The sequence below is a fragment of the Phyllobates terribilis genome, unplaced genomic scaffold, assembly GCF_046119375.1.
Source record: "Phyllobates terribilis strain yellow unplaced genomic scaffold, ASM4611937v1 Scaffold_7__3_contigs__length_470593459, whole genome shotgun sequence".
Classification (NCBI taxonomy): domain Eukaryota; kingdom Metazoa; phylum Chordata; class Amphibia; order Anura; family Dendrobatidae; genus Phyllobates; species Phyllobates terribilis.
The window spans coordinates 396413852-396645619 of NW_027362767.1; the positions used below are offsets into that span (position 1 = coordinate 396413852).

The following is a 231768-nucleotide window of genomic DNA, read 5'->3' on the forward strand; positions in this document are numbered from 1 at the left end:
TAAAAGAAAACACAAACACCCAGAGTAAAGTCCTTTAATTGAAATAAAGACACAATTCTTTATTGTTCTAAATTAAACCATATTTACCATCACGCCCATTCCAGCTGAAGCCAACGATCTCCTGCAATAAAAGAAAAATAATAAAGCAACCTCATCCTTACCTTTCGATGGTTCCCAGGACAGCTCCAGCTCTGCTACATCGAGATGACAGGCTGGACCGCAGCAGAAAGCTGCCATCCAGCCTGTCATCCCGCAGACACTGAGAAGCGCAGGCATGCTTGCGCTCCTCAGTGTCTCTCTGGGACGTCATCCAGATGAGCCGAGTTCATGTCCAATGAACTCAGCTCACCTCATGCACGTCACTGACAGCGTGGGAAAATTCTCCTGCACTCAGCGCTTCAGCGTGAGAATTCTCCCACGCTGTCAGTGACATACATGAGGTGAGGTCATGTCCAATGAACTCAGCTCACCTCATGCACGTCACTGACAGCGTGGGAAAATTCTCACGCTGAAGTGCTGAGTGCAGGAGAATTTTCCCACGCTGTCAGTGACGTACATGAGGTGAGCTGAGTTCATTGGACATGACCTCGGCTCATCTGGATGCCGTCACAGCCAGACACTGAGGAGTGGAAGTATGCCTGCGCTTCTCAGTGTCTGCGGGATGACAGGATGGATGGCAGCGTTCTGCTGCGGTCCAGCCTGTCATCTCGATGTAGCAGAGCTGAAGCTGTCGTGGGAGCCATGGAAAGGTAAGGATGATGTTGCTTTATTATTTTACTTTTATTGCAGGAGATCGTTGGCTTCAGCTGGAATGGGTGTGACGGTAAGTATGGTTTAATTTAGAACAATAAAGAATTGTGTGTTTATTTCAATTAAAGGACTTTTTTCTGGGTGTTGTGTTTTTTTAAATACTTTACTAGAAATTCATGGTGGTCATGTCTAATATTGGCGTGACCCCATGAATTTTGGGCTTAGGGCCAGCTGATAATGCCAAGCTGGCCTTAACCCCTTTATTACCCAGTGAGCCACCGCACCAGGGCCCTGGATGAGTTGGGTACAGCGCCAGAAGATGGCGCTTCTATGAACGCGCCATTTTCTGGGGCGGCTGCGGACTGCAATTTGCAGCGGGGGTGGCCCAGAAAGCTTGGGTCTCCCTGCGCTGCGGATTCCAGCCCCCAGCTGCCTAGTTGTATCTGGCTGGGCACAAAAATAGGGCGAAGCCCCACGCATTTTTTTTTAAAATTATTTCCTGAAATTCATGGAATAATTAAGAAAAAAAGGGCTTCCCTATATTGTTGTGTCCAACCAGGTACAAATAGGCAGCTGGTGGTTGGGGGCAGCCCATTCCTGCCTGATGTACCTGGCTGGACACAAATATAGTGCGAAGCCCCACGTCAATTTTTTTTAAATTATTTCATGAAATAATTTTTTTAAAAAAGGGCTTCCCTATATTGTTGTGTCCAACCAGGTACAAATAGGCAGCTGGTGGTTGGGGGCAGCCCGTTCCTGCCTGCTGTACCTGGCTGGACACAAATATAGTGCGAAGCCCCACGTCAATTTTTTTTAAATCATTTCAGGAAATTCATGAAATAATTAAAAAAAATTGATGTGGGGCTTCGCCCTATATTTGTGTCCAGTCAGGTACAGCAGGCAGGAACGGGCTGCCCCCAACCACCAGCTGCCTATTTGTACCTAGCCGGACACAACAATATAGGGAAGCCCTTTTTTTCTTAATTATTCCATGAATTTCATGAATTTAAAAAAAAAAAACGTGGGGCTTCGCCCTATTTTTGTGTCCAGCCAGGTACAACTAGGCAGCTGGGGGCTGGAATCTGCAGCGCAGGGAGGCCCAAGCTTTCTGGGCCCCACCCGCTGCAAATTGCAGTCCGCAGCCGCCCCGGAAAATGGCGCGTTCATAGAAGCGCCATCTTCTGGCGCTGTACCCAACTCATCCAGGGCCCTGGTGCGGTGGCTCACTGGGTAATAAAGGGGTTAAGGCCAGCTTGGCATTATCAGCTGGCCCTAAGCTCGAAATTCATGGGGTCACGCCAATATTAGACATGACCACCATGAATTTCTAATAAAGTATTTAAAAAAAACACAAACACCCAGAAAAAAGTCCTTTAATTGAAATAAACACACAATTCTTTATTGTTCTAAATTAAACCATACTTACCATCACGCCCATTCCAGCTGAAGCCAACGATCTCCTGCAATAAAAGAAAAATAATAAAGCAACCTCATCCTTACCTTTCCATGGTTCCCAGGACAGCTTCAGCTCTGCTACATCGAGATGACAGGCTGGACCGCAGCAGAAAGCTGCCATCCAGCCTGTCATCCCGCAGACACTGAGAAGCGCAGGCATGCTTGCGCTCCTCAGTGTCTCTCTGGGACGTCATCCAGATGAGCCGAGTTCATGTCCAATGAACTCAGCTCACCTCATGCACGTCACTGACAGCGTGGGAAAATTCTCCTGCACTCAGCGCTTCAGCGTGAGAATTCTCCCACGCTGTCAGTGACATACATGAGGTGAGGTCATGTCCAATGAACTCAGCTCACCTCATGCACGTCACTGACAGCGTGGGAAAATTCTCACGCTGAAGTGCTGAGTGCAGGAGAATTTTCCCACGCTGTCAGTGACGTACATGAGGTGAGCTGAGTTCATTGGACATGACCTCGGCTCATCTGGATGCCGTCACAGCCAGACACTGAGGAGTGGAAGTATGCCTGCGCTTCTCAGTGTCTGCGGGATGACAGGATGGATGGCAGCGTTCTGCTGCGGTCCAGCCTGTCATCTCGATGTAGCAGAGCTGAAGCTGTCGTGGGAGCCATGGAAAGGTAAGGATGATGTTGCTTTATTATTTTACTTTTATTGCAGGAGATCGTTGGCTTCAGCTGGAATGGGTGTGACGGTAAGTATGGTTTAATTTAGAACAATAAAGAATTGTGTGTTTATTTCAATTAAAGGACTTTTTTCTGGGTGTTGTGTTTTTTTAAATACTTTACTAGAAATTCATGGTGGTCATGTCTAATATTGGCGTGACCCCATGAATTTTGGGCTTAGGGCCAGCTGATAATGCCAAGCTGGCCTTAACCCCTTTATTACCCAGTGAGCCACCGCACCAGGGCCCTGGATGAGTTGGGTACAGCGCCAGAAGATGGCGCTTCTATGAACGCGCCATTTTCTGGGGCGGCTGCGGACTGCAATTTGCAGCGGGGGTGGCCCAGAAAGCTTGGGTCTCCCTGCGCTGCGGATTCCAGCCCCCAGCTGCCTAGTTGTATCTGGCTGGGCACAAAAATAGGGCGAAGCCCCACGCATTTTTTTTTAAAATTATTTCCTGAAATTCATGGAATAATTAAGAAAAAAAGGGCTTCCCTATATTGTTGTGTCCAACCAGGTACAAATAGGCAGCTGGTGGTTGGGGGCAGCCCATTCCTGCCTGATGTACCTGGCTGGACACAAATATAGTGCGAAGCCCCACGTCAATTTTTTTTAAATTATTTCATGAAATAATTTTTTTAAAAAAGGGCTTCCCTATATTGTTGTGTCCAACCAGGTACAAATAGGCAGCTGGTGGTTGGGGGCAGCCCGTTCCTGCCTGCTGTACCTGGCTGGACACAAATATAGTGCGAAGCCCCACGTCAATTTTTTTTAAATCATTTCAGGAAATTCATGAAATAATTAAAAAAAATTGATGTGGGGCTTCGCCCTATATTTGTGTCCAGTCAGGTACAGCAGGCAGGAACGGGCTGCCCCCAACCACCAGCTGCCTATTTGTACCTAGCCGGACACAACAATATAGGGAAGCCCTTTTTTTCTTAATTATTCCATGAATTTCATGAATTTAAAAAAAAAAAACGTGGGGCTTCGCCCTATTTTTGTGTCCAGCCAGGTACAACTAGGCAGCTGGGGGCTGGAATCTGCAGCGCAGGGAGGCCCAAGCTTTCTGGGCCCCACCCGCTGCAAATTGCAGTCCGCAGCCGCCCCGGAAAATGGCGCGTTCATAGAAGCGCCATCTTCTGGCGCTGTACCCAACTCATCCAGGGCCCTGGTGCGGTGGCTCACTGGGTAATAAAGGGGTTAAGGCCAGCTTGGCATTATCAGCTGGCCCTAAGCTCGAAATTCATGGGGTCACGCCAATATTAGACATGACCACCATGAATTTCTAATAAAGTATTTAAAAAAAACACAAACACCCAGAAAAAAGTCCTTTAATTGAAATAAACACACAATTCTTTATTGTTCTAAATTAAACCATACTTACCATCACGCCCATTCCAGCTGAAGCCAACGATCTCCTGCAATAAAAGAAAAATAATAAAGCAACCTCATCCTTACCTTTCCATGGCTCCCACGACGGCTCCAGCTCTGCTACATCGAGATGACAGGCTGGACCGCAGCAGAACGCTGCCATCCAGCCTGTCATCCCGCAGACACTGAGAAGCGCAGGCATACTTCCACTCCTCAGTGTCTGGCTGTGACGGCATCCAGATGAGCCGACAATGAACTCGGCTCACCTCATGTACGTCACTGACAGCGTGGGAGAATTCTCCTGCACTCAGCGCTTCAGCGTGAGAATTTTCCCACGCTGTCAGTGACGTGCATGAGGTGAGGTCATGTCCAATGAACTCGGCGCACCTCATGCACGTCACTGACAGCGTGGGAGAATTCTCACGCTGAAGCGCTGAGTGCAGGAGAATTTTCCCAAGCTGTCAGTGACGTGCATGAGGTGAGCTGAGTTCATTGGACATGACCTCGGCTCATCTGGATGCCGTCACAGCCAGACACTGAGGAGTGGAAGTATGCCTGCGCTTCTCAATGTCTGCGAGATGACAGGATGGATGGCAGCGTTCTGCTGCGGTCCAGCCTGTCATCTCGATGTAGCAGAGCTGAAGCTGTCGTGGGAGCCATGGAAAGGTAAGGATGATGTTGCTTTATTATTTTACTTTTATTGCAGGAGATCGTTGGCTTCAGCTGGAATGGGTGTGACGGTAAGTATGGTTTAATTTAGAACAATAAAGAATTGTGTGTTTATTTCAATTAAAGGACTTTTTTCTGGGTGTTGTGTTTTTTTAAATACTTTACTAGAAATTCATGGTGGTCATGTCTAATATTGGTGTGACCCCATGAATTTTGGGCTTAGGGCCAGCTGATAATGCCAAGCTGGCCTTAACCCCTTTATTACCCAGTGAGCCACCGCACCAGGGCCCTGGATGAGTTGGGTACAGCGCCAGAAGATGGCGCTTCTATGAACGCGCCATTTTCTGGGGCGGCTGCGGACTGCAATTTGCAGCGGGGGTGGCCCAGAAAGCTTGGGTCTCCCTGCGCTGCGGATTCCAGCCCCCAGCTGCCTAGTTGTATCTGGCTGGGCACAAAAATAGGGCGAAGCCCCACGCATTTTTTTTTTAAATTATTTCATGAAATTCATGGAATAATTAAGAAAAAAAGGGCTTCCCTATATTGTTGTGTCCAACCAGGTACAAATAGGCAGCTGGTGGTTGGGGACAGCCTGTTCCTGCCTGCTGTACCTGGCTGGACACAAATATAGGGCGAAGCCCCACGTCAATTTTTTTTAAAATAAATCCTTTATTTTAACACTAAATGACATTTGAGGAGTTAATAAAGATGCAGTCCCTAAATTATTATTTATTTTTTAATTAATTTTTCCCAAAACTTTTGACGTGGGCTTCGCCATATTTTTGTATGCCAGCCAGGTACAGCATCCAGCTTCTATGAACGCGCCATTTTCCGGGGTGATTGCGGACTGCAATTTTCAGCGGGGGGGGGGGCAGAAAGCTTGGGCCTCCCTGCGCTGCAGATTCCAGCCCCCAGCTGCCTAGTTGTACCTGGCTGGACACAAAAATAGGGCGAAGCTCCACACATTTTTTTTTTTAATTATTTCATGAAATTCATGGAATAATTAAGAAAAAAAGGGCTTCCCTATATTGTTGTGTCCGGCTAGGTACAAATAGGCAGCTGGTGGTTGGGGGCAGCCCGTTCCTGCCTGCTGTACCTGGCTGGACACAAATATAGGGCGAAGCCCCACATAATTTTTTTTTAATTATTTCATGAATTTCCTGAAATAATTAAAAAAAAATTGACGTGGGGCTTCACACTATATTTGTGTCCAGCCAGGTACAGCAGGCAGGAACGGGCTGCCCCCAACCACCAGCTGCCTATTTGTACCTGGCCAGACACAACAATATAGGGAAGCCCTTTTTTTCTTTATTATTTCATGAATTTCATGAAATAATTTAAAAAAAAAAAAACGTGGAGCTTCTCCCTATTTTTGTGTCCAGCCAGGTACAACTAGGCAGCTGGGGGATGGAATCTGCAGCGCAGGGAGGCCCAAGCTTTCTGCCCTTCCCCCCCCACTGAAAATTGCAGTCCGCGGCCGCCCCGGAAAATGGCGCGCTCATAGAAGCTGGATGCTGTACCTGGCTGGCATACAAAAATATGGCGAAGCCCACGTCAAAAGTTTTGGGAAAAATTTATTAAAAAATAAATAATAATTTAGGGACTGCATCTTTATTAAGTCCTCAAATGTCATTTAGTGTTAAAATAAAGGATTTATTTTAAAAAAAAATGGCGTGGGATCCCCCATAATTTTAGTCTCTAGCGGAGGTTAAGCAGACGGCTGGGGCAGATGTTTGAAGCCTGGGAAGGGGGTAAAACCCACGGAGCTTCCCAGGCTACTAATATCAGCCCCCAGCTGAATACCTAGCCTTTACTAGCTATTAAAATGGGGGACCCCCCCAAAAAAAATGACGTGGGGTCCCCCCTATTTTAATAGCTAGCAAAGGCTAGGCAGACAGCTGGGGGCTGATATTAATAGCCCAGGAAGGGTGCCATGAATATTGGCCCCCTCCCAGGCTAGAAACACCAGCCGTCAGCCGCCCCAGAAATGGCGCATCCATAGGATGCGCCAATTCTGGCACTTAGCCTCGCTCTTCCACGCTGCCCTGGTGCGGTGGCAGGGGGTAATAGTGGTGGGGTTCATGTCAGCGCCAGCTGCCATGAAGCCCAGGTTAGTAATGATGGCCGTCTATATGACACCCCCATTACTAACCTACAAAGTGTTAAAAAGAAAAAACACACTACACCCAGAAAAAAATAATTTATTTGAAATAAAACACCATTTTATTTAATTCTTAGTTTACTAAAAAAAAAATAGTTACCTGTCCACGTTCCTGCGCTGATCTCCCATGCACAGCTGTCACATCCGGAGATGGTGACAGCTGTGCATGGCTGCTATAAGCTCACGCTGCCGGGAACACGTCCGCTCCCGGCAGCGGGAGCCACTGACTGAGGTCACCGGAGTGCATTCAGGCAGCGCAGCTCCGGAGACCTCCTTTACGGCAGTGCTGTACCGTGGGAATTTCTCACGATACAGCAGTGCCGTAAAGGAGCTAACCGGAGCAGCGCTGCCTGAACTCCGGTGAACCCTTACGGCCCAGTCATTCTAGCGGCGGCAGCGGTTCAGAGCGGTCACATTCTATGTGGCTGCTCTAAACTGGAGATCTTCGTGGGACACTCGTGGACTGCTACGGAGGGGTAAGGATAAGGTTGTGGTTTATTATTTTATATTTTATTACAGGAGATCGATGGCTTCGGGGAATTAGGTGTCTAGGTGAGTATAGGTGTAGTTTTTTATTTTTTACTTTATTTTAGGTGGCGATCGGCGGGGACAGGTAATGTATGAACTAATTTCTTTTAGGTAACCACTGGCCACCAATGACATGTATTTAAAATTTATTGGGGACACAGTAGGGCAATTTAAATAGCAGGATCAGGCTGATGGGAACTACTGCTCCCATCGAGCTGATCCTGCTGGCAGGAGTGGACGGGGGACAGACATAGGCCGATGGGAGTAGTAGTGTCACATCGGCCTATGTCTGCCTGCACGCACACACACCCGCACACACACCCGCACACACACACACCCCGCACACACACACACACCCCGCACACACACACACCCCGCACACACACTAATCATGACGGGTCTGGGAGGAGTGGCTGACCTGTGCGGCCGTGGGAAAGTTGATGTGAGTTCATGCAGTCAAGCATGAACTCACATGAACCCTCTGAGGGCACCGCGGCTACTTCAAATGAACAGCTGATCGGCATCACCTGATACCTCAGCTGTTCATTTGAAATAACCGGCGGGAAAGCGCAGCACAGAACGGGAAAGCCGGCGGTGAAGTCTTTTCACTGCCGGCTTCCCCGCCCGGGTCCTTCACTCCCCGCTCCTTGGTGCTGCGCTCCCCGCCCGGTCCTAATTTACGATTGGGATTGGAGGTGGCGAGGGGAGCGGAGGATCGGGGTGGGAGGCTGCGGGGAAGCAGTATGGGGCTGCGTGATTGTTTAAAAGCCGGCGGCTTTTTACCGCGCGCCGGCTTTTAAACAATCAGGAGAATTCTCCCACGCTGGGATGGCATTCTGATGACAAGCTGGATCGCAGCTGAGCGCTGCCATCCAGCTTGTCATCCTTCACAGACACTGCAGAGCGCAGGCATTATGGGAACTTCCGATTCCGGTATTCGATATTATAAAAGTATCGGAATTAAGTATCGGAATTCCGATACAGTGAATATCGGCCGATACCCGATATTTCAGTATCGGAATGCTCAACACTAATGGTAACCCTAAAACAGTATGATCCCCCAACTGTGAATCTCACACAGCCCTTGATACAGTATGATGGCCCAGACTAACCCTCCAAACAGTATAATGGCCCCACACAGCCCTCCAAACTGTATGATGAACCCCACAGAAACCTTCACACAGTATAATTGCTTTCATACATTATAATGGCCCCCCACATAGCCCTCAAAATATTATAATGGCCCCACATAGCCTTCCATAGGATATAATGCACTCCCCATAAGGTAAAATGCAATCCCCATATAGTATAATGCACCCCACAGTCCTGCAGTATTATGGGCACCACATACTCACTGATTTTAAAATAAAAATATATTTCAAATAAGCCAACCCGAGTATAAGCCGAGGCCCCTAATTTTACCACAAAAAAGCAGGGAAAACTTATTGACTTGACTATAAGCCTAGGGTAGGAAATGCAGCAGCTACTGGCCAATTTCTCCATCCTGGTACGCATTGCTCCCTCATCCCCAATCCTGGTACGTATGGCACCTTCATCCCAATCCTGATACATATGGCACCCCTCATCCCCAATCCTGGTACATGTGGCCCCCTGATCCCCCAATACTGTTAAGCATGGATCCCCTCATCCTCCAATCATGGTACTCGTGGCCCCCTCATCCCCCAATCCTGGTACACATGGCCACCTCATCCTCTAATCCTGGTATGCATGGCCACCTCATTCCCCAATCCTGGTATGCATGGCCCCCGCATCCCCCAATCCTGGTATGCATGGCCCAATCATTGCACACATAAAAAAATAAACACTTATACTCACCTTCCAACCTCACCTCTGCTTCAGCGCTGAATCTTGTTTGCCAGCAGTTTATGTTGGCACCTGAGCAGCGAGCACTCTCAGACGCTGATGTGAGCTGCCGGCATATTCACTCCTTTCCACGCCGGGACTATGGGCATGGAGAAGACTAATTATGCATTCTCTTTAGTAGCTGGCACTGTCAGCAAGAGCTGCGGCTCAGTGCTCCTATGTGCCTGCTACTAAAGAGAATGAATATGCTTTCTTCTCCACGCCCATGGGTGCAGAGAAGAGGGAATATTAATTTCCCTTTAGCAGCAGGCACACGTGGTTGCTGCAGCAGCGGCTACTGCATGTGCACTGCTCCTCCGCTGCTGCAACTTCCCACAGCCCCTCCCCGGTAAATACAATACTCACCTATCTTCGTTCCCTCGCTGCTTTGGGGCTCCCATGGCTCACAGGCCCCTTAGCAATGGCGTGGCCTGCCGCCATTAGCGGTTCGCCACTGGCTCCAACCACCAAAAAGAACCGACTCTTTCTTATACTAAATGGATCCGCATTTAATATGCATTCACAAGCAGCTAAACATATATTCATGGAAAAATCCTCACAGTATGATTCAGTGAAAACTGGGGTTTTTGATCCCATCAGCTGCCTATCATAGTCATTTTACCCCCTTTGAGAGTCAATTAGAAATGGCAAGTAGCTCTGAGTGGGCTGCTGGTTGCCATCTTTCACAGAGAAGAGCTGGCTCTTTGTGCTGGATCTGTTGAGAAAGATCTTTCTTTGGTTTGAGTGCTACTATTAAGCAGGCAAAATGAAGGAAAAACAGGTCTGCTACGAGGCTGGTATGGAAAAAAAATAAGTATTTACAATGTGGTTTATTTTCTATGCAGTTCGAAGGAATCCAACTTCTTCTGGAAATAAACAAAAGATTTTGTGTTTTTTTTCATGAACAAGTGGGATTGCTTCGAAACGCTTCGAAAATAACCACATTGCTACTACTTATGTTTGATTTGTTCCTTTATCGGATCCATACCAGCACTGCAGGAGACCCATTTTCCCTCCATGAATCCATCATTACGTTGGATTTTGGACCATGTGGTGCTGCAGCAGCTAGTATTCCATTTATCTATGTTCTTTTAGTGTTGCGTCTCACACAATCGAACCAGGTGAGCGAAACTGCTTCTATGATCAATGTTATTATCCGGATAACACCCTATTGAGCTATCTTGTTCCCCGACTACTTCGCTTTGATTAATCAGACATGACACTCATCCCTCTCACAGCAGACACTCCAATGGGGAATACTGCAGCTGGATCCTCCTCTTTCTCTTCTCTTTGATTACTACCCAGATTTGGTGATTGTTGAGTACACAGTCAAAAATCAACCCTTCCAAAATATGCCCATGTATCTCAACCAAAATATGAGTACTATGGGTTTATGGTTTGTAACAGAAAAGTGCCTATCAATCATAATTAGTGGAAAAGATGGAAAGAGAGTGAAGGTCCATTCATATGGGATGATATTCAGTCCATGAATTGGTCAACACAGACAGAAGAGTCGTCTGTGCAAGAACAATATATGGGCTCTTCGCAGTCCCCTATCTCATCATAACGCACAAATTTACCTGCTTAGGAGGTGGTAGGGAGCTGCACATGTTGCACCAATGATACGTCTGTTGCTGAGCCCATGTAAATACACCACCGATTATCCAACAAATGAGAAAAACACTCTATCTAAGGTTCACTCTTCAATACTGGTTCTGTAGCTTACAAGGACTACAGTGACACTGGAGCAGGACAAATCTGTCCAGCTTCAGAGCAGCACTTCCAAACTCAATAGCAAACAACTTGTAAGCGCTCCAGTCATTGCCCAGGAGACCAGAAACCTCGGCGACAAGCAGTAAATAATATTAAAAATGGAGAAGATTAATAATAATTATTGCACAGACAAAAAAACACAGAGCCTCCAGTGCAGATAAGAACATAGCCTAAGTCATGCAGCTCCATTATATAAGGTACAAGTTAACATACAACGATCAATAAAAAATAATCAAGGAAAAAGAGAAAATTACATACAGAATGCAGGACAGAAGAAATTTTTCAGTACAATATTTTTATTAAAGTAAAATAAATGTTTGCAAAAGTTGCAAATTATATAACGCACATTAGTATTATATATATACATATATATATATAGTTTTATCCTTCCACTATTAGATCAGTGTTTTTGTTATTTTGAAATGTTTTAGAGCTTCTCTTTTTCTTTGTACAAGAAGTTCATCCTCAGTTCAGAAACGAGGGACGACATTCATCTGGTATGAATGATGTCTTACAGAGTTGGTTTTGGGCTCAGGTCTTATGCTCAGATTCTTTCTGTCTACAGTGGGCTCCAGGGTGAACTTCTGCAGTATGGTGGTCAGAAAGAGGAAGAGCTCCATGCGAGCCAGGCCTTCTCCCAAACACACACGTTTGCCTGTGAAAACAGCATGAACGTACGCAATAAGTCAAGAAATGAGTTGTGAGGTTGGGAAAAACAATTTTCAATTTCCTTTAAAGGAAATTCAGAGTCAATTTAAGAGGGGTGAAGTCACTTGCAGGTATAGCAATAATCCAGAGTGAGCAGTTATTTCAATAGAAATGCAATACTTCATTTATCCTATGGGGGTGCTGCAAAAGAATAGAACACTTATAGCCAAGGACCATCACAGATCACATCAATTCAGGAATATTTTGAACTTCTTACATTTTTTCAATTATTTTAATGTTCTGTACTTCAAAAGAGAATCAGTTTGTGATGCTTAATTCTGGTATCAAGTCCGACCAAAAATTTATATGCTAACTGTTACTACTAAATGGCCAATAATCAAAGCAAGTAAGAGAGTTTAGTATTACGCTATGGTCCTCATTTATCAAAAGAATCTAAAGGAAACACTGGCTTTGTTGCTGATAGCAACCAATCACAGCGCAGCTTTCATGTCATAAACTGATCAAGTAAAATGAAAGCTCTGCTGTGATTGGTTGCATAGATAACAAAGACAGTTTTCCTTTTAGACACTTGATAATTCTGCCCCTATATGTTTACATCTAATCTTCCGACTTAAAGTTCTCTATAAGGATGACGGAGTAAGCTGCTGGTATTAGTAATGGGAAGTCCGACTCTATTTGGTGATCTGGATCCCTTTCATCTCACCTGCATTTCACCAAAAAGAACCGTTCTAAAAGGATCACTATTAAATATGTGTTCACCATAGATAAACACACACTTAAGATTAAATTTACGCATCTGAAATCCTGCCCACCGAGCGGCCGCAATTCCGCCTGCTTGCATCAGGCAATGAAATTGATAGGTAGACAGCATTTTGACCACGAAGACTGTAATTTTATAACCAGTGACAGTCATTCAGAGGATTTAGTGGCTCTCATCATTGCAGCAGGGACTCATCTAGATCAAAATTATCAGGCAAATAAATTAAAATTTCTCTATCTTTATTTCCCTCTACAGTATTGTTACACACCTGTCCCGGGGTTAAGGCTCTGCTCCCTTCACCCTGCTTTCTAACTGCTCTACATCGGGCTTTGCAAGTAGCCTGGCATGCTGTCATGTGATCACCTACATAGGCCTATATAATGCCTACCAAGACACAGATGTTAAGACTTTTAGTTTGTCTGTGAACCACGTTCTGCTCAGTACCTGGATGCAGCCTCCAGGATCTCCGCTACCTGGCTGTTGGCTCCAGGACCTTTCTTACCAGTCTGCAGCCTCCATGACCTTTGCTACCTATCAGCGGCCTCCAGAACCTCTGCTACCTATCTGCGGCCTCCTGGATGTCTGCTACCTGTCGATGGTCTTCATGACCTTTGCCTGCTGCATTTACGTCTGTGGCTCATGTGCCCACCTGGACCTTGGGCTTTGAAGATCCACCTCAGCTAGTGAGCCTAACAGGCATCTGTTGGGAGAGACTTATAATTGCCCCATGCACGTTAGAAGGTTAATGGGCTTATATCTAATATGCACAGGAGCTTTTGAGCTGGCCATACATGAGGTAGCAGCCAGTAGACATCTATCTCTCCTGAATTCCCCATACACATGAGAGCTTGGCTTGGCTGAGTGTTCCAATGTTTTCAGTGGGGAAAGAGAAGAAAGCTGCTGCCAGACATCACTGGTGGAGACTTATCTCCCCTGAAAACAAAATGATTGACTGTTATATTTTGAACTGCTTGATCCTTTTCTCCCCCTACATCAACTGTTAGAATAGAGTTGGAAAGTTCCCATACACATGATATGGTCATCTGTTCCCTCTGAAATCTGACATTATCTGTTGTGGGAGAAGTGGAAAGCCTACATATGAATCAGAAGGTCAACTGATGTCCCCTAAATCAGTGAGTTGGATGGACTTTCATCTAACGTGTATGGAGGCCTTAGTTTTGTGTCCTCTGTTGTGACATGTCAAATAAGAACCTTTTTCCTAAGAACAGACGCTCAGACCTGTTGTAAGATGTTGCACAAATGTTGCACATGTTCAATCTCTAACCATAAATCTTTAAAAGGACTGTCCACTACTCAGACAATCCTGTCTCAATAAGCATGTTTGCCATCAGTAAAACAACAACACTTATACTCAACTCTGGTACCAGTGTGAGAGGGAAATGTTTGGATACTATTGCAGTATCGGACTCCGGTCACAAGAGGTCACTGTTGCCTCTGGAAGAGACTCTATGGTTGACCTGATCTCTATGGCTGGGAGGATGATGGTTTAGTCAGGAAGTTGCCTGAGCAAGACATGAGTGTGAGATCCTGAAAGCTCAGTGTGTGCAGTGTGCTAGGAGCTGGTCAGGTTACTGAGGATAGGTGAAACTGTTCCTGTGGCTCCTGTCAGAGAGGAAGAATCTTTTTGGGGGATGACTACGGCTGGATGCAGAGTTGGATTCCCCCCAAAGCATCTGCTGTAACGCGAATGGCCTTCTTCTAGCCTGTCAGGCTAATACTACTCTCCAGGTGACAAGCCCAGGATCCACTCCTCGGTCTCCAAGCTAAACGGCCAGTCGGACAATCCTGCAGCCTCTTTAGTGATCAGACATAAATTCTCAGTTTAAGACATTGTTTGCTAATAGGGCTGTGTGAACCGTAGCTAGATACTCCCCTCAGTGGGTGAGCTTGTATATACATAGCATAACAGAATTGTAATTTTAGAGTTGTTAAGTTTGTGAATCTCTGCGCTGCACCACTGCAGGGACTTTCTTTCTTGCATTTCCAGGGTAACTAAGTTTCCATTGTTAGTAAAAATTAGTTCCTTAACTAATTGCCTGGTCGTGTTCTTTGTCCTTGGCCCGCTGTATTCTGGGAGAGACCACCCCGGTACACAGTCTACACCAGCACTGTTCCAGCAGTGCCGGCATTTTCTTTCCCAAGGCTCTCATTATATTGTTACTGTATGTCAAGCGATCCCTGCTCCCAATCAGCACTGGCTTCATTATCCGTCTTGACGAATCAAGCATCAAGAGGAAGTGAGCGTGAGGATTCACAAGTCTGCAGTCACATAGAGTGACTGCAGACTTGTAGCCTAAGGCTAAACAACCCCTTTAAATTCAGTCATAGTTTACAGATATTTGCCGTAGTCATGTACTAATCTCTTACCTGTAGAGAACGGCATAAATCCATCACTTTTCTTGAAGCTTCCTTTCTCATTAAGGAAGTGTCCAGGATCAAACTCCTCTGGGTTTTCAAAAAAATTAGGGTCTTTTAGGACAGAAGTAAGGATTGGGAACACCAAGCTTCCCTAAAAGTTAATATATAAAATTTGTAGATGAAGAAAAGTTTTTAAAGTGAGAGCTAGTTGGTAGTTGATAGATTTGAACTAAGAAATTGAGAAGATCAGCACAATTTTTTTCACATGGGATTCTCACATCAACAATTTAATACATATTTAAAGGATAAGTGCAGTTTCCTGGATATAATTGCAATGGGGCAGTAAAAATCAAATGCAATATGAATGGTAACCAGTATGTGGAAGTGGTAACCAGCGCGCCGGCAGGGGACACGTTGTTCTATGCAGCCATCGGTACTACCAGGATGTGATTGCAGGATGCCGAAGGGTTGCTATGATGGCTAGTGGTCTGCTGAAGACCCCTGTGTCTGTCATGATGGTACTCCTGTGAAAGTCAGCTTGTGGTTGGTGTTCATAGGAGACAGTGATTTTTCTAAATGCAGCAATACTGTGACATTCCTGTATGTAGCACAAGTGATCAAATGATCGCAAGTTCAAGTCCCCTAAGGGGACTATCAAATGCAGAGAAAAGTTAAAAAAAAGTTTTAAAAAACTATGAAAAGATAAAAGAATATATAAAAGTTCAAATCACCTCCCTTTTCCCACATTAAAAATTAAGAAATAAAAAAATACAAGTTTGGTATCGCTGAATTTGTAAAAGACTGATCTATCAAAATATAAAATAAATTAATCCGAATGGTAAACAAAGAAAAAAATATGTTGTCCTTATGCTACCTGTTTTGAACAAGGACGGTACATACAGTGGGGAAAAAAAGTATTTAGTCAGCCACCAATTTTTTCCTCGCTGTATACGGATTATACTATCCTCTGAAAGAGCTCAGAGGGTTAAAAGAGAGTTTTAAATTTCATCCTTATTTTATAATTTTGGAACCCAAGGACAGCAAAATAAGCCAAAGTTGTTGGAGCAGTTCTTACTCTAATTTCAAAGGCTCTTGGATTCAATTGATGCCAATGTAAATAAAAAAAATACATGTGATTTCCAAGATACTCCCCCGAAGAAATTAAAAATTGTTTATTTGTGCTGTTTAGGAATACAGGTGTACAATGCATAAATGTAGGTGTTTCTTACTTTATAGCAAATAGCAGAATACATACAGTAATGGCATAACAAGTAGACACTTTTTGCATCCACCCAGCTTAGTCATCCTTCTTAGCAAATCCTTCATTCACTGAGTTCACACCCCTAAGCAAGTCTTTGTGTCACTGTTTTCTAATTACCACAGCCTATGAGATTTGGCAGCCCTTAAGACATTAACCCCTTCCTTACTTTATCAAAGTCATACTGTCACGGGCGTATCAGGTTTAACAGACAGTCATTCTGGATCCGGCCGTAGAAGGTCACTGCGCTTGGCCTTTTAGACACTTTCTTGATCCTATCATCATCCCTCCCACTCTAGGAACCAGCGGTGATCTCCACCTTCTGCTGCTAATTAACACACCCTTGCTGGATCTTTAAATACCCTAAGTTTCTCCAGAGAATCGCTGGTGATAGAAGTTAATTCCTCTGTTTAGGTCTGGAGTTCTAGCAGTCGGCTAGAGTCTTCTTGGAGTTCCTTTGTGGATTGTAGTCGTGATCTCTCTAGTGTCTTCTCAAAGCTAAGTGTATCCCCTTGTCTGCTTCTCTTGTTTGTCTTTAGTTGCACACTATGACTGAAAATTTTTAGTGGCACACACAAACCTCTAAACTGATGTCAACCATTGAAAATTTGCAGGTGTGGTAGATAAGACAAACATACTGCACCTTTGGAATGTGATATCCTCTGAAGGATGTGTCCTTGTTGACAGAATGGGGCAATCCTGAAGGGATGATATCGCCAAATCTCTGGATCTCGTGGACTACGGCGTCTGTATACGGCATTTTACTCCTGTCTTCTATTGATGGACAGCGATCTTTCCCTATTATATTATCAATCTCTTTGTGGATCTTCACTAAAATTTATAAAATGGAAAAAAAAGAACATATTTTAGTCTAGTATTATTTTTTTTAACCAAAAATCGAGGTCTGGGAAAAATGTCTCTACACCAGGACCAAAATAATAGAGGTAACACGTCTTGAAGGTATGATAATATTTTATTGTGTATTCAGAATAAAAAAAACACATAAAAATAATCATGTGGTTTACAAAGGATAGCCAGTTAAAAACCAATATCACTACTGGCATGGCAAAAGAAAATAAGTGGCACACCACCCTAAAGAAAAGCAATGCTCCTCCTCTTCCCCCATGTGGGTCTTTCCATCAGGTGCTATAAACAGATGACAAATAATTACTAATGATGAGATATTGCTCGGTGCTCGCCCGGGCATCTCACTGCTTGAGACTCTCGGCGCTCACCTAGTATTTCCGGGTTGCTCGGGCGGGAACGCGGGTCCCCTCCCTGCATGTTTGACACTCTTTAGAGAGCCAATGAACATGCAGGGATTGCCTGCTATACACTGTAATGCCATAGCCATGTTGGTTGTGGGCATTACAGTGATTGGCTGGCCGCACAGTGTCATCAGGTCTATATCAGACCTGGCGCCGCCATGCTCGTCATAGTCACTCCGGATCAGACAGTGTAGGGAGAGCTGCTGCTGCGTCAGGGAGAGATTTGCTTGTGCATTAGGTAGTGTAGGGAGAAAAACCGTACATTACACATATCCATCTTAACAAACAGTTCTTCTGAGAACTAATCCATCTGCAGAGATATCAGGCAGGCAGGGTGTATAGGCAGGTGGTGTATATAGCAGACTGCAGTGCATATAGCATAAGAGGCTCCATTCCAATTCTGCCTTCTGCTGTTAGATATTTCTATACAAAGGCCCAGGTCTCAGGGACCAGGAATACTTTTCTTTGGATCTTAAATTCAGCTATTCAAAACTGTGTTTTCTCCGTCAAACGGATCACATATACGTTGTCAGAAAATACTGCCATTTCTGGCCTCCATTAAAAATTTCCTTTAGTGTGTCAGTGAAGCAATTCACAGCAGGTTGCTGTTCAAACTACTTACCTACAGGCCAGGTATTTAAAACTCTATTTTCTCCGTCACATGGATCACATATAAGTTCGCTCCAAACTCAGTCATTTGTAGTGAGCGTGGAAGATACTGTCCTTGATTTAAAATGGGCAAGGCATGTGGCAAGGGACAGGGAACTGGACATGATGGTAATAGTGCATGCAGAGGCCGAGGACAAGGCTGTGGGCAAGCCGAAATTGTGCCACAAAAAACACCCACATCTTCTCGCCTGACCTTCCTGTCCCAATTTCTAGGGGACCGCAGCACACCACTATTGAACCCAGAGCAGTGTCAAAAGGTTGTTGGTTGGATAGCGGATATTGCTTTCAGTCACTTAGCCACCACCACCACCCTGTCTTCTACACGGTCAAGTCTCTGTAGCCGTGAGTCTGGACCGCATATTCCTCACCCTGATCCTCCTTCCTCCCACCAAGCAGAGTACCCAGAGACAACTGATCCCACACTTGGACTTTAATGAGCTTTTCCCTTTTCCATTTATAGATTCGGGCCTCTCACCCTGTCCACTTGAAGTGGGGCAAGAGGAGATCGCGTGAGGTGATGCCCAAATATTTGAGCAGCCACAGTCACACGAAGGCGACGGTGGGAAAGTGTCACAAGAGGTGGACGATGATGAGACACAATTGCCAGAAAGTCAGGAGGAGGACCAGGGTGCGGAAGTGGGAGACGAGGTGGTGGATGATATAGTAACTGACCCAACCTGGCAGGAGGACATGCAGAGCGAGGACAGCAGCACACAGGGGGAGGGAGGCAGAGCACCCCAACTGGTAGGAAGAAGAAGTGTGGTGGCCACAGACAGAAGGCAGGCAACCGTTCCCCGTAACACCAACACGAAGGAAGTTGCCAGTACAACTGTTAGGTCTTCACGAGTCTGGTTGTTTTTTAAAGACTCTTCCGATAACCCCAAAAAGGCCATTTGCACCACCTGCCAGGCCAGCATCAGCAGGGGTGGCAAAACGACCAGCCTGACCACCACCAGCATGATCAGGCACATGGCAGCAAAGCACCCGACTAAGTGGGCCGAACCTCAGGGTCCAGGAACAGTGTCTGCAGGTGGCACCATTGCTTCTTCCACTGTTGTGAATGCAAACCAATCCCCTGTCAATGGTGCATGTGAAGATGCCTCCTGCCCTGCACCTGTCGTTGCACACTCTCAAGTAGCAGCATCAGGAAGCATGTCCATGTCCTTGTCGAAGCACAGCGTTCAGTTGTCCATACCCCAGTCCTTGGAATGCATATGCAAATATGCAGCCAATGCCCCACAGGCCACACTACTAAATTCTCACATTTCACGACTGCTTGCGCTCAAAATGTTGCCTTTTAGTCTCGTGGAGACGGAAGCATTCCGCAACCTGATGGCGGTGGCCGTCCCTCGGTACTCAGTCCCCAACCGCCACTATTTCTCCCGGTGTGCCATCCCCGCATTACACAAGCACGTGTCCCAAAACATTAGCCGTGCCCTCAACAACGCAGTTACAGTGAACAAGTGCTTGTGGGCAGGGATGATACATCTCGCTGACGGCACACTGGGTTAACATAGTGAAAGCCGGGATCCAGGCGGACCTTGGGACGGAACACGTCCTCCCGACGCCAAGGATTGAGGGCCCTAGGTCAATCAGGGTTGCCCCCACGGTTTACAGCTCCTGCACCTCATCCTCCTCCGCCTCGTCCTCCTCTTCAGCCTCCATCTCCGAAATGACCACATCAGTCACTAGCTGGAAGCACTGCAGCACTGCTTTGGCCAAGCGGCAACAGGCTGTGCTGAAGCTAATATGCTTAGGTGAAAACCCGCACAATGCTGAAGAGTTGTGGACAGCTCTGAAAGAGCAAGTAGATATGTGGCTCACACTGCTGAACCTAAAGCCAGGCATGGTCGTGTGTGACAATGGACGGAACCTGGTTGCGGCTCTGAGGCGAGGCGAGCTCACACACGTACCATGCCTGGCCCATGTTCTTAACCTCGTGGTACAGCAGTTTCTCAAATCCTACCCGGAGCTAACGGATCTGCTTGTTAAAGTACGCCTCCTGTGTGCCCATTTTAGAAAGTCAGCTACAGCTTCTTATGGGAATTTGTTGTTACTGTGGCCCTGCTGTATGTGTCTTTAAATTGTTAGTGGGGTTTTTCCAAAAATTGGTCAGCTGTTGGACTCACTGCATACCATATAACTGTAAAGCAGACTCTCTCTTGTCCAATGGGAACATGTCATACTTGTTACTATGGCCCTGCTCTGTGTGTCTTTAAATTCTTAGTGGGGTTTTTCTTAAAATTGGTCAGCCTTTGGACTCACTGCATACCCTATAACTGTATAACAGACTCTCTCCTTTCTTATGGGAATTTGTCGTTACTGTGGCCCTGCTCTGTGTGTCTTTAAATTCTTAGTAGGGTTTTTCCTAAAATTGGTCAGCCGTTGGACTCACTGCATACCCTATAACTGTATAGCAGACTCTCTCCTTTCTAATGGGAACATGTCGTACTTGTTACTGTGGCCCTGCTCTATGTGTCTTTAAATTCTTAGTGGGGTTTTTCCTAAAATTGGTCAGCCGTTGAACTCACTGCATACCTTATAACTGTATAGCAGACTCTCTCCTTTGTTATGGGAATTTGTTGTTACTGTGGCCCTGCTCTATGTGTATTTAAATTCTTAGAGGGGTTTTTCCTAAAATTGGTCAGCCGTTGGACTCACTGCATACCCTATAACTGTATAGCAGACTCTTTCCTTTCTAATGGGAAAATGTCGTACTCGTTACTGTGGCCCTGCTCTGTGTGTCTTTAAATTCTTAGTGGGTTTTTTCCTAAAATTGGTCAGCCGTTGAACTCACTGCATACCCTATAACTGTATAGCAGACTCTCTCCTTTCTAATGGGAACATGTCGTACTCCTTACTGTAACCCTGCTCTGTGTGTCTTTAAATTCTTAGTGGGGTTTTTCCTAAAATTGGTCAGCCGTTGGACTCACTGCATACCCTATAACTGTATAGCAGACTCTCTGCTTTCTAATGGGAATTTGACATTTCTGTGGCCCTGCTCTATGTGTCTTTAAATTCTTAGTGAGGTTTTTCCCAAATTTTGGCAGCCCTTGCAGTCACAGCATGGGCATTACCACTATAGGAGACCCGCTCTTTTATAGTGGGAACATTTTTTTTACTGAGACCCTCCTCTATGTCTCTTCAAAGGGGTATTGGGTTGCATCCAAATTTTTGGCAGCCCTTGCAGTCACTGGATATGCAATAACAGTATAGGAGACCCTCTCGTTAATAATGTGAACAACAAAGCATAGCCGGCTGATGGCTCTCTAACAACAGCGAGGGCCGACTGCTGGCCTTTTAAGAATAGTAAGGGCTGTCTGATGTGCCTATAAAAATAGGCTTTATGACTTTCAGAGTCCCTCCATCATAAATAAAACAGGATGTGTCTGATGATATGTCACACACCACATTGCCAGATAAGGTTGTAAAATGTTAAACTGACATTTCCGGGTGAATGCATTTGTCTTAAAAAAATAACGTAAAAAACCCAAAACAATAGGATCTTTCTTAAGTATAGAAAACAGCGTCACCAATTTAACCTCAATGTAATCACATTGTTCAGCTCATGCACCTCCTCCTCCATCTCTGAAATGACCACATCAGTCACAAGCTGACAGCACTGCAGCACTGCCTTGGCCAAGCGGCAACAGGCTGTGCTGAAGATAACATGCTTAATGCTTAATTGACAAACCGCCCAGCGCTGCAGAGTTGTTGAAAGCTGTAACACAGCAGCCTGATCTGTGGCTCTCACCGCTGAACATACAGCCAGGCATGGTCGTGTGTGACAATGGGCGGAACCTGGTGATGGAGAAATGACAGCAGGAGTAGATACGGTTTCCCACTATGCCAGTCCTTTCACCGAGCTAAATACAACTCTCAGCAAAAAAAAGTTGTGGACTGGCTCCGTACCGTCCCTGGCCACATTCACCTGTCCACGTGTTTGTGGTTAGGCGGTCCTTCCCAGTAAGTGCACTGGGGAGGGCACGTGTAATGTTATGGGACCTGTGCTTGTGGAAGGCAGAGACGATACAGGGAGAAACAGTGGCGGCTGGGGACTGAGTATGGACACCCGGCCGCCGCCGGCATGAGGTTGTGAAAAGCTTCCGCCTCCACGAGCTTAAAAGGCCATATTTCAAGTGCAAGCTGCCCAGAAATCTGGCAGTTTAGTGTTGCGGCATGTGGGTGAGTGGGTGGCTGGCTGCATACTTGCACTTGCATTCCAAGTGACAGAAAACTAAGCCGATGGTGGCCTCTATCATCATCATGGCCTCACCTCGTCACTATGAACTATCCTGAAGTAGAAGCCAGGGCCCGCCGAAGGAGTCTCCGGTTCTCTGGTGGGCCCGTCCAACCCTGCCGAGAAGCAGCCCTGGCTAGCAAGAGTGTGGCAGAAGGTTCCCGGACACTCTATGGCTGCTTTTTTAATGTGGATCGGCCATGCTTATGCATGTTAATTCTTAAACCGCATTACAGATCATTCCATTGTCCAAATCTGTATTCAAGAAATTAAATGCGCAAAGAAAGATGTGTGTGTGTCAAAGCACCACCGACAAGTGCAAGTTGATGTTGGACGGGCTGCCACTGCTTCTGCAACAAGCTCATTAGAGGACTTCCTGGGAGAAATGACACGCAGGGTAGATACGGTTCTCCTCTATGCCAGTCCTTTCACCGAGTTAAATACAACTCTCAGCAAAAAAAGTTGTGGACTGGCTCCGCACCGTCCCTGGCCACATTCACCTGGCCACATTGACCTGACCACGTGTTTGTGGTTAGGCGGTCCTTCCCAGTAAGTGCACTGGGGAGGGCACGGGTAATGTTGTGGGACCCGTGCTTATGGAAGGCGGAGATGATACCCGGAGAAATAGTGGGGGCTGAAGACCGAGTAAGGACACCGGACCGCCGCCGGCATGAGGTTATGAAAAGCTTCCACCTCCATGAGCCTAAAAGGTTACATTTCAATTGCAAGCAGCTGTCAAAAATTTGGCAGTATAGTACTGAAGCCTGTGGGTGGGTGGGTGGCTGGCTGCATACCTGTGCTTGCATTCCAAGGAATGGGATAGGGACAACTGAACACTGCACTGGGACAAGGACGTGGGCGGTGATTGTTGCAAGTTTGCAATGACAAGTGCATGGCCGGAGGTATCTTCGCCTGCGCCAAGGATCACTTATGATGGGCACACTTTTAGGCAGTTTCCTGGGAGTCAGAGATGCTTCTAGAGGTCTTTCCCATGCTGTTCTCATGTCTTTTCAGCACCGTATGTATGTGTCTGATGATGTGTCACACACCACATGGCCAGATAAGGTTGTAAAATGTTAAAATGATATTTCCCAGTTAATGCATTTGTCTTTGTTGAAAGCAATTCAAAAGTGCAAAAACACATCAAAAACACTACGTGTGAACATAGCCCAAGGTGTGGAGGAGTATTTTTGTTTTAGGTTATTTATTTTGCTTTATATACATTGTACATGTCATGGAAAGGATGTTCCTTAACATATTTCCCAGGAAAATCCATTTTGGTTTTGTTTTGATATGTTTTATTGTGAGTCCGTAAAAGTGGCGTAATACCTATGACAACGTTGTTGACAGCAGTGACCTGGGAGTCAGAAATGCTTTCAGGTGTCTTCCCCATGCTGTTCCCATGTCATTAGAGCACTGTTCCCATTGATTTGGGCAATTTTTAGGCCCTCTGCAAACCGCCGGGGGGAGCCACCTGATAAATGCTCAAGTTTCCCATAGACTTATATTGGGCTCATTGCTCAGGTCGAGCACCCGAGTATTCCAATTTGCTCGACCCGAGCAACGAGTACCCGAGCATTTTAGTGCTCGCTCATCACTAATAATTACACTATTAGTGCTAGAGTATAAAAATCTTGTATGGAGAAATCAAACCACATGCCACCAAACATTACTCATAGGGTTGTGACCAGTGTACCAAGGGTCCACCAGTAACATTGACTCTGGGGCCGACTGTTTATTTACATGCAAATAATTCATTACCCTCATTCACAATTTTACCTGTACTTCTGTATAAAAATAAACTGAGCAGTTTCTTAATAACAATGAGATTCTTCCCTTGTCTTTATGACTCGCCCCCTGGGCCGTGGGGCACTCGGAGCCGGGCAATAGGGAGACGGTGGGGGTAGTAGTGGCAACCCGGTTCCGAGGCTCAGGGTGGTCAGACCAATGGTAGTCAGCTACGTAGTGATGATAATGTCCGACTACGCCACCCGTGGATTTGCGGTCATTAGGAACCGCCGCGGCAGGGCAGACCGCTGGGGCTGAGGATGTATGCAGCTGAGGTGGTGTGGCTCCCCACGGGAAGAGTGCAGCCCCAGGGCAGCATAGTGGATGGTGGGAGTGATAGTAGTGAGAGTCCCAGTACCGGTAGTGCTGGAGGCGCGAAGGAGCACACAGACAACAAGTTACAGTCCAGGGTCTTTACTCACAGTTAGTATCCATGTCACTTCAGCTGGCAATGACTGCCCGAGCCGTGCTGCGTCCACCAGGTGCGGGGCTCGGTCAACTCCCAGGCAGTTCAGGAATATGACACAGGACCCCCTTCTTTCCTTTCTCTGGCCTGCCTCACCAGTGACCCACTTTTGTCCAGCTGCCGCGGACCTGCGCAGGTAAACGTGGGCCCCGTTCCCCGCTGTTCTGTATGGTGCCTTCCTAGCAGGTTTGATGAGGTGTCGCACCAATAAATGATCACGACCTCCGGTCTTTGGCTGAGGGTTGTTTCTCCTCCACCAACTTGGGATCCGGTACCCTTAATCTGCCTCACCCTTCACCCTGTATTCTCGTGGGTTCTTAGGGTCCCTTCCACCTTCTTGTTCCTGAGCCCCTCTGTTCCTCTCTCTCTTCCTTTCTTGTTCCTTCTCCTCCTGTTCCCACTTCTCCTCCTTCCTCGGCCTCTTCTCTAGGCCCACTTCTCCTCACAGACTGAACCCAGATCTAAGATGGCTCCTCCCTTTTATACTTCCCTCTAGCCATGAGCCCAGGTGACCAGCAACCAATGGGCTCCTACCTAAGCTCAGGAACCAACCCCTATCTGCCCCTACAGCACTGGGTGTTCCACCCCCCTCCCCACTCCAGACACGGACATAGTCGGTCGTGCCTGCACTTCTGTCTAGTGGGAGCACCGTTGAGCTGTCCCTCGGAAATGGGGTGTGTGTGCTGTATGCAGCTAACTGAGCCCTGGTCCATACTACATCCTTACCTGGGAATGGAATATCACACCTCTGGCAGAGGTGCAATACCCCTGTAGCGGCCGAACCCTCGGGGCGCTACATTTACATAGTGAAACAAGTGTATTGTGCTTGTGTGTCACCCTGGCCTGGATGCCACAAAATATATTAAAGCTGTGTCTGAGAGCAAGGGGGAGGTTCTCTAGTCAGGGGAACATTAGCATGCAGTACCTCCTGTCTCAGGCCAGTAGGGGGAGCAGGCTGCCCCTATAAAAGCTGGTGCTTGGGGCAGGGTTAGAGAGAGCTGGACGACCTGTCTCAGGATTCAGGTCCCAGAGCAGAGAGGGACAGTTGTATTGCACCCTAAGAGGAAGTGTGGCAGTAGGAGAGCCACAAGCCAGAGACAAGAGGCGACGAGAGCCTGTCTTGGCAGATAAAGGACTTAATTTCCCAGACTTTGGTGTCTGAGGCTGGGAGGATTCCACATTCTCCAGCAGATAACCAGTCCGCAGGGGACTGTATATTCCTTGGCCTAAGAAGCCTGGAGGCTCTGCCACAACAGAAGGGACCAGTAAAGCCATACCAGGCCAGGAGCAGAAAGGAACCCACGTCGCAGGCCATACAGGCGAGAGTACACGGAGAGCTCGGAAGTGTGGGCTGTTATCCTATATGGAGGAGATAGTCAGAAGGAGCGCAGAAAGCACGGTAGGCCTACACCCTCACCCTGACCAGGGCCAATTTCCCTGTTGCTCTCAGACATCCAGGTCCCCTCCTAGCCGGGACTGTTTGTGGGTCAATTTACCTGTTCTAGTAAAGACCCTGGACTGCAACCTGTTGTCTGCGTGCTCCTTGCTCCTCCAGCACTATCAGCACTGGGACTCTCACTACCATCACTCCCAACATCCACTACACTGCCCTGGGGCCGCACTCTTCCCGTGGGGAGTCACACCATCCCAGCTGCATACATCATCAGCCCCAGCGGTCTGCCTTGCAGCGGCGGTTCCAAATGACCGCAAATCCAAGGGTGGCGTAGTCGGACATAATCATCAGCACATAACGGACTACCACTGGCCTGACCACCCTGAGCCACGGAACCGGGTTGCCACTACTACTCCCATCGTTCCCCTACTGCCCGGATCCAAGTGCCCCACGGCCCAGGGGGCGAGTCACTTGCTACTGCTCATAGAGGTGAATGGGTGGAGGGCAACTCCTGCATAGAATCCTACAGGGGATTCAACTGTAGTGTTCACCCTTGGGCCAGTTGGAGCTTGGTTGTATCTATAGAGGGAGCACATACTTTAGACCTAAAGAATTTCCCCAAAAATGACAATATTAGCAGTATATGTGCACATGATAGGGCTGTCACCCCCCCCCAGTTGGGTTATGTGGCACCTATTTATCAACTTCTATTGTCCTGTATCATACTGGTATCAATTTTTAACTGGTCATTCCTTGTTTTTATTGTGATTATTCAATAAATTACTATATCTGATCTTGTAGACGTGTTTCATTTCTTAGTCTTGGTGTGGTGATATTCTCCCCAGGCTAATGTGTTGCTTTTTGGCATTAAGAGGAGACTTGGTAGGCAGGTTATATAATATTGAATTTACAGGATAATTACAACCAAATATTCAGCCCTATACACGGGGCATACAACCATAAAACACGGATTCTTATACAGAACCTTTACGCATGATGTTGCGCTGGGCCTACACATCTCTGGAGAAGCTGGTGATGTTAGTATTCACGGCTCTGATACAGGATTACCATCTTGCCCGCTGGACCAGTGTCCTTCACATCTTTTTGTTCAACTCTAATAGGCATACTAATGGAATCAAATGCTATTCTTGAGAAAAAGAATTGCTACATTGTTCCATCTCATTCTGTATTTTGTGACACTCTACACCTTGTCATTTCAGAGACACCATATGGTGGCACACATAGTGCCTACAGCTATATGAACCTATGTCTACGAGGTAGAATCAGACCTCCATCAAAGTTTTAGAATTCTACCCTACCACTGTCATTAATTGCCCTCCAGCAATCTTTCCTCCGGGAGGGCGTTATACATTTCATGAGTATAAGAAGTTGAAGTTTTGGGGGCATGGTGCAATAATTCCATTCTTTGTTTTCATCAAAAAAGGAAACAATGACTTAGGTGGAGTTGGTTGATACTAGAGAAAAAAAAAGTTGCAACAAGGACAAGGCACCGAGCCTGCCAAGTAATATTTTTAATGTTTGTGTCTTTCTATGTGTCAGGAATTAGGACAGACTCAGATTTTTACTCCTGCACTAATTACAGCTACAATTTTATGTGGGGAACATATTAAATACTCTAAAAGATGCATTAACATAATCACCTTGTATCTCAGGATATTTCAAGAGTAAAAGAAAGCCATACGTCAGTGTCATACTGGTTGTCTCTGTTCCAGCAAAGAATAAGTCTAATATTGTTGCCTGTAGATTCTCCTCATGAAATTCGGTGTTTGGATTTTTTTTTTCCTAAAAAAAAAATGAAATTCATTATTTTTTAATTCTAAAAAAATAGTCAAAAACCCATGCGAGCTTTATAAACCAAATAGTAGTAGTAAAAAAATTTCAACAAACTGGAGTGATTCATTTCAACTACTTATTTTCAAAGTTCTATATAAAAAATGTGACCCTTAAAGGTTAGATAATCGAATATCATCTAAACACTCACGTCTTCCATCCTCATGAGGAAGCAATCTATGAAGTCACGAGGGCAGTTCTCATCCAGGGTGTCTCCATGGGTTTTTATCATCTCCTTAATAAATTGTTTCAAGCTGTCTGCAGTTTTAATAGTCGTCTGATGGGGACCTGGAATGTAGGACATTATGGCTGGGTACCTGTTATAGAGCTAAGGTAAGAAGCAATAGGCAAACAACCATAATATTATTTGATTGTTCAGTTTCATATTTATATCATGCTATGTCACATTTATATTCTTTAATAGTCACCTTTGCAAAACAGTTTCTTTCTTTTGCTTTTTTCTTGACTACAAACTTAAAAAGGAGACAGCTAGGTGGGGTAAAAACTTCTGTTTTGTGTCTAGAGTTCCCTTAAAGAGCCATAGTACTGGGCAAAAGTTTTAAGCAGGCGTGAAAAAAAATGCTGAATGTAAAAATGCTTTCACATGGTTAATAGTTTATTTTCATCACTTAACAAAATAGAGAGTGAATGAACAAAAGAGACATCTAAGTCAACATATGTGGCCACCCTTTGGTTTCATCAATTCTTCTGGAGAACTAACCCATATCTTCTGTGAACGTCACTAGTGAAAATCCTTCTGTCTCTTCAAATAATCCCAGACAGACAGGATGGGGGCCGGATCAGGGCACTGTGGGGGCTGGATCAGGGCACTGTGGGGGCTGGATCAGGGCACTGTGGGGGCCGGATCAGGGCACTGTGGGGGCTGGATCACTTCCAGGACTCCTTGTTCTTATTTTAGCTGAGGATAATTCTTCATGACATGTACTGATCTGTCTGTATTTATTAACAGTAGATGGATGTAGCTGTGTTCCACTGTTTGCTGACAGTTCTGAGTGAATGATATCATGAAATCTTTTAATTTTGAAGGAAGGTAAACATCTTGTGTCTTTCATCTTCTGCACTAAGTTTCTTTAGCCAATCACAGTGTCAAAGGTCCTCAACATTATTCATTTCTTCGTGACTTCAATGCTGAGAAATACATACAGATACTTATCCATATTGCAGTACCATCAGGAAGGCGTCCGATTGGTTTCAAATTTATTCTGCACCCGGACAATGAACAGTATATCATAAAAAATCTAAAAACATCAAGTACATTGGATAGGCATTAAAAAAAGTAAAAACACACATAATATATACTAAAGCAACACTATAACACCCTATATTAACCTATTTGGTTATATCTACCTGAATCTACCCGCCCCTCCATGGCTGTCCCTGTTTGTCCCGATATGGTCGTATGTAATTAGGGAATACTAATCACCAGGATTCAACACAATAGACAAATGACCCCAAGCATACATCCAATGTCATTAAGAACTATCTTCAGTGTAAAGAAGAACAAGGAGCCCTGGAAGTGACGAAACGGCCCCCACAGAGCTCTGATCTCAGCATCATCCAGTCTGTCGGGGATTACGTGAAGAGACAGAAGGTTCTGCACAAGCGACATCCACAGAAGATCTGTGGTTAGGTCTCCAAGATTTTTGGAACAATCACCTGCCGAGTTCCTTCAAAAACTGTACAATTACAAGTGTACTGAGAAAAATTGACGAAGGCAAAGGTCGACGTAAGCAAATATTGATTTGATTTAGATTTCTCTTTTGTTCATTCATTTTTCATTTTGCTTGTTGATAAAAATAAACTATTAACACGTCTATTTTTTAAAAGCACTTTCACTTAGCAATATTTTTGCACACCTTCATAAAAATTTTTTGCACGGTACTGTATTTGTCTCCACTCTCCAAGGCTACTGACTGCAGACAAATATGTCATCTGATTCTGTTGTCATACCACCTATTTTTCATCACCTTTTTCTTGCTAAACTACTGTACTAAATATAGTTTAGTAAATAGTAGGGATACAGATGCGAGTGGGATATGACAACATAGGGTTTGTTTGTAGCCTGTAACCATGGAGACAAAGGGTATGCATACAGAAGTGTAACTTGAAAGGATCAGGTCCCAGGTCAATTAAAATGTTACCCCCAAAGGTGCTATTTTAAAGGAGCTCTCTGATCTAAATAAAATGTTACATAGGATATGGATGGCATGAAAATAACAAAATCTGACAAAAATTGACCTGCAATGGTGTCACCCTTTTTCTCTGACAGTCAAACCTAAGCCAATGATTGGCTGCAGCAGTCAGGAGATTGGAATAGTCATTATCAGAGAACCATCCAATGAAATGCCTTTTCAGCAGCCAATTACAAACCTCAACAGTGCTCTGATGGAAATATGGTGATGTCATGATTCCGTTGTAGACCACCATGTCAGTGCTGGATCCATTGGCTTGAAAGCAAATGAGTAAGCTTAATTTTGTTATTAGCTCCGCATCCATGTTACATATTAGCCTGACAACTTTTAAAATGACACAATAGATCTTCTGTTCCATTTTTGTGCCAAGGCTGCAGATATCTCTGATGGGAGCCAAGGAGTCCTGACATCCTTTAGTTATGTGGGCAGAAGTTACCATAACGAGTGATGTCCTTTTATTTTTGTTATTTCTTGTTAATTACATTTCCCCCTTATCTATTTTAGAATGTATATTTTGTAGTATTTACCTGCCCTGAGCCGGAGTTTATCCGGTGGGAAATGTCATCAATATATGACAAGAGGGTCAAGAATTTTTCATCTTCGTAGTCAAATCTTTCACCAAATACGACGGAGCAAATAACATTGGAAACAGCCGGTCTCATTATATCTGGTGGGTTAATTGGCGAGTCTGTAAGTATATATATAGAGACAGTCAGTTATTGGTTTAACTATACAAGTTATCAGTTATTGGTTTAACTATACAAGCTATACAATACACTAGAGACATAGGGAAATATAGACCATGACAAGATTGTTGTTACACACCTGTCTCCATTATCCCAGGTTTTTCTTCCTTCTTCTGGGTCCACTGCCCTCTGTTGGGTTCCACGTTGGGTCTTGTAGGTTTCCGGGCGTGGATCAATGACATCATCTTCCTAGACATATTTAAGGTCGATTGAGACACACACCTGTGTCTCGTGATTGAGCTTTTAGACCTCTTTGTTTTGGGTGCTTTGCCTTATGTGCATAATATGCTTTAGTTGTTTCCATCCCTGGTGGGTTCCACTTCATTTATTCTGCTGCTCCTGAGTGTGCCAAGTGCTCACTGTCCATGTGCCTTCCAACTTGATACACCAATGCCCAGGGTCTTTGTGCTCATCCAGACTTAGGGCTTAAAGGATCCAGCTCACTTTGTGAGTGTTAACCATTGCTACACAGTAGACCTGCAGTGCAGATCTATGAACTGGTTTGTATGGCTGTCTCATATTAATGTTGGCCATACCCATCAATTCCAGTGGATCGGCTATTTATCCATTCTGTATTGGGCCATCCTGATTGTTATACAATTCTAAACATTGTGAAAAGAAGTTGAATTTCAACAAGACCAATTCTTTATTCACTCAGTCCAAATGTGCATGTTCATAGGGGCTTCCCTACTAATGTTGTTGACCAACAGGCATCCAATATGTATGGCTGGCCTGAAAACATGAGGCATATTTTTGAAAATTGCACCCACCTTTATCCTTCATGAGTTTCTCATTTAGACAACGGGCTTCTTCTTGAATTCTTTCGTCGATGCTTCTCTTTCCCATTCCAAAATTTCTCAAAGTTGTTAGTGAAAATCGACGAAGAATTCTCCATCTTTCTCCATTGCTTCCAACGACCCCTGTAAGTTCAAACTATAGTTAGAAAGATTGTCTAGGATTTGAAATACATGGATGTTGTCTTCCAAAAATGGAACTTTTGATATATCTGACAAGGTCTCCTTCTGTACTCTCTTCTTATCTCCTCTTCCCACAATCACATACAAAATTTCTCAGTGGCTTCCCCCCTACTCTGGCATTCTCTACCCAAACTCATTAGACTCTCGCCTATCGTGGAAACCTTCAAAATTAACCTGAAGACCCACCTCTTCCGACAAGCCTATAACCTGCAGTAACCACGGCTCCACCATACCGCTGCACGACCAGCTCTATCCGCACCTGCTGTATCCTCACCCATCCCTTGTAGACTGTGAGCCCTCGCGGGCAGGGTCCTCTCTCCTCCTGTACCAGACGGTGCCTTGTATTGTTCATGATTATTGTACTTGTTTTTTACTATGTATATCCCTCTCACATGTAAAGTGCCATGGAATAAATGGTGAAATAATAATAATAATAATATATGGCATTGTACATGGAGGAAAGTGGCTAAAACTTTAGGTTTATTTTCATACCTGACAACCCCAGTCTTTCACCATTCATCTCATCTATTATATACATTTTGCTAGAATTGTATGGCATAGATATAGCATTATTGCATAATTCATATTGAAATTGTCAATTTATTGTGAATTTGTACTTTATTTAATGGGAATGCATTATCAAAAGTATTTGGTCAATTACAAAAGTTCATCTGAATACTTTGTTATATATCCTTGACAGAGGTCAAACGTTTTCTGTAAGTCTTCACAAGGTTGGCACACACTGTTGCTGGTATGTTGGCCCATTCCTTCATGCAGATCTCCTCTAGAGCAGTGATGTTTTGGGGCTGTCGCTGGACAGCTCTTTGGTCTTCGCCATAGTAGAGTTTGGAGTGTGAATGTTTGAGGTTGCAGGCAGGTGTCTTTTATACTAATAAAAAGTTCAAACAGATGCCAGTACTACAAGTAATGAGCGGAGGACAGAGGAGCCTCTTAAAGAAGAAGTTACAGGTCTGTGAGAGCCCGAAATCTTGCTTGTTTGTAATTGACCAAATACTTATTTCCCACCAAAATTTGAAAAAAAATTCTTTCCAAATCAGACAAAGTGATTTTCAGGATTTGTTTTCTCATTTTGTCTCTCATAGTTGAGGTCTACCTATGATGTCAATTACAGCCCTCTCTCATCTTTTTAAGTTGGAGAACTTGCACAATTGGTGGCGGACTAAATACTTTTGTTCCCCACTGTACATGTGGATTTCCTGAAAGAATAGGAAGTTAAGAGTCTAGAATAGCCCCAGTGGCCTGTGTAAAAATTGCTAAATTTGTTTTTTTTTCATATACAAATAGTGATATGAAAAAAAAATTGACAAACATTTATTGAAAATATACAATTTAACATAAAATCCTGAGTTAAACAATAGTTCACTTGTTGATTAAATATTCCCTTTGCCACTTACCAAAATCCTTAGAAAAAAACTCTGCTGCTCCCATGTCTCCCCTATCACTAAACACGTCACTGCAGTCCACCAATGCTTCTTTAATAGCGTCGTACCCAATCAGCACTATTATCCGAAAGTTTGCTAAGTATATGGTATAAACGGGTCCATATCTTTTGCTCAGCTAGAGAGATATGAAAAAATAAAAATGATAAAGGACAGATGTAAAACGTTGGTTGTTTTCGCATTCGTGTATTACAAATCTACATAACAGTTTACTTGGGCATCCGGTCCAGTGCAAGAAAGTCTTACCCAGAAGACCTGGGAAAATGTTTTCTGGATCTTATAAGGTGGAATCTGATTAATGCATTTACTGCATAGATGTGCAATACATTTTGGGTATTTTTTTTTATTCATAGAAGGGGTTCTCTATTTCAGTTAAAGAGGAGAACAGCTGCAAATAGCATCTGTTTGGAGGACACAGCATGTCCATGTATTACAAATAGCATATTTATATAACAGGGCATCAGGTAATACTTTAATTCTCCTGCAAGTCTGCTGCAGGCAAAATAAGCACCTCTTCTAACAGATAACTGCTGATTGCTGATGGTTCTAGTGGTTAGACATTTTGTGATTGCATGCTGTTAAGTGATCTGTAAGTAGAAAACACTATTAATTTTTCACAGCCAACCTAATGTTATGATTTACCCTCAGGCTGAGCATCAAGTGAACTTGGTCAACTGGTGGAGTCTACTGAACCCGTAGGTCCAGCTCAGCCCAGATTTGGTGGCATCCATCATATATATACACTGCTCAAAAAAATAAAGGGAAAACTTAAACAACAGAATATAACTCCAAGTAAATCAAACTTCTGTGAAATCAAACTGTCCACTTAGGAAGCAACACTGATTGACAATCAATTTCACATGCTGTTGTGCAAATGGAATAGACAATACATGGAAATTATTGGCAATTATCAAGACACACTCAATTAAGGAGTGGTTCTGCAGGTGGGGACCACAGACCACAACTCAGTACCAATGCTTTCTGGCTGATGTTTTGGTCACTTTTGAATGTTGGTTGTGCTTTCACACTCGTGGCAGCATGAGACGGACTCTACAACCCACAGAAGTTGCTCAGGTAGTGCAGCTCATCCAGGATGGCACATCAATGCGAGATGTCGTAAAAAGGTTTTCTATGTCTGTCAGTGTAGTGTCCAGAGGCTGGAGGCGCTACCAGGAGACAGGCCAGTACACCAGGAGACGTGGAGGGGGCTGTAGGAGGGCAACAACCCAGCAGCAGGACCGCTACCACTGCCTTTGTGCAAGGAGGAACAGGAGGAACACTGCCAGAGCCCTGCAAAATGACCTCCAGCAGGCCAAAAATGTGCATGTGTCTGCACAAACTGTTAGAAACTGACTCCATGAGGGTGGTATGAGGGCCCGACGTCTACAGATGGAGGTTGTGCTCACAGCCCAACACCGTGCAGGACGCTTGGCATTTGCCACAGAACACCAGAATTGGCAAAGTCACCACTGGCGCCCTGTGCTCTTCACAAATGAAAGCAGGTTCACACTGAGCATATGTGACAGATGTGACAGAGTCTGGAGACGCCGTGGAGAGTGATTTTCTGCCTGCAACATTCTTCAGCATGGCCGGTTTGGCAGTGGGTCAGTAATGGTGTGGGGTGGCATTTCTTTGGAGGGCCGCACAGCCCTCCATGCACTCGCCAGAGGTAGCCTGACTGCCATTAGGTACCGAGATGAGATCCTCAGACCCCTTGTGAGACCATATGCTGGTGCGGTTGGCCCTGGGTTCCTCCTAATGCAGGACAATGCCAGACCTCATGTGGCTGGAGTGTGTCAGCAGTTCCTGCAAGATGAAGGCATTGAAGCCATGGACTGGCCCGTCAGTTCCCCAGACCTAAATCCGATTGAGCACATCACAGACTGTCCAGGTGTTGGCGGATGCTTTAGTCCAGGTCTGGGAGGAGATCCCACAGGAGACCATCCGCAACCTCATCAGGAGCATGCCCTGGCATTGTAGGGAGGTCATACAAGCACGTAGAGGCCAAACACAATACTGAGCCTCATTTTGACTTGTTTTAAGGACATTACATCAAAGTTGAATCAGCCTGTAGTGTGTTTTTCCACATAATTTTGGGGGTGACTCCAAATCCAGGCCTCAATTGGTTAATAAATTTGATTTCCATTGATGATTTTTGTGTGATTTTGTTGTCAGCACATTCAACTTTGTACAGAACAAAGTATTCAATGAGAATATTTCATTCATTCAGATCTAGGATGTGTTATTTGAGTGTTCCCTTTATTTTTTTGAGCAGTGTATATATAGCAGATGTCCACAGTGCATGTATGGAGCAGACTCAGGTGCTGTTTTAACTAATCAGCACCCAAGTCTACACGATGAGACAGTGGAAAGATCACATGAGTATTTGCAGTGCGACCAGCCCACCTTCTTCCTTGGGCCCCTTAACCAGCCGCAAATGTAATATGTCGGCCCCTGTGATTGCGGTAGGCATATGGCAATGTCATAGCTGCCTGGGGCCTTCTGCAGGCCCAAGTGTCTTCCATGCTTGTTCACCTAAGCTGTCTAGTTCATAGGAGATTGGCAATTTTACAATATACTGCAATTTTACAATATTGCAGTGTATTGTATAAATGATTGCAGGTTCAAGTCACCAAGATAAAAATGTAAAAGAATAATAGAAAGCATGAAAATGAATAAAAAAAATTATAAAAAATAAAAACCACCCCCATTCCCCTCTTTTCTGGAAAGTAAATAAAATAAAAAAAAATGACCGTACTTTCTATCTTCATGTACCTAACTATCCGATCTTACAAAAAATCACTTCAAACTAAAAAAATGCTATGGGAAAAAAATTATTTTTTGGTCACTTTACCTCTCTGTAAAAAAAATTAAATGAAAAGAGTAAACAGAAAGTCGTATGAACCCCATAAAGGTAATTTTAAAAATATCATAAAAAACAAAAAAATAAAAAGTTTTAGCTCTAGGAAGGCAAAGAGGAAAAATTGTAAGTAAAGAGGAGCTCACTGGTACCCTGTCATCCAAAGATGAACATAAACCTGGAGTTGGACTGGTTATATAAGCTGTACAGAAATACCTTTAGCAAACATGTTGTCAGAATTAAAGGCTGGATCAGTCTTATAACAGAACAAGAAAACAGCGGAGACATCAAATTCCCCACTTTTACTCTGTTTATGGCCATCCGCTTTCAGCCAATTGAACATCAGCTACAGACTAGTGTTGAGCGAGCACTAAAATGCTCGGGTGCTCGAAGCTCGGCCCGAGCTCGCCGTGAAACTCGGGTGCTCGACCCGAGCAACGAGCCCAATGTTAGTCTATGGGAGACCCGAGCATTTTTTTGGCGGCACTCCCTGCAGTTTGTAGAAAGCCTAAAAAGTGCCCAAAACGATAGTGACAGTGCTCAAATGACATGGGGACAGCATGGGGATCGCCCCAGGAAGCATTTCTGACCCCCAGGTCACTTTTGTCAACAACGTGTTCAGAGGTATTAAGCTACTTTAACAGGCTCATAATAAAACGTTTAAAAACGAAAGTGAAACTTTTTTCCTGTGAAATATGTGAAGGAATTTATTTTCCAAGGTAAAGACTTGTGTATAAGGTAAAATAAATAACCAAAAACAAAAATACTCCTCCACACCTTGGGCTATGTTCACAAGTAGCAATTTTTATGCGTTTTTGCACTTTTGTATTGCTTTCAACTGTGACAAATGCATTCACCGGGAAATGTCATTTTAACATTTTACAACCTTATCTGGCCATGTGCTGTGTGACACATGCATACAGTGCTGAATAGACATAGGGACAGCATGGGGAAGACCCCTGGAAGCATCTCTGACTCCCAGGTCACTGCCTAAAAGTGTGGCAATCAGAAGTGACCTTGCCGCATCAGAAGATGCAGACTTGCAACTATCCCGATGCAAGTCCTTGTCCCAAGGTAGTGTTCAATTGTACCTCCCCGATTCCTTGCAATACAAGCGCAAATATGCAGCCAACCACCCACCCAACCCCAGGCTGCAATACCATACTGCTAGCTTGCACTTGAAATGGGGCCTTTTAGTCTTGAGGAGGCCAAAGCTGGCCACTACCTCATGGCTGCTTCGGCAGTGAGGTATCCAAACTAAGTCCCCAGCCGCCGGCGGCCGGGTGTCCACACTTGGTCCCCAGCTGCCCCGCGGTTGGGTGTCCACACATGATCCCCAGCCGCCTGGGGGCAGCGGGTGTCCATAAACGGTCCCCAGCCGACCCGATTTCTCCGCGGAACATCCACACAGACTTTTCTTAGACTGGCCTGCTTTAGGGCAGCATTGGACGAGCCCACCAGAGAACCCGACTCCTCCGGTGGGCCCTGGCTTCTCCATCAGGGGAGTTGTTTGTGCCATGGTGAGGAGCACGATGATGATAGAAGTTAGCATCTGCATTGTTTTCTTGGAATGCAAGCGTAAGTGTGCAACCTGCCACCCACCCACCCCCAGGCTGCAATACCATACTGCTAGCTTGCTTGCACTTGAAATTGGGCCTTTTAGGCATGTGGAGGCAGACGCCGGCCACCATGTCATGGCTGTGTTGGCGGCACTCTTATCCATACCCAGTCCCCAGCCGCCCGGCGGCCGGGTGTCCGCACACAGTCCCCAGCCACTCCTATTTCTCTGCAGAACATCCCCACACACTTTTCTTAGACTGGCCTGCTTTTGGGCAGCATTGGACGAGCCCAACGGAGAACCCGACTCCTCCGGTGGGCCTGGCTTCTCCATCAGGGTAGTTGAGAGTGCCAAGGTGAGGAGCATGATGAGGATGATAGAAGTTAGCATCTGCTTTGTTTTCTTGGCATTCAAGCGCATGTATGTAGTAGCAGCTAGGCCTGAGGTGGTCAGTGTTTTGACGCATATCCTACCTTCTACTTGAATTGCTGGATGTTTTCCTGCTACTATCCAAGTTCTATGACTCCCGTTAAAACAAAGCTTCAGGTGATAAATGATGGATGAGGTAGTGGCAAAGGAGAAAGAGCAGGAGGAACAGTGACCATTCACATCAATATCAGGCCAGTCAACCACATATGTTTTGTAGGATATGTTTCTGTAACAAAAAGAGCGGTTCGGCTGCACAGTTATAGGGCATAAAGTGAGTGCAATGCCTACCAAAAATTTTGAGGCACTCCAATGCCCCTTGGAAATGACAAGGAGGTCAGAGGGCCTTAACTAAACCTTTTTTTCCATTTATAGCAACTGGGTCTCCTTTGCACTGTTGGCCTAAGCAGTGAATGGAAGGCTTTCCAAAAATTATGAGGAACTGCAATGCTCCTTGAAACAGACGTGGATTACAGCTTACTAAAAGCCTTCTACTCATTATTGGGGAGTGTGTCTCCCTTAGTTTTCACCTTTGCATTGAAAAGCAAAAGCTGACTAAAATTAGGAGGAAATGCAATGTCCGTTGGAAGAGTCATGGAGGTAAGAGGTAAGGTAATTAAAAACAACATTTTAATGCCCCTTGGAAGAGACGTGGAGGTCACAGTAGCTTAACAAGACAGTTTTAATGCCACTTGGAATAGTGGTGGAAGTTAAAGAGGAATAAAAAGACAATATCAATGCCCCGTGGAATAGACATTGAGGTCACAGTAGCTTAACAAGACAGTTTTAATGCCCCTTGGTACAGTGGTGGAAGTTACAGTGGAATAAAAAGACTATCAATACCCTGTGAAATAGATATTGAGGTCACAGTTGCTTAACAAGACGGTTTTAATGCCCCTTGGAAGAGTGGTGGAAGTTACTGTGGAATAAAAAGACAATATCAATGCCCCGTGGAATAGACGTTGAGGTCACAGTAGCTTAACAAGACAGTTGTTATGCCCCTCGGAAGAGACATGGAGGTCACAGTAGCTTAACAAGATGTTTTTAATGCCCCTTATAAGAGCCATGCAGTACAGCATATTACAAACATTAGTCCCATTATTGGGGAGTGGGTCTCCCATAGTATTTGCTTATGCCTTCCAAGCAAAAGCTTCCAAAAATAAGGACGGAGCAACTTGCAATGCCCCTTACAAGAGCCATGCAGTACAGCATATTACAAACATAAGTCCCATTATTGGGGAGTGGGTCTCCCATAGTATTTGCTAATGCCTTCCAAGCAACAGCTTCCAAAAATTAGGACGGAGCAACTTGCAATGCCTCTTACTAGAGCCATACAGTACAGCATATTACAAACATTAGTCCCATTATTGGGGAGTGGGTCTCCCATAGTATTTGCTTATGCCTTCCAAGCAAAAGCTTCCAAAAATTGGGGCAGAGCAACTTGCAATGCCCCTTACAAGAGCCATGCAGTACAGAAAATTACAAACATTAGTCCCATTATTGGGGAGTGGGTCTCCCATAGTATTTGCTTATGTCTGCCAAGCAAAAGCTTCCAAAAATTAGGACGGAGCAACTTGCAATGCCTCTTACAAGAGCCATGCAGTACAGCATATTACAACCATTAGTCCCATTATTGGGGAATGGGACTCCCATAGTATTTGCTTATGCCTTCCAAGCAAAAGCTTCCAAACATTAGGATGGAGCAACTTGCAATGCCTTTTACAAGAGCCATGCAGTACAGCATATTACAAACATAAGTCCCATTATTGGGGAATGGGACTCCCATAGTATTTGCTTATGCCTTCCAAGCAAAAGCTTCCAAAAATTATGAGGAAATGCAATGCCCGTTGAAGAGTCGTAGAGGTCCCAGTAGCTTAACAAGACGCTTTTAATGCCCCTTACAAGAGACATGGAGGTCAGAGTGGTATAACAAGACACGTTTAATGCCCCTCAGAAGAGACGTGGAGGTCAGAGTGGTATAACAAGATGCTTTTAATGCCCCTTACAAGAGACGCGGAGGTCAGAGTGGCATAACAAGACGCTTTTAATGCCCCTTACAAGAGACGTGGAGGTCAGAGTGGTATAACAAGATGCTTTTAATGCCCCTGAGAAGAGACGTGGAGGTCAGAGTGGTATAACAAGACGCTTTTAATGCCCCTTACAAGAGACGTGGAGGTCAGAGTGGTATAACAAGATGCTTTTAATGCCCCTTACAAGAGATGTGGAGGTCAGAGTGGTATAACAAGACGCTTTTAATGCCCCTTACAAGAGACGTGGAGGTTAGAGTGTTATAACAAGATGCTTTTAATGCCCCTGAGAAGAGATGTGGAGGTCAGAGTGGTATAGCAAGACGCTTTTAATGCCCATTACAAGAGACGTGGAGGTCAGAGTGGTATAACAAGACACTTTTAATGCCCCTTACAAGAGACGTGGAGGTCAGAGTGTTATAACAAGATGCTTTTAATGCCCCTCAGAAGAGACGTGGAGGTCAGAGTGGTATAACAAGACGCTTTTAATGCCCCTTACAAGAGATGTGGAGGTCAGAGTGGTATAACAAGACGCTTTTAATGCCCCTTACAAGAGATGTGAAGGTAAGAGTGGTATAACAAGACGCTTTTAATGCCCCTTACAAGAGACATGGAGGTCAGAGTGGTATAACAAGACGCTTTTAATGCCCCTTGGAAGAGCCATACAGTACAGCATCTTAAAACTATTATTCCCATTATTGGGGAGTGGGTCTCCCACAGTCTTTGCTTATGCCTTCCAAGCAAAAGCTGAAAAAAATCAGGATGGAGGAACGTTCAATAATGGCAACACGGACCACGGTCACCCTGGTGGTATAGTGGTGGTGGAGGCTGATGATAAGGCGAAGAACATAAAACAGCCAAATTAAGGAAGCATATATCCATGTGTGGGTGTGAAGCGGTGCATGTGAATACACCTCCCGAAATAATACAGTGGATTTGACTTTATGTTACTCTGCTGTCATTTGGTGGTGATGAGAAATCTGGCCCAATCCAGCCCTTGTTCATTTTGATAAGGGTCATCTTGTCAGCATTGTCAGTTGACAGGCGAGTGCGCTTATCAGTTATGATTCTCCCAGCGGCACTAAAAACACGCTCTGAAAACACGCTAGCGGCAGGGCAGGCCAGGACCTCCAAGGCATACAGAGCGAGTTCATTCCAAGTGTTCAGCTTGGATACCCAATAATTAAAAGGCACAGAGGAATCACGGAGGACGCTGGTACAGTCGGCAAGGTACTCCCTCACCATCTTTTGAAACTTTCCACTCCTTGTGAGAGTACCCCGCGCCTCAGGGTCTGTCCGAAGGGAGGGTCTGAGAAAACTGTCCCAGAACATTGACAGTGTTCCCCTGCCTCTGCTGGATTGAAGTTGCATCTCTCTCGCATGTACGCCTTGGTTGGGCAACAACGAACTGTGACCTCTGCCGCTAGCATGTTCAGATGGGAATTTTTTTAACAGTTCTGCAGCAAGGGCCTTCTGGTACTGCCCCATTTTGTAGACCTCTCCACCTCAGGAATAAGAGAGTGAAAGTTCTCCTTTTAGCGGGGGGTCTACAAGTGTCACCAACCAGTAATGACTGTCACCCAAAATTTTGACAACGTAAGGGTCACGGTTAAGGCAGCATAACATAAAGTAAGCCATGCGTGCAAGACTGGCAACGGGCAAGATTTCCGTGTCCTCACCAAGATGATGACTGACCATGCTCTCCTCATCCTCCTCCTCCCCCCCCCCTTCCTCAGGCCACCCACGCTGAACCGACGGTATGACAGTTGTACAGGTACTACCGTCTACAGCGCATGATACCAGCTCCTGTTCTTCCTCCTCCTCCTCCCCTACCTCATTGTCCCCCAATGCACGTTGGGATGAGATAAGGCTGGGCTGTGTGTAATCGCCCGCTACGGCTTCGTGATCCATCTAATCATACTCTGGCTGCAATGCCTCCTCTTTAATTCTCTGCAGAGAGCAGACAATTGGGATGCTGACACTAATGATGGCGTCATCGCCACTCACCATCTTGGTGGACTCCTCAAAGTTTGTCAGGATGGTACATATGTCAGACATCCAGGTCCACTCCTGAGGTCTTATGTGTGGAGTCTGACCTGAATATCGACGGCCTTGTTGCAGCTGGTACTCCACAACTGCTCTCTTTTGCTCACAAATCCTTTGCAACATGTAGAGGGTAGAGTTCCAACGTGTGGGGACATCACACACCAGTTTGTGTGCCGGAAGCAGGAAACACTGCTGCAACACAACAAGGGCGGCGGAAGCTGTAGCCGACTTGTGAAAATGAGCTGACAGGCGGCGTACTTTCACGAGCAGATCTAGCAACTCGGTGTATGATTTAAGAAACCGCTGAACCACGAGGTTAAGCACATGAGCCAGGCATGGTACGTGTGTGATCTCGCCTCAGAGTCGCCACCAGGTTACGGTCATTGTCGCACACTACCATGCCTGGATGGAGGTTCAGCGGTCTCAGCCACAGAAAAAATACCAAAACCTGAATAATAGAGATTTTTTACCGTGGAATGGCAAAACCACAGTTATTGTATACTGGGGTATACCATAACATTTTAAATATATACAGTACAGACCAAAAGTTTGGACACACCTTCACATTTAAAGATTTTTCTGTATTTTCATGACTTTGAAAATTGTACATTCACACTGAAGGCATCAAAACTATGAATTAACACATGTGGAATTATATACTTAACAAAAAAGTGTGAAACAACTGAAAATATGTCTTATATTCTAGGTTCTTCAAAGTAGCCACCTTTTCCTTTGATGACTGCTTTGCACACTCTTGGCATTCTCTTGATGAGCTTCAAGAGGTAGTCATCGGAAATGGTCTTCCAACAATCTTGAAGGAGTTCTCAGAGATGCTTAGCACTTGTTGGCCCTTTTGCCTTCAATCTGCGGTCCAGCTCACCCAAAACCATCTCGATTGAGTTCAGGTCTGGTGACTATGGAGGCAGGTCATCTGGCGTAGCACCAGATAGCCCTTACACAGCCTGGAGGTGTGTTGGGGTCATTGCCCTGTTGAAAAATAAATGATGGTCCAAATAAACGCAAACCATATGGAATAGCATGCCGCTACAAGATGCTGTGGTAGCCATGCTGGTTCAGTAAGCCTTCAATTTTGAATAAATCCCCAACAGTGTCACCAGCAAAGCACCCCCACACCATCACACCTCCTCCTCCATGCTTCACGATGGGAACCAGGCATGTAGAGTCCATCCGTTCACCTTTTCTGCGTCATACAAAAACAATGTGGTTGGAACCAAAGATCTCAAATTTGGACTCATCAGACCAAAGCACAGATTTTCACTGGTCTAATGTCCATTCCTTGTGTTCTTTAGCCCAAACAAGTCTCTTCTGCTTGTTGCCTGTCCTTAGCAGTGGTTTCCTAGCAGCTATTTTACCATGAAGGCCTGATGCACAAAGTCTCCTCTTAACAGTTGTTGAAGAGATGTGTCTGCTGCTAGAACTCTGTATGGCATTGACCTGGTCTGTTATCTGAGCTGTTATGATCTTCTACAAGCACTAAGGAAAGACAGGAGATCTGTCCCTACAATAGAACTAAGCTGGATCCCTACGATGTAACGGGGAACCTGATCCTGCGATCAGATCCGCTAACGTCCTCGGCTAGTCTGAACGAAGACCTATAGATGTGAGGAAGGGATCCCTGCAAGAACTAGGGACTGGGAGAAAGATGGACACCTCCTAGCAGAAATTGTAGCAGTAAAAAGACAAACAAACAACATAGAACATAGAGGTCCGAAGACCTAGCAAAACTGACTGAGAAAGGTAACAGAGCACCAAGCTAGCTCAAGAGTAGAAATTACTATGTAGTCCAGCAAGGCCAGAAGGGCGGAGCAGGACCAAACAGGCAAAAAAGGTCACGTGACCAGCAAGATAGAAAAAACCTAACAGGAGAGTTCTAACAGTACCCCCTCTTCTAAGAGGATCCTCCGGATCCCTTAGGCCCAGGCTTATCAGGAAACCTCCTGTGAAACGCTCTGACAAGTCTGGAAGCAGAAACATCTTCCGCCCTCACCCATGAGTTATCCTCGGGTCCGAAACCCTTCCAAGTGACGAGATACTGCAAACTCCCTCTATACCGTCTAGAATTTAGGATGCGGGAAATTTCATATTCCCCATCCTCCACCACCGGAGGAACAGTGGCAGAGGCATCACCATCCCACACATCAGGTCTTTTCAACAGAGAAACATGAAACACCGGATTAATCTTCCAGGAAGTAGGAACGTCCAACCTAACAGCAGATTGGTTAACTATCTGAAGCACTTTGAAGCACCTACAAACTTGGGACCCAGGTTTTTAGAAGGAATCCTCAAACGCAGATTCTTAGAGGACAACCAAACCATGTCACCAGTAGCAAACAAAACCTCTTGCCGTTTCCTATCAAAGAACCTCTTTGATTTTTTGTTAGCCTCCTGAAGATTACCACGCACATCCGTCCAAACTCTCTCCAAATCACCGGAAAAACTCTCCTCCTCAGGCACAGCCTATACCAATTTGGAGAATGACCCAAAAGACGGATGTCTCCCAGAACACCAAAAAAAAGGCGAACACCCAGCAGAAGAGGATGTATGGTTGTTAAGAGCAAATTCAGCAAGTGGCAGAAACTCAGACCACCCCTCTTGATTGTCTGCCACAAAACAACGCAAGAACTGCTCAACATCCTGGTTTTTCCTTTCTGTTTAGCCATTAGACTCAGGATGATATCCAGATGAAAATGACAAATGAACTCCTAACCTGTCACAAAAGGCACGCCAAAAACAAGCCACGAACTGAGGTCCCCTATCAGAAACAATGTCAGTAGGAACGCCATGTAGTCTGACAATTTCCTTGACAAAGGCCTTAGCGAGTGTCTTAGCGCAGGGCAGTTTGATGAAGGAAACCAAGTGACACATCTTGCTAAAACGGTCCACGACCACCCAGATGACCATGAAACCCTCAGAGGGGGGAAGGTCAGTAATAAAGTCCATAGCCAGATGTGTCCAAGGTGCACTAGGAACCTCCAGAGGGCAAAGCAACCACGCAACAGGAGTATGTGAACACTTAGATCTAGCGCATACAGTACATTGACGCACCCACTTAATGACTTCCTTCTGCCATCCAGGCCACCAAAAACTGCGACCCACAAGTCTCTTGGTCTCAGAAATTCCTGGATGACCTGCCAACCGAGACTCATGACACGCAACAAACAAATCTCTCCTAAAGGTCCTAGGCACAAACAACCTCCCATGGGGAGTGTTAGATGGAGCATTCTCCTGAGCTTTAAGAATCTCATCCTCCAAAACGGAGTCCAAAGCAGCAATCTCAACACCTTTTTGTAAAATGCTCTCCTCCTCCTCAGCACCGACCATGGAAGAAAAGCTGCGAGACAAAGCATCAGCTTTAACATTCTTGGTACCCGGGATGTAAGTAACGGAAAAATTAAACCGCGAGAAAAAAAGTGCCCACCTAGCCTGACGGGCATTCAAGCGCTTGGCAGCATCAAGATAGATCAGATTTTTATGATCAGTGAAAACCTGAATGGGAAATTCAGCACCTTCCAAGAGATGACGCCAATGTTCAAATGCGAGTTTAATAGCCAATAATTCCCGATTACCAATATCATAATTAAGTTCAGTTTCAGAAAAAAATTTAGAAAAAAAAGGCACAGGGATGTACTCCATCCTTGTTTTCCTGAGACAACACCGCACCGACCCCCACAGAAGAAGCATCAACCTCAACCAAAAACGGCTTAGTCACATCAGGCTGCATAAGGATGGGAGCAGAGCTGAACCTCTCCTTTAAAAACACAAAAGCTCCAATGGCCTCAGAAGTCCACTGAACCGCATTAGCACCTTTCCTGGTGAGATCCGTCAGTGGTTTGACAATAATAGAAAATTTTTTAATGAATTTTCTGTAATAATTGGCGAAACCCAAAAACCTCTGTATCGATTTCAAACCAATAGGCCTAGGCCATTCCTGCACAGCTTGAACTTTCACCGGATCCATCTCAAAACCTTCGCTGGAGATAATGTAGCCCAAAAAACTAATCCTCTGTACTGCGAACTCACATTTCTCTAGCTTAGCAAAAAGCGAATTGTCAATTAATAACTGTAAAACCTCACGTACGCTCCGCCAATGAGACTCCAGATCCGGCGAATAAATCAAAATGTCATCCAAATACAAACAACCACATTTTTGCCGATCAAAGGTCTAAGGATGTCATTAATAAGATTCTGAAAAAATGCTGGAGCATTGGTAAGACCAGAAGGCATAACCAGATTCTCAAAATGACCCACAGGAGGGTTAAAAGCAGTCTTCCATTCATCACCCTCCTTCATGCGCAACAAATTGTATGCCCCCCGGAGATCAATTTTAGAGAACCACTTGGCCCCCACTAACTGGTTAAACAAATCATGAATCAATGGCAGTGGGTAAGGATTGCGTACAGTAATTTTATTAATCTCACGAAAGTCCAGAAAAGGACGTAAACCGCCGTCCTTTTTTTTAACAAAAAAAAATCCAACAGCCACAGGAGACTTGGAAGGCCTAATGTGACTGGCGGCCAAGCTTGTCTTTATGTATTCCTCCAAAGCCTTTCTCTCAGGAATAGTAAGATTAAATAAACGACTTTTAGGAAGAGTCGCTCCAGGGAAAATTCAATGGTACAATCATAGTCTCTATGGGGAGGCAAAATTTGCGATTCCTTCTCAGAAAAAACTTTCCAAAAATCCTGAATAGGTACAGGTAATTCCCCTTTATCCACAGCAGCAATGCGCCCGTTACAACACTTGTCATAACACTTAGGGCTCCAGGACTTAATTTCATTGGTAGACCAATCCAGTACAGGATTGTGCAATTTTAACAAGGGTAACCCCTAAACTACTGGAGAAGGCAAATTATTTAATACTACCAAATCCAAATTCTCTTGGTGAATACCATTAATAGTGAGGGGAAATTCACAGACTTTGTGAGTAACACTCTTTAAGGGAGAGCCATCGACAGAAACCACGGCAATAGGGGATGACAAAGGTTTGGGTTTTAATTTAAGTTTTTCCAAGAAACCCCCATCAATCACATTCAGAGTAGTACCACAATCCACAAATACCCGAAATTCAATTAATTCTTCCTGAGCAGCAGTAGTAGCAGACAGAAATACACCCTTAGTATTTAAACAGGCTATACCGGTGTAGCTGACCTTTTTTTTTTTTTCTTTGTTCATACGAAGCACACAGTTCTTAATGAAATGGTCAGATCCACCGCAATAAAAGCACAAACCTTCAGAAACTCTGCGGTCTTTTTCCTGAGAGCGGGGTGACATCGCCCCAATCTCCATCGGCTCTCCAATGTCAGTACAGACCCTCTCAAGACTCGGAGCTGACATGGCAGAGGATTTACTCTCATTAACCCTTGCACGTAGTCTCCTGTCCACCCATATAGCTAATTGCATTGCCTCCTGCAAGTTTCCAGGTGTAGGATAAGCAATCAGCAGATCCTTAACCCTTTCACCTAGCCCCGCAAGAAACAAACTTTTCAAAGCTGAATCGTTCCACCCCATGGTAGCAGACCACCGACGGAAGTGAGTACAATAATTCTCCACATTACCTGATCCCTGCCTCAAACGCCTTAATTCAGACTCAGCAGATGAGACACGATCAGGATCATCATACAACAATCCCAAAGCAGAAAAAAAACTATCCACTGATCTAAAGCACGGATCACTAGGTTGGAGAGAAAAGGCCCATCCCTGAGGTTCTTTGCGCAAAAGTGACATTATGAACCCTATGCGCTGTGATTCATCACCAGAGGATCTGGGTCTCATACAAAAATACAGCAAACAAGCATTTTTCAAGGAAAAAAAAGTCTTGATGTTCACCAAAAAATAAATCAGGCAATCGTACCTTTGGCTTCACAAAATGCGCTCCAGAACAGCTACTCACGTGTTGTTGGAGCTCGGCCACCTCCAGAGAGAGTCCCTGCAGGCGTTGAGCCAAATCCTGAACTGACACCATGATGGAAACTGGAAGTCTTTCCTTAGAGAAATTTTTGGGCTGGACTTACTGTTATGATCTGCTACAAGCACTAAGGAAAAACAGGAGATCTGTTCCTACAATAGAACTAAGCTGGATCCCTACGATGTAACGGGGAACCTGATCCTGCGATCAGACCCGCTAAAGTCCTCGGCTAGTCTGAATGAAGACCTATAGATGTGAGGAAGGGACCCCTACAAGAACTAGGGACTGGGAGAAAGATGGACACCTCCTAGCAGAAATTGTAGCAGTAAAAAGACAAACAAACAACATAGAACATAGAGGTACGAAGACCTAGCAAAACTGACTTAGAAAGGTAACAGAGCACCAAGCTAGCTCAAGAGTAAAAATTACTATGTAGTCCAGCAAGGCCAGAAGGGCAGAGCAGGACCAAACAGGCAAAAAAGGTCACGTGACCAGCAAGATAGAAAAAACCTAACAGGAGAGTTCTAACATGAGCTAATGTTAACCTGCGATTTCTGAGGCTGGTGACACGGATAAACTTATCCTCAGAAGCAGAGGTGACTCTTGGTCTTCCTTTCCTGGGGTGGTCCTCATGTTAGCCAGTTTCTTTGTAGCGCTTGATGGTTTTTGCAACTGCACTTGGGGACACTTTCAAAGTTTGCCTAATTTTTTGCATTGACTGACCTTCATTTCTTAAAGTAATGATGGCCACTCGTTTTTCTTTACTTAGCTGCTTTTTTCTTGCCATAATACAAATTTTAACAGTCTATTCAGTAGGACTATCAGCTGTGTATCCACCAGACTTCTGTACAGCACAACTGATGGTCCCAACCCCATTTATCAGGCGAGAATTCCCACTTATTAAACCTGACAGGGCACACCTGTGAAGTGAAAACCATTTCCGGTGACTACCTCTTGAAGCTCATCAAGAGAATGCCAAAAGTGTGCAAAGCATTCATCAAAGCAATAGGTGGCTACTTTGAAGAACCAAGAATATAACATATATTTTCAGCTGTTTCACACTTTTTTGTTAAGTATATAATTCCACATGTGTTAATTCGTAGTTTTGATGCCTTCAGTGTGAATGTACAATTTTCATAGTTATGAAAATACAGAAAAATCTTTAAATGAGAAGGTGTGTCCAAACTTTTGGTCTGTACTTTATATTTGTGGAAAAACAGTGAGCGACACACTCAAACTGTTTTTTTTAGATACAAAAGGCCCACAACTGGATACTACAGAGATTTGACCCGTGGAAATGCAAAACCACACTGGGATTTGTCGGGCCTACAACAGACTATTTTCAACAGATATATTTTTGTGCCAGAACAATCAGGAGACACTACTGTTTTTTTTTAAGGCCAAAAAAGCGAAAAGCAGGATAATAGAGATTTTTTACCGTTGAACAGCAAACCCACAGTTATAATTTACTGGTGTATACCAGACTTTTTTAAACGTATATATTTGCAGCTGAACAGTGAGCGACACACTCAAACTGTTTTTTTTTAGATACAAAAGGCCCACAACTGGATACTACAGAGATTTGACCCGTGGAAATGCAAAACCACACTTCTGTTTCTGTGGCCTATACTAGACTCTTTTTAACAGATATATTTGTGTCTGAAAAATCAGAGACACACTTTTTTTTGGGGGGGGGCAGCAATAGGTTAATTAGACGGGTATTTGTACAGTGTGAAGGAGGGAAAAAAAAGATGATTTAGATGAAAAAAAAGGATTTTTACTGGCCCCCGAGACCTGGAGCTAAGTCGAGCAATTTCAGAAACAGGAGCACACAGGACTGTAATGCAGCGTTTGCTGGTATGACCACTGCGTCTCCTATGCGGCCTGCCTGCCTGCCTGATATCTTGGATGGATATTAGTCCTGAGAAGGACTGTTTGTTTGTACTCGCAGCCTTCACAGACCCTACACTAACTATTTCGCAGGAAAAATCTCTTCCTAGCTCAGCAGCGCTGTCCCTACACTGTCTAATCCGGAGCGACTGTGTCCAAGATGGCGGCGCCCGGTTTTAAATACTCGAGGTGACGCTGTGCGGCCAGCCAATCACTGTAATGCCCACAAACAACATGGCTGCGGCACTACATTGACTGGCTGGCAATCCCTGCATGTTCATTGGCTCTGTAAAAAGCACCAAACATGCAGCGCGGAGACCCGAGCTCCCGCTCGAGTAACCCGGAAATTTCCGGTGCTCGCCGAACATCCCGAGTAGCGTGATGCTCGGGCGAGTACCGAGCAGTGTCGAGCATGCTCGCTCAATACTAGTACAGACTATGATAAATTGAATGATCTTACCTTAACTAATGACTGTGGTATTTCGGAAGTGTTGACCTGTATGATATTCCCCAAGATCGGTAGTGGTGTAGGTCCTGGAGGCAGGTCCTTCTGTTTGACCCAACCCCACCATTTGATGAGATAAATAAGGAGAGTGACCCCAGTAGCCAGGAGAAGCGTTGCTGCGATGTTCAGAGCCATCCTGAGCCCCAGCGACTACAGCTTGGTCTGTACTATGACCTATGTATATATATTCGGTCACGTACAGGGCTGCGTTCCTACATGTAATCAGTGAGAACAGATTGGACTTGTGTAAAGTGCAGAGTTACAGCTGTATTGTTCAACACTTCCGCTCTCGGGGCTTGCAGAGAGGGCTGTCTCATCTTGGTGTGATGTCAGAGAGCTCTGGAGATCAGATATGACGCCCACCCCTCTCACAAACACTTCGATGGTCGGATTCTGCAGCTGCATCCTCTGCTACTTGGCTACTGTACAGATTTGTTAGTTTTTGAGAACATATTCAAAAATTAAATAGCCTTGATGCTTCCAAAATATACTTGTTTATCGCAAGCAAAATTTGAGTGCTATGGATTCTTAGTTTGGAACGGAAAACTGTATATCTATCAAATAATAGCAGAAGAGGTGGTAAGAGAGCTAAGGTCCATTTATACAGGATGATATTCAGCCCATATATATGTTACTGTAAAAGTCAGAAGGCCGGTAAAACCTAGGATTTACCGGTCAATCTGGACATTTACCGAGGCCGTCGGTAAAAGCTCAAAATGAAAAGTAACCACCTGTGAATGAATGGAGTGCCGAAGTTCTCTTTGCAATTTAGATGACTTTTTTCTTCAGTGCACCCGAATAGACCAGTGAGCGACCCCTCTTTTTTCAATTAATCATTTTTGGGATCCCGCTCCTGGGACATTGCAGCAGGTACGTGTTCACACTATTAGAAGTTTGACAACCTTTTTTCTGACCATGCGTCCCTCCCACTAATTCCTTCTATTCATTCACAGGTGGTTTTAACTAGCTCTACCAGCCCATAGATTGTAGGTTTAAAGCCCAAGCAGAAACATATTGTCCATACAGGTTTACAGCGAGCCACCGGGGAGCCAGGACGCATTGGAGAAAAGACCACAGGCCATCAGAAAGTGAGTATAATGTTTATTTTTTATTTAAAATTTTTTTTTTTTAACAGGTATTATTGTACCAGGGTCTGGAGGAGAGTCTCCTCTTCTCCAGACCCGGATACCATCCGCTCATTGAATCGCTTAATATCCGCATGTGCACATGTAGTCATGCGGATATTATGAGATTCAATGCAAGTCAATGGCGGCAATTATGCTGTGTTTCCACAAAAATAATGGACATGCTGCGGATTTTTCCGCAATGATAATCCGCAGCAGAAATTTCCGCAGCATGTGCACAGCACATGCGGATTATCATTGGGGACCATGGGGCGCGTATTGGCAAGTGTTTTTTAAGCATTTTCGCTGCGGAAATTCTGCGGCAAAAATGCTTGAAAAATGCAAAATTGGCACGCAGCCTTAAGGCGTTGTCCAGCCAGGTAATCAGCTCCCTGCTGTGGCCCATGGAGCTGTGGCGCCCCTGCGGGTCCAGTTGCCACAGAGGTACTGCATCTCAGCCAGAGGTGTGGTACCCCACTCTTAGGTAAGGAGGGAGCACTACCTGGGACTCACACACTCACATCCAACACTACACCACTCCATTAGGGAAGGGCAAGATTGTTCCTGAGGGAGAGTACAGACCCGGTCCCTGTCTGGAGGATGGAACTAGGTAGAGGAGGTGGGTTGAGGAAGTAGTTTAGGGCAACACTGAAGGAGGGAATGAAGGCAGAGGGGACCACGTAGAGTGACAGTTAGTGACATTGGTTACATGACAAAGAATATAAAAGGAAGGGTAGAAACATCTAGAGGAGCCCAGTGAGTGAGGACCGTTGAGGAGTAGGGGTCCAGACAGAGTGAGGGTCCAGTCAGAGGGGCCCAGTGGGAGAGAGAAGAGAGAAGACCGGAGCAGTAAGAAAGGCTCCAGAGAGAGAGAAATGATCCTAGGGGCACGGGAAGTGTGTAGTCCACCCGTGCGCCCGAGTTCATGCTGACCGTGAAAGGATCAGGTCGCAGTAGGAGACCGGCCCCAGACTAGTGGAGGACGGCAAGACTCAGCTAGCAAACCGGAGGTTGCGGTATCTTTAAGTGCCGTAGCCAAAAACCACACACATTCGCTGAAAAGGTGGCTATATAGGACCAGGGGGACAAAGAGGACATCGCCCGACAAGGCCCGTGGCCACTGGCTCAGGACACTGTGTGAGGTGCAGGGCAGGAGGGTGAGAGCCAGTGCAGAGAGACGACCCGGGAAAGGTACACAAGAAGGGGTTCCCGATCAAGTGCATCCAAGTTATCTGAGAGTTGCTGGATCACTTCCCCGGAGGACACAGGACTAGGAGGGCTGTTATAACCTGCTGGCAGTTGTAACCTGGATCACTGTAAAAACTGTGAGTAAAAACTTGAAGATTGCACCCCGCTGTGTCCTTCACTAAATTTCTGTGTCACCTACCTTGCACTACAACACCAATATCAAAGATTCTCTCTTTAACTGCCCTGGAGCCTAGCTCTACCCGTGGAGAGCTGAACCATCTCTGCTGTGTCACCAACAGCCCCAGTGGATCTGAACAGCAGCGGCAGCCACCTATAGCCACATACCACGGGTGGCATCACGAAACCTTATCCCCGCAACTTTATTCTCCTCTTTTCTTTATTTATTAACTGCCCTGGACCACGGACCGGGTCACTGCCACCATGCGTACCCCAATAGAACTGACCAGCCCGCCTACCGAGTAACCCCATGGGCCCCAGGGGGCGCATCAGAACAGCACCACACTCTGTTTAAGCTTCCAGCAGTCAGTTAGGAGTTGCCAATTGTTGCTTGGCTTATTCTTTGTTCTGGGATATCACCAAGATCTACCTTTATCTAAACCTTAGCTAGTCTGACGCTGCTTTGGTTGAGCCCAGCAGTTATATCTCTGATTAAGCATTTTGTCTCCTGATTCCATCCCTCAAGTTACTTACCTGGCTAGTTTGAATACTTTTGCCTCAGACTCATTCTTTTGACCAACAGTTACTTCATATCATAAGGCCCAGTAGTAAGTCCAGACCCCCATATAAAAGTTAAAGAGTGAAAGCCAGGGTTTGTCTGGGACCTGCTAGACAGAATGACCAGTGCCAAGTTTTTCCGAGGTTACCTTTTTGAGCCAGCAAAGTCAGACATTTCACCGGAGGTTCTGTTTTTCTAGCTGTTATGATAACAAACACTGCTCTTCCGGGTATACTTTGGTGTCCAAGTAAGACCTTAATCCTTTAAAAAGTGTAAGAAAGACTTGGCACTAGCTACTTCACAGACTGAAATATTTTATTATTCATAGAAATTCCAGATTCAAGACGTTTCGGTCAGTAAGACCTTCATCAGTCTACCCGGCAAAAACATATATGTACAAAAATTGAATACAAAATCTACATACATGTAAAGACAAAATTACACCGACAATTATAATAATTGGAAGTTGTCATATAGAACCATTGTAAGAGGAGAAATCTTGCGTTACCAAGATTTCATCAGGAGGAGCTCTTCCTCAGAATAGCCCATCCAAATTGGAAATCTGGAGGAAGGAGGAAGAAGAAATAAAAAAGAAAGCAAAGGGCACAAAAAAAGGGCAGTAAGAGAATGAGGGTGATCAGGAAGGGAAAAAAGGGAGAAAGGAAAAGGGAAAGAAAAGGAGGGAGAGGAAGGGGAAAGCAACTAAGAAAAAAGGGGAGAAACAGAGAGAGGAAGGCAGAGGGGGACAGGAAAGGAAAAAATGGAAAAAGAGGAAAAGCAACAGTCAGAAAAACTGGAAAGAAATGGGAAAACAAGAGGGGGGAGAGAAAGGAGAGATGAGAAGAGAGGAGAGATGAGAAGAGAGGAGAAAAAGAGAAAGAAAAAGAAAAAGAAAAAAAATGGAGGAGGAAAGAGGGAAAAGAGGAGAGGAGAAAAAGAGAAAGAAAAAAAGAAAAAAATGGAGGAGGAAAAAACCCTAACAGGTAGAGGAATGAAATCTGAAGGCAAAATAGCAGTAGCTTTCAGACAGAAGCCGAGGAAGTATCAGGTGACCTAGCAGGGGAAGAAGACATATAAAACATGTGGTAGACATGGTAGTGGAGATAGGCACTGAGATAGAGTGAAATCATGTGCTATATCAGAGATGTGTCAGCATCCAGTCAAAGCAGGAATCAAATGTGAGCAATGGGGAAATCTAGGGTTAAAATCCCAAGTACATACCATCTGGGAGTTGATTACACTGCAGCAGGCAGCACTGGAAAGGTGTCTGCAGTATCCACTGCTCAGACATGTGGCCTAGTTGTAAATGAGGAAGAACTAGTTTAAAAAGACCGGGCTAGTGGAGGGGTGTGTGGTCCGCCGTTCAATCAGGCACAAGTGGGCAGGCCTAACCGGGAGCATGACAGAGAGAGGTGTGTAGATGGACGTCTAATTAGAGACCGAGGGGTGTAGTTACAGTGCTACTGATGTACAGAGGATCCCACTCCTGATATGGTGAGGGGACGTGTATTATGTCCAGGAGCGCTGTGCATTCAGTATATTGGTGAGGGAATGCCTGCAGTAGAGAGGCACAGTGTAATAACATGGTGTCCATAGATACAGGGGTATTAAGGGTGCAGAAATTCCAGTGTTAATCTAGACAGTCATATATAATGCAAATTAGATAAGAGCCAAGCCCCTTCACCATATCATGAGTGGGATCCTCTGTACATCAGTAGCACTGCAAGCCACACCCCTCGGTCTCTGATTGGGCGTTTTACTAATTTGAAAAATAAGAGCAAAAAGATGCCACCATCAGATGACTTCTCTAGTGTGGATATATTTATTAATCAGGTGGAAAGGGACTTGTGCAAGATTTCCAATGTTGGGGATTCAGGATCTAATTTGACAGCTGAGGATGAATCTTCCCTCAGGTCCTTAGAGGAAAATAAACATCTTATATTTAAGACTTCAGACAAGGGCGGGAATATTGTCATAATGGACCATCAACAATATCTTACAATGTGAGACTGAATACTCATGGACAAATATACGTATGAGACTCTCCTGGGGATCCCCTAACTGAGTATAAGAAATCACTGTTGGGAATCCTGGACCAGGCTTTAAATGAACATCTGGTGTCCAAGATAATTATGATTTTATGTGCCCAGCTTTCCCGGTTACTCCCACTTTCTAAACTTTACCCAATGTACATAAAGGCCTCAGTCCACTCAAAGGACGCCCTATAGTCTCAGGTGTTGAAAGCTTGACACAAAACAGTGGGATCTATCTAGATCGTATCTTATGCCCCTATGTAACAATGCTTCCATCATATATTAGAGATACAACTGATCTCCATAAGAAACTTGAGGGGATCCATATTGCTGCAGATACTATCTTAGCATCAATAGATGTGGAAGCATTATATAGCAATATACCACACTGGGAGGGCCTGCAAGCCATTAAATATTACCTCAGATCCAGAGCAGTGGAGTGTGAGAAACACAACAAATTTCTGTTGAACCTCCTCAAATATGTACTGACCCACAACTACTTCCTCTTCAATGGGAAGTACTTCCACCAGCTCAGGGGAACTGTGATGGGAAGCCCCTGTGCCCCCTCCTATGCCAATATCTTCCTGGGCTGGTGGGGGGAAACCCACATTTTTGGGGAGGAGGAGTGGTGGCAAGATTAGATCATGTTGTGGGTCAGATACATAGATGATATTCTTATTTTGTCGACAGAGTCATCAGGTGACTTCACAGAATTTGTAAGAATACTGAATGTTAATAAAGTGCGATTATCTTTTCTGGATTTGATGATTATTAAGGAGAAACGGGGACATCTACAAACGATCACCCACCGCAAGCCAACAGCTACTAATAGTTTTCTACGGTGGGACAGCCACCACCCCACGGCACTAAAAAAAGGGATACCAAAGGGCCAATTCCTTCGGGTCAGAAGAAATTGTTCTGACGTAGGTGATTATCGTAGGCAATCCTCTGACTTGAAATATAGATTCAGGGAGAGGAGATATCCAACACATTTCCTGAATCAAGCATGTGATAATGCAATGAAATGCAAGAGAGATTCCCTACATGAGGGTAATCCTAGAATGGGGAGTGATATATCTAGACTAATAGGAACTTTAGATAATAAGAGTGAACAAGTCTTTGCAATTCTCAGGAGACACTGGGATATCCTGGTATCTGACCCGGACCTAAAGGACGCGATATCTGTGTCGCCGAGTGTGACAATTAGAAAGGGATGATCCCTGAAGAATCGACTGGTACCTGGCTAAACAGGAAGGTCTGTGGCTTTTTCCATTGCAACAACTGCAAGATGTGTGAACAGATGAGTCCAGGAAAGTCGTTTATGAGTGCTTCAACTGGCAAGAGGTTCTTTATACGGGACGTCTGTAATTGTAAAACAGATAACGTCATTTACAAAGTCACCTGCTCTTGTCCTCTTGACTATGTTGGGAAGACGTGTGGAGAATTTATACGCAGGGTGGGCGAACACTTGGGGGACATACGCCACAAGAGAGATACACCGTTGGCGAGACACATTAATGGGGTTCATCGTGGCAACATCAAAGAGGTCTCTTTTAACATCATGAAAAGGGTAAGACGTAATGTCAGAAAGGGAGATCATGATAAACGAGTACTCCAGAAGGAATGTGAATGGATATTCAGACTGAAAAGGAGCACACCAAAAGGCATTAATGAACAGTTGTCATATGCCCCGTTTTTGTACTTTTGTAGTTTGTTTTGGGGGTTTCCTGGTACATTACTCAGGTCCAGTTTGGACTAAAAAAATTGGCTACTGCCTTGCCATGATCTATGGGTTATCCTATGCTTGGGATGCCCTCATCTTCACTTATTTTTCTTAGTTTTCCTTCCCCATCCACTATATTCATCAAGCTTAGTTATATTGAGAGAGTATGGGTTCATATAATCTCTCTGAATTTAGAATCTATGTAACATATTTATTGGGTATGTACACTTGGTGGTCCCCTATCGTCAATATGCTGGTCTATATAGTGTATTCCAATGTCTATATATATTTCCTATAACTTTTATGGTTGACAGGGAAGTTGTCTGTATTTTTGGCCTGATTGCTTGTGGCACTTTTGTGCGCACACATTCTGTGGTTTGCTGCTGATGATGCGCCTCCTGGAGGCTTCTGGCTGTGGTACTCATTTTCTTGGTTGCATGCTGGTGCTGTGCTGGCGCTGAGAATGTGCTGAGGATGTGCCTTTTGGATGCCTCTGACTGTGCTATACATCCCCTTGTGTGCATGATGGTGCTGCTGGGCTGGCGAGCGCCGGATTTGACACACTGTGAAGCCGGAAACTGTGCTTTCCAAGTGGTGGAATGCACAAACATCATACTACCGAGTACCGGAAGTGACTTAAGCGGAAACCGGAAATCATGTGTTCCACCTTGTGGAACGCACGCCACTTTGCCAGGTTGAACAGTATATCAATAGACTATCTTGGAGGGCTTAGAGCGCAAACACATGAAGTATGGGGGATTTTTGTTTGCAGGTGCATACACCTGATATTTATTATGAGGCACTTCCTATTGGGACCAATGGAACTACGAGGGAGGATCTATTTAAACAGGACTGAGGGAAGGTTTGATTTATCTATCTCAGTTCTGACTATCAAAATGGACTGAACATCAGTACGTATCTGCACCAATAGACATCTATATTCTACTTATTGATATACCCTGGACATTCCTTTTGTATCAGCCTCCTGAGGAAACAAAAAAGTTGGGGAAACGCGTTGAGGCACTGGGACACTAATTAGAGGCATGAGTCCTTCGTAATTCATCTAGGACCATCCTTCTATGGGCAAGATAATTCTTCCATGTGGGACACTGGTCAGACCTTCGCTATGTATCTGAGACCATCTCTCTACGGTCAAGATAAGTCCTCCATCTACATTAATTTCTGCTGACTGTGTTAATTACATATGCCTTAGCTTGCATCAGATTGTGGTGCTACTAGTAAGTAATTCTAGGGCAAGCCAAGAAATTTAGAGATAGCCGGCGTGGAGCAGGTGCGCCAAAATCGCCTACTTTAACTAGGGTGCCAACCTCCGCAGTCAGGTAGGAACCAGCATATAGGTATATATTTAAGGCCAGATCAGTGTTTATGTATAGTGTAAGGATCTATGGACGAGTGATCCTGTCTGTGATTTTAATTATGCACTTTTGGCACTTTGTATACCGGGTTGCACCTATCCTTATGGGTTACTGACAAACTCATAACATGATTCTATATAATCCTATTTCCCTATATGTATAAAAGAGTTCTTTATGATAATCAATGTGATATTAGCTGTGTGAAGTGGCCCTTTTGTGTTATTAGGGCTCTATGAAATACACAATAGAGTAGAGTTCAGTACCTCTGGTGTGGTTTTCACACATTAGTCTGTGTGTTTGTCCGCTTTTTAATAGATTTTTCTGATTTAAAGTTTATTTTTTATTCTGAGGTTACATGTTAGCCATACTTCTTTCCTCAGAACAGCTGTATTATAATAGAAATATTATTATGCCCGGTCTGGCCATCATTATAATAAATAAGGGTTTTTGTTTAAAGCTGCATGATCGGGTTATCAGTCAGTATCTAAGTACAGTTATTGTTTGCTATTGAGTGCATGGAGGATGTGGATACAGATGAGTGGGAGGAAGCAAATTATGGCTAACATTTTAGAAGGAGGTAATAGGGGATAGTTAGGTTAGTGAGTTGAAGTGATAGGCCTGTCTAAAGAGATGTGTTTTTAAAGCATGCTTAAAAACATGGGGGCTAGATATTAGTCAGGTCATTTGGAGTAGAGATGAGGGAGGAGATATACAGTAGGGTGGTGCAGAACTGTGGAGAGTTTTGTGGGTGAGAGAAATGAGTTTGTATTTTATTTTGTAGCCGATGGGCAACCAGTGTAATGACTGGCACAAGATGGAGGCATCAGTGAAGCGACTGGACAGAAATACAACCCTTGTCCAATAGGGTTGGTGCATAGAGGGAAAATAAAGGGGCCTACGACTGAGTCTTTAGGAACCCCGACAGTAAGGGGAAGAGGAGAGGTGTGTGAGAGGGCAAAAGATACAGTAAGGGAGAGGTCAGAGAGGTAGGAGGAGAAAGCAGTAACATTGAGGCCTATAGAGCGGCGCATAGTGAGGAGGAACTGGGGATCCATAGTGTCAAATGCAGCAGAGAGATCCAGGAGAAACAGCAGGGAGAAGTGGCCATTGGATTTTGCTGTTAATAGGTCATTAGAGACTTTAGTATGGGAAGTCTAAGTAGAGTGTAAAGATCAGAAACCAGATTGTAATGGGTCTAGAACAGATTGATTTGATAGATAACAGATTAGACAAGAGTGGACCAAGCGTTCCAGGAGTCTAGAGATAAAGGGAAGATTAGAGACAGGTCTGTAGTTAGCAGCGCAGTTCTGATAGAGGGAACATTTTTTAAGTAAAGGGGATATGATGGCATGTTTGAATGAAGAGGGAAAGATGTTGGAAGTAAGAGAGAGGTTAAATATTTGAGTTAGGTAGTTAGTGACAGCTGGGGAGAGGGACTTGAGGAGATGTGAGGGAATAGGGTCACTGGTACAGGTTGCAGAGCCAGAAGAAGCAAGGAGCCTGGTACCTTCTACTTCTGTGACAGCCTCAAAGATGGAAAGTGAGCTTGAAGTGCAAAAGGGAAGGGGATCCAGGCTCTGGGTTATAATGAGGCACCCCTTCTCCCCAGCTCAAGGTATAAAAAAAAAGCATGAAAAAAAAAAAAATACATATAGCATACAGGAGAAAAGACACGTTAAAGTCCAATATTTTAATTAACATAACAATTTTATTTAGAAAGTTAAGAAATATATTATTTTGTGTACATTACTACTGTGGTACCAAAATACTCAAAAAGAATAAAAAAAAATATATATGAATTTTTGTGCAGTCTTTTTAAGTTATGGAGCTTGTAGGCTTGTAAGCAAGAAGTTCGTCTTCAAGTCAGAAACGAGAGACAACATTCATCTGGTATGATGGAGCTCTTGAACCATTAGTGTTGGGCTCTGGTCTTATGCTAAGATTATTTCTGTCTACAGTGGGCTCCAAGGTGAACTTCTGCAAAATAGAGGTTAGAAAAAGGAAGAGCTCCATGCGAGCCAGGCCTTCTCCCATACACATGCGTTTGCCTGAGAAAAGAGAATGAGCGTATACAATAAGAAATCAAGCTAACTTAAAGGGTTTTATAACAATCAGAGAGCTAAGTCACACAGAACCATCAAAATGCCCATGTGTCTGCATAAACAGCAAAAAACCTGTAATATGACACCTGGACAATAATATATAAAATATAACATTTATTATTGATGCATTAAAAGCAATGAAAAATACATAAATATAATAAGGGAAGGAAAGCAACACAAACACAGGTTGCCGGGATTTGACAGCTATAATACATGTAAAAATGTTCACTAATATTAAATATAGTCACGTGCTGCAAATATATAAAAAAGATCCGCACTGCAATAAGTCATGTAAAGTTTACATAAGGTGCAAAGAGTAAGTAACGATATGATCAAATCCTCGTTAAAGCCCAGGTGAAACGCGCGTTGGATCTAGGTCTTACGGGTCAGTACAGCTCTGTTATTTATATCTACCTTATACTCTGTTTCACTATACAATTTGCTGCCTCAATGACTATTTTTGCACTGTGAGTCTATTTACTTACTCTTTGCACCTTATGTAAACTTTACATGACTTATTGCAGTGTGGATCTTTTTTATATATTTGCAGCACGTGACTATATTTAATATTAGTGAACATTTTTACATGTATTACAGCTGTCAAATCCCGGCGACCTGTGTTTGTGTTGCTTTCCTTCCGTTATTATATTTATGTATTTTTCATTGCTTTTAATACATCAATAATAAATGTTATATTTTATATATTATTGTCCAGGTGTCATATTATAGGTTTTTTAACTTAAAGTGTTGTGTGATTTAGAAAAATTACACTCTTCAACATGGAATTTGCAACACCAAGAAAGAAAAGTCGTGAACTTATGGAAATCACAGGATGGATAGATATGATAATGATATGCAAAGGATGAAAACATGGTAACTAACCATAAATAAAAACAAGTATACATGCAGTAATACCCGCAACTACACACATTGGTTGCTATCAAAGAGGTTATTAATGGTTGTCTCAAAAATGTTCTGCCACGCTTAATGCACTTGGGAAAATCATCAAGATCCGCTGCTGGCAGCTCTTTTTGCAATTGCAAACCAATGACATCCCAGATGTGCTCGATTCTGGAGATGCTGCAGGCCATGTTAGTACATTTAGGCCAGCTGCTTACAGTATCACCAGCAACATGTGGCATGGTGTTATCATGTTGAAAAACTGTTCCTATGACACATTACATTTGTTTTTTTTCACTTGATAAAGACACTAGTACGGCATTGAATTGCGTTTAGAATACAAATCCTTTTTCTCATCAATCATTTCTGAAGAATTGATTTACTCCAGCAGCACAGCCAACCTACATGTTCGTCCAAATGGATCCATTGTCTCCTGGTGGATTAATCCACCAGCCATGGGGCAGCAGCACCTGTTCTTCTTCATGCCTATATAACAATTGTGCCTGTCACAACTCCATCAGGTGAGTGTAACCAGCACTTCTCCTACTCTCCCTCCATAGTTTATCACCCTATTGTGCACTCTGTTTCCCACTTCTAGATTTACACATTAGAGACATGGCCATACCACTGGTTCCACAACAAAATCAATGTAAAACTGAGGTGTTAGTGTACCTATAACCCTATTATGAAGACTAGAAGTGTCCAAGTACTCTATATTATGCTTCACAACACCATAATCCAGGGTACAGGACAGCTGTGATTATCCCTTCTTAAGACCTCTATTTCCTGATAAAGGCCTACTTAGATGGGGTGGGGTTAGTCATGGTCATTTTAGTGGCATAACTTACTCCACAAATGTACGCCATCCTGAGCATACATTTCTGGCGACAGGAAACATTGGGTACCAGATGAGTCTGATTCATCAGTCAGCGAGGGGCGCTTAAGGATTTGGGTGAGTGTACTCCAGCTAGGACTTCATTAAGACTGACATGCACTATGCCAGTCTTATCAAATTGCCCTCTTTGCTGGCTACACACAATATAGCTGTTGGTGGATAATCAGGACTCTCCTGACTGCCTAATGCACATGAATACGTGGCTCGGCTGAGCATTCACATGTTTTCAATGAAAAGAAAGAAGAAGTCCCCTCACCAAAAACTCAAGCGGAGGCTAAAACTCTCCTAGCATCAAAATGATTGACCATTGAAATACCAACTGGTCAATTCTTCTCTCCCCAACATGATCTGCTAGGGGAAAATTGAGAAGCCCTCATATATATCAGATAGTCAGCTGGTGTCCCCAAAATCACTGGCTTTGGCCAACTTTCATCTAATGTACAGTACAGACCAAAAGTTTGGACACACCTTCTCATTTAAAGATTTTTCTCTATTTTCATGACTATGAAAATTGTACATTCACACTGAAGGCATCAAAACTATGAATTAACACATATGGAATTATGTACGTAACAAAAAAGTATGAAACAACTGAAAATATGTCTTATATTCTAGGTTCTTCAAAGTAACCACCTTTTGCTTTGATGACTGCTTTGCACATTTTTGGCATTCTCTTGATGAGCTTCAAGAGGTAGTCACCGGAAATGGTTTTCACTTCACAGGTGTGCCCTGTCAGGTTTAATAAGTGGGATTTCTTGCCTTATAAATGGGGCTGGGACCATCAGTTGTGTTGTGCAGAAGTCTGGTGGATACACAGCTGATAGTCCTACTGAATAGACTGTTAGAATTTGTAATATAGCAAGAAAAAAGCAGCTAAGTAAAGAAAAACGAGTGGCCATCATTACTTTAAGAAATGAAGGTCAGTCAGTGTGAAAAATTGGGAAAACTTTGAAAGTGTCCCCAAGTGCAGTTGCAAAAACCATCAAGCGCTACAAAGAAACTGGCTCACATGAGTACCGCCCCAGAAAAGGAAGACCAAGAGTCACCTCTGCTTCTGAGGATAAGTTTATCCGAGTCACCAACCTCAGAAATTGCAGGTTAACAGCAGCTCAGATTAGAGACCAGGTCAATGCCACACAGAGTTCTAGCAGCAGACACATCTCTTCAACAACTGTTAAGAGGAAACTTTGTGCAGCAGGCCTTCATGGTAAAATAGCTGCGAGGAAACCACTGCTAAGGACAAACAATTAGCAGAAGAGACTTGTTTGGGGTAAAGAGCACAAGGAATGGACATTAGACCAGTGGAAATCTGTGCTTTGGTCTGATGAGTCAAAATTTGAGATCTTTGGTTCCAACCACCGTGTCTTTGTGCGACGCAGAAAAGGTGAACGGATGGACTCTACATGCCTGGTTCCCACCGTGAAGCATGGAGGAGGAGGTGTGATGGTGTAGGGGTGCTTTGCTGGTGACACTGTTGGGATTTATTCAAAATTGAAGGCATACTGAGCCAGCATGACTATCACAGCATCTTGAAGCGGCATGCTATTCCATCCGGTTTGCGTTTAGTTAGACCATCATTTATTTTTCAACAGGACAATGACCCCAACCACACCTCCAGGCTGTGTAAGGGCTATTTGACCAAGAAGGAGAGTGATGGGGTGCTACGCCAGATGACCTGGCCTCCACAGTCACCAGACCTGAACCCAATCGAGATGGTTTGGGGTGAGCTGGACCGCATACTGAACGCAAAAGGGCCAACAAGTGCTAAGCATCGCTGGGAACTTCTTCAAGATTGTTGGAAGACCATTTCCGGTGACTACCTCTTGAAGCTCATCAAGAGAATGCCAAGAGTGTGCAAAGCAGTCATCAAAGCAAAAGGTGGCTGCTTTGAAGAACCTAGAATATAAGACATATTTTCAGTTGTTTCACACTTTTTTGTTAAGTATATAATTCCACATGTGTTAATTCATAGTTTTGATGTCTTCAGTGTGAATGTACAATTTTCATAGTCATGAAAATACAGAAAAAACTTTAAATGAGAAGGTGTTTCCAAACTTTTGGTCTGTACTGTATATGGGTTCTTTAGTTTTATGTCCTATCTCTCATGATGTCAAATAAGAAGCTTATCCTAAGAATATTAAAAGAAAAAAAATTAACATTACCAATTATTCCCAGCACAGATTAACCCTCACTGGACTAGAAAACCCAACCTAAAAGGGTCCAGTGTATAGTTATTGGGGTCCAGTGTATAATTCCTCTAGGTGTGGCTTCCAAGGCGCTACCAACTATTTCCACATTATTCATTCTATACTGAACTTAGCTTTTTGGTTCTTGGTAATGTCTTTTACATAGAGTTCTTCAGTCCACCAGTGATGACTCAATCTACAAGTCCTGGTTAAATCATGAAATTTCTTAGGAGTTGCACAAATATTACATATGCCCAATCTCTAGCCTTGACTTCTTAAAAAAAACGTAGACCAAGTCTTTAGAGTTTTATGATTGCAATAGTATAAATATGGTGTTTTTGTAAAGACAAGGACCTATCAAGTCATGTTTTGGTCTTCCTTTAATTCAACCTATGTCTACCAACCATGTCAAAGTAGGGTAGTCCCATTTCCAAACTACAGTTAATTTGAAACCTAAATTTAGTCATATATTTACAGGTCATTTTTCTACCGTAATCAAGAAATAGTTTCCTACCTGTAGAGAATGGAATAGATCCATCATTTTTCTTAAAGTTGCCTTTCTCATCAAGGAAGTGTCCAGGATCAAACTCTTCTGGGTTTTTGAAATATTTGGGATCTTTTAGGACAGAGGTTAGAACTGTAATCACTAAGGTTCCCTGAAAGTAAATGTAAGAAATATGTCAATGTGGACCTTGACAACAAAAAGTGTTAGCAGTGAGATCTAGTAAATAGCTGATAGGAAGAAGTAACCCAAGACACTGAGAAGATCTGCACAACTTTTTTTCACATGGAATTACCCCTATGTGTCTGAGGTACATTGACTAGATACTGTGCAAATAATAATAAACACTAAAGTAATAGTAAAAAGAGAACGTATCAAATGCCGGCCGTGGCTCATAAGCATAAAATAAAGAAACAGGGGACAGCCAGTCACAGTCATATTCGCCAAGTCTCCTGGATCGGTCAGGAGGATTGCAGGAAAAGAAGTAACATTTCAGTCTTCTGAAAAAAGTAAGAAAAATTCCACGATGTTTCTTTTGACCACTGCCTCAGAAAAGTGAGGACCAAGGCTTGTTGGGGCAGAGAATGGACAGGAAAGAACATGGCTCTTAAAATCGAATGTGGCGAGAAATGAAAATTTGTAGTGGCACACACTACTAAACAGATGCCAAACAGCAAACATTGTCAGGAGGGGTCAATGAGTACATCATACTGTACCTTTGGAATATGGTATCCTCTGAAGGTTGTATCCTTGCTGGGGGCATGGGGCACTCCAGTAGGGACAATATCAGCAAATCTCTGGAACTCGTGGATTACGGCATCTGTATACGGCATTTTACTCCTGTCTTCTATTGATGGACAGCGATCTTTTCCTATTACATTATCAATCTCCTTGTGGATCTTCTCTGAAATTTCCAAAATGCAACAAAGAACACAATTTTTAGTATAGTGTCATTTTAAAACCAAACATTAGTTAAGTGGAAAATGTCACCACGCCAAGACCAAGACCAAAAAATACGAGGTAACACGTCTCCCAGATAAGAGAGTAATATTTTAGCAAATAATCACAATAAAAAAAACCTCACAAAATACATAAATAGTATACATGGGATAGCCAATTAAAAACTGACTAATGACGAGATGAGCTTTCCAAAAATGGCTTACAAAGAATATATCACATAATATAGCACAGTCATTACATAGTATAGCACCAATTTGGAGTGAATCTGGTTACTGAGAGGATGTACGACTTACAGCTTAGCAATGAAAATATGGAGAAAAATATAAAAATACGTCTGAATTATACAGATAATTTGTATGACAATATAGCAGTGAAGAGCGGTTACCATCTATCTACCCATAGTCATATATGTGGAGGTCACTTTGATATTACAAAGGCTGTATTTGAGTTAAGTGCTTGAAGGACAATTGGACAACCATTTTTTTTTTTAAAAATTCACCAAAGCTGTCAAATTTTAAAAATTCTCTCTTATGTACTGGATATCTTTTGTTTTTATAATGATTAATTAATCAATCAATTATTATATCTGATTATATCTGAAGATGTATTATATTTCTTGGTCTTGGGGTAGTAACATTCTCCCCAGACTTAGTCCCCCGACTCATCAATGTGTTTTTGACAGAATTTTGAAGTGAAAGTCCTTGAAATGTTGCAAATTTCCTTTGCGGAATTCTAAATTGTGCAAAATTTAGTGACTTTCGCCATCTTTACACTAGTCCCAGCTAGCTGTGTCAAGGTAAGCAGAGCTGGAGCAGCAGGAGGCATAATGAAGCCAGCCAACAAATGCAACATAATTTATGCCACAAAAGAGGCTTTAATTATGTCGGAAATGATCATCAGCCCCTCACCGGAGCAACATTTCCATCAAAAGTGCACATCACTTGTAAAATATGCCAAAATCATTAAGAGGTGCATGCCTCAATTCCAGTGCTCCTTTTTTAAAAGTATAGTGAGTTTCTCTCCGCTCACTGCCGGTGAGGACACCGTCAGACGACCGTATAAATCGGACCACAATACACAAACTGATCGTTGGCTCTCCTATCCCAAGCGTGACAGCTTCATATATTTCTATGAAGCTTTAGTATAGAGAACCGTTACCATTCCTAGCATTGCGGTCCAATCTTGGTCCAATTTATATGGCCGTCTGACTGCGCTCTGACTGACAGATCTCTCCTTGTACACGCACACAGGGAGAGACCTGTCACTCAAGGGGAGTGGGTGGGGAGAATTTTAAAAGCAGCCGGGAAGCATAATCGGACAGGCTTGTCCCAGGCGGCTTTTAAAATATGACTGGCTAGGATGAAAAAGCTAGTGTCTGATACATTCTACACATGGATCGCCAGGAATGCTGACAGGTAGGAGGAGGTAGCAGAACTATGGTTTGGCAGCCAAGGAACACGGAAGTGGTTGCTGGACCAGGGTTCTGAAAATCTTTTTTTTTTCTAATAGGCATTCAGATGGATTCAAATGAAATTCGTAAGAAAAAGAATTGCCACATAGTTCCATCTTATGTAGTGTTGTAGGATAATCTCTACTGATCTCACACATTATTATTTAGAGATTTCATAGGGGACCATTTTGCATTTAATATTTTATTGGAAGCTAAGGTTTCAGGAAGTGGGTGTGGGAATTTCTATATTCTTTGTTTTTGCCAAAAAGTGGAATCAATGACATAATGACATTAGTGGCCTAAGGAAAAATGGTTGCAACAAGAGGAAAATGTTGCAACAAAGTCACCTATATTTTTGCCATGTGTCAAGACTTTAGGTCTACTCTGACTACTAGTCCTACACAATCTACCGTATAAGGGGGACAAATAAAATAATATAAAAATGCATTAACAAAATGAACTACGATGATCACCTTGTATTTCTGGATATTTCAAGAGTATAAGAAAACCGTATCTCAGCGTCATACTTGTAGTCTCTGTTCCAGCAAAGAATAAGTCTATGATCGTGGCCTGTAGATTTTCATCATGGAATTCTGTGTCCAGAATTTTTTTTTCCTAAAAAAAAATGTAAATTAATCAATTTCTAATGATGAAAAATGGTCAAAACTTCACATACGTACACTGTGTAGACCAAATAGCAGTTAAAAAAGCGCAATCGATATGATGATGTCTTGCTTTCAATCTAGCTACATTTTGGATACCATGGATGTTCTCTACATACCAAATGTGACCCTCAATGGTCTTATAATCTAACATTATCCACACACCTCTTCCATCTTTATAAGGAAGCAATCTATGAAGTCACGAGGGCAGTTCTCGTCCAGGGTGTCTCGATGGGTTTTTATCATCTCCTTAATAAATTGCTTCAGGCTTTTGACAATTTTGAAGAACCTCTGATGAGGACCAGGAAGGTAGGGCATTATGCTTGGAAACATATTAAGGAGCTAAATTTGTTAGGAAGCAAAAGAAAAAAAAACACAATTGCTGTTATTTTGTTGGTTCAGTGTCTTGATCTTAATCTTAACAAAACAGTTTATTTTTGCATTGCTTCAGTGCATGTGAACTTAAAAATGAGACAACTATGTGAGATTAAAAAACATACTGTTCTTTTGTGTCTACAGTTCCTTGACAGAGTTATGTGTCTACGTGGTTACAGACTAAAAAAAAACCTCTTTCATCTGATCCTGTTTTCTTACCACCAATTTTTCATCCACTAATTCTTGTCAAGCTACTGTATCAAATATGGTTCAATAAGAAGGAGGGGACAGATGGAAGGGGGTATGATGGACTGCAGGTTAGGGTAACACAGGATTTCGTTATGGTCTGTAACCATGGAGACAAAAAAGGTATGGAGACAGAAGCAAAATTTGAAAGTACAGGGCCTTAATGCAATTAAAAATACAACCCCCTTCTGTGCCATTTTAAATGAGTCTTTCGACCTAAACTAAACATTACTGGGGGTATAGAAGAGGTAAAAATAACAAAATCTGAGGTTCTCTTTTTTGATCATGTCACCTCTTTTCGCAACAGGTAAACTGATTGGCTGCAGCGGTCAGAAGAATGTAACGTCGCATCATCAGCGAAACATCAGGCTCAGGAGAAGAATGATGGAGCAATCACTCAAGGAGAGGCCTGAGCTTGATTGACAGGTTTGACAGCAGCAGAATCTGACAGATTTTACTTTTTCACATAAATTATGTTTTATGTAAGCCAGACAACTCCTTTAAAATGGCTCATTAGTATTTTTTATTGCTGTGGGGAACAGTATTTTCAGCAGACCCCAGTATCTCTAAGAAGATCTTTTTGTTTCTATGGCGACAGACTACAAACAAACCCTGCGTTGTCATATCCTTCAGTCCATCATACTTTCTGCCATCTACATCTTAATAACATTCATTTGGTAAATAGTTTACCAATAATTTGGGGGACTGTTACCTCTGCACTGCCCACAGCTATACCCTTGTGCAGGAGCTGTAGACACTACACAGTAGGATAATTTTAAATCTCGATGATCTACAAAGTTGCCTCATCTTAACAGATGGCTCAGTGGATCTTTGCTCCATTTTTGTGCCAAAGCTGCAGACATGTGTGATGGGAACCAAGATGTCCTGACCTCTGTTAGTAATGTAAGCAGAGGTTGGCATAAAGATTGAAACCTTTTTATTTTTGTAAATTGATATGATATACATTACACCCTTAGACATTGTAGAATTTACATTATGTAATAATTACCATTCCTGCAGAGGAGCCTGCCAGTTGTAAAATCTCATTAAAATATGATAAGAGGGTTAAGAATTTTTGATCTTCATAGTCATATCTTTCACCAAACACGATGGTGCAAATGACATTAGAAACAGTAAGCCGCAATATATTTTCTGGGTCAGTTGGAGTGTCTGTAAGTAAATATAAAGAGGCCATCAGTCACAGGTATCACCACAGTGTATAGTATAGGGTTAATTTAATGACTCAGTTTGATTCTATCACTTGAATAATCCTATGGTCAGCATTGATATAGCCTTTTGATGCCAGGGAGATGGAGTGCACTGCACATTGGCAACTCCTGAACAAAGACATTGCAAAATGTTAATCTCAGTCCACTGTGTAAGTGTTGAGTCCATTCAAAATAGCAACATGGAAGGAATACTCTTGAGTGAATCTTGGTTTAGGCAAGAAGGTGCTCCCCCAGATAAGGAGGATGTCTAGGCAGGGAGGCGCTCCCTCCGATATAGAGGCTATCTCGGCAGGGATGCGCTCCCCCAGATGTGGAGGTGGTCTAGGCAGGTAGGTCCTCCCACAGATATGGAAGTGGTCTAGGCAGGTAGGGGCTGTCTAAGTAGGGAGGCGCTGACCCTGATGTGGAGGGAGTGTAGGCTGAGAGTTGCTCGCCCAGATGTGGAGGCAGTTTTAGACAAAGCCTTCATCAGATGTGGAGGTGGACTAGGTCTGGAGGCACTCCTCCAGATGTGGAGGCGGTCTAGGCAGTAAGGCATTCCCCCAGATGTGGCGGTGATCTAGGTAGCAAGGTACTCCCAAAGATATGGAGGTGTTCTATCCATGAGGTGTTCCCCCAGATGTGGAGGTGGTCTAGGCAGGGTGGTCCTCCCACAGATGTGGAGGCAGTCTAGGCAGGGAGGAGGTCTCCCAGATGTGGAGGAGTTCTAGGCAGGGAGGTTCTCCCCAAGATGTAGAGGCGGTCTAGCCAGGAAGATGCAACCCCAGTTGTAGAGGTGATCTAGACCGGGGGAACTCCTCAAAATGTGGAAGCTGTCTAGGCAGTGAGGGGCTCCCCCAGATAAGAGGCAGTCTGTGGAGGTGCTCCTTTAGATGCGGTGGCTGAGTACAATACAAGTTTATTACTATTGTCCTGTTTACCATTATGTATTTTTGATATTTTGTATGTTTTGTATTGTCTTTTATACATCTTTTGTCATCATCCATGTAGATATACAGTATAGACCAAAAGTTTGGACACACCTTCTCATTTAAAGATTTTTCTGTATTTTCATGACTTTGAAAATTGTACATTCACACTGAAGGCATCAAAACTATGAATTAACACATGTGGAATTATATGCTTAACAAAAAAGTGTGAAACAACTGAAAAGTAGTGTTGAGCGATACCTTCCGATATCGGGAAATATCGGATCGGATTGGATCGGACCGATACCGAAAAAGTATCGGATATCGCCGATTCCGATACCGGAAACCAATGCATGTCAATGGGACAGAAATATCGGAATGAAAATAAACCCTTTCTTTCCTTGTAGGTTAATTCTACATGAAGGAAAATAACTAAGAATAATGTAGAATGTATTGGGGGAGGTGGGGGAGACAATAAAGGCATAGAGGTTTAGCCCAATCAAATGGAATAGCAGGAATTAATATTTTTTTTTAAGACGTTCTGAGTTACGGAAATATTGACTATGTTAAATATTTTTATATTTTGTCAGATATTTATGTTTCACTACTTCCATGCTCTTCACCTTCTTTTTTACTTCTCCCACACTTTCTCCTTCATCATCCCCAGCATCTTTTTCATCCACTTCTTCTTCACCTTCTTCATCTTCTTCTTCTTCACCTTCTTCGTATTATTCTTTTTTTTTACATTCTTCATATTCTACTTCTTCATCTTCTTCTTCTTCTTCATCATATTCTTATTTGTGGCAGGCATTCCTGTAGTTGTTATCTGTAAAAGGTTGGACATTACACCTTTCGTTCTGCCCATCACAAAAGATTTACAACAGGATTTGTCCGCGTTCAGTTTGGCCTGCAGCAGCAGGTCTTTTCCAGGGGCACCACGAGGAGGAACGGACTCACCCCCATACACTGCTTAGTCATCTTCTGCTTATAATTTAGATATTATCTTTTGCTCTGATTTTTAGTCTTATGCTTAATGTTCTTCCGCTTTTTGTTCTGCAGCTTCTTGTATTTCTGCTTCTTGGTTTTCTGTCTCTTGTTCTTCTGTATCTTGGTGCTTGTCTTCTCTTCTTTGTCCTCTTGATCAACTTCTTCAGGGTCATCTTCTTGGTCTACTTCGGGGTGGTCTTCAGGGTCGTCGTCTTCGGGGGTCCTCGTCTTTGGGGTCCTCGTCTTCTTCGGGTTGGTCTTCTGGGTCCTCATCTTCGGGGTCCTCGTCTTCTTCGGGGTGGTCTTCAGGGTCCTCGTCTTCTTCGGGGTGGTCTTCAGGGTCCTCGTCTTCAGGGTCGTCGTCTTCGGGGTCCTCGTCTTCTTAGGGTTGGTCTTCAGGGTCCTCGTCTTCAGGGTCCTCGTCAGGGAGATCTAGAGTGATTACCAAGAACCATTTCAAAAAGCTTGAACTTGGAAATGTAGCAGAAGGTACAAGAAAGCTGAGGAACTACCGAGGACCAGCTGACGATATTGGAACCCGGATGGGTAGCAGAAGGTACAAGAGCCAATGGAACTGCCGAAGACCAGCTGACGGTACTGGAACTCGGTTACTAAGCAGGAGGTACCTGTGCCAGAAAGCACTACCAAGGACCAGCAGACGTTGGTGGAACTTGGATACCGAGAAGGAGGCACCTAATCCAAAGGCACTGCCGAGAACCAGCTGACGGTACTGGAACCCGGATGGGTAGCAGAAGGTACCCATGTAAAAAAAAGTTCAAGGCCGCGAGCCGGCCGCAGTTACCAAAACCCACAGTCCTACAGGAGGTGCTTGTCCTATTGGCACTATGGAACCAGCCTTCATTGCCAGATCCCGCAGCCCACATAGGAGTCACCTAAACTGCAGGCACCATAGAGTCGGCTAACCCGACCGCAACACGACAGGACAACGCATTGGAGGCAAAGTGACGTTGACACTACCCGGAAACAGCTGGCGTGCTGGAACCAGCCTGGGCAGGAGGGAGTACCCATGCCAAAGTCACTGCCGAGAACCAGCTGACGGTACTGGAACCCGGATGGGTAGTAGAAGGTAAAAGAGCAAATGGAACTACCGAGGACCAGCTGACGGTACTGGAACCCGGATGGGTAGCAGAAGGTACAAGAGCCAATGGAACTGCCGAAGACCAGCTGACGGTACTGGAACTCGGTTACTAAGCAGGAGGTACCTGTGCCAGAAAGCACTACCAAGGACCAGCAGACGTTGGTGGAACTTGGATACCGAGAAGGAGGCACCTAATCCAAAGGCACTGCCGAACCAGCTGACGGTACTGGAACCCGGATGGGTAGCAGAAAGTACCCATGTAAAAAAAAGTTCAAGGCCGCGAGCCGGCCGTAGTTACCAAAACCCACAGTCCTACAGGGGGTGCTTGTCCTATTGGCACTATGGAACCAGCCTTCATTGCCAAATCCCGCAGCCCACATAGGAGTCACCTAAACTGCAGGCACCATAGAGTCGGCTAACCCGACCGCAACACGACAGGACAACGCATTGGAGGCAAAGTGACGTTGACACTACCCGGAAACAGCTGGCATGCTGGAACCAGGCTGGGCAGGAGGGTGTACCCATGCCAAAGTCACTGCCGAGAAGCAGCTGATGGTACTGGAACCCGGATGGGTAGTAGAAGGTACAAGAGCAAATGGAACTACCGAGGACCAGCTGACGGTACTGGAACCCGGATGGGTAGCAGAAGGTACAAGAGCCAATGGAACTGCCGAAGACCAGCTGACGGTACTGGAACTCGGTTACTAAGCAGGAGGTACCTGTGCCAGAAAGCACTACCAAGGACCAGCAGACGTTGGTGGAACTTGGATACCGAGAAGGAGGTACCTAATCCAAAGGCACTGCCGAGAACCAGCTGACGGTACTGGAACCCGGATGGGTAGTAGAAGGTACAAGAGCAAATGGAACTACCGAGGACCAGCTGACGGTACTGGAACCCGGATGGGTAGCAGAAGGTACAAGAGCCAATGGAACTGCCGAAGACCAGCTGACGGTACTGGAACTCGGTTACTAAGCAGGAGGTACCTGTGCCAGAAAGCACTACCAAGGACCAGCAGACGTTGGTGGAACTTGGATACCGAGAAGGAGGCACCTAATCCAAAGGCACTGCCGAGAACCAGCTGGCGGTGCTGGAACCCAGGGTAAATACTAAAAACCGAGTGGAGCCAGAGGTGTAATTGAAGCAAGTTTTAAATCAGTAGTACAGTGGATGTAGACAAAGCAGGAGAAATTGCCGCCCGCACAGCAGGGGAACAGCTGACGTTACTGAACCCCAATAACATGGCAGCAAATGTTGACTGTGCAGACGGCACTTCCAAGCGCCAACTGGCGGTGTTGGAGCTCAGGGATAATACTGAAAACAGAGGAGCCAGAGGTGTATTTGGAGGAGGTTTTAAATCAGTAGTACAGTGGATGTGGACAGAGCAGGAGAAATTGCCTTCCGCACAGCAGGGGAACAGCTGACGTTACTGAACCCCAATAACACGGCAGCAAGTGTTGACTGTGCAGACGGCACTTCCGTGCGCCAACTGGCGGTGTTGGAGCTCAGGGATAATACTGAAAACAGAGGAGCCAGAGGTGTAATTGGAGCAACTTTAAAATCTGTAGTAGTGAGAATGTGGACAGAGCAGGAGAAATTGCCGTCCGCACAGCAGGGGAACAGCTGACGTTACTGAACCCCAATAACATGGCAGCAAGTGTTGACTGTGCAGACAGCACTTCCGAGCGTCAACTGGCGGTGTTGGAGCTCAGGGATAATACTGAAAACAGAGGAGCCAGAGGTGTAATTGGAGCAACTTTAAAATCTGTAGTAGTGAGAATGTGGACAGAGCAGGAGAAATTGCCGTCCGCACAGCAGGGGAACAGCTGACGTTACTGAACCCCAATAACACGGCAGCAAGTGTTGACTGTGCAGACGGCACTTCCGAGCGCCAACTGGCGGTGTTGGACCTCAGGGATAATACTGAAAACAGAGGAGCCAGAGGTGTAATTGGAGCAACTTTAAAATCTGTAGTAGTGAGAATGTGGACAGAGCAGGAGAAATTGCCGTCCGCACAGCAGGGGAACAGCTGACGTTACTGAACCCCAATAACACGGCAGCAAGTGTTGACTGTGCAGACGGCACTTCCGAGCGTCAACTGGCGGTGTTGGAGCTCAGGGATAATACTGAAAACAGAGGAGCCAGAGGTGTAATTGGAGCAACTTTAAAATCTGTAGTAGTGAGAATGTGGACAGAGCAGGAGAAATTGCCGTCCGCACAGCAGGGGAACAGCTGACGTTACTGAACCCCAATAACACGGCAGCAAGTGTTGACTATGCAGACGGCACTTCCGAGCGCCAACTGGCAGTGTTGGACCTCAGGGATAATACTGAAAACAGAGGAGCCAGAGGTGTAATTGGAGCAACTTTAAAATCTGTAGTAGTGAGAATGTGGACAGAGCAGGAGAAATTGCCGTCCGCACAGCAGGGGAACAGCTGACGTTACTGAACCCCAATAACACGGCAGCAAGTGTTGACTGTGCAGACGGCACTTCCGAGCGTCAACTGGCGGTGTTGGAGCTCAGGGATAATACTGAAAACAGAGGAGCCAGAGGTGTAATTGGAGCAACTTTAAAATCTGTAGTAGTGAGAATGTGGACAGAGCAGGAGAAATTGCCGTCCGCACAGCAGGGGAACAGCTGACGTTACTGAACCCCAATAACACGGCAGCAAGTGTTGACTATGCAGACGGCACTTCCGAGCGCCAACTGGCAGTGTTGGACCTCAGGGATAATACTGAAAACAGAGGAGCCAGAGGTGTAATTGGAGCAACTTTAAAATCTGTAGTAGTGAGAATGTGGACAGAGCAGGAGAAATTGCCGTCCGCACAGCAGGGGAACAGCTGACGTTACTGAACCCCAATAACACGGCAGCAAGTGTTGACTGTGCAGACGGCACTTCCGAGCGCCAACTGGCGGTGTTGGAGCTCAGGGATTACAGTTCAGGTGGTAGAAACATGATCAGAACAGGAGACCTGGATACTGTTGCCAACCAATTATTTATTCTGGAAGAGGACTGGCAAATTCATGAGAGATCCAGGCCTTGTTCATTTTGAGAAAAGTAAGCCGGTCAACGTTATCGGAGGATAGTCGCATGCGACGGTCTGTTAGTACACCACCTGCGGCACTAAAGACGCGTTCCGATAATACACTAGCAGCAGGGCAAGCTAGCACCTCCAATGTATACTGACTAAGCTCTGGCCATGTATCCAGCTTACAGAACCAAAACTTGAAGGGAGAAGAGCCGTCTGGGAGTACACTAAGAGGGCAAGACATGTAGTCTGTCACCATCTGACGGAAACGTTGCCTCCTGCTGACTGGAGCCGTCTGTGATGGTGTAGACATTTGTGGCGGCGGGGACACAAAACTTTGCCACATTTCGGCCATACTGGTCTTGCCTTGTGCTGAGGCGCTGCTTCTGCTCCCTCTTTGTGCAGAGCTTCCTCCACTGCCTCGACGCACTGAGCTGCTTTGTAAAGCACTAGCAGCACTGCTCTCGGTTGGAATGGAGAACATGATGGAATGCACCAGTGCGTCTTGGTACTCCCGCATTTTACGCTCCCGGTTCAACGGTGTTATGAGGCTTTGTAAGTTGTCCCGGAAGCGAGGATCTAGGAGGGTGGACACCCAATAATCAGCCGTGTTGAGAATGTGGGCGATGCGGCGGTCGTTTCTCAGGCACTGCAGCATGAAATCAACCATGTGCTGCAGACTGCCAACTGGCCAAGAAACGCTGTCCCCTGCTTGAGGCGTGATCTCTGCCTGCTCTGCATCACCCCACCCTCGCTCTAGATACTGACTACTAGAGCATTGTGTACCTCCCTCCTCTGGACAGATGTCTTCCTCATCCATTGACTCCTCCTCATCCTCCTCACAAAGTGTCCCCTGCCTAGGCCTTTGTGAGGAACCACGTTGCGCAGACTGTAGAGAAGCAGATGGCATTTGTGACTCCTCATCCTCCACCTCTTCCAAAACCTCGTCCCTTAGTGCTTGCAGTGTTTTTTCAAGCAGGCAGATAAGGGGGATAGTCATGCTGACTAGTGCATCATCTGCACTCGCCATCCGCGTGGAATAATCGAAGGCACGCAAAACGTGGCAAATGTCCTTCATAGAGGCCCACTCAGTGCTGGTGAAGTGTGAACGGCGCGCACTGCGACTTGTTTGCGCCTGCTGCAGCTGGTACTCCATTACTGCTGCCTGCTGCTCACACAACCTCTCCAACATATGTAACGTTGAATTCCACCTGGTGGGTAGGTCACATATGATGCGATGTTCCGGAAGACGTAATCGGCGCTGCAGAGCTGCAATGCGTGATCTTGCATTGCTGGAACGCCGCAAGTGAGCGCACTCTATGCGGACCTTGTGAAGCAGTGCATCAAGATCCGGATAGTCCCTCAAAAAACTCTGCACGACCAAGTTGAGCACATGTGCCAGACATGGGATGTGAGTGAGGTTGCCTAGGCCCAGAGCTGCCACCAGATTTCGGCCATTGTCACACACTACCATGCCTGGCTGGAGATTCGCTGGCACAAACCACACGTCGCTCTGCTGCTTGATGGCATTCCAGAGCTCCTGCGCTGTGTGGCTTCGATTCCCCAAAGAAATAAATTTTAATACGGCCTGTTGACGTTTGGCCACGGCTGTGCTCATATTGGTCACCATAACAGGTAACCGTTCACGGGTCGATGTGGAGGTAGACCGTGACGGCTCCTGCAGCGCTGATTCAGAGGAACTGGAGTATGAGGAGGAGTCAATGTGTACAGACTGGATTCCTGCAATCCTTGGAGTTGGCAGAACACGTACAGCGCCACTCTCAAGATCTGTACCCGGCTCCACAACATTTACCCAATGGGCAGTGAGGGAAAGGTATCGTCCCTGTCCATGCTTACTGGTCCACGCATCGGTGGTCAGGTGGACCTTGCTACTGACGGCGTTTTGTAGCGCATGTTTAATTTTTCCCTCCACATGATGTTGCAGGGCAGGGACGGCTTGCCTGCTGAAATAAAATCGGCTGGGCACGTTGTATTGTGGGACTGCCAATGCCATAAAATTACGGAATGTGTCAGTCTCCACCAGCCTGAATGATAGCATTTCAAGGGCCAGTAGTTTAGCAATGCCAGCATTCAGAGCCTGTGCTCGGGGGTGGTTTGCCGAGTATGGGCGCCTTTTCTCCCATGCCTGTGCTAACGATGGCTGTAGACTGGCCTGGGAGTGTGAGGATGACTGGGAAAGTGGTGCTGTGGGTGGAATTACACTGTGTCTCTGTACAACAGTGCCAGAGATTCTTCCATGGCGATCCTGTGAGGAAGCCGAACCAGCTGTGTGTGAGCTGGAGGAAGAGGCTACAACACGAGCTGAAGAGGTGGTAGGTGGCGCTGTAGGTTGGCCTAGGTCTTCAGTGTGTTTTTGTAACTCCACCACGTGCTTGGTCCGCACATGTTTCCACATATTTGTGGTATTGAGGTTGCTGACACTTTTCCCTCTTTTCACCTTCTGATTACACAGCTTGCATTTGACAAAGCAAATGTCATCTGCAACTGTGTCAAAAAAGGACCAGGCACTGCAAGTCTTGGGAGCGCACACTTTGGATTTTGGAAGAGCCATGCTCCTAATGGGTGCCGAAGTGGAGGCTACAGGCAACCAAGTCTGCCCCCTCCCTCTCCCTCCTTTTTGGGCCGTTCGGGGAATCTCTTCCTCAGAGCTGCTCCCACCACCTTCCTGTCCCTCATGCCATGATGGGTCAAGGATCTCATCATCTACACCACCCTCTTCAAACAACTGCTTCTCCTGGGTAGTCTCGACAGCACAGTACGCACCAGAAAGTGGCACCTGAGTCTCATCATCAGATGCGTACTGAGGTGTGCTGCTGACCATAGGCACTGGCCCACCCGCCTCTTCAGATTCAGAGAGACAAAACATTTGCGCATCACTGCATACTACCTCTTCTTCAAATTCTCAAATTCTGCTTGGCTGGCCCCCTCTTTCCAAGCCAAGAGATTCAGAGAACAGAAGTAGAGATGGCTCCTGTCCAGGGCTCTCTGACTGCCTGGGCAATTTGGCAGGTGGTGAAGAGACAGATGGGTGCTCTTCAGTGCTCAGGACCTGAGAGGATCTGGAACTAATTGAAGTCGATGCATTAGCTGCCATCCATCCGACAACGGCTTCAATTTGGTCCTCGCGCAGCAGTGGGGTACGGCTAGCTCCTACAAAGCTGCGCATAAAGGACTGTTCCCTGGTAAAACTGGGGGATGCTGAGTCACTGGTGCCCGCAGCAGGCACAGAATCCCACGTCCTCTCCCTGCAGGCACAGAATCCTCACGTCCTCTCCCTGCAGAAACTCCACGCCCACGCCCACGCCCACGACCACATGCCTTACTCCCTGCCTTCTTCATCTTGGTAGACTGATAAAGATAGGCAGAAAAGTACTAAGGTCTTAGTGTGCTTATTCCTGAACAGCTGCTAACAGGTATAAGAAACACTAATTTTATAAAGTGTGGACTAGACTTTAATATGAGCTAATGTGGCCTACACAACTGTAAAGTGGAGTGTTTGGTGAACTTTATTTAGGTTTTTTTTGTCAAAAAAAGACACTGGATGTGCCTAAAGATGTAATAACGATAGTATCACAAACTTTTTGTAGCTATTACAATGTAGGAAGGTAACCTACAATGCAATAGATGAGGCTGCAAAAAATAGGCTAATACTAATCTGGCTGGGGCTGCAAGGCCCAATGCTGCAGAAAGGCTCCTCTAACTACTCCTATATAGTGTGTTTGGAACCAATTTAGCTGAATACGGATGGAACCACCACACTAATAGGAGAAATCAGGAAAAATTATGAATTGGCAAAAAAGAACAATGTATGAGGCAGTGACACACACTGAGTGCACTACAACCAGACGTGGTTGAAGCACACACTACAGGGTGAGCTGTACTCACACACCAGACCTTGCAGACAGCGGTGAACAGTACAGATGCAGAGCACTGTGCACTAGCGCTGCAAGACCAAAAAAATTCTCTATCTACTCCTATATAGTGTGTTTGGAACCAATTTAGCTGAATACGGATGGAACCACCACACTAATAGGAGATATCAGGAAAAATTATGAATTGGCAAAAAAGGACAATGTATGAGGCAGTGACACACACTGAGTGCACTACAACTAGACGTGGTTGAAGCACACACTACAGGGTGAGCTGCACTCACACACCAGACCTTGCAGACAGCGGTGAACAGTACAGATGCAGAGAACTGTGCACTAGCGCTGCAAGGCACAGCGATTTATAAAGTAGCTTGGGTAAAGCAGAATAGACCAAATAGGTAGCTAAAACTGTCCCTCAGAACAACAGCGTCCTATCCCTAACTGAATTCACAGCAGAGTGAGCTCAAAATGGCGGCGGCGGCTTTTATAGTGCATCGTGACATCATTTCAGCAGCCAATCACAGCCATGCCATTTGTTAAGATGCCTACATGCCTAACAGGATGTGCCCACACTTCTTAGGATCCTCATTGGCTGAATAAAATGAAAATGGCTCATTGCATTATGGGAACTTCCGATTCCGGTATACGATATTGCAAAAGTATCGGAATTAAGTATCGGAATTCCGATACCGCAAATATCGGCCGATACCCGATATTTCAGTATCGGAATGCTCAACACTACTGAAAAGATGTCTTATATTCTAGGTTCTTCAAAATAGCCATCTTTTGCTTTGATGACTGCTTTGAACACTCTTGGCATTCTCTTGATGAGCTGCAAGAGGTAGTCACCGGAAATGGTTTTCACTTCACAAGTGTGCCCTGTCAGGTTTAATAAGTGGGATTTCTTGCCTTATAAATGGGGTTGGGACCATCAGTTGTGTTGTGCAGAAGTCAGGTGGATACACATCTGATAGTCCTACTGAATAGACTGTTAGAATTTGTATTATGGCAAGAAAAAATCAGCTAAGTAAAGAAAAACGAGTGGCCATCATTACTTTAAGAAATGAAGGTCAGTCAGTCCAAAAAATTGGGCAAACTTTGAATGTGTCCCCAACTGCAGTTGCAGAAACCATCAAGCACTACAAAGAAACTTGCTCACATGAGGACCGCCCCAGGAAAGGAAGATCAAGAGTCACCTCTGCTTCTGAGGATAAGTTTATCCGAGTCACCAGCCTCAAAAATCGCAGGTTAACAGCAGCTCGGATTAGAGACCAGGTCAATGCCACACAGAGTTCTAGCAGCAGACACATCTCTACAACAATTGTTAAGAGGAGACTTTGTGCAGCAGGCCTTCATGGTAAAATAGCTGCTAGGAAACCACTGCTAAGGACAGGCAACAAGCAGAAGAGACCAAATTTGAGATCTTTGGTTCCAACCACCGTGTCTTTGTGCGACGCAGAAAAGGTGAACGGATGGACTCTACATGCCTGGTTCCCACCATGAAGCATGGAGGAGGAGGTGTGATGGTGTGGGGGTGCTTTGCTGGTGACACTGTTTTGGATTTATTCAAAATTGAAGGCATACTGAACTAGCATGGGTACCACAGCATCTTGAAGCGGCATGCTATTCCATCCGGTTTGAGTTTAGTTGGACGATCATTTATTTTTCAACACGATAATGACCCCAAACACACCTCCAGGCTGTGTAATAGCTATTTCACCAAGAAGGAGATTGATGGGGTGCTACGTCAGATGACCTGGCCTCCACAGTCACCAGACCTGAACCCAATCGAGATGGTTTGGGGTGAGCTGGACCACAGAGTGAAGGGCCAACAAGTGCTAAGCATCTCTGGGAACTCCTTCAAGATTGTTGGAAGACCATTTCCGGTGACTACCTCTTGAAGCTCATCAAGAGAATGCCAAGAGTGTGCAAAGCAGTCATCAAAGCAAAAGGTGGCTACTTTGAAGAACCTAGAATATAAGACATATTTTCAGTTGTTTCACACTTTTTTGTTAAGTATATAATTCCACATGTGTTAATTTATAGTTTTGATGCCTTCAATGTGAATATACAATTTTCATAGTAAAGAAAATACAGAAAAATCTTTAAATGAGAAGGTGTGTCCAAACTTTTGGTCTGTACTGTATCCTCTTGTGTGTATTTTTGTTATCATTTCAGTAAATTATATTATTACACTTTAGCTTCTGTGTGCAAATCCATTTATCTATCATTTTCAAATCAATTGTAAAGCATTAGAGATATTAGCAAAAATATGGACCATGGCAAGACTGTCACCAAGTAGGACTGGAGATCTAAAGTTCAGTTTGTATGGCAAGCTCAAATTTTAACTGTACCCATCAATTTCAGTCTATCAGCCATTGATATAATGTGTATGAGAGCAGCCTGACAGTTTTACCTTCGAACAATCATAAATATTGTAAAAATAAGGGTCCGGAATATTGAATTTCAACATAACTGATCCTTTTTTTTTATCCCAGTCCAAATGTGCATGTTCGTGGGGAAGTCTGGACTGATGGTTGCTGGTCAAAAGCCAACACAGGTATGGCTGGCCTTAAAACATCAGGCATATTTTTGACATTGCACCCACCTTTATCTTTCATTAATTTCTCAGTGAGACACTGGGCTTCTCTCTGAATTCTTTCTTCGATGCTTCTCTTTCCCCAACCAAAATTTCTCATCGTTGTCATTGAAAATCTGCGAAGAACTTTCCATCTTTCTCCACTGCTAGCAAAAATCCCTGTAAGTTCAAGCATACCATTAAAAAGATTGCCTAGGATTAAAAGAACACGAATGTAGTCTTGAAAAAATGATATGTCTAGATGGGGCTCTGTACCTGAGAAAACTATTAATAAGCTTCTAACTCTATTTTTTTTAGAAATACTTCCAAAAATTTTAAAAATCACAGGATCGAAAGACATGCTAATGTTCTCCCAGTGATGAAAAAAATGGAGACAAAATTTTCAAAGCAAATCGATTTATTTAGTATCGAGTGTGAGCGCTATGTGTAGGAATGCACTTGCACACCTTGGCTTCTATAGTGAGGTTAGTAATTCATTTGCTTTAACCCCAAATTTTCAAACATCAAATTAAGACATTTAACCGGCAGGTCTGTTTTGCCACATCTGTCTACATTTTCAAAGTGGAGACACATACAAGTCATATCGATATTACAGGCAGACTATTGTCGAGTTATCCTTTTGTCCGTCATGTCTAGGATTTCTGATTGATTTCATATTTTTTCCCGGGCTGAACACAAAATAAATGTAATACGTGTGTCAGTAATGTATGTTAGGCCAAAATATGGCACGGGCAACGGACATGGTGGAGCACTAGAAGAAAAAATATCACAGAAAAATGTGGGAGCTGCCAACAGCAACCGTCCCAGTAGGAGTAGTGATACTAAACGCAGGTCACACTTGGCCTCCTTTCCCTCTGGCAAGAATATTAATGGAGGGGAAGTGGAAGGTGCAATGGAACATCACACCACTAATCTTAATCACGGCATGTTGATGTAGCTTCTGACAGCGACACCATCAGCGTTCTGCCCAGTTCCTCTCTTTCTCTACAGTTAATGTTGTATGGAGTGGAAATACAAGTCGATATGTTAATTCACATGAACTTTTTTAAACATGCACAGATGGTCTAAGTGGGAAAAATCACATCACGGGCTATTTTAACCTGAATTTCAGATCAGATTCACCAATTTGCACTGCCCTTTCTCCTATGTTCGGTGGACCCATTGGGTCTTACATTCGAATGCCCCACAAATTGGGATCAGGCGTAAGAGCCAGGGGGGGTGGCATTGACTATAATGGTACAAACAGAGTCAACGTGTTTCCAGTCATTAATTATTTTCGTATTTTTGGGTATATAGGCCTAGTGGAGGTGGACAACCAGACTTAGTAGACTGTGTTTGGTTGTCCGCCTCCAGTAGGCATTTATGCCTGAAACTGATGCATGGCAGAGTACACATAGACTCCATCTACATCATTATAGTCAATGGACCCCTCGGTGCAGTGGAGAAGAGCACAGAGTGAAAGGGGCTTTAGTCAATGGTTGCGGAAGAAAAACAGATTATTACGAGTTGCCCACTGTATGTCATACATTTTTCATAAATCCATTACAATTTTAAAGCATAGGAAAGTGTATTTTGCCCTTTTATATTTATTAAATTGCTTATGTAAAAACTGGATTCATTACATCTTTGAAAAATGGACATAAAGGTGACACAGGAAAAACGGACATTCAGTTTGCATACTGATGAAAAATTATCTTTTTTTCCTAGATGAAAAAAACTGACACTTTTGCATATGCTTGTCTGAACCTAGCCTAAGATCTTAAAAATATCACCTATACATTGTAGACAATTTACACATCAATTGACCTGTGACGTAGATTTTAAAATGTGCACCTTATCAATTCTCTCTGTGTATTTTTATTGGCGGTGCATACGGTGAAATCAGTGGTAAAATCCACATGTAGTCCTTATGGATTTTGGTGAGGATTTGACTACAGCTTAATACAGTATCAGCAAAGTAAATTACATTTAACAAATCTCATTTACATGTTGCAGAAATGGTAAAGTACAAGGACGGACATAACATTGTGACTTCTGTCATAAAGGGGTGCACGATGATGAACTATTGGACAACTTTTCTTATATCCGCCCCAGTACACTATGTGCAAAAAATCCAGTGTGTTAATTTTTTGTACAGAATTCATTGCAGATTTCAACTTTTGCAATGCAAAGGATGAATCTGATAAAGGTATATTCAAACAGAGATTTTTTTCCATGCCAATTTTTAAGTGCATGGTGCTCCAAAATTTGCATATAAGGCACTTCAAATAAGATCCTTATTGATTGCAATAGGAAAATGCCTTTAATCCACACTGTAATGTTTTTTTTTCAGAATGAAAAAAGAACCCACATGTAAATTATTGAAGCATTTTTGCTTGAAAAAAAGGTATCAATTTGACTACTAAATAAGAATGAAGCAGAAAAAAGTCCCCTTACACAAAAGGTAAAAAAAAAAAACTTCAAAACTCAAGTACTGTATGTGTATTTTTCAGTGTGAAAGAATCCACATAAAAACCTGTGTGAACATGCCCACCCCCCAAAGAAAATCATTTCAAATCTGCTTACAAATTGACTATTCATTTGAAGGAGAAAACGTATCAAAAGTGCTCAAGTCATGTATTTCTCCATGTTTTTTAACACGTTAAAGCATCATATTCACAAAAAACTACATTAATAACAAAAACACCTAAAAAATGATGATGAAAAAAACGCATCATGTGAACATACCCTAAATCTATAGTAAAAGCAGCATGTAACACAGATTTTACAGCAAATAAACTAGAGATTTTCTGTGCAAAATTCCACTGCAAATTTCCTATGACTGCATGTACAGAATCCCTACTGGCAGCACTGGAGGGGGCACTCAATCTGCTATGGAAAAGAGCCTGTGGGTACGCTATCACGATTCCTCAGTATTGTTCGTGTGAGTGAGCGGTTACATGACTACATGCAGGCTTTTACTGGCCCACAGGAGAACAGGAGAATCCTCCGATGGGCCACAACCCTCTTATATGAGCAGTACTTGGCACAATGCTCTTGAATCACTATGCACAGACAAAGGTAGCATCTTATTCGTGCAACAATCTACCCAGTTAATTGCTATATATATTTGAGGGTAATGTCACATTTGCATGTAGCTGAAAAGTGGGGCCCTAGTGTTGGTTATTGGTGGGCCCTTGGCACCCCAGCCCGACGCTGACTTCATGTATGCGATTTGTAGTCATGTGCTGACTATACGCATTTGACTTCTCTCAGTAGAAGTAAATTGGGAGAAGCTAGATGAGTCTAGTCGTTGGCACTAGTGATGAGCGAGTATATTCTGTTACCCCTTTCGGCGAGCATGCTCAGATGCTCACCGAGTATCTTCAGCATGCTCTGGTGTTATGTTTTAGTCACTCCGTGCTCGTGATTTGCGACTGTTTGAGCTTTAATACATGCAAGGAATGCCTAAGAAACAGGCATTCCTCACATGTATTAAAGCTGTCAAACAGTCTCAAATCATGAGCACGGAGTGACTCAAACATAACACTCGAGCACGCTGAAGATACTTGGAAAACACCCGAGCATGCTTGTAAATCTCGAGTAACGAGCATGCTCGCTCATCATGAGTCGGCACATGATTTCAAGTACCCAAGTTGCATACATGCAGACTTGCGACTGCCCGCTTGGGTGGGACTACTGGGAAATTAACATGATTGTGTTGTGTTCTTTTGCAACAATTTTTAAAAATCACAACAAAAAGATATGTTTTACCACATATTTGGGAGAGCTGAAGAAAACAATGTAATGCAAACACATATACTGCATTTACACTTTTTGCACATCAGACGCTAACATAAACCCTAATGACTCTCACAGATTAGATACCTGATGCATATGCAAAAATGACAAATTACACACTACAGTGGATGTATATTACTAATGTGTTGTATATATATATATATATATATATATATCACTTATTACAAACACTTATATCATGCTCATACTTACCTGCACGTAGGTTTAGACGCCGGCATGTTCACCTAGCTGGTAGTAGATTAGCTCCACCACTGGTTAGATAATCCCTGGCCTGGCTCTGTGCTGAGAACCACCTGTTCATGCTGTGGAAGTAGTGTGGGCTCTCTTCCCTCCTGGACTCCTGCACCACAACCGGTATATCCACACTAACCCAGCACAGCTGTAAGTGATGTGTGCTGTGCTGTTGAGCTGAGGAACGGAGAGGGAAAGAGCCCTAACACTGATTGACTGAAAGGCTTCAGAGAAAAGGTATAATAGAAACAAGTGCTCCAACTCTGCATTTATCACCCACTCTTGGTTTTGTCTTCCACTCCCGAGAAAAAATACTGATAGAATACTGACCAAATACTGATAATGGGGCCATGGCCTTAAGTTTACTACCATTCTCAAGTAAGGCAAGAAAAGCCTGCCATTCTAGTTAGTAGGTGAGCAGCAAAAATAGTGTAGCAGTACCAATGCCTGAGGCCTACCGGAGGATGCTCTGGTCCTCCGGTGGACCAGTTCAATGCCGAATTTGAATTTCAAATGATTTGACCAACTCAAGTGTGCAAGTTTACCTAGAAAAAGTGATGCTTTGATGCTGTTTTGAAGGCAAAGGTTGGTCACACATATATAACGCGCCCCCTGGACCGAGTGTACACGTGTGTGGGTTACCCGGAGCCGGGTCTCTGGGGATTGTCGTCTCCGTGGCGGCGACCCGGTCCCGTGGCTCAGGGTGGTCAAACCAGTGGCGGTCATGTAAGAGTTTTAGGTTAATTGTCCGACTACGCAACCCGTGGATTGCGGTCAGGGTGTACCGCCGCTGCGAGGCAGTCCGCTGAGGCTGGTGTGGTGTGCGCAGCAAAGGATGGGATAACTCCCCACGGGAAGAGTATAGCCTCAGGGCAGGGAATGTAGAAGAAGGAGAGTGATGATGCACAGGCGCAGCAGGAACGACTCAGAGTCTTTGCAGTGCTGTTCAGGGTCTTTACTGGTGATAATAAGGCAGACCCTCCCGAGAGTACTGGCTAGCATAAGAGGCCTGATCAGTCTGTGAGCAAGCAGGAGCTCCCCTGGCCAGGTGGAGTTGTAGGCCTCCCTGTCTGTTTGCACTCTTCCTGGCTACCTTGCTATAAGCGGGTGATAGTAGCCCACGTCCCTGAGTGTTCCGTGTAGTGCTCACCTGTATGGCTGGTGACTTGGGGCCTTCTGTTAGCCTCCGCTCCTCGATGGCAGTGCTGGTCCCTTGCTTGTGACTGAGCCTCCGGGCTTCTATGGCCAGAGGACCTGAAATCCCCTGCCGGCTGGTTTCTGCTGTTGGACTTAGAGATCCTTACAGCCTCGGACTCCGGTGTCCGGTTCTTAGATTCTTCTGCCAGGGCAAGCTCTGCTTAGCTCCATCCTCTGGCACTCAGCTCCTGCTTCTACAGAGCTCCTTGCTGTTTCTTTCCCTGTGTCTGGAACTCACTCCAGGCTCTAACTCTCCCTAACTAACCCTGCCCCAGATACAGTTTATATAGGGCAGGTTCCTCCCCTATCTGGCCTGGGACAGGAGGTGTTGCATGTTTAAGGGCTCCTGACCAGGAAACCTCCTACTTGCTCCCAGACGTGATATTTCTATCACTGTGGCAACCAGACCCCTGGGGTGCCACATATACAGTGGGGAAAGAAAAGTATTTAGTTGTGCAAGTTCTCCCACTTAAAAAGATGAGAGAGGCCTGTAATAGACACCATAAGTAGACTTCTGTGGCGCCCCTGAGGGTTCGACTGCCACAGGAATGTTGCACTTCTTCAATGGAGTGTGGTGTTCCTCCTCTGAGGTAAGGCCAGTGTGATGGTTGTGACCTAAACTTTTGCATCCAACACCACACTTACACCAGAGGGAGCTAGTATGCACTAGGTGCTGCTCCCCTGGTTACAGAGAGGCTGGGGAACACAAAGTGGTAGGAACCAGTTAGTGGGTGTGGGTGGAGGAACAACTAGTTAGTGACACTTCAAATTTAATATTTAATAGAATGCCATCTTTGATCTCGGTCTCTGGCAGTCTGTCTGTCTTTTTCGGTCCGTCCTTCTGCTAATTCTCCATAGTGATTAGTTGGTCGTGCTGTGCTGTCAAAATACTGTGTGTAATGTGACTTCCCTCACGGAGCGCAGATCCTGTGTGGGCCTACACCGGCAAGGGACACAGCCCTCGTACGCCAGCCTTGGGACGAGAGGTAGGTTGCAGACAAGGAATGTCTCAACCCATCCAAGGACCAGGATCAAGAAGGCCCGGGAGCTTTAGAGTGGGGCTCCCTAGCAAATGGGTCCCGGGGAGGATGCAGACGGAGCGGAGCACGCCATCTGTCCTCGCCTACCTGATCTATTCAGAGGGATTCCGGCTGCAAGAGGGGTACCGGCCCCCGACACCCGACCTCCGGACTGTTCATTACGCGCCATACCACGCGATGCAGTGCCCGTACTCCCCGCGCTACTGCTACCCCCCTTCGTCCTGTCTGCCTGCCCTGAGGCCTTGCTCCGCCTGTGGGGAGCAGTAATAACTTTCATCGGGCCTCAGCGGACTGCTTGCGGCGCTGGTGACCCTTCCCCAGACACCACAGGTGGCGTAGTCGTTAATCAGCCACTAAACCCGGACGAGCTCACAACATCTTCCTTTTTCATGTGACGGCCCTGAGCACTGGTCGGGTCCGGGCCACGGCTTCATCTCATCTCTTCGTCACAGGACCCGACACCGAGTCCCCCATCACCCAGGGTAAGCTCAAAAATTAAAAGGGCTCTTTTGAGAATGAAGTGTCACACTTCAACTATGAGAGACAAAATGAAAAAATAAATCCTGAAAATCACATTTTCTGATTTGGAAATAATTTTTTTCAAATTTTGGTGGAAAATAAGTATTTGGTCATTTACAAAAGCTCATCCCAATACTTTGCTATATGTCCTTTGTTGGCAATGACAGAGGTCAAACGTTTTCTGTAATTCTTCACTAGATTGGCACATACCAGCAACAGTATGTTGGTCCATTCCTCCATGCAGATCTCCTCTACAGCAGTGATGTTTTGGGGCTGTCGCTGGGCAACACAGACTTTCAACTCCCTCCAAAGGTTTTCTATAGGGTTTAGATCTGGAGACTGGTTAGGCCACTCCAGGACCTTGAAATGCTTCTTATGAAACCACTCCTTTGTTGCCCTGGCAGTGTGTTTGGGATCATTGTCATGTTGAAAGACCCAGCCACGTTTCATCTTCAATGCCCTTGCAGATGGAAGGAGATTTACACTCAAAATCTCACAATACATCGCCCCATTCATTCTTTCATGTACACGGATGAGTCGTCCTGGTCCCTTGGCAGAGAAAAAGCCTCAAAGCATGATGTTGCCCCCACCATGCTTTACAGTAGGTATGGTGTTCTTTGGATGCAGCTCAGCATTCTTTCTCCTCCAAACACGACGAGTTGTGTTTCTACCAAACAGTTCTACTTTGGTTTCATCTGACCACATGACATTCTCCCAATACTCTTCTGGATCATCCAAATGCTCTCTAGCAAACTTCAGACGGGCCCGGACATGTAATGGCTTAAGCAGTGGAACGAGTCTGGCACTGCAGGATCTGAGTCCCTGGCGGTGTAGTGTGTTACTGATGGTAGCCTGTGTAACGTTGGTCCCAGCTCTCTGCAGGTCATTCACTAGGTCCCCCCTGTTTGGTTCTGGGATTTTTGCTCACTGTTTTTGAGATCATTTTGACCCCATGGGGTGAGATCTTGTGTGGAGCCCCAGATCGAGGGAGATTATCAATGGTCTTGTATGTCTTCCATTTTCTAATTATTGCTCCCACAGTTGATTTCTTCACACCAAGCTGCTTGCCTATTGCAGATTCAGACTTTCCAGCCTGGTGCAGGGCTACAATTTTGTCTCAGCTCTTTGCTCTTCACCATAGTGGAGTTTGGAGTGTGACTGTTTGAGGTTGCGGACATGTGTCTTTTATATTGCTAACAAGTTCAAACAGGAGCTAGTACTACAGGTAATGAGCGGAGGACAAAGGAGCCTCTTAAAGAAGAAGTTACAGGTCTGTGAGAGACAGAATTCTTGCTTGTCTGTAATTGACCAAATACTTATTTTCCACCAAAATTTGAAAAAAATTTCTTTCCGAATCAGACAATGTGATTTTCAGGATTTGTTTTCTCATTTTGTCTCTCATAGTTGATGTCTACCTATGATGTCAATTACAGGCTGACCTCATCTTTTTAAGTGGGAGAACTTGCACAATTGGTTGCTGATTAAATACTTTTTTTCCCCACTGTATATATTGTAAGGAGGCTAATGGTCGCATAATCGACGGGAGGTATGTGTCACAGAGATGGCTGTCCTCTGTGATATAACCGGGAGTGTTTCTCTAGTGCACGTAAGCACTAAGAGGATCGTTTGGTTCACCTGAGGGCCGGGTTATGGGTAGCTTAGAGAGTTGGGCAGATCTAGCTGCCCACATACTTCACCTTTGTGTGTGGCTATCAGCCTATAAAATGGAGGCCGTTTTTTGGCACATGGTCTGGGTGTCTGGAGGGAGAAGGCCTACTGTGTGTGGTTGTCTACAGACAGGGCCATGTACTGGATGCCTACCAGCCTGTGTGACCACAGCGCTGGCTAACAGAGACTTTGCTAAAAGGACTGTTTTCTTTGTTTTTGCCTGCACTAAAGGCTGTTTGTTTACATTTTGCTTTTGACTGGTTGATGAAGCAAATAAACCGCTATGGACATTTAAAGGAACATGCTTCCCATTTGCCTCCCATCGCATCCAAGTGAGTACGATCCCTACAATATAATATATATATATATATATATATATATATATATATATATATGTATGTACAGACCAAAAGTTTGGACACACCTTCTCATTTAAAGATTTTTCTGTACTTTCATGACTATGAAAATTATACATTCACACTGAAGGCATCAAAACTATGAATTAACACATGTGAAATTATATACTTAACAAAAAAGTGTGAAACAACTGAAAATATGTCTTATATTCTAGGTTCTTCAAAGTAGCCACCTTTTGCTTTGATGACTGCTTTGCACACTCTTGGCATTCTCTTGATGAGCTTCAAGAGGTAGTCACTGGAAATGGTCTTCCAACAATCTTGAAGGAGTTCCCAGAGATGCTTAGCACTTGTTGGCCCCATTGCCTTCACTCTGCAGTCCAGCTCACCCCAAACCATCTCAATTGGGTTCAGGTCTGGTGACTGTGGAGGGCAGGTCATCTAGCGTAGCCCCGCATCACTCCCCTTCTTGGTCAAATAGCCCTTACACAGCCTGGAGGTGTGTTTGGGGTCATTGTCCTGTTGAAAAATAAATGATGGTCCAACTAAGCGCAAACCGGATGGAATAGCATGCCGCTGCAAGACGCTGTGGTAGCCATGCTGGTTCAGTATGCCTTCAATTTTGAATAAATCCCCAACAGTGTCACCAGCAAAGCACCCCCACACCATCACACCTCCTCCTCCATGCTTCACGGTGGGTACCTGGCATGTAGAGTCCATCCGATCACCTTTTCTGCGTCGCACAAAGACAAGGTGGTTGGAACCAAAGATCTCAAATTTAGACTAATCAGACTAAAGCACAGATTTCCACTGGTCTAATGTCCATTCCTTGTGTTCTTTAGCCCAAATAAGTCTCTTCTGCTATTTTCCTGTCCTTAGCAGTGGTTTCCTAGCAGCTATTTTACCATGAAGGTCTGCTGCACAAAGTCTCCTCTAAACAGTTGTTGCAGAGATGGGTCTGCTGCTAGAACTCTCTGTGGCATTAACCTGGTCTCTAATCTGAGCTGCTGTTAACCTGCGATTTCTGAGGCTGGTGACTCGGATAAACTTATCCTCAGAAGCAGAGGTGACTCTTGGTCTTCCTTTCCTGGGGCGGTCCTCAAGTGAGCCAGTTTTTTTGTAGCGATTGATGGTTTTTGCAACTGCACTTGGGGACACTTTCAAAGTTTGCCCAATTTTTCGCACTGAATGAACTTAATTTCTTAAAGTAATGATGGCCACTTGTTTTAACTTTACTTAGCTGCTTTTTTCTTGCCATAATACAAATTCTAACACTCTATTCAGTAGGACTATCAGCTGTGTCTCCACCTGACTTCTGCACAACACAACTGATGTTCCCAACCCCATTTATTAAGCAAGAAATCCCACTTATTAAACCTGACAGGGCACACCTGTGAAGTGAAAACCATTTCCGGTGACTACCTCTTGAAGCTCATCAAGAGAATGCCAAGAGTGTGCAAAGCAATCATCAAAGCAAAAGGTGGCTACTTTAAAGAACCTAGAATATAAGACATATTTTAAGTTGTTTCACACTTTTTTTGTTAAGTATATAATTCCACATGTGTTAATTCATAGTTTTGATGCCTTCAGTGTGAATGTACAATTTTCCAAGTCATGAAAATACACAAAAATCTTTAAATGAGAGGGTGTGTCCAAACTTTTGGTCCCGTACTGTATATATATGTATCATTTACAGTAAAACATGTGCAGTATGTACATATGTATATACAACATTATGGCCTGTACATAAATTATAGAATACTTACTAATTCACATTGAAATCATTGATGACTTATTGTGATCTTATTCATTTACCTAAAAAGATCATGAAATAACCAACTTTTTAAATAATTTTAGTGTAAAATATATTTTTTATATAAAATTTTGGCAGTGTTTATTTTTTTCCAAAGTCTCCATAAAAACTGAGAAACCTTGCAAATTCTATATTGGCCATTGGGGCTATTTTAGACATATGCTTCCTGTTCCTTACCGAAGGCATTTCAGCAGTATTATTATCATTACAGACAGCCCTACAATGACAGATTTCACCTATATACACAGCTAATATAATAGAATCCAAAATTCATAATTGGTGATGTCACAGCTCATCTCCACCTCTCCCTTTGCACATGCTCATTAGATGCTTCAATAGAAAAGATAGTCTATTGCTGCTAATGAACATGTGCATTACCTGAAAGTTAAAGAAGCATGAGAGTAGATATACCCAGTGGCCAGTGTGAAAATTGCAAGATTTCTATTTGTTTATTTCTTAGAACAATTGTGATTTGGCAAAAAAATGTCAAAATTGTTCATTTTCTTGATAACTATTACTTTTGTGACTTACCAAAATCCTTTAAAAAGAAATCTCCTATTCCTGTGTCTCCCCTATCATTAAACGCGTCTCCACAGTCCACCAATGCTTCCTTCACGGTATCGTACCCAATCAGCATTATTGTCCGACAGTTTGCTAAGTAGATGGTGTAGACTGGTCCATATTTCTGGCTCAGCTAAAAAATAAAAAACATAACAAATAACATAGAGTATATATATATATATATAGTACAGACCAAAAATTTGGACACACCTTCTCATTTAAAGATTTTTCTGTATTTTCATAACTATGAAAATTGTACATTGACACTGAAGGCATCAAAACTATGAATTAACACATGTGGAATTATATACTTAACAAAAAAGTGTGAAACAACTGAAAATATGTCTTATATTCTAGGTTCTTCAAAGTAGCCACCTTTTGCTTTGATGACTGCTTTGCACACTCTTGGCATTCTCTTGATGAGCTTCAAGAGGTAGTCACCGGAAATTGTTTTCACTTCACAGGTGTGCCCTGTCAGGTTTAATAAGTGGGATTTCTTGCCTTATAAATGGGATTGGGACCATCAGTTGTGTTGTGCAGAAGTCAGGTGGAGACACAGCTGATAGTCCTACTGAATAGACTGTTAGAATTTGTATTATGGCAACAAAAAAGCAACTAAGTAAAGAAAAATGAGTGGCCATCATTACTTTAAGAAATGAAGGTCACTCAGTCCGAAAAATTGGGAAAACTTTGAAAGTGTCCCCAAGTGCAGTTGCAAAAACCATCAATCGCTACAAAGAAACTGGCTGACATGAGGACCGCCGCAGGAAAGGAAGACCAAGAGTCACCTCTGCTTCTGAGGATAAGTTTATCCTAGTCACCAGCCTCAGGAGTCGCAGGTTAACAGCAACTCAGTTTAGAGACCAGGTCAATGCCACACAGAGTTCTAGCAGCAGACACATCTCTACAACAACTAAGAGACTATGTGCAGCAGGCCTTCATGGTAAAATATCTGCTAGGAAACCACTGCTAAGGACAGGCAACAAGCAAAAGAGACTTGTTTGGGCTAAAGAACACAAGGAATGGACATTAGACCAGTGGAAATCTGTGCTTTGGTCTGATGAGTCCAAATTTGAGATCTTTGGTTCCAACCACCGTGTCTATGTGCGACGCAGAAAAGGTGAACGGATGGACTCTACATGCCTGGTTCCCACCGTGAAGCATGGAGGAGGAGGTGTGATGGTGTGGGGGTGCTTTGCTGTTGACACTGTTGGGGATTTATTCAAAATTGAAGGCATACTGAACCAGCATGGCTACCACAGCGTCTTGCAGCGGCATGCTATTCCATCCGGTTTGCATTTAGTTGGATCATCATTTATTTTTCAACAGGACAATGACCCCAAACACACCTCCATGCTGTGTAAGGGCTATTTGACCAAGAAAGAGAGTGATGGGGTGCTACGCCAGAAGACCTGGACTCCACAGTCACCAGACCTGAACCCAATCGAGATGGTTTGGGGTGAGCTGGACTGCAGAGTGAAGGCAAAAGGGCCAACAAGCCAACAAGTGCTAAGCATCCCTGGGAACTCCTTCAAGAAGACCATTTCCGGTGACTACCTCTTGAAGCTCATCATGAGAATGGCAAGAGTGTGCAAAGCAGTCATCAAAGCAAAGGTTGGTTACTTTGAAGAACCTAGAATATAAGACATATTTTAAGTTGTCTCACACTTTTTTGTTAAGTATATAATTCCACATGTGTTAATTCATAGTTTTGATGCCTTCAGTGTGAATGTACAATTTTCAAAGTCATGAAAATACAGAAAAATCTTTAAATGAGAAGATGTGTCCAAACTTTTGGTCTGTACTGTATATAGAGAGAGTACAACCCTATTATATATAATATATATAACACTGATTGTGAATCAATTTCTCCTGCTGTTGTGCAAATGGAACAGACAGCTGATAGAAATGATCGGCAATTAGCAAGATACCCCCTGTAAAGGAGTCGTTCTGCAGGTGGTGACCACAGACCATTTCTCTGTTCTCATTCTTTTTGGCTGTTGTTTTGGTCACTTTTTCATTTTGCCATTGCTCTCACCCCTAGAGGTACAATAGCATGAATGAGGCAGTGTCTACAGTAGATCCCACAGAAGTTGCTCAGGTAATGCAGTTCATCCATGATGGCACATCAGTGCAAGCTGTGGCAAGAAGGGTAGCTGTGTCTGTCAGCAGAGTGTCCAGAGCATGGAGCAGATACCAGGAGATGTGGAGGGAGCCAAAGGAGGGCAACAACCCAGCAGCAGGACCGCTTCCTGCGCCTTTGTGCAAGGAGGAACAGGAGGAGCACTGCCAGAGCCCTGCAAAATGACCTCCAGCAGGCCACAAATGTGTCTGCACAAACGGTTAGAAACCGACTCCATGAGGGTGGTATGAGGTCCCGACGTCCATAAATGGGGGTTGTGCTCACAGCCCAACACCGTGCAGGACGCTTGGCATTTGCCACAGAACACCAGAATTTGCAAAGTCGCCACTGGCGCCCTGTACTCTTCACAGATGAAAGCAGGTTCACATTGAGCACATGTGACAGACGTGACAGAGTCTGGAGACGCCGTGGAGAGCGATCTGCTGCCTGTAACATCCTTCAGCATGACCGGTTTGGCAGTGGGTCAGTAATGGTGTGGGGTGGCATTTCTTTGGAGGGCCGCACAGCCCTCCATGTGCTCGCCAGAGGTAGCCTGACTGCCATTATGTACCGAGATGAGATCCTCAGACCCCTTGTGAGACCATATGCTGGTGCGGTTGGCCCTGGGCTCCTCCTAATGCAGGACAATGCCAGACCTCATGTGTCTGGAGTGTGTCAGCAGTTCCTGCAAGATGAAGGCATTGAAGCTATGGACTGGCCCGCCCATTCCCCAGACCTGAATCCGATTGAGCACATCTGGGACATCATGTCTCGCTCCATCCACCAATGTCACATTACACCACAGACTGTCCAGGAGTTGGCGGATGCTTTTGTCCAGGTCTGGGAGGAGATCCCACAGGAGACCATCCGCAACCTCATCAGGAGCATGCCCAGGCGTTGTAGGGAGGTCATACAGGCACGTGGAGGCCACACACAATACTGAGACTCATTTTGACTTGTTTTAATGACATTATATCAAAGTTGGATCAGCCTGTAGTGTGTTTTTCCACTTTAATTTTGGGGGTGACTCCAAATCCAGGCCTCCATTGGTTAATAAATTTGATTTCCATTGGTGATTTTTGTGTGATTTTGTTGTCAGCACATTCAACTTTGTACAGAACAAAGTATTCAATGAGAATATTTCATTCATTCAGATCTAGGATGTGTTATCTGAGTGTTCCCTTTATTTTTTTGAGCAGTGTATATATATATATATATATATATATATATATATATATATATATATATATATATATATATATAATATATGCGTTTCAAATTTCAATATCAAGATAGAAAAGTCATAGCGTTATTGAAATTATCACAAAATGTTTAAAATATCTTGATTTATTTAGTATAGAGTAGGAGCATCTTGCAGAAATATAAGCATTTACAGCCTTGGCTGCTATCAGTGAGTTTGTAACTGTTAGGTTAGGGTCCCACAGTCCCAATTATGCAAATCACATTGTGATCAAACTCTGATCAGAGTGTGAGCAAAGTATGATCCGATTCTCTTGATGAGGAGAAGATGGGGAAAAAAAATGTCCACCTCTTCTCTAGTCTGTCAGTCCGTGGAAATTAAACTGCACTCAGATGTCATCCGCATGCAGTCCGGTGATTTCCACGCACTCATTGACTTGCATGGCCGAGTGCAATCCGAACATCGGATCATAGTTGGGCAAGCTGTGACCGGCTCTGTCCGAGGAAAAAATCATACGCGTGCATGGCCTTGTAGACTATCACTGGTCCAAGTGTGATCTGATGTTTTGTCAGATGCCACTCTGACTGATAATACGGTTGTCTGCACGAACGTTTTGTCTGACGAATGTTCTGCCATGCTGAAAGCACTTTAGTAATTGCCGATCAATTAGGTCCCAGATGTGCTCAATGGGAGACAAGACCAGAGACCCTGCAGGCTATGGTACCATATTTAGACCACCCAGGTTGCTCACAGTAGCACCAGCAACATGCAGCCTGGTGTTGTTGTGTTAAAAATCAACCTTTGAGAAACTTTGGAGAAATGGCCGTACCACTGGTTCCAATATCAAATCAATGCAATGCCGAGCAATGAGAGTCAGAAAATTCCTCTTTTTTTTTTACCCTGTGGGTTTGGCAGCAGATTACAGGTTTCTGTTATGGTCGTCTGTTTTCAGGAAATTGAACAGCAGGTACAGTGTTCTTACCTTAATTAATGACTGTGGTATTTCAGAAATGTTGACCTGAAGGATATTCCCCAAGAAGGGCAGAGGTGTAGGTCCTGGGGGCAGGTCCTTCTGATTGACCCTACCCCACCATTTAATCAGGTAAAAAAGGAGAGTGACTCCAGCAGCCATGAGAAGCGTTACTGCGATACTCAGAGCCATCTTGAGCCCCGGTGACTACAGCTCGGTCTGTACTATGACCTGTATATTTGTATACGACCAGATACAGGGCAGCGTTCCCACATGTAATCAGTGAGAAGAGGTTGGGTGTGTGCAAAGTGCTGAGTTACAGCTATATTGTTCAACACTTCCGCTCTCAGGGCTTGCAGAGAGGGCTTTCTCATTTTTGTGTGTCAGAGAGCTCTCGAGATCAGACATGACACCCACCCCTCTCACAGCAGACACTGCGATGGGGGGATACTGCGGCTGGAAACGCCTCCTTCCCTGCCCTATGGCTACTGTACAAATTTGCTGATCACTGAGGACACTTTCAAAAATCTAATATAGCATTGACCCATTTATCTCAACCAAAATATAAGTACTTTGGATTTATAGTTTGTAACAGAAAACTGCGTATCAATCAGAAACAGCAGAAGAGGTGGACAGAGAGTGAAGGTCCATTTATACAGGAAGATATTCGGCTCATGTAAACATTCAGCTAATCATCTAAACAATGAGCAAAACACATGGGGGATGTGTCTGTGGAATTGTGGAAATTACAGGATGGTTAGACATGTAACTGATCTGCAAATGATGTATAAATGGAAACAAATGTTTCAAAACATCTCAATTTGTTCAGTCTGGAGTATGCACAAGTTCTGCCTGAGGAATGTTCTGCCACTGAATGCAGTTGGGCTAGTCATCAAGACCCACCGCTGGCAGCTCCCTTTGCAATTGCCAAACAATTACATTTATATCTTTGCATTTCGATAGGAAGCTTTGTCAGTTTCTTTGGGGGGGAGAATTTACAGAGTTTTACCCAGTGTTTTACAATTTAGTACATAAATATACATTTTATTTCCTCTGCCCTAGTGCATGATAGTGCATTTATCTACATTAAACTTCAATTAGCATTTGTGGAATTATTGAAATTATCACAAAATTGTCAAGTTGGAGTAACCCTTGACTCTGCCCTGTCATTCAAACCACATATCCAAGCTCTGTAGCATCCGGCTCAAAAATATTTCCAGAATCTGTCCTTTCCTCAACCCTCAATCTGCTAAACTGCTTGTGCATGCCCTCATCATCTCCCACCTCGACTACTGCAACATCCTCCTCTGTGGCCTACCTGCTAACACTCTCGCACCCCTCCAGTCCATCCTTAACTCTGCTGCCCGACTCGTTCATCTCTCTCCTCGCTACTCCTCTGCTACCCCCCTTTGCAAAACCCTTCACTGGCTCCCTATTCCCCAGCGTATCCAGTTCAAACTACTAACACTGACCTACAAAGCCGTCCATAACCTCTCTCCTCCGTACATCTCGAAACTAATCTCCCAATATCTTCTCTCACGTTATCTCCGGTCCTGCCAAGACCTCCTTCTCTCCTCCACACTTATTCGTTCCTCACGCAACCGCCTCCATGACTTCTTCCGAAAATCCCCCATCTTCTGGAATTCTGTGCCCAACACATCTGATTAGCCACCATATTTGCATCCTTCAGACGGAACCTGAAAACCTATCTCTTCAAGAAAGCCTACAGCCTGCCATGACCACACTGCCTCCTCACCACCACCGGAGCTGCTGCAAACCCCCAATCTACTGTCGCCTTCCCCATTCCTGTAGAATATAAGCCCGCAAGGGCAGGGTCCTCTTCCCTCTGTACCAGTCTATCATGGTTAGTTTGTTTACTGTAAGAGATATCTGTATTTTGTATATAATCCCTTCATATATACAGCACCATGGAATCAATGGCGCTATATGAATAATAATAATATTAATAACACAGGCTGTTCACATGAGCAGCTGCAACACATGGCCTGGCGTTGTTGTGTAGAAAAATGGCACCTGGAAAACTTTGAGAAATGACCGCTCCACTGGTTCCATGACCAAATCAATGCAATACTGAGTAATGGGTGTCAGAAAGTTCCCATTCTTTACCCTGTGTGGTTGGCAGCAAATTGTAGGTTGCTATTTATGGCTGCAGGTACAGTATTCTTATCTTAATTAATGACTGTGGCATTTCTGAAGTGTTGGCCTGAATGATATTCACCAGGATTGGAAGAGGTGTAGGTCCTGGGGGCATGTCTTTCTGTTTGAAATTACCCCACCATTTATTGAGCTAATTAAGGAGAATGACTCCAGCAGCAAGGAGAAGTGTTGTTGAGATATGAGTGAGTAGCAATGCTCCTTTCATGTGGTGTTGGTGCAGTGTGTCGGCCATTGTTGCTGTGGCTTTGTACTTGTAGGGCGGCACAGTCTGGAGTCATGGGGAGTCAGTTTTGCAGCATGGGTGCTGTGAGGCACCAGGCCGCCCACCCTGCTGGTGCATTACCACTGTAGCGGTGGTTGGCGCACGGCGCCCCTCCTTCTAGGCAGGAAGCGTTAGGACTAGTGATGAGCGAGCACTAAAATGCTCGGGTGCTCGAAGATCAGGTTGAGCACATTGGAATACTCGGGTGCTCGACCAGAGCAACGAGCCCAATGTAAGTCTATGGGAAACTTGAGCATTTTCGGGTGGTCCCCCCGGGCGGTCTGCAGAAGGTCAAAAATTGCCCAAATCGATGGGAACAGTGCTCAATTAAATGTCAGGCAGGCAGAATATATAGGCAGACAGGCAGGATATATAGGAGGGTGCATGAAAAACATAGCAGGGCACTTGGAACAAACTAGTGCCCTCCGATTTCCATGCACCCCTGTTTAAAAAGCCGGCTGTCAATTCATCAGCTGCAGCATACACCGGTACCCGACAATTTAGAACAGAAAGAATAGAGCATCACACATAGATTAGATAGATAGAAATATGTCAGTCAGATATATAATAAGTACAGTGACAGTGTTGGTTACTGTACTTGTTATTTAGTGTTAAAATAAAGGATTTCTTAAAAAAAAATAATAGTCTTTTTGTCTTTTTAAAAAAGCCGGGCGGCAATTCATCAGCGGCATACACCGGTATCAGACAATTTAGAACGGAAAGAATAGAGCATCACACATAGATTAGATAGATAGAAACATGTCAGTCACATATATAATAAGTACAGTGATAGTGTTGATTACTGTACTTGTCATTTAGTGTTAAAATAAAGGATTTATTAAAAAAAAAAAAAATGGCGTGGGGTTCCCCATAATTTTAGTCTCTAGCGGAGGTTAAGCACACGGCTGGGGCAGATGTTTGAAGCCTAGGAAGGGGGTAATACCCACGGAGCTTCCCAGGCTACTAATATCAGCCCCCAGCTGAATACCTAGCCTTTACCAGCTATTAAAATGGGGGACCACCCCAAAAAATGACGTGTGGTCCCCCCTATTTTAATAGCTAGCAAAGGCTAGGCAGACAGCTGGGGGCTGATATTAATAGCCCAGGAAGGGTGCCATGAATATTGGCCCCCTCCCAGGCTAGAAACACCAGCCGTCAGCCGCCCCAGAGAAATGGTGCATCCATAGGATGCACCAATTCTTGCACTTAGCCTCGCTCTTCCCACTGCCCTGTAGCGGTGGCAGTGGGGTAATAGGGCTGGGGTTGATGTTAGCTTATAATGCCAGATGACATCAAGCCCAGGTTAGTAACGGAGAGGCGTCTATAAGACATCCCCATTACTAACCCCATAGTCAAAGTTAAAAAAAAACACAAACACCCAGAATAAAGTCCTTTAATTGAAATAAACACACAATTCTTTAATGTTCTAAATTAAACCATACTTACCATCACGCCCATTCCAGCTGAAGCCAGCGATCTCCTGCAATAAAAATAAAATAATAAACCAAACTCATCCTTACCTTTCCATGGTTCCCAGGATGGCTCCAGCTCTGCTACATTCACATGACAGGCTGGATCGCAGCCGAAAGCTGCCATCCAGCTTGCCATGCCGCAGATACTGAGAAGCGCAGGCATGCTTGCGCTCCTCAGTGTCTGGCTTTGACGGCATCCAGATGAGCCAAGTTCATGTCCAATGAACACAGCTCACCTCATGCACGTCACTGACAGCGTTGGAGAATTCTCCTGCTCATGCGGTGAGCATGAGAGAATTCTCCTGCGCTCACCGCAAGCGCAGGAGAATACTCCCACACTGTCAGTGACGTGCATGAGGTGAGCTGAGTTCATTGGACATGAACTCGGCTCATCTGGATGCCATCACAGCTAGACACTGAGGAGCACAAGCATGCCTGCGCTTCTCAGTGTCTGCGGCATGGCAAGCTGGATGGCAGCTTTCGGCTACGATCCAGCCTGTCATCTGAATGTAGCAGAGCTTAAGCTGTCCTGGGAACCATGAAAAGGTAAGGATGAGGTTGCTTTATTATTTTACTTTCATTGCAGAAGACATTGGTATCAGCTGGAATGGGCGTGATGGTAAGTATAGTTTAATTTAGAACATTAAAGAATTGTGTGTTTATTTCAATTAAAGGACTTTATTCTGAGTGTTGTGTTTTTTTTAAATACTTTACTAGAAATTCATGTTGGTCATGTCTAATATTGGCGCGACCCCATAAATTTCGGGCTTAGGGCCAGCTGATAAAACCAAGCTGGCCCTAACCCCTTTATTACCCAGTGAGCCAGTGCACCAGGACCCTGGATGAGTTGGGTACAGCACAAGAAGATGGCGATTCTATGAACGCGCCATTTTCTGGGGTGGCTGTGGACTGCAGTTTGAAGCGGGGGGGGCCCAGAAAGCTTGGGCCTCCCTGCGCTGCGGATTCCAGCCCCCAGCTGCCTAGTTGTACCTGGCTGGACACAAAAATAGGACGAGGCCCCATGTATTTTTTTCTTTAATTATTTCATGAAATTCATGAAATGATAAAAAAAAGTGCTTCCTTATATTGTTGTGTCTGGCCAGGTACAAATAGGCAGCTGGTGGTTGGGGGTAACACTTTCCTGCGTGCTGTACTTGGCTGGACACAAAAATAGGGCGAAGCCCCACGTCATTTTTTTTTTAATTATTGCATGAAAGTCACGTCTCTTCCAAGGGGCATTAAAACCGTCTTGTTAAACCACTCTGACCTCCACGTCTCTTCCAAGGTGCATTAAAACCGTCTTGTTAAGCTACTGTGACCTACACGTCTCTTCCAAGGGGCATTAAAACCGTCTTGTTAAACCACTCTGAACGCCACGTCTCTTCCAAGGGGCAATAAAACCATCTTGTTAAACCAATCTGACCACCACGTCTCTTCCAAGGGGCATTAAAACCGTCTTGTTAAGCAACTGTGACCTCCAGGTCTCTTCCAACGGGCATTAAAACCGTCTTGTTAAACCACTCTGACCTCCACGTCTCTTCCAAGGGGCATTACACCATGTTGTTAAACCACTCTGACCTCCACGTCTCTTCCAAGGGGCATTTAAACCATCTTGTTAAACCACTCTGACCTCCACGTCTCTTCCAAGGGGCATTAAAACCGTCTTGTTAAACCATTCTGAACTCCACGTCTCTTCCAACGGACAATAAAACCATCTTGTTAAACCAATCTGACCACCACGTCTCTTCCAAGGGGCATTAAAACCGTCTTGTTAAGCAACTGTGACCTCCAGGTCTCTTCCAACGGGCATTAAAACTGTCTTGTTAAACCACTCTGACCTCCATGTCTCTTCCAAGGGGCATTACACCATGTTGTTAAACCACTCTGACCTCCGTATCTCTTCCAAGGGGCATTAAAACCATCTTGTTAAACCACTCTGACCTTCACGTCTCTTCCAAGGGGCATTAAAACCTTCTTGTTAAACCTCTGTGACCTCCACGTCTCTTCCAAGGGGCATTAAAACTGTCTTGTTAAGCTACTGTGACCTTCACGTCTCTTCCAAGGGGCATTAAAACCATCTTGTTAAACCACGCTGACCTCCGCGTCTATTCCAAGGGGCATTATAACCGTCTTGTTAAGCTACTGTGACCTCCACGTCTCTTGCAAGGGGCATTAAAACCGTCTTGTTAAGTTACTGTGACCTCCACGTCTTTTCCAAGGGGCATTAAAACCGTCTTGTTAAGCTACTGTGACCACCACGTCTCTTCCAAGGGGCATTAAAACCGTCTTGTTAAGCAACTGTGACCTCCAGGTCTCTTCCAACGGGCATTAAAACCGTCTTGTTAAACAACTCTGACCTCCACGTCTCTTCCAAGGGGCATTACACCATGTTGTTAAACCACTCTGACCTCCACGTCTCTTCCAAGGGGCATTTAAACCATCTTGTTAAACCACTCTGACCTCCACGTCTCTTCCAAGGGGCATTAAAACCGTCTTGTTAAACCATTCTGAACTCCACGTCTCTTCCAAGGGGCAATAAAACCATCTTGTTAAACCAATCTGACCACCACGTCTCTTCCAAGGGGCATTAAAACCGTCTTGTTAAGCAACTGTGACCTCCAGGTCTCTTCCAACGGGCATTAAAACTATCTTCTTAAACCACTCTGACCTCCATGTCTCTTCCAAGGGGCATTACACCATGTTGTTAAACCACTCTGACCTCCGTATCTCTTCCAAGGGGCATTAAAACCGTCTTGTTAAACCACTCTGACCTTCACGTCTCTTCCAAGGGGCATTAAAACCTTCTTGTTAAACCTCTGTGACCTCCACGTCTCTTCCAAGGGGCATTAAAACTGTCTTGTTAAGCTACTGTGACCTTCACGTCTCTTCCAAGGGGCATTAAAACCATCTTGTTAAACCACGCTGACCTCCGCGTCTATTCCAAGGGGCATTATATCCGTCTTGTTAAGCTACTGTGACCTCCACGTCTCTTGCAAGGGGCATTAAAACCGTCTTGTTAAGTTACTGTGACCTCCACGTCTTTTCCAAGGGGCATTAAAACCGTCTTGTTAAGCTACTGTGACCACCACGTCTCTTCCAAGGGGCATTAAAACCGTCTTGTTAAGCTACTGTGACCTCCACGTCTCTTACAAGGGGCATTAAAACCATCTTGTTAAACCACTCTTACCTCCACGTCTATTCCAAGGGGCATTAAAACTATCTCGTTAAATCACTCTGACCTCCACGTCTCCTGCAAGGGGCATTAAAACCATCTTGTTAAGCTACTGTGACCTCCATGTCTGTTCCATGGGGCATTAAAACCGTCTTGTTAAGCGACTGTGACCTCCACGTCTCTTCCAAGGGGCATTAAAACCGTCTTGTTAAACCACTCTGACCTCCACGTCTCTTCCAAGGGGCATTAAAACCGTCTTGTTAAACCACTCTGACCTCCACGTCTCTTCCAAGGGGCATTAAAACCATCTTGTTAAGCTACTGTGACTTCCACGTCTCTTCCAAGGGGCATTAAAACCATCTTGTTAAGCTACTGTGGCCTCCAAGTCTCTTCCAAGGGGCATTAAAATCATCTTGTTAAACCACTCTGACCTCCACGTCTCTTCCAAGGGGCATTAAAACCATCTTGTTAAGCTACTGTGACCTCCACGTCTCTTCCAAGGGGCATAAAAACTGTCTTGTGAAACTACTCTGACTGCCACGTCTCTTCCAAGGGGCATTAAAACCGTCTTGTTAAACAACTCTGACCTCCACTTCTCTTCCATGGGGCATTAAAACCATCTTGTTAAACCACTCTGACCTCCACGTCTCTTCCAAGTGGCATTAAAACCGTCTTGTTAAACCACTCTGAACTCAACGTCTCTTCCAATGGGCATTAAAACCGTCTTATTAAGCTACTGTGACCTCCACGTCTCTTCCAAGGGGCATTAAAACTGTCTTGTTAAACCACTCTGAACTCCACAGCTCTTCCCAGTGGCATTGAAATGTTGTTATTAATTAACTCTAACCTCCACGGCTCATCCAACGGGCATTGCATATCCTCCTAATTTTAGTCAGCTTTTGCTTTTCAATGCATAGGCGAGCACTAAGGGAGACCAACTCCCCAATAATGGGTAGAAGGTTTTTAGCTTGCTGTAATCCACGTCTGTTTCAAGGGGCATTGCAGTTCCTCATAGTTTTTGGAAAGCCTTCCATTCACTGCTTTGGCCAACAGTGTACAGGAGACCCAGTTGCTATAAATGGAAAAAACAATTTAGTTAAGGCCCTCTGACCTCCATGTCACTTCCAAGGGGCATTGGAGTGCCTCGAAATTTTTGGTAGGCATTGCACTCACAGTATGCCCTATAACTGTGTAGCCGAACTGCTCCTTTTGGTACAGAATCCTATCCTACAAGACATGTGTTGTTGACTGGCCTGATATTGATGTGAATGGTCTCTGTCCCTCCTGCTCTTTCTCCTTTGCCACCATCTCATCCATCATTCATCACCTGAAGCTTTGTTTTAACGGGAGTCATAGAACTGGGATAGTAGCAGGAAAACATCCAGCAATACTCGGAGGAGGTAGGATATGCGCCAAAACGCAGACCACCTCAGGCCTAGCCGCTACTACATACATGCGCTTGCATACCAAGGAACAGAAAGCTAAGGAGATGGATGGCCTCATGATCATGAATAATTTACTCGTTGTGTAGGAGGCCGACCACTGCTGCTGTCTACCTTCTGAACTTTGTGTTGAAGCCTGATTGACCCAGGACCCGCAATCCTCTATGTCTGGAGGACGTGTTGCATCCCAGTGTCCAACTGTGTCCCGGCTTCCACAATATTAACCCAGTGTGAAGACGTCAGTGAGATGGACCATCCCTGGCCACATTCACTTTTCCACGTGTTTGTGGTTAGGCTGTCCTTCCCACTAAATGCACTGGGGAGGGCACAGGTAATGTTTTGGTATGCGCGCTTGGGTATAAGGTGCACCGGGACAAATAGGGGCGGCTGGGGACCGTTTATGGACACCCGGCCGCGGGGTGGCTCAGGACCGAGTATGGATACCAGGCCGCCGACGAAGCCATGATGTGGTGGCCAGATTCTGCCTCCACATACCTAAAAGGCCCAATTTCAAGTGCAAGCAAGCAGTATGGTATTGCAGCCTGGGGGTGTGTGGGTGGCAGGCTGTATACTTGCGCTTGCAATGCATGGAATGGGGGAGGTACAATTGAACACTGCCCTGGGACAAGGACTTGCATGGGGATAGTTGCAAGTCTGCATCTTCTGATGCGGCAAGGATCACTTCTGATGGGCACACTTTTAGCCAGTGAGCTGGGTCTCAGAGATGCTTCCAGGGGTCTTCCCCATGCTGTTCCCATGTCTTTTCAGCACTGTATGCATGTGTCACACAGCACACGGCCAGATAAGGCTGTAAAATGCTAAAATGACATTTGCTGGTGAATGCATTTGTCACGGTTGAAAGCAATACAACAGTGCAAAAACGCATAACAAATGCTACTTGTGAACATAGCCCAAGGTGTGGAGGAGTATTTTTGTTTTTGGTTATTTATTTAATCTTATACACAAGTCTTTACCCTGGAAAGGATGTTCCTTAACATACAGTATTTCACAGGAAAGCAGTTTCAGTTTTGTTTTTGAACCTTTTATTGTGAACCCGTAAAAGTGGCTTAATACCTCTGACCACGTTGTTGACAGCAGTGACCTGGGGGTCAGAAATGCTTCCTGGGGCGATCCCCATGCTGTCCCCTTGTCATTTGAGCACTGTCACTATTGTTTTGGGCACTTTTTAGGCTTTCTACAGACTGCCGGGGGTGCCGCCGCAAAAATGCTCGGGTCTCCCATAGACTAACATTGGGCTCGTTGCTCGGGTCGAGCACCCGAGCATCACAGCGAGCTCGGCCCGAGCTTCGAGCACCCGAGCATTTTAGTGCTCGCTCAATACTAATAGGGTCCCAAAAAATTCTGAGAATTTTCAATATATCTGCCCAACTGGATGTCCCGGGTGGGAGATATTAATGCCATATTTCCTATCATGATTTTAGCTTTCCATAGATAGGAAACATGGCATATATACTGTCATCCATCTGTTTATTAATTTTTCTACTGATGCGCAGGATGCCCAGTGATGTAAGCGAATGCGTTATGTTCACCGCTCTGTCACAGCAATGAAAATATGTCTTCCATAACTGTAGGACCTATGCCATTCCAAAAAACACTATTCATAACTTGTATCCACTCCAAAAAATCTGCTATAATTCCATTGAAGACCAAGTGAGTTTTCTCCAGAGATGATAGATTTTTCACTTCTCAGCCTCTTGTATACACGGAGCCCAGACTTCATGGCTGTTCTCTGGCAGATAACCTACTTCAATTACCTGTTCACAATAGGAGGTCATAGAGCAACCGTGTTCAGATGAAATGCTAACTCTTGTTCCTTTCCCAAGTTATAATTAAGCCATGCTTCAAGGTTTAATATAAGGGTGTCACTTCCCATCTCTAGAGATGGCTTTATAGATTTTACCACTACATCTATGACAGTGTCCATCATTATACCAGACAAAATACATATGTGAACAAAGCTAAAGTTATGCAACTCTGTTACAAAAGGTAGCAGTTATCAAACAAGACTCAATATAAGCAATAATTATGAAAAAAAAAACAGAAAATGTACAGCATTCAAGACAACAGACATTTTATGGTCCAATATTTTCATTAACATAAAATGACTACAGATGTTGAAAATTGTATTATATTGTGTAGATTATTATTGTGGTATAACAATGCTAAAAATACAATAAAAAAATATATATATGACTTTTTGTGTGCAAAAAACGTCTTTAAAGTATTTTTTTTTCAGTTGCTATCCTTACAATATTAAAGCAGAATTCTTGTTTTGTAAGTTCTGTATCTTATAGGTATCCATTGTGCAAGAAGGTCCTCCTCAGCTCAGACACGAGGGACGACATTCATCTGGTATGACTGAGGTCTTGAAGCATTGGTGTTGGGCTCGGGTCTTATGCTCAGATTCTTTCCGTCTACAGTGGGCTCAAGGGTGAACTTCTGCAGTATGGTGGTCAGAAAGAGGAAGAGCTCCATGCGAGCCAGGCCTTCTCCCAAACACGTACGTTTGCCTGAGAAAACAGATTAAGCGTACAAAATAAGCAGTCAAGCTATGCTTAAAGGGTTGTGTATGGTAAAAAAAAACATTTTCAATTGTCTTTTAAAGAAATTTTGAGTCAACATAAGAGCAGGAGGTCCCCTTTAGGTTTGCAATACCCCAGAATGACTAGTGATTTCAATCAGACTGTAATGACTAATTTCCCTATGGGGACACCTAATCCAACCATTACCATTATGAAGCCTAAAATCAAACCATATATGAAATAATATTTATTTTTAGACCACCATTAATTCCATGGTGCTCTACATGAGAAGGGGTTACATACAAAATACAAATATAAATTACAGTGAACAAACTAACAATGACAGACTGGTACAAAAAAAAGACGGCACTGCCCTTGCAGGTTACAGTCTACAGGATAATGGGGAAAGAGACTGTAGGTTGGGGGATTGCGCAGCTCCGATGGTGGTGAGGTGACAGACGGCAGGGTTATTGCAGGCTGTAAGCTTCCTTAAAGAGATGCATTTTCAAGTTCTAACTGAAAGTTTTGAATGTCATGGCTTATCGGTTGTGTTGGGGCACAGACTTCCTAAGGATGGGGGAAACTCTGGATAAGTTTTCGAGGCGATTGTGTGAGGAATTTGTAAGTGTGGAGGAGAGAAGGAGGTCTTGGGAGCACTGGAGAGTATGTGTTCTAAGATATCGGGAGAATAGTTTGGAAATATATGGACGAGACAGATCATGGACTGCTTTGTAGGTAAAGGTTGGTAGTTTGAACTGGAAGCATTGGGGAATTGGGAGCAAATGAAGGGATTTGCCAAGGGGAGAAACAGAGGAGGAGCGAGAAAAGAGGTGAATTAGTTGTTCTGCAAAGTTAAGACATCTGTATTATGCTATTGGCAGACAGCCAGGACTTTCCCAACTCCTCCATGCACATGAGCTCTTGGCTTGGCTTAGTGTTCACATATTTACAATGGAGATAAAACCAGTGCCAGACACCTCTAGGAGAGGATTATCTCTCTTGGAAAAAAATTGGATTGACCATTGACATTCCAATTGCTCGACCCTTCCAGTCCCTTATATCATCTCTTCTGTCATCTGGTGTCCCTAAAATCAGTGGGTTTAGCCGTCTTTCAACTAATGTGCATGGGGACCTTTAATTTTTCGTCCCATCTATCATGATGTCAAATGATGTACAATACAAAGTTATATCGTGTTACCGTGTTAGCCAGAAAATTCCATGTAAATACTTTTATGCCCAAAAATGCCAAAGTATTCTAGGAGTGATAGCTTTATTGGCTAACCAGAAAAAAATATATATGCAAGCTTTCAGAGCACAGAGGCTCCTTCTTCAGGCAGGATTACAAATGAATTATTAAAACCAATGAAGAAGGCACAACATTTAACAGATATTACCATATGACATTTGTCCATCAGGTGGAGGGGGTTATGCCTCCAAAAGATAAGCCAAAGAAGTCAAATTGCGTTTTTTTGTTGCACATGGAGAGGCAGTGGGAATGTTTAATTATCTGGAAACTGTCTGTTGGGGGTGTGAGTTTACTCCATGTAGTGAGTTATAAATCCAGGTGTTAAATTGAGTCCTGTTTTCAAGGAATTGAACATTCTTATCAGGTTGAATTCCCATTGCTCATGTTTACTCTCCAGCCATGACTCCTTAAGAAATCTTCAGATCATATCCTTTAGTCTTTTATGGTTGTAACATTATAAGCATGATGTGTTTGTAAAGATAAAGGCATATCAAGTCATACTTTTGGAATTCCTTTAAACTCAATCTATGTCTACAAACCATATCAAAGTAAGAATAGTCCCATATTCTAAACTCCAGATACTTTGAAGCTTAAATTCAGTCATATACTTACAGATGATTTTTTTACCTTAATCAAGAAATCGATTCTTACCTGCAGCAAATGGCATGAATCCATCACTTTTCTTAAAGTCACCTTTCTCATTAAGGAAGTGTCCAGGATCAAACTCCTCTGGGTTTTTGAAATATTTTGGGTCTTTTAGGACAGAGGTCAGCACTGGAAGCAATAACATTCTCTGAAAGCAAATATTTAAAATATGTAGTTATAGAAAACTGAAATGCTAAAAGTAAGATCTAGGTAGTAGCTTATAGGAATAGCCAAGATATTATAAACATAAGAACAAGCATTTTACATGGGATAACCCCGGTGTCTCTGGGGTACTGCCACCAGTTACTGTATAAATAGGAGTAGAGTAATAGTAGAGAACATGTTAAATGTTGAGCTTGTTTCATAAACTTAAATTATAGGAACAGGTGATGAGCTAAGAAGTCATGCTTGCCAAGTCTCCTGGATCGACCAGAAGGCTCGCGAAAAAAGAGTAAACTTTCCAGACTCATGGAGAAGTAAGCAAATGTCCAGGGACCTGGAATGTTTATTTTTCTTTCACTGTATCAGAAAGGTGAGGACCAAGGGTGGGTGGGGTGGAGATTGGGTAGAGAAGTGCATGGCCCTTAAAATAACGTGTAACTGCAACTGAAAATTTCCACTGCTAAACTGATGCCAAACAGAAAAAATTGTCAGGTGTGGTCGATAAGACCAGTAAATTGTACCTTTGGAATATGATATCCTCTGAAGGTTGTGTCCTTGCTGGCAGCATGGAGAACTCCTATAGGTACGATATCAGCAAATCTCTGGATCTCATGGATTACAGCGTCTGTATACGGCATTTTACTCCTGTCTTCTATTGATGGACAGCGATTCTTGCCTATTACATTATCAATTTCTTTGTGGATCTTCTCTGAAATTTACAAAATGGAACAAAGAACATATTTTTATATTTTGAAGTATAGTGCTATTTTACAACCAAAAACTAATTCTGTTGATGCCAAGAACAAGAAATATGAGGTAACTTGTTCTCTAGATGAGATAATATGTATAGTAGGGATAATCGATTCATCGTGAATAGACTTGGAATCAAATTTTGTTATTTCCGGTATATTCAGACAATTAGGATTTGATTCAAGAGAATTTACAAAAATATGTACAGCTTTTTTTACAGAATGCAGAAGATTCCTTCAGTCAGAGACTGGACCTTGGGAGTGACCAGGCGTTCTTCCCAATAATGCCTTGTAATAACCATCACATGGTATACCAGATCACATAATATAACACAACAAATCTGTTACGCACCTATCCCGGATCCAGGCTTTGCTTCCCTCACTCTGGTCAGCTAAATACTGTTGTGCTCCAGAGCTTTGCAGATGGCCCAGCGTGATCCAATGTGATCATCTGGCTGGGCCTATATAAGGTTCACCAAGACACACACCTGTGTCTTGGTATTAAGACTTGTGATTAGTGTTGAGCATTCCGATACTGAAATATCGGGTATCGGCCGATATTCGCGGTATCGGAATTCCGATACTTAATTCCGATACTTTTGCAATATCGTATACCGGAATCGGAAGTTCCCATAATGCAATGAGCCATTTTCATTTTATTCAGCCAATGAGGATCCTAAGAAGTGTGGGCACATCCTGTTAGGCATGTAGGCATCTTAACTAATGGCATGGCTGTGATTGGCTGCTGAAATGATGTCATGATGCACTATAAAAGCCGCCGCCGCCATTTTGAGCTCACTCTGCTGTGAATTCAGTTAGGGATAGGACGCTGTTGTTCTGAGGGACAGTTTTAGCTACCTATTTGGTCTATTCTGCTTTACCCAAGCTACTTTATAAATCGCTGTGCCTTGCAGCGCTAGTGCACAGTTCTCTGTGCTGTTCACCGCTGTCTGCAAGGTCTGTGTGTGTGAGTGCAGCTCACCCTGTAGTGTGTGCTTCAACCACGTCTGGTTGTAGTGCACTCAGTGTGTGTCACTGCCTCATACATTGTCCTTTTTTGCCAATTCATAATTTTTCCTGATATCTCCTATTAGTGTGGTGGTTCCATCCGTATTCAGCTAAATTGGTTCCAAACACACTATATAGGAGTAGATAGAGAAATTTTTTTGGTCTTGCAGCGCTAGTGCACAGTGCTCTGCATCTGTACTGTTCACCGCTGTCTGCAAGGTCTGGTGTATGAGTGCAGCTCACCCTGTAGTGTGTGCTTCAACCACGTCTGGTTGTAGTGCACTCAGTGTGTGTCACTGCCTCATACATTGTCCTTTTTTGCCAATTCATAATTTTTCCTGATTTCTCCTATTAGTGTAGTGGTTCCATCCGTATTCAGCTAAATTGGTTCCAAACACACTATATAGGAGTAGTTAGAGGAGCCTTTCTGCAGCATTGGGCCCTGCAGCCCCAGCCAGATTAGTATTAGCCTATTTTTTGCAGCCTCATCTATTGCATTGTAGGTTACCTTCCTACATTGTAATAGCTACAAACAGTTTGTGATACTATCGTTATTACATCTTTAGGCACATCCAGTGTCTTTTTGTGACAAAAAAAACCTAAATAAAGTTCACCAAACACTCCACTTTACAGTTGTGTAGGCCACATTAGCTCATATTAAAGTCTAGTCCACACTTTATAAAATTAGTGTTTCTTATACCTGTTAGCAGCTGTTCAGGAATAAGCACACTAAGCCCTTAGTACTTTTCTGCCTATCTTTATCAGTCTACCAAGATGAAGAAGGCAGGGAGTAAGGCATGTGGTCGTGGGCGTGGGCGTGGAGTTTCTGCAGGGAGAGGACGTGAGGATTCTGTGCCTGCAGGGAGAGGACGTGGGGATTATGTGGCTGCTGCGGGCACCAGTGACTCAGCATCCCCCAGTTTTACCAGGGAACAGTCCTTTATGCGCAGCTTTGTAGGAGCTAGCCGTACCCCACTGCTGCGTGAGGACCAAATTGAAGCCGTTGTCGGATGGATGGCAGCTAACGCATCGACTTCAATTAGTTCCAGATCCTCTCAGGTCCTGAGCACTGAAGAGCACCCATCTGTCTCTTCACCACCTGCCAAATTGCCCAGGCAGTCAGAGAGCCCTGGACCTGAGCCATCTCTACTTCTGTTCTCTGAATCTCTTGGCTTGGAAAGAGGGGGCCAGCCAAGCAGAATTCAAGAATTTGAAGAAGAGGTAGTATGCAGTGATGCGCAACTGTTTTGTCTCTCTGAATCTGAAGAGGCGGGTGGGCCAGTGCCTATGGTCAGCAGCACACCTCAGTACGCATCTGATGATGAGACTCAGGTGCCACTTTCTGGTGCGTACTGTGCTGTCGAGACTATCCAGGAGAAGCAGTTGTTTGAAGAGGGTGGTGTAGATGATGAGGTCCTTGACCCATCATGGCGTGAGGGACAGGAAGGTGGTGGGAGCAGCTCTGAGGAAGAGATTCCCCGAACAGCCCACAAAGGAGGGAGAGGGAGGGGGCAGACTTGGTTGCCTGTAGCCTCCACTTCGGCACCCATTAGGAGCATGGCTCTTCCAAAATCCAAAGTGGGCGCTCCCAAGACTTGCAGTGCCTGGTCCTTTTTTGACACAGTTGCAGATGACATTTGCTTTGTCAAATGCAAGCTGTGTAATCAGAAGGTGAAAAGAGGGAAAAGTGTCAGCAACCTCAATACCACAAATATGTGGAAACATGTGCGGACCAAGCACGTGGTGGAGTTACAAAAACACACTGAAGACCTAGGCCAACCTACAGCGCCACCTACCACCTCTTCAGCTCGTGTTGTAGCCTCTTCCTCCAGCTCACACACAGCTGGTTCGGCTTCCTCACAGGATCGCCATGGAAGAATCTCTGGCACTGTTGTACAGAGACACAGTGCAATTCCACCCACAGCACCACTTTCCCAGTCATCCTCACACTCCCAGGCCAGTCTACAGCCATCGTTAGCACAGGCATGGGAGAAAAGGCACCCATACTCGGCAAACCACCCCCGAGCACAGGCTCTGAATGCTGGCATTGCTAAACTACTGGCTCTTGAAATGCTATCATTCAGGCTGGTGGAGACTGACACATTCCGTAACTTTATGGCATTGGCAGTCCCACAATACAACGTGCCCAGCAGATTTTATTTCAGCAGGCAAGCCGTCCCTGCCCTGCAACATCATGTGGAGGGAAAAATTAAACATGCGCTACAAAACGCCATCAGTAGCAAGGTCCACCTGACCACCGATGCGTGGACCAGTAAGCATGGACAGGAACGATACCTTTCCCTCACTGCCCTTTGGGTAAATGTTGTGGAGCCGGGTACAGATCCAACACCGCCGGTTGGCGCTCGGAAGTGCCGTCTGCACAGTCAACACTTGCTGCCGTGTTATTGGGGTTCAGTAACGTCAGCTGTTCCCCTGCTGTGCGGACGGCAATTTCTCCTGCTCTGTCCACATTCTCACTACTACAGATTTTAAAGTTGCTCCAATTACACCTCTGGCTCCTCTGTTTTCAGTATTATCCCTGAGCTCCAACACCGCCAGTTGGCGCTCGGAAGTGCCGTCTGCACAGTCAACACTTGCTGCCGTGTTATTGGGGTTCAGTAACGTCAGCTGTTCCCCTGCTGTGCGGACGGCAATTTCTCCTGCTCTGTCCACATTCTCACTACTACAGATTTTAAAGTTGCTACAATTACACCTCTGGCTCCTCTGTTTTCAGTATTATCCCTGAGCTCCAACACCGCCAGTTGGCGCTCGGAAGTGCCGTCTGCACAGTCAACACTTGCTGCCGTGTTATTGGGGTTCAGTAACGTCAGCTGTTCCCCTGCTGTGCAGACGGCAATTTCTCCTGCTCTGTCCACATTCTCACTACTACAGATTTTAAAGTTGCTCCAATTACACCTCTGGCTCCTCTGTTTTCAGTATTTTCCCTGAGCTCCAACACCGCCAGTTGGCGCTCGGAAGTGCCGTCTGCACAGTCAACACTTGCTGCCGTGTTATTGGGGTTCAGTAACGTCAGCTGTTCCCCTGCTGTGCGGACGGCAATTTCTCCTGCTCTGTCCACATTCTCACTACTACAGATTTTAAAGTTGCTCCAATTACACCTCTGGCTCCTCTGCTTTCAGTATTATCCCTGAGCTCCAACACCACCAGTTGGCGCTCGGAAGTGCCGTCTGCACAGTCAACACTTGCTGCCGTGTTATTGGGGTTCAGTAACGTCAGCTGATCCCCAGCTGTGTGTCCGGCAAATTCTCCTGCTTTGTCCACATCCACTGTACTACGGATTTAAAACCTCCTCCAAATACACCTCTGGCTCCTCTGTTTTTAGTATTTACCCTGGGCTCCAATACCGCTAGTTGCTGCTCAGAAGTGCCGTCTGCACAGTCAACGCTTGCTCCAGTGTTATTGGGGTTCAGTAACGTCAGCTGATCCCCAGCTGTGTGTCCGGCAAATTCTCCTGCTTTGTCCACATCCACTGTACTACGGATTTAAAACCTCCTCCAAATACACCTCTGGCTCCTCTGTTTTTAGTATTTACCCTGGGCTCCAATACCGCTAGTTGCTGCTCAGAAGTGCCGTCTGCACAGTCAACGCTTGCTCCAGTGTTATTGGGGTTCAGTAACGTCAGCTGATCCCCAGCTGTGTGTCCGGCAAATTCTCCTGCTTTGTCCACATCCACTGTACTACGGATTTAAAACTTGCTCCAATTACACCTCTGGCTCCACTCTGTTTTTAGTATTCACCCTGGGTTCCAGCACCGCCAGCTGGTTCTCGGTAGTTCCATTTGCTCTTGTACCTTCTACTACCCATCCGGGTTCCAGTACCGTCAGCTGGTTCTCGGCAGTGCCTTTGGATTAGGTGCCTCCTTCTCGGTATCCAAGTTCCACCAACGTCTGCTGGTCCTTGGTAGTGCTTTCTGGCACAGGTACCTCCTGCTTAGTAACCGAGTTCCAGTACCGTCAGCTGGTCTTCGGCAGTTCCATTGGCTCTTGTACCTTCTGCTACCCATCCGGGTTCCAGTATCGTCAGCTGGTCCTCGGTAGTTCCATTTGCTCTTGTACCTTCTACTACCCATCCGGGTTCCAGTACCGTCAGCTGGTTCTCGGCAGTGACTTTGGCACGGGTACACCCTCCTGCCCAGCCTGGTTCCAGCACGCCAGCTGTTTCCGGGTAGTGTCAACGTCACTTTGCCTCCAATGCATTGTCCTGTCGTGTTGCGGTCGGGTTAGCCGACTCTATGGTGCCTGCAGTTTAGGTGACTCCTATGTGGGCTGCGGGATCTGGCAATGAAGGCTGGTTCCATAGTGCCAATAGGACAAGCACCCCCTGTAGGACTGTGGGTTTTGGTAACTGCGGCCGGCTCGCGGCCTTGAACTTTTTTTTACATGGGTACCTTCTGCTACCCATCCGGGTTCCAGTACCGTCAGCTGGTTCTCGGCAGTGCCTTTGGATTAGGTGCCTCCTTCTCGGTATCCAAGTTCTACCAACATCTGCTGGTCCTTGGTAGTGCTTTCTGGCACAGGTACCTCCTGCTTAGTAACCGAGTTCCAGTACCGTCAGCTGGTCTTCGGCAGTTCCATTGGCTCTTGTACCTTCTGCTACCCATCCGGGTTCCTGTACCGTCAGCTGGTCCTCGGTAGTTCCATTTGCTCTTGTACCTTCTACTACCCATCCGGTTTCCAGTACCGTCAGCTGGTTCTCGGCAGTGACTTTGGCACGGGTACTCCCTCCTGCCCAGCCTGGTTCCAGCACGCCAGCTGTTTCCGGGTAGTGTCAACGTCACTTTGCCTCCAATGCGTTGTCCTGTCGTGTTGCGGTCGGGTTAGCCGACTCTATGGTGCCTGCAGTTTAGGTGACTCCTATGTTGGCTGCGGGATCTGGCAATGAAGGCTGGTTCCATAGTGCCAATAGGACAAGCACCCCCTGTAGGACTGTGGGTTTTGGTAACTGCGGCCGGCTCGCGGCCTTGAACTTTTTTTTACATGGGTACCTTCTGCTACCCATCCGGGTTCCAGTACCGTCAGCTGGTTCTCGGCAGTGCCTTTGGATTAGGTGCCTCCTTCTCGGTATCCAAGTTCCACCAACGTCTGCTGGTCCTTGGTAGTGCTTTCTGGCACAGGTACCTCCTGCTTAGTAACCGAGTTCCAGTACCGTCAGCTGGTCTTCGGCAGTTCCATTGGCTCTTGTTCCTTCTGCTACCCATCCGGGTTCCAGTACCGTCAGCTGGTCCTCGGTAGTTCCATTTGCTCTTGTACCTTCTACTACCCATCCGGGTTCCAGTACCGTCAGCTGGTTCTCGGCAGTGACTTTGGCACGGGTACTCCCTCTTGCCCAGCCTGGTTCCAGCACGCCAGCTGTTTCCGGGTAGAGTCAACGTCACTTTGCCTCCAATGCTTTGTCCTGTCGTGTTGCGGTCGGGTTAGCCGACTCTATGGTGCCTGCAGTTTAGGTGACTCCTATGTGGGCTGCGGGATCTGGCAATGAAGGCTGGTTCCATAGTGCCAATAGGACAAGCACCCCCTGTAGGACTGTGGGTTTTGGTAACTGCGGCCGGCTCGCGGCCTTGAACTTTTTTTACATGGGTACCTTCTGCTACCCATCCGGGTTCCAGTACCGACAGCTGGTTCTCGGCAGTGCCTTTGGATTAGGTGCCTCCTTCTCGGTATCCAAGTTCCACCAACGTCTGCTGGTCCTTGGTAGTGCTTTCTGGCACAGGTACCTCCTGCTTAGTAACCGAGTTCCAGTACCGTCAGCTGGTCTTCGGCAGTTCCATTGGCTCTTGTACCTTCTGCTACCCATCCGGGTTCCAGTACCGTCAGCTGGTCCTCGGCAGTTCCTCAGCTTTCTTGTACCTTCTGCTACTTTTCCAAGTTCAAGCTTTTTGAAATGGTTCTTGGTAATCACTCTAGATCTCCCTGACGAGGACCCTGAAGACGAGGACCCTGAAGACCAACCCTAAGAAGACGAGGACCCCGAAGACGACCCTGAAGACGAGGACCCTGAAGACCACCCCGAAGAAGACGAGGACCCTGAAGATCACCCCGAAGAAGACGAGGACCCCGAAGACCACCCTGAAGAAGACGAGGACCCCGAAGACGAGGACCCAGAAGACCAACCCGAAGAAGACGAGGACCCCGAAGACGAGGACCCCCAAAGACGACGACCCTGAAGACCACCCCGAAGAAGACCAAGAAGATGACCCTGAAGAAGTTGACCAAGAGGACAAAGAAAAGAAGACAAGCACCAAGATACAGAAGAACAAGAGACAGAAAACCAAGAAGCAGAAATACAAGAAGCTGCAGAACAAAAAGCGGAAGAACATTAAGCATAAGACTAAAAATCAGAGTAAAAGATAATATCTAAATTATAAGCAGAAGATGACTAAGCAGTGTATGGGGGTGAGTCCGTTCCTCCTCGTGGTGCCCCTGGAAAAGACCTGCTGCTGCAGGCCAAACTGAACGCGGACAAATCCTGTTGTAAATCTTTTGTGACGGGCAGAACGAAAGGTGTAATGTCCAACCTTTTATAGATAACAACTACAGGAATGCCTGCCACAAATAAGAATATGATGAAGAAGAAGAAGATGAAGAAGATGAAGAAGTAGAATATGAAGAATGTAAAAAAAAAAGAATAATACGAAGAAGGTGAAGAAGAAGAAGTTGAAGAAGGTGAAGAAGAAGTGGATGAAAAAGATGCTGAGGATGATGAAGGAGAAAGTGTGGGAGAAGTAAAAAAGAAGGTGAAGAGCATGGAAGTAGTGAAACATAAATATCTGACAAAATATGAAAATACTTAACATAGTCAATATTTCCGTAACTCAGAACGTCTTAAAAAAATATATTAATTCCTGCTATTCCATTTGATTGGGCTAAACCTCTATGCCTTTATTGTCTCCCCCACCTCCCCCAATACATTCTACATTATTCTTAGTTGTTTTCCTTCATGTAGAATTAACCTACAAGGAAAGAAAGGGTTTATTTTCATTCCGATATTTCTGTCCCATTGACTTGCATTGGTTTCCGGTATCGGAATCGGCGATATCCGATACTTTTTCGGTATCGGTCCGATCCAATCCGATCCGATATTTCCCGATATCGGAAGGTATCGCTCAACACTACTTGTGATGCTAGTCACTATTCATGGAGAAGCTGTGAGGCTGGGTAGTCAAGAGGTCCGAGGGATACCTGAGGAAGAAATCCAAAAATCGTTGGTTTGGTTGAGCTCAGTTCAGTAATGATCTTTGTAACATCACGCAGGAGTTCACCACAGCAGTCAGGAACACGTGCACCTATACTCAGCTGGACGTGGATTTCAACCGACAGTGATTTTCTCCAATGCACCACCAGCCTTTTGGATCTTTACCTACTACCTGACAGGACACAAGCATCTATGCTATATGGACGACACGCGCCGGGATTCTAGATTTACAAATAAGGTCAGACTACATTTTTAATCTGGACCCATCTTTAATCTGTAACTATTGACTATTCTGACATACCTAGCTACGGAGGGAATCAGTCAGCCACTATTCCTGATATAGTGACAACTCCTCTATTGGGATTAACACGGGGGTCAGTACTAGGTCTAACACTACAATTAACAGTTTTTACTAATGTACTTCATTGCAAGGAAGAATTTCAGATGAACCTAGACATTTGTTCATGATTGTGCATCAATACTCCACTACAATTGATCTATTTGCATATGGAGGTATATCTACTAGGAATTACTTCTTTTTAGTTTTACTCTCTGGAACTAATTTATTTTTTACACTATAAACACCTTATTACTGTGCATTTATACGTCTAAAAAATATAAAATTGAACATTAATAACAACTCCCGTGTATTCCTCTCAAAGCGCCATTTGAGACCCGACTTTAGAGATTACAAACCTTAAGATCCGCCTCCTTATGTGTGAGATCAGTAAGAGGTTTAATAATCTGAAAAAAAAGCCTTATAAATTTTCTGACGTAATTGGCGAATCCTTTAAAACGCTGCAATGCTTTAAGGTCACGAAGTTGAACCCAATCAATTATGGCCTGCACTTTCCCAGGATCCATTTTAAACCCTTCTGCAGATACAATAAACCTCAGAAACGATATTTCTTGAACAGAAAAAGTAAATTTCTCCAATTCAGCAAACAAAGAATTTTCTCTAAGCTTTTGTAAAACAAAATGGACATGTACGTAGTGCGAATCCAGATCAGGCAAAAAAATTAGAATATCATTAGATATGAGCGAACTTGTTTGGAAAATGTTCAACAATCTCAAAGTCGGCACGAACATTGCACATTCGGATTCGTGTTTGGATTCCCAACCATTTTCCTCAAAATCAGGAAAATTTGGCCAAAGTTCGGTAAATGATTGAGTTTCCACTAATGATTTTGTTAGGACTTTGGCTAGGATAGTGGTGCTGTTTGATAAGAGAGAGGGACATTTTTGATAAGGGGTGGGTGTGGGGAGAGGTCAGAGGAGCGGCGGACTAATGTACGGCGATTACGGCAGCCAATCAGGGAGCAGAAATCATTCACAATGTCCAGACACAATGGCTTGTGTCATTGGCTGCTGAAGTCACATGTCCCTCTCCAAATAAAAAGCGGACATGTGGCTTTGGCACCATTTTGTCAGTGTAACAGCATAGTAAGGCTGCTGCTTAAAGTAGTCAGAAAGTTAGCTAGCTGGTTTGTTGTCATTTAGTTCAGATAGATAGGATCCTGTGTCAAATTGACCTTCCAGCATATCAATCCTTTGTGCTAATTGTGTAAACCAGACACCAGTCCATATTTCAGCATCTAAATCCTTTGTGCTAATTGTGTGGTCAAGCCAGCAGTCCACATTTCAGCTTATAAATCGTTTGTGCTAATTCTGTGGTCCAGCCACACTACCTAAGTAAATAAATACTGATTGTTAATTTAGTAACAGGTGACTGACAGTTCTTGGCCTAGAATTGTGAAACAGCTGATTAAAAGAGGTGAAGGGTACATCCAACATGAGTGGGAAAAAGCAAGGTTGTGGTGGAAGGGGAAAATAGGCTTGATGTTCGAGGTGTACATGGGGTAGGTGGTAATGTTACTGAAAGCTTTACTGAACAAACACCAGCTCATCCTATCCAAAGACAACTTCTGTTACTGGACGGGCTACTCTACTCCCTTTCTTTGGCAATCACATAGCGGTGTGCCTTGTAGATGAGGGCCAGAAAGCATGTGCTCCAGTGGATGGCAAGCCCTGCATCAAGTGGCCTCTTCTCCTCTTCCTCCACCTTAACATCATGCACAGTACAGTCCTCACAGGTGGCACCCAAATTACCCTTGTTTCCCCCCGCATCACAACTCTCCAGCCGCCCAACTGACTGTGGGGAACCACAGATGGGCGATTCTGCAGAGCTGTTCACACATTCTATTCCAAGAGGAGGAAAGCATCTACACCAATGCCCACATTTTTTTTCAGTTGGATCCGGGGCTGGATGAAGTAGCGGTCCTAGCAGAATCAAGACCCTCATCAGCAGACGTTAACCCTCAGGGGTGGAGGTGATCCTGATGAGACTCAGCTACCTGAGGTGCACGATGACTGTACTGTGCTGTCAGGGCAGGAACAGGAGGAAGGTGACTCTCAGGGTGAGGAGTGGGAGAACGGAGAGGATGACGATGAGGTTGGAGTACCCACTTGATGTGAACACAGAGGCACATAGCTGAGTAGCTCAGCAGAGGAGATGGAGGAGGAAGACAAGGTTATATTGCAGCTTCCCGCACAGACATGGAGTGGCCAGCAGCGGTCGGGGGTCTGCAGTTCGCAGGAGCGGCAAGGGTTGCCTATCCTGGGCCTTTTTTGAGACTGCAAAGGATGAACCAACTCAGGCCCAGACCCTGTCTCATGCATGGCCTGTTCCAGACTGCTGCTGTGCCATTATAAAATTTCTAATGTTTGTCAATTGATGCCACTTTTCCTGGTGTCTGCCCCTAATCTTTGAAAATGTTTGGACTCCAAGTTTGATCTCCTTCATGTGTGGGCTCTCAGAGCACCAGTCCTACACCTGTTACTCATCCTACTGTTACTGATCAATGGTTAAGCTAGAAATGCTGGTCCAAGCCTTGTCCCATACTCTGTCCCATGCATACTTGCTGCGTAATAATACTATTTGTACTCTGGATCAATTGATGGCACTTTTCCTGGTGTCTGACCCTAATTTGAGCTGTTTTAGCAGCTTTTTGGGCCCCCCTGAAGGTGTTGTTTATGCGTTTCGTTTTGCCTCCCATTGAATTCAACTGTTAGGTGAACATCGGGAAGTTTGCCGATCCGAAACAAACCGAACCTTGAAAGGTTCGGACATCTCTAATCGTAAGGTATACCACCATAAACCTTCCACTACAATCAGAAAAGACATCATTAATACATTTTTGAAAACCTGCTGTTACATTGGTAAGCCCAAATGGCATGACAAGATTTTCAAACATACCCTCAAATGTTAAAAATGTTGTTTTCCACTCATCACCCTTCCGGATGCATATCAAATAATAAGCCCCTCTAAGATCAAGTTTAGAAAACAATTTTCCATCACTCCGTAAGCTGATTATTGTAATGGGTCTGGGAGGTGGAACCTCTGAGCAACTATACAAAGGAGCAGTCCTTGTAAGGAAGCGGGTGGCTCCCAGGGAAGGCGGGCAGGTAGTCACGGCAAGTGACAGGGACAGTCTCTGGGTAGAAGGGCAGGAGGTCACGGCAAGTGACGGGGGCAGTCTCTTGACAGGCGGGTGGTCACGGCAAGTGACAGCAGGGTAAGAGTCTCTAGACAGGCAGGTGGTCACGGCAAGTGACAGCAGGATAAGAGTCTCAAGACAGACTGGTGGTCACGGCAAGTGACAGCAGGGAAAGAGTCTCTAGATAGGCTAGCAGGCAGGTAGCAGGTGAGCGCTCCCAGGTGAGCGGGCAAGAGACTCTGGACAGGCAAGTGGTCACGGCAAGTGACGGCAGAGCCTCCAGGTAGGCTAGCAGGCAGGTAGCAGGTGAGTGCTCCCAGGTGAGCGGGCAGGAGTCTCTGGACAGGCAGGTGGTCACGGCAAGTGACGGCAGAGCCTCCAGGTAGGCTAGCAGGCATGTAGCAGGTGAGCGCTACCAGGTGAGCGGGCAGGAGTCTCTGGACAGGCAGGTGGTCACGGCAAGTGACGGCAGAGCTTCCAGGTAGGCTAGCAGGCAGGTAGCAGGTGAGCGCTCCCAGGTGAGCGGGCGGGCGGATCCATAGACAGACTAACAGGTGTTGGAAGGCAGACTGTCGGACCGCAGGAATGCAAGCAGAGATCTGGCAGGTAACTGGCAGGTATCTGGTAACGGGACCTGAGGGCTGAAGCAGAGTTGAAAGGCTTTGCAACAACATTGCTCGGGCACCTCCATTTTGGAGGAGGTGCCTTATATATGGTGAGGTCCTCCGGCCATTGACCGGGGACTCCTTAGGACGGCGCGCGTGGCCCCTTTAAGAGAGGGGGAGCGCGCGCCCTAAACACAGAGGCCGGGAAGCAGCGCGCGCTGCCAGCAGAGCGGGAGGAAGCCTCCGGGCACGGAGCGGAGAGGTGAGGGGAACGGCGTCCCTGCCTAGCAGGAGGCAGGGACACCGACGCTACAGTACCCCCCCCTTTAGGCCCCCCCTTTTTTAGGCCAGAGAGAAATTTATCAAGGATGAGAGGGGCATGGATGTTCTCCCGGGGCTCCCATGTTCTCTCCTCAGGACCAAACCCCTTCCAATCTACCAGAAAAAAGCTCTTTCCTCTTACCCTCTTAGTGGCCAGAATACTCTCTACTTCAAAGACGTCTTCAGCGGAAACCGGAGTAGGGGGAGTACCTGGATTGTTGGAAAAAGAGTTAAAGACAACGGGTTTGAGGAGAGATATGTGGAAGGAGTTGGGAATCCGTAAGGTGGCCCGGAGTTTTAATTTGTAGGCCACTGGATTAATTTGCCTGAGGATTTCGAAAGGGCCAATGAAGCGAGGACCTAACTTGTAGGAGGGTATCTTGAGCCGTACATGTTTGGAGGAGAGCCAAACCTTGTCTCCCAGACAGAATTGAGGCGGATCCAGACGTCTCTTATCAGCATTTCTCTTCATCCGCTCGGAGGACTGAAGAAGTGCGGACCTAGTACTCTCCCAAATGGTAGAAAACCTGCTGACAAGAGACTGCGCGGCAGGGTTGTCCACAGAGGCGGAGACAGGAAACGGAATCTGGGGGTGCTGGCCATAGACAATAAAGAACGAAGATTTGGAAGAGGATTCGCTCTCGTGGTTATTGTAAGAGAATTCGGCCCAAGGGAGGAGGTCCACCCAATCAGAATGGTGGGCATTAACAAAGTGCCGGAGATAGCTGGTAATGATCTGATTGATCCGCGCCACTTAACCATTGGACTGAGGGTGGTAAGCGGAGGAGAAGTCCAGGGTGACGTCCAGCAGTTTACATGTGGCTCTCCAGAAGCGTGAGGTGAACTGAACCCCTCGATCCGACACGATGTGGAGGGGTAGGCCATGGAGATGGAAGATATGGCGGATAAAGTCCTTAGCCAGCTCAGGTGCAGATGGAAGACCAGGCAGGGGAATGAAGTGGGCCATTTTAGAAAAGCGGTCAGTGACCACCCAAATGACAGTACACCCGGCAGAGACAGGAAGATCGGTAATGAAGTCCATAGCGATGTGTTGCCACGGGGCAACAGGTATGGGAAGCGGCAGGAGATGACCAGCTGGTAAGTGTCTGGGAACTTTGTTGCGGCCACAAGATGAACAGGCAGAGACGAAGTCTACCACACCCTTACGCAGGGTAGACCACCAGTAATGCCGGGAAATGAGTAGGAAGGTCTTTTTTTGGCCGGCATGGCCAGCTAGTTTAGAAAAATGACCCCAGTGAAGAACCCTCTCACGGTCAGGAGGCGCCACGAACGTCTTGCCGGGTGGAAGACGAGTCAAATCCAAGGGGGCCACATTCATCACCTTGGAGGGGTCGATAATGTGCATAGGCTCCTCCTCTTGGTCGGAGGACAGGAAGGATCGGGACAAGGCATCAGGTTTGACATTTTTGTCCGCCGGGCGGAAATGAAGGATGAAATCGAAGCAGGCAAAAAACAAAGACCACCGGGCCTGACGTGGATTAAGTCTCTGGGCTTTTTGGAGATATGCCAGGTTCTTGTGATCCGTGTAGATGATCACCGGGTATAGAGCCCCTTCAAGCAGGTAACGCCACTCCTCCAGCGCCAATTTAACGGCTAACAGTTCTTGGTCTCCTATGGAGTAATTGCGCTCAGAGGAGGAGAAGATTTTAGAAAAAAAGCCGCAGGTTACCATTCTCCCGGATGAAGACTTTTGGGTGAGCACCGCTCCGGCTCCAGAAGAGGAAGCATCAACCTCCAGGTAGAACTGTTTGTTGCAGTCCGGATGGTGCAGCACAGGGGCAGAGGAGAATGCTTGCTTCAGGGAAAGGAAGGCCTCCTCAGCTTCGGGTGGCCATACCTTGGGACTTGCTCCCTTACGGGTGAGCGCAGATATGGGCGCAGTCCGCGACGAGAAGTGAGGAATGAAGAGATGATAGTAATTAGCGAAGCCCAGGAATCGCTGTATCACCTTCAAGCCCTCCGGACGGGGCCACTTTAGGACAACAGAGAGCTTCTCGGGATCCATTCGCAAGCCTGTCTTGGAGATAACATAGCCCAGGAAAGGAAGAGAGGTCTGCTCAAAAAGGCACTTCTCGTATTTAGCATAGAGGTGGTTCTGCCTAAGCCTAAGCAGGACCTGACGAACATCCCTCCGGTGTGTGGGAAGATCCGGAGAGAAGACTAAGATGTCGTCCAGGTATACCACCACGCAGGAGTAAAGAAGGTCACGGAAGATGTCGTTGACCAGTTCTTGGAAGATGGCGGGGGCATTAGAGAGACCGAAGGGCATCACACGGTACTCATAGTGTCCGTCCCGGGTATTAAATGCCGTTTTCCACTCGTCTCCCTGACGGATACGGACCAGGTTATACGCTCCATGTAGATCCAGCTTGGAAAAGATCCTGGCGCCTTTAAGGCAATCAAATAACTCAGAGATGAGCGGAAAGGGGTATTTATTTTTAACCGTGATCTGATTGAGTCCTCTATAGTCAATACAGGGGCGAAGTGAGCCATCTTTTTTTTTGACAATGAAGAATCCGGCTCCAGCTGGGGAAGTAGACTTCCGGATGAATTCCCTGGCCAGATTCTCCTCTATGTACTCAGACATGGCCCGGGTTTCAGCCGCAGACAACGGATAAATATGCCCACGGGGTGGAGTGGCGCCGGGTACCAGGTCGATCGGGCAATCATATGGCCTATGAGGTGGCAATGTCTCTGCTTCCTTTTTACCGAAGACGTCAGCATAGGGCCAGTAAGGAGCCGGAAGACCGGGTAAATTAGCTGGGGTAGGTGGAGGACGAACCGGACGAACCTGAACCAGGCAGGTGTTATGGCAGGCCGGCCCCAACCGGAGTACTTCACCGGAATGCCAGTTCAACACGGGTTCATGTGTCTGGAGCCAAGGTAGACCTAGAAATAGGGAGTGGGAGAGTCCGGACAACACATGGAAGGAGATTACCTCAGAGTGCAGCATTCCCACCTGCAGGGTTATGGGTTCCGTGACGAGCAGGATGGTCACCGGAAGGAGTCTTCCATCCACGGAGGCGACTGACAAAGGTTCAGGCAGAGACTTGGTGGGAATATGGTATTTCTCAACCAGGGACTGGGAGATGAGGTTTCCAGCGGATCCAGAGTCCAGGTGGGTGAGTTCAAAGTGACGGTTCTCTCCCCAGGAGATAGATACAGACAAAGTCAGGGTTGGAGAGGACTTATTTTTGTCTAGGGCGACCTCTCCGAGCGGTCCTAGACACTGGAGTTTCCCGGCCTCTCCGGGCAGGAACGAATCAGGTGCTCCTTACTGCCACAATAGAAGCAGCTCCCCTCGGCTCGGCGTGACTCTTGGCGAGATTTGACCATCTTGGTCTGGTCGATCTGCATGGACTCGGGTGAGTGCGCCCAGGGAGTGACAGAAGAGGAGACAGGTTTCTGGAAAGTAGGAGCTAGGCGTGGAAACCTTCTCTCACGGGTGGTCTCTTTGGTACGTTCTTGAAACCGGATGTCAATCCGGGTAGCCAGCGACACCAGGTCATCCAGGGTGGTAGGAATGTCCCGACCGGCGAGCTCATCTTTAATGCGACCAGAAAGACCCTCCCAGAAGATGGACACCAGGGCCTCATTATCCCAGGCAAGCTCAGAAACGAGGGTGCGGAACCATATGGCATATTGGCCCACGATGAGACTTCCTTGGCGGAGACGTAGCAAAGAGGAGGCAGATGAAGTCTTTCGTCCCGGTTCATCGAAGACTCTTCGGAAAGCAGTGAGGAAAGACGACAAGTCGGACACCAGGGGGTCCCCTCTCTCCCACAGGGGGTTAAGCCATGCCAGTGCCTCCCCAGTGAGATGGGACATGATGAATGCCACTTTGGCCTGGTCGGAGATAAACTGGTGGGCCAAGAGTTCGAAGTGCAGGGTGCACTGGTTTATGAAGCCCCGAGCTTGAGCGGGGTCGCCTCCGAAGCGAGGAGGTGCAGAAAGCCGGGGTACGGGGCAGGATGCCATGGTATTGGTGGGCAGCGGCGCTGCCGGGTTGCGAGTCGTGACACTAGCGGTGGTTGCTGGTGGAGCAGTCAGAGTGTCCAGGCGGGAGTTGACATTCTGCAGGTCGTTCAGGATGGACTCCTGCTGGGATCTCTGATGGGAGACTTCATGGTAAAGGTCAGAGAGCGAGGGGGCTTGGGTGCCACCGGGTTCCATGGCCCGAGCAAACTGTAACGGGTCTGGGAGGTGGAACCTCTGAGCAACTATACAAAGGGGCAGTCCTTGTAAGGAAGCGGGTGGCTCCCAGGGAAGGCGGGCAGGTAGTCACGGCAAGTGACAGGGACAGTCTCTGGGTAGAAGGGCAGGAGGTCACGGCAAGTGACGGGGGCAGTCTCTTGACAAGCGGGTGGTCACGGCAAGTGACAGCAGGGTAAGAGTCTCTAGACAGGCAGGTGGTCACGGCAAGTGACAGCAGGGTAAGAGTCTCTAGACAGGCAGGTGGTCACGGCAAGTGACAGCAGGATAAGAGTCTCAAGACAGGCAGGTGGTCACGGCAAGTGACAGCAGGGTAAGAGTCTCTAGACAGGCAGGTGGTCACGGCAAGTGACAGCAGGATAAGAGTCTCAAGACAGGCTGGTGGTCACGGCAAGTGACAGCAGGGAAAGAGTCTCTAGATAGGCTAGCAGGCAGGTAGCAGGTGAGCGCTCCCAGGTGAGCGGCCAAGAGTCTCTGGACAGGCAGGTGGTCACGGCAAGTGACGGCAGAGCCTCCAGGTAGGCTAGCAGGCAGGTAGCAGGTGAGCGCTCCCAGGTGAGCGGGCAGGAGTCTCTGGACAGGAAGGTGGTCACGGCAAGTGACGGCAGAGCCTCCAGGTAGGCTAGCAGGCAGGTAGCAGGTGAGCGCTCCCAGGTGAGCGGGCGGGCGGATCCATAGACAGACTGACAGGTGTTGGAAGGCAGACTGTCGGACCGCAGGAATGCAAGCAGAGATCTGGCAGGTAACTGGCAGGTATCTGGTAACGGGACCTGAGGGCTGAAGCAGAGTTGAAAGGCTTTGCAACAACATTGCTCGGGCACCTCCATTTTGGAGGAGGTGCCTTATATATGGTGAGGTCCTCCGGCCATTGGCCGGGGACTCCTTAGGACGGCGCGCGCGGCCCCTTCAAGAGAGGGGGAGCGCGCGCGCGCCCTAAACACAGAGGCCGGGAAGCAGCGCGCGCTGCCAGCAGAGCGGGAGGAAGCCTCCGGGCCCGGAGCGGAGAGGTGAGGGGAACGGCGTCCCTGCCTAGCAGGAGGCAGGGACGCCGACGCTACAGTACCCCCCCCCCTTAGGCCCCCCATTTTTTAGGCCAGAGAGAAATTTATCAAGGATGAGAGCGGCATGGATGTTTTCCCGGGGCTCCCATGTTCTCTCCTCAGGACCAAACCCCTTCCAATCTACGAGAAAAAAGGTCTTTCCTCTTACCCTCTTAGTGGCCAGAATACTCTCTACCTCAAAGACGTCTTCAGCGGAAACCGGAGCAGGGGGAGCACCTGGATTGTTGGTAAAAGAGTTAAAGACAACGGGTTTGAGGAGAGATACGTGGAAGGAGTTGGGAATCCGTAAGGTGGCCGGGAGTTTTAATTTGTAGGCCACTGGATTAATTTGCCTGAGGATTTAGAAAAGGCCGATGAAGCGAGGACCTAACTTGTAGGAGGGTATCTTGAGCCGTACATGTTTGGAGGAGAGCCAAACCTTGTCTCCCAGACAGAATTGAGGCGGATCCAGACGTCTCTTATCAGCATTTCTCTTCATCCACTCGGAGGACTGAAGAAGTGCGGACCTAGTACTCTCCCAAATGGTAGAAAACTCGCTGACAAGAGACTGCGCGGCAGGGTTGTCCACAGAGGCGGAGACGGGAAACGGAATCTGGGGGTGCTGGCCAAGGAAAATAAATAACGGGGATTTGGAAGAGGATTCGCTCTCGTCGTTATTGTAAGAGAATTCGGCCCAAGGGAGGAGGTCTACCCAATCAGAATGGTGGGCATTAACAAAGTGCCGGAGATAGCTGGTAAGGATCTGATTGATCCGCTCCACTTGACCATTGGACTGAGGGTGGTAAGCGGAGGAGAAGTCCAGGGTGACGTCCAGCAGTTTACATGTGGCTCTCCAGAAGCGTGAGGTGAACTGAACCCCTCGATCCGACACGATGTGGAGGGGTAGGCCATGGAGACGAAAGATAAGGCGGATAAAGTTTTAAGCCAGCTCAGGTGCAGATGGAAGGCCAGGCAGTGGAATGAAGTGGGCCATTTTAGAAAAGCGGTCCGCGACCACCCAAATGACAGTACACCCGGCAGAGACAGGAAGATCGGTAATGAAGTCCATAGCGATGTGTTGCCACGGGGCAACAGGTATGGGAAGCGGCAGGAGATGACCAGCTGGTAAGTGTCTGGGAACTTTGTTGCGGCCACAAGATGAACAGGCAGAGACGAAGTCTACCACATCCTTACGCAGGGTAGACCACCAGTAATGCCGGGAAATGAGTAGGAAGGTCTTTTTTTGGCCGGCATGGCCAGCTAGTTTAGAAAAATGAACCCAGCGAAGAACCATCTCACAGTCAGGAGGCGCCACAAACGTCTTGCCGGGTGGAAGACGAGTCAAATCCAAGGGGGCCACATTCATCACCTTGGAGGGGTCGATAATGTGCATAGGCTCCTCCTCTTGGTCGGAGGACATGAAGGATCGGGACAAGGCATCAGCTTTGACATTTTTGTCCGCCGGGCGGAAATGAAGCATGAAATCGAAGCAGGCAAAAAACAAAGACCACCGGGCCTGACGTGGATTAAGTCTCTGGGCATTTTGGAGATATGCCAGGTTCTTGTGATCCGTGTAGATGATCACCGGGTATAGAGCCCCTTCAAGCAGGTAACGCCACTCCTCCAGCGCCAATTTAACGGCTAACAGTTCTCGGTCTCCTATGGAGTAATTGCGCTCAGAGGAGGAGAAGATTTTAGAGAAAAAGCCGCAGGTTACCATTCTCCCAGATGAAGACTTTTGGGTGAGCACCGCTCCGGCTCCAGAAGAGGAAACATCAGCCTCCAGGTAGAACTGTTTGTTGCAGTCCGGATGGTGCAGCACAGGGGCAGAGGAGAAGGCTTGCTTCAGGGAAAGGAAGGCCTCCTCAGCTTCGGGTGGCCATACCTTGGGATTTGCTCCCTTACGGGTGAGCGCAGATATGGGCGCAGTCCGTGACGAGAAGTGAGGAATGAAGAGACGATAGTAATTACCGAAGCTCAGGAATCGCTGTATTGCCTTCAAGCCCTCCGGACGGGGCCACTTTAGGACAGCAGAGAGCTTCTCGGGATTCATTCGCAAGCCTGTCTGGGAGATAACATAGCCCAGGAAAGGAAGAGAGGTCTGCTCAAAAAGGCACTTCTCGTATTTCGCATAGAGGTGGTTCTGCCTGAGCCTAAGCAGGACCTGACGAACATCCCTCCGGTGTGTGGGAAGATCCGGAGAGAAGACCAAGATGTCGTCCAGGTATACCACCACGCAGGAGTAAAGAAGGTCACGGAAGATGTCGTTGACCAGTTCTTGGAAGATGGCGGGAGTATTGCAGAGACCGAAGGGCATCACACGGTACTCATAGTGTCCGTCCCGGGTATTAAATGCCGTTTTCCACTCGTCTCTCTGAGGGATACGGACCAGGTTATACGCTCCACGTAGATCCAGCTTGGAAAAGATCCTGACGCCTTTAAGGCGATCAAATAACTCAGAGATGAGCGGAAAGGGGTATTTATTTTTAACCGTGATCTGATTGAGTCCTCTATAGTCACTACAGGGGCGAAGTGAGCCATCTTTTTTTTTGACAAGGAAGAATCCGGCTCCAGCTGGGGAAGTAGACTTCCGGATAAATCCCCTGGCCAGATTCTCCTCTATGTACTCAGACATGGCCCGGGTTTCAGCCGCAGACAACGGATAAATACGCCCACGGGGTGGAGTGGCGCCGGGTACCAGGTCGATCGGGCAATCATATGGCCTATGAGGTGGCAATGTCTCTGCTTCCTTTTTACCGAAGACGTCAGCATAGGGCCAGTAAGGAGCCGGAAGACCGGGTAAATTAGCTGGGGTAGGTGGAGGACGAACCGGACGAACTTGAACCAGGCAGGTGTTATGGCAGGCCGGCCCCCACCGGAGTACTTCACCGGAATGCCAGTTCAACACGGTTCATGTGTCTGGAGCCAAGGTAGACCTAGCAATAGGGAGTGGGAGAGTCCGGACAACACATAGAAGGAGATTACCTCAGAGTGCAGCATTCCCACCTGCAGGATTATGGGTTCCGTGATGAGCAGGATGGTCACCGGAAGGAGTATTCCATCCACGGAGGCGACTGACAAAGGTTCAGGCAGGGACTTGGTGGGAATATGGTATTTCTCAACCAGGGACTGGGAGATGAGGTTTCCAGCGGATCCAGAGTCCAGGTGGGTGAGTTCAAAGTGACGGTTCTCTCCCCAGGAGATAGATACAGACAAAGTCAGGGTTGGAGAGGACTTATTTTTGTCTAGGGCGACCTCTCCGAGCGGTCCTAGACACTGGAGTTTCCCGGCCTCTCCGGGCAGGAACGAATCAGGTGCTCATTACTGCCACAATAGAAGCAGCTCCCCTCGGCTCGGCGTGACTCTTGGCGAAATTTGACCATCTTGGTCTGATCGATCTGCATGGACTCGGGTGAGTGCGCCCGGGGAGTGACAGAAGAGGAGACAGGTTTCTGGAAAGTAGGAGCTAGGCGTGGAAACCTTCTCTCACGGGTGGTCTCTTTGGTACGTTCTTGAAACCGGATGTCAATCCGGGTAGCCAGCGACACCAGGTCATCCAGGGTGGTAGGAATGTCCCGACCGGCGAGCTCATCTTTAATCCGACCAGAAAGACCCTCCCAGAAGATGGACACCAGGGCCTTATTTCATTATCCCAGGCAAGCTCAGAAGCGAGGGTGCGGAACCATATGGCATATTGGCCCACGATGAGACTCCCTTGGCGGAGACGTAGCAAAGAGGAGGCAGATGAGGTCTTTCGTCCCGGTTCATCGAAGACTCTTCGGAAAGCAGTGAGGAAAGACGACAGGTCGGACACCAGGGGTTCCCCTCTCTCCCACAGGGGGTTAAGCCATGCCAGTGCCTCCCCAGTGAGATGGGACATGATGAATGCCACTTTGGCCCGGTCGGAGATAAACTGGTGGGCCAAGAGTTCAAAGTGCAGGGTGCACTGGTTTATGAAGCCCCGAGCTTGAGCGGGGTCGCCTCCGAAGCGAGGGGGTGCAGAAAGCCGGGGTACGGGGCAGGATGCCATGGTATTGGTGGGCAGCGGCGCTGCCGGGTTGCGAGTCGTGACACTAGCGGTGGTTGCTGGTGGAGCAGTCAGAGTGTCTAGGCGGGAGTTGACATTCCGCAGGTCGTTCAGGATGGACTCCTGCTGGGATCTCTGATGGTAGACTTCATGGTATAGGTCAGAGAGCGAGGGGGCTTGGGTGCCACCGGGTTCCATGGCCCGAGCAAACTGTAACGGGTCTGGGAGGTGGAACCTCTGAGCAACTATACAAAGGGGCAGTCCTTGTAAGGAAGCGGGTGGCTCCCAGGGAAGGCGGGCAGGTAGTCACGGCAAGTGACAGGGACAGTCTCTGGTTAGAAGGGCAGGAGGTCACGGCGAGTGACGGGGGCAGTCTCTAGACAGGCGGGTGGTCACGGCAAGTGACAGCAGGGTAAGAGTCTCTAGACAGGCAGGTGGTCACGGCAAGTGACAGCAGGGTAAGAGTCTCTAGACAGGCAGGTGGTCACAGCAAGTGACAGCAGGATAAGAGTCTCAAGACAGGCAGGTGGTCACGGCAAGTGACAGCAGGATAAGAGTCTCAAGACAGGCTGGTGATCACGGCAAGTAACAGCAGGGAAAGAGTCTCTAGATAGGCTAGCAGGCAGGTAGCAGGTGAGCGCTCCCAGGTGAGCTGGCAAGAGTCTCTGGACAGGCAGGTGGTCACGGCAAGTGACGGCAGAGCCTCCAGGTAGGCTAGCAGGCAGGTAGCAGGTGAGCGCTCCCAGGTGAGCGGGCAAGAGTCTCTGGACAGGCAGGTGGTCACGGCAAGTGACGGCAGAGCCTCCAGGTAGGCTAGCAGGCAGGTAGCAGGTGAGCGCTCCCAGGTGAGCGGGCAGGAGTCTCGGGACAGGCAGGTGGTCACGGCAAGTGACGGCAGAGCCTCCAGGTAGGCTAGCAGGCAGGTAGCAGGTGAGCGCTCCCAGGTGAGCGGGCAGGAGTCTCTGGACAGGCAGGTGGTCACGGCAAATGACGGCAGAGCCTCCAGGTAGGCTAGCAGGCAGGTAGCAGGTGAGCGCTCCCAGGTGATCGGGCGGGCGGATCCATAGACAGACTGACAGGTGTTGGAAGGCAGACTGTCGGACCGCAGGAATGCAAGCAGAGATCTGGCAGGTAACTGGCAGGTATCTGGTAACGGGACCTGAGGGCTGAAGCAGAGTTGAAAGGCTTTGCAACAACATTGCTCGGGCACCTTCATTTTGGAGGAGGTGCCTTATATATGGTGAGGTCCTCCGGCCATTGGCCGGAGACTCCTTTGGACGGCACGCGCGGCCCCTTTAAGAGAGGGGGAGCGCGCGCGTGCGCGCCCTAAGCACAGAGGTCGGGAAGCAGCGCGCGCTGCCAGCAGAGTGGGAGGAAGCCTCCGGACACGGAGCGGAGAGGTGAGGGGAACGGCGTCCCTGCCAGGAGGCAGGGACGCCGACGCTACAATTACATAGGTTGGAGATGAGTGGAAGTGGGTAAGTTTTCCTAATTTTGTTAAATTCTCGAAAATCGAGGCAAGTGCGGAGATCCCCATTTTTTTTTTAACAAAGAAAAACCCCGCAGCTACAGGGGAGGATTAAGGATGGATATGACCCTTCTGTAACCTTTCATTTACATATGGTTTCATGGTGATATGTTCAGGTGACAAATTGTACAGGTGAGCTTTAGGTAATTTGGAATTAGGGATAAGATTAATAGCACAATCACAAGAACGATGGGGAGGTAATATCTCTGCTTCTTTTTCCGAGAACTCATCTCCAAAATCTTTCAGATACTCCGGCAGACCCTCCAGACTAGAGGAACAAATTTGTACAAAACTAATACATTTCTTATGACAATTGGGGCTGCACTGAACAATATTCTTCCAACATCAATCTATAACAGGATTATGCAAAAGCAGCCATGGAAACCCCAATACCAACCCAGTAGGTAAATTATCCAAAACAAAGCAGGAGATGGATTCAGAGTGAAGTGTTGCCACTCTAAGTGTGAACTCCGCCATTACCAGCTGGACAAGATTCTGAAGTAATTATGTCCTGCATCAATAGAAAAAATTTGAATGGATGTTTCCAACCTAACTGTCCCTAATCCTAATTTCAAAACCAGTCCTGAATCGGTGAACTTGGCAGCAGACAAACGGTCAATGAAAGCTTCAGCTGATAACAACTGGTTCTGGAAAAGTAGTTCCATGTTTAGCAGTACTTTATCTGAGGAGTAAAAAGGTACCTCGAAGTCTGGGTGACCTCCTCGACAATCACCTAGACTTAAGCTCTTCCCAATGGCTTGCTTGCAAGAGGGCATATTGAGAAGTCTTACCAACACCAGGTCAGATTAACAATGCACTGCAGGATGCAGCAAGCCTCCATGATAAAGGCGGGGGCAGCACATGTGCAGGATACTGATGCAGCCACTCACTAACCTACCAATTCATGGAGGGGGTGGCTGTGTAGTATTGTAATGCACACCGATAGAGTTTGCTTAGGGCACCAGTCACACATCATGGAGGCTTGCTGCATCCTGCAGTGCATTGTTAATCTGACCTGGTGTTGGTAAGGTATTATCTTTCACTGTCATGTTTTTTGAAATGATGTCTAATGTTAACCGTTTTAATGTTTAGTGTTAGGACTCGCAAGTATGAGGACCCTTGATGTTGGGTTGCGAGCTTACCTATTTTGGCCAAAATATCGACCAGTACCTCATGTGGTGTATTTATCGTATACACTATTTTTCATCTTTTTTGCACATTTTTATGCAGGATGAACTCAGGTCTCTTTAGTGTTGGCTGGGTGAATTGGGGCATCTGTCCTGTGGGGGAGCATGTATATAGTGCTGGGCAGCCCGCCTGATCTGATAGCATGGGCGTCATCAATAGGCTGCAAGCCAGACACTGTGCCTCACACATATCTGTGTGACTGGTGCCCTAAGCAAACTCTATCGGTGTGCATTATAATACTACACAGCCACCCACTCCATGAATTGGTAGGTTAGTGAGTGGCTGTTTGCATCAGTATCCTGCACATGTGCTGCCCCCGCCTTTTTCATGGAGGCTTGCTTCATCCTGCAGTGCATTGTTAAACTGACCTGGTGTTGGTAAGGTATTATCTTTCACTGTGATGTTTTTTGAAATGATGTCTAATGTTAACCATATTGAGCAGTAGTTAAGAAAATGTCCAGCGCGACCACAGTAGAGTCAAAGTCCGAGATCGCGCCAATGTCTCCTCTCAACGGTCTGAGAGCTGGCAGCTCCTATTTCCATCAATTTCCCCTCACATAAGTGGAAAGATTTGGGGGGAATGACTGAAACACTTTGTTGCTCATTACACTTTTCCCAAATCCAATGATTGTACGGAATGGCCTTTGCCATGGATGGCCTCCCCCTAGGAACAAGGTGGAGTATGTAGAGCCAGAGCGTCTTTAATTGTATCAGAGAGGCCTCTGCTGAACTGGCACCTGAGAGCTGCATCATTCCACTGAACTTTAGTAGACCATTGCCGGAACTCGGTACCATAGTCCTCAGCGGTGCAGCCCCTTGTGTCATGTTCATGATATTTTCTTCTGCAATCTGGATCCTGTCAGGTTGATCATATATCAACTCTAAGGCGTCAAAATAAGACCATTCTGGGGCTTGTGAGGACAAAAAAAATACCCAAGTCTGTTGTCCACCTTGCAGTAGGGACATGATTATTCCCACTCTCTAGGACACATCCCTTGATGACTGAGGTAGAAGGGTAAAAAATAGCCTACAGCTGGGTTTTCTCCTTCTAAATTTTATCGTAAAGAATAGCCTACAGCTGGGTTTTTTCTCCATAAAATTTATCAAGAAGAACTATTACTGGTTTGGGGGAGACCAACCGCACATCAGAAGGTACAGGCATCAAAGCTACTGCAGGCAGCGGAGCCGGCAGCCGAGGGCCTTGGGAAGCACCCATCAAGCTAGAAAACTGACCCTGCATCTGGGACTACGATGTTAATTTTTCTGGTACTCCCTGGCCAGGTCCTGAACCACCTGGGTCAGATTTGTCAACTAATCGCAGGGTGTACAAATTGGAATCGCACTGGTGGAAAACAAAAACTACAAGACCAGCTGTAATGTGAAGCTAGTCAATGCTCATGGACAAGCAATGAGGCTGGGTAGTCAAGAGTTCCGGAGTCAGATACCAAGAGGGTTCATCATAAACAAAGTGGTAAGGCATAGGCATAGTCAGGTCACAGTCCCAAGTCAGAATTCCGGGAAGGCAGCGAATCAAGGCAAAGGGGCTAGGCAAACAGATGGTCAGAGACAAGTCCAAGGTCAGGCAGCAATAGATCAGAGACAGAACACTGAAAAGTACCAGGCAAACATGCACCACTAAGCAAAGGCTACAACTGGCAGTAATCAGTGACAGACAGCTAAATATTCAGGCAATCACTCAGAACAGGAGACACCTTTAGGAAACCCAGCATGCCCCAGCTCTGATTGGGCAACTGGACTGTTACTCACAATATTGACAGCTCAGCATGACCCAGCCTCAGATTGGACGGCTGAGCTGTCTATCACAATACTGACAGCTCCACACACACCTATCAAAGATTGGTTGGCTGAGCTGCCACTGAACACACTGAGCAGAGAAAACGTGACACTTTAGTGTACCTGTCTCTTGTCTGCCTGTTGCTTCCAGCACTTCTGCTACCTTTCTGCAGTTTCCAGGACCTCTGCTACCTGTCTGTAGTCTATAGGACATCTCCTGTCTGCCTGTGGCGTCCAGTACCTAAGCTACTTGTTCCCAGTTTCCTGTAAGCTTGAAGTTTCTAGTACCTCTGCTACATGTATCCAGTGTGCCTAACCTGCTGCACTGACATCCATGGCCTGTGTGCCCAGCCGGACATTGGGTTTGAAGGATCCACCAAATCAGGTGAGCCTAACAGTATGCAATGCAAAAAAAAGCAGAGCATGGCCCGCACCTCCAAATAATCATACATTTGATCTAACGCCTCTCGGCAAAAATATATATAACTGAATATGAGGTTCTTAATTTAACCTTCTGATAAGACTGTATGAAGCCCACTGCCACGTCACGGCAAACCTCTTTGTGGATCTTAATGCTTCCTGCCTAAAAGGAGCTGTGCCATGCGCCAACCACCGCCGCAGTAACAATGCACCAGCAGGGCGGGCGGGCTGGTGCCTCACAGCACCCATGCAGCAAGACTGAGTCCCCATGACTCCAGACCGCGCCACCTCACAAGCACAAAACCACAGTATTTTTGCTGAGCATTAGATCATTCTATGTTTTCGGAGGTGCTGTCCATTCTCTTTTTTCAGCGTTTTGCATGATCTGTCCTTTTTTTCAGATATGCACTCCTCCCATTTGGCACATGTGATTTTAATAGGCAGGAGACTACAAAGAGGGTCTAGCCTATTTTTGCTCTCACTTGAGATATTGAGGAAGGTGAGTTACAATGCTCCTTTCATGTGGTGTTGGTGTAGTGTGTCAACCATTGTTGCTGTGGTTTTGTGCTTGTGGGGCGGCGTGGTCTGGAGTCATGGGGACTGATCAGAATGTTAAACTAAGAGCCTCATGTTCAATTTTATATATTTTTGTCGAGAGGCATTAGATCAATGGATGTTTTAGGAGATGCTGTCCATTCTCTTTTTTCAGCGTTGAGCCTAACAGAATGATAGCCTGTATAAAAGCTGAGGCAAGGAATGCAGCAATTAATGTGTTCTGTTTACTGAAAGGATGTCACAGATTACAATTTAGCAATGATATAAGGAAATAAAGCCCAAAAAAATCCTGAAAATTCTGCACAGGAAGTATGTGTGACAAAGCAGAAGTAATGAATAGTTACCATCCATTTACCCATAGCCATACATGTGAAAGTTACTTTGATATTACTAAAGTTATGTCTGAGCTAAAGAACTGGAAAAAAATTAAATACAGTTCTAGTATATTTCAGTATGTTATTCAAATCTTACAGGACAATTGGTCAAACTAGAAATCAAATTTTTCTGACAATTTACTAAAGCTGGGGAATTTAAATTTCAAAAGTTTCAATTGTCTCTGATGTGCTGGCTATCATTTGTTTTTATAGTGATTATTCAATAAATTATTATACAGTATCTGACCTTAAAGACATGTTTTATTTCTTGGTCTTGGGTTGGTGACATCTTCCCAAATTTTGGGGCTAATTCATCAAAGAGATTTTACCAGAATAGAATTTTAGCACAAAATAATTTGATATGTTACATCTCGAAGTTGTGCAAAAATCAAGGGTCTTTTGACGTTTTTACTCCAGTCCCAGCCAAAATAATCTGACCAATAATTTCATCATAGGTTATACCATAAAATGTGGAGTAATTTACAACAGAAGTGTATGCCAGCCGTGGCTGGAGTAACATTACAGTGACATTAATGGACTAGGTCTGTCTATGAAGCTGGATTTTGGTTCCACTCAGACTATTACTGCTGCACAATCGACATGGTAAAGCATATTATATAATATAAATAGGCATTAGCAAAATGAATTAAAATCATCACCTTGTATTTCTGGATATTTCATGAGTATAAGAAAACCGTATCTCAGTGTCATACTTGTCGTCTCTGTTCCAGCAACAAATAAGTCTATGATCGTGGCCTGTAGATTCTCCTGATGAAATTCTGTGTCTGGATTCTTTTTTTCCTAAAAAATTAAATTCACCATTTTTTTAATGATCCAAAATGGTCAAAATCGTAGATATACACATTGGCTGATTTTTTTTTTTCTCTGAGTTTTTGGAGAAGAAAATCTCCAATTCTCTGATCAAAACTTGTGTTTTTTGTGGGCTTTCTTCTCCATAAAACTCGGCAATAAAAAAAAATATGCAGTGTAAACACATCCTTTGAAGACCAAATAGGAGTTAAATCATGTGCCATCAATATGGTGGCTGATTTTATGATTGATTTCAAAACTTAATTTTCAAAGCTAGTTGCATTTTGGTTATTATGAACATTGTCTACGTACAATATGTGATCCTGTAAGGTCTGATCTAATAATATCTACACACTCACCTCTACCATCTTTATGAGGAAGCAATCTATGAAGTCACGAGGACAGTTCTCGTCCAGGGTGTCTTGATGGGTCTTTATCATCTCCTTAATAAGTTGTTTCAGGCTGACCACCATTTTGAAGAACTTCTGGTGAGGGCCAGGAATGTAGGGCATTATTGTGGGGAACATGGTAAGTAGCTAATTATGGATAGAAGTGATAAAGAAAAAAATATGACATTATTATTATTTTGTTGCTTCAGTGTCATCTTCATTATTCACCTTTGCAAAACTGATCTCCTATGACCCAGTGAGATTCTGTCCACCAATGTACAAGGTATGAAAATCTGATTTATAAACTAGACATTATAGGGAAATCCACAAACTGACATTAGCCCAGTCACTGATGCTTCACCAGTGTGGGAAATCATGCTGGGCAACTGGGTTATTTTTGCGAATTGATTCTCAAAAGTATTTGAGATCTCATGGAACCATGAATTTCAAGAAATTTGACTCGAACTCCATCCTCCACAGATCGATCCTTTCATCTCTAGTCATCACTTGCGGTTCAGACCACCAGAGAGGCCTGGATCCACGGGAGTAACAGAAGGTAAGAATGCTAAACTTTGCTTTTTCATCCAACCTATATTTTATTTAAGCCAAACAATCTTTAAAATGACACAATAGAATTTTAAGTTGTTTTGGGTTCCGGTACCTTCAAGCTACACTTTTTTGTCTCTATGCCTAAGGCTACAAACAAGCCTTGTATTGTCACATACTGAAGTCCTTCATTCCTACTGCCATCTGGTTCCTATTCTTACTAACATGCATTCAGTAATTAGCTTAGCAAGGAATGAGGGATGCTATCCCCCATTGCACTGCCCTCACTACAGATATAACCCTTTATGTGCAGGAGCTGTAGAAACTAAACGGTAAAATCATTTTAAGGTGATACTGTGGCACCCCAGGGGTCTGGTTACCACAGTAATAGAAATATTACGTCTGAGAGCAGGTGGGAGGTTTCTCTGGTCAGGAGCCCTAAGCATGCAACACCGCCCGCCCAGACCTGGGAGGGGAGGAATCTGCCCTTATAAACTGGGTCTGGGGCGGGATTAAGGGAGAGAGTCCCAGACAGAGACGCAGTCTGGTCTGGAGGACAGCAGACACAGGGAAAGGAAGAACCAGGAGCTCTGTAGGAGCAGGAGTGAGAGCCAGGGGCTGGAAGCCAGATAGCTCGCCCTGGCTGGAGACACTAATACCGGACACGGAGTCCGAAGCTGTGGGGACATCCAGGTCCAGCAGCAGAATCCAACCTGCAGGGGATTCCAGGTCCTCTGGCCATAGAAGCCCGGAGGCACGGTCACAAGCAAGGGACCAGCACCTCCGTCGTGGAGCGGAGGCTAACAGAAGGCCCCAAGTCACCGGCCATACGGGTGAGCACCACACGGTATACTCAGGGACGTGGGCAACTTCTACCCGCATACAGCAAGGTAGCCAGGAAAGAGTGCAGATAGACGGGGAGGCCTACAACTCCACCTGGCCAGGGGAGATCCTACTTGCTCACAGACTGACCAGGCCCCTACTGCTAACCAGTACTCCTGGGAGGGTCTGCCTTATAACACCAGTAAAGACCCTGAACTGCACTGCACAGACTCTGAGTTATTCCTGCTGCGCTCGTGCACCATCACTCCCATCATCCACACTAACTGCCCTGAGGCTGTACTCCTCCCATGGGGAGTCATCCCATTCTTAGCTGCACACATAACACCGGCCTCAGTGGTCTGCCTTGCAGCGGCGGTCCCCACTGACTGCAATCCACGGGTGGCGTAGTCGGACTATCATCATACCAATAACCCTGCCTCTGATTTGACCACCCTGGGCACAGACCGGGTCATCACCACGAGGACTACAACCCCCAGCATTCATCCTAAAAAGGCCCGCTTCCGGGTTCCCCACAGGCCCCAGGGGGCGCGTCAATACTGTCTACAAAGTTGCCTTAACAGATGACTCAGTGGAACTTCTGCTCCATTTTTGTGCCAAGGCTTCAATCATTTCTGATGCAAGTCAATGAGTTCTGACAGTCATGTCGGCAGAAGTTGGCATTGGGAGTGAAAACATTTTATTGCTGTAGCTTCATATTAATTAAATTATACCCTAAAATATTTTAGAATACACATTTTTTAATATTTACCTGTCCTGAACGGGAGTTTGTCAATTCAAAAATATCATTAATGTAAGATAAAAGGGTCAAGAATTTTTGATCTTCATAGTCGAATCTTTCTCCAAACACAACGGAACAAATAACATTGGAAACAGCGGATCGCATTATATTTAAAGGGTCGATTGGAGCGTCTGCAAGTAAATATAAAGAGGAAGTCAATCATTCGTTTATCTATACAATACACTAGAGATAATAAGAAAAAATAGATTATGGCAAATAGTCTGCTATATATGGCAAGCTCTTTGTAATCTTTACTGTGCCCCTCAATTTTAGTGGATCAGCTATTGACCTAATGTGTATGGGGAAACTTAACAGATACACCATCGTAAATGTTGGAGGAAAAAAAAAAAGGTTCAGGAATGTTGAATTTCAATGTGACCCAGACTTTATTTGCTCAATCTGAGTGTGCATGTTTGGCCATGGCCCCACTATCAGTATTCCGTCGTTATTTTTTCTCAGGCGTGTGAGCCAAAACCAGGTGAGGAACAATCAGAGAAAATGTATAAAAGAAACAAGTCACCAATTCTGCATTTATCACCCACTCCTGGTTTTGTCTCCCACTCCTGAGAAAAAATAGTGACTGAATACTGACCAAATACTGATAATGGGGCCGTGGCCTTCATGTGGGATTTATGAGGGATTTCAGAAGGCTAAAAACCATTTGACATGTATCACTGGCCTGGGAATATTGTGCATATTTTTTGGCATTGCACCCACCTTTATCTTTCATGAATTTCTCGGTGAGACATTGAGCTTCTTCTTGGATTCTTTCTTCGATGCTTCTCTTTCCCAATCCAAAATTTCTCAGAGTTGTCAGAGAAAATCGACGAAGGATTTTCCATCTTTCTCCACTGCTTGCAAAGATCCCTGTAAGTTCAAGCAAACGGTTAAAGGGGTTGTCTTGGCTTAGAAAAACAAAAATGTAGTCTTCTAAAAAAAAAATTATATATGTAGCGCCCCTGAGGGTTCGGTCGCAACAGAGGTATTGCATCTCACCCAGAGGTGTGATATCTCACTTCCAGGTAAGGATCGAGTGTGGCTCAGGACCCTAACACCCACATGCACTGCACCACATTTCCGGGGGACAGGGCGACAATGCTCCCAAGCGTGAGCACAACTGCCCCTGTCCCTGGCTGGAGTGGGGGGAGGGAACACCTAGAAAGGGGGAACCCGGTAGTGTGTGGGCAGGGAGAGTAGATTCTGGGTGCACTGAAAAGTAGGAGTATATAAGGTGGGCACCATCTTGTAGTCGGAGGAGAAGAGAGAGGGGAGAGCAGGGAGAGGAGAAGGCTGGGAGCAGGGGCTCTGCGCGGGCTCTGCTCCGCAGGCAGGCCGAGTCTCAAGGCCTGAGCCTGGAGAGAGAAAACTGAAGGAGAGAAACGGAGGAGGCTCCAGGAGTGGAGTGAAGGGACCCCAGGGGTGCAGACCGGCCAGTCGCCACCGTACGCCCGCCGCTACCAGAGTAGGGGGGTCAGGCCAAGAAAGGGAACCGGATCCCTCATCTAGTGGAGGAGAGCAACTACCCTCTGCTAGTAACTGGAGGCCGTGGCATTGCAAGTGTTATGGCCCCTCACTACACCCATTAGGAAGGCACCATATAGGGCCCAGGGAAACGGAACATACGTTTGCCCGCCAAGGCCCGAGGCAGCTGGACAGAAACGTGGTCAATTGTGGGGTATGACGGGCCAGAGAAAGGACACACGAAGTGGGTCCTGAAAAGCATTCCAAAGGTACCTGGGAGTTGGCCGAGCTCCTCACCTGGTGAGCAGAGTACGAAGTGGGCAGCCATTACCTGCAGAAGTGGCTTGGAGTGTAAAACTGTGAGTAAAGACCCTGGACTGCATCACTGGACTCTGAGTCATTACTGTTGCTCCCACGCATCATCACTCCCACCATCTGCACTCATTGCCCTGAGGCTATACTCCTCCCGTGGGGAGTTATACTGCCCTCTGCTGTGCACACAACATCAGCCTCAGCGGTCTGCCCCGAAGTGGCAGTTCTCAGTGACCGCAATCCACGGGTGGCGTAGTCGGACATTTCAACATTAAAAACCAAGTAAACAGATCCGCCACTGGTTTGACCACCCTGAGCCACGGGACCGGGTCGCCGCCACGGAGACTACAACCCCTGACCTTACACAGAGACCTGGCTCCGGGTATTCCTCCGCACACGGCCCAGGGGGCGCATCATATATACAGTGAGGAAAAAAAGTATTTAGTTAGCCACCAATTGTGCAAGTTCTCCCACTTAAAAAGATGAGAGAGGCCTGTAATTGACATCATAGGTAGACCTCAACGATGAGAGACAAAATAAGAAAACAAATCCTGAAAATTACATTTTCTGATTTGGAAATATTTTTTTTTCAAATTTTGGTGGAAAATAAGTATTTGGTCACCTACAAAAGTTCATCTCAATACTTTGTTATATATCCTTTGTTGGCAATGACAGAGGTCAAACTTTTTCTGTAATTCTTCACAAGGTTAGCACACACTGTTGCTGGTATGTTGGCCCATTCCTTCATGCAGATCTCCTCTAGAGCAGTGATGTTTTGGAGCTGTCGCTGGACAACACGGACTTTCAACTTCCTCCAAAGGTTTTCTATAGGGTTTAGATCTGGAGATCTGGATCTGGCTAGGCCACTCCAGGACCTTGAAATGCTTCTTACGAAGCCACTCATTTGTTGCCCTGGTGGTGTGCTTGGGATCATTGTCATGCTGAAAGACCCAGCCACGTTTCATCTTCAATGCCCTTGCTGATGGAAGGAGGTTTGTGACGCACCCCTGGGCCTGTGTCGCACAGCGTTGCGCATGCAGGAGCTTACCCGGAGCCGGATCTGTTGAGGGTTGTAGTCTCGTGGCGGTGACCCGGTCCGTGCCCAGGGAGTCAGACTAAGTGGCGTTGTATTAACGGTAGATGTTGGACGACTACGCCACCCGTTGAATGCAGCGAAGGAGCTGCCGCTGCAGGGCCGACCGCTGAGGCCGGTGGTAGGATTGTGCAGCGTGATAGTATCACCCCCAACGGGAGGGGTATGGCCTCAGGGCAGCCGACGTGGATGATGGGGGTAGCAGGAATCACTCAGAGACGATGCGGTGTAGTTCAGGGTCTTTACTGGTGATAAAGATAGACCCTCCCGGAGTACTGGCTAGCGATCGGGGCCTGGTCAGTCCTTGAGCAGATGGGATCTCCCCTGGCCAGGCGGAGTTGTAGGCCTCCCAAACTGACTGTACTCTTCTGGCTACCTTGCTAGAGGCGGGTATAAGTAGCCCACGTCCCTGAGTGTACCGTGTGGTGCTCACCCGTATGGCCGGTGACTCGGGGCCTTCTAGTAGCTTCCGCTCCACGACGGCGGTGCTGGTCCCACGCTTGTGACCGTGCCTTCGGGTTTCTTGGCCGGAGGACCTGAAATCCCCTGCCGGTCGGTTTCTGCTGCTGGGTAGGAGTTAGTCCCCACAGCCTCGGACTCCGGGTCCGGTGATAGCTTCCCAGTCAGGGCGAGCTCTGCAGCTGCCAGCCCCTGACTCCTTATAGCACTGCTCCCACAGATCTCCTGATGTTCTTTTCCTATATCTGCTTCTCTTCTCTGTCTCTACTTCTTCTCTACTACACTAACCCTGCCTCAGCACTAGATTTATATAGGGGAAGTTCTTCCCCTCCCAGGACTGGGCAGGAGGTGTGGCATGCATAGGATCCCTGACCAAGAGACCTCCCACCTGCTCTCAGACATAACATTGCTGTTACTGTGGAAACCAGACCCCTGGGGTGCCACATTCCCCCCTAGTGAAATTTAGTACTCCGGGACTAAACATATTTTTAGAAAAACATAACAAGGTATAAACAATAATAATACAATAAGAAAAACACATAAAGATGGTTACGGCGTGTCCGCAACCGGGTGCAGTTTTGAAGAAAAGCAAGGTGTCCATTTCACCAAAACAGGGAGACGTAACCAGGTAGGGGTCTGTCCTGCCCCGAGTCCTTAACAGTCTTTAGTCCATTCCTAGGTTACGCTCCAACCAATTGTACAAGGATTCCCGGTAAATCCACCAAGGACTCCTAAAAATAACTAGAAACACATAATTATTTACAAGTAACAGACAGGTGACCACAAATAAAACAATTTAAACACTTCAAATCCTCCAACGTGCGGGTAACTGGCCTCTAGTGGCCCTAGTGGACCTACGGAGCTGACTGTCTGGCCCTGAACTACAGGGTGTAGGAGCTGTCAAGGGTAAACTGGGCAGCTGTCTACGGGCTCTTTGGCTCACTAGGGGTACGGCAGGCTCACTATGAGCAGAGGGTTGATCCTCCTGTTCTGCTTGTGTGGAGTCTGCTGCCTCCTGGACCGGCTGCTCTTCCAGCTCTACCTGTTGCTCCGTAGGCACTTGGGATGCTGGTTGGAGGAACGTGAGGACGGGTACCACAACTGCACCATTGACTTGAGTCCAGGACCGAGGGAAGTCTCCGAGCACAGTACTAACCATATCTTCCCTTTCCTCTACGGGTCGAGGGTCTTCTTGCTCTCCTTCTGGGTTCCGTAGCTGTTCGGGACACGTCTTCAGGTGATCCCGGGATACAATGGCTGTGGTTTCCCCTCCGTCTTTACTGATGGTACAGACCTTTGGGTTGTCGTGGCTTGAGGGCAGTACGGTGTACGGGTCCTTCTTCCACTGGTCGTCCAACTTGTGGAGCCGTCTCTTCCTCTTCAAGACCTGCTCTCCGGGTACCAGGGGAACAGCGGGAGCATACTGGTTGTAAGTTTTCTCTTGTCTTTCCCTAGCGAGACAGAGACTTCGCTCCACGCTCTCCTGTACTTTCCGGTACTGCTGCTGCCTCTCTGTGTCCCAGTCTGCTTCCGGTGAAGTGTCCTCGGGTGTCAGGACTCCCATCTCCAGGTCAACAGGTAGCTTACCAGGCCTTGCCCTCATTAGGTAAGCCGGGGTACAGTTGGTGGAACCTACAGGGATGTAGTTGTATAGGTCCACCAGGTCGGGCAGCTTCTCAGGCCACAGACTGCATTCTTCCAGGGGCAACGTTTTCAGAAGATCCATTACCACCTGGTTCATTTTCTCACAAAGTCCATTAGTTTGCGGATGATAGGGTGTCGTCCTTATCTTCCGGCAGCCATACAGATTGCAGAATTCCTGGAAGACCTCCGCTTCAAAGGCAGGTCCCTGGTCCGTCAGCACTTGGTCCGGGTACCCGTGTGGATGGCAGAAGTGCTGCTGGAAGGCTCTAGCTGCTGTTTGAGCTGTTAAGTCCTTAACGGGGACGACAACCAAGAACCGGGAGTAATGATCCACAATGGTTAACGCGTAGACGTAGCCACTTCTGCTTGGGGTCAGTTTTACATGATCCAAGGCTACCAGTTCCAACGGCTGCTTGGTGACGATGGACTGAAGGGGGGTCTTCTGGCTGGCACGGTCCTTCCTTCTTAGGTTGCACGGGCCACAGTCTCTGCACCACCTCTCGATGGTTCCCCTCATGCCTACCCAGTGGAACCGCCCGCGCAGCAGGAACTCCAGCTTCTTCGCTCCGAAGTGTCCAGCCCCGTCGTGGTATGCCTCCATCACCATGGCTGCGTCTCTTCGTGGCACCACTACTTGCCAGATTAGTTCATGCGTCCGGGAGTTAACCATTCTGCGGCACAACTTCCCCTTGTAAAGGAACAGTCGACTCTTCTCAGCCCACAGTTGTTTGGCTTCCTCCGGAGCGTCTGGGTCAAGGCGAGCCTCTGGCCGAGTCAGCATCTCCTTCACCAGTCGGACGGCAGGGTCACTGTCTTGCGTTTCCTCCCAGTTGTAGTGAGGCAAGGGGTTAAACGTAGCGGCTTGCTTACTCCTTACCCGATGGGAATACTGGATAGTCCCATGACGGTGGAACGTGGGGAGTTCGACTTCTTCCAGTCCCTCTGGATCTTCCCCTACGTCCGGTAGGTTTGGCATCCTGGACAGGGCGTCCGCGTTGGTATTGGAGCGTCCTGCCCGGTATTTGATTGTGAACTCGTAGTTGGACAGACGGGCCATCCATCTCTGCTCTAGGGCACCGAGTCTTGCCGTGTCCAGGTGTGTCAACGGGTTGTTATCCGTGTACACGGTGAACCGGGAAGAAGCGAGGTAGTGCTTAAAGCGTTCGGTGACTGCCCACACCACTGCCAGGAACTCTAGCTTAAATGAGCTGTAATTCTCAGGGTTTCTTTCGGTGGGTCGCAGTTTTCGACTGGCGTAAGCGATTACTCGTTCTTTCCCCTGCTGGATCTGGGACAGTACGGCTCCTAGCCCGATGTTACTTGCGTCGGTGTAGAGGATAAAGGGCTGGCTGTAATCAGGGTACGCCAGGATTTCATCCCCCGTGAGGGCCATCTTCAGCTGGCGGAAGGACTCTTCTTCTAACTTCTCCCATTTGAAGGGCGGCTTCTGGTTCTTGGCCTTCCGGGACTGGCCTATCAGGAGGTCCTGCATAGGAGCTGCCTTTTTGGTGAAACCGGGGATGAATCTGCGGTAATAGCCTACCAACCCGAGGAACTGCCGCACTTCCTTTACACTGGAGTGACTTGGCCATTCCTTAATTGCGGTGATCTTATCAGGGTCGGGAGCCACTCCGTCAGCGCTCACCACGTGTCCCAGGTACTGCACCTTTGGTTTTAGGAGGTGACACTTGGAGGGTTTTACCTTTAGGCCGTAGTTTGCCAGAGCTTCGAACACTTCCGCCAGGTGTTTCAGGTGGACCTCATAAGTCTTGGAATATACGATGACATCGTCCAGGTACAACAGGACCGTCTCGAAGTTTTTGTGGCCCAGACAGCACTCCATTAATCGTTGAAAGGTTCCTGGTGCGTTACAGAGTCCGAACGGCATGCAGGTAAACTCGCTAAGTCCCATCGGGGTGGTGAATGCGGTCTTCTCCCGGTCCGCCTCTGCTACAGGAACCTGCCAGTACCCGCTAGTGAGATCCAAGGTAGAGAAGAAGTTAGCATATCTTAAAGCAGCCAAAGACTCCTCTATCCTTGGTAAGGGGTACGCATCCTTGTGTGTGATACGGTTGATTTTCCGGTAATCTACACACATCCTCATGGTGTTGTCTTTCTTTTTGACTAAGACTAGTGGAGCTGCCCAGGGGCTACAGCTATCCCTGATCACCCCAGCCTCCTTCATGTCCCTAAGCATCCCCTTGGCGTGTTGGTAGTGTGCAGGGGGTACGGGTCGATACCTCTCTTTTATGGGAAGATGGTCTCCCGTGGGGATGTGGTGTTCTACCCCCTTGACTCGCCCGAAGTCTAACGGGTGTTTACTAAACACTCTCTCGTACTCTTGAACCACCCGATAGACTCCCTGTCTCTGGTGTGAGGGAGTGGAGTCAGTACCCAAATGTAGTTGCTGACACCAGTCCTCCATTGTTTCCTTAGAGCCGTTACCTTCCTCCGGGAAAGATGGAGGCAAGGGTTCTACGGACTGTATGGAATTTTGATTGATGGTATACAATTTGGCTAGCGTGGCATACCGGGGCAGGTACACTTCCCTCTTCCCGATATTTATTATGCGAACGGGCACCCTCCCATGGCGTACATCAACCACCCCCCGTGCCGTCAAAATGGTGGGCCTACTATCTGAGTAGACTGGTTCTACCATTGCCTGGTAATCTCTACCTCTCAGACCAATAGCTGCCCGGCACCAAATCATCATTTCACTTTTCGGGGGCATGGCAATAGGGAAAGGGTCACACATCCTCACACTACCAATCTCACCACCGGAGAGTTCCACCTGTTGCCGTCGCATCAGTGCCCGGATCTCTTTTTGGAGCACTCGCTGCTGGCCGGAGCTGGCGTTCTTGGCAACCTGCTGTAAAATAAGAATCACCTCTGCAAGACAATTTTCAATCACATTAGTTCCTAGAGTTATCTTTGGGTGACTCTCGCGCTTGTCAATGTCCACAATGATCAGTCCCTGTGCTGCCAGTTCGACTTTACCGATTTTAATGGTCATCTCTTTAAATCCGATCTGTGGCACGGGCTGACCATTGCTGGCGATGATACTCAAGTCCTCGTCTGGGTAGCGGGTTATATCCGAGTCATTCCAGTACTGCTTGAAGAGCACGTACGGGATGGTGGTGACCTGTGACCCGGTGTCCAGTAGGGCACTCATGGGGATGCCATCCAGTACCACAGGCAAGACTGGACGTCCTCCCACATATTTGTCGCGCCAGTTCGATGGGCCTGATGATCTTTTTCCTGGGGTTTGGCCCTCTACCCCAGGTTGTGCCAGTTTAAAGGACAGTACCTTGCCATATGTCCGGGTTGATTGCAGCGGCGGCAGATGGGTTGTCTGTCCTCGTTGTATCGGTCGCTGGGTCTTCCTCTGGCCGGTGGGGTCCTCCTTGGTCGACGCCACGGGATGTCCTCCGGTCCGGATGCCAGCTGGATCTTCCCTGGAGTGGAAACCTGTAAAAACTGCACAGTTCGGGTTAGCGCGGCAACGCTTTTAGCTAGCTCTTGGACCTGATGGTGCAGGTCTGGAGCCGGGTCATTGTTCAAAGCCTGCGCATCAGCTCCCACAGGCCCTGCCGACAAGGGTGCCGCCTCCTGGTGGTAAGTGGTAGTGGGACGTCTGTGGGTCACAACGCCACCTGGTGCCGGTTCTCGGAGCACCCGGATGGCTCTGTCCTTGAACTGTGCAAATCCCAGATGAGGGTCCTGTAAGACCATTGCCCGCAACTGGGTTCGGTGGGCATTGCAATATAAACCCTCTATAAATTGTTCAGTCAACAGCCTGTCCTCATCTCCCACGCCGTCAGGGTCGGTCTGCTTAATGGCTCTCAGGGCCTCTTGTAGGTTCAGGGCATAGTCCCTTATACTCTCGTGTGCTCGCTGCTTGCACCCGTAGAATCTAAGCTTGATCTCGGCTGAGGTGCGGGTATCAAAGGTGTCCCTCAGCCGGGTTAGTATCCCTGCAACAGTCCTCCCCCCAGGTGGCCAGGACTTTACCTCCCTTTGGGCTGCCCCGGTTAATTGGGCCACCAGGATGCTCACTTTTTGCTCTTCTGTGAGGGGATACACCTGGAAGAGGCTATCCAGCTTTTCTCTAAAGTCATGCAGGGTATGTGACTCCCCTGAGTACTGGGGTAGCCAGGCCGCTCCCGGGATATAGGGCATGGTGAAAGGCATGACTGCAGCAGCGGTGGCGCTGGCAGGGGTTGAGGCAGTGAAGCTCTCCTCCGTATCCGACATCTTCCTCCCCCCTAGTGGACCGTGGCCTACCTTGCGATGATCCTCTTCCGTAGGCCGCAGCTCCGCAGTGGATCGTCAGGGTTGAGGACCTTCCGTCGCGCTCCTGTGACGTCGGCGTCTGTTGGGCTCCTTCCAGGACCTTACGCAACGTCCGGACGTGAGGCGGGGCATCAGTTCTTGCGCGCTTTCGGAGTCCACGCCCCTCTTCTTCCCGCGCGGCGTCTTCAAGATGGCGTCCAACGGCGGGAAAACTCCACGGATGGCGGGAAGAAGGCAGAAGATGGCGCCGGATGGCGGGAAAACTTCGCGGATGGCGGGAAGAGGGTAGAAGATGGCGCCGGATGGCGGGAAACCTCCACGGATGGCGGGAATCTTCACCACTGGTAAGTTTGAACAGTCTTTTTCAGGCACGCAGTACCCGGTGGTTGCGGGCACGAGATCCTGCCGACTACGCCAAAAGTTGACGCACCCCTGGGCCTGTGTCGCACAGCGTTGCGCATGCAGGAGCTTACCCGGAGCCGGATCTGTTGAGGGTTGTAGTCTCGTGGCGGTGACCCGGTCCATGCCCAGGGAGTCAGACTAAGTGGCGTTGTATTAGCGGTAGATGTTGGACGACTACGCCACCCGTTGAATGCAGCGAAGGAGCTGCCGCTGCAGGGCCGACCGCTGAGGCCGGTGGTAGGATTGTGCAGCATGATAGTATCACCTCCAACGGGAGGGGTATGGCCTCAGGGCAGCCGACGTGGATGATGGGGGTAGCAGGAATCACTCAGAGACGATGCGGTGTAGTTCAGGGTCTTTACTGGTGATAAAGATAGACCCTCCCGGAGTACTGGCTAGTGATCGGGGCCTGGTCAGTCCTTGAGCAGATGGGATCTCCCCTGGCCAGGCGGAGTTGTAGGCCTCCCAAACTGACTGTACTCTTCTGGCTACCTTGCTAGAGGCGGGTATAAGTAGCCCACGTCCCTGAGTGTACCGTGTGGTGCTCACCCGTATGGCCGGTGACTCGGGGCCTTCTAGTAGCTTCCGCTCCACGACGGCGGTGCTGGTCCCACGCGTGTGACCGTGCCTTCGGGTTTCTTGGCCGGAGGACCTGAAATCCCCTGCCGGTCGGTTTCTGCTGCTGGGTAGGAGTTAGTCCCCACAGCCTCGGACTCCGGGTCCGGTGATAGCTTCCCAGTCAGGGCGAGCTCTGCAGCTGCCAGCCCCTGACTCCTTATAGCACTGCTCCCACAGAGCTCCTGATGTTCTTTTCCTATATCTGCTTCTCTTCTCTGTCTCTACTTCTTCTCTACTACACTAACCCTGCCTCAGCCCTAGGTTTATATAGGGGAAGTTGTTCCCCTCCCAGGACTGGGCAGGAGGTGTGGCATGCATAGGATCCCTGACCAAGAGACCTCCCACCTGCTCTCAGACATAACATTGCTGTTACTGTGGAAACCAGACCCTGGGGTGCCACATTTGCACTCAAAATCTCACGATACATGGCTCCATTCATTCTTTCATGTACACAGGTCAGCCGTCCTGGTCCCTTGGCAGAGAAACAGCCCCAAAGCATGATGCTGCCACCCCCCATGCTTCACAGTAGGTATCGTGCTCTTTGGATGCAACTCAGCATTCTTTCTCCTCCAAACACGCCGAGTTGTGTGTCTACCAAAGAATTCTACTTTGGTTTCATCTGACCACATGACATTCTCCCAATACTCTTCTGGATCATCCAAATGCTCTCTAGCAGGCCCGGACATGTAATACCTTAAGCAGGGGGGCACGCCTGGCACTGCAGGATCTGAGTCCCAAGCGGTGTAGTGGGTTACTGATTGTAGCCTGTGTAACGTTGGTCCCAGCTCTCTGAAGGTCATTCACTAGGTCCCCCCATGTGGTTCTGGGATTTTTGCTCACCGTTCTTGAGATCATTTTGACCCCACGGGGTGAGATCTTGTGTGGAGCCACAGATCGAGCGAGATTATCAGTGGTCTTGTATGTCTTCCACTTTCTAATTATTGCTCCCACAGTTGATTTCTTCACACCAAGCTGCTTGCCTATTGCAGATTCAGTCTTCCCAGCCTGGTGCAGGGCTTCAACAGCTCTTTGGTCTTCACCATAGTGGAGTTTGGAGTTTGACTGTTTGAGGTTGCGGACAAATGTCTTTTATACTGATAACAAGTTCAAACAGGTGCCAGTACTACAGGTAATGAGTGGAGGACAGAGGAGCCTCTTAAAGAAGAAGTTACAGGTCTGTGAGAGCCTGAAATCTTGCTTGTTTGTAATTGACCAAATACTTATTTTCCACCAAAATTTGGAAAAAAAATTCTCTCCAAATCAGACAATGTGATTTTCAGGATTTGTTTTCTCATTTTGTCTCTCATAGTTGAGGTCTACCTATGATGTCAATTATCGGCCTCTCTCATCTTTTTAAGTGGGAGAACTTGCACAATTGGCTGGCTAAATACTTTTTGTCACCTCCCCACTATATATATATATGTATACATATACTGTATATATGACGCGCCCCCTGGGCCGTTTGTGTAGGGGAATACCCGGAGCCAGGTCTCTGTGTAATGCTGGGGGTTGTAGTCTTCCGTGGCGGCGACCCGGTCCCGTGTCTCAGGGTGGTCAAGCAAGTGGCGGATCTGTTTCTTTGGCTTTGTAATGCTTAAATGTCCGACTATGCCACCCGTGGATTGCGGTCACTGAGAACTGCCGCTGCGGGGCAGTCCGATGAGGCTGATGCTGTGTGCGCAGCAGAGGGTAGTATAACTCCCCACGGGAGGAGCATAGCCTCAGGGCAGTGAGTGCAGATGGTGGGGGTGATGGTGCGCGGGAGCAACAGTAATGACTCAGAGTCCAGTGATGCAGTCCAGGGTCTTTACTCACAGTTTTACACTCCAAGCCACTTCTGCAGGTAATGGCTGCCCACGTCGTGCTGTGCTCACCAGGTGAGGGGCTCGGCCAACTCCCAGGTACCTTTGGAATACTTTTCAGGACCCCCTTCGTGTGTCCTTTCTCTGGCCTGTTGTACCCCACAATTGACCACGTTTCTGTCCAGCTGCCTCGGGCCTTGGCGGGCAAACGTATGTTCCGTTTCCCTGGGCCCTATATGGTGCCTTCCTAACGGGTGTAGTGAGGGGCCGTGCACGTACAGTGCCACGGCCTCCGGTTACTAGCTGAGGGTAGTTGCTCTCCTCCACTAGATGAGGGATCCGGTTCCCTTTCTTGGCCTGACCCACCTACTCTGGTAGCAGCGGGCGTACGGTGGCGGCTGGCCGGTCCGCACCCCTGGGGTCCCTTCACTCCACTCCTGGAGCCTCCTCCGTTCCTCTCCTTTCCCTACTTCTCCTCCAGGCCCAGGCCTTAAGACTTGGCCTGCCTGCAGAGCAGAGCCCATGCAGAGCCTCTGCTCCCACTTTCTACTCCTTCTCTTTCTCACTCTCGTTCTACTTCTTTTTCTCCCTGACTCCAAGATGGTGCCCACCATATATACTCCCCTATATAGTGCACCATCGATCTACTCTCCCCACCCATACACTACCGGGTTCCCCCTTCCTAGGTGTTCCCTCCCCCCACTCCAGCCAAGGACAGGGGCAGTTGTGCTCACACCCGGGAGCATTGTCGCCCTGTCTCCCGGAAATATGGTGTAGTGCATGTGGGTGTTAGGGTCCCGAGCCATACTCCATCCTTACCTGGAAGTGAGATATCACATCTCTGGGTGAGATGCAATACCAGTGTAGAGACCGAACCCTCGGGGCGCTACATATACATACAGTGAATATAAAAAGTCTGCACACCACTGTTAAAATGTTAAAATGCTAAGTTATTGTCAAGTAAAAAAATATGTGGAAAATAATCATTTCAGAACTTCTTGCACTTTTTAATGTCACCCATAATGTGTACAATTCTATTGTGGTCCGCTCCATTAGAATACGAAACCAATTAAGAATCAACGGACCAGTGGATGTTCAGGTCCATCGGGTTCGGTCAAACTAAAGTCCAAAGTTCGGTTCGGGCATCACAACTTGACCCGAACTTGACCACGAACCCAATAGAAGTCAATGGGGACCTGAACTTTGGTGCAGTAAAATGGCGGTAAAATGCTCGTAGTAAGGGCTAGGTGGCTTCAAATAGAAGCAAAAACATTGTTTTTGTGGGTTTTTTTTGTTTTTTTTTAGGGAAACAACATAAAATAACAATAAAAAAAATAAAAAATAATCTTGAACCAGGAGGCTAAGTTCCAAGTGGAGGAGGAGGTTGAGGAGGAGGTGGCCAACGCTGTTTTTGCTTTTTATTTTTGTTGTCTTAATTTTTTATTTTTATTTTTTTTTGCAGTGGAATATAACAACTCCTGGTTCATTTTAATGAATGTGAGCCTGCTCACATTGGCTGTAGACAGGCGGATGCGCCTGTCTGTGATCACACCCCCTGCTGTGTTAAACACACTTTTCTACAGTACACCTGCCTAGGGCAGGCCAGCACCTCCAAGGTAAAAAGGGCAAGCTCAGGCCATGTGTCCAATTTGGAGACCCAGAAGTTAAATGGAGCAGACCCATCACTTAGTATGTGGAGATGTATGGACACATATTCTTCCACCATGTTGTTGAAACGCTGCCTCCTGCTAATACGAACAGTATCAGATGATTGTTTCATCTGATATGATAAAGCACGTTACACCAGGCTGTTATGGCACGCTGCACCAGGCTGTTATGGCACTGTGCACCAGGCTTTTAGGGCACGCTGCACCTGGCTGTTATGGCACTCTACACCAGGCTGTTAGGGCACGCTGCACCAGGCTGTTATGGCACTCTACACCAGGCTGTTAGGGCACGCTGCACCAGGCTGTTATGGCACTGTGCACCAGGCTGTTAGGGCACGCTGCACCTGGCTGTTATGGCACTCTACACCAGGCTGTTAGGGCACGCTGCACCAGGCTGTTATGGCACTGTGCACCAGGCTGTTAGGGCACGCTGCACCTGGCTATTATGGCACTCTACACCAGGCTGTTAGGGCATGCTGCACCAGGCTGTTATGGCACTCTACACTAGGCTGTTAGGGCCATTGTACCAAGCAATTAGGGCACACTGCACCATGCTGTTAGGGCCACTGTACCAGGCTGTTAGGGCACGCAGCATTAAGCTGTTATAGCACGCTGCACTAGGCTGTTATGGCACGCTGTACCAGGCTGTTAGAGCACATTGCACTAGGCTGTTATGGCACGCTGTACCAGGCTGTTAGAGCACACTGCACTAGGCTGTTATGGCACGCTGTACCAGGCTGTTAGAGCACACTGCACGAGGCTGTTGGGGCATATCGCACCAAGCTGTTAGGGCACGCTGCACCAGGCTTTTAGGGCCACTGTACCAGGCTGTTAGAGCATGCTGCACCATACTGTTAGGGCACGCTGCACCAGGCTATAAAAGCACACTGCACTAAGCTGTTAGGACATACTTCATTAGGCTATTATCACATGCTTGCCCAGTCTGTTATAGCACGCTGCACCAGGTTGTTAGGGCACTCTATACCAGGCTGTTATGGCTTTGTACACCAGACTGTTAGGGCACTTTACACCAGGCTGTTAAGGCACGCTGCACCAGGCTGTTAGGGCACTGTGCACCAGACTGTTAGGGCACGCTGCACCACGCTGTTAGGGCCACTGTACCAGGCTGTTAGGGCACTCTGCACCAAGCTGTTATGGCACTCAGCACCAGGCTGTTAGGGCACACTGCACCAGGATGTTAGGGCACACTGCACCGGGCTGCTAGGTGATGCTGCAACAGGTTGTTATGGCATTCTACACCAGGCTGTTAGGGCACGCTGCACCACACTGTTAGGGCCACTGTACTAGGCTGTTAGGGCATGCTGCATTAAGCTGTTATAGCATGCTGCCCTAGGCTGTTAGGGCATGCTGCACCAGGCTGTTTGGCCACGCTGCATCAGGCTGTTATCGCACACTGCACCAGGCTGTTATGGCACGCTGTACCAAGTTGAAAGAGCATGCTGCACCAGGCTGTTATGGCATTCTACACAAGACTGTTAGGGCATGCTGTACCAAGCTGTTAGGGTACACTGCACCAGGCTGTTAGGACATGATGCACTGTGCTGTTAGGGCACGCTGCACCAGGCTGTTATGGCACTCTACACCAGGCTATTATGGCATTCTACACTAGGCTGTTATGGCACTCTGCACTAGGCTGTTGGGGTCATTGTACCAGGCTGTTAGGGCACACTGCACCATGCTGTTATGACACGCTGTACCAGGTTGTAAGAGCATGCTGCACCAGGCTGTTATGGCATTCTACACAAGGCTGTTAGGGCATGCTGTACCAGGCTGTTAGGGCACACTGCAGAAGGTTGTTAGGACATGATGCACTGTCCTGTTAGGGCACGCTGCACCAGGCTGTTATGGCCCTCTACACCAGGCTATTATAGCATTCTACACTAGGCTGTTAGGGCACTCTGCACTTGGCTGTTGGGGCCATTGTACTAGGCTGTTAGGGCACACTGCACCAGGTTGTAACCCATTATCCGGCGTTTATACAATCCAGAGCACATGTTGCACCAACAATTCAAAGCCATGGCACTACTTAGCATGGCTGTGATGGCTCCGGAAGTGCACACAGCCAACAAGCTTGTTGATTGGCTGCACTGCAGCCTTTCAACAAGCTGTTTTCAGCACCAAACCCAAACAGTAAAACGGACTTCCGAAAATAGATCCGTGTCCGGAGTTCGGCACCGGACACTAGTTGTCCGGTACAAACCTCAAACTCTACAGTTTAGGTTCACTCATCCCTACAGCCAATCTCTTCCTTGCAACATAAATTGGAGGATGATCAAACCACCTTTTTTCCAGCTCTAGGTAATGTCACAATGTCACTGTTGTGTCAAATTTAAGCCACTTCTTGATGACTATTTTCACTATTTATATCTAAAGCTTTGGAAATTATTTTGTACCCTTTTCCTGACTGATAACATTCCACAATGAGATCCCTTTGCTATGTTGTAAGCTGTTGTCTTGGCATGGCTTTTGCTGTAAAAGGCAACCATGGAGTTAACCAGAATCACTCTAAGTCTAAGTGCCCACGATGCAGAAATGCTGCAGATTTTTACCGCATCTCCCTGGCAGGAAAAGCGCATGCGGATTTTGCATGCGTTTTTCCTGCCAGGTAGAAGTGTTTGTCAAGCGTTTTTGCATATATTTCTGCATGCGGGTTATCAACTGCTTTTCCAAGTGATTTTAGCATCACTTGGAAAAGTGCTTGACAACTTGGTCACACTATATAAATCCATGCAACCGGCATGGATTTATATAGTGTGACCAAGTAATAGTTAAAAAAAGACTAAAAATGGAAAAAAATAAACATTATACTTACCTTCCGATGGCCCCCGTTTTTTTCTCCGATGCGTACAGCTCGTGGTGGTCTAAAAGGACCTGCGATGATGTCATTTAGTCTTGTGACACATGACTAAATGACGTCCCTGCAGGTCCTTTTAGACCATCGCGAGCTGTACAAAAGACCAGACGCACCGGAGAAAACACCGGGGGCCATCAGAAGGTAAGTATATGTTTATTTTTTATTTTAAATTGTTTTTTTTACAGGTACTATGGTACCCTGCTCTGGAGGAGAGTCTCCTCTTCTCCAGACCTGGGTACCATCCACACATTGAATCGCCTAATATCTGCATGTGCACATGTAGTCTTGCGGATATTAAGCAATTCAATGCAAGTCAATGGCAGCAATTACTCTGCGTGTTCGCAGAATTAATAGACATGCTGCGTATTTTTCCACAATGATAATCCGCAGCGGAAATTTCTGTAGCATGTGCACAGCACAGGCAGATTATCATTGGGGACCATGGGGCACATATTACCAAGCGTTTTTTAAGCGTTTTCGCTGTGGAAATTCCACAGCAAAAACGCTTGAAAAACGCATAGTGGGCACGCAGCCTAAATGACGGCAACTGTGTACTGACTACTATTGTACAAGAACTAAAATGTGATTGGCTAATTCTGAACAAAACTAGATCCCATATTATAAGACAGTGTTCACACTTATGTAGCCACATAATTTTAATTGTAATTTTTTTTCACCGACAAAATTATTTTAGTTTGTGTCTCGATTCATTTTTACAGATTATTATAGGCAATTTTAAAGGTGGTAAAAAATACTTCTTGGTATGATTTTTCACGTGACAAAACTGTGGCATGTTAACAAGGATGTACTTTCCTAATCCTTTTATAAAATTTAAAGAGTTATATGAATTAAAAGATATATATATATATATATATATATATATATATATACTAGCTATTGAACCCGCTCTACGCCCGGGTGGCGAGCATTTTTATTGGTATATGGTCTCCCATGCTGGTTTGTGCTGCCCCCCTCCTGGTATTTGTGCTGCCCCCATCCTGTCCCCACCATCCTATCCTGGTATGCATGGCACCCCTCAACCCCATCCTGGTATGCATGGCACCCCTCACCCCCAATCCTAGTATGCATGGCACCCCTCACCCCCAATCCTGGTATGCATGGCACCCCTCACCCCCAATCCTGGTATGCATGGCACCACTCACCCCTAATCCTGGTATGCATGATACCCCTCAACCCCAATCCTTGTATGCATGGCACCACTCATCCCCCAATCCTGGTATGCATGGCACCCCTCAACCCCAATCCTGGTATGCATGGTACCCCATCCCTCATCCCTATCCTGGTATGCATGGTACCCCATCCCTCATCCCTATCCTGGTATGTATGGTATCCTTCATCCTGGTATGCATGGCACCCCTCATCCCCAATTCTGGTATGCATGGCACCCCTCATCCCCAATCTCGGTATGCATGGCACCCCTCATCCCCAATCCTGGTATGCATGGCACCCCTCATCCCCAATCCCGGTATGCATGGTACCCCTCATCCCCAATCCCGGTATGCATGGCACCCCTCATCCCCAAACCCGGTATGCATGGCACGCCTCATCCCCAATCCCGATATGCATGGCACCCTTCACCCCCATTCCTGGTATGCATGGTACCCCTCAACTCTAATCCTGGTATGCATGGTACCCCATCCCTCATCCCTATCCTGGTATGTATGGTATCCATCATCCTGGTATGCATGGCCCCCCTCATCCAAATCCCTGTATACATGGTACCCCTCATCCCCAATCCCGGTATGCATGGCACCCATCATCCCCAATCCCGGTATGCATGGCACCCCTCATCCCCAATCCCGGTATGTGTGGCACCCTTCATCCCCAATCCCGGTATGCGTGGCACCCCTCATCCCCAATCCCGGTATGCGTGGCACCCCTCATCCCCAATCCCGGTATGCGTGGCACCCCTCACCCCCAATCCCAGTATGCGTGGCAACCCTCACCCCAATCCTGGTATGTGTGGTACCTCTCATCCTGGTATGCGTGGTACCCCTCACCCCAATCCTGGTATGTGTGGTACTCCTCATCCCCCCAATCCTGGTATGCGTGGTACCCCTCATCCCCCAATCCTGGTATGTGCGGTACCCCTCATCCCCCCAATCCTGCTATGTGAGGTACCCCTCATCCCCCCCAATTTGGGTATGTGTAGTACCCCTCATCCCCCCAATCCTGGTATGTGTGGTACCCCTCATCCCCCCCAATCCTGGTATGTGTGGTACCTCTCATCCAGGTATGCATGGTACCCCTCACCCCAATGCGTCAACGCTCCTCCCGGTCAGGTAAGTATGTAAGTAAGGTGCAAGAGATCGCGGTATGCGTTCAGTGTCTACGCATACCACGATCTCCGGCACCATACACTCCTCTTACCTGTAACGGCTCCATGCGTTCTTCTGTCTGGAGCCAGACTGCGCGTCGCGCTTGCGCAGTCTATCGAGGTTTCAGACAGAGGGACGCATCCCCGGTTATATTATAGATATATCTTATATTTATATGTAAGGTGGCTGTTAGATACAGAGTAGATGGGAGATATACAGTTGTGCTCAATAGTTTACATACCCCAGCAGAATTTTTCCTTTCTTAGCCTTATTTCAGAGAAGATGAATGATACCAAAAAAACTTTTTCTCCACTCATGGCTATTGGTTGGGTGATGCCATTTATTGTCAAACTACTGTGTTTTCTCTTTTTAAATCTTAATGACAACCAAAAACATCCAAGTGACCCTGATCAAAAGTTCACATACCCCAGTCCTTAATACCCTGTATTGCCCCCTCTAACATCAATGACAGCTTGAAGTCTTTTGTGGTAGTTGTGGATGAGGTTCTTTATTTTCTCAGATGGTAAAGCTGCCCATTCTTCTTGGCAAAAAGCCTCCAGTTCCTGTAAATTCCTGGGCTATCTAGCATGAACTGCGCGCTTGAGATCTCCCCAGAGTGGCTCAATGATATTAAGGTCATTTGACTGAGACCGCCACTCCAGAACCTTCACTTTGTTCTGCTATAGCCAATGACAGGTCTACTTGGCCTTTTGTTTTGGATTATTGTCATGTTGGAACTTCCAAGTACGTCCCATGCGCAGCTTCCGGGCTAATGAGTGCAAATTTGCCTCCATTATTTGCTGATAACGTGCTGAATTCATGTTTCCTTCAACTTCTACAAAGTTTCCTGTGCCCTTGTAGCTCACACATCTCCAAAACATCAGCGATCCACTGCTAGTTTTCAGAGAGTCCTGAATTTCAGCTGATGTTATTTGTGGATTCTCTTTGCATCCCGAACAATTTTCCTGGCAGTTGTGGCTGAAATTTTTGTTGGTCTACCTGACCGTGGTTTGGTTTTAACAGAACCCCTGATTTTCCATTTGTTAATCACAGTTTGAATGCTGCTGACTGGCATTATCAATTCCTTGGATATTTTTTTGTATCCCTTTCCTGTGTTATACAGTTCAACTACCTTTTACGTTAAATCTATTGACATTTCTTTTGTTTTCCCCATGACTCACAATCCAGAAACATCAGTGGCTGGATGAAAGATGCAAGAGTCTGTCTGGATCCCAGAAACTCACTCAGCTTTTATGCACACACACTGATTACAAGCGAACAGGTCACAGGTGAGGATGTTACCTTTAGTAGCCATTCAAACCCATTTGTGTCAAATTCTGTGCATGTTATCAGGCCAAAATCACCAGGGTATGTGAACTTTTGATCAGGGTCATTTGGATGTTTTTGGTAGTCATTAAGATTTAAAAAGAGAAAACACAGTAGTTTGACAATAAATGGCTTCACCCAACCAATAACCATGAGTGGAGAAAAAGTTTTTTTTCTTATCATTCATATTCTCTGAAACAAGGCCAAGAAAGGAAAAATTCTGCTGGGGTATGTAAACTTTTGAGCACAACTGTGCCTGAAGTAATGCTTTAGTGCAGATAGGACTAAAAGGGGTTAATAAATCATGACAGGTGGATTATGAGCAGCTAAATGGCTGCTCACCATATCTCCACCCCTGGGTGTGATTCACTTGGTAAATTGAGTGCTGTTTGTAACACACATGGCTGGGTGTATGCAGTTTCCAGATCTCCTGGATTGAGTGCTTTTGCTAAAGGACTAAAAAGTTGGACTTTAAGCCAGACGGACTAACCAGCACTATTATATGGACTTGTTACTTTATGTTTTACTTGGTAACGGTCAAAGACTATATTTAAGTTCTCTGTGATGTGGTTTATGACGACTGAAATAAACCAGCCGGACTTTTAATAGAAAGGGTTCCTGTCATACCTCGGATAGCTCCCAAGTAAGTAGCATTGTAAAAAAAAAAAAAAAATATATATGTATATATATATATATATATATATATATATATATATATATATGACGCGCCCCCTGGGCCGTGGGGTACTCAGTAGCCGGGCCGGTCCTTTTCTATTGGGGTTGTCACGGTGACAGTGACCCGGACCATGGCCCAGGGCGGTCAAATAAAGAAGAGTGTCAATTGGGGAAATAAAGATTTGGGGGTTAATGTTCGTGACGCCACCTGTGGTATGCGGCTATAGGGGGATGCCGCTGCGGTGCAGATCCACTGGGGCTGTTGGTGACGCAGCTGAGATAGTGCAGCTCTCCACGTGCAGAGCTAAGCCCCAGGGCAGTATATGAGATGGTTGTTGTAGATGCTGCTGATGTAGTGCAAGGCAGGTGATGGCGCAGCAATTATTCAAGGACACAGTGGGGTACAGTCTTCAGGTTTTACTCACAGTTGTTAAGTTCTCCAGGTTACAGTTACCAATTTGTAACCGCCCATGTCGTCCTGTGTCCTCTGGGGAAGTGATCCAGCCAACTCTCAGATATTTTGGAAGCACTTGAACGTGACCCCTCTCTTATGTACCTTCCCAGGTCGTCTCTCTGCGCTGACTTTTGCCGTCCTGCCCTGCGCCGAATACACAGTGTCCCGAGCCAGTGGGTGCAGGCCTTATTGGGCGACGTCCTCTGAGTCCCCTATATGGCCACCTTTGCAGCGATTATGTGTAGGTTGTGGCTACGGCACTTGAAGATACTGCAACCTCCGGTTTGCTAGCTGAAGCTTGAAGTACTCCACTAGTCTTTGGCCGGTCCCCTACTGCGGCCTGATCCCTCCACGGACAGCGTGAACTCGGGCGCACGGGTGGACTCCGCACTCACCATGCCCCTAGGATCCCCTCTATATCTGGAGCCTTTCTCACAGCTCCTGTCCTCTCTCCAACTCTCCTCCTGGGCCTCTCTCACTGGGCCCCACTCCTCTGCTCTCCTGAGCAGAACTGAACTCAACTACTCCCCTGAGCAGAACTGTCTCTGAACTCCTTCTAGATCTTTACACCCTTCTTTTTATATGCTTCCCTCAGTGCTCCCCTAAACTCCTTCCTTCACCCACACCTACTACATGGTTCCCTCTCTCTTGGTCCCCCCCCCTTCCAGCCAAAGATAGTGACCAAGTGCATCTTGCCGCTCCTGCTAGTCTGGAGTGGTGTAGTGTTGGATGTGGGTATGTGGGTCCCGGGTAGTGCTCCCTCCATACCTGAGAGTGGGGTACCACCCCTCTGGCTGACATGCAGTACCTCTGTGGCAATTGGACCCGCAGGGGCGCCATATATATATATATATATATATATATATATATATATATATATATATATGTATATATATATGTATATGGGTCTATTTTAGATTTGTACATCTTGTTTTCTATGGAAGGCTTTTAAACAATCTCATTATCATTACAGATGGATTTGCAATAACAGATTTCACCTCTATAGACAGCTTGTAAGACAAGATCCACAGCATGTGATGTCACTTCCCAGCTAATCTACTCCTTTCCCTTTGCACATGCTCATCAGATGTTTCAATACAAAAGATAGGGTCTGAATCAGTCTAGTGCTGCTAATGTACATGTAACATTCCTGAAAATAACAGAAAACTTGAGTGTAGAATATCATAGTGGGCAGTGTGAATATTTCAAGATTTCTATTTATTTATTTTTGCAACTTACCAGACTCCTTCAAAAAAAATTCTCCAAATCCTGTGTCTCCCCTATCACTAAACACGTCGCTGTAGTCCACCAATGCCTCCTTCACGGCATCGTAGCCAATTAGTATTATTATCCGATAGTTTGCTAAGTAGGTGGTATAGACTGGTCCATATGTTTGGCTCAGCTAGGAAAAAAAAATGACACGTAACTATTTGCTATTTTCACGTGAGCATATTAGAAATGCGTTTAACAGTTTACTTGGACATTTTGTCCAGTGGAAAAAAGTTTTTCCCAGAAGCAGTGTTGAGCGAGCATACTCGCAAGTACTCGGTACTCGCCCGAGCATCTCAGTACTAGAGATGCTCGGAGCTCGCAGAGTAATTGCGAGAATCTCAGGCGGATGCTCGGGTCCCCTCCCTGCTCTTTAGAGCACTAATCAACATGCAGGGATTGCCTGCCACTCACTGTAATGCCGCAGCCATGGTGGTTGTGGCATTACAGTGATTGGCTGGCCGCATAGCGTCATCAGGTGTATATCAGACCTGGCGCCACCATGCTCGTCACAGTCACTCCAGAACCAGGCAGAGTAGGGAGAGGTGCTGCTGAGATAGGGAGAGATTGCTTGTGTATTAGGTAGTGTAGGGAGAAAAACCGTACATTACACATATCCGTCTTAACAAACAGTCCTTCTGAGGGCTAATCCATCTGCAGAGATATCAGGCAGGCAGGGTATATAGGCAGGCAGGCAGTGTATAAAGCAGACTGCAGTGCATATAGCACAAGAGGCTCCATTCCAATTCTGCCTTCTGCTGCTGTTAGATATTTCTAGACAAAGGCCCAGGTCTCAGGGGCCAGGAATACTTTTTTTGGATCATAATCCTCGTTATTTGCTTAAAAAGCAGTCCAGAGAACACCGTTTTTCTGCGCCATTTGCTTGTTGCACTGCAGAATACAGCCAGGTCCTTTCCATATTACACCTCTAGAAATCCAGCTATTTAAAAGTGTGTATTCTCCATCACACGGATCACATATACGTTTTCAGAAAATACTGCCAATTCTGGCCTCCATTAAAAATTTGTTTGTGTGCCAGTGAAGCAATTGACACCAGTTTGCTGTTCAAAACAGTTACCTACAGGCCAGGTATTGTAACCGCCCACTCAGTCCAAACTCAGTCATTTGTAGTGAGTGTGGAAGATACTGTCCTCCATTTAAAATGGGCAAGGCATGTGGCAAGGGACGGGGAACTGGACGTGATGTTGATGGTGCATGCAGAAACCGAGGACAAGGCTGTGGGCAAGCTGAAATTGTGCCACAACAAACACCCACATCTTCTCGCCTGACCTTCCTGTCCCAATTCCTAGGGGACTGCAGCACACCACTATTGAACCCAGAGAACTGTCAAAAGGTTGTTGGTTGAATAGCGGAAAAAGCTTCCTGTCACTTAGCCACCACCACCACACACCACATATTCCTCACTCAGATCCTCCTTCCTCCCACCATTCCGAGTACCCAGAGACAACTGATCCCACACTTGGACACTCTGAAGAGCTGTTCACTTTTCCATTTATAGATTCGGGCCTCTCGCCCAGTCCACTTGAAGCGGGGCAAGAGGAGATCGCGTGTAGCGATGCCCAAATATTTGAGCAGCCATGGTCACACGAAGGCACCGGTGGGAAAGTGTCAAAAGAGGTTGACGATGATGAGACACAATTGCCAGAAAGTCAGGAGGAAGATGAGTGGGGAAGTGGAAGATGAGGTGGTGGATGATATAGTAACTGACCCAACCTGGCAGTAGGACATGCAGAGCGAGGACAGCAGCACACAGGGGGAGGGAGGCAGAGCACCCCAACAGGCAGGAAGAAGCAGTCTGGTGGCCGCAGACAGAAGGCAGGCAACCGTTCCCCGTAACACCAACACGAAGAAGTTGCCAGTACATCTGTTAGGTCTTCCCGAGTCTGGTTGTTTTTTAAAGACTCTGCCGATATGGGGTTAAAAGGCCATTTGCACCTCCTGCCAGGCCAGCATCAGCAGGGGTGGTAAAACGACCAGCCTGACCAACACCAACATGATCAGGCACATGACAGCAAAGCACCCAACTTTGTGGGCCAAACCCCAGGGTCCAGGAACAGTGTCTGCCAGTGGCACCATTGCTTCTTGCGCTGTTCTGCATGCAAGCCAATCCCCTGTCCATGATGCATGCGAAGATGCCTCCTGCCCTGCACCTGTCATTGCACACTCTCAAGTAGCAGCATCAGGAACCACTTCTATGTCCTTGTCCCAGCGCAGCGTTCAGTTGTCCATACCCCTGTACTTGGAACGCAAGCGCAAATATGCAGCCAACACCCCACAGGCCACACTACTAAATTCTCACATTTCACGACTTTTTGCGCTCAAAATGTTGCCTTTTAGGCTTGTGGAGACGGAAGCATTCCGCAACCTGATGGCGGCAGCCATCCCTCGGTACTCAGTCCCCAGCCACCACTATTTCTCCCTGTGTGCCATCCTTGCATCACACAAGCACGTGTCCCAAAACATTAGCCATGCCCTCAACAACGCAGTTACCGGGAAAGTCCACTTAACCACGGACACGTGGACAAGTGCTTGTGGGCAGGGATGGTACATCTCGCTCACGGCACACTGGGTTAACATAGTGGAAGCCGGGACCCAGTCGGACCTTGGGACGGAACACGTCCTCCCGACGCCAAGGATTGCAGGCCCTAGGTCAATCAGGGTTGCCCCCAAGGTCTACAGCTCCTGCACCTCATCCTCCTTAGCCTCCTCCTCCTCTTCAGCTTCCTTCTCTGAAATGACCACATCAGTCACAAGCTGGAAGCACTGCAGCTCTGCCTCGGCCAAGCAGCAACAGGCTGTGCTGAAGCTAATATGCTTAGGTGACAAACCGCACAATGCTGAAGAGTTGTGGACAGTCGTGGTCGTGTGTGACAATGGCCGGAACCTGGTGGCGGCTCTGAGGCGAGGCGAGCTCACACACGTACCATGCCTGGCCCATGTGCTTAACCTCATTGTTCAGGGGATCTCAAATCCTACCCGGAGCTGCCGGATCTGCTCGTTAAAGTATGCCGCCTGTGTGCCCATTTTATAAAGTCACCTACATCTTCCCACGCCCTTGCCGTGTTTCAGCAGCGTTTGCAGCTTCCGGCTCACAGACTGGTGTGTGATGTCCCCACAAGTTGGAACTCTACACTGCAGATGTTGGGAAGGATTTGTGAGCAGAAGAGGGCAGTTGTTGAGTACTAGCATCAACAAGGCCCTCGGTATTCATTTCAGACTCCACACATAAGACCTCAGGAGTGGACATGGATGTCAGACATATGTGCCACCCTCCAAAACTTTGAGGAATCCACCTAGATGGTGAGCGGCGATGATGCCATAATTAGCATCACCATCCCGATTCTCTGTCTTCTGAAACGCTCTCTGCTCACAATCAAAGAGGATGCATTGCAGGCGGAGCACAATGAGATGGAGCAAGGAACCATACAGGGTGATTACACACAGCCCAGCCTCATCTCATCCCAACGTGGATTGGATGACAATGAGGAAGAGGAGGAGGAAGAACAGGAGCTAAATTCATGCACTATAGATGGTACTACCTGCACAGCTGTCATACCGTCTGTTCAGCGTGGATGGCCAGAGGACAGAGAGGAGGAGGAGGAGAGCATGGTCAGTCATCCTCTTGGTGAGGACACGGAAGTCTTGCCTGTTAGTAGTCTGGCACGCATGGCAGAGTTTATGTTACCTGCCTTTCCCATGACCCTCACGTTCTCAAAATTTTGGTGACAGTCATTACTGGTTGGTGACACTTCTAGACCCACGCTACAAGGAGAACTTTATATCTCTTATTCCTGAGGTGGACAGGTCTACAAACATGGGGCTGTACCAGAAGGCCCTTCTTGCGGAACTATTAAAAAAATTCCCATCTGAAAATGCTGGCGGCAGAGGGCACACTTCGTTGGACAACCAAGGAGTACAGGCGAGAGAGACAACTTCAATCCAGCAGAGGCAGGGGAAGACTGTCAAAATTCTGGGAGAATTTTCTCAGCCCCTTCCATCGCAGAAGCCCAGAGGCACGGGGTACTCTCTCAAGGAGTGCAAAGTTTGGGAAGATGCTGAGGGAGTACCTTGCCGACCATACCAACGTCCTCCATGATTCCTCTGAGCCTTTTAATTATTGGGTATCCAAGCTGGATACGTGGAATGAACTGGCTCTCTATGCCTTGGAGGTCCTGGCCTGCCCTGCCGCCAGCGTTTTATCAGAGAGGGTTTTTAGTGCCGCTGGTGGAATTATAACTGCATCTGCCTGTCAACTGAAAATGTTGACAGGCTGACTTTTATAAAAATGAACAAGGGCTGGATTGGGCCAGACTTCTCAACACCACCGAATGATAGCAGTGTAACATAAACTCAAATCCAGTGTCTTTTCTTGGGAGGTGTATTCCCATGCACCTTTTCACACCCACACATGGGTATACACTTCCTGATTTTGGCTATTTGCTCTTGTCCTCCTCCTTCTCCTCATCCTCTACCACCATATCACCAGGGTGACCGAAGTCTGTGATGCAACACCCACATAATTTTTTAAAAGCGTGTTTATGATGCCTGTAAAAAAAAAAAATTATACAGTATGTTCATGTATACCCCCCTGGGGTAAATATTTGTCAGCCCATACACTTAGTGCATGGGCATTACAAGTATAGGAGGCCCGCTCCTTTCTAATGGGACCATTTTTTAATGAGACCCTCCTCCAAGTCTCTTCCAAGGGGTATTGGAGTGCCCCCCAATTTTTGGCAGCCCTTGCATTCACTTCATAGGCAAACACCATTGGAGACCCACTTCCTAATAATGGGAACATTGTTTTCAGAAGTCCCTCTGACCTCCATGTCTCTTCCAAGGGGCATTGAAATGCCTCCAAAGTTTTGGCAACCCTGGCATTCAAGGCATAGGTCAACAATATGGGAGACCCACTTCCTAATAATGGGAACATTTTTTCATGAGGCCCTCTATGTCTCTTCCAAGGGGCATTGGAGTGCCTCCAAATTTTTGGCAACCCTTGCATTCAATGCATAGGCCAGCACTATGGGAGACCCACTTCCTAATAATGGGAACATTATTTTGAGGAGGCCATCTGACCTCCATGTCTCTTCCAAGGGGCTTTGAAGTGCCTCCAAATTTTTGGCAACCCTTGCATTCACTGCATAGGCAAGCACAATGGGAGACCTACTTCCTAATAATGGGAACATTGTTTTCAGGATGCCCCCTCTAAGTCTCTTCAAAGGGGTATTGGGGTGCATCCAAATTTTCAAAGTGGTATTGGGGTGCGTCCAAATTTTGGGTTGCCCTGGTACTCACTGCATACGCAATAACAGTATAGGAGACCCACTCTTTAGTAATGGGAACAATAAAACATAGCCGGCTGATGGCTCGCTAAGAATAGTGAGGGCCGACTGCTGGTCCTTTAAGAATAGTAAAGGCTACCTGATGGCCCTATAAAAATAGGCTTTGTGACTTTCAGAGTCCCTCCTTCATAAATGAAACACGATGTGTCTGGTGATATCTCACACACCACATGGCCAGATAAGGTTGTAAAATGTTAAAATGACATTTCCTGGTGAATGCATTTGTCACGGTTGAAAGCAATACAAAAGTGAAAAAACGTATCAAAAACACTACGTGTGAACATAGCCCAAGGTGTGGAGGAGTGTTTTGTTTTTGGTTATTCATTTTGCCTAATATACAAGTCAATACCCTGGAAAGGATGTTCCTTAACATATTTCCCAGGAAAATCCATTTTGGTTTCGTTTTGGTATGTTTTATTGTGAGTCCGTAAAAGTGGCATAATACCTCTGACAACGTTGTTGACAGAAGTGACCTGAAAGTCAGAAATGCTTCCAGGGGTCTTCCCCTTGCTGTCCCCATGTCATTAGAGCACTGTTCCCATCGATTTGGACAATTTTTAGGCCCTCTGCAGACCGCTGGGGGGAGCCGCCTGAAAAATGCTTGAGTTTCCCATAGACTTACATTGGGCTCGTTGCTCGGGTCAAGCACCCGAGTATTCCAATGGGCTTGACCCGAGCATCGAGCACCCGAGCATTTTAGTGCTCGCTCATCACTACCCAGAAGTTCTTGAAAATTTATTTTGGATCTCATAAGATGGGATGTTATTAATGTACAGACCTACTGCATAATACACTGTCATTTTTTCAATTGATGGAGGGAGGAATATTTCCAGACTCCCCTTTTTTAGAAAGAGCAGTTACAAATAGCATTACACTTTAAAATGGCACCATGTAATGCTTTAATGCCCCTGCTGATGGCACATTAAACACCCTCTGCAACAGATAACTGCTGTTTGCTGATGGTTCCTGCGGCTAGACACTTTGTGGATGGAATGCTGTTAATGGATCTAAATCAATTTAATTTTTGACAGCAATGCAAGTATCAGCACTCAGCAAACCCATTCAAGTGGCGGGGTCTACTGTACCCATAGGTCAAACTCAGCCCAGATTTCAATTGCAGCTAGTTTGGACTAAATGTGCTGCCGAGGCCACACATGGGCAAACGATAAGAAACAGTAAACACAATAAGACTGGATCAAACAAATCACATCACCTCAAATATTTACGCCTGACACTTGTTTCACCATAGCTTCATCAGGAAGCAAATACCTGTCTCCTGATGTATCTGATGAAGCTATGATAAAATGTGCATTGAGCTTAAACATCTGAGATGATGTGGTTTGTTTGATCCAGCCTAATTATGTTTACTGTTTTTTATCTTTGGCCAGTGTGTGTAGGGATGAGCAGACCTTTGGATGTTCAGATTCGTCGGGTTCGATCGAACCTTAGTCCAATCTTTGGTTCGAGTACCAGAACTCTACCCGAACTTGAACCCGAACCCAGTAGAAATCAATGAGCACCCGAACTTTGGTGCTATAAAAGGGCTGTAAAATGGTCGTATTAAGGGCTAGGGGCTGCCAAAGGCAGCAAATGGGGGTAAGAGCAGGACAATTGCCATGTAAACAAATGTGGATAGGGAAATTACTTAAAATGTTGCTTCTCGCACAGTCTCTCCAGAATTTCAAGGTGGATTTCCAACTTCTGGGTAGGTTTCATATGAGGCGGTGAGTGGGAAGTTAAAAGTGAAGCAGCAGCGCAGACAGGTGAGCAGCAGCAGGATGAGAACGCCGAAAGCTCTCACAGACGTCCCGTACTTTCTGTGGCAGGTCTGACATGTCAGACTCATTTTTCTGGAAGCTCTGCACAGCCAAATTCAGCTTATACGCCAGGCAAGGGATGTGTGTCAAACCGGCTAGTCCCAGAGATGCTACAAGATTTTGCCCATTATGCACGCACACCACCGGACCTGGCTTGAGGTTCAGCGGCACCAACCACTCATCAATCTGTTGTTTGATTCCTGTTCACACCTCCTGTGCGGTATGTGATTTTTCCCCAAACAGATGAGTGTCAGAATAACCTGTTGTTGTTTCCCCTTGGCTGTGCTGAAGTTAGTGGTTCAAGTGTTATGCTGACCAGATGAGGAGACGATGGAAACAGCAGAGTATGAGGAGGAGGCAACATGGACAGAGAAACATCAAGCAATCCTCGGTGGTGGTAGGACATGCGCCAAAATGCTTTCGGTCTCAGACTCAGCAGCCACTACATTTACCCAATGGGCACTTAGGGAGACATAACATCGCTGCCCATGCTTACTGGTCTACGTATCAGTGGTTGTGTGGACCATACCACTAATGGCGTTGCACAGTGCACACCTGATCTTGTCCGCAACATGTTCGTACAGGGCAGGGATGGCCCGCCTGGACAAGTAGTGGCGTCTGGGAACTACGTCCTGTGGGACAGCCACTGCCATAAGTTTTTTTTAAAGCATCAGTCTCCACCAGCTAGAATGGTAACATTTTAAGGCCAAGAATTTTGAAATGCTTGCATTCAGGACCAGGTCACGTTGGTGGCTGGGGGGGTACTTTTGCTCTCTCTCCAGTTTTTGGGGGATAGACAGCTGAACATTTCCATGGGGCAGTGTGGGAATGCGCCATGACAATGCGGGGGATGGTTCTGTCACATCCTCTCTTTACGGGGAGCCAGGTGGCCCTGTTGCTTGAGAACGGGAGGAAAAAGCCGAGACCGCAGCAGAAGAGAGAGCAGGAGGAGCCTCAGATATTTCCTGGTTTTTCACGTGTGTACTCCACTGCAGCTGGAGGTTTGCATTCAGATGCTTCTTCATGCAGGTGGTACTCAATTTAAGAACATTTATATCACACTTCAGGCTCTGATGGCACAGCGTGCAAACCACCCATGTCTTGTCGTCAGCACATTACCTAAAGAAATGCCATGCCAGGGAGCTCTTTTGAGCTGGCTTTGGTGTTCTCACTTTGTCAACGCTGTGGGCAGTAGCAGGCGACGTACTGGTTAGAGCCGGCCAGCCACTGTACTTTTGCACCCTGCTTCCTCTTTTGCTGTGCAGCTAGTACAGCGTGACCACCACCTCTTCCTCCGAACTGCCCATATCACTCAGATGGGCTTCACTCCATGTGGGGTCTTGGACCTTATCATCCTCGTTATGCTCTTCCACCCACTCCTCACATCTGCCCTCCTTGTCGAACTGCACACTGCATAAAGCCACAGCAGTTGGCACCTGTGTTTTGTCATTAATATCAGAGATGTTTTGCGGTGTTCCACTGACCATTTTCACGTGCTCATCCTTGAACAGAACAAGTGATTGGACATCAGTGCACTCAATCTCTTCAACTTGTGGGACAGGGCCAGGTGGATGACCCACGGAACCACAGCCAGTGGAGTCATCAAAAAGAAGAAATGACTGCTGCATGGCTTGGAGCTCAGGCTGCTTGGCTGATTTGTAAGGGGGTGAGGTGGAAGACAAAGCTAAGGAACATGAGAAACTCTCAGCCATCCAATCTAAAACCGCTTCTACCTGTTCTGGTGTAGTGAGCTGGCAGGCTCTGGCTGTTCGGTGATTATTGAAATAGAGCCTGTTACAGAAGTGATTACACAGGATGATGTTGCCACCTTGTGGCCAGAGGTTGCACCTGCGCAGGGTGTGATGACAGAGAAAAAGACTGAGCCTCCTGTGTCTGGTCCTAGAGAGTCACGTGACCAAAGTGGGAAGCAGAAAAAAGCGCGAAAAGAGTATCCTGTGGTCTGTGAAAAGAGCCAGGACGGTGTGCAGGCCCTCATGCGTGGCGCAGGAGAGACTCTCAACGGGATTTCTTTTACCTGAAACCATATCCTCGGGGCCTTCCCCAGCTTCTTCACTGCTGAGGGATACTGCTATTACACTCCCTGCTACTGGAGTGTGGACTACATAAGGGATCCACCAAAGCTGCTATCCGGATCAGAGAGACTGTAAGCGGGTCCTCTGGCGAGAGACCGAAGTATTCCCTCCTTTCAGCGTAATTTGTTGTTCCTGTTTTTTCTCCGGCTGGGACGCCCTCCTGCAAAGACAGACAGGCCTGCGACGGGGGACACATCCTTCTGGAGTAAAGGACTGGTAACGTGTGAGTAGGGACAGTGAGGGTCAGCTTATCACTACACGTTATTACTGTGCATATTTACGGTTGTCATTTATTGTTTTTTTTTTCTTTGCTGTGTTAAAAATGTATACGAGTAAAGATACTGTTATCAAGATGGAGTCTGTGTGTGGGGATCTTGCTTGGCCAGATCATAGATACCAATGCGCGGCCTTTCCCGCAGTCACTTCATCTGGCGTAGTCGGCAGGATCTGTGACCAACAGGATTCCCACCCAGGCCATGTGTACAGTCAGAAAGCCCCGCCGGTGTCTATTGTGAATCAGGTCAGGAAATTTGGCGGACGAAACTACCCTGTACCAGAGTGGACGGAACAAGTCCGGATACTGGGGGAAATGTATAATATTGACCCTAAGACCTTGGCAGAAATGGCGGTACTGACGCTAGTGGGGGAGGCATGGACGACAGTCAGACTGGAGACGGTCAGGGGCCAGCGTACAGTAGATGATTTGGTGCGGGTGCTGGTGAACACCTATGGGCCGACCACATACCAGGGAACACTGCGACACATGTTCTTTAGACGGATGCAGCTTGAATGGGAGGATATTCCCCAATATGCGAACGCCCTTCAGGTACTCCTTGAACAAACCTGTGGAAAAGGGGAGCAACTAGCTGGTATGGCTTCTCGTGACCTGGTACTGAGAGACCAATTTGTAATAGGACTGAGAGACCAGTATCTTAACCGCACGTTACAGGACTTGATCCGGATGATGCCGGCTCTTACTTTTGCTGAAGTCAAACAGGAAGCCATAGAACGTTCAAGGGGACCCGTCATGGATGTGGGGATTCAAGGTGCTGCGTGCAGATCCATATCTGACATTAAAAATCCAAACAGTGACACGGAAGACCTGAAACAGATGGTAGCAGACTTACAGAGACAGATATTACAGTTAACATTAGACCGACAGGGAGACCAGCGAAGACAGCCTAGTCGTCCCGTGGGACAGTGTTGGTCATGGGGTGATCCTCGCCATAGGGCAAATCGTTGTCCTCAACACTTCCCTCCGCAACAACCTCCGTCGCACCAACGAACAAACCCTCAGTCACCCCAGCGAAGGGAATTTCGATCAGACCAGCGAATTGAACCCCAGCCATATCCACAAGCAGAGCTACCACGCCGGGCCTCACCACAATGGCCGCCGTTAAACTAGACACCCCTGCAGCTGAGGCTCGCGCAGCAGGGGAGGCCAAGGAGAGGGATGTGGAAAAACAGAGCCGATGGCGGAGTGCTCTTGCCTCGAATAGCCCGACACTTGAAGTTGTCCTGGAAGGAATTGCCGTACAGGGACTGATGGACACCGGGTCACAAGTGACCACGATCTCTGAACAGTTTTACGAAAATTACCTCAAACCAAGAACTGCTCGTGACCCAGACACCACCATTAAGATTATTGCGGCTAATAATCTACCCATTCCAGTGACCGGAGTTGCTTGGATGGACACAAAGGCCTGCGGACAGGACTTAGGGAAACGAGGGATCGTCATCGTCAAGGAAGGTTTCGGCTCCGAGACCCCAGTGATAGTTGGAATGAACATCTTGAAAGACCTGGATCTTATGCTGTTGACAAGAAAAGGAACCAAATACTGGCAGAAAGTCACCAAACATAAGCCGACTCATCTGGCGTTCCAGCGCGTAATCCGGACCGTTGGACTTCAACAGATGGCAGAGGAACAACTACCCCTAGCCGCCATTACGGTGCCACGCCGTACCCGGATTACTTTGCCCGCTGAAAAAGAGACAGTCATTTCCTTACCCCTTAACACCCACCGACAACTTGAGGGGGTTGAAGTGTTGATCGAGCCGAAGACCCCAAGTGGGGGTAAGCTAAACCCACTAGTTGCTCGCACTCTAGCCGTCGTGAGGAACGGGAGAGTCCCTGTCAGGCTAAACAACACCGCAGACGTAGGCCTAGCCCTTGAAGCCGGCACTCAACTTGCCCGGGTATATGCTCTACCCACGGAAGTGAATCCCATTGGGCCCCTAGAATTCACCCCGTCTACAGAAGGCGACTGGACGGTAACTGTCTCAGCCATAAATGCTCAAGTAGACGATGAAGACATTGGGCGAAAACTACGGGAAAAAGTGCAGCTAGACACGTCTCAGGACACCAAACAAGAAGTGTTTCAAGTGGAGGAACTTCTGCGGGAACACCAAGACTCCTTTGCAAAGCATGACACAGACTTTGGGTGTACCACCAGTATCCAGCACGAGATACCCACGGGCGATACCCCCCCTATCCGCGAGAGGTACCGGCAGATACCACCTCAGCAATACCAGGAGGTGAAAAACCTGTTAGAATCCATGCTACGCGCCGGAGTAGTACGTGAAAGCCAGAGCCCGTGGGCTGCACCCGTGGTGATAGTCAAGATGAAAGATGGTTCCCTAAGGTTTTGCGTGGACTACCGTAGGCTGAACGCTTGCACTTTCCGGGACTCATATCCACTTCCTCGGATCGAAGAGTCACTGACCGCCCTGAAGAAGGCCAAATATTTTTCGTCCCTAGACCTGGCCAGTGGATATTGGCAGGTTCCAATGAGTGAGAAGGACAGGGAAAAGACCGCCTTCATCCTTCCCATGGGCCTGTATGAGTTCGACCGGATGCCGTTCGGCTTGAATAACGCACCGGGGACCTTTCAGAGACTAATGGAACGCTGTCTGGGGGACTTCAACTTTGAGTTTACGCTGATATACCTTGACGACATCGTGGTATACTCCGCCACCTTTGAAGATCATCTTCACAAGCTTGGCCAAGTGTTCCAGCGCTTGAGGCGACACGGCTTGAAGTTGAAGCCCAGCAAGTGCCATCTGTTCCAGCAGGAAATCGACTACTTGGGTCACCGGATCTTGGCCGAAGGCGTCCAGCCCTCTCCGGAGAAGATAGCAGCCGTTCAAGAGTGGCCGCAGCCAACTACCGTCAAAGAAGTCTGGGCTTTTCTGGGGCTAGCAGGCTACTACCGTCGGTTTGTCAAGGACTTTGCTCGGCTTGCTGAACCACTGCATGAGGTTCTCCGAGGGACCGCGAACAGCCCCAGAGGACGACGCATCAGTTGGGGGCCTGACCGAGAAAAATCCTTTCAGGCACTTAAGGCTGCTCTAACATCACCCCCTGTTCTGGCATATGCAGACTACACATTACCGTTTCAGTTGCACACCGACGCCAGCCTTCAAGGTCTAGGGGCGGTCCTCTCTCAAGTTCAAGATAATAAAGAACGCGTGATAGCCTATGCCAGTAGGTCTCTCCGTGACACCGAAAAGAATCCCATCAATTACAGCTCCTTCCGCTTGGAACTCCTGGCTCTGACTTGGGCTATGACGGAGAAATTTGCTGGCTATCTGACAGGAGCGGAAGTGCTGGTCATGACGGACAACAATCCTCTTGCCCACCTAGAGAATGCCAAACTAGGGGCAATGGAACAGCGCTGGATGGCCAGGCTCTCTAGATTCCAGTACAAAATTAAATACAGAGCGGGGAATGAGAATCAGAATGCTGACAGCCTGTCTAGAGTGACATCATCCCCGCCAGTGGGGGACCGGGATGAAGAGTTGGAGGAAGATGAGATGCCTGACTTTGCCCGGCTCGCAAAGCAAATAGAAGATAGCCGCCAGTATGCGGTAGGAGGGATTGAAGCCGTAGTGGGATCTCCCCTGTCCCAGCAAGAATGGGCCAAGCTTCAAGATCGAGATCCCGAGCACGTCTTACTGAAACAGTATGTGAATAAACAAGAGAAACCGCCCTCCGAAGTGAGAGCCCGACTATCGACCGGAGCCTTGGCTCTGCTTGCCCAGTGGGATCGGCTGATCGTGAAAGATGGAGTCCTGTGTCGCAGGGCCCTTTTATCCCATATGCTGGAGGAGTGTTTGCAGATTGTCGTCCCGGTGCAGTTGGCCCATGAGATGGTGGGCGAAGCTCACAGAAGGAACGGCCACTTCGGCATAGACAAGACCCTCCGGTGGACCCAGCAGTTCATTTTTTGTCCGGGGCTCCGTAAGTTGGTTGAAAACGTCTGTCAAGCATGCCGTACCTGTGAATTCCACAAGTCCGCAGAGCAGCGTGCCCCCGTCCAGACTATTAAAACGTCGAGGCCCCTCGAGCTGTTGATGGTGGACCACTTCACGAAATTCGCTGTCGCTGTTGCTACGAAGGATCAGACTGCTGAATCAGCTGCACAGGCTATCTGTCAGCAATTCGTTCGGGTCTACGGGTGTCCGGAGCGGCTACACTCTGATCAGGGGGCTTGTTTCGAAGGGCGAGTCATTGAAGAACTCCAACGAATGTATGGAATCAAGAAGTCCAGGACCACCCCTTACCATCCACAAGGGAATGGCGCGTGTGAACGCTTTAACCGGACCCTCTTACAACTGATCCGGACTTTGGCTGAAGACAAAAAGCCCGACTGGCCTCGATTCCTCCCGGAACTGCTGTGGGCCTATAATAATCAGGTCCATTCCGTCACCGGATACACCCCATACACCCTTCTCTTTGGCCATCCAGGCAAAGACATCCATGAGTTGCAACTGTCTAGCTCCGAAGAAGATACCTGTGGTACCTATCCTTCCTGGCTACAAACACACCGCCAGAGAATGGAGACTGTCTACCGGCTAGTAGGCCGACAAATTCAGGATCAAGTACACGCTGACCCACTTCCGGTACAAGAAGACCCACTGAATGTAGGTCAACTGGTCCTAGTCCGAATAAAGAAGCCGCAAGGGAAACTCCGGCCCAAGTGGGAGACCGAAGTCTATCGAGTAATTGGACAGCCATACCCCGGTGGCCCCGTCTATCGAGTGCAGGGCGAAGACAGCGGCAGCATCCGAACTTTGCACCGTAATATGTTGCGCCCCTGCCGTTCCCAGCCTGACTCCCCTACTGTGATACCTAGAGAGATGGATATCACTAATACTGTCGGAGACACTGACCCCGGGGATGTAGAGACTGAATGCATGCCTACCCCTGTCCGTCCGGCTGACGCACTTGAACCGATTACCTCCTCTACTGACATGTCGACTGGGAAAGAAAGTGGGGTGACTGATGGGAGAGAGGGGATCCAACCCGTTAGGCGGACAACGAGGACCACTGCAGGGGTACCTCCAGGACAGTCCTACAGAGACCAATATGTGTGGCCCTCTTCCCAGCCGCCCCCTGTCACATCCACAGCCATCGCCGCCCTGGAGCCGGTCGTTGACAGGGACTGCCAACATTTGAGTGGGGGGGGCGTGTAGTGAGCTAGTAGGCTCTGGCTGTTCGGTGATTATTGATATAGAGCCTGTTACAGAAGTGATTACACAGGATGATGTTGCCACCTTGTGGCCAGAGGTTGCACCTGCGCAGGGTGTGATGACAGAGAAAAAGACTGAGCCTCCTGTGTCCGGCCCTAGAGAGTCACGTGACCAAAGTGGGAAGCAGAAAAAAGCGCGAAAAGAGTTTGCTGTGTTCTGTGAAAAGAGCCAGGATGGTGTGCAGGCCCATGTGCGTGGCGCAGGAGAGACTCTCAACGGGATTTCTTTTACCTGACACCATATCCTCGGGGCCTTCCCCAGCTTCTTCACTGCTGAGGGATACTGCTATTACACTCCCTGCTACTGGAGTGTGGACTACATAAGGGATCCACCAAAGCTGCTATCCGGATCAGAGAGACTGTAAGCGGGTCCTCTGGCGAGAGGCCGAAGTATTCCCTCCTTTCAGCGTAATTTGTTGTTCCTGTTTTTTCTCCGGCTGGGACCCCTTCCTGCAAAGACAGACAGGCCTGCGACGGGGGACACATCCTTCTGGAGTAAAGGACTGGTAACATGTGAGTAGGGACAGTGAGGGTCAGCTTATCACTACACGTTATTACTGTGCATATTTACGGTTGTCATTTATTGTTTTTTTTTTCTTTGCTGTGTTAAAAATGTATACGAGTAAAGATACTGTTATCAAGATGGAGTCTGTGTGTGGGGATCTTGCTTGGCCAGATCATAGATACCAATGCGCGGCCTTGCCCGCGGTCACTTCATCGGCCTCACCATTCGTCCAGTGGTACTCAAGTCTAAGAAACTATGCAGAACGTCCTGTCTCCTGTGTGCACCAGAGGAAGGTGTTTCATTTGGGCTCGTAGTAGGCATAGATCAACCACATCCTGTCCCTACAGAAGCTACACCACCAACACCAGTAGCACCATGGCCACGTCCCCTATTTGATGCTCTCCTCATTCTTTACACCCCAAAAGAGTGCAGAGTATTACTATATACAGTATCGCCATTGAGGCTGCTTTGCAGAGTACATCCAACGAGGTTGTTTTGCAGAGCACCCCCATATAGGCTGTTTTGAGTATCACCAACGAAGCTGTTTTGCAGAGTATCCCCAATAAGGCTGTTTTGCAGAGTACCCTCAATGAAATTGTTTTGCAGAGTACCCCACAGAGGCTGGGCCACATGGTGCGCCAGTCAGTCACAGTGATGCTAATACTCGGCATGGTTGTGATGGCTGTGGAAGTGCCCACAGCCAAAGAGCTTGTTGATTGGCTGCTCTGCAGGCTTTCAACAAGCTTTATTCAGCATTCAAACTCCGAACTCTAAAACGGACTTCCGGGAGAAGTCTGTGTTCGGAGTTCAGCACCTGACACTAGGTGTCCGGTACGAACCCCGAACTTTACAGTTCAGGTTCATTCATCTCTCTACCTGTGTGGTTTCTTATATGGACGCATCAGGACGGGCCCATCTCATCCACTACATAGAGAGACAAAGTCATTTATGCCATAGTATGCAGCACTCCTTTTCCACTTTGGAGTCACTTTTTGCATACTTATTATTGTACGTTATTGGATATTTGCATATAGTGTGATATATACTTTTCATTACCAATCCAAATAACTTTTTATGAATTACTATTTTATGCATTACACACTTTTTCCCCTACATATCTACCTCTAGTTGTGATGACACTGTGATATTGCAGAATGGAATTTATATTAGGAACGTTTAGAATATTTAGGGAAGTCATCTTCCTACTATTCTACTATCATACAGTATATTTGTTCTAGTTTGTCCTGTAACACCATATCTATTGTTATATTTTACAACCATTTTTAGATATATTTCAAATCATTGGATTAATGTTAAAATAATCACTCATTTCTTTGTTGATATATTGTATATAAGACCGTCTCCATGTAGATATTGTAAATGCTTTTATACGTTAATAATGAAGTTATGTCTTTGAATTATTTATGGTATTTGTAGACTTTCTTTACAGGTTTAGTAACTGTATATTCAACTACAACCAGTATACTTGGTTTACCCTTGGCTCAGTGGCTTTGGCTAAATTTTGAAGGTTTTCAATTTTAATGTTGAGAAGTGTACATATACTGTATGTAAAGTGGGTACGGAAAGTATTCAGACCCCGTTAAATTGGTCTGACATGCACTGTGAGCTGTGAGGTCTTATATAGACAGATGTGTGCCTTTCCCAATCAAGTCCTATCAGTTTAATTAAACACAGCTGGACTCCAATGAAGGAGTAGAACCATCTCAAGGAGGATCACAAGGAAATAGACAGCATGTGACTTAAATATGAGTGTCTGAGCAAAGGGTCTGAATACTTATGACCATGAGATATTTCAGTTTTTCTTTTTTAATAAATTTGCAAAAATGTCTACATTTCTTTTTATTTTCAGTCAAGATGGGGTGCACAGTGTACTTTAACCCCTTTACCCCCGAGGGTGGTTTGCACGTTAATGACCAGGCCAATTTTTACAATTCTGACCACTGTCACTTTATGAGGTAATTACTCTGGAATGCTTCAACGGATCCCCCTGATTCTGAGACTGTTTTTTCGTGACATATTGTACTTCATGATTGTGGTAAAATTTCTTCGATATCACTTGCGTTTATTTGTGAAAAAAATGGAAATTTGGTGAAAATTTTGAAAATGTTGTAATTTTCAAAATTTGAATTTTTATGCCCTTAAATCAGAGAGATATGTCACACAAAAGAGTTAATAAATAACATTTCCCACATGTCTACTTTACATCAGCACAATATTGGAACCCAAATTTTTTTTTATTGGGGAGCTATAAGGGTTAAAAGTTGACCAGCGATTTTTAATTTTTCCCAAAAAAATTTACAAAACCATTTTTTTAGGGACCACATCATATTTAAAGTCACTTTGAGGGTCTTTATGACAGAAAATACCCAAAAGTGACACCATTCTAAAAACTGCACCCCTCAAGGTGCTCAAAACCACATTCAAGAACTTTATTAACCCTTCAGGTGCTTCACAGGAATTTTTGGAATGTGGAAGAAAAAAATTAACATTTAACTTTTTTCACAAAAATGTTATTTTAGACCCAATTTTTTTTATTTTTGCAGGGGTAACAGGAAAAAATGGACCCCAAAATTTGTTGTGCAATTTCTCCTGAGTAAGCAGATACCCCATATGTGGGGGAAAACCACTGTTTGGGCACACAGCAGGGTTCGGAAGGGAAGGAGCGCCATTTGACTTTTTGAATGTAAAATTTGCTTGAATAATTAGCGGACGCCATGTTGCATTTGGGGAGCCCCTGATGTGCCTAAACAGTGGAAACCCCCCACAAGTGACACCATTTTGGAAACTAGACCCCTCAGGGAACTTATCTAGATGTGTGGTGAGCACATTGAACCCCCAGGTGCTTCACAGAAGTTTATAACATTGATCCGTAAAAATAAAATTATCACATTTTTCCCACAAAAATGTTTTTCAGCCCCCACTTTTGAATTTTCATAAGGGTAACAGGAGAAATTGCACCATGCAGTTTATTGTTCAATTTCTCCTGAGTAAGCAGATACCCCATATGGGGGGAAAACCACTGTTTGGGCGCACGGCAGGGTTTGGAAGGGAAGGAGCGCCATTTGACTTTTTGAATGTAAAATTTGCTTGAATAATTAGAGACGCCATGTTGCATTTGGGGAGCCCCTGATGTGCCTAAACAGTGGAAACCCCCCACAAGTGACACCATTTTGGAAACTAGACCCCTCAGGGAACTTATCTAGATGTGTGGTGAGCACCTTGAACCCCCAGGTGCTTCACAGAAGTTTATAACATTGAGCCGTAAAAATAAAATTTTCACATTTTTCCCACAAAAATGTTTTTCAGCCCCCACTTTTGCATTTTCATAAGGGTAACAGGAGAAATTGCACCATGCAGTTTGTTGTTCTATTTCTCCTGAGTAAGCAGATACCCCATATGTGGGGGAAACCACTGTTTGGGCGCGCGGCAGGGTTCGGAAGGGAAGGAGTGCCATTTGACTTTTTGAATGAAAAATTTGCTTGAATAATTAGCGGATGTGCCCCTGATGTGCCTAAACAGTGAAAACCCCCCACAAGTGACACCATTTTGGAAACTAGACCCCTCAGGGAACTTATCTAGATGTGTGGTGAGCACCTTGAACCCCCAGGTGCTTCACAGAAGTTTATAACATTGAGCCGTAAAAATAAAATTTTCACATTTTTCCCACAAAAATGTTTTTCAGACCCCACTTTTGCATTTTTATAAGGGTAACAGGAGAAATTGCACCATGCAGTTTGTTGTTCAATTTCTCCTGAGTAAGCAGATACCCCACATGTGGGGAAGACCACTGTTTGGGCGCACGGTAGGGTTCGGAAGGGAAGGAGCGCCATTTGACTTTTTGAATGTAAAATTTGCTTGAATAATTAGCGGATGCCATGTTGCATTTGGGGAGCCCCTGATGTGCCTAAACAGTGGAAACCCCCCACAAGTGACACCATTTTGGAAACTAGACCCCTCAGGGAACTTATCTAGATGTGTGTTGAGCACCTTGAACCCCCAGGTGCTTCACAGAAGTTTATAACATTGAGCCGTAAAAATACAATTTTCACATTTTTCCCACAAAATTGTTTTTCAGCCCCCACTTTTGCATTTTCGTAAGGGTAACAGGAGAAATTGCACCATGCAGTTTGTTGTTCTATTACTCCTGAGTAAGCAGATACCCCATATGTGGGGGAAAACCACTGTTTGGGCGCGCGGCAGGGTTCGGAAGGGAAGGAGTGCCATTTGACTTTTTGAATGTAAAATTTGCTTGAATAATTAGCGGATGTGCCCCTGATGTGCCTAAACAGTGGAAACCCCCCACAAGTGACACCATTTTGGAAACCAGACCCCTCAGGGAACTTATCTAGATGTGTGGTGAGCACCCTGAACCCCCAAGTCCTTTACAGAAGTTTATAACATGGTGCCGTGAAAATAAAAAAATCAAACTTTTTCCACAACAATGATGTTTTAGCCCCAATTTTTTAATTTTCACAAGGGTAAGAGGAGAAAATGGACCCCAAAAACTTTTGTGCAATTTCTCCTGAGTACGCCAATACCCCATATGTGGGGAAAATGCAGTGTTTGGGCGCACGGCAGAGTTCAGAAGGGAAGGAGCACTGTGTGACTTTTTGAACGCAAAATTGGCTGGAATCGAGAGCGGACGCCATGTCGCGTTTGAAGAGCCCCTGATGTGCCTAAATAGTTGAAACCCCCCACAAGTGACCCCATTTTTGGAAACTACACCCCTCAAGGATTTTATCAAGGGGTATAGTGAACATTTTGAACCCAGAGGTACGACACAGAATTTGATGACATTAGGTCATCATATTGAATAAGTTGTCATTAGTCTTGAGCGCAAGTGCTCGCTACTTGAGTTTGCATCGGGTACTCAGGTATGCACCATGTATGACTGGTGCTCAAGTGAAATGCTCGAGTTCCCGTCTGCATGTTTCACGGTTATTAGACACCCCAAAAAAAACATGTGGGGATCGCTCGAGCATGGCAGGCAATCCCCGCAAGGTTTTTTGGCCGCGAAGCATATGGGGTGGAGACTCGAGCACCCGCGATACTCAATGCATACCCGAGCACCCGATGCAAACTCAAGTAGCGAGCACTTGCGTTCAACACTAGTTGCCATATCGTCATTTTTTTTTTTCATAAAAAAAAACAACCCTAACCCTACCCTAGCCCAACCCTGACCCCAACCCTAACATTAGCACAACCCTAACCCCAACCCCAGCCTTAGCGTTTATTTTTTACGCCATTCCTCGTGCGGTATAAGTGATGAGATTACTTTATTCTTCTGGTCGATGCGACTACAGAGATATCAGAATCATATCGGGTTTTTATGACTGACAGCTGTCACACACTAAAAGACACATATTTTGTAAAATCTAGTTTTTGCATCGCCATATTTTGAAAGCTATAATTTTTCCATATTTTGGCCAACAGAGTCATTTGATAGCTTGTTTTTTGCGGGACAAGTTGACGTTTTTATTGGTGCCATTTTCAGGCACGTGACATTTTTTGATCGCTTTCTATTCCTGCTTTTGGGAGGCAGAATAAACAAAAACCAACAATTCAGGAATTGTTTATTTTATTTTTTTATTCTACTCCGCGTGTGGTAAAATTGATAAGGTAGCTTTATTCTTCGGGTCAGTACATTTACAGTGGTACCACATTTATATAGTTTTTCTATGTTTTGGCGCTTTTACACAATAAAAGCCATTTTATAGAAAAAATAATTTTTTTGCATCGCTTTATTCTGAGAGCTATAACTTTTTTATTTTTCGGGTGATGGCGCTGTATGGCAGCTTGTTTTTTGCGGGATAAGATGATGTTTTCAGCGGTACCATTTTTATCTATATTCATCTTTTTGATCGCGTGTTATTCCATTTTTTGTTTCGTGGAATGATGATAAAGCATTGTTTTTTGCTTTGTTTTTTATTTTATTTTTTTACCGTGTTCACTGAAGGGGTTAACTAGTGGGACAGTTTTATAGGTTGGGTCGTTCCGGATGCGGCGATACCAAATATGTGTACTTTATTGTTTGTTTTTTTTTCATAATATTTATTGATGGGTATATTATATTTTTATTTTTGGTGGATTATTATTTTTTTTTTTTTAATATTTTTAGATTTTTTTTTTCACTTTCTGAGAGTTTTTACACTTTTTTACTTTGTCCCACTCTGGGACTTTCACTTTTTTTATTCTGATCGCCTGCATAGCATAGGGATTGAGCACCATCCCTGTGCTATGCAGGCAGTCAGTGCTGCACAGTGAGACGATTGTTTGCTCATGCCCTGCGCATGACCAAACAATCTTCCTGCTGTCTGGTGACCCGGATGTTGTCATGACGACATCGGGTCGTCATGGCAACACCCGGGAAGCCGCGGCCGACAGCGCTGGAGGCCGGAAGAGGAGGTGAGTATTGCGGTCACCTCCCCTTAGCCACCGCAATGCTGCGATCGACTCCGATCACAGCATTGCGGGGGTTAATGTGTCGGGAGCGGTTCTGGACCGCTCCCTGCACATAGTACCAGGTGTCAGCTGTGACAATCAGCTGACACCCGGCAGCGATCGCGCCCGCACAGCCTGTGTGCGCGCGCGATCGCCATGACATATTAATACGGGTCAGGCTCTTAAAGCCTAGGGCACAGACGCGTATTAATACGTCATGGGCTGTAAAGGGGTTAATGAGAAAAAAATGAACTTTTTAGAATTTACCAAATGGCTGCAATGAAACAAAGGGTGAAAAACTTAAAGGGGTCTGAATACTTTCCATACCCACTGTATTTATATACAATATAGATACATAGAGAGAGAGAGAAAGAGGGGGAGAGGGCAAGAGTGATACACTCCTCAACATTGATATTGAAACTCCATGAAACAAGAGTCATGTAATTCTGAAAATCACTGAATTGATAGACATTAGTGATGAGTGAGTATGAATTGTTAACCCCTTTGGCAAGCACGCTCTGGTGCTCGTCGAGTATTTGTGACGTGCTCGGCATCGATGTAAGTGTTGCCGTGGCTGCGTGTGTCACATCTGTTAAACACCTGTGACACATGCAGGGATTGTCTATCAAACAGGCAAACCCTGCATGTATCACAGGTGTTTATCCGATGTGACACATGCAGCCGCGGTGACACTTACATCGATGCCGAGCATGCAGCAAATACTTGTCGAGGACCAGACCGTGCTCGCCGAAAGGGTTAACAATTCATACTCTCTCATCACTAACAGACATGTTAATCTTTTGCAAATTATATAAAAATGGAAAAAATGTTCAAAACAACTTGATTTCTTCAGCGATATACACGTATACACAGTACATATATAAAAGTTCAAATAAACCGCATTGTGCGTAGATTGCTGTTTATGGCCGTGTGTTTTCAGACGATTGAAGAGAAGGTACAGGCGGACATATATTATGTAATCTTACCTTCACTAATGACTGTGGCAGTTCTGTGTTGCTGATTTGAAAGATATTCCCCAAGAAGGGCAGAGGTGTAGGTCCTGGGGGCAGGTCCTTCTGTTTGACCCTACTCCACCATTTGATGAGATAAATAAGGAGAGTGACTCCAACAGCTAAGAGAAGCGTTGCTGCGATGTTTAGAGCCATCCTGAGCCCCGGTGATTACAGCACAGTCTGTACTGTGTCCTATGTATTTATATACAATCAAGTATAGGGTGATGTTCCAACATGGAATCAGTGAGAATAGGTTGGGCGAGTGCAAAGTGCAGAGTTACAGCCGTATTGTTCAACACTTCCACTCTCAGGGCTTGCAGAGAGGGCAGTGTCATCTTGGTGTGATGTCAGAGAGCTCTGGAGATCAGACATGACACCCACCCCCTCTCTTAGCAGACACAGCGATGGGGGGGATGCAGCAGTTGGATCCTCTGTTCTTTGGTTACTGTACAGATTTGCTGATTACTGATGACATGTTCAAAAATCAGATATAGGTTTGATCCATCCAAAATATACTCCTTTATCTCAACAAAATATGAGCACTAAGGATTTAAGGTTTGTAACAGGAAACTGCATATCAACCAGAAACAGCAGAAGAGGTGGAAAGAGAGTCAAGGTCCATTTATACCAGAAGATATTCGGCTCATATAAACATTCAGCCGATGATCTAAAGAATTAGCAAAACATCTGCTTTCCTGAGGGTGGTAAGCCTGTGGAAGAATGTAGATCACCGGATAGATAGCAGAGGCATAGCTAGGAGTTCAGCTCGGGGGAGGGGTGGGGGGGGGACATCTGAGTGGGCTCCTAACCAGGCAACTGTGTGTACCTAATCATAGGTATAGGGGACCTCATCAGATAACCATGCTGTTACTGAAAATCTCTATACTAAGATTAACACTGATGTTACCACCATATAGTTACCATGAAGTCGTAGATACCAGTCCTGCAGAGCGCATAAGAGATTACAGTACAGTTATTGATGGTGACTTACAGGTGAAGTTCATTTTTCTTGTCTTTTCCATCTGGCCCAGACCGACACGACAACTTCTCCAGACACGACTCGTTTACAATGACAGATTTGATTTCTCACATTTTCTGCACCATCCCCATCTGCACAGACTCCTAAGCATACTGTTACTCTAATGCTGAGCCGCTGCCATATGTGTGCCTATTACTGATGCTCTAGGTGTGACAGCATTCACTACTGATGGACAAGCAATGAGGCTTCAGTAGTCAAGAGGTCCAGGGTTAGATACAAAGAGGGCTCCTCATATACAAAAGGGTAAGTTAAAGGTCACAGTCCGAGGTCAGAATTCCGGGAAGGTAGCAGATCAAGAAAAAAGGGCAAGGCAAACAGATGTTCGAAGGCACAGACTAAAGTCAGGCAACAAAGATCAAACACAGAAAACAGAGCAAGCGCACACCATTTGAGCTAAGCTACAAATGACACTAATTAGAGGCAGAGAGCCAACTACATAGCCAGGTAATTCTCAAATAGCAGACCTATGGAAGAGATTCCGGCAAACCCTGTCTGCGTAAGTCATTTACCAGGAGTGTTCTTCAGGACACGGCAGAGCCACGGGCGAGAAAACCAACTCTTACACAGTCCTTTCCCAAACTGTCCAGTACTAAAATGCTCCGCAGAAACTTTCTCCTGTCACAAAATGGAGTTCAAGTGTGGTCCGGAGCCCGTTGTTTGCCGTGTCGACACCTTAAAGTGGATTGGGATTTTTAGTTATTAAACAAATAAAAACTGTGGCTGCGAATCTGAAAGTTCTGGACACTGGTATTAGCAACAAACTTTGTGTTAAGCAGTTAATATACCCAACTAACTAATTACAGGCTATATTTTAGCCTTAAATATTTTGGCGCCAAAATGTTATGTGATGAGTGAACAGCTACTCACTGTGGGGCCCTTTCAACTGGTGAGCAGTTGCTGTGACCATTGATTCTTGTGACGTAATTCCTCAGCCGTGTCCAACACCCCTTCACTGTAGGTCCCAGCCTTTATTGTCCCTTAACAGCGTTTCTGACTGGAATCTCCTCAAACCTGGACAGGTTCCGGTCGCGAGCAAGCTCAGCTCCAATATGCCACTTCTTTGGTGTCAATGGGGTGTTCTCACAAGCAGATGCTGCTGAATTCCCATCTAGGGCGTCCTCTCCTGTTCAGGACATATTCCAGTATACCCCCAAGATGGCCGCTCCACTTCATCCTGTCACGTACTTTCAACTGTCAACTGGGAAATCCCTGAGCACATTAACTAAGCCCCTCCCAGACTGGAGGTAGACCAATCACCAACTCTCCATTGGTTGTTGGGCAGATTTCACCATTACTACCCTCTAACAGGATGCACTGAACTCCCTATAATCAATATATTAACTGTTTATTCTTACATCCCAATATAATCATGTAATACAATGCAGTTTAAATCATTCACACAGAGTTAAAACCTTTCATCAAAATATATACACAGTCTTTCAACATGTACAGTGTTATACTGGTGTGGATACAGGTTTACACAATTATATCACTCTGGTGAACCGACACACATCTTCACAATTGGACTGCTGAACTGTAACTCAACACACTGACAGCTCAGTATGCCTCAGCCTTTGATAGTATGGCTGAGCTGTCCATCACCATACTGACAGCTCAGCATGCCCCTGTCCTAGTATGGATTGCTGAACTGTCACTCACTGCTTCCAGACTCACTGATAGGTGGAATCGTGACACTTGTTACCCAATATAATAATGCCCACAACTGTGCAACTTACAAAGTAAAATTCCTCCTTTGCGCCCTCTAGATGGTTTAGTTGTGCCCTAGAAATTATTGTCCTATGCATATGCCCTAAAAAACAGTGCCCATATTTTGCCTCTAGAAAGTAATAATGCCCCCAGTGTGTCCATTTGACGGTCACAATACACCGAGTGCCCCTATAACAATTATACTTTTTAAGTGCCCACTTAACATCTAATAATGTCCCCTGAATTCTCCCATATATAGTTCCCCTCTACACAGCATGATGCCACTCACAGCTCTCACATACACAGCATGATGAACCCACAGTTCCCTATATGCAGCATGATAGCCCCCACCTACTGTATGGCGGCAGCCAGTAGCCCTCCCCACCATATAATTGCTTCCATTCCCCTCACACTGTATTATGGCCTAGTTTTCTCCCCACAAGCACTATTACAATAAAATAAAAAAAAATATTTTATACTCACCTAAACCTGGATCCTGATGAGTGCACCGGCAAATAGAACCAAGGTGCGGGCGGACCAACACAGTGATGTCATCTACCATGTGAGGCGTCCCAACGTGATGTCTTTAAGTCGCTCTGCTTCCCCAACTTGTCCATGCGCCTCCCTACCTTTCTGTGCACCGCAGCCCTAAATCAACCTGCGGTCTACAGAACAGAGAGCAGTAGTGCAGGGAGACCGTGCTCCACTGCAGTTCAACTGTATTGGCTCTCTGCACATGTTGATACAGTTTAGAGAAGCGACCACTTTGAGTGTGCACCTCTGAGTGAGCAGCCTGGGGTTATTGCACCCTCTGCCACCTCCCTTACCCCCACCCCAAGGTAGTTATGCTACTGATAAATAGACATGATAATGAAATGAAAATGCTGAAAAATATGGAATCAGAATTTTCAAAACATCTCAATATATTCAGTATCAAGTATTAGTGCCTGTCAGAAATCCCTGCACTTACTTTTTGGCTACTATTAATGAGATTCTTAATGGTTGTCTAAGGAATTTTCTGCCACACTGAATGTACTTGGTGCAAATCATCAAGATCCACTGCAGGCAGCTCACTTTGCAATTTCCGAACAATGACATTTGCAATTTTGCACTGAACTCTTTTTCTTGAGACATTTCCTGAAGCTAAATTTCCACTGTGATAGCCAGAGATATTCGATCATCCAGTGCAGAGGGAAAGTCCGATCCCAACTTTTTATCTTTAATATGACCCAATAATTCTTATAAAATTCTGAAGGCTTCATATAAACATTACAGGCAACCAGTGTTTTGTTATTCTAAGTGAACACAACTACTAAGATATGGCATTATACAGCATACTGTCTGACAGTGGAGTCTCCTTCCATAAAGAAAAAAGGAGAAGAAGCAAAGTAAGGACAGAAGAAGGCCATCACTGGATTAAAACCAACCCTTTGGCTGGAGGCCTTTTAAACAAATTTTTGTTACTCATCTAAATCTAAATGTCGATATCTATAAAAATCATGGTATTCATAGAGACAAATACTATTCTTCTGGGTGTCCGACAGCACCACAACAAGTTTTTTCATGTAGTTACTGGCTGCCTATCAGAGAAAGAAGTTGTTTAGTAAATATCTGGATCATTTGCTTTTACTTATTAATTTTTTACCCTCCATCAGCTATCACGGTTTTATTCAATGGTAGATTATTTTGGACTGAATGGAACAACTGCCTATTTATTTGACACAGGGGCCCGAAGATAAAATCATTTTCATATGTCAAAATATTAGGAAAAAGCGACATCATGATTCACCACTTTCCCACCCAGCATAAGGTAGAGATACATTAACCTCTACCACCACAAACTCTTTGTTCTAGCTGTAGTCATAAGATTTATGGGGCTCTCCATTTTCAGAAAATCACTTAAAGAAATAAATTGTAGTTAACTCACCTTCACCAGGTCCAGCACTGAGTTTGCACTGCTGCTTCCAATATCTGCTATTAATTGCAGCGTTGATGACAGTGCTGCAGCCAATCAATTAACTCAGCAGCTCTGCCCAAGTAGCTAATCAGAGCCGCTGAGCTTACCGATTGGCTGCAGTGTTGCCAACATGATATCGGCACTGCAGACAATAACAGACACTGGGAGCAGCAGCAAAGTCTCAGCACCGGTAGACTCAGCACCAGTAGACTCAGCACTGGTAGACTCAGCACTGGTAGACTCAGCACCGGTAGACTAAGCACTGGTAGACTCCACACTGGAAGCGGGGTGGGTGAGTAAAGAGCAGGTTTTTTTGTATTTTTTTTCACGATTACTTTTTTTTTACAAAAATTTGTGGCTTTGGAAAGGGGTTTTCCAAAAGCAGAAAACAACCCCTTTAAGATCAGATAATATGTTAAACATTCAATGATCCAAACATTAACCAGATGTATGCTCCTCTTTCTATACACCAAGACTGTTCATAACTGAAATGTTAATTATATTATTTCAATCGATCATAGAAGCAGAGCAACAAATTATTTGAAAGTGTTGGAGCCATTGCGTGATGGACCCCCATAGCGACCAATGGATGGACCCAATTGGCTCTATTAGGATCTGTTAGTCCTTTGTAATGGTGTCTACCATTATTCCAGTCTAAATGCATATATGAACATAGCTAAAGTTATACAACTATGTTACAAAAAGTAGCAGATATTAGAGAAGCCCCAATAAAATAAATTATTAGGAAAAACAAACAGAAGACATACAGCATTCAGGACAACAGACACAATACGGTCCAATATTTCTATTAAGATAGAATTATTACAGATAATGAAAATTGCATTATATTGTGTGAAATACAATTGTGGCACAAAAACACTAAAAATACAATAAAAAATATATATATTTATGTGTGCAAACAAGTGTTTGTAGTGTTTTATCAGATGATATCCTTCCAAAGTTCTGGAGCTTGTAGGTTTCCTATGTGCAAGATTATAATCTTCATCTCAGAAACGAGGGACGACATTCATCTGGTATGACTGAGGTCTTGAAGCATTGGTGTTGGGCACGGGTCTTATGCTCAGATTCTTTCTATCTACAGTGGGCTCCAGGGTGAACTTCTGCAGTATAGTGGTCAGAAAGAGGAAGAGCTCCATGCGAGCCAGGCCTTCTCCCATACACGTACGTTTGCCTGAGAAAACAGTATGGATGTTCACAATAGTCATGTTAAACTTAAAGGGACTCTGTCAGCACAGAATGATTGTTCTAACCAAGTACTGGCGCTCGGTACATTACTGCGGGGCCAATTATTGTTTTCCCTCAATCTCCAACCCACTCTTCTTTGACAGATCTGGCTTCATGAAGACAGAGAAGGGTGGAGATGGATGAAAAATAAGCAGGTGGTAAGGTGCATATTAATGATTGGCCTCATCATAAAACACGGAGCACCTGTATTTGGTCTGACAGAGTCCCTTTTAAGAGCTGTGTGGTGTAGAAAAAAATTTCAAATTGTCTTTTAAAGAAATTTTGAGTCAACATAAGAGCAGGAGGTCCCCTTTATGTTTGCAATACACCAGAATGATTAGTGAATGAAATCCATAATTTTCCATATGGGAACACCTAGGCCAACCGTTACCATTATAAGGCCTACAATCAAAGCATGTATGAGACATTATTATTATTTATTTTTAGATCACCAATGATTCCATGGTGCTGTACATGAGAAGGGGTTACATACAAAAGACAAGTATAACTTACGGTGAAAAAACTAACAGTGACAGACCAGTACAGAACGGAGAGGGTCCTGCCCTTGTGGGCTTTTAGTCTACAAGATAATGGGGAAGGAGACAGTAGGTTGAGGGGTTCTGGCAGCTCAGGTGGTAGTGAGGTGGCAGTGGGGTCACTGAAGGCTGTAAGCTTTTTTGAAGAGATGGATTTTCAAGTTCTATCTGAAAGTTCCCAATGTGGTGGATAATCGTACATGTTGGCACACAGGATTCCAGAGGACGGGGGATCTTTGGGAGAAGTTTTGGAGGCGATTGGATGTGGAACGTATGAATGTGCAGGAGAGAAGGAGGTCTTGGGAGGACTGGATATTTGTTGGAAGATATCGGGAGATTAGTTCAGAGATATGTCGAAAAAGACAGATTACTGTAGGTTAATGTTAATAGTTTGAACTGGATAGGTTGGAAAATTGGGTGCCAATGAAGAGATCTGCAAAGTGGAGAAGCAGAGGAGTAGCGAGGGGAGAGGTGGATTATTCGGGCAGCAGAGTTAAGACCTCTTTAGTATGCTATTGGCAGTCAGGACTATCCTGACTCCCCCATGCACATGAACACTCTGCTTGGCTTTACTTGGCTTGGCTCCATGTTTGCAATGGAGAGAAAGGAGAAAGGCACTGTAACACATCTTTGGCAGAAGCTTATCTCTAAAAAAACAAAAAATAGGATTGACCATTGAAATTCCAACTGCCCGACCCTTCTCGCCCCTGATATAATCTCTTGGGGGAGAAGCAGGAAATCTTCATATACATCAGATGGTCGTATTGTTTCCCTGAAATCAGTGGGCTTGGCCGACTTTCATCTAATGTGAATGAGGGATGGGGATCTTTAGTTTTTTGTTGATGTTAAATAAGAAACTTTCTCCTAAGCACAAAAGCTCAGACCTGTCGTAAGACGTTGCACAAATATTGCACATGTTCAGTCTCCAGCCATGACTCTAAGAAAACTGTAGAGATAGTCTTTTAGTCTTTCATGGTTGTAATATTGCAAATATGGTGTGTTTGCAAAACAAAGACGTATCAAGTCATATTTTTGGTTTACCTTAAACCCAGCTTATATCTACCAATCATATCAATCTAGGATAGTCTCATTTTCTAAACTCTAGATAATTTGAAGATTAAATTCAGTCACAGTTTACAGATCATTTTTTTTTTGCCATAATCAAGAAATAGTTTCTTACCTGCAGCGAATGGCATAAATCCATCACTTTTCTTAAAGTCGCCTTTCTCATTAAGGAAGTGTCCAGGATCAAACTCCTTTGGGTTTTTGAAATATTTTGGGTCTTTTAGGACAGAGGTGAGGACTGGAAGCACTAAGCTTCTCTGAAAGTAAATATATAAAATATGTAGATATAGAAAACCGAAATGTTAAAAGTGAGATCTAGGTAGTAGCTGATAGGGAGACCAAAAACATTAAAGAAATCAGAACAACTTTTTTCACATGGGATAACCCGGTGTCTCTGAGGTTCTGCCACTAGTTACTGTATAAATTGGAGTCAAGAAATAGTTAAAAGAGAATGTGTTAAATGTTGAGCTTGGTTCATAAACTTAAAAGGTAGGAACAGGTGATGAGCTAAGAAGTCATACTTGCCAGGTCTCCTGGATCCGTCAGAAGACTCTCAAAAAAAGAGTAAATGTTCTAGACTCATGGAAAAGTAAGCAACTGTCCAGGGACCAGAAATGTTTCTTTTTACCTCACTGTATCAGAAAGGTGAGGACCAAGGGTTGGTGGGGTAGAGAATGGTTAGAGAAGTGCATGGCCCTTAAAATAACATGTAACTATGACCGAAAACTTCCAGTGGCACACACTGCTAAACTGATGCCCAACAGAAAAAAATTGTCAGGTGTAATCGATAAGACCAGAATATTATACCTTTGGAATGTGATATCCTCTGAAGGTTGTGTCCTTGCTGGCAGCATGGAGAACTCCTATAGGTACGATATCAGCAAATCTCTGGATCTCGTGGATTACTGCTTCTGTATACGGCATTTTACTCCTGTCTTCTGTTGATGGACAGCGATCTTTGCCTATTACATTGTCAATCTCTTTCTGGACCTTCTCTGAAATTTCCAAAATGGAAAAAAGAACATATTTTCATATTTTTCAGTATAGTGTGTAAGGCGGCGGTGTTCACACCGTGCAGTAACTGAGGCAGTGACCCAAACAAGTCCAACATAAACAGCTTTATTCAGTGACTCACGGGTAAACAGAAAAGTCCTCCGGTTCGCAGCCGGGTTAACATGAGTCCTTAAACAACGGCTGCAGTGGGCAACGGCCGCACCGGGCCGCTCAGAGCCTGTCGGGTGCAGAGCCTTCCCAGGCGTGGGTTCAGCTGCTCACAGGCGCGCCAAGCTTTCCTGCTATGCTCCTAGCAGGACCCAACACTGAACAACACTAATCCTTAGTGCAGGGTTTTTAAAGGTGCCTTTTTAAAGGTGGCAAGAGCTTCTGGAAAACCCAGGTTGGAGGGAGGAGGCCGCCCCACTGCCTTCCTGTAGCCTCCTCCAGAAATGAAGGCCCTCCCGGGTTTTACTAATCTGCCTTAGCCAGATAGCCTGACCAGGGCAATGCCCATCTTCATTCCAGCATTGCAGCCGCAGGTGAGTTTGTGACTGCAATGCACTCCAATGGATTTAATAGGTCTCTGTACACATTCTGGGGGAGATATAACGTCCCTCATATACGATCCCGGTCACTGCCTCACAAGTGCTATTTTTGAACCAAAAACTAGTTCTGTTGAAAATGTCACCATGCCAAGAAGATGAAGAAATACGAGGTAACATGTATTCTAGATAAGATAATATGTATAGTAGAGATAACTGATTTGTTGTGAATTGCCGTCGAATTTTGCAGGTCCTGGTATATTCAAACAATTACGAATCGGCAAAAAATGTTTATAGCTATTTTACAAAATGCAGAAGATTCCTTCAATCAGAGAAGTCAAGATTTCTTCAATCAGGAGAAACCAGGCATGCTTCTCGCTTATGTCTCGCAGCCGTCATATAGTATAGGAGATCACATAATATAACACAACATATCTGTTACGCACCTGTCTTGGATCCAGGTTTTGCTCCCCTCTCCCCGGTCACCTAAATCCTATTGTGCTTCACATTGGGCTTTGCAGAAGGCCCAGCGTGAACCCCTGTGATCATCTGCCTGGGTCTATATAAGGCCCACCAAGACGTTGTCTTGGTATTAAGACTTTTGTGTCGCTAGTCACTATTCACGAATAGGTCGTGAGGTTGGGCAGCAATAGCTTAAAGACAGAACACTGAAGAACAAGGCAAACATGCACCACTGAGTCAAGGCTACATCTGGCAGTAATCAGAGGCAGACAGACAGCTAAATAGCCAGGGAATCACTCAGAACAGAAAACACCTGTTGGAAAACCAGCACGCCCTGACCCTGATTGGAGTATATAAATGATAGGTAGATAATAGATAGATAGATAGATAGATAGATAGATAGATAGATAGATAGATAGATAGAAAGATAGATAATAGATATACAAATAGATATCCCCGAGATATATTATTAGTGCCTTGTGTGTGTAGTTTTCATGTATTAACCTAAGAAATAAGTGAAAAAAATGCTGTTGGGTCACCCCCATTTTTGGGAACCGGGAAAGTTAATGCAGACCAGCTGTAAGTTGATATTATCAGGCTGGGAAGGTCAATGGTTATTGGGCCCTTCCCAGTCTAAAAATGACAGCCCCAGCCACCCCAGAAGTGGAGCATCACATGAGATGCTTCAATTCTGATGCTTCACCTTTGTTCTTCCCGATTGCCCTGGTGCGATCGCAATTGGGGAAATGGGGCTTGGTGTTGATGTCAACTGTGAATTGTCCAAAAACACAGCTGACATCAGGTATTGGTTCTAATAATGGAAATTCTTCTGTTAGACACCGCCATTACTAACTCAGTAATAAAAAAAAAAAACACACGCCCACAAAAAAAAAAAAAAATTATAAACACTTTCCCTGGTTCACCACTTTATTTAAAAAAAATTGCACGCAGGTTGGTAGTAGTCTACCAAATCTGACATAGTACAAATGAATCGAGAGAATCCATTGAATCCTCAGTGCAAAGCCTAGAGAGCCTTGTTCTGAGGCTCCATCTGAGGCTCCATCGTATTTTGCAAACAGCCACTGCCATGTCACGCTGCGCTGAGCGAGACCCGGCGGTTCTGAACAGCAGTGACATCAGTAATGTTACCGCTCATCAGAGTCGCTGGGTCACACTGCATTCCACAAGACCTGGCGACCATGAAGAGCAGTAACGTTACTGACATCACTGCTCTTAACAGTCGCCGGGTCTCGCGCAGCACAGCGTGAGTCGGAAGTGGATGCTGCTAAAGCCTATGGAGCATCAGAACGAGGCTCCATAGGCTTTGGATGACGGATTTGGGGAACGTCGTGGGAAACGCTGCACTACGTCAGACCTGTGTTGTAACTTTTTTTTATAATAAATTGGTGAACGATAGACAGTGTCTTGTTTTTATTAATCTCTTTTTTTGTTTTTCATTTTTTCATTTGCGGACTACGTTGGATTCCCTGGACTACATTACATCGGACCTGCGTGAATTTTTTTTTTTTATAAATTGGTGACTAGGGAAAGAGTTGTCAATCGGGAAGAGTGTAGGCGAAGCGCCAGAATTGGAGCATCACATATGATGCACCACTTTTAGGGAGGCTGAGGGCTTGCATTTTTAGGCTGGGAAGGGTCCAATAACAAGAGACAATCTCAGCCTGATCATATCAGATCACAGTTGTCTGCTTTACCTTTGCTGGTTACCATTTTTCATTTATTTATTTATTTATTACATTAATACATGTACAGTAAACGACACACTCAAGGCACTAATTATATATCTCATGGATATTTATTTATCTATTATCTATTTATCTATCTATAAATCATCTATTTACCTCATATCTATCTAGCTATCTATCTATCTATCTGTCTCTCTATCTATCTATCTCTATCTTTGCACATCTTTAACACCTAAACATCTGTAATTTCTATTCTCCATTGTATTCCAGTAGGTGGAGCACAAGCGGCGCATCACTGACACACGTATGTCATCTGTGTGTGCATGTGCTGTACGTATTGTCATCGGTGCTTCTGGAAAAAAATGGACATGTCTACATGTGTGTCACGTGGAAATACGAAGATCAGTACTGCCCCATAGATTATAATGGGTGTGCGTGTGTATGTGTCTCTGGTACGTGTGAAAATGGGCACCACATGTACCTTAAACACGGACGTGTGAAGGGGCCCTTAGAGACTGATTCATTAAAAAGGTTTTACCAGAAGTTTAGCAGAAAATGAACTGAAATGTGACAACTCAAAGTTGTGCAAAAATCTAGCAATTATTGTTTTTATCCCAGTCCCATCTGTAAAAATAGGCAAAGCCTGACCAACAATGTCATCATAGTTTATGCACAAAAGTAGAGTAAATTACAATAGAAATATATGCCAGACCATGGCTGGAGTACCATTACAGTGACATTAGTGGACTAGGTCAATTCTAAGTCCACGGCCCCACTATCAGTATTTGGTCAGTATTCGGTCAATATTTTTTCTCAGGAGTGGAAGCCAAAACCAGGTGAGGAACAATCAGAGAAAAGGTATAATAGAAACAAGTCACCAATTCTGCATTTATCACCCACTCCTGGTTTTGGCCTCTACTCCTGAGAAAAAATACTGACCGAATACTGACCAAATACTGATAGTGGGGCCGTGGCCTCAGGCAAAGAGTAGCAAAAGAAAAAAGTTGCAAAAAAGGAACCAATATTTTTAATCCAAGTGTATGCCTATGAGGCAGAATTTTGGGCCCACTCAGACCATTACTCCTGCACAATCTACATCGGGAGTATATAATATGATATATAAAAATGCATTATCAAAATGAATTAAAATCATCACCTTGTATTTCTGGATATTTCAAGAATATGAGAAAACCGTATCTCAGTGTCATACTTGTCGTTTCAGTTCCAGCAACAAATAAGTCTATGATCGTGGCCTGTAGATTCTCCTGATGAAATTCTGTGTCTGGATTTTTTTTTTCCTAAAAATTAAAATTCATATATTTTTTTTTTAATTAACCAAAAATGTCAAATGGCTGTATACACCCGCCTGGTGTGTTCACACTGATATTTTATGATAAGTTTTTTGGAGCAGAAACTCTTCAATTCTCCAATCAAAACTTGTGGGTTTTGTACAATTTTTTTCTCCAAAATCTCAGCTCAGCAAGCCAAGACCTCAGTGTGAACACACCATTTGAAGACCAAATAGAAGTCAAAACAAGTACAATCAATAAGTTGACTGGTTTTATGATGATTGATTTCAACACCTAAGTTTCAAAGCTAGTTGCGTTTTGGTTATTATGAACGTTCTCTACACACAATATGTGACGCTTCATGGTCTAGTAATCTAATAATATCTACGCACCCACCTCTTCCATCTTTATAAGGAAGCAATCAATGAAGTCCCGAGGACAGTTCTCGTCCAGGGTGTCTCGATGGGTCTTTATCATCTCCTTAATAAATTGTTTCACGCTGGCAACAGTTTTGAAGAACCTCTGATGAGGGCCAGGAATGTAGGGCATTACGGTGGGGAACATGGCAAGGAGCTAATTAAGTAAAAGTAATAGAAAAGACACATAACATTACTATTATTTTGTTGCTTCAGAGTCATCTTCATTATTCACCTGTACAAAACTGTTTTCTTTTTGCATTGCTTTAGTGCATCTGAAATTAAAAATGAGACAACTATGTGACATTCAGAAGCAGAATTCTGTTTTGTGCCTACAGTTCCATTACATAGCTAAGTGTCTCCATGGTCAAAGACTGCAAGCTAATCTAGTATTACCTGATCCTATTTCCAGTCCACCAATTATAATTTGATGATTGACTCTAATTTTCAAGATTCAGAGATTTCACCAGGATATAGCAGCTTTGGAGAAAAGATATCAGGGAAAATAGAATCCACCAATGCTTGCAGATTAGTGTTGGACAATTGTAAAAGATGATCTGATGCAAGAGTACAAGAAACAAGCAAAAAAGAGTAGTCATTGAATGAGGACCAAATTTTGTAGCGCAATTTTTGTAACTATATAATTCACAATAGCGTTTTAGTTATTTGTATTGTTGCTAAGTTTCATCTAAATAAGCATCAGAAAACTGGAATAACAAAATATTCTGCATCTTTATAGTTGCAAAAATGATGTTTCAAAGTACTGATACTTTTCTGCATTAATTATATCTAGCAGTAAAAGGAAAACTCTTTGCTATCATAAAAACAAGAGCCAAGTAAAAATGTTCATTTTCCGATTGGAATTCAGAAGATCAAAATCATTAAGAAATGGCTCATTTCATAGCTTCACCTGACAACTTTTAAAAATATATAGAACAATGTTATTCATCCACTAATTCTTGCCAAAATGCTGTATCAAATAAACAAACACAGTTTAGTAGGAAGTAGAGAAGAGATGGGAGTAGGATAGGACAAAATAGGGATTCTTTTGCATCCTGTGACCATAGAGGCAAAGAAGTCTGCGTACAGACGTGTAGCCTAAAAGTATAGCCCCCCCGTCCGACTTTGCCATTTTAGAAGAGTTGTCTGACCTTAAAGGGGTTGTCCAGTACTTTATATTAACCCCCCAATGTATCCCCCCGGAGCCCCTAAGGATTTCTGTGATTACCTTTCATTGCAGATACTGCCTGTGAGCGGCGCTATCACTGGCCGCTCACAGGTATCACGTGACCCCCGGCTGCAGCCGGCTCTGACATCCGCTGACTTCACGACAAGTACTGGCAGCAGACGGGGGTCTCTGTCTTCTGCGTTCCATAGTGGATGTCAGGCTGTGGGCGGGGTTATCCCCCCCGCGTCACACCCGACATTCACTTCGCGCTCTGCCTCTCCCTATTCATTGGGAAAGCACGCGGTGAATGCTGGGTGTGAAGCGGGGGGCAACCCTGCCCATAACCCAGCAGCCACCGCAGGGACCCCAGCGCTCAGTCACGCCTCACTTGTCGTGACGTCAGCGCGGGGTCACGTGATGCCTGTGAGCAGCCAAGAATAGCGCCCCTCACAGGCAAAAACTGCAACGTAAGGTATTTACAAAAATACTTAGGGGCCCTGGGGGGATACATTGGGGGGAGGTAATATAAAGTACTGGACAATTTCTTTAATAAAACAATCATCAAGGAGCCCTGACATCCACCAGTAATGTGGGCAGAAATTGGCATAGTGAGTGAAATCCCTTTATTGCTGTAGTTTCATATTAATTAAATTACACCCTAATGTATTTTAGAATACACATTTTGTAATATTTACCTGCCCTGAACGGGAGTTTGTCAATAGGAGAATATCATCAATATATGACAAGAGGGACAAGAATTTTTGGTCTTCGTAATCAAATCTTTCACCAAACACGACAGAGCAAATGACATTGGAAACAGCAGATTTCATTATATATAAAGGGTCAATTGGAGCGTCTGTAAGTAAATATAAAGAGGACATCAGTCATTGGTTTAACTGTACAATACACTAGAGATAATAAGAAAATATAGATCATGGCAATTAGTCCGCAATGTATGGTGAGCCCATGTTAATGTTGACTGTACCCATCAATTTTAGCAAATCAGCCACTAATCTAATGGGTATAGAGGCAGCCTGACAGTTACACCATTGTAAATGAGGGGGAAAAGAATCGGGAATGTTGAATTTCATTGTGACTGATCCTTTATTTGCCCAATCGGAGAGTGCATTTTCAAGCGGGATTTCAGACTGATGGTTGTTGACCAAGAGCAATTTAATATGCATAGCTGGCCAAAGGGAACATGGTGCATATTTTTAACATTACATCCACCTTTATCCTTCATTAACTTCTCGGTGAGACACTGAGCTTCTTCCTGGATTCTTTCTTCGATGCTTCTCTTTCCCAATCCAAAATTTCTCAGAGTTGTCAGAGAAAATCGACGAAGGATTTTCCATCTTTCTCCACTGCTTCCGAAGATCCCTGTAAATTAAAGCAAATGATTAAACAGACGGCCTAGGATTTTAAAAACATAAGTGTAAATGCTATATATTTTTTTTAATAATATAATAGGATTTATATATTTATTTATTATATTTATATATATGCTGAGCAAAAATATAAACGCAACACTTTTGCTTTTCCTCCCATTTTTTATGAGCTGAACTCAAAGATCTAAGACTTTTTCTATGTAAACCAAAGGCCTTTTTCTCTCAAATATTGTTCACAAATTTGTCTAAATCTATGTTGCTGAGATAATCCATCCACCTCAGAGGAGTGGCATATCAAGATGTTGATTATACATCATGAGTATTGCACAGGAATGCCTTAAGCTGGCCACAGTAAAAGGCCACTCTAAAATGTGCAGTTTTACAGTAGTGGAGGGTCCCGGGTAGATCAATATCTGGTGTGACCACCATTTGTTTCACGCAGTGCAGCATATCTCCTTCGCATAGAGTTGATCAGGTGGTTGATTATGGCCTGTTGAATGTTGGTTAACTTTTCTTCCGTGACTGTGCGAAGTTTCTGCATAGCCAGCATACTCACCGGACATGTCACCTTTTGAGCATGTTTCGAATGCTCTGTATCAGAGTATACAACAGCGTGTTCAAGTTCCTGTCAATATCCAGTAACTTCGCACAGCCATTGAAGGGGAGTGGACCAACATTCAGGCCACAATCATCAACCTGATAAACTATATATGAAGGAGATGTGTTGCACTGCATGAGGAAAATAGTGGTCACGCCAGATACTGACTGGTTTTCTGATGCCCTGGACCTCTCCACACCGTAAAACTGCACTGTCACGGGTTTACCCCGACAGAGAGGAGCCAGAAGACCGCAGCATTTGATTCCTCCTATTCCTGCACTTACTAGAAGCTTTTCGCCTTCATATTAAATGGTGCAGGTTTCTTTCAGCAATGCAGGGGTTAATATGTTCAGTTGTGAGCTCCTGGAAGCTTACCTGCTTTAAAGCTCTCAGCTGTCCAGTGTTAGCCACTCCACTCAACCATATATTCTGGGCTTTGGCTTGGAGTGATTGACAGAGCTAGCTAATGCTGCATGGTGCTAGGAGTTTGGTGGAGAGTTGTTTGTTTCAGAAAGCATTTGGAGGATTTAATCTAAGACTGTTGTGTGCTTTAGGTTGTGTGTAATCCTCCTCTTCTCCTATTTTGTTTTTTCCTCATCCTCCCTTCCCCGTTGTTTACCTCTGTTGTTTGTGTGCATATATTTGTATGATTGGTACTTACCTTTAGCCCTGGTTGTATTATCTTGCTATTCTGGTTGGTGTACTGACTTACACTACTACTCCCCTCTTCACTGGGTGGTGGACAGAGGGCGGATTGAGGAGCTCAGAAAATGTATGTTGCCCCAGCATCTTCACCTTCAGAAGAAATCTGGGGAACAGGGCCAGCTAGGGTGCCCCTAGTGTTAGGGACAGGAAAGGAGCCCCTGGCCCCGGGATATCCGACAACAGAGTCATGACATGGACATTTTAGAGTGGCCTTTTATTGTGGCCAGCCTGAGGGACACCTGTGCAATAATCATGCTGTCTAATCAGAATTTGGATATGCCACACCAGTGAGGTGGATGGATTATCTCAGCAATGGAGATGAGCTCACTAACACAGATTTAGACAAATTTGTGAACAGAGAAAAAAAGGCTTTTGTGTACATAGAAAAAGTATTAGATCTTTGAGTTCAGCCCCTGAAAAATGGGAGGAAAAACAAAAGTTTTGCATTTATATTTTTATTCAGTATATATTTGCGGTATATATATATTGTAGGGATCCATGCTATCAGGTAGATATTAGGCAGCATTTACACAGGCAATGTTGTTTGGGCCAAACAGGTGCAGTTTTGTTGCTTTCATAAAACTCCAAAGGATTCAAAAACAAAAATAAACTGTTCATTTAGCAAGCCACATATACAGTATGTCAGTGCGAGCTCATTCAAACAGATTACAGTCCTTTCTCTCTGAGAAAACTTCATACACAGAAAAGGCACGCTCCCACCCGTCTCGGTATCACTTTCAGCCTGAGTTCCAGCAACTTCCATCGCCAAACAGAAGTATTCACCCCTGTGCACAGTTCACACTGAACAGGCTTCAGCTTTCACAGACAGACTGCTCAGCTTTCCTAGCTGACCTGTGCAGTCTCCATTCAGAGATGAACTTTGGCACGTCTCCCTCCAAGCTACAGCTCACATTTTGGGTTGTCACTAACTAGCAGCACACTTAACTCTGCTTCATTCAGCAGACTGACACATCTCTAGTGAACACAGGCTCTGGTTCTTAGTTGAAACTAGCCAGGTGCTTCTAATCAAGACCTGTAGCACTAGGATTTAACACCATCCTACCTGGTTTTGCTACAATATATGTTATATGAAAGAAAAATAAAGAACTAAAATAATGTGGTTGCAGAAAAAAAGCACACCCTTTAATTTTGAATAGGAGTCTATCAGCATGGCACATATAAATTGGTAATCTTTGCCCACTCTTCTTTGCAGTACTATAAGCCTGTGAGCCTTACTTCTATACCAGGCAAGATCTTTGAACAGATTATTAAACAACGCGTATGCAAGTACTTTTATGAGAATGAAGTGATTAACCAGAGTCAGCATGGGTTTGTAACTAATAAGTCATGTCAGACTAACTTAATTTCCTTCTATGACAGAATCACTGACTGGGTGGATCATGGAAACACAGTAGATATAGTATATCTTGACTTCAGCAAAATTATTTGACTAAGTATCTCATTTCATCCTTCTTGAAAAAATGTCCAACTATGGAATGGACAATGCAACTGTTAGGTGAATTCATAACTGGCTTAGTGATCAGACCAAAAGAGTGATCATAAATGGTTGCACATCCAGTTTAAGAATGTCTCAAGTGGGGTACCACAAGGCTCTGTCCTGGGCCCAGATTTGTTCAACATCTTTATCAATGATTTAGATGAAGGAATTGATGATAAACTGATTAAATTTGCTGATGACACAAAGCTAGGAGGGATAGCTAATACTAGAGAAGAGAGAGGATTAAAAAAGATCTAAACAAACTGGAACTGTGGTCAGTAACTAACAAAATGGTTTTTAACAGTGAGAAATCCAAAGTCCTACATCTAGGCAAGAAAAATGAAAAAAACTTATACAGAATGGGAAGAATAGGGCTAAGCAGCAGCACATAGGAAAAAGACTTGGGTATACTAACAGATCACAGTCTGACCATGAGTCAATAGTGTGATGCAGCAGCAAAAAAGGCAAACACAATTCTGGGTTGCATTAACAGAAGCATAAAGTGTATATCAAGTGAAGTAATTATCCACTCTACTCCTCTTTCGTCAGACCTCATCTGGAATACTGTGTCCAGTTCTGGGCACCACATTTAAAAAAAAAACATGAAGAAACTGGAGCTAGTTCAGAGAAGAGTGACCAGAATGGTGACCGGTCGGCATACAATGTCCTGTGAGGAACAGTTAGAGGATTTGGGAAGGTGTAGCCTGCAAAAGAGAAGACAGAGAAAAGACTTAATAGCTGTCTACACATATCTCAAGGGCTGTCACACTGCCGGGGGATCATCTTTACTCTCATTTGCACAAAGAAAGACTAGAAGCAATGGGATGAAACTGAATGGGAGAAGCTTCAGATTAGAAATTAGAAAAAACGTTTTGACAGTGAGGGTGGAACAGCCTGCCACGAGAGGTGGTGAGTTCTAATTCAATGGAAATCTTCAAACAAAGACTGGATAGACATCTGTCTTAGATGGTTTAATGAATCTTGCATTGAGCAGGGGGTTAGGCCAGATGACCCTGGAGGTCCCTTCCAACTCTAACTTTCTATGTTTCTATGTTTAGTACCTCCAGATCTGTCAGATTATGAGGGCATCTCCTGTGTACAGTGCCCTTCACAGGTCACCTACAAATTTTCAATTACATTCAGATCCGGGCCCTCGCTGAGATTTTCTAAAATTTATTTTGACTAATCCATTCTTATTATTATTTGGAGGTATACTTAAGTCATTGTCATGCCGAAAAGTGACATTCTTCTTCATCTTGATCTTTCTAGCAGAGGCCTGAAGTTTTTTTTATACAAAATTGACTGATATTTGGAACTGTTCATAATTCCCTCCACCTTGGCTAAAGCCCCTGTTGTAGGTGGCAAAAACAGCCCCAAAACATAATGCTACCTCCACCATGCTTCACCGTGGGTATGGTGTTCTTCTGATGATGCGCAGTGTTTGTTTTGCACCAAAGATACCTTTTGAAAATATGGCTAAAAAGTTCAACATTCATCTCATCAGACCATAACGCATTTTCCCACATGCTTTAGGCAGACATGTAGGTTTTGGTATAACTTAGCCAGGCTTGGATGTTTTTCTTTGTATGAAAGGCTTCCATTTTACAGTCACATATAACAACTGCAGACTTGATGCCTAAGACCGGACGACCCTTTCACTTTTGTACCAAATTTAAGCCACTTTTTGATGACCGTCTAAATCCATGGTATATCTAATGCCTTGGGAAAAAAATTGTACTCCTATCCTGGCTGATAACTTTCAACATTACGATCCCTTTGCTGTGTTGTAAGCTGTTTGTGGACCATGGCTTTTATTGTAAAATGCAACAATGAGGTTAATGAGAATCACTGTAAATTATGGCAGCTGTATACTAACTAATAGTTAACATGAGTTTAAATATAATTGACTTATTCTGAACACAAGCACATCCCCAATTTGAAGAGGGTGTTCACACTTATGCAACCACATTATTTTTGCATTTCTATTTTTTTTCCATCAAAATGGTTTTAATTCCAAGATTTCTATTTATTTATTTTTGTTATAAAGATTGTGATTTGTAAAAAAAAAATTGCCAACTTTTTTAACCAATCCGTGTAACAAGGACACCTGAATTAGACAGTTGGTAATTTTCTGATTAAATATTCCTTTTTCCACTTACCAAAATCCTTTAAATAAAATTCTCCAAATCCTGTGTCTCCCCTTTCACTAAACGAATCGCTGTAGTCCACCAATGCTTCCTTCATAGCATCGCAGCCAATCAGTATTATTATCCGATAGTTTGCTAAGTAGATGGTATAGATGGGTCCATATGTCTGGCTCAGCTAAAGAGATTTTGAAAAAAATTATGTATGTAAAACTTTTGGCTATTTTCACGAAAGTATCATGCATGTTCTATTTTCGTGAATGTATTAGAAATGTGGTCAACAGTAAACAGTCTTATAGATGCCCTGCATACCTCCGAAGAAGTGTGTAATTCCCGTCCCATGCTGCATGAAAATTTGCAGTCTGGTTGAATAGAGATGGCACTCTGCGCAGCTCCACTACCATCAAACGCCACCCCTTCTATCTTGATGGCAGTCTTCTACGTCATTCACACAGCGCTTGCAGTTGCTCTGTCGAATCAGAGACCCCCGCAGGCGTGCCTAACTTTGCCCTATTGAACAGCCACAGAGCTGAAGACATAGAGTACAGACCAAAAGTTTGGACACAACTTCTGATTTAAAGATTTTTCTGTATTTTCATGACTTTGAAAATTGTACATTCACACTGAAGGCATCAAAACTATGAATTAACACATGTGGAATTATATACTGAACAAAAAAGTGTGAAACAACTGAAAATATGTCTTATATTCTAGGTTCTTCAAAGTAGCCACCTTTTACATTGATGACTGCTTTACACACTCTTGGCATTCTCTTGATGAGCTTCAAGAGGTAGTCACCGAAAATGGTCTTCCAACTATCTTGAAGGAGTTACCAGAGATGCTTAGCACTTGTTGGCCCTTTTGCCTTCACTATGCAGTCCAGCTCACCCCAACCCATCTCGATTGGGTTCAGGTCTGGTGACTGTGGAGGCAAGGTCATCTGGAGTAGCACCCCATCACTCTCCCTCTTGGTCAAATAGCCCTTACACAGCCTTGAGGTGTGTTTGGGGTCATTGTCCTGTTGAAAAATAAATGATGGTCCAACTAAACGCAAACCGGATGGAATAGCATGCCGCTGCAAGATGCTGTGGTAGCCATGCTGGTTCAGTATGCCTTCAATTTTGAATAAATCCCAAACAGTGTCACCAGCAAAGCACCCCCACACCATCACACCTCCTCCTCCATGCTTCACGCTGGGAACCAGGCATGTAGAGTCCATCCGTTCACCTTTTCTGCGTCGCACAAAGACGCGGTGGTTGGAACCAAAGATCTCAAATTTGGATTCATCAGACCAAAGCACAGATTTCCACTGGTCTAATGTCCATTCCTTGTGTTCTTTAGCCCAAACAAGTCTCTTCTGCTTGTTGCCTGTCCTTAGCAGTGGATTCCTAGCAGCTATTTTACCATGAAGGTCTGCTGCACAAAGTCTTCTCTTAACAGTTGTTGTAGAGATGTGTCTGCTGCTAGAACTCTGTGTGGCACTGACCTGGTCTCTAATCTGAGCTGCTGTTAACCTGCAATTTCTGAGGCTGGTGACTCGGATAAACTTATCCTCAGAAGCAGAGGTGACTCTTGGTCTTCCTTTCCTGGGGCGGTCCTCTTGTGATCCAGTGTCTTTGTAGCGCTTGATGGTTTTTGCAACTGCACTTGGGGACACATTCAAAGTTTGCCCCATTTTTCGGACTGATTGACCTTCATTTCTTAAAGTAATGATGGCCACTCGTTTTTCTTTACTTAGCTGCTTTTTTCTTGCCATAATACAAATTCTAACAGTCTATTCAGTAGGACTATCAGCTGTGTATCCACCACTTCTGCACAACATAACTGATGGTCCCAACCCCATTTATAAGGCAAGAAATCCCACTTATTAAACCGGACAGGGCACACCTGTGAAGTGAAAACCATTTCCGGTGACTACCTCTTGAAGCTCATCAAGAGAATGCCAAGAGTGTGCAAAGCAAAAGGTGGCTACTTTGAAGCACCTAGAATATAAGACATATTTTCAGTTGTTTCACACTTTTTTGTTAAGTATATAATTCCACATGTGTTAATTCATAGTTTTGATGCCTTCAGTGTGAATGTACAATTTTCATAGTCATGAAAATACAGAAAAATCTTTAAATGCGAAGGTGTGTCCAAACTTTTGGTCTGTACTGTAGGTGTGAGACTTTCGAGCACTGTGTGGATGATATAGGAGATGTCATCCATTTCCATCATGATAGAAGGTGTGGTATTTGAAGGGACTACACCTGCACTGAGTGTGATCTGGATTCTCCAATAGGAGAGGACCACACAATTTACATGCAGCGTGGAACATGAATAAAACAATTTTTTCAGAGGTATGCATGAGCACATATGAGAGTATAAAGGAGTTTTAGGAAGCCTGTTTACATGCTTTTAAAGATGATGGGCATGTTTTGTAAGGTATAAAAGGTATGCTTATGAATCCAGAGGTAGACACTTTGTGAGTGGCATGCTTTAAGGCAGGGGTGGGGAACCCCAGGCCTGCAGGCCGTTTACAGCCCTTGAAGACTTTGTATCCGGCCCTGGGCAGATTCCTGGGGACTGCAGTGCTTGGACATCAGCTGTATTTTGACGGCCACCAGGCGGAGATAGCATGCAGTTTGTACAGCCCCTGAAAGATGGTATAAATATCCAAATGGCCCTTGGCAGAAAAAAAAGTTCTCCACCCTTGATTTAAGGGATCCATGGCAACAAGTGTTATGATTTACATCAGTATTAGCTCTCGGCAAACCTATTCAAGTGTCAGGGGTCTAAGCTCTTATTTCCATTTTCAACTAGTGTGGACTAAACCTGCTACCTTGGCCTGCAGAATCTCCAGACTTTTCTACCATCGAGCACATCTGGGTGGTCAGTGGTCGGTAATTACATAGAGAGCTGCTAGTAGCGGATCTTGATGATTTCTGTGCCAAGTGCAACCAGTAGAAGAACATTCCTCAGACAAAAATTAATATCTTCACTGATAGAAGCCGAGGCTGTAAGTGCTGCGATTTCTGCACGTGGCGCTCATATTCCAGACTGAATAAGTCGAGAAGTTTTGAGATTTTTTAAATTTTTTTATCATTTCCATATCATAAACATGAGTAAACAGACACCCATAAATTACATAATTATGGGTCTGCAGCATCACAAGTGGATGTCACGACCCATAAGGAAAAACTACTCCAAAAAATATTCAATAGGAGGAGAAGTAGAGGAGTATATGGTATATCTAGTCACACAAAATTTTTATTCTTATTATCAAATGCAGTACAAAAAGTTCACACATGATAAAAACATCTAAAAACAAGACAAAGAGGAATGAATGCCCGCCATACAGAGTTTGCCAACTACCATTAGTGTTGCTCAACAAAATACAACATGAAAACGAAATTTGGTCTCTAGTAAAAATGTACTGAGAAATGTGTGGCAAAACCATCCAAAGGGAGAAAAATGCTTGCAAATGTCATGCCAGAAATTCAGTGGTAGTATGCCCAGTGGGATTACAAAACTGAATCAGAGCATTCTTACCCAAGTGGAAAATGAATGGGAACAGATGCCAGATTGGAATGAGCCTCCAATGGCCCCCGACGCGCGTTCCGCGTGGATAGTAAGTCACTTTTTCAAGGTGAGGTATTGCATGTGTAGTGTAAGATAGGACCTTTTGGCATGCCAGGTTACCGGTCACGTGGCGTCTCACATGACCGGCAACCACTCAATGATGCTGTGTAGTGTTGAGCGAACATGCTCGACACTGCTCGGTACTCGCCCGAGCATCACGCTACTTGGGATGTTCGGCGAGCACCGAGCATTTCCGGGTTACTCGGGCGGGAGCTCAGGTCTCCGCCCTGCATGTTTGGCGCTCTTTACAGAGCCAATGAACATGCAGGGATTGCCAGCCAGTCACTGTAATGCTGCAGCCATGTTGGTTGTGGGCATTACAGTGATTGGCAGGCCGCACAGTGTCACCTCGAGTATTTAAAATGGGGCGCCGCCATCTTGGACACAGTCGCTCCGGATTAGACAGTGTAGGGACAGCGCTGCTGATTTAGGGAGAGATATAAACTGCGAAATAGTTAGTGTAGGGTCTGTAAAGGCTGCCAGAACAAACAAACAGTCCTTTTCAGGACTAATATCCATCCCAGATACCAGGCAGGCAGGCTGTATAGGAGACACAGTGGTTATACCAGCAAACGCTGCATTACAGTCCTGTGTGCTCCTGTTGCTGAAATTGCTGGACTTAGCACCAGGTGTCGGGGGCCAGGAAAAATCCTTTTTTTTCCATCTAAATCCTCCTTTTCTTTTCCTCCTTCACACTGTACAAATACCCGTCTTATTAACCTTTTGGTGTGTCCCCCCCCCCCCCCAAAAAAAAAGCGTGTCTCTGATTTTTCAGACACAAATATAACTGTTGAAAATAGTCTGGTGTAGGCTAGAGAAACAGAAGTGTTGTTTTGCACTTCCACGGTTCAAACCTCTGTATTATCCATTTTGGGCCATTTGTATCTAAAAAAAAAACAGTTTGAGTGTGTCGCTCACTGTTCAGCCGCAAATATCTCTATTTAAAAAAGTTTGGTATACCCCAATAACTGTGGTTTTGCCATCCCACGGTAAAAAATCTCTATTATTCAGGTTTTGGTAGTTTTTTCCGTAAAGAAAAACAGTAGTGTCTCCTGACTGTTGTGACACAAAAATATATCTGTTGAAAATAGTCTTGTGTAGGCCCGACATCCCAGTGTGGTTTCACAGTTCCACGGGTCAAATCGCTGTACTATCCAGTTTTGGGCCTTTGGTATCTAAAAAAAAAGCAGTTTGAGTGTGTCGCTCACTGTTCCGCCGCAAATATCTCTATTTCAAAAAGTGTGGTATACCCCAGTAAACAATAACTGTGGTTTTGCCATCCCTCGGTAAAAAATCTCTATTATTCAGCTTTTGGTAGTTATTTCCGTAAAGAAAAACAGTAGTGTCTCCTGACTGTTGTGACACAAAAATATATCTGTTGAAAATAGTCTTCTGTAGGCCCGACATCCCAGTGTGGTTTCGCAGTTCCACGGGTCAAATCGCTGTACTATCCAGTTTTGGGCCTTTGGTATCTAAAAAAAAAGCAGTTTGAGTGTGTCGCTCACTGTTCAGCCGCAAATATCTCTATTTAAAAAAGTGTGGTATACCCAGTAAACAATAACTGTGGTTTTGCCATCCCACGGTAAAAAATCTCTATTATTCAGCTTTTGGTAGTTTTTTCCATAAAGAAAAACAGTAGTGTCTCCTGACTGTTGTGACACAAAAATATATCTGTTGAAAATAGTCTTCTGTAGGCCCGACATCCCAGTGTGGTTTCGCAGTTCCACGGGTCAAATCGCTGTACTATCCAGTTTTGGGCCTTTGGTATCTAAAAAAAAAGCAGTTGGAGTGTGTCGCTCACTGTTCAGCCGCAAATATCTCTATTTAAAAAAGTGTGGTATACCCAGTAAACAATAACTGTGGTTTTGCCATCCCACGGTAAAAAATCTCTATTATTCAGCTTTTGGTAGTTTTTTCCGTAAAGAAAAACAGTAGTGTCTCCTGACTGTTGTGACACAAAAATATATCTGTTAAAAATAGTCTTGTGTAGGCCCGACATCCCAGTGTGGTTTCACAGTTCCACGGGTCAAATCGCTGTACTATCCAGTTTGGGGCCTTTGGTATCTAAAAAAAAAGCAGTTTGAGTGTGTCGCTCACTGTTCAGCCACAAATATCTCTATTTAAAAAAGTGTGGTATACCCCAGTAAACAATAACTGTGGTTTTCCTCTTCCACGGTTCTAATCTACTCTTTATTACCCATTTTCCGTTGATAGTGCAAGTGTAAGCTATTTTACTTCGTTTACAATGGGCAAGGCGCGTGGCAAGGGACGTGGAAGTGGACGTTCTGGTGATGGTTCGTGCAGAGGACGGGGCCGTGGCCAAGGTGAAAATGTGCCACAACCAACAGCCACATCTTTTCGCTCCCACTTCTTGACCGAATTTCTAGGGAAGCACAGAACAACACCAGTATTGAGAACTGATCAGTGTGAACAGGTTATTAATTGGATAGCAGACAATATTTCCAGTTACCTGGGCACCACTACCTCCTGTCTGTCTTCCACACGGTCAACTCTTAGTAGCCGTGAGTCTCGACCGCATACTCCTCCTCACCCTGATGCTCCTTCCTCCCACCATGCCGAGTGTCGTCAGACAGCAAGTGATCCCACACTTGGACACTCTGAAGAGCTGTTCACTGGTCCATTTCCATATTTGGGCCCCTCGCCTGATACGCTTGAAGTGGTGGAAGAGGATATCCCATGTTGCGATGCCCAAATATTTGAACAGCCACGGCCACAGGAAGTCGACGTTGGCAATCTGTCACAAGAGGTGGACGATGACGAGACACAATTGCCAGGAAGTGAGGAGGAGGATCGTGGTGTGCAAGTGGAAGAGGAGGAGGTGGTGGATGATCTAGTAACTGACCCAACGTGGAAGGAGGACATGCAGAGTGAGGCCAGCAGCACACAGGGGGAGGGAGGCAGAGTACCCCAACAGGCAGGAAGCAGTGTGGTGGCCGCAGACAGAAGGCAGGCAACCGTTCCCCGTAACACCAATACGAGGGACGTTGCCAGTACAAGCGGTAGGTCTTCCAGAGTCTGGAATTTTTTTAAAGACTCTGCTGATAACCCCAAAAAGGCCATATGTTCCACCAGCCATGCCAGCATCAGCAGGGGTGACAAAACTACCAGCCTGACCACCACCAGCATGATCAGGCACATGGCAGCAAAGCACCCGACTTTGTGGGGCGAAACCCAGGGTCCACCCAGTGTCAGCGGGTATCACCACTGCTTCTTCCACTGTTGTGCGTGCAATAGAACCCCATGTTGTGTGTGCAAGGCAATCCCCTGTCCATACTGCATGTAAAGATGCCCCCTCCTCTCAGTCTTCACTTGTTTTGGCAGTTTCTCAAGAAACAGCATCAACGTCCACGTCCACGTCCCACCGCAGCGTTCAATTGTCCATATCCCAGACCTTTGAACGAAAGCGGAAATTCGCAGCTAACGCCCCACAGGCCACAGTCCTAAATTCGCACATTTCACGACTGCTTGCATGGGAAATGCTGCCTTTTAGGCTGGTGGAGACGTAATCCTTCCGCAATCTTATGGCGGTGGACGTCCCTCGGTACTCGGTCCCCAGCCAACACTATTTTGCCTGGTGTGCCATCCCCGCACTATACAAGCACGTGTCCCAAAGCATCTGCCGTGCCCTCAACAACGCAGTTACTGGGAGAGTCCACCTGACAACGGACACGTGGACAAGTGCTTGTGGCCAGGGACGGTACATCTCTCTGACGGCACACTGGGTAAACATAGTGGAAGCCGGGACCCAGTCGGACCTTGGGACGGAACACATCCTCCCCACACGAGGATTGCGGGCCCTATGTCAGTCAGAGTTGCCCCCACAGTGTACAGCTCCTGCGCATCCTCCTCCTCCTCCTTCTCCTCATGTTCAGCCTCCATCTCAGATATCACCACATCAGTTACAAGCTGGAAGCATTGCAGTACTGCCTCCGCCAAGCGGCAACAGGCTGTGCTGAAACTCATAAGCTTAGGTGATAAACCTCACACTGCTTGTGAGTTGTGGACAGCTGTGAAAGAGCAGGCAGATCTGTGGCTGAGACCGCTGAACCTACATCCCGGCATGGTCGTGTGTGACAATGGCCGTAACCTGGTGGCGGCTCTGAGGCGAGGTGAGATCACACACGTACCATGCCTGGCTCATGAGCTTAACCTCGTGGTTCAGCGGTTTCTTAAATCGTACCCCGAGTTGCCAGATCTGCTCGTGAAAGTACGCCGCCTGTCAGCTCATTTTCGCAAATCGGCTACAGCTTCCGCCGCCCTTGCTGTGTTGCAGCAGCGTTTGCAGCTTCCAGCACACCGACTGGTGTGTGATGTCCCCACACGTTGGAACTCTACCCTCCACATGTTGCAAAGGATTTGTGAGCAGAATAGAGCAGTTGTGGAGTACCAGCTGCAACAAGGCCGTCGATATTCAGGTCAGACTCCACACATAAGACCTCAGGAGTGGACCTGGATGTCTGACATATGTACCATCCTGACAAACTTTGAGGAGGCCACCAAGATGCTGAGTGGCGATGACGCCATCATTAGTGTCAGCATCCCACTTGTCTGTCTTTTGCAACGCTCTCTGCAGAGAATTAAAGAGGAGGCATTGCAGCCAGAGTATGATGAGATGGATCAAGAAGCCGTAGCAGGCGATTACACACAGCCCAGCCTCATCTCATCCCAACGTGCATTGGGGGACAATGAGGGAGAGGAGGAGGAGGAAGAACAGGAGCTGCTATCATGCGTTGTAGACGGTAGTACCTGTACAAGTGTCATACTGTCGGTTCAGTGTGGGTGGCCTGAGGACAGGGGGGAGGAGGAAGAGGAGGAGGAGGAGTAGAGCATGGTCAGTCGTCATCTTGGTGAGGACACGGAAATCTTGCCCGTTACCAGTCTGGCACGCATGGCTGACTTTATGTTACGCTGCCTTAACCGTGACCCTCGCGTTGTCAAAATGTTGGGTGACAGTCATTACTGGTTGGTGACACTTGTAGACCCCCGCTACAAGGAGAACTTTCACTCTCTTATTCCTGAGGTGGAGAGGTCTACAAAAATGGGGCAATACCAGAAGGCCCTTGCTGCAGAACTCTTAAAAAAATTCCCATCTGAACACGCTAGCGGCAGAGGTCACAGTTCGTTGCCCAACCAAGGTGTACAGGCGAGAGAGATGCAACTCCAATCCAGCAGAGGCAGGGGAACACTGTCAACGTTCTGGGACAGTTTTCTGACACCCGCCCAGCTTACAGGCCCTGAGGCGCGGGGTACTCTCACAAGGAGTGGAAAGTTTCAAAAGATGGTGAGGTAGTACCTTACCGATCGTACCAGCGTCCTCCATGATTCCTCTGTGTCTTTTAATTATTGGGTATCCAAGCTGAACACTTGGAATGAACTCGCTCTGTACGCCTTGGAGGTCCTGGCCTGCCCTGCCGCTAGCGTGTTATCGGAGCGTGTTTTTAGTGCCGCTGGGGGAATTATAACTGATAAGCGCACTCGCCTGTCAACTGACAATGCTGACAAGCTGACCCTTATCAAAATGAACAAGGGCTGGATTGGTCCAGACTTCTCATCACCACCAAATGACAGCAGAGTAACATAAAGTCAAATCCACTGTGTTATTTCTGGAGGTGTATTCACATGCACCGCTTCACACCCACACATGGGTATACGCTTCCTCGTTTCAGCTGTTTAATCTTCTTCTCCTTATCCTCAGCCTCCACCACCACTATACCACCAGGGTGCCAGCATTGCAAGTTCCTCCGTCCTTATTTTTGGCAGCTTTTGCTTGCAAGGCATAAGCAAATACTATGGGACAGCAACTCCCCAATAATGGGACTTATGTTTTAATATGCTGTACTGCATGGCTCTTGTAAGGGGCATTGCAAGTTGCTCCGTCCTAATTTTTGGCAGCTTTTGCTTGGAAAGCATAAGCAAATACTATGGGACACCCACTCCCCAATAATGGGACTTATGTTTGTAATATGCTGTACTGCATGGCTCTTGTAAGGGGCATTGCAAGTTGCTCCGTCCTAATTTTTGGCAGCTTTTGCTGGGAAAGCATAAGCAAATACTATGGGACACCCACTCCCCAATAATGGGACTTATGTTTGTAATATGCTGTACTGCATGGCTCTTGTAAGGGGCATTGCAAGTTGCTCCGTCCTAATTTTTGGCAACTTTTGCTTGGAAAGCATAAGCAAATACCATGGGACACCCACTCCCCAATAATGGGACTTATGTTTGTAATATGCTGTACTGCATGTGACGCGCCCCCTGGGCCGTGTGTACACGTGTGTGGGATACCAGGTGCCGGGTCTCTGGGGTCTGTAGTCTCCGTGGCGGTGACCCGGTCCCGTGGCTCAGGCTGGTCAAACCAGTGGCAGTCTTTCTTTGGTTTTGAGGTTAATTGTCCGACTGCGCCACCCGTGGATTGCGGTCAGGGAGTACCACCGCTGCGAGGCAGACCGCTGAGGCTGGTGTTGTGTGCGCAGCATAGAATGGGATAACTCCCCTCGGGAGGAGTATAGCCTCAGGGCAGTGAGTGTTGATGATGGGGGTGATGGTGCACGAGCGCAGCAGGAATGACTCAGAGTCTTTGCAGTGCAGTTCAGGGTCTTTACTGATGATTATAAGGTAGACCCTCCCGGGAGTACTGGCTAGCATAAGAGGCCTGGTCAGTCTGTGAGCAAGCAGGAGTTCCCCTGGCCAGGTGGAGTTGTAGGCCTCCCCGTCTGTCTGCACTCTTCCTGGCTACCTTGCTGTAAGCGGGTAGAAGCAGCCCATGTCCCTGAGTGTACCGTGTAGTGCTCACCCGTATGGCTGGTGACTTGGGGCCTTCTGTTAGCCTCCGCTCCACGACGGCGGTGCTGGTCCCTTGCTTGTGACTGAGCCTCCGGGCTTCTATGGCCAGAGGACCTGAAATCCCCTGCCGGCTGGTTTCTGCTGCTGGATATATAAGTCCTCACAGCTTCGGACTCCTGTGTCCGGTTCCTATTGTCTTCTGCCAGGGCGAGCTCTGCTCAGCTTCCAGCCCCTGGTCTTTAGCTCCTAGCTCCTACAGAGCTCCTTGCTGTTACTTTCCCTTGCTCTCACTCTGACTCTGACTGTTCTCTGACTCACTCAACCCCGCCCCAGATCCAGTTTATAAGGGCAGAAATCTCCCCTCCCAGGATTGGGGCAGGAGGATGTTGCATGTTTAAGGGATCCTGACCAGGAAACCTCCCACTTGCTCTCCGACGTAATATCTCTATTACTGTGGTGACCAGACCCCTGGGGTGCCACACATGGCTCTTGTAAGGGGCATTGCAGTTCCTCATAATTTTTGGAAAGCCTTCCATTCACTGCTTAGGCCAACAGTGCACGGGAGACCCAGTTGCTATAAATGGAAAAAAAGGTTTAGTTAACGCCCTCTGACCTCCATGTCATTTCCAAGGGGCATTGGAGTGGCTCAAAATTTTTGGTAAGCATTGCACTCACTGTATGCCCTATAACTGTGTAGCCGAACCGCTCCTTTTGTTACAGAAACATATCCTACAAGACATATCTGGTTGACTGGCCTGATATTGATGTGAATGGTCCCTGTTCCTCCTGCTCTTTCTCCTTTGCCACTACCTCATCCATCATTTATCACCTGAAGCTTTGTTTTAACAGGAGTCATAGAACTTGGATAGTAGCAGGAAAACATCCAGCAATCCTCGGAGGAGGTAGGATATGCGCCAAAACGCTGACCACCTCAGGCCTAGCCGCTACTACATACATGCGCTTGCATTACAACAAAGCAGATGCTAACTTCTATCATCCTCATCATGCTCCTCACCTTGGCACTCTCAACTCCCCTGATGGAGAAGCCAGGGCCTACCGGAGGAGTCTGATAGTCCGGTGGGCTCGGCCAATGCTGCCCTAAAGCAGGCCAGGCTAAGAAAAGTGTGGGAAAGGTTACCGGGACAAATAGGGGTGGCTGGGGACCAAGTATGGACACCCGGCCACCCCCTGGAGGCTGGGGAGCAAGCGGGGACACCCGGCCACCAGGCGGCTGGGGACTGAGTATGGATACCAGGCCGCCGACACAGCCATGGCGTGGTGGCCAGATTCCGCCTCCACATGCCTAAAAGGCCCAATTTAAAGTGCAAGCAAGCAAGCAGTATGGTATTGCAGTCTGGGGGTGGGTGGGTGGCAGGCTGCATACTTGCGCTTGCATTGCAAGGAATGGGAGAGGTAAAATTGAACACTGCCCTGGGACAAGGACTTCAATGGGGATAGTTGCAAGTCTGCAACGACAGGTGCAAGGTGGGAGGCATCTTCGCATGTACCATGAACAGGGGTTTGGCATGCACACACTACAGCGGAATACTAAATGCACTGGGGAGGGCACAGGTAATGTTTTGGTATACGCTCTTAATCTTATTTATAAGGCACACCAGGACAAATATGGGCGGCTGGAGACTGAGTATGGATACCTCGCTGCCGAAGCAGCCATGAGGTAGTGGCCAGCTTCGGCCTCCTCCAAACTAAAAGGCCCCATTTCAAGTGCAAGCTAGCAGTATGGAATTGCAGTCTGGGGGTGGGTGGGTGTCAGGCTGCACACTTACACTTGCATTAAAAGAAAACATAGCAGATGCTAACTTCTGTCATCATCATCATGCTCCTCACCTTGGCACTCTCAACTCCACCGATGGAGAAGTCAGGGCCCACCGGAGGAGTCTGGTTCTCTGGTGGGCTCGTCCAATGCTGCCTAAAGCAGGCCAGGCTAAGAAAAGTGTGTGGGGGTATGTTCCAAGGAGAAATAGGGGCGGCTGGGGACCGTTTATGGACACCCGGCTGCCCCCAGGCGGCTGGGGACCGTTTGTGGACACCCGGCCGCGGGGCGGCTGGGGACCGAGTATGGACACCCGGCCGCCGGGCGGCTGGGGACTGAGTATGGATTCCAGGCCGCCAACACAGCCATGACGTGGTGGCCAGATTCCGCCTCCACATGCCTAAAAGGCCCAATTTCAAGTTCAAGCAAGCAAGCAGTATGGTATTGCAGCCTGGGGGTGGGTGGGTGGCAGACTGCATACTTGAGCTTGTATTGCAAGGAATGGGGGAGGTACAATTGAACACTGCCCTGGGACTAGAACTTGCATGGGGATAGTTGCAAGTCTGCATCTTCTGATGCGGTAAGGATCACTTATGATGGGCACACTTTTAGACAGTGACCTGGGAGTCAGAGATGCTTCCAGGGGTCTTCCCCATGCTGTTCCCTTGTCTTTTCAGCACTTTATGCATGTGTCACACAGCACATGGCCAGATAAGGTTGTAAAATGTTAAAATGACATTTCACGGTGAATGCATTTGTCATAGTTGAAAGCAATACAAAAGTGCAAAAACGCATAAAAAATGCTACTTGTGAACATAGCCGAAGGTGTGGAGGAGTATTTTTGTTTTTGGTCATTTATTTTAACTTATACACAAGTCTTTTCCCTGGAAAGGATGTTCCTTAACATATTTCACAGGAAAAAAGTTTCACTTTCATTTTTGAACGTTTTATTGTGAGCCTGTAAAAGTGGCTTAATACCTCTGACCACGTTGTTGACAGCAGTGACCTGGGGGTCAGAAATGCTTCCTGGGGCGATCCCCATGCTGTCCCCATGTCATTTGAGCACTGTCACTATCGTTTTGGGCACTTGTTAGGCTAACATTGGGCTCGTTGCTCGGGTCGAGCACCCGAGTATCACGGCGAGCTCGGCCCGAGCTTCGAGCACCCGAGCATTTTAGTGCTTGCTCAACACTAATGCTGTGTCTTCGGCACACACATGCCCCGTCGGCTGTGTCACCCACCCCCAGTCATCATGTCCCGGCGCATGCACAGGAGCACGGGACTGTGCCAAAAGCTCCCAAACTGGCATCGCAGACACATAGATGCCGGCCAGTGTCAGGTGAACATGTTAAACAGGGCGCGCGCGCCACAGCAGGGATAAGATGAAGAGAAAAGCTAGCTATAAGGTGCATTCAGTATGATGTCAAGGTGTAAGAGCAGTGTGATAAACAAATACAATGCACAGCAACACAAAATCACCAGAATATATCAGACAAAAATAGGTGAGTTACAGAAGATGCAACGCAGCCACAAATAAGATGAAAATATTTTCTCTCAGGATCATATGAGGTGATTCTTCAAAGGTCACAATATGCCAAATATGTTGTCAGTCAAAGGACGGCATCACCGCCCTTTTTGGTGATGAGGGCGCATGGGCCGCTGACCATGTGCTGTGTTGGTACAGATACATAGATGACATTCTGTTCTTGTGGCATGGAACAACGCAGCAGCTCGAGACATTCATGAGTGGTCTGAATATTAATAGCTATAATATTCGTCTTACTTTTAAATGTCATCCTAAAAAAATCAACTTCTTGGGTGTCTCTCTGTAGGTGGACCAACAGACCTGCATCCAGACTGATGTATTTAGGAAGTCGATGTCAGTAAACTCTATAATACATGCGCATGCCACTCATGACCAGTCCACCATTAGGGCTGTCCCAGTCGGACAGTTCCTGAGAGTGAGGCAGATCTGCTCCTTGGACCACACGTTCAAGGCACAGGCAAGGGAACTTAGGACCAGGTTTGAGGAGATAGGGTATAGCCAAAGAAACATCAAATTTGGCTATAATAGGGCCAGGGCTACCCCTCGTAACCAGCTACTATATCTAAATAAACAGAAGAAAAAAGAGGCTGAGGACAATAACATCAGGTCCGTTTCTACTTTTAACCACGAGTGAAACAATATGAGGGCAATTTTGAGTAAACACTGGCCTATCCTGAGCACTGAACTCTTCCTCGGTCCTGTCCGTGTCGATGCACGCTCTATGACCCCTAGAAGATCTAACAACCTGAAAGACCTTCTGGTCAAAAGCCATTATTTACCAGCTAAAATAAATTTCTTTGGGGAATGCCAGCCAGTTGTGTATTGTTTACCTTGTGGTTGCTGTCTTGTCTGCACCAATGTCCTGCTCTGCAATACTTTTGAAACGTCCGATGGTAAGAGGCAATTTCATATTGATCATCGGATCTCGTGTGGCAGTACTAACGTCATATATTGTGTCACATGTACTTGTAAACTCATATATGTAGGCCTCACATCTAGAGAACTCAGAGTGAGAGTACGAGAACACGTGTGGGACATTTATGCGGCCAGAACAGCGACCGACCCTTGAAAACAATCCCTCGCCATTTCAGAGCTCATCATGGTTGTGACTCCAAGATATTCATGGTGAGAGGTATCGACATGATACATATGAGCATTAGGGGAGGCAATGTTAGGAAACTCTTGGCCCAACGGGAGGCCAAATGGCTTCCCATGGATTAAATGAGTCTCTCAGTTTCTCTTCCTTTCTGTGATTGGTGTTCTCTTGTTTCTATTAACATTATTCACCTTTTCTGTCACTTTGATTTTTGCGACCTCTCCATACCATTCCCATATTTTAACTGTTTTTTATGTATGTGACTCGCCCCCTGGGCCATGTTGTAGTGCGGCGCCCGTGTGCGCGGGGGAATACCCGGAGCCGGATCCGATGGGGGTTGTAGTCTCCGAGTGGCGGGGACCCGGTCCGTGCCCAGGGTGGTCAAACCAAGTGGCAGTTATTGGTATGATGGTATTAGTGTCCGACTACGCCACCCGTTGAATGCGGTTATGAAACCGCCGCTGCAGGGCAGACTGCTGAGGCCGGTGGTATGGTTGTGCAGCGTGGATGGTATAACCCCCAACGGGAGGGGTATAGCCTCAGGGCAGCTGGTGAAGCAGGAAATGATGATAGTGGTAGTGGTGGTGTGACAAGGAATCGCAGAGACTTGTAGTGCAGGTTTAAAGCTTTACTCACAGTTGGTGTTCAGATCACTTCGGCCAAGAGTGACCACCCGAGCCGTGCTGCGTCCACCAGGTGCGGGACTCGGCCAACTCCCAGGCAGTTCCAGAGTGTGGTCCTGAGCTCCCCTCTCCTCCTTCCTACTGGCCGTCCCCACCAGGGATCCACCTTTGTCCGGCTCCCTCGGGCCTTCTGGTGGTGAAACCTTTCCCGGCTTCCCTGACCCTATACGTGGTTTGCCTTCCTGGTGGATGTGGCGAGGGGTCGCGCCAAAACTTGACCACGACCTCCGATTCCTGGCTAAGGATAATTGGCCTCCACCAGTTTGGGATCCGGTACCCTGTTCTGCCAACCCTTCACCCGTTAACTCGTGGGATCTCAGGGTTCCCTCTCTTCTTGCGTCTCTGGGCCTTTCTTGGTGTTCCTGTTTCTCCTTCTTCTTCTTTCTCTCTCTCTCTCTGCCTCAGGCCTCCTCTCCAGGCCTGGCTCTGGAGCTGGGCCCAGACTGAGCCACAGCTCCCTGTCAGCCCTCTCTGGCTGAGCTCCTCTCTAGACTGACTCCTGATCCAAGATGGTGCCCCCCTTTTATACTCCCTTCTGACACCCGAGCCCAGGTGACTAGCACCCAATGGGCTCCTGCCTATGCCCAGAGTCCCTCCCCTCTCTGCTCCTACACCACTGGGATGTTCCTCCCTCCCCCCACTCCAGCCAGGGACAGAAGCTGTCGTACCTGCACATCTATCTGGTGGGAGTACCGTTGGTCTGTCCCCCGGAAATGGGGTGAGTGTAGTGTATGCAGCCTACTGAGCTCTGTTCCACGCTCCATCCTTACCCGGGAGTGGAATACCACACCTCTGGTTCGAGGTGCAATACCCCTGTAGCAGCCGAGTCCTCGGGGTGCTACATATGCATTTGTCTGTGCATTATATTTACTTTATTTGTTTTTTCTTTGTACATATTCAGTTCCTCTTACTGTTGATGCTGTCCTTTGACTGATGACATATCTGGCATACTGTGCCTTTTGAAGAATGAGCTCATATGATCCTGAGAGAAAATATTTTCATCTTATTAGTGGCTGCTGTACATCTTATGTAACTCACTTATTTTTGTCTGATAAATTCTGATGATTTTGTGTCTCTGTGCATAGTATTTCTTTATCACACTGCTCTTACACCTTGACATCATACTGAATGCACCATATAGCCACCTTTTCTCTTTATCTTATCCCTGCTGTGGCACACGCTCCCTGTTTTCAATGTTCGTCTGACGCTGCCCGGCATTTATGTGTCTGCAGCAAGTGTTTGGGAGCTTCGGACACAGTCCCGCGCTCTCACACATGTGCTGGGACCTGATGGCGGGGGGCGGGTGGGTGACACGGCAGATGGGGCATCATTGGGTGGTTACCTGTCACGTATGATGCCTCGTGACGGGTCCTGGAGCACAAAAAGGTCCTTTCTTACATTAAACATGCCATACCTTCCATTTGAAAAAGCGACTTACTATCCACATGAAACGCACGTCGGGGCCATTAGGGGCTCATCTTCATCTGGTTTCTGTCCCCATTCATCTTGCACTTGGGTAGGAATGCTCTCATTCTTTTTTGCAATGCCAATGTGTATACTACCACTGAGTTTCTTGCATTACATTTGCAAGCATTTCTCTCCCTATGGATGGTTTGGCCACACGTTTCTCAGTACATATTTACTAGAGACAAAATTTCATTTTCATGTTGTATTTTGTTGAGCAATACTTATGGTAGTTGGTAAACTCTGTTTGACGGGCATTCATTCCTCTCTGTCCAGTTTTTAGATGCTTTTATCATGTGTGCACTTTTTATACTGCATTTGATAATAAGAATAAAAATTTTGTGTGATTATCCATATCATAAAAATGTCTATCCATCATGTGATTTCCAGAATATCGAAATTTTTGCTTCTCTCCTTCTGATGTTGCATTTTTTTTATATACTCTATGTATACATATGTATTGTGTATGTGGCACCCCAGGGGTCCGGTTGCCACAGTGGCATTGCCTCCCTCACAGGGGGTGATGCCATGCCTGGAAGCAAGGAGAGGTCCCCTAATTAGGTTTACCAGAATGCAACACTTTCCTGGCTCCAGACCAGAAAGGGGAGTTCCTCCTCTTTACACTGAAATCTGGAGGCAGGGTTAGTAAGAGTGAGTTGAGAGGAGTTGGAGACAGGAGAACGATGAGATGGGACCTGTAGAAGGGAGCTGTGGATAAGCTCACCCCAGACGAAAACGCAAAAGAACCGGTAGATCCCCAACTTGCTTCCAGGTCGCCAAGACCTCTGCTACCAGCTAGTACCCGTGCCCTGGTCTGCTTAAAAAACCAAAAGTAAAGATAAGAGGAAACGGCCGTTAAGCTGTGGACTGGTCATTATCTGCGCCATCACCAGAATTACACAGCACCAACACATCTATCTCCACAAGTCTACATCTACTGCCCTGGAGCTAAGCTCTGCCTGTGGAGAGCTGTACCAACTCTGCTGCGTCACCATCAGCTCCAGAAGACCTGCAGGCAGCGGCGGCCCCATATAGCCACATACCACAAGCGGCGTCACGAACATTATCTCTAAAAACTTTATTCCCCTTTAATTTACCGCCCTGGGTCACGGACCGGGTCACTACCACCGTGACATCCCCCAGCATCGACCGACCCGGCTACCAAGTACCCCACGGCCCAGGGGACGCGTCATGTACATATATATGTACACTCCACAATATTGCTTTATTGAAATTGCAACTTCAAAAAGCAAGAGTCATGGAATTCTGAAAATCATTAAATTGATAGTTATGTTCATTAAATGCAAATTATGAAAAAACGGAAAATACATTTCAAAACAACTCAATTTGTTCAGCATTGAGTATGAGCAAAGCGTGCATTCACTCAATACAGATACAAAAGTTCAGATCACCCTCTCGCTATTTTCCTTTTCCAAGAACATAAGTAGAATCTAAGGAATAAAAATGTACATATTTTATATGACTGTGTGCGTAGGTCGCTGTTTTGAGACGATTGAACAGCAGGTCATATATTATGTAATCTTACCTTCACTAATGACTGTGGCAGTTCCGTGTTGCTGATTTGAAAGATATTCCCCAAGAAGGGCAGAGGTGTAGGTCCTGGGGGAAGGTCTTTCTGTTTGACCCTACCCCACCATTTAATGAGATAAATAAGGAGAGTGACCCCAGTAGCCAGGAGAAGTGTTGCTGCGATGTTCAGAGCCATCTTCTGCTGAAGCCTCTACAGCACAGTCTGTACTGTGTCCTATGTATTTGTATACAATCAGGTACAGGGTGATGTTCCAACGTGTAAACAGTGAGAACTGGTTGGGTGTGTGCAAATTGCAGAGTTACAGCCGTATTGTTCAACACTTCCGCTCTCTGTGCTTGCAGAGAGGGCTGTCTAATTTTTGTGTGATGTCAGAGAGCTCTGGAGATCAGACATGACACCCACCCCTCTCACAGCAGACACTGGGATGGGGGGATGCTACAGCTGAATCCTTCTATTCCTGTGCTCTTTGGTTACTACATAGATTTGCTGATTTCTGAGGATCCTTCTAAAACATAGCCATTTATTGCAACTTAAATATGAGTACTATGGAAGCCTGGAGTTATGGTTTGGAACAGAAAACTGTACATCAATCATTAACAGCAGAAGAGGTGGAAAGAGAGTGAAGGTTCATTTGGGACGATATTCCGCACATATACAGTACAGATCAAAAGTTTTGACACACCTTCTCATTTAAAGATTTTTCTGTATTTTCATGACAATGAAAATTGTACATTCACACTGAAGGCATCAAAACTATTAATGTGGAATTATATACTTAACAAAAATGTGTGAAACAACTGAAAATATGTCATATTCTAGGTTCTTCAAAGAAGCCACCTTTTGCTTTGATGACTGCTTTGCACACTCTTGGCATTCTCTTGATGAGCTTCAAGAGGTAGCCACCGGAAATGGTCTTCCAACAATCTAAAAGGAGTTCCTAGAGATGCTTAGCACTTATTGGCCCTTTTGACTTCACTCTGCGGTCCAGCTCACCCCAAACCATCTCGATTGGGTTCAGGTCTGGTGACTGTGGCGGCCAGGTCATCTGGCGTAGCACCCCATCACTCTCCTTCTTGGTCAAATAGCCCTTACACAGCCTGGAGGTGTGTTTGGGGTCATTGTCCTGTTGAAAAATAAAAGATGGTCCAACTAAACGCAAACCGGATGGAATAGCATGCCGCTGCAAGATGATGTGGTAGCCATGCTGGTTCAGTATGCCTTCAATTTTGAATAAATCCCCAACGGTGTCACCAGCAAAGCATCCCCACACAATCACACCTCCTCCATGCTTCACAGTGGGAACCAGGCATGTAGAGTCCATCCTTTCACCTCTTCTGCGTTTCACAAAGACACGGTGGTTGGAACCAAAGATCTCAAATTTGGACTCATCAGACCAAAGCACAGATTTACACTGGTCTAATGTCCATTCCTAGTGTTCTTTAGCCCAAACAAGTCTCTTCTGCTTGTTGCCTGTCCTTAGCAGTGGTTTCCTAGCAGCTATTTTACCATGAAGGCCTGCTGCACAAAGTCTGCTCTTAACAGTTGTTGTAGAGATGTGTCTGCTGCTAGAACTCTGTGTGGCATTGACCTGGTCTCTAATCTGAGCTGCTGTTAACCTGCGATTTCTGAGGCTGGTGACTCGGATAAACTTATCCTCAGAAGCAGAGGTGACTCATGGTCTCCCTTTCCTGGGGCGGTCCTCATGTGAGCCAGTTTCTTTGTAGCGCTTGATGGTTTTTGCAACTGCACTTGGGGACACTTTAATGACAACAAGCAAATGATGAAAAAAGAAAACAAACATTTTCAAAACATCTCTGCGTGTGGCGCTCATACTCCATACTGAATAAATCAAAATGCTTTGAAAATTTCATTTCCATTTTTCCATCATTTGCCGATCAGGAACATGTATATCCATCAAGTGATCTCCATTATTCCATGACGTTTCCTTCCTTCTTGGTGTTGCAATGTTAATGTTGAGTGGTATATACAGTTATATGAAAAAGTTTGGGCACCCCTATTAATCTTAAGCTTAATGTTTTATAAAAATTGGTGTTTTTGCAACAGCTATTTCAGTTTGATATATGTAATAACTGTTGGACACAGTAATGTTTCTGCCTTGAAATGAGGTTTATTGTACTAACAGAAAATGTGCAATCTGCATTCAAACAAAAATTGACAGGTGCATAAGTATGGGCACCCTTAACATTTTCTTGTTTTAAATACTCCTACCTACTTTTTACTGACTTACTAAAGCACTTTTTTGGTTTTGTAACCTCAATGAGCTTTGAACTTCATAGCCAGGTGTATGCAATCATGAGAAAAGCTACTTAAAGTGGCCACTTGCAAGTTGTTCTCCTGTTTGAATCTCCTCTGAAGAGTGGCATCATGGGCTCCTCAAAACAACTGTCAAATGATCTGAAAACAAAGATTATTCAACATAGTTGTTCAGGAGAAGGATACAAAATGCTGTCTCAGAGATTTAACCTGTCAGTTTCCACTGTGAGGAACATAGTAAGGAAATGGAAGAACACAGGGACAGTTCTTGTTAAGGCCAGAAGTGGCAGGCCAATAAAAACATCAGAAAGGCAGAGAAGAAGAATGGTGAGATCAGCCAAGGACAATCCTCAGACCACCTCCAGAGAGCTGCAGCATCAACTTTCTGCAGATGGTGTCACTGTGCATCGGTCAACTATACAATGCACTTTGCACAAGGAGAAGCTGTATGGGAGAGTGATGCGAAAGAAGTCTTTTCTACAAGCACGCCACAAACAGAGTTAGCTGAGGTATGCAAAAGCACATTTGGAGAAGCCAATTTCTTTTTGGAAGAAGGTCCTGTGGACTGATGAAACCAAGATTGAGTTGTTTGGTCATACAAAAAGGCGTTATGCATGGCGGCAAAAAAACACAGCATTCCAAGAAAAAAACTTGCTACCCACAGTCAAATGTGGTGAAGGTTCCATCATGCTTTGGGGCTGTGTGGCCAATGCCAGCACCGGGAATCTTGTTAAAGTTGAGGGACGCATGGATTCCACTCAGTATCAGCAGATTCTTGACAATAATCTTCAAGAATCAGTGACAAAGTTGAAGTTACGCAGGGGATGGATCTTTCAGCAAGACAATGATCCAAAACACCGCTCCAAATCTATTCAGGCATTCATGCAGAGGAACAATTATAATGTTCTGGAATGGCCATCCCAGTCCCCAGACCTGAATATCATTGAACATCTGTGGGATCATTTGAAGAGGGCTGTCCATGCTCGGCGACCATCAAACTTAACTGAACTGGAATTGTTTTGTAAAGTGGAATGGTCAAAAGTTCCTTCATCCAGGATCCAGAAAATCATTAAAAGCTAAAGGAAGCGACTAGAGGCTGTTATTTTTGCAAAAGGAGGATCTACTAAATATTAATGTCACTTTTCTGGTGTGGTGCCCATACTTATGCACCTGTCAAATTTTGTTTGAATGCATATTGCACATTTTCTGTTAGTACAATAAACCTCATTTCAAGGCAGAAACATTACTGTGTCCAACAGTTATTACATATATCAAACTGAAATAGCTGTTGCAAAAACACCAATTTTTATAAAACATTAAGCTTAAGATTAATAGGGGTGCCCAAGCTTTTTCATATAACTGTACAGTGTTCTGCATGAATAAGAACACCCCCTTTGAAAAGAAAGATTTAAATCAATATCTCGCTGAACATAAGAACAATTACTGAAATTTGGACAAGACTGAATTTCATAGAACTATTTTTAACCAATAACATGAAAGTAAGGTCATTAATATAATTTTTATTACAAAATCTTCAGTTCAAATTAGTGGATGCAACAATGAGTACACCCCACATCAACAACTACTGCATCTAGTATTTTGTATGACCTCCATGATTTTTAAGGACAGCACCAAGTTTTCTAGACATGGAATGAACAAGCTGGCGACATATTACAACATCTATCTT

General features: G+C 45.8%; 4 protein-coding genes across 4 annotated transcripts; all 4 read right to left on the reverse strand.

Moving 5' to 3' along the window:
- Positions 1–11521: 11521 nt before the first annotated feature.
- On the reverse strand, positions 11522–50947 carry LOC141154990 (cytochrome P450 2H2-like). Its single transcript, XM_073641580.1, has 9 exons — positions 50573–50947; positions 33336–33498; positions 31714–31863; positions 30725–30885; positions 28136–28312; positions 27795–27936; positions 16953–17140; positions 15061–15202; positions 11522–11898 (listed from the first exon to the last, which is right to left on the reverse strand). Exons 1-9 carry the CDS (start codon positions 50750–50752, stop codon positions 11714–11716), a joined length of 1488 nt encoding a protein of 495 aa, XP_073497681.1. The 5' UTR covers positions 50753–50947; the 3' UTR covers positions 11522–11713.
- A 9538-nt stretch (positions 50948–60485) lies between these two features.
- LOC141154989 (cytochrome P450 2A4-like) lies at positions 60486–98685 on the reverse strand. Its single transcript, XM_073641579.1, has 9 exons — positions 98307–98685; positions 93972–94134; positions 82825–82974; positions 70085–70245; positions 68620–68796; positions 68266–68407; positions 66099–66286; positions 65395–65536; positions 60486–60845 (listed from the first exon to the last, which is right to left on the reverse strand). Exons 1-9 carry the CDS (start codon positions 98484–98486, stop codon positions 60661–60663), a joined length of 1488 nt encoding a protein of 495 aa, XP_073497680.1. The 5' UTR covers positions 98487–98685; the 3' UTR covers positions 60486–60660.
- Positions 98686–108911: 10226 nt separating this feature from the next.
- LOC141154992 (cytochrome P450 2A4-like) lies at positions 108912–189167 on the reverse strand. The gene is made up of 9 exons (XM_073641581.1): positions 188780–189167; positions 165993–166155; positions 144051–144200; positions 143304–143464; positions 141137–141313; positions 140627–140768; positions 111938–112125; positions 111261–111402; positions 108912–109351 (listed from the first exon to the last, which is right to left on the reverse strand). The coding sequence occupies exons 1-9, from the start codon at positions 188957–188959 to the stop codon at positions 109167–109169; spliced, it is 1488 nt and encodes a 495-aa protein (XP_073497682.1). The 5' UTR covers positions 188960–189167; the 3' UTR covers positions 108912–109166.
- Positions 189168–194299: 5132 nt separating this feature from the next.
- LOC141154993 (cytochrome P450 2A4-like) lies at positions 194300–228168 on the reverse strand. The gene is made up of 9 exons (XM_073641582.1): positions 227802–228168; positions 209283–209445; positions 204165–204314; positions 203630–203790; positions 201747–201923; positions 201218–201359; positions 197163–197350; positions 196471–196612; positions 194300–194701 (listed from the first exon to the last, which is right to left on the reverse strand). The coding sequence occupies exons 1-9, from the start codon at positions 227979–227981 to the stop codon at positions 194517–194519; spliced, it is 1488 nt and encodes a 495-aa protein (XP_073497683.1). The 5' UTR covers positions 227982–228168; the 3' UTR covers positions 194300–194516.
- Between the last annotated feature and the right edge of the window lie 3600 nt (positions 228169–231768).

Coding starts and splice junctions, on each gene's coding strand:
- LOC141154990 (XM_073641580.1), bottom strand. CDS start 50,752: ATGGCTCTGAACATCGCAGCAACGCTTCTCCTGGCTACTGGGGTCACT. Junction 28,313..30,724: donor TAAACTCCGGCTCAGGGCAG/GTAAATACTACA, acceptor TTCTTACCTTAG/CTCTATAACAGGTACCCAGC. Junction 15,203..16,952: donor GAGGATATCACATTCCAAAG/GTGCAGTATGTT, acceptor ATTAACTTTTAG/GGAAGCTTGGTGTTCCCAAT.
- LOC141154989 (XM_073641579.1), bottom strand. CDS start 98,486: ATGGCTCTGAGTATCGCAGTAACGCTTCTCATGGCTGCTGGAGTCACT. Junction 82,975..93,971: donor TTTCTTTTTAAAGGATTTTG/GTAAGTCACAAA, acceptor TTGAACTTACAG/GGATTTTTGCTAGCAGTGGA. Junction 65,537..66,098: donor GAGGATACCATATTCCAAAG/GTACAGTATGAT, acceptor ATTTACTTTCAG/GGAACCTTAGTGATTACAGT.
- LOC141154992 (XM_073641581.1), bottom strand. CDS start 188,959: ATGGCTCTAAACATCGCAGCAACGCTTCTCTTAGCTGTTGGAGTCACT. Junction 144,201..165,992: donor ATTTTTTTTGAAGGAGTCTG/GTAAGTTGCAAA, acceptor TTGAACTTACAG/GGATCTTTGCAAGCAGTGGA. Junction 140,769..141,136: donor TCCTCATAAAGATGGTAGAG/GTGAGTGTGTAG, acceptor TTAATTTTTTAG/GAAAAAAAGAATCCAGACAC.
- LOC141154993 (XM_073641582.1), bottom strand. CDS start 227,981: ATGGCTCTGAACATCGCAGCAACACTTCTCCTGGCTACTGGGGTCACT. Junction 209,446..227,801: donor TGCCACAGTCATTAGTGAAG/GTAAGATTACAT, acceptor AAATCTCTTTAG/CTGAGCCAGACATATGGACC. Junction 203,791..204,164: donor GAAGTTAATGAAGGATAAAG/GTGGATGTAATG, acceptor ATTTACTTACAG/ACGCTCCAATTGACCCTTTA.